The sequence below is a fragment of the Trachypithecus francoisi genome, unplaced genomic scaffold (assembly GCF_009764315.1).
Source record: "Trachypithecus francoisi isolate TF-2019V2 unplaced genomic scaffold, Tfra_2.0 Lachesis_group5, whole genome shotgun sequence".
In the NCBI taxonomy this organism is placed as follows: Eukaryota; Metazoa; Chordata; class Mammalia; order Primates; family Cercopithecidae; genus Trachypithecus; species Trachypithecus francoisi.
Window position 1 is genome coordinate 90,291,785 of NW_022681470.1, and position 244,606 is coordinate 90,536,390.

Below are 244,606 nucleotides of genomic sequence, written 5' to 3' on the forward strand. Positions count from 1 at the left end.
TTTCTGTTCTGTGTGTCCTTGAGGCCCCTTTCATGCTAGAATATTTTTATAGGTGACGGCAGTTGAAGCGTCCCCATTCTAAGCAGGCCCTTTTCAGTAGAGAGGGACAAAGCCACCGTTTTTGCTTTGGCAATTGCTGGTGTGTCAGTGAACACACACACACTCATAACATTTCTTACCACTTCCTTACGCATCACCTCCTGAGTTACTCTCCAAATACCTTCCCCCAAGGACACCCAGAGGGCAGGACTTCCGCTGGCTGCCTTGATTCATCCCGTCCTACAGATTGCTTTGAACACAGAGATGATCAGGATAATGTAACGATTGCACTTTATAAATATATAATTTTATTCATTGTCACCATTTATATGCTGGCCATCCTCAAGCATGTAAGATAGTCTTGTAACTTGTGAATCTTCAGAAATCAGAGAAATTTCTCCTCCTCTTCACTGATGACAGTAGTCAAAAGGGACCCAGCCTAGAATAAGTAAAGGGAAAGGCAGAGCCTGCCAAAGCACGTCGTGACAAGTATGTCATTGTGGACTGACTCTACCCAGCATTTTTCAATGGTTGTAATGCCACACATGGCTTTAAGGAATTAATAGGATTGGAGACAAGCTTTTCTGTCTTCTATACTTATAAGACCAAGAATGACTCAATATAAAAAATGTAACCTTTATCCCATAATTCTCTTTTCTAGCTGTATTATCTGTTACTTTATTAAGTAACATTTAAAGTTATTTTTATTAATTATTTTTACCATTCTCAGGACCATACAAGCCAATTTCTACAAGTCTAGCATTAGGATTGCAGTTTCTTCTTTAATGGTGATTCATCTTTCCCACATACAGCCTGCCCCTTCATTCTCATATTTCCATTTCAGTAAGAGACTGAAAGAGAAGAGAGGCCAATAGGAAGTTACACAGGAAGAAGAATACCAGGAGGGAGTGATGGTACTGAACACAAGGGAGCCATTTGAGGTGGAATCTTTGAAACTCACACATTTTATGCTAATGTGGTAGAGGTTGCTTAGGGAAAGTCTTTAGCATCAATGTAAAAGACAATTTTTAACTCAAAGAATGATCAAAAATTATTTCCCTGATGGTTTCCTAGAGTCAAAACATGCCTTACACATGTTTGATGCTGACTCTGACAGAGGGATCTGTGTCTTCAGTTACCATGTCAGTAGACTAGATAAACAGCTCATGGTAAAAAATAAAAGACAAACAAATAACCTCCCAAACACAACCTTGTAAGAAAGATAGAGTTTTCACGTTAAGGTAAAGTTTTGGACTTGGTCTGAAGTGTCCATAGAAGACATTTAATTAAACATTTTTATTTAGAGATAAAAACAAAAACAACATTGAAAGGCATGGAATTTTAGTGGCATGATGACAATTATAATGACAAAATTATGAAATGTGAAGCAATCACACACTTTCTAGCAGCATGCGAGAGAGACTGATTCATAGACTTTAAATTCATGTATTATTTTTACCTTGTGGTATATTTTTGCACATTATACTCACATCCTTTTCTGGTGTATGTATCTTTACACTGCATTCCTGCACTTTATTTAAAGTGACAGTAATTGTGAATATGACTGAAGTTAAGAGTTGAAATTTTGTCTTATGTTGGGTCCCCAAGAAACAGACTGTTAGATTTGCCTGCAAGAAGTTTGTTAGAGGATGCTCTTGGGAACACCTCTAACAGGAGGAGAGAGGGAAAATGGGTTGGGCAGAGGGAGAAGTTAAATTGTAGTGAGGGCTGCAGCCAATTCCCCTGGGAAACCTAGAACTGGGATGGCCTCTAGTTATGCCTAAGTGAGGCAAGAAGGCTGTGACCTTGAACCTCCTCATAGACCAATCCTTCGCTTCAGGCTTTCTCCACAGAAGGATGCAACCTTGGGGAAGGCAGTTCCCTTCAGCATAGGGCAGTCCTGGAACACAGAGTCAGATGTCAGCTCTAACACTTCTAGCAGCTGGGAGAATAGGCACTTTGGTTGCCGGGTTGAGGGATCTAGATGGTAACAGCCTTCAGTCCAGTTACTGAAAACAAGTAGTTACTGAACTAAAACTAAAAACCAATAGAATGGGCAGGGCAGAGATGAAAGAGCAGTGTTTATGGAAAGCCTAGAAGAATAACTTTGTCATAGGAAACCATGTGTGTATTCTTGTGATCATGTGATTCTGGGAGTCAGGGTACATGTTTTGAGTGGCCATTTTTGTTTTGACTGGTACATAATTTAAAGAACTAAGTAGAGTGATCCCGTGTTTTTTTTTTTTTTTTTTCTTTTGTTTGCTTGTTTTGTTTTGCATTCAGCTATCCTGAGAGTAAAAGAGTGAAACTAGGAAAGAAACTTCTTAGGGAAGAACCAGATAGTGAAACTAAGCAGGGAAGCCTGTAGGTAAGGGGGTTGAACAAACAATCCAACACAGGGGCTTCTTCAAGCAAGTGACATGTTGTGTGTCTACTTTCTGTGCTTCTATTTCCTGATCTACTGTGGTTTTTATCCTTTTGGTTATGGAGTTGAAATTCTTCATTTTGCCACCAGGAGGCAGTGTTTTGTAGTGCTTAGGAGGATGTGCTTTGGTTATGCCAGGTGAAGTTCAAATCTTATTTCTACCATTCACTAATTGTATGACCTTGGTCCATTCACACAACACCACTAAGCCTCTATTTTCTCATCTATAAAATAAGAATAATAACAGTACTCACTGTGCAGGATTGTTTGGAATATTAAATTGAAATAATGCTTGTAAGCACCTAGGTCAGAAGCTCACAGCTGGTCTCTCATGCCAGAAATGGTCTCCCGGGCTACAGACACTTTTTCCATCTCATACAAATGACAGTCCTTAACCAAGTTTTCTTAAGAAACTAGTCAGTGTTTTATTTGAATAAAGGATAAAGGAAGGCAGGAAGATGTAATGGGTTTGGTGATGAACAAAGTTAAAGTGTGAAAATGGAGATACCTGTGAACACAGCTGCTCTTAGTCATTGTTGCAGTCCATTTTGTGTTGCTTATAACAGAATACCTGAAACTGGGTAATTTATAATGAAACGAAATTTTTTTTTTTACAGTTCTGGAGGCTGAGAAGTCCAAGGTTGAGGAGCCCGTCTGGTGAGGGCCTTCTTGCTTGTGGGGACTCTGCAGAGTACCCAGGCAGCAGAGAGCATCACGTGGAGAGGCAGCTTAGTGAGCTAGCTTAGGTCTCTCTTCCTCTTCTTTTAAAGCCACAAGTCCCACTCCCATCATAAGCCATTAGTCCATTAAGCCATTAATCCATTCATGAGAGCAGAGCCCTCATGATCCATCACCTCTTCAAGACCCCACCTCTCAATCTTACCACATCAGGGATTAAATTTCAACATGAGTTTTGAAGGAGACAAATATTTAAATCATATCAGACATCAATACATAGAAAGAAAAAGCTGCAGTTATTTAGATACTGCAGTTTCATTGAAGATGGGGCTTGGTGGAGGAACATCATTTGCCTCCATGGAGGCATATGTTTTGATATTGAATTGGGGAAAACCAGACTGAAGCTGTAAGTCATGCCCTTGACATTATGAAGCAGCAAACATCAGGCCCAGCTGAGTCGTGCAGCTCCTGAATCCTGGCATTCCTTCCTCTCATGGTTCTAAGGCATGTTTTTTATTGAAAAAACATCTTGGCCAGATGTTCAGGAAGATGTAGGATCCAAGTGTCAGAGACACAACTTTTGTGTCTCACATCTCACAGTCACATACCTCAAAGTCATTTTCCAGAGGCACTTCAGTCACCCTCAGACCTCAAGCAGGCCTGATAACATCAAAATTATCCCGTGCCTCATCTGTGCCTCTTCCTCTTTTTCTCTCCACCCAATGTTCCACCTAGAGACCCAACTTATCACCAGTTGCATTAAATCTTTCCGCTATTTTGTAATTTCCCTTCATCTACTTTGTTAAATGAGAAACAGGAAAGAAGTAAGAATAAACTGAACGTTTTTTAATTATGCAAAAAAACGTAGGGATCAAAAGATCACTCTGGCAATGCAGAAATCTACCAAACTCTGCCATTTATCACTATTACATTTAAAAAAATAGACTTGGCCAGGCACGGTGGCTCACGACTGTAATCCCAGCACTTTGGGAGGCCGAGGCAGGTGGATCACTTGAGGTCAGGAGTTCAAGACCAGCCTGGCCAACATGGTGAAACCCATCTCTACTAAAAATACAAAAATTAGCTGGGCATGGTGGTGGGCACCTGTAATCCAAGCTACTTGGGAGGCTGAGGCAGGAGAAGTGCTTAAACCTAGGAGGCGGAATTTGCAGTGAGCCGAGATCGCGCCACTGCATTCCAGCCTGGGTGACAGAGCAAGACTCCATCTCAAAAAAAAAAAAAAAAAAAAACTTTCCAGAATAAAGGAGAAGCCTGGCATTGCTTTTTATAACACACAGATGACATCATAGGTTCTTAAGAATTTATTAATAATTGATTAATATAAATATTGGGCTATAAATACCAGAATCATCCTCCTGATCCCCCCATCCTTGTCTTCAGGTATGCTTCCACAGTTCAGCACAAATACGATTCCTTCCACTGACATTTAAATGTTACCTTAGTCTCAACCATGGTGATCTTTTTTTTTTTTTTTATTACAACCTCACCTGACTGCCATCATCCTTACCATCACCCCTGACTCAGCCCTATCACTAGAATTGTCCATATAAAAGACATTGAGTAGTGTAGGGGTCAAGGAAAAGGGAAGAAGTAGAGACTGTTGGGTTGGGAGCCTAGGTCAGTAGGAGAGTTGTGGTTCCATTAACAGTAAAAGGGAAGTAAGAATGAGAAAGTCTTTAGAGTCCTAAGACAATCAATGATTTAGGATATGTAAAGGTTGAATTTTTCATTATGCATTTAAATAAAAATGTGTAGTACAAAGTTTTAAATGTACACTTGGAGTTTTAAGGTGGTGAGTCTTGGTGATTCGAGTTTGCAATTATTTTATACAGATTCAGTTTCTGCCCACAAGGAGTTTACACTTCACTGAAAAAGGCAGACAAGACATTAGACCTCATAAAACAATATATTGATAGTCATAATAATAATAGAGTTTACTGAGTTCTTTCTATCTTTCAGTTACTTTGCTTAGTGTTTTAAATGTGTAAACTCTTAATTTTCACAACACCTTCTAGGATTAGGGACTGTCAGCCTTCAATAGATTAAGAGACCTGCTCAAGGCCACACAAGTTGGTGGAGCAGGGATTTTAACTTGCATGGGTATGGTGCCCAAGCCTGTGAATTTACTTCTTTCCACTTTTGGTGTGATGGAAAGTCCCGGAGATGATGGAAAAATAAACAACAGGAGCACTTAACTCAGACTTGGGCTTGCAGGATTTGAAAATAGTTTTGGAGAAAGTGAGATATAAAGAAAGACCTGGAGGTGAGTAGGAATTAGCCAGATGGGGGAGGAGGATGAAGTAGAGGGTGAGGTATGTTCAGATTCTCCTGGAGCCTAGTGTATGTGGGCAGAGGGAGGCCAGGAAAGGCCTGGCCCCAGAGCTCTCTGATGAGCTGGCCAAAAGGAAAACAGAGACAGCCTCATGTCACAAACAAAGCATCCATGTTTATGAGGTGGAAAGGGGAGAGACACTGACAATGAGGACAAAGATAAGTGGTTCAGAAGCTGGAAGAGCTTTAGTATCTATTATCTGGCTTTTATTAATATTTTTGCCTCACCCTTGTTGCCTTTTTACCTGCTCCCTGTTTCAGTACATTGAGATCAAATATAAGTAGAGGAAACCAAATTAAACATCATAGAATGATGGGTAAAATCTGGTGGAAGCAAATAATTATCTGTTGGATATTTCCTAGATCTGAAACAGGATTTGCTAGATCTGAGCCCTATCCTTCTTTCCCCTCACACTCCACCGCCAGCTTTATTGAGGTATAATCAACAAATAAAAATTGTATATATTTGTAGTATACAATGTGATGTTTTGATATTTGTGTACATTGTGAAATGATCCTATAATCAAGCTAATAAACATGTCTGCCACCTCACATATTGTGTGTGATTGTGTGTGTGTGTGTGTGTGTGTGTGTGTTAGAACATTTAAGATCTACTCTCTTAGCAATACTCAAGTACAAAGTACATCACTGAGTGTCGTCTTCCTTGAAATACTCTTTGCCTTGCCTTCCAGCACCCCACCAGGTCTGGCTTCTTTTCTCTACTGCTCTGACCTTTCTTTGTAAGTCTTCCTTGTTGACTCTTCCTCTTTAGCCCATTCACTTGCTGTCTGAGCTCTACGTGGCTTGGAGGCCTGTCCCCTTCTCATTCATGGTGGCCTTTCCTGACAGTCTCATCCTGTTCTGCAGTATCGGCTGCTATCTGTATTTGGATGCTGCCCACGTTACTGTCTGGAGTTCTGACCTTTCGTCTAAGCTCCAGGCTCATATATTCAATTAAATATCTCCATTTACATATCTCATGGGCACTTCAAACGCAACACCTCCAGCGCTAAACCCACATTTTCCTCACTTACTTTGACCTGCTCCTCCTTGGGTGCTCCCTGTCTCTGTAATGACACTATCATTCACCTGCTTTCCTGAGCCAGAAATCTGGGAGTAATTCTGGAATCCTTATCTCTCTTGAATGAGTTTTTAGTGGCCATGTGTCATATTTGTGCCTTCCCAGAATCTTTTAAATAATTCACATGTAATAATTCTCATGTCCCCAATGCAGAAGACAGGAGTCAAATTCTCAGTTTTTCTTGCAACCCAGATGGACACAAGTGACCTAGGCTTGTCCTGTCAGATGCTTCCAAGGGAGGCTTGATTTAGAAGTCATCAACATGAGAACCTGGCTCTCTATGGAGTTTCCATCTTGCTGATGCGGCTGGCTTCAGATCCATCTAGGTTTTAGGCAATAGCAGCAATTGCAAAATACATACGGAAGTGGCATTTGTACTGTAGATTGAGCAATTGCAGTGTAGTCAGTTCTTGGCATTATATGTTTAGGGAGCAGAAACAGTGAACTTACTCAGAATAGTTTTGTTGCCTGGTTTGGTGTGTGTGTATGTCGGTGGAGGGAGAAGGTGTGGGAAACACAGTTTTGTTTTTTGTTTTTCTTTTATTCTGTGAGTTTAGTCTTGACTTTGTTCCTTCAGTCCTTCAGACCCTCCAGTGATCTCTGAGGGGTGTGTGTGTGTGTGTGTGTGTGTATTTCAGACAGGGTTTTGCTCTGTCACTTGGGCTGGAGTGCAGTGGTGTGATCACAGCTCACTGCAGCCTCAAACTCCTAGACAATCAAGTGCTCCTCCTGCCTCAGCCTCCCAAGTAATTGGGACTACAGGCATGTGTCACCACGCCTTGCTAATTTTAAAAATTCTTTGGAGAGACAAGGTCGCTGTTTGTTGCTCAGGCTGGCCTTGAACTCCTCGCTTCAAGTGATCCCCCTGCCTTGGCCTCCCAAAGTGCTGGGATTACAGGCATAAGGCACCGTGCCTGGCCTGGGTTTAATATTTTTAATAAAGTTTTTGTCTCCTGAAACTAGCAAAGATAGCTTATGTTGTTTGCAGTAGGAATCTTGAGCAATTCAAGATCGGTGCTTTCTCTCCAATAGAAAGTCTAGCTGTGTTTTGAGCTGTGTGAAAGGAGAAGGGAAGGATGTGGTAAGCGAGAACCAGAAATAAGGGCTTGGAAGAGAGAAGGCCCTGACTCTCCAGAGTTTTTTCATTTGATCACATTATATAGAATATATAAATTATGTACAAATATGCCAAAAGCAGGGCAGAGTGATGGAAAGAGAATTGGAATTTTAGAAAATAATCGGGTTTAAATTCTGACTCTACCACATACTAGCAGGGTACTCTTGAGCAAATGACTTAACTTCTTTAAATTCTGTTCCCTCACTTATGGGTTGCAGTTAATATTTTTACCACATAGAGTGGTAGGGTTACATGAGATAACCTGTGAAAAAGACCTCTCACTTATTGGCTTGCTGGCTGAGTGGTAAAGGTTAGCTCTCTGTGCCAAAGGCAATCAGGGACTCTAGAGAATGCATCAATAATTGGTTATATATAGGTGGTCCATAAGTATTGACTATTCAGTTCCATTGGCCTAGAATTCCACTTTTTGTATTTCCATATGTTAAAACTCTTATTCCTTCTAATAGGAATCATCCAAGTGCTATTATTTTCTTTAATTGGACCTTTCCAAATTCACTTAGCTGGAAGTAATGAATTCTATTTCTGAAATATTATTATATTTTATCATAGATCATATTTGGATTAATGGTATAGAATATAGATCCTTAGGATGGTACAGAATATAGAGCCTTAGAATAGGAAGATAATTTGGTGAGCATTTAGTAGAGCTAAAATTTAGTAGAGCTAAATGGTATAGAATATAGATCCTTAGAATAGGAAGATAATTCAGTGAGCATTTAGTAGAGCTATTTATGTTTTAAATTTATTTTCATTCAATTAATATATTACTACTGATTGAAATTCAACAATATTACAAGGATGGTAATAAACCAGTAGTCCCCTGCCTCATACCTTCCCACTCCTAATTCCCACTCACTCGAGGCAACGTTTTTTAACCTTTCATAATAATATGTTATCTTCCCAGTTTTCAATTTTAGCCACTCCATTATCTATTGATTTGCTGCAATAGAAGATACAAATTTAGTTTTCTTACACCTCTTTTCTTACATTGTTGGAACCCTACATCTTACCAATACATGTGCATTGTCTCTCTTCCCACTTTCCCAATATCGTCATTTCACAATTGTTGATTAAATCACTGTTTGGTGTTTTAAATTACCATAACTCTCTAGATAAAACTAATAGTTAAGCCATGTAGCATGTTTAGATTCCTTCTTTATGCATCTTTATTTTTCTCTGAAGTCAGTGACACATCTTTAATAATTTATTCCATCTTGATGTGCTTATCGCTAATTATTTTAAGAAATCCAAGATAGTAAAATTTCTCTCATAAATAAATTCAGGTAATTTCTCTGCAACCACCCACTACCTGCAACACTTATACATATGTCTCACACACTTTTTCCTTAGGAAATATTCTTTTTTGAGCTTTCTGTCCCCCTGCTTTGAACAAGTTTCAGTCTAGCTCTGTACAAGTCAAAATTCAAGGGCTTCTGGTCACCAATTTCCTGGGGTGACATCATCCTTGTTGACTGAATGTTTGTGTTACCCCCAAAATTCATATGTTAAAATCTTAACCCCTAATGTGATGATATTAGGAGGTGGGGCTTTGGGGAGGTGATTAGATCTTGAGGGTATGGACTTCGTGAATAGGATTAGTGCTCTTATACTACGTGGGATAGTACCCAGGGAGCACTTTCATCTCTTCTGCCGTGTGAGGACACAGCAAAAAGCCGTCATCTTGGTAGGTGTGATGATGCTCACCTGCTGTCCAGGAGTTAGAGCCTAGCTTTGGCAACATGGCAAGACCTTGCCTCTAAAAAAAAGAAAGAGAAAAAGAAAAGAAAAAAAATGACTGCCTGTGAACCAGGAAGAAAGTCTTCATCAGATACTGAATATGCTGGTATGTTGATTTTGGACTTCCCAGCCTCCAGAATTGTGAGAAATAAATGTGTATATAAATTATTGTTTATGAGCCACTTAGTCTATAGTATTTTTGTTATAGAGGCCCAAACAAACTAAGACATGGAGATTCCTGAATAGTTTTGTTCCTTCCTTACATGTACATGTAATTATAATTATCAGCTAGGTGTAGAAGACTAGGCTGAAAATTGTTTTCCTCAAATATTAAAGGAATTGCTCCACTCTCTTCTAGCTTCTAGTGTGGCTGTCAAGAATGCCAATTCTATTCTTATTCCTAATCCTCAGATATGATCTATTATTTCTCAGGAAACTTTTAGAATCTTCTCTCTCCTTGGTGTTTTGTAATTTTAAAAGCATGTTGCTAGAAAAAAAGAAACACCTAAAAATCAATCATCTGAGCTCCCATATTAGGAAACTAGAAAAATAAGAGTAAATTAAATGCAAAGTAAGCATAAGAAAATATAGTTTTAAAAAATTAGATTTGAAATCAATGAAATTGAAAACAAAAATTAAGAGTGGCAGGAGCTGCTCCACTTCCTCCTGTTTTCAGGGAGCTGGAGCTTACTTCTCCAGGGACTTGGCTAGGAAGGGCTCTCTAGCGTCTGGGTCACACTGCAAAGGCTGGAGTATTTTAAGAGTTTACATATCAAGAAGAGTCTGTTACTTTTAAAATTAACTTAATTGTCCTTTTAGACTGTTTATTTTTGGATCAAATCCTATGCCAGGGATTTTAACTGCACTTTGAATGTATTACCAAGGTTATGGTGACCCTTAGATGCTATTTTTGGAAGAAGGAGGAATGGTGACAGTCTGCAAAATCAATACTCAAGAGCCCGAGGAGCCTCTGGATTTTGACTTCTGCAGTACCAATGTTATTAATAAAATTATTCTGCAGTCAGAGGGGCTCTGAAGCATTTCCCAAATTGGATGTGATGACTCAGGTCCTACAGATTATCATGTCTCCTGACAAGCATTATTTCAGGTTATCTACTTTTGGAAATTTAGAAAGTTTGCAACTTTACTTCCAAAGATTTTTATTTGATGCAAGTATTTCATTGTAATCAGACCCAGGTCAACAGATTTGATTTCTTTGCTGATACCCTTTACAAAGGCATTAGTCCTATCTTGCAAGGTGTTTTATTCACACAAATAACAGGATTTCTTTCATTATAGTATGTGATTAGAATGAATAGGGGCAAATATGTTTTGTGGAATATTACTGTTGCCCTGATTAAGAAGTTCCTGAATCTGAGGCTTGAGTATGATGGTTCATTGTGATGTTTATGTGTACATTCATGGTAAGTTGAGTTCTCATTCTGAGTATAAAAATCTTCATAATTTCTTATTGAATTTTCTATAGAGAAGATGCATGGAGAAGATAAAAGCAAGGTCTCTATACCCTAATAGCTATGTATTTTGTGAACAAATGCTTTCATGAAGTCATAGATTATCTGGTATTAGACTGTCCTGTGGCTCTTTTGAACTCATGGGAATCATTGTGAGCCAAGATGAATAAGTTATAGGTTCTATTCTATTTAAGTAGAACATTTCAAGAGTCTAAAGATTTAAAGTTTGTTGTTGAAGACATATCAGAACTGTTCTTTTGTTTATTTACTATTAGAAAATGCAAAGGCATATGGACATTTCTTATTAGTTTAAATGCCAGAGATTAGATATTAAAGCGGTGGTTCTCTAAGTGTTGTGCCAAGACCAACAGCATCAAAATCACCCAGGAACTTGTCAGAAATGCTGGGGGTGAGGCCTAAAATCTGCATTTTCACAAGTTTCCCCCAGGAAATTCTGATGTATGCTAAAGTTTGGAAATCACTGTTGAGATACATTTTTTAAAATTAGCATTTAATTGCCTTGAGGTGTTTGCTTTTACTTGTGATTTCTTTACAAAAGTTCTGAAATTGAGGCATCACTAAACAAGTCTGAACAATTCTTTATATGATGTATTTCTTAAGTATATCTTTTTAAGAAATCTGTGGACAAGATATAAAAGTTTTCAGAGTCATAGGTTTTCTCCTTATTCTTAAAACTGTTCAATGCAGTACTTATTAGATACCTTCCGTTTGCCCATAAACATTTCTTGACCAAATTAATGTGTAAAAAAATCAGTTAGTGGTTTCTTACAAGGCTAAACATACTCTTATTATATCTTATTACACAGTACAGCAATTGCATTCCTTAATATTTACCCAAAGTTGAAAAATTAAGTCCACATAAAAACATGCACGCAGATATTTATAGAAGGTTTATTCATAATTGCAAAAACTTGGAAGCAACTAACATGTTCTTCAGTAGATGAATGGATAAACTGAGATAAATGGAGACAATGGAATATTTTTTAATGCTAAAAAGAAATGAGCCATCAAGCCACGAACACCCATGGAGGAATCTTAAATGCAGATTACTAAGTGAAAGTCTGAAAAGGCTGTATACTGTTGACTTCAACTATACGAAATTCCGGAAACAGCAGTACTATGGAGACAGTAAAAAGATCAGTGGTTGCCAGGATTTATGGGGAGAGATGACTAGACAGAGCACAGAGGATTTTAGGGCAGTGAAACCACCCTGTATGATACTATAATGGTGGATACTCATTATACATGTGTCCAAACCCACAGAATGTACAACACCAAGTGCACCCTAATGTAAACTGTGGAGTCTGGGTGATAATGATGTGTCCATGCAGGATCTACCCTGGTGGCAACGTTGATAATGGGGAGGCTGTGCATGTGTGAGGGAAAGGGGTATATGGAAACCTGTGCCTTCAGCTCAATTTTACTGTGAGCCTAAAACTGATTTAAAAAATAAAGTCTACTAAAAAAAAAAAAAAAAAAAAACTGGAAAAAAATGCGAAATGACAAGTTTTTGTGTGGGTTCTTTCTCATTCATCACATTTGATATTTATTTGATAACTTTCTTTTTTCTCCATTCACTCTTGTTTAAATACTTATTAACTGGTTATTATTCATCCTGGCATGAACCTGTATATCTCTTATCTTTTCTCTCCTGTTTTTCCATTTTATTGTTTTCTAGGTATACTTTTAGAAAGAGCTCTTCAACTTTATCACCCTATTAGCTTTAAAACTTTTCTGCTATCACATTTAGAAAATATATTTATAAAATCTCTCCTGTTAATTTGTTCATTTTTTACAAGTATTAGCACTGTCTTTTTGTTTCATGGATGCAATGTCTTTTCTTATCTCTCTGATAACCATATATATTTCTTCTTCTACCCTCTGCTTTGTCCTTGTTTAAATTCCTTCTTCTGATTTGTTTTCTGTTTTTTTTTTTTTTTTAAGTTGGAGGCTTTTCTGAATGTTATTTATATCTGTTTACTCATATTTAAGAAATAAATGTCCACACATATATACACACAAAACTGACTTGAATTCTTTTTGTGTTGGCCTGGTTTATTTATGAGTTAGTTTAATTATAGGATTAGCACGAAAGGGCCTGAGTCTTCATACTGGAAAAACTCAAGGTGTCAGTAACAGTGGGAGTTTTTCCCCTCTTGGGCCAGTCGCTACAGTGGGATCCTCCAGTCTTCTGCTTATGGCATAAACCTTGCTTTCAGTACTCTAGGAGTCAGTGGGGAAAGGGCTTGGGGATCCCACTTTTCTCTGTGAGACTATTAACAAACCTCCCTTTTCAGCACAGTTGCCTCCTTTCCCTTCTGTGTCTTGTGTCACCCAGTCGGGTATCTCTCTGATCAAATTTCTTGGTAAAACAAAGCTGAAGGATGAGCACTTGTCTATCTGCCCTGGGTGCAGCAGTGTACCTGCTCCTCATTGAGACCACTCCTCAGTTTAATCACTCAACTCACCTTTTACAGAACTTGAAGCCTCAAATCACTATGCCTCTCCGGGGTGTTGCTTGTTGGGTTCTCCCTCAACAGGGAGCTTTCTCTCATTTACTCAGTAGGTTACCAAATTCATACACTTCGTGGCTTTTTAATTCTTACTTATTGTTCTCTTTGGTGTTCTTTCGCCTTGTGTGATCCACTCATTCATGCATTCATTCGTTCAACAAATATTTTCTGAACACTTTCTCTATGCCTAGCACTGTGTCAGGTGAAGTGGATGCCGTGAGCCAGTGGGCAGAAATCTCTTCCCTCATGTGCCTTACATTTTAGGAGCATGAGCCAGAGAATAAACAAACAAATGATATATGCAGTATGTCAGATGGTGGTCAGTAACATGTGTGGGAAAAAATAATGCAGGGAAGAGGTAGAGAACATGCTGGTCAGAGAAGCCCCACAGATAGGGTGCTATTTGAGCTGACAGCTGGCGAAAGTCTAGAAACAAGCCTTGCAGCAGAAAGTGAAGGAGGTCCTGCAGCTCTGGGTGATTACCTGGGCATGGTTAGGTGCTCCTCCTCTGCTCCCATCGCATCTTGAGCATGCTTTAATTATAACACTTATCATTATGTCCTATTGTGATTATTAAATTACATGTCTGTTTCCATGACTTGGCAGAGCCACTGAACATCTGGAACTTTGTCTTATTAACTTTTATATTCTCAGAATCTGAGAATCATATTAGATGTTCAGTGCATAATTGTTAATTCAATGAATAAAAAAGGAAAACCTCAAGTAAATTGCAGACTAGAATCAAGCCCTCAAGCTCTGAGTTTAGGGTTAGGAGCCTGGTTAGGAAGAAAGACTGTATATATGCTTTTGAGGCAAGCAGTCAGTGAGGGAATGAGGCATGATTACTTGCATGTGGCTACAAGCAATAAAAATGGGGTCAAAATGGTTAGCAGAGGGACTGCCCCACTAGTAGACGGAAACTGTTACAACAGGCTGTGGCAACGAAGACAGATTGCAGACTTCCTACTTAGGCACAGATGAGAATGTAACACAGAAGAAACCGGCTGCAACTGGTTAAAGCCAAGATGGTCGAAAACTTGGCTGACTGCCGACCCTTAGCTTCATTGTGCCCTTAATATCATAAAACTTCCATGGGAAAATTCCCACTCCCATCATGCACCTGACGCCATGACAGTTCCGGATTAACCATCTTTAGTCAAGAAAAGGGTGGCACCCCGATTCCGGGAATTGCCCGCCCATTTCCCAGAAAAGCCTTCCTCTTTATTATAGAGTGCTCCATACCTTCATTGTGCTTATTCATGTAGTACATGAACCACATTGCCTGTGACTCAATCTTTGAGTGCCTGCACTCGTCCCTTGAGGGTATCCTTGCTTTTGCTCCACAATAGAATGTCTGTACTTTCACTTTGGTCTCATTTCCAGGTTCTCTTATGCTTTGAAGACAAGAACCTGCACTGGCGTACTGGCAATGCTTGTAGAAACCCTCTGAGATCAGTGTGCTTGTTTATACCAGAAAAAATGTCATCACCAGGCCCCTTAGTCACAAAGCATATCACTAAGTCATCTCCGGTCATTTTTTACAGTTTCCTAGCCACTTTCTGTTTCCGATCAGTGTAACTATGTGGCATGATTCAGATACAAGTTTCTATAGAAATTTTCTTCTGTGACTGCTAGTGAGAACCCAAACCAGCTCAGCCAATGAGAGCTCCAGTTGTCACTCCTACCCACACTGGGCCTGGGGGTGACGGGAAGTGTTTATTAGGGGTACGTGTGAAGCTGTTCAGAAGTGTCAGAGTCTTTGTAGCTTTGAAAGTCATCTAGGTTATTTGGGCATGCTCTCCTGAGCCCTCTGTTAATTAAGCTCTCTGAAGAGAAGGTGGCAGACCCGGTTTGCTGATCGCCCCAGGGATCAGGAGGTAAGCACCATGGAGGAGCTGGGTTAGAGACGAGAGACTGAACCGTTTCTCTGCCGAAAAAGACAACTGAGGAAAGGCCAGCCATGCTATGCACCCCTCTGAGAACTTGAACCTGGGAAAATGGACATGAGCTCTGAAAGGATGGGTTCATTTATCTTTTACTCACTTTAGCCATGTCCTCTGGTGTCTCTGAGCTGGTGTTCCTTAAGCTTCGGATTCCGTTGGGGTTTATCTATCAGCCTATTTGTAAGACTGACTTTTATGCCAATAGCAAATACAAGCATTTTTTAAGTTAACAGATATTATGAAGTAAAATGCAAGTTTTTCATTTATAAGACAACATAACTTCAGAGAAAATGATGAGTCAATCTTATATAAAATGTGATTAAAATGTGATTGTTATTATATAAGAGGGTTATAGGAAGATTAGTTTCTTATAGACAAGTAGGAAAGCAGGAATCATGCCAAGCTGATTGTAGATATTCAGCAAAGGTAGTGTCCTTCCTTGCTTTCATCAGTAGGACGGGGGCATTTGGATGGCTTTATCATTACAAATATTTTTAATGTATTTCTTATTTTGAAAATGGTCCTGATAATAGTTTTAATTTTCACTCATGAACTCTACTTATACAAGTAGAGTTTGTCCAGCCCTTACCAGCATATAAGGAAAAACATTATGAGGCCATTAACAGTGATAGTTTAGAATTTATTAACATTGACTCTCCTGATGGGGGTATTCAAGCTTCCCTAAAATTCACAATCAGTTATTTTCAGCTCATAAACATCTTTTCCTGTTCTTTGGCTTATTTCTTCCACTTTATATGTTGCTGCTCTGGAAGTCATTAATTGCTAGTAATGTCAAACATCTTTTTTATGTTTATTGGATATTTGAGCAAATTGCTCATTCACATCTTTTGCACACTTTTCAAATAGACTGTTTATTGTTTTCTTAGTGATTCATGGTTCTCCATGTATTCCAAAAGCAAAACTTCTATTAGCTATATATATAAATATATATATATATTGCGGGTATCTGCCCAGTTTTTGCCTTGTATATAATCACTTTGTTTAATGTGTGTGTGTGCATGCGTGTGTGTGTTTCCTACAAAGAAATTAAGAATATGCATGCAATCACATTTGACAAAGTTTTTTTTTTTTTTTTTTTTTTCTGGCTTGTCCTTTTTGTGACTTGTTTAAGAAACTTCCTTCTACTTCAATGCATTGAGAAATTCTGTGTTTTATTCAACATCATTACTATTCTGTTTAGATAGTTAATCCAGCCAGATATATATTTGTGTATGATATAAGAGAAAGGCCAAATATATCATTCCCCGAATATTGTCATTTGTCTGAATGCTTTTTATAGTTGTCCATTCTTTCCTTGTGATTTTTAATGCCACTTTGATTATATACCATGCTTTAACTTACATGTGGTCCTGTTTCCACTCTCTATTTATTAGTTCATTTTTCTCTATGCCACTGCCATATCGATTTAATTATTATACATTTGTAGTAAGTATTGATACCTAGTAGTAGGGATACTACATCCTAATAAACAATTCAATGTGTTTTGCAGGTTTTTGTCTTTATTTTTTTCATTTAGGTTTTAAGATCATTCTGATAAGTTCTATGAAAAACCCTTTGAGATTTTGGATGGGAGTTATAGATTAATTTGACAACATTGCTGTCTTCATTTTATCAAATCTTCCCATTTAAAATATCACACATACAACCACTTAAGTAGGTCTTTTAAATCTCCCAATAAAGTTTTATAAGGTTCCCTTTAAAACTCTTAAATATATTGTATTAGATGTTCTTATGTACTTTGTAGTTTTGTTGCTATTGGAAATTACTTTTTTATGTGATTTTTTTTCTCTCTAGCAGTGGTGCTAGAATAAAGGAATGCATTTCTGCATATTAATCTTATCGTTATAAACTTTTGAATTATTATTTATAATGTTTTATGTATTATTTTGGGTACTATACATAAACAACTATATTACTACAATGTGATTTTGGCAACAAGATACAAAAATAGGTTGATGGACAGAATAAAGAATCCAGAAATAGACTCACTCATATTTGGACAACTGATTTTTGCAAAGGTAAAAAAAGTCCTTAAAAAGGATAGTCTTTTTAACATACGGTTCTGGGAAATTTCATATTCATATGAAAAATAAATGGGCCGGGCGCGGTGGCTCAAGCCTGTAATCCCAGCACTTTGGGAGGCCGAGACGGGCGGATCACAAGGTCAGGAGATCGAGACCATCCTGGCGAACACAGTGAAACCCCGTCTCTACTAAAAAATACAAAAAACTAGCCGGGCGAGGTGGTGGGCGCCTGTAGTCCCAGCTACTTGGGAGGCTGAGGCAGGAGAATGGCGTGAACCCGGGAGGCGGAGCTTGCAGTGAGCTGAGATCCGGCCACTGCACTCCAGCCTGGGCGGCAGAGCGAGACTCCGCCTCAAAAAAAAAAAAAAAAAAAAAGAAAAATAAATGAACTTTGAATCATAGCTTATACCATATACAAAATAACTCAAAACAGTACATACACCCAAATAAAATGATTAAACTGTAAATTTTTTAGAGGAAAACATAAAATCTAATCTTGAGATTGGAAAATATTTCTTAAATAAGACACTGAAAGCATGATCCATGAAAGAACAAATTGATTAATTGCACTTCATCAGGTATGTGTATATGCCAAAATTTATCAGATTGTATACTTCCAATGTATGCACTGTGTTGTATGCCAGTTATGCCTCGATAAATCTATTTTAAAAATAAAAGGAAAATGTATCCTGTTTCCTTTTTGTTGTTGTGTTTGTTTGTTTGTTTGTTTTGAGACAAAGTTTTGCTCTTGTCGCCCAGGCTGGAGTGCAATGGCGCAATCTTGGCTCACTGCAACCTCTGCCTCCTGGGTTCAAGTGATTCTCCTGCCTCAGCCTCCTGAGTAGTTGGGATTACAGGCACCCACCACCATGCCCAGCTAATTTTTGTATTTTTAGTAGAGATGGGGTTTTGCCATATTGGCCAGGCTCGTCTCAAACTCCTGACCTCAGGTGATCTGCCTGCTTCAGCCTTCCAAAGTGCTGGGATTACAGGCGTGAGCTACCATGCCCAGCTGATGTATCCTGTTTTCTAAGAAATCCAGAGGGGTTGTATACTTTCTGATGATGTCTCTCCCAGGAATAGGGATCACCTTGCTTAAGAATTTCTTACCTATGTCCCGTTCAAATCTCTTTTACTACTGCAAACATTTTGTTTATTTTTCTTTAAAAATATTAATAGCTCACCTTGCTTTATTTTGAATGTGGAATCACTTTTGGTGTTGTAATCTTACATGTTTTGGATTCCTTATAGGTTGATCCCAAAGTGGTCAGATGGAGAGTAAATACAAGGAGATACTCTTGCTAACGGGCCTGGATAACATCACTGATGAGGAACTCGATAGGTTTAAGTTCTTTCTTTCAGACGAGTTTAATATCGCGACAGGCAAACTACATAGTGCAAACAGAATACAAGTAGCTAACTTGATGATTCAAAATGCTGGTGCAGTGTCTGCAGTGATGAAGACCATTCATATTTTTCAGAAGTTGAATTATATGCTTTTGGCAAAACGTCTTCAGGAAGAGAAGGAGAAAGGTAATGTGGTAGTTCCGCACCTGCCTCGTCCCTTTCTCTGCCAAGCCTGGGCCTTTCCTTTCATGGCATCCCTGGGATATGACCCCCAGTGCACGCTGTTGGAATTTGTTTGCTAACTTAGTTCACCTGTCTCTTTGCCCCCTTTTACTTGTAGGAAGTGTTTGTTACAAATTCCACAAATCCATTCCAGCCTTTGTTTGCATCTCTTGTTCCAGCCTTTAGGGTTACCACTTCCATTTATCATCTTTTCTCCTTGCCCATCTTTGTCTCCCATTCAATTACAGTGAATATGGATGTAGAATTTCAAAGTTAACTTTTCCCAACTCCATTTCCACAGTATGTAATGTTCTCACATTCTACTGAAGCCTTGAAAGTATAAATTATTGCATTGGAAAACTGTAAACCAGGATATTGAGCACCTTTTTTCCTTCACACAGTCTGTTTATCCCTCTCCGTTTCCCAGCTTTCTATCGTCCCAGACTATGCTTCTTTCTTTAGGGGATGATCTCCTCCTCCTTCAGGGATTTTCTCTCCTCTCTATCTCTAGTGACAATATAAATTACCCACAACAAAACGACTTTTTTTACATTATTCAATAAATCACTCGTCATCTCCATCTGAATTATATACATTTAGTTTAAATTCCTGATTTTGTTTACTTAGAACAATTGATAACGTCCTGGCTTTATGTCTGAAGAACAAAAAAGAGCTAACAAAGGAGCATATCACTCCAGGACTGTCCCAAATGAGTCTCCAAATGCAACAGTTTTAGGATTCAAAGTAAAACCGTAACAGCAAAGATTACAACAGCTTTTAATAGCATTTGTGGGTGTACAACACGGGTGACATGGCTTCTCACACATAGTTTATAAGGAGGCTAAATGAAGCCACGTAAGTGATACTATGTACGTCCATAATTCTATACAGTTTCTAAGGCACTGTTAGGTAGTTTCTAAGGCACTAAAGAGAAAGGAGTGGTTGTTTTCCCGGGCTTTGTTAAGTTAGAAGGTGTAGTTCTTTAAGATGGCCCTTAGATGGCAGTAACTACCCATGTTACTTCCATGTAACCAACTGCCCTGTGTTTTTCTTATCTGGGATGAGACAGGAATCTAGGCATATTGGCAAACATAGGCTGAGATATTTAGAAATATCTTTTATTTTGGCAATAAATCAAGAATTAATTCTTCTCTTTGACCAGGATAGCACAAAATTTCCCCTGCTACAATCTTCTCCCCATTTTGCTGTTCTAATGATTCTGGGATTTTGTTATTCTACTTATCTAAAAAAGATCCAGTTTGGCACTAACTTGGAAACTCAGGAGAGATCATCCAGAGGCTGTCCCAAATGAGAGTCTCCAAATGTAACAGTTGTATGATTCAAAGTATGCTTTTGGGCCAGGTGCAGTGGCTCACGCCTTTAATCCCAGCACTTTGGGAGGCCAAGGCAGGTGGATCACTTGAGGTCAAGAGTTCGAGATCCACCTGGTCAACATGGTGAAACTTTGTCTCTACTACAAATACAAAAATTAGCCAGGCATGGTGGCGGGCGTCTGTAATGCCAGCTACTCAGGAGGCTGAGGCACGAGAATCACTTGAACCCGGGAGGCAGAGGTTGCAGTAGGCTGAGATCACGCCTCTGCACTCCTGCCTGGGCAACAACAGTGAGACCCTGTCTCAAACAACAACAACAACAACAACAAAACACAAAGTATGCTTCCTGCACGCTCCACAAGAAGGCAACTGAGTTCCTTCATCGCTCTGAAATTCCATCCGTGGACATACTTACGCCTCTTTTGAATGTAGGAAATTTTTGTGTGTCCATGCTATTTCTATTATTGTAGGAAAAGTTTTTGTTTTATTTTTTTGAACAGTTACTATCATTCTTGGTTAAGTGATCCTTCTCTGTTGCCATTGCATGTCTGCATGTAGAGTGCTATATGCTCTTCTACGCACAACCTCACCCCATGGAAGGTAGAAGATACCTGGAGAATCTTTAATGAAGACAGAGGCAATAATTAGTAGACAGGAGAAGCTTTTGTATGAAGCAAGATGAGAAAATACAAGGAATCATAAGCATAGAAAAAGGAAGCTAAGAGAAAATGTGATCACAGTCTACAGAAGTCCTGCAAGATTAAAATAAAATGCTGAAAATGACGAATGAGATAATCAGTAACAATGTACACCTGATTATTAAGGCAAATGAGAGATTTATAGTGGGCAGACAAGCTTGTCCACAAATATTGGCACCACTGTGTGTGAGATGAAATATGGCTGATGTGATGTGGTAGAATGGTAGGTTGATTCCCTTGGCCTCCTTGATGCTGTTTTCTCGCCGATGCTGTGAACATAGAAGAGAGACTTTATCTGCATACCTTTCTGAAACCAGTTGCATGGAACTAACTTATCATTGGAAGGTTAGTGTAACTTCTTTCTAGAGCAGAGATCCTGCTACAATATCCCTGTCAGATAGTCAAGCACTTTCTGGTCTTTGAAAGGTAATGACAGAGTACCTACTACCTCATGAAACAGTATCATTTCTCTTTTTAGTAAAATCAAAGTGATTGCCTTGCTATTTCAGCCCAGAGTTGTTCAAATTCTATCAGAAATGACATCTAATAATTTCTCAGGCCCTCTTCTGCCTGAGAGTGCCTTAAGTCATCAAACATGACCATCTTGTTACATGGTCTTTTTAAAAATCAGGACTAGGAGTTGGCTTTTCACAATAACATATAACCTGACCATAGACATGGAGGAGCCCAGCCAGAGTATACAACTGCATTTTGTAGGCATTAGTGAGGAGCCAACATGCCACCCATCCATCCATTTCTTCATCCATTCAGTAAATATCTATTGAATTGCTAGTAGGTACAAGGAAAGCTTTTAGGTTCTTATGATAAAACAAGGTGTTAAAAACAAATCCAAATTTTATACAGCTTATACTTTAAAGGGAAAGTAGATATTTTTCTTACCGGCAAATTTATGAGTGTAATTAACTGAGACAAATGCTCTAATGGAAAGGAAGATGATTCTTCAGCAGCATGTGTCAAAGGAGCATTAACATAAGCCAGGAGTTAGAGTTGGTGTTGGTCAAAGTGGGTTCCATAGGGAAGTGACCCTTGCACTAAGCTCTGAAAAATGCATAGGAGTTAAAGGTACCTTCAGTCAGAGGGAACACTGAAAATCCCTGTGACAGCAGGTGTTGACTTGCTTGAGGACTGAAAGAAGGCCAGTATGGCTGGAGTACAGAGAGTCTTCAGAGGGCAGGATGGGGTCCCCTCAATAGAAGGACAAGGCAAGGCTTTGTAGAACATACTTAGAAATCTGTGGCCAGGTGCGGTGGCTCATGCCTGTAATCCCAGCACTTTGGGAGGCTGAGGTAGGCGGATCACGAGGTGAGGAGTTTAAGACCAGTCTGACCAACATGGTGAAATCCCGTCTTTACTAAAAACCTACAAAAATTAGTCAGGCATGGTGGCGTGAGCCTGTAATCCCAGCTACTCAGGAGGCTGAGGCAGAAGAATCACTTGAACCTGGGAGGCAGAAGTTGCAGTGAGCCGAGATTGGGCCACTGCACTCCGGCTTGGGTGACAGAGTGAGACTCCACCTCAAAAAAAAAAAAAAGAAATCAGCCCTTGTTTCATAGCAGCAGTTTATTCATTTTCACTACTACATAAGATTCCATTTCATTGATAATTACATACACATATAAACTCATATACATATACATATATAGAGAGAATTGGTCTATTTTTGATTGTTATTTTAGTCATTTGAGGCCATTGTGAAAAATGCTGCTATGAATATTTATTATAAGCCTTATGTACTTATCTTTGTATGTTTGTATTTGTATGTGTGTTTCTCTTGACTGTACACCTGTGAATGGAATTACTGGATGTTAAAGTAAGTAGATATTGAATTTTAATAAATAATGTCCCAAACCGTTTTCCAAAGTGTTATACCAATTTAAGACTAAGACTTCATAGTTTCTTTTGTTTCTTGTCTTTTTTTTTTTTTTTTTTTTTGAGACAGAGAGGGTCTCACTGTGTCATGGAAGCTGGAGTGCAGTGGTGTGATCACGACTCACTGCAGCTTTGAACTCCTGGGCTTAAATTATCCTCCTGCCTCACCCTCCCAAGTAGCTGAGACTAAAAACATGTGACATTGCACCTGGCTAATTTTGAAAATATTTTTTATAAAGATAGAGTCTCCCTATGTTGACTAAGCTGGTCTCAAACTCCTGGCCTCGGGCGATCCTCCAGCCTTGGCCTCCCAAAGTGCTGGGCTTACAGGTGTCTGTGCCAGGTCCAATTTCTTTCATTTTAAAATAAGATTTTTTTTTTTTTTAGAAAAATTAACTGCTCTTGAAGATACCTTAATATGGTTTTAGTATTTATTTCTGGTGACATATGAAAATGTGCGCTGCTCATATGTTTATATGCTTATTGGCCATGTCTTTCATTTTTTAATCAGTTGATAAGAAATACAAATCGGTAACAAAACCAAAGCCACTAAGTCAAGCTGAAATGAGTCCTGCTGCTTCTGCAGCCATCAGAAATGATGTCACAAAGCAACGTGCTGCACCAAAAGTCTCTCCTCATGTTAAGGTAGGATGAGGAGAGTGGAGTGGTCTTTGTCCTTGTAAGAGCATCACTGTCACTGTCATTTCCCACATTGTTCTCTGTTCTTTATCTCACAGCATGCAAATAAAGGAATTAAGGCCACAGTGTGAAAAACACTCTGAGTCACAAAAACAAGAACTACATCTGATTAATCAGATTAAACACCTGTTGAGCTTCTAATCTCTGTCAGGGCCTGGACACATTAACACTCCGTTATGGTTTGGATTCTATAAGAAGAAAACTTTGAGATAGACAGTTGTTTACAGGAAGTCTATTTTAGAACACTTTCAGAATTAATATCTGTGAGGAAGTGAAAGGAGTAGAAGAGGAAGAATGTCAAGTCCAAAGTAGTTGCAATAGAGGCCTTGGCCTACCCCACTGGGAGCTCAGGAGCTGAGAATGCCTTTCAAGGCTCCCAAGATTTGTGGGGGAGTCTGTGGTTTGCACAGGCCCAGGCTCCGGGTCACATCAGAGATCCAATGCAGAGACTCTTACACTCGACCTGCCATGCCTCTGTTCGTTTTCCCCTGTATTTTCCCTTAGTTCTTGACAGCAAATTGTTTTTTAAAAGTAATGTAACAAAGCCCTTTATACACCTGCATGGACAAGGTGAGGTGGCCCCGTTTAGCTGAGAGTAGTGCCTGGAGAGTCTCATTGATAAGAATGATCACTTTAGTCCTGAGGGAGTGGCAGGCAATATCGGAAAGGCTCAACACAGAATCCACCACACATGCAATTTCATTTCCTATGAAGCAGGTGTTACACCATTTTATAACTGTGTGAGCTCTAGAAACTGATGACACATACTTCATTCTCTTTGTCTAGAGGAGCCATTTCCTCTGGGTTTGGCCCAGAAACTTCTGGATTTTTCAGAAAACAAGGTTCAAGTATAAATGGTGTGATTCCATCACCAGTAATGAAAATATGCATTATTCAGTCTGGAAGACTCAACTAAAGATATATGGACCAAAGAGAAGGACTTCTGTAGTGGAACTCAGTGGAGCTGACCTTTCCCTGCATTGATCCAAATGCAGTCAGTTATACTGCCCATCAGGGCCCCTTACTGGCCCAAGCTCCACTGGCCCAAGCTTCAGGTCACATCGGAGACAGCCTTCAGAGACTCCTACACTTGACTTTTTATGCCTCTGTTTGTTTTTCCCTGTATTTCCATTTGGTTCTAGATGGCAGGTTGCTTTTAAAAAGTAGTATTTTCTCCCAAAAAAAACCAAAAAAGGTATCTTATCTCTGTTAATTCAGAAAAATAAAAAACACACAGAAGCGAATAAAATTACCTATAATTGTATCATCTAGGAAAAAAATATATTGATGTTGGTAAATATCTCTGTATTGTGTTTGTGTGTGTGCTTTAACTACTTATTTAACCAAAAAGAAAGAGATTTTTTATCTGTTTAGGACCTTTCCCTTTATTGAGTCAGTTATAACAGTTTATCATATTATTTCTCTAAAGCATTTTTAATATTTGCATAGTAATCTATTTGTAACTATACCATATTTTGTTTAACCAAATCTATTTTTTAGATATTTAAATTATTTCTTTTTTTATAATTTCAAATAATAAGATGTATTTTTTAAATGTAAACCTTAGTGCATAATTCATTATTTAAGGGTAAATCCATAAATGTAGTATGAATTCTCCTTTTAAATTTCTCCTTTAACTCACTTGTAAGATCTCTGACCTAGGTCTCCCCCTTAACTCACATTAAACATAATCTACATTTTGTTATGTACAACACCTCCCTAGGAATTTGGGGAGCCCTGTGCAGGTCACTGAGCTCCCTCACTTTTATACCAGAGTAAAATGAATGTTTAGGACAGTATTGGATAGAGAAACAAGGATATATTATGCCCGAATGGAATCATAGAAGATGGAATCAGATTTATCAGATTTACCCCGAGGCTTAGCAATATTTCAGAAATCTGATGAAGTCTTTTTATATAGCACATGGCAAAGCAAGGATTTAGTTTCAGGGATCCTACCTCCAAAACATGTTACACCGTCTTATCTGAATACAGGAGTTGAAATCTTCCTTCTGCACTCTCTGTTCCATCTAGATCATTCTAGGCCTCAAGTCTCTTCTTATCCCTTCTGTGTCTCTTCCCTTGATTCCACCTGTCTTCTGTGGCTTCCTGAGGCTTAGCACTGTGGGTGAAGGAAGGTCCTCTCAATAGTACCTTTTTGACTCACAGCTGATATCTTTCTTCTCTTGTCTTCAGCCTGAGCAGGAACAGAGGGTGGCCCAGCAGGAATCTATCAGAGAAGGGTTTCGGAAAGGCTGTTTGCCAGTTATGGTACTGAAAGCAACAAAGCCCTTCACGTTTGAGACCCAAGAAGGCAAGCAAGAGATGTTTCATGCTACAGTGGCTACAGAGAAGGAATTCTTCTTTGTAAAAGTTTTTAATACACTGCTGAAAGATAAATTCATTCCAAAGAGAATGATTATAATATCAAGATATTATCAGCACAGTGGTTTCTTAGAGGTAAATAGCACCTCATGTGTGTTAGATGCTAAATCTGACCAAAAGGTTAATGTCCCGCCAAACATTATCAGAAAAGCTGGTGAAACCCCAAAGATCAACACGCTTCAAACTCAGCCCCTTGGAACAATTGTGAATGGGTTGTTTGTAGTCCAGAAGGTAAGTTTTCATATCTAATTTCATATTGATTAGTAAGAATAACGTATTTTCCATCTGATCTTAAAGAGACTTTAGAAATTGTTTTAATGTCTTTCTATATAGACAAACTAAAAAAATACAAAGTTCTAAAGAACTGCAGAGTTAACGTGCCAAAATTAATACAAAAACTCAAAAATTGTTTTTATTGTCAAAAATGTCACAATCCTGTTTCAACTTATTCTTATCGCAGTAGCCTCTGAAAAAGGAATTAGTTCATTCACATAATTTTTATTTCTGCGTTATTTTTGTACGTTGTCCGTATTATCTTTATTTTAAGTGACTATTGTTGTGAATGCAAAATAAGTGTAGTTGAGTAATCAACCAGATTAATTGACCTGAAAAACCAATATGCAAGGCAGGATTAAAGAACTGTGATTAATGTGATTAAATGAAGAAAACAGAAGAAAGAGTTAGCTTGAGGAGACTTATTTATTTATTTATTTTTAATTAAAAGTAAACTTTAATGTTGAAAATGCAAACTTGGGGAAGACAGAAAAGATCACATACAAGGCTGTCACTTCACACTTGGAAGGTTGCACAGCGCTCCTCACTTCCCAGATGGTGGGGCGGCCGGGCAGAGGCCCTCCTCGCTTCCCAGACGGTGGGGCGGCCGGGCAGAGGCCCTCCTAACTTCCCAGATGGTGGGGTGGCCGGGCAGAGGTGCTCCTTGAGGAGACTTAATAGAAGTGAGAAATAATAAAGTATTATGACTCTAAGCCTCAGGGAACTAGCCTTGTGGAATGACTTTTTCTGGTCTAGGGCAGGACCTGAAGAACCATAGAGAGGGAACCTGCCGCCCCTGCATTCAGAGCCTCAGAACAACCTCTGCTGCCCTGGGTTAGTTTTAGAAGGAATTGATAGGAAGACTCTCCAGTCCTCCTGGAAAACTCAAGTGTAAAATGACCTTGGATAGGAAGGTCATGTTCTTTATCCCAGTTTTCAGCTTTTAATCTGGCCACTAACATATATTGATTTAGTCCATAAAATTAAAGCTAAATACGATCAATCTCCTAAATAACTGACCAACCTCCTGTTTCCTTTTGATCTAGACTTGATTGTGAATTATTTCTTGTCTTTGATTACTTACTAGACTCTCGGCTGGGTCTTGCATCATTACCTCATGTCTCTCCTGGACTTGTTGTTTTAAATAGCTGTCTTCAGGCTGGGCACGGCAGTTCATGCCTGTAATCCTAGCACTTTGGGAGGCCAAGGTGGGTGGATCACTAGAGTTGAAGAGTTCCAGATCATCCTGGCCAACGTGGCAAAACCTGTTTCTAGTAAAAATACAAAAATTAGCCAGGTGTGTTGGTAGGGCCTATAATCCCAGCTACTCTGGAGGCTGAGGCAGGAGAATCGCTTGAACCCAGTGGGGTGGAGGTTGCAGTGAGCCAAGATTGCGCCATTGCACTCCAGCCTGGGTGAAGGAGCAAAACTCTGTTTCAAAAAATAAAAAAATAAAAAAAAATAGCTCTCTTCCAACCTCAGGGTCTTCTTTTTTCCCCTGACTAATCTGGCTACTGGCCCTGGAGAAGCTCCATCCTCTCTATCCAGCAGTTGTTGCTTCTATGAGCCACCCTGGCCTCCTCCTAAAGGAAGGGAGTTTGGGACTGGAAAGATGGGCATAGGAGACAGCATATTCTAAGTAAGACACGTCTGCCTCCTCTGTGTGAACTTGCTAACATCTATTAGATATATACCTGCTAGTTTCAAAGCAGAAACTTTTTCTTCAAGTTGACCCTTGAACAATGTAGGGATTAGGGCTGCTGACCCCGAGCAGTCGAAAATCTGCATATAATTTTTGACTCCCCAAAAACTTAACTACTTAATAGCCTACTCTTGACCAGAAGCCTTACAGACAACATAAACAGTCACTTAACACATTTTTATGTTATACATGTTATATACTATATTCTTAAAAAGTGAGCTGGAGAAAAATGTTATTAAGAAAATTATAAAAAAGAAAATATACTGACTATTCATTAAGTGGAAGTAGATCATCATAAAGTTCTTCATCACTGTCTTCATGTTAAGTAAACTGAGGAGGAAGGAGGAAGAGGAGGGTTGGTCTTGCCGTCTTGGGGTGGCAGAGACAGAGGAAAATTCCCATATAAATGGACCTGCACAGGTAAAATCTGTGTTGTTCAAGAATTAACTGTATTTCTTTTTAGAGCCTTCTTCTGGCATGTCTGATGTGTGACTGATGTGGCATTCCTTAATCAGATTATCAGAGGCTGGGTGTTGATTTTCTTTTACAGGTAACAGAAAAGAAGAAAAATTTATTATTTGACCTAAGTGACAAGACTGGGGAAATGGAAGTATTGGTGGTTAGAAACGAGGACACAATGAAATGTAAGGAAGGAGATAAGGTTCGACTTACATTCTTCACACTGTCAAAAAATGGAGAAAAACTACAGCTGACATCTGGAGTTCATGGCATCATAAAGGTGGGAACTGCATGGAGCAAAGTCAACTCTCCAAGGGGGTGATATTTTTTGCTTTCTGTCAGAAAGCTGGACTGGAGCCATTGAACAGGATATGGAATGGAAGACATTGATATTTAGTACACGTCCATCTCCCAGAACTGAGGAACCTCCCTCTTAGGAAACATGTATTCTAGATACACAGTTAAGAGAACATGGGCTTTTCAAGGCAGAGGCGCATACTGTTATGCACACAGAGCCCAAGAAAGAGCTCCTCAGTAACACTACAAGTCTAAAGCAGAAACCTTGCCCAGAGTTGAAAAAGTCATTCTGAGTAATGTCTTTGAAAGTAGACAGACAATAGATACTTTGAGGACACATTTCCCTAGCCAGTCCCACCACGCCTGTACCTACCATAGTTCAGGGCACTTGAGTCCATGTAAACCCCTACTCTTGACCTTCCATCACACCCTCCTACCCATCTCCTGCCACTACTTGCTGCTCTTCCCCAAGTCTCAGTGTCGGTTGCACTGCCTGCTGTCTCTGTAGGAGTGGAGGCCAAGGCTTGAGAAATATGCATATATGACCTTGCTAAGTTGGAGTGTATTTCTCAGGTCAGATATTCACTTTGGGAGTATGATCCAAGATAGACCAATGAATTAGAAGGGTGGGAACAAAATAATTTTATCAGAAGATGATATACACTTTAGAAGGCCATAGTGACTGCAAACAGAGGAGGAGCCACTCATTGACCGCATCTCAGACTGCATTTTTTTTTTTCTCCATCCAGGTTATTAAGGCCAGTAAAAAAGCATAGAGAAATAAAAAGGACCAATTCAAGCCAACTGGTCTAAGCAGCATTTAATTGAAGAATACGTGATACATCCTCTTCAATCAGATTGTAAGTTACCTGAGAGCAGCAGTTCACAGGCTCCTCTTTCCACCAAATTAGGATAGGATAATTGCTGGATAAACAAATTCAGAATATCAACAGATAATCACAATAAACATCTGTTTCTCATTCATTACAGTCCCACTATCTCATTTAGTTTGTCAATGCCTTGTCTCAAGCAAAAATACTTTATCAATGTATTACATGTTTATACAAATTTAAAAGTAAACTACATGACAACAATTGCACAAAATACAAGAGGGAAGAATTAGGAGTATACTGTTAGAAGATCCTGTACAACATGTGAAGCAGCACAGTATTATTTGAAAGTAGATACTGCATAATTAAAAATGTATATTTTGTCCCATAGGGCAATGATTTAGAAATATTTTAAAAGGTATATAAATAATAAGACAATTTGTGTTATTGGAGAAAGAATAAGCATAAAGCCCAACAGAAAACTAGAGAGCCAAAACTAGGCTTGTAAATTTACAGTCTATTGATTTTCTACAAAAGTACAAACAGTTCAATGGAGAAAAGACTAAAAAAAAGTACAAGAACAATTAGATACCTGTACTTTAAAAAACAAATCTGAGCCATTCCTCACTCTTTATACAAAAATAAAGTCCAAACAGATCATTGGCTTTTCATAAGCATCTAAAACCATAAAACTTCTAGAAGAAAACATGGGAGAAAATCTGTGTGATCTTGGTCTAGGGAAAGATTAAAGATTTTTTAGATATCACACCAGAAGCACAATCTATATAACATAAATGCTTAATAATTTGAACTTCATCAAAATGAAGAACTTCTGTTCTTCAAAAGGTACCATTAAGAGCATTGAAAGGCAAACAGTAGATTGTGGCTTAATATTTGTTTGTCATATAGCTGCTGAAGACCCTGTATCCAGGCCAGGCACAGTGGCTCACGCCTGTAATCCCAGCACTTTGGGAGGCCGAGGTGTGTGGATCACCCGAGGTCAGGAGTTTGAGACCAGCCTGGCCAACATGGTGAAATCCCGTCTCTACTAAAATCCAAAAAAAAAAAAAAAAAAATTGCCAGGCGTGGTGGTGGGCGTCTGTAATCCCAGCTACTTGGGAGGCTGAGGCAGGAGAGTCACTTGAACCCGGGAGGCAGAGGTTGCAGTGAGCTGAGATCACGCCATTGGACTCCAGCCTGGGTGACAGAGTAAGACTCTGTCTCGAGAAAACAAAAGATCCTCTATCCAGAATTTATAAAGAACACTCAAAATTCAATAATTGCAGAACAACCAATTAATTGTTTAAAATGGGCAAAAAGATGATACGTGGGTGTCAAATAAGCACATAAAAATATACTCAACATAATTCATCTTTAAGGAAATGGAAACTAAAACTACAGTGAGATACCATTATACATTTATTAGAACAGCTAAAATTAAAATAGATTACCCATACCAAATGCTGACAAAGATTTGGAAAAACTGAAACTGTCGTGCACTGCTGGTGGAAATGTCAAATGGTATAACCTTTATGCAAAAGAGTTTGTCCATTTTAAAAAACTTAATATGCATCCACAATGCTAAGGTCTGAGGAGGATACAGAACCATTGAAACTCTTATGTATTGCTGGTGGGAATGAAAAGTCTTACAGTCACTTTAGAAAAGAGTTTGGACATTTCTTATAAATTTAAACATACGCTTACCACATGACACAGCGAGCTTGCTCTAAGTTTTTTAATCCACTTGAAATAATTATGTATGTTCACACAAAAACCTACATGTAAATATTCATGAAAGTTTATTTGTAATTATGCAAACATGTAAAAAACTCAATTATCCCTCACCTGAAAATTGAATAAGCAAACTTTTGTAGATCCACATAATTGACTTGTACTCAGCAATAAAAAGGAGTAACTACTGACACACACATCTACATGGATAGATCTTTAAGTGAAAGAAGCCAGACTCAAAAGTCTACATTTTTTATTTCATTTTATGACATTCTGTAAAGGGCAAAAGTATAGTAAAGACTAGATCAGTAGTTTCTAGGAGCTTGGAGTTGAGAGGAAGGCTGGCAACAAAGCAGCAGGAAGGAAATTTTTGTCATAATGAAACTATTCTCTATCTTTTGTGGTAGTTTCATGACTACATGCATTTGTAAAAATTCACAGAAATTTCCATTAATAAGAGTAAGTATGATTGTAGATTATGCCATGATAAACATGGAAAACATGCATCAAGTTGGAAGATAGAATTATGGATGTTTTTGATATTCTGTTGATTTTTTTAATTTCTCTGGAATAAATACCTATTGCTTTTAAAACAAATAAGAAAGATGACACTTTTTAAAGAGACCCACAGAAATCAGGGACTTTAAAACAATGAATATTCCTTATCCGTTAGGTTAATAATGTCCAGGATTTGTGAATGTGATGACGATATGATTAAGGAAAATGTCCTCAGAAGTGTTAATTGAAATATTAGTTTGGCAACATTATTAGTAATTATGTTCATATTATTTGACCCAGTAATTCCACATACAGGTATTTAACCTAAAATGTCGGCTTTAGCGCTATTGCATACCTTAAAACCACTTGGTACAAACTGGTCTGTAAAATGTTTATGAGGACAGATTAGCATCTCTATGAGTTGTTCTGTCCTCTCTGGTCTACACACTACAGATCTAGGGGAAGCTTCAGCTTCTCATCTACTTGATTTGAGTCCCATGGAGAAGCTCTGATATGTGGTAAGGTGGAAAAATATGACACAGCGCGGTCAAGGCATCAGAGGATGAAGCTATTTAAGTGAAAACAAAATTGAAGAGGCAAATTATTTTGGGCAGAGGGTGATGTTTTTCTTAATTCATTTAAACATAAATTGTCCTTAGAAAGTACAGTTCAAAGGGGAATCAGCATGATGTTAAGGAAAGTAAGCAAAGGCCAGGATGTAGTAGCCTGGTGGGATCACAAATCACCATCATCCACATACTCAAGAATAGGCAATTACAGAAAGCTTACATCAAGTGATATGCATATGAAATATTAGACTAGCTGAGAATACAAACATCACCTGTGTATAAAGCAGTTCTTTTCTTAGTGTTCATTAAGTCAAATTTGAATTTAGAGGCAGTTTTAGCAGTCTATGACATCTTAGGATGATGTCTCTTCCTTACTAGCTGAGTGATACTGTGATTTTGACCACTTCACTCAATCTCTCTGAACTTCAGTATTCTCACTGTAGGTGAGAAAGCTGGCTTCTGTAGCATCTGAAGTTTCTTCAGAATATGGTTTCCCAAAATGAGCAAGATCTTAAACACATATACACACACATATACATACACAGATAAATGTATGTGTGTGTGTGTGTGTGTATACATATTAGAATAGCATTGGGCAAAAAAATATAAAAATGACTAATTGGCATCTAAGCCTACTATAATGAAAGACACATAAGCAGAAAGGTAGTGTAAAACAGTACATTTTTATTATTTCACTCTTTGACGCAGACCACAATGGTAAACTTTTTTTTTTTTTTTTGAGACGGAGTCTCGCTCTGCCGCCCAGGCTGGAGTACAGTGGCCGGATCTCAGCTCACTGCAAGCTCCGCCTCCTGGGTTCACGCCATTCTCCTGCCTCAGCCTCCTGACTAGCTGGGACTATAGGCGCCCGCCACCGCGCCCGGCTAACTTTTTGTATTTTTAGTAGAGACGGGGTTTCACTGTGGTCTCGATCTCCTGACCTTGTGATCCGCCCGCCTCGGCCTCCCAAAGTGCTGGGATTACAGGCGTGAGCCACCGCGCCCGGCCCACAATGGTAAACTTTAATGCCTCTTTTCCTTATTGGTCATGGATAGCTTTGGACCTTCACAGTAGAGAGAGAGCCAGATGGGAAGGGGTCCCCAGAGAAACTCCAGCCTGCACACTGGGCGGAGTGTGCAATGGGATGGAGCCACATAAGTGTGCGCCATTTGCAATGGAGAGGAGCCTGGCCCCTCCTCTTCCTGGATGGAACCTGGAATTCAATCTGTGAGGCGGGAGGTGCACTAGCAGGGACTCTGGCTTTGTGGACCATCCCTGTTTCCCTCCTTTCCTTTTCACCCAAAAAACCCTGCCCTCCTCATGCTGCAAGTTATCTGTAAGCCTAATTTTTCATGGCCATGTGATAAGGACCCTGTCTTTAGCTAAACTAAGGAAAAGTCCCACATTTTTGGTGCCCAAAGTGGGGCTTGAGAATTGGTTAGTGAGATGCAGACCAAGGAAACTTTTTCCCTCTCCTTTCTGAGCCTTTCATCCTCAGACTTCTGAGGATAGGGGAAATCATGCCCCCACCCTTGTTGCTTCCAGGGGTCGGAACAGTTGACCTCAGTTTCCATGGCCTTTTACTTCCTTTTTAGTGGCTCCTCACCACCCTCCCCTCCCTGCTGAGGCTGGGACACTGAGCCCAAGGCGCTCCAGGTGGCTGGCTGTGTTTTTGTTTTTTTTGTTGTTGTTGTTGAGACAGAGTCTCGCTCTGTCGCCCAGGCTGGAGTGCAGTGGCCGGATCTCAGCTGACTGCAAGCTCCGCCTCCCGGGTTTATGCCATTCTCCTGCCTCAGCCTCCCATCTGGCTGTGTTTTCTGCCATGGCCCCATGGAGTCTCTCCCTCCCCGGGTCAAGGAGGCCAGCTTCATCTCACACTCCATTTTTTTTTTTTTTTTTTTTGAGACAGAATCTTGCTCTGTCACCTAGGCTGGAGTGCAGTGGCATGATTTCGGCTCACTGCAACCTTCGCCTCCCGGGTTCAAGCAATTCTCCTGCCTTAGCCTCCCAAGTAGCTGGGACTACAGGCATGTGCCACCACACCTGGCTAATTTTTGTATGTTTAGTAGAGATGGAATTTCACCATGTTGGCCAGGCTGGTCTTGAACTTCTGACCTCAAGTGATCTGCCGGCCTTGGCCTCCCAAAATGCTGGGTCTACAGGCATGAGCCACTGTGCCCAGCCTAAGAATGTCACTTTCTAACAGGTCCAAGAACTCCAAGTTTATCTTGGGACCTTAAGAGAAGAGAATCACTCACCTCACAGGCATTTGAGGATACAAACCCATAACTGGGCTTGGCTTTAAAAGGTCTTATCTGAGACTCCTTGTGAAACAGAGTTCCATCAAATCCAATCCAAAAGGCCTATGTAGAAATAATTCTTCTTCTTGCACTTTATGCAAATAATCAGACCAAGTGTAAGACTACTATCTATTTTGCAAACAATTCAGTCCTATCATGATTTATGTTTTTTATTGTTGTTGTTGTTTTGTTTTTGTTTTTGTTTTCCAAAAATGAGAACAGAGAGAGAAAAATTGTGTTTCAAAACTTAACATACATCTGCCATTAAATTCTAAACTCATTAGTTGTTTTTAAGTTTTAACCTACATTTTAGATGAACCTTGCTTGTTCCTGTGAACCAACCAGCAAGCTCCAGCTACAGCTCAGAAAGTACAAAAGGTATGGGTAATGTTAAAATCTCGATCAGCATCCTAGTTCTGAGCAATAATCCTGCAAAATCCTGCCAGGTGATGGGAATAAATAGGATGCCCATCATGTGAAAGTTTCCTTTTTGGGAAAGTAAGATCAAGGGAGCTAACCAAAGCCAAGCACCATGCACCCAAATCCTAGCAAGCATAACTATAGCCACCAGTTATCTAGGTGTGTCACAAGACATCCTTTTCTCTTCCTTGTTGCAGGAGGACTCAATTCCACAATTTCAGTTTAGCATTCAGCTTATGATAAGGAGTCCATGCAACATCCCTCAAGACACATTTTTGTCCCAAACTCAATTCATAAATGAGATCTAGGGAATCAAGGCTATTGACAGCAGGGGAGGTAGGGTGTACATTGGTAGAACAGATAATTCCTATCCCCTAGGCCCCCCTGCTTCATGGGTACAAACCGCTTTACCACCCATGGTGGTGCCTGCCAAGGTTGCTGGGACCTGGGGATGTGAGGATGGAAGAGGGAAAGAGGATGCTCTTCCTTCTCTTCCTCATGTACCCTGGGTATCTGCTAGGAAGAGACAGGAACCAGGGATGCCTGCTCCCCTCTTTCTAGATGAGTAACCATTCATTTTCAGTCTGTACCCCTTTTGAAGCATCCTGAACCTTTAGGACTCCTTTGAAAAAACACCTTTCATTTTTCCTTTCTCCCCCTCAGTTCTCTCTTCACTGATAGGCAATTGTGTCTCCGTACTATGGGACACTCCCGTCAGATGCATCCTCCAAACTGGGAAGAGTTAATTTCCCAAACCTTAAACTGGTCAGCTTAGGATGGAGCTCAGGGGAAGGGAACCCAGAAGCCCAACATGCAGGCTAAAGGGTAAAGTTTTTTTGTTTTTTTTAAATTCTTTTTTAAACAAGTTGGGCTTGTGGCCTCCCTCTCCTTGTGCAAAGTGATAAAAGGCCTCAGGATTTTTGAGCTGTCATTACCCCTCCCCTTGTTTAGATACATGTTTTCTGATAATACAGTTTGTCTCTTCTTCCCAGGCCATCAAACTCCAAACAGTCATGCATCTGGAGAGGCGGACAATGGCCCCTTCTGCTGGGAACCCTTAAATAGGCCTCTAAGGGACTTTGACTGCTGTTTTGCCAAAATAGTGCCCCCTGTCAGCAGGAAGCAGTTGAAATCGGTCTTCATCCTTATCCTTATTCTAATGGCAGTTAGATGCACTTCTTTAGAGGGGGCAATGAGACAGCCAGGTGGGAAGGGGTCCCCAGAGAAACTCCAGCCTGTACACTGAGAGGAGTGTCCACTGGGGTGGAGCCCCATAAGTTTGTGCCATTTGCAGTGGGGAAGAGCCCGGCCCCTCCTCTTCCTGGGTGGAACCTGAAATTCAAACTGCGAGGTGGGAAGCACACCAGCAGGGAGTCTGGCTTTGCAGAGGGACCATTTCCCTCTTTCCTTTTCACCCAATAAACTCTGCCCTCCTCACGCTTCAAATTGTCTGTGAGCCTAACTTTTCATGGCCACATGATAAGGACTCCCATGTTTACTGAACTAAGGAAAAGTCCTGCAACAGTAGACTTCCCCATTCCATCCCTCACAGCTTCCACCACATCCCTACACCCGTCTCCTAACACGCACACACCCCAAACGAGAACAACAGCCTGGGTTCTAAATCAAGCTCTCTAATTTACCATCTAAGGGTTATTAACAAAGTGACTTTGCCTTTCTATTCCGTCTTTGTCACATATTATAGGGTGAGTAAAGAGGAGAAAACAATCAACCTTCTAGAACTAATATGAAGATTACGTGTCACAAAATAATTGCAAAGTACCAGGTACCAAATATATAATCAATAAATTTAGCTAAATTTTAGTTTTAGATACGTACTTTCTGCTATTCTATTCTGTTCTAAATAAAATTAATTATCTTCAGTGTTTGCATAATGCAGCTCTTCCTAGGGTAGCTTTCTAATGGATCAGATCACTATACTGGATTGTGAGAAAAGGAAATATGGTTTGAAAGTGCCTGAAGAGCAGTTGGTGTTTGAGGAAATGCATAAAGCCAGATATTTCACATCAGGCAGGCCCAGATATTCCTCTAACACAGACAAGTGCCTTCATGCACATCAACAGAAGGTACCTTATTTGGCAGAAAATTTATCCAAATATGCCCCCTCCAGGAGACCAATTCTGAAAAGGTATCTACTGCTCTGGGCTAAAACAATAACACAGCGCTTGGCAACTGAACCACAAGCTGGATTTCACCCTACCTACCCCTTCAGCCTGGTTTCTTTCAGCAGAACACAGCCTGTTCATTCTTGACCAGGGCTTTACCCTGTAAAGATCACACCCAAAGTATAAATCCAAATATTGCTTGAGGCCTGTGTGCCCCACCCTGATTTGCAGACCACAAACTATTTGCTTTTAAGCAACTCATGGATGGATTAAAAAGACTGCTGGGGAAGAATTTCCTTTCACGAAAAAGGTAATGTTTATTTTTTTTTTCAAATTATAGAAGTTGAAGATGCAACATATGCCATTTTATAAAAAAAAAAAAACTATAAAGAATTTAAAAAGCACTCCCAATACCCCATTCCATAGGATTAACAACTGGTATATATGACAGTGGTGTGTATATATAGTGTCGTATTTCAACCAGGTATATGTACATTTTTTAGGCACTTAGACCTTATCTCCATAAACATTACCATCAATGACATTCAGATTTTAGAAGAAAAAGTCTGGTGAAGTTTCCATACTTGAATCAGGATTGAATATGTCTTTCTTGTTTTTCCTGGCCTTGATGACCTTGAAGGAGAAAGAGATAAAGACAGACCAGTTGAGATGCTTAAACAGACCAGTTTAAGAAAACTAGACTGCTACTTTTACATGGAGAGTTTAGCAAGTGGGAAAGGAACAAAGCCTTGCACTTTACTGGGTGTAAACTTTCCATCATTGTTTTTGAAGAAGGATACTTGTAATCATAATAAAAAAAATTAGAGAGACTTTCAAAGTTTTCTTAAAGTACAAACAAAACGATTTGCCACTTTGGAAAAATGATGTTCCATAAAGTTCCAACCTTGATGTGACTATGAATTACAGATCTCAACTCCCCGTTATTCCCACATTTCTCTCTTCAGTCACACTGTATCTCCTCCCCATGCACCATATCTCTTCCCCTATTCCCTTCTAAATGATTCTTTTCTCACTGTCATCTGTCTCCTTTAATAAATTCTTGACCTTTGAGTCATGCCTCTCTCTTTAATTGGGACTGTGAAATGAGATATTCACTCCTACTTAGCATGAGTGCAAGTGAAAGAGCAGGAGATGTCAGGGAACAGCAGAAGAGAGAAAGGAGCTGGTGCACCCAGTGACTAGAGTTAAGGGGAAGATTTTCATTGGGCAGAAAGGAAGGAAGAGAGTACAAAAGGTATTCCTGGTGCAATTGCTATCAAAGAAGGTTTGGAATGTTTGACTGATGTTCTCGAAAACTGGAGCAATCTGAGAGCATGTGTGTGCCTGAATATGTCAGCCTTTGTTTTGAACTGTTTGCTTCCAATATTAGCCTTTGTTAGTGTTCCAAGAATCCCACATGTATGTGTGTGTCAGTGTGGCAAAAAGCATGAACTTTGTTATGTAGACCCAACTACCTCTGTCAGATGTAAACCAGTGTATCTATCTCACTAAAGGCAGGTACCTTTGTGATCTGATTTGCTCAGATGCATTCTTGGTAATTTAGGGCTGCTGTGAGCTAAGTTGATGACCCTCTGTGGTAGACAATATTTCTCCCATTTCACAAATGATGAACTTGAGGTTCCTAGTGATAAATCTTTAGTCAACTAGAAAATCACAGAGCCAGCATTTGAAACAAATGTGCCTTAACCAAACCCAAATTCTTATTAAATTATCTCCATGCTGTGGTAAAAGTAACCAATTCTTTCTTATTTAACTTAGGTATCATAGCCTTTGAAAGTCTCTCTAATTTTTTTTATTATGATTACAAGTATCCTTCTTCAAAAACAATGATGGAAAGTTTACACCCAGTAAAGTGCAAGGCTTTGTTCCTTTCCCACTTGCTAAACTCTCCATGTAAAAGTAGCAGTCTAGTTTTCTTAAAGTACAAACAAAACGATTTGCCACTTTGGAAAAATGATGTTCCCATAAAGTTCCAACCTTGATGTGACTATGAATTACAGATCTCAACTCCCCGTTATTCCCACTTTTTGGTGCCAATTCAAAGCAGGTGAGTTTCAGTTTATCTCCTTCCTCACAGTTGATTGTGGTCAGTCGTCCATGCACCACCACTTCCATCTTCCCTGTATTATCTTGTATTTCATAATAAGTGAATTCACCCCTTACATTTTTCTGCAAAAGAAAATTGACACTTATCTTCTGAAACTGGATCAATAATTTTCCAATCTATGAGAAATACATGGTGTTTCTGGAAACTTTGGTCTTTGATAGAGTAAATAGAGCTGGAGGTCCTGAATGACAGGTACCAAATAGCTTCAGACACTTGGTCTGTGAATCCTGTCTTTCCAATCCTCTCTTGAGCCTCTTTTGTTGAACTTATTTATCTGCTGGAGTTTTTCTAGGAAAAAAATTGATTACTAATTTTTCCTCTTTCCACATCAGCATAGCTGGGATTTTTTAAGGAGCCTGGATACAGAAAAATCTGATTACTTTGGTAGATATCTTTCACACCTGCCCAAGAGCAGATAATAGAGGCTCTTCATGGCTCTGTACAAGTTTGAGAAAGAATGTTGCGAGTTCTCATTAAGTAGACTGTTATTTCAATATGTAACTCCTTCTTTCTTCTCCAGATAGTCACTCTTTGCCAATCTGCCCAGATCTCAAATCTAGATCATCCATCTAGTCACATTGTTCTGGTTTGTAGCTCATTACTTCATTCATTAATTCTACAACCACATACATATGTACAGTCATTTAAACAGAGTGTACAGAAAACAGCACAATTAAAAGTAAGCCACCCTAGAAGACATATATAATGGAGTACGAAACAGTACTTCAAACAAGAAGTTAAATCCGCTAAGCGTAATATTTACATGATGTGTTGAAACCGAAAGGCACACTGTAAGCCTAAGAATTCACCAAGTTTTTTTTTGGCATTTTATTGCTCCTATTTATAAATTGAACAGTTAAGCTATGTGACTTTTCTAGTCTTTTTGCTTTCGTATTTTTCTTATTATTTAATGCTGAAGTCAGTTGGTCAACAATCTCCTGATGAATTAATGAATGAGAAGAGGCAAGAACACTTTAAAGTCCAAATGATCAGAATTTTAGGTAACTGTTAGACATAGCTGCATTCTAAAGCAGAACAGTCTATTTGATTTCTTACTCTGATTGTCACAATCAGGATTCAGGCTTGGGAGAGCAACTCTTTTGTTCACAATTAAATTAAGTTGTCATTGATGCAGATGGAGCAGAACTCAAAGAAACAAAATTCTAAGGATATGTGTGTTGATATAAACTGCACTGCCCTGGACAAGGGTGGCTGTGAATAGATCATCACAGCTAATAAAATGCCAAGTTCCCTAGTGACTGTCTTTCATTTTTTTTTTTTTTTTTTCTGAGACAGTATCTTGCTCTGTCACCCAGGTTGGAGTGCAGTGGCATGATCTTGGCTCACTGCAAGCTTTGCATCCCGGGTTCATGCCATTCTCCTGCCTCAGCCTCCCGGGTAGCTGGGACTATAGGCGTCTACCACCACGCCCGGCTAATTTTTTGTATTTTTAGCAGAGATGAGGTTTCACCTTGTTAGCCAGGATAGTCTTGATCTCCTGACCTCGTGATCCGCCCACCTCGGCCTCCCAAAGTGCTGGGATTACAGGCATGAGCCACCATGCCCGGCCTAGTGCTGTCTTTCTAAATAACTTGCATGGTGACACCTTAAGAAGAGGAATGTTGAGATATAACATACCCCATATCCTGAAATGAACTCTATTCAGTTATCTCTAGTGCTGGGAGAGGGGTGAAGGGGTTGATTTCCTGTGTTGAGTAAGTTGACCAAACTCCAGTTGACAAGACTTTAAAAATTTGGGGTTGCAAGAGAAACTTTATAAAATAATGGTGTGGGCTTACCTTATGTACCGCAAACACCCCATTCACAAAACTTCCTTTAGTTTGTGAGCGAAGATAATTGATTTTAGGAGTTATGTTGACACTTCTAATCAATCCTTGTGGGATCTCCATTTTTCGGTCGGCAGTCACATCAACCACAACTGTTAAAGGATATACCTCCAGGAACCCACTGCGGCAAACATAATTTGAGATAGCAATGATCTTCTTTGGGGTGAACTTCTCCTTTAGATCAATATTAAAAACCTTCACTCGGAAGACTTCATTCTCATTTGCCACAGTGGCATGAAACATTTTCTTCTGCTCTGTGGGCTCATATACAAATGATTCTGTTGCATTCAGCACCATCACTTCTTTGAGGTCACTCCGGACACCCTCTTCTATGGAAACTTCTTTGGGGTCAATCTTCAGTCTTGGTTTCAACTTAGAATGTAGAGACCAAAACACAGGCACAATTAAAACAGGAAATACAGGGTCACTCTCTAGTGAGAGTCATCCCAGTCTCAGTGTTGGTCATCAAGTATCACCTTAACTGGGTGAAGTAGGGAAAACTAGACAGAGATCACTGAGATAGTATAATTTAGGTAACGGAAGAAATGAAAAAGATTTAAGGAGTGATTTTATCATCATCATTGTTTTATGAGAGTGGAAGGAAGAATATTTCTTTTTTGATGAGAATTAACCCATAAAGAAAAGGCATATCCCCTATCAAGAGGTATGGGGAAGCAGAGGGTAAAGGCAAAGCTGCCATGAAGTGACTCCCAAAAGAGATGAGATTTTAAAAGAATCTCAATTTTACTCCTTTCTACCCATTGAGCCTCAATGATGTTTTTGCAACACAGTGCTGCTTCATTGGAAAGGGCTTTGTGATTTGGGTCTTTAAAATGCCCCTATCTACTAGAATGAGTTCCAACTGAAATCTCATGAAATCTAAGGTTTGTGATTGAGACTATTCCTTACTCTGACTGCTATTAATAGTGATTTTTTTCTCTGTTTATTTTATTTGGTCGCTGTCATATTAGGCAGGAGGGGACTTTTCTTTAACCTCCTGTCTCCACAGTGGCCTGCACTATTTCTGAGTTGTAGAAGAGGACTTTGAATTGGAGGGTAGGCTGCTGATCTGGAAGATGAAGTATGGAGGCAAGAAGGGATCAAGGGAGTCTTAGAGACCAGAACATGGAGGCAGGATGGCTGCCTCCACAGACCAGCAATGTGACCTGACCTGGAAGATTATATCGGCCACCTGTGAGTGATGGCTTTAACTCTCTGATGGATTTAACTCTAATGAACTCATCAATGTGGCAAATTTTCCATAGCATTAGGAAACCCATTCCCAATGAAGTTAATTAGTATCAAATCACCTCACAATAGCCATGACATCAGTACCCTGACACAAGGTGCACAGGACGTAAGGAAATAATTATAAAGCTACTATGAGGGCAATGAAAGATCTGAGAGGCATGAGATCTTATACTGTTCGTTGTAAATACACAGAATACTGGAAACAATATAAAGCCAAATAATGTAGGATCATTTTATAATGTATGGAATAACTGCAATTTTTCTGGTGCAATAAAATAATTTAAATGTATATTGTATGACTGAATGGCAGTTCAAGATATATTAATTAAAAAATGGGTTATGGAAAAATATATGAGTGTGATTTACTCTGACCGAAAATAAGACTCTTTGTATATACATAATGAAAGGTATAAAATCAGAAAGACCATGTGCTGAAATGTGGCATTAGATAGAGATTTCTGATAGTTAAAAGTTAATTATTTTTGCTTATGTATCTTTTTTCCTAAATTTTTAAAGATATTGTTTGAGTTATAATAAATGAAAGGGAAAAAATCAGTGATAGTGTTATGGTTGGCTCTGTTTCTTCCCACCTTATTCTACCTTAAGGTATGATTTTCATGGTGTATTGAGGGAAAAACAGAAATGTAAGCCAAAAGAAAAATAAAATTAAACAAACATCTAATTATACCTGCTATGGAATAGAGATGATGATAATAGAATTTTAATTTTGGATAGGACCTCAAAATACACACTTGATAAATAAATGACTGACTTGGTTAAATAAAGCATTGTATGTAGTAGGGGATTGGTGAGAAGTGCTTTCAAGTTTGTGTTAATCCTTGTCATTATATTGTAGCAAGGGGAACATATTGGGAAGAGGGAACTCGTACCGTGGTTAAGAAACTGCTGCTTGGTGTTGATGGAGGCATCTGAGGAGTGTGGGGATGGCTCTCAGCTGTGCCAATGCTGGTCATGAATGGTCCTGGAAAATGACTCTTTTCCTTCAGTATCTGCATCCTCATGAGGTCATTCATTTTGGTGATTGTGTCTTCACTTTTCTAAAGGAAAATAGATGTTTGTTCTTTTTTTCTAATTAATGTTTTTCAAGATCAAATGAAACACATCTTTTTCTTTTTTCTTTTTTAAATAGGATGTTCACTTTGCCAGTTTCTCTTTTTTTTACCTGAGTTCGAGGAGGAGGAGTAATAGCACATATTCAGACTCTTCTATCACTCAGCCTTCTCTCATCCCAATCAGGATTAAAAACTTAGATAACTGAAATTGCATTGTTTGGGGATGGAATACTCAGTCTTCACGTCCTGTAAAACTGGACTAAGTTATTTGGTCAGGTACAACTCTTAGGGCTATTTTGGGGGCAGCATGACTTACAATAAAGTTGGCTACATTTATGGACATTTATTAACTAGGCCTTTCTCATCAATTAGATACACAAACCAGTCTCTCTCAAATGCTCTTCAGCATACAAGAAAACCAGATCTCCATCTTTAGGGAGCTCTGATCATAGCCATAACAGGAAGATTCTCTGAAATTCGTAATTCCTCAGGCAAGGTTCTATGATCTCTACAGTGTGGGTCAGGCAATCAGAATCTTTCAGGGTTTTTAGCTGCATTCAGAACAATTTAATATTCCACCTAAAGCATTCCCATTAGCTACATTTTTATACATTTTTCAAATAAGATTGGGGAATATCTCTAAAATCACATACTTTGACTACCTTTAATTAAACTAATGGAAGTCCAAAAAATATTCATCCTATTTGGCCAATTTGGCACTTTTTTAAAGCAGTTTTGCCATTCAGTAACCTAATTTTTTAAGTGGCAATTGTTGATAGAGAGGTACACAAAAGAACTGCTTGTAGTGAGCTCACATGGAGAACAGCTTCTTGATTAGAACAGTCTCTGACCACCACTGAGCACCTGGACTATGGAAATAAACCCCAAACAAAACACTGTATATTCAAAATTGATTAAAAATAAATTGCAGACATTTTAACATTTGCACACCTACCGTGGATTCAATCTATGCTCATTAAATGTTCACATTTTAAATGTTAACATTTTAAGTTCAATAAGGCTGCATTTGAATCCTGACTAATACTATCTGTATGACCCTGAGGAAGATTTCTTTGCACCTCAGTTTTCTCACATGTGACATGGGACTAGCCATAGCATTTGTGTATGATGTTATAAACAATAAATTAGGTAAAGTGTACAAAGAATGGGCTTTAGAGTCCAGAGCTCAGTAAATGCTCAATAAATACATCTTTGTTGCTATTATTTTTCCACCATCTATTAGGGGTTTGCATGTTTGCTCTGATGAGCAGATATTTCATGTTTTATGATGCCCTTGTTGATGGAAACCTTGTATGGAGGTAATATAGGAAGCATAATATGAGAGAAGCCCCTCCATTCAGATTTGCCATGTGTAGCAATGTAATTTTATTGACAAGATTGTCTTGAGATATTATCTTTTAAAAATAAATGAAATCTTAAAACTGTCATCATGATAGCCCAGCTTGGATGATGAAATTATAATCTTTGTTTGAATAATATTTTAAAAGTGCAAGCATTTGTTTTCCCTCAGAGTAAATCCTCCTCCACCCTACCCTGTTCGTGAATTATGCTCTTCTGTGCTGTTCACTTCAGGATACCTAACAGCATAAATCAAAGGTAATAATCTATTTCTGACTTTGAATTAAAAAGTCAAAAGAAACTGTATTATAGAAAAACTACTTGGGAGAAGCTGTGATGTATAAGAGCAAGGATTTCCGGGTTACATAGTGAATCACAGACTGACTGGTCAGACACCATTTTTGCAGGCCTCCTGTGAAGATGGCTGGATCCCAGAGAAGAAATGACTACACGGTGTTTAGGTGGATGAGTCTGCCTTGGATCCTGTGCTTTCAGAGCAGCAGAATGATTCCTATGCAAGTAGAAATGATTGTGCTGCATATTTAGGCAGGCAAGGTCTTAGAAAGTTCCAAGCCAGTATGCATGGACAGAGTAGTTGTCTTATGATGTCCATGTATGTCATTGCAGTAACAGAGAGACAGTGGGCCTGAGGTTTTCATGACTACACACGGGCTCTACCTGTGGCCTTGATGGCAAGTCCCAAGATGGCAACAGTCACAAGCAGCTAGCTCTGCCCACAAAGAACCAGGAAAGACTACATAAGGGGAAATATGAATTCTTGAAATTAATAACTAAAAAAAAACTATATAAAAATTGAGAAAACCTGCATGGAGAAAGCCTGTCCTCAACTGATGTGTGTGGAGTGGTGCTGAGGTCTGCAACCTGGGCCAGGGGCAGCTTGGGGCTTGGGCGAGAAACGACATTGGAGAATAGTAATGTAAATCTTAGAATTTCCTATCTCTCAAGTTGCTGTGGGTCAGTGTTTCCTGCCCATTCCTTCCCTGCCCATTCGCCTTGGGTATAGGCCACATAGCGCTGGATTATAGGTAATACAGGGGGTGATAATCAGGACAGAACAAAAGACAAGCTGGGATAAGAGTTGATACACACAAGTGTAAACTCCCTCTCCCACCCGTGTTGTCTTCCCCTAGGAAAGGCTACCTATAACCTACTTTTATTGCTGAGTAGGGAAGGAAGTCATAGGTTTATTATAGCTATGATAAATGCTATAAAGAAATAGAAAGGTACGTATGAAGGCAAACAGTGAGAAAATAAGATCTATTCTGGGAGGAAGGTATTAGTGAGAACTTACTCAAGGAATAGATTAGACTGGTACCTTGTGGTTGAAGATATTTGGGGAGAGAACTGAGATGGGAAAATCTGACATCAAAGGAAGTATCAAAACCCCTGCTGTGGTTAAAAGCATGGATACTGAAACTAAACTCTGATATATGGTAAGACAGCAAAGAGAAAGGATTGAAAAGAAACTGGAATGTAGAGGAGGAACACATTGGTATAGTAATACTGGGGGAATTATTACTCAGAAAAAATAGCAATTATTCTTATTCATATTTCAAACCATTTTGTGTTGTTTATTTTAAGGGAGACATGGCAGAAGATATCAAATATAAAAAGTTATGCTTCTAGTTTCTAATCAAAACCAGGAATAATCTGTATCACGCACAAAATTTGTGAGAGAACCTATTATCAGTAAGTATAAAGATTTCCTGCAGAGCTACTGGATCATGTAGCAAGTGGTCAGACAGGTTTCGCCTCCTGTGGGGCTGGCTGGACACCAGAGGAAAATGGCTGTACTGGAGGTAGAAGACATATGATCCTGGCTGAGATTCCTAAGCTAAGGGAGGTTTAGGTGCAGCAGAATAACTCCTATGGCTACAGGAATGGACACATTGTTTATTTTAGAAGGGTTGGACCTAAGAAAACATCACATGTCCCTTTTAAGCCAGTAAGTATGAGAAATCAGAATTTTCCAGGGATATTCACTTATGTCTTTGAAGTAGAAGACAAAAAAAAAAAAAAATGGATTTGAACTATTAACAAGTAGGTATGGGCTCCATATATGATTTCTTCAAAATCTACCTTTTTATAGGCTCTTCCCTCTGCTAATATCTCTGTATACTATACTGACATTTAGTTTCCTCAGCCCATATTTCAGCACGCACAGGACCAGGATTATGGTCTTCAGTCTGAAATGGTCAAGACTCAGATGACTGAAGTTTCTTTCACTGGTCTTAGATTCTTGGATCTATCTGTGTTGTATGCTGATGTGAGACCGCTTAGTTAGCACACCTCTTAGTGTCATTTTTCGGTAGATAATCCTCCCTGGTGATGAGGGGAGCATGAATCAGAGGAAGATCAGCCAAAATGAGGAGTACTTATAGGTAAACCTGTCTCATCAAATGAGTACACATGCAGGTAGCCGCTATCTGCTCTTCAGGCTCTAATACACCAACCTCTCCACCATTTTGTTCAGCAAAGTGATCTTTGGCTGCAAGGATTCTCTCGAAGCTACAGTTCCAGAGGCAGGATTATGTTGCCCTTGCTGTCTACATGAGGCAAACTGAAATCGTCAAGATTCTCAGTCGAAATCAGAGGGGTTCCAGGTTCCATCTGGAGAATTCCCAGTAGCTGGCTTCTTATACTTTGTTCAAGTGAGGTCAGAGTGTTGCAAAATCATATACTTTGACTACCATTAATTATAATAGTGAAAACCCATCTCTTTTCTTTTCTTTTCTTTTTTTTTTTTTTTGAGACGGAGTCTTGCTCTGTCGCCCAGGCTGGAGTGCAGTGGCCGGATCTCAGCTCACTGCAAGCTGCGCCTCCCGGGTTCACGCTATTCTCCTGCCTCAGCCTCCGGAGTAGCTGGTACTACAGGCGCCCGCCACCTCGCCCGGCTAGTTTTTTTGTATTTTTTAGTAGAGACGGGGTTTCACCGTGTTAGCCAGGATGGTCTCGATCTCCTGACCTCGTGATCCGCCTGTCTCGGCCTCCCAAAGTGCTGGGATTATAGGTTTGAGCCACCGCGCCCGGCGTGAAAACCCATTTCTAACCATTTACATGTGATGTCCATTTGTCATTGTTTTTCTCACTTCTGGCTTTCACTAATATAATTCTATTGCACCATTTGCTGAAAAAGTGGTAGGTGAGAGGGCTGCAGGAGTCTGCTGCAGTGCTGTGGCTCTCTGATGGGAACAGCCTCTAACCGCTCTCGTGCATCTCCTCCATCACTGAAAGACTGCAGAGTTCAGGCTATTAAACAAACCCAAACCTGACACGTCTATTCTGAAATGTTAGTGTACACATACATATAAATATACTAGAGACAATTTTAAATCTCTCTCACACTGGAAGAAACATTATTCCAAAACTATGAATGCTAGTGTTCTCATATATGAATTGAGACTAACAATATCATATTTATGGTGTTGTAATGAAGAATAAGTTATGTAATATACATAACTAATAAGTTTAGAGCCTAGACCCTAGTAAATGCCCAATAAGCAAAAATATAATTATTGTCATTGTTAATAATGGCCTGTGCAGTATTTGAATTTCTGCCTGATGCACACATTTTCCATGCTTTATGTTGACTCTGTTGATGGATATCCCAGATCAAGGTAAGATGAAAATCATTTTATTAAAAATGTTTCTCTATTTAAGTATGCCACATGTAGTAATGGAATCTTATTGAAAGGAGTATATTTCTAAATTTAGAACATAAAATTTTTTGTTCAGCGTTTAAAACTACGTACTTGGTAGCATGAGTAGCTATGAAAACACTCAAACAATTTAAGAAAGAAAAGATTACCAACATGCTTCTCTCTGAACGCATCCTCCACCAGCTTTAGCTCCCAGAGGTAAGGACAGTCTTGAATCATGATGAAAAGCTCTAAAAATAGCTTTTACCACACAAGGCATTTATTCTCAAGCAATATGATATTTAGTTTTATTAGTTTCAGAGTTTACAAAAATGTTATTATACTATTTAAAATTTACTGTGACTTGCTTTTTCCAATTATTATATGCCTCATATGCATCTGTGATGCATGCATCTGCAGCTTGTTTAATTTCAATTCAACATCATGTTCCCTAATTTACCCATTCTCTTGACGTAGGTTATGGGTTCTCCCAAGATTTTTCCAGTTCACGTGATGCTGCTGTGACTATCTGTATACGTTTTATTCATTCATATGATTTGCAGCATTGGCAAGTATGCATGTTTTCAGGTTTAAGATAGCACCAAATTGGTTTTCAAAATGCTTGTACTAATTTGCACCTCTTCAGCAATGGTTTCCATTGCATCATACAATGCAAATATGCCTTTGAGGAGGCACAAATGATAATAGTAAGCTAGAGATTTGGCTAAGAAATGGCTGGATGGGGTTTACATAATTCTCTGTGAAGTCTGAGGATGGCTCACTCCTGGAGGTTTCCTGAAGCCAGAAGTTTGCAGATGCAGTCTCAAGTCTTGAGAAGACTTTATTCTATTGAAGTCATCAATTGGGGTGATTCTGGCCTCCATGTTCTCAGGAAAAGATTGAGTTTTTTCTGTCTTGTGGTTTTCAGAATGAGATAGAACCCGGCCAGGCACAGTGGCTCACGCCTGTAATCCCAACACTTTGGGAGGCCGAGGCGGGAGGATCGCCTGAGGTGAGGAGTTCAAGGCTAGCCTGGCCAACATGGTGAAACCCCGCCTCTACTAAAAACACAATAATTAGCCAGGCATGGTGGTGCACACCTGTAGTCCCAGCTACTTGGGAGGCTGAGGCAGGAGAATCACCTGAACCCGGGAGGCACAGTTTGCAGTGAGCCGAGATTATGCCGCTGCACTCCATCCTGGGTGATAGTGAGACTCTACCTCAAACAAACAAACAAAAACCTAATATATCCACGTCTACATCTGTATATGTTTGGTTTTCTTATTTTTCCTTTTATTCTGTTCTCACTGTCATCTGTCTGGTATTTTCTATGGAAGAAGAGTGTAAATTTAGATATCCTAACTCCTTCAACTGTACACTCACAAACCAGTATTATAGCCTTCATCCTGTTGGTTGAAATTTTATTGGTGTGTGATTGGGTCCTGGCTCTATTTCTGCTGAAAACCTATCTAGGCCAACTTGGTTAAGCCCGTCCATTGAGGTTATTTTTGCTAAATAACCCTCCCAGTTTATAAGGGCAGCAAATTTCAGAACAACATTAACCAAAGTGATAGAAGCTATTCTCATCAAGCAAATACACAAATTGACTTCTGTAATTTGCACTTCAGGTTCCAGGAAACTCATGTGTTGGTTATTTGGGCACACTGATCCTCCCTTTGCTTTCCCTGAAAGCACAGTTCCAGGGGTGGGATTCTGTTGGTCCTGTGGTGTGCATCAGATATTCAGAATCCTTCAGGATTCCCGACAGTAATCAGGATAATTCCGGATTCCACTAGGGCATTCCCAGCACCTGTCTTTTTACATCTTCTTAAAGTAAGGATAGAGGGTGTCGGGAAAATCATGTGTGACTTCCTCTAATGTCACTAATGAAAGACTTTTAAGAACATTTAAGCTGCATGCAGTGGCTTACGCATGTAACCCCAGCAACTCAGGAGGCTGAGGCAGGAGGATCACTTGAGGCCAAGAGGTGAAGATCAGCCTGGGCAATATAGTGAGGCCTCATCTCTACAAAACATTTTTAAAAGTTAGCCAGGCCTGGTAGCATGCACCTTTAGCCCCAGCTACTTGAGAGGCTGAGGCAGGAGGATCCCTTGAGCCCAGGTGTTTGAGGTTGCAGTGAGCTTTGATTGAGTCACTGCACTCCAGCCTAGGCAACAGAGTGAGAACCATCTCCAATATATAGAGACTCATCTATAAAATATATTTCTCTGGTCCTTAAATAGATTGAAAAAGGGGCTATAAAACCTGCTTGTTGATTACAGCTTTGGACACCCAACCCTATAGGCCCCTTATGCACCTTATTCTGGCTTATAGCATTTGGATTATGAAAACAAATGCAAAATTCAGCACTACATATATGAATGTTTGTGGATATATGACTGAAATTTTAATATATACGGTCCCATACTGGAAGAAATATATTTGCATAATTACCAAAGTTTTTTAGTTGACTAAAGCTGGATATGAATCCTTACTCTAACACTGTTTTTATTAGCCTGAATGGTATTTTTAAACTCTAGATATCTCATGATTCTCATATGTGAAATGAGATAAAAATTGTATCTTTATGGAGATACAGTGACGAATATATGACATAATTTTGTAACGAACAGAGACCAGCATCCAATAAACGCTCAATAAGCAGAAAAAGATTTTCATTGTTATTTTATGTTCTGTACAGGTTTTTTCTTAATGTCTGACCTATTTAAAGATATTTAATGCTTTATGTTGACCCAGTTACAGGGAGCTCCTGATTGAGGAGGTATAGGAGGATTACCAAAAAAGCCTCTTTATTCTCTTGTCCTATGTGGCAGCTTAATATCATTGATAAAACTGTCTTGAGTAATTTTCTTTTCAAAATAAATTGAAACAAATATTCTCATTATTTCAGCAGAATTTGCATGCCTAAAATCATAGATTTGCTTGAGTAATATTTTAATATAGTAGCTGATTGTTTGTCTCATAGTAATTAATCCCTGCTACCATACCCGATCATGATTCAGGCCATTATGTGATCTATGCTTCAGAGGAGTCATGACTAAAGGTTATGCTTCTGTCTTCTTCAGGTTTTGAATCCAAAAGCACAATGAACCCATATCATACACAAAATCTTTGGGAGAAACCATGATGAGTAAGGACAATGCTTTCCTGCTCAGCTGGTCAATCTTAGAGTGAGTGGTGAGACAACCTGTGGGCTGGTCACCAAAGCAGAAGTAATGCATTGTGTAATTAAGCATCGGTGGCCATGGAGACATGTGCCTCTTTCTAGAATCCCTGTCCTAGGGTCTTTAGGCACAGCATAATGATTCCTATGGCTGCAGAAATTGCTATATCACATGTTTAGGCAATTGGGAACTTTGAAACTGTCACTAACTTTCTTTCAAGTCATTATGCATCAGAAACTGACTGTCTTGAGGTGTCCAATTTTGTCCTTAAAATAGCAGAGAAGATCAGAGCGGATAATGACTTTACTAGGCACAGCCTCTATCTATCCACCTGAAGCAAGATGGCAAACAGGCATGATAGGTAGCACTATACGACATATAAATTTTGGAATTTACCAGTCAGGACAATAACAACAACAAAACAACATAAAAAATTGAGAACTCTGTACATGGGAGACCTGTCTTCAACTGGTACACAGGGACGAGTGATTAGAAAACAGTGTGGTCACAGTGCAAGTGGCACCTAGATGAGACACTAGCTTGGAAAATTGTCATCTAATTTTTCTTTTGACTTCCACTGAAGATACAGCATCTGATTATTGGGTGTAGATGAACACAGGGGCCTTAACACGGCAATGTAAAACACAGGATGATACAGAGACTTACAGCATGTAATTTTTCCTTAGGAGCCTTGCAGAAACTAGATTATGAAAACAAATCCAAACAAAAACAATGTCTAATTTTAAATATATGAAAATATGTGAGACAGTTCAACATCTATATTCTGACTTTGGAAGCAATATGTGATCATTAAATGCTGAAACTTCAGAGTTCATTAAGGCTGGATTTGAATCTTGTCTCTAACACTAAAAATCATTATTATCTTGAGTAAAGTTTTGACCTCTAAGATCCTTGGTGTTAAGAAATGTGAAATGTGACTAACAATAACATCATCTAGGTGATGTAAGGAAGAATGGATAAGAAAAAGTACATAAAGTGCACATAATTTACATTTAGCACACTCACTGCCTGTGAACTTTGGGGAATATTTTAAAACTCTATCTTGGTTGTCTCTTAAGTAAAATGAGGGCTGAGAATAGCATCAATCATGACTGTTATGAGGAAAGAATGTAATAATATACATAAAGAACACAGGTTTTAAAACCAGCACCTAGTAAGTGCTTAAAAAGTAGAAATACGCTTTCTGTTACTGTTACTACACTGTCTCTTCAGGGATTTGTATGTGTGCTCTGATTAACTGCTGTCTCATATTCTGTTTACCTTGTTGACAGAAACCTTAGATCGAATTGGTATGGGAAGCTTTTTATTAAAGGAATTTCTCTATTCATTTCTGCCACTTATTGGCAAGAACACCTTGGAGTATTATCTTCTCAGATTCATTTCAGTTAAACAGTCCCATAACAAGAGTAGAATTAGATGAGAAAAATATAATCTTTGGTTGAATAATATTTTAAATCACTACGTAATTTTTTTCTCAGAGTAATTATCTCCCCTCCCATCCCTGCTCCTGATTCATGTCAATTTGTGTTTCCTGCTTTAGGTGTACAGAACAGAAAAAAATCAATGATAAGAATAGGCTGCTAGTTTTAAATCTCAATGAATATAGAACATATACCATAGAGAAAATCTGAGGAAACCCGATGATCAGTGGAACAAGACTATGCTCATCTGAGGAGTCACCAAGAAAGTAGTTAGACAGACACTGTATTTACAGGCGATAGCTGGACACCCAAGAATAAATGGCTGCCATGAAGGCATACGATCCTCCTGGGATTCCTGTGCTCCAGGGAAGTTCACATACAGCACAATCATTTGTACAGCTGTAGCAAGGATTGTGATTCATATTTTAGCAGGTGGGACTTAGAAATTCTCACATAATCCTTTCAAAGAAATATGAGTGATAAAAGCATAGTTGTTTGGAGATGCCACTTAAGTCATTGAAAAGGCACAAATAAAATGGATCTTAGGTTGCAATGACTGAGCAAGGGCTCTTTCCATAGCCACCTGTGCCCAGATGGCAAAAAGGTGTAGGTTCTGTTCTTCAAACAACACCTGCATAAACTATGGAGGGAAATACAGCTTTTTGAAGCTAACTAAAAATTACAACAATGAAAACAAACAAACAAACAAAAATCAAAATAGAGAATCCTTAAATATAGGAAGCTTCTCTTCCAAGACGTGTACATGGTGGCTGCAAGTATCTGCCACTGGGTCAGAATGCAGCTTTGGGCTTGGGTGAGAAACAACTGTAAAAAATAATGATTTAATTCCTTTTGCTTTCCCTCCAAGTTTCCTGCCCCTTCACCACAGGTACAGGCTTCTGAACCCTCAGTGCAGGTGACTACAAGGGTCATATCACTGCTGAGCAAAAGGTAATCTGGAATAAGAATTGATGTACATAGCATGAACTGACTTTTTCCCCTCTTGTCTTGTATTCCTCTGGGGTAGATGCTACCTACCATCTGAGCTTATGGCATAGAAAAGGAGAAAATCACTCCCACATTCCAGTTGTTTAAATGCTATTAAGAAAAGTAAAGGGAGCTAGGAAAGCTCATAAATGGAGAACCAGAGAGAACCAACAATGGGAGGATCTCATCTAATCTGAAATGTGGGTGCCAGTGAGGACTTGCTCTAGGAAGGGATTTAGGCTGGGGTCTGTGGAGAGCTGAGTTAGAGAAGAGACTGGAGAAAGTGATCCCAGCAAAAGAACCAATCTATGTGCAAAGCTTCTGATTTGGAAAAGACCATGGATAGTTTAAAATAAAACCTGGAATGTGGTCATGAACGAAGTGAAAGGATGAAAGGTAACTGGAATAAAGATAATGAACATATTATTGTATTCATCTTCCTCCATCTGGCTACTTTCCCACAATCTCTCTCCAAACCTAGATCAACAAAAGACAGTAATCCTCTTGAGTCAGGAAGCACTTCATGAACGCATACCTTGTAAACATCAAAAGACACAGAGACTAGTAGGGTCTCAATGAACATACTTAATTAATAGTGAGAAATTTAATCACATAAATTTTATTTGATAAAATTACTCTTTCTCTATGTTGCTTTAGATGTTTTGATCATCACTTTGCTAGAAACATTCTTTAAAATTCACAATTGCAGATGCAGAATTCTGCTATTTTGTAGTCTGCATCAGCCAGCTAGAATCCTTCAGAGTTCTCAAATGTATTTAGAAATATACAAGAACTTACCCTAGCATTACCAAGTAAGTGATTTTTTAAAAATACTCTTTACCAAGGGCAAGGAAGTATAACTTCCTTTATTTTCACTATTTTTAAATCTTTTTAAAAATTTATTAATACTAGTTTAATTTCCATAGTTCTATCACTTCTGTCATTCAGTTATGTAATATAGAAAATGCACTCTGTTAGAAAGGTGAATGAAAGGATTCTACTTCTGGAGAGTGGTTTACTTATTAGAACACACTCTGATCACCATGGTCACCACATTTGTTATCAAAAGGTTTGCAAAGTGTGTGCTATGCAACCATTATGCAACCAGTAAATAAATTACTGATATGGGATATATAAATTCCTCATCTAAAGCCACATATAATCATTAATTTTTCAAGTTTTGGGTTTAAATAAGACTGGATATGAATAATGACTCTTAACTTTCTTTGAAAGCTTGAGGAAGATTTTTAACCTTTGTGTACCTCCATTTTCTTCTCTGTGAATTGGGGCAGAATTAGCCTCCTCCTAATGGTTATGAAGAGAGAATGAGATAATGTACATCAGGAACAACACATGAGAACCAACATCTAGTTAAGTGCTCAAAAAGTAGAAATAGAATTATTGTCATTGTTACTCTATGTTCTAGGCTGAATTTGTAGGTTTTCTCTGGTCCACAGATATAACCTGAGCTATGGTGACTCTGTTAAGGAAAATCTCAGATCAAGAAGTATGGAGAACACATTATGAAGTAAGTCTCTGTTCACGTCTATGAAATTAGTAATTTAATCTCATTGACAGGAGACCCAGTGAAAGCAAAGAATGGGAGGACTCATCAGTTCCAGTTTCTTGTATCAGTGAGAACTTGCCAGAGGAAAAAATTTAAGTTGGCACATAAAATTTGAGGAGATTCCCACCAGTGATGATATAGGAGAAATAGATACCCATCAAGAAAATAGCATGTGTCAAAATACGTAATGGGGGTAGGAACTTGGAACTATGAAAGTAAAATCAGAAATATTACTAATAAGCAAAGAGGAAATGGGTAAAAGGAACTGGAATGTAGGATCTGAACACACTCTTGTCTTCATCTCTGTTTGCCTGGCCATTCTCTCTTACCCTCTCTACAACGGGAGCAATATAAGAATAATCCTCTTAAAGTTAGAAATCATTATATAAATGAATGCCTTTTAGATAGTAAAGATTATGATGTGGTGCTATCTCACTGTACGAATTCAACAAATGATTGAGTGGCATAATTTCATACCAAGATTGCAGACAGAGATTACAGCAGTAGCTCTTCCAACAGTCTAATGATCCCTGTAAATTATGATAGGGAGAAATGAGGTATGGGACTCAGGAAATTGTACCTTGATGAAGAAACTGCTGGATGGAGGTGTTGGTGGCATCTGAGGAGTCTGAAGATGGCTCTCAGGGAAGGTTTTGCTGGCCTCTGAAGGATTTGGAACCTGACTTTGCTCCTGGGGTAGCTTCATGCTCTTGGGGTCATTGTTTCTTGGGTTTGTTTTTTTCTTTACCTGAAAGTATTCATTTTCTGTTTAATGGTTTTCAATATTAGAGGAAGCACAACATCTTTTCATTTGTGAGAATACCATCCTTTATTAGATTCTAATAGGTCACATTAATTCCAAACATGGTCTCTCTCTAATGTATCCCTCCAGACAATTGTCAGAATTTTTTTTTTTTCTGAAATGTGAAATGATCAAGCATTCTTCTTCCTAAAATCTTTCAATATTTACTTACTGATAATATTGGAGTAAGTAAATTTACTTTGGAGTAAATTTACATTGGAGACTCCATTTCTGTCTTTATGACAAAAGCCAGCTTGTTGGAGGGCTGCTTTTTACCTGTCTTGCATCATTTTCCTATATCTTTCTACATATACCAATGTTATACAGAACTCACTATGCTGTTTCACACTTTAACATTTGCATGTGATATCTTCTCTCCCTAGAAATCTTTCCAATGCTCGTCTTTATCTTGCTACAAGCAATAGGACCTATTGCATGTTGATTTCCCATAACGTACAAGGCAATGGAATAAGAAATGTATATCCATTATCTCATTTAATTTTTAAACCAATCTTATGAGAAATATTTAAGTTATTTTCCCAATATCAGGAAGCTAATGTGCCAGATGTGGACCAAGTCTATCCTACTCCAAAGCCCTTGCTTTGGACCACTGCATTATATTGGTTCCCCACCCTCCTAATTTCTTCAAATATTTTATTGTTTACCATGAGTTTTATATCCTTTTGAAGCCTATTAGGAACATCATTCTCTTAATATATCTTAATAGGTTTTTCTATTTAAATGTGAAGATATTAAAAATGGCATCTTTGAAGGAAATGGATTGCTGCTGTAGGCTCCAGGAGACGGCCAAAAAACTATGAGTGCCCAAAGTGTGAAAGTGTGAAAGGGGATCATCCACCCCTGAACATACATCCTCAGTGGGGAACCTGAAGGTCTAGATCATGAGAGAAGGATCTGACCTTACCTGGAGCTGAGGTGAATTTAGAGAGCTGAGCAAAATTCAGAGGTACAGAAAGTAGCAGGAAGAGCCCTGTGGGCTCCCTCAGTCCCCAGGGAAGTCATTTCTGACTTTGTCTCACAAAGGTCCTTCAGGAGGGCTGCCAGTGGAATTGGGGAAAGACCACAGGGAGAAGAAAACTTCCAGCTGAAGTTTCGATGGAACACAGTTTCCTGGACAGAACCCAGGGGAGGGAGTGAACTGGGAGTGCAGACACCAGCACAGAAGCCACAGCAGGCAGGGAGGCTTGAAAGCTCCCTGTGTTGGTTGTCCTCTAGCCAGAAGGTGGAGCTTTTCAGAGAGTATCACCTGCAATAATACAAGGAGGATATAAGCTTGCCCTAGGGTCACTTGGATAAGATTTGAGTTTCTTAGGTGGTGGGTGGGGCCACAGAGCTCCCAACAGATTATGTCCTTTGTCTTCTGGTTACCAGGGCAGGTAGAAAGCCCTGCTTGCTTTCTCGGCTGGGAGGCTGGTAGCAGATTCTCAGCTCTGCTCACCTGCTCTCTGGAAATAAATTCAGTGCTGTTGGTGGGGGCATGGTAGGAGTGAGATCAGCCTTTCAGGCTGTGTGGGAACTGGATGAGGCCTGTAACTGCCAGCTTTCCAGCACTTGCATGGCAACCTGCACGACACAGCAGAGGCAGCCATAATCCCCTTGGGAACATAAATCCATTGGCCTGAGAATCACACCCCATCCCCTACAGCAGGCACAGCTATCCCTGTCCAAGGGGAATGTGAACCTGCCCCCACCTGATGGTCTTTCTCTACCTGCCCTGGTAGCCAGAAGACAAAGGACAGAATCTCTTGGGAGCTCTGATGCCCCACCCACCACCTGAGAAACCCAAATCTTATCCAAGTGACCCTAAGGCAAGCTTGTATCCTCCCTATACTATTGCAGCTGATGCTCTCTTAACGGCTCCACTCCTGGCTGGAGGACAACCAACACAAAACTATCCCAATAAACAAAATTAAAGCCAAGGACCCTCACAGAGTCCACTTCACTGCCTTGCCACCTCCACTGGAGCAGGTACTGATATCCATGGCTGAGAGACCTGAAGATGAACCACATCACAGGACTCTTTGCAGACACTACCCAGTACCAGCCTGGAGCCTGGAGCACAGTAGATCTGCTGGGTGGCTAGATCCAGAAGAGAAATAGCAATCACTGTAGTTCAGCTCTCAGGAAGCCCCATCCTTTGGGGAAGGGGGGAGAGCACCACATCAAGGGAGCACCCTGTGGGACAAAAAAAAATCCTAATAGCAGCCCTTGAGTCCCAGATGTTTCCTCTGACATAGTATACCCAAATGAGAAGGAAGCAGAAAAACAATTCTGGTAATATGACAAAACAAGGTTCTTTAGCACCCCCAAAAGATTATACTAGTTTACCAGCAATGGATCCAACCCAAGAAGAAATCTCTGAATTGTCAGAAAAGAATTCAGAAGGTTGATTATTAAACTACCCAAGCAGGCACCAGAGAAAGGTGTACCAACTTAAATAAATTTAAAAAAAAGTTACAGGCAATGGAGGGGAAAATCTCCAAACAAATAGATAGCATAAAAAAAAAAAAAAAAATCACAGCTTCTACAAATGAAGAACCCACTTGGAGAAATCCAAAAGACACTGAAAAGTCTTAGCAATATAATCAAACTAGTAGAATAAAGAACTTCAGAGTTTGAAGACAAGGTTTGTGAATTAACCTAATCTGACAAAGATGAAGAAAAATGAATTAAAAATGAACAAAGCTGCTGGACACAATGGCTCCCGCCTCCAATCCCAGCACTATGGGAGACTGAGGCAAGTGGATCACCTGAGGTCAGGAGTTCGAGACCAGCCTGGCCAATGTAGTGAAACCCCATCTCTACTAAAAATACAAAAAATTAACTGGGCGTGGTGGCAGGCACCTGTAATCCCAGCTACTACGGAGGCTGAGGCAGGAGAATTGCTTGAACCTGGGAGGTGGAGGTTGCAGTGATTCGAGATCACCCCATTGCACTCCAGCCTGAGCAACAAGAGTGAAAGTCTGTCTCAAAAAAAAAAAAAAAAACACACACACACATACAAAATACGAAAAAGCCTCCAAGAAGTTTGAGATTCTGTTAAACAACCAAACCTAAGAATAACTGGTATTCCCGAGGAAGAAGAGAAATCTAAAAGTTTGAAAAACATATTTGAGGGATTAATTGAGGAAAACTTCCCTGACTTTCCTGGAGATCTAGACATCCAAATACAAGAAGCTCAAAGAACACCCAAGGAATACATTGCAAAAAGATCATCACCTAGGCACATAATCACCAGGCATTCTAAAGTCAAGATGACGAAAAGAATCTTAAGAGCTGTGAAGCAAAGTATCAGGTAATTTATAAAGGAACCTATCAGATTAAAAGCAGATTTCTTAACAGAAACCCTACAAACTAGAAAGGTTTGGAGTACTATCTTTAGCCTTCTTAAACAAAACAATTATCAGCCAAGAATGTGTATCTAGTGAAACTAAGCTTCATAAATGAAGGAAAGATCAAGTCTTTTTCAGACAAACAAATGCTGAATTAGCCACTACCAAGACAGCACTACAAGAACTGCTGAAAAGAGCTCTAAATCTTGAAATGAATACTCAAAATACACCAAAATAGAACATAAAACATCTAAAGCACAAATGTTGTAGGACTTATAAACCAACCACACACTACTAAAAAAGTAAGATATTCAGGCAAAAAATGGCATGATGAATAGAATAGTACCTCACATCTCAATACTAACACTGAATGTAAATGGTCAAAATGCTCCACTTAAAATGTACAGAATGGCAAAATGAGTAAGAATTCACCAACTAAGTATCTACTGTCTTCAAGAGACTCACCTAACACATAAGGCCTCACATAAACATAAGATAAAGGGGTAGGAAAAGATACTCTATGCAAAAGGACACCAAAAGGGAGCAGGAGTAGCTATTCTTACATCAGACAAAACACACTTTAAAGCAATAGCAGTTAAGAAAGACAAAGAGGGACATTATATAATGCTAAAAGAACTAGTCCCACAGGAAAATATCACAATCCTGACACTGGAGCTCCCAAATTTATAAAACAATTACTACTAAACCTAAGAAATAAGATGGATGGCAACACAATAATACTGGTTGACTTCAATACTCCACTGAAAGTACTAGACAGGTCATCAAGACAGAAAGTCAACAAACAAAAATTTTTGGACTTAAACTATACCCTACAACAAATGGATTTAACAGATATTTACAGAACATTCTACCCAACAACTGCAGAATATACATTCTTTTCATCAGCACATGGAATATTCTCCAAGATAGGCCATATAATAGGCCACAAAACAAGTCTCAAAAATTAAAAAAAAAATTGAAATTATATCAAGTACTCTCTCAGACTACAGTGGAATAAAATTGGAACTCAACTCTAAAAGGAACCTTAAAACCATGCAAATACATGGAAATCAAATAACCTGCTCCCGTATGATCATTGAGTCAATAATGAATCAAAAGGAAAATTAAAAAATTCTTTGAAATGAACAATAATAGAGACACAACCTATTAAACCGCTGAGATACAACAAAGGTGATGCTAAGAAGAAAGTTCATAGCATTAAATGCCTACATCAAAAACCCTGAAAGAGTACAAATAGATAATCTAGAGTCACACCTCAAGGAACCAGAGAAACAAGAACAAACCAAACCAGAATGCAGCAGAAAAAAAGAAATAACAAAGATCAAAGCAGAACTAAATGAAATTGTGACAGATAAACAAAGAACAACACAAAAGATAAATGAAACATAAAGCTGGTTCTTTGAAAAAGTAAATAAAATTGATAGGCCGTTAGTGAAATTAACCAAGAGAAGAAGAGTGAAGATCAAAATAAGTTCAATTAAAAACAAAATGAGAAATATTACAACTGATATCACACAAATACAAAAGATCATTCAAGGGTACTATGAATATCCTTATGTGCATTAAGTAGAAAACCTAGAGGAGATGGATAAATTCCTGAAAATATACAACCCTCCTAGGTTAAACCAGGAAGATATAGAAACTCTGAATGAAGCAATAATAAGCAGTGAGATTGAAATGGTAATAAAAAATAATTTCCAATAAAGAAAAGCCCAGGACCAGATGGATTCACAGCTAAATTCTATTGGACATTCAAAGAAGAATTGGTACCAATCCTATTGACATTATTTCACAAGATAGAGAAAGAGAGAATCCTCCCTAAACCATTCTATGAAGCCAGTATCACCCTAATACCAAAACCAGGAAAGGACATAATGACAACAACAAAAAAACTACATACCAATATCCTTGATGAACATAGATGCAAAAATCTTTAACAAAATACTAGCTAACAGAATCCAACAGCATGTCAAGATAATCCACCATGATCGAGTCAGTTTCATACCAGGGACGCAGGGATGGTTTAACACACACAAGTGAATAAATGTGATACACCACACAAATAGAATTAAAAACAAAAATCACCTGATCATCTAAGTAGACACACACAAAAAAAGCATTTGACAAAATCCAGCATCACTTTATGATTAAAACCCTCAGCAATATTGGCATAGAAGTGATACACCTTAAGGTAATAAAAGCCATCTATGACAAACCCACAGCCAACATTATACTGAACAGGGAAAAATGAAAGCATTCCCCATAAGCACTGGAACAAGACAAGGATGACTACTCTCACCACTTCTATTCAACATAGTACTGGAAGTCCTATCCAGAGCATCAGACAAAAGAAACAAATAAAGGAAATCCAAATCAGTACAGAGGAAGTCAAACTGTCAGTTTGCTGATGATATGATTATATACCTGGGAAACCCTAAAGACTCATTCAAAAAACTCCTAGAACTGGTAAACGAATTCAGCAAAGTTTCAAGCAAAGTTTCAGGATACAAAATTAAAGTATGAAAATCAGTAGCTCTGCTATACACCACCAGCAACCGAGCTAAGAATGAAATCAAGAACTCAACCACTTTCACAATAGCTGCAAATAATAAAATAAAATAAAATAACAAAACACTTAGGAATATACCTAACCAAGGAAGTGAAAGACCTCTCAAGGAAAACTGCAAACACTGCTGAAAGAAATCATAGACAACACAGACAAATGGAAACACATCCTATGCTCAGGGATGGGTAGAATCAATATTGTGAAAATGACCATACTGGCCGGGCACAGTGGCTCATGCCTATAATTCCAGCACTTTGGGAGACTGAGCCAGGCAGATCACCTGAGGTCAGGAGTTTGAGACCAGCCTGGCCAACATGGTGAAACCCCGTCTCTACTAAAGATACAAAAATTAGCTGGGCGTGGTGGCAAGTGCCTGTAATCCCAGCTACTCAAGAGGCTGAGGCAGGAGAATCACCTGAACCCAGGAGATGGAGGTTGCAGTGAGCTGAGATCGCGCCATTGCACTCCAGCCTGGGGGACAAGAGCGAGACTTTGTCAAAAACAAAACAAAACAAAACAAAACAACAAAACAAAAGAAGAAAACAGGATACATTTTCCTGTTGTTTTTAAAATGGATTTATTGAGGCATAACTGGCATACAACACAGTGCATACATTGGAAGTATAAAATCTGATAAATTTTGGCATATACATACACCTGATGAAGTGCAATCTACAAATACAATGCAATTCCCATCCAAATACCACCATCATTCTTCACAGAACTAGAAAAAAAAATCCTGAAATTCACATGGAACCAAAAAACAGCCCACATAGCCAAAGCAAAACTAAGGAAAAAGAACAAAAGGAAGAAATCAGGAAAAATCCTATTATCTGACTTCAAACTATACTATAAGGCCATAGTCACCAAAACAGCATGGTTCTGGGTATAAAAATAGGCATATAGACCAATGGAACAGAATAGAGAACCCAGAAATAAACTCAAATATTTATAGCCAACAGATCTTTGACAAAGCAAACAAAAACATAAAGTGGGGAAAGGACATCCTATTCAACAAATGGTGCTGGGATAATTGGCAAGCTACAGGTAGAAGAATGAAACTGGATGCTCATCTCTCACCTTATACAAAAATCAACTCAAGATGGATCAAGAACTTAAATCTAAGACCAGAAACCATAAAGATTCTAGAAGAAAACTTCGGAAAAACCCTTCTAGACATTGGCTTAGGCAAAGACTTCACGACTAAGAACCCAAAAGCAAATGCAACAAAAACAAAGATGAATAGATGGGACTTAATTCAGCTAAAAAGCTTCTACACAGCAAGAGAAACAATCAGTAAACAGACAACCCACAGAATGGGAGAAAATATTCACAAACTATGCATCTGACAAAGGATTAGTATCCAGAATCTATGAGGAATTCAAACAAATCAGTAAGAAAAAAACAAATATAAAAAATTAAAATGAGTCTATCAAAGTTTTACTTTATAGTCAGACATTAAAATTGAATAAATGATGTCTACAAGATATTATTAAAATTAAATTTAACATTAATAGCACATTACTATAAAGGTAAAATTTAGCTTATTTAGTATAAAAGTACACAAAAAATAGTCAAATATAAAATGGTGTTTATTTTTTTTAAGTCCCAAGGATGGCCGGGTAAATCACAGTACCCCTCATCCCCAAGGCCATAGCACGCAGGGGTGGTAAAGGCCACAAGAAGGCCAAGACCTCAAGATGGGGCAGGGCCACAGCAACCTTTGGGCGGCCCTGAGCAAGAATGGAGTGGAAGGCGTCACCATGGGGCTTCAAGCCCCGGGATATGCAACAAAAATTATATACCTATTTTCCACTTTCCTTTCCCTCAGAACTAAAAGTCTTTTAGCACAGGTACCACCCCTAGAATTTCCAGTACACCAGCACCAGCCTGAAAACCATGTTCTTATTAAAAGATTAAAAAAAAAAAAAAAAAAATCTCGAGCCAGCCTGGGAAGGACCCTATCTTATGTTGTTAACCACTGAGACTGCCATCTGCACAGCTGAGGAAGAATGGACCCATCATACTCGAGTCAAGAAAACAGCTTCTTCGTTAGAATTATGGTTTACCGTACTAAGATTAAGCCCTACTAAGTTAAAGTTAAAGAAAGTTTCATTTAAATGTATCTTTTATATTGTTTTTTCTTTTTAAAATTTGTTGTTAGCTCCTTTGTTATAAATGTAACTAAGTCTAACTCACCTTAGACCATTGCCTTTAATGCTTGTTTTGTCATACTTTGTAGAATAAAAAAGATTAATGACAGCTAGCCTTTTCACACAAATATTTATGTCCCGGTCCTCTAATTGACAGTTACCCATAGCACTCAACGTTGTGATCACCTGCAGCCAAGACACCGATTTTCTGCTCCTACAGCTTGGCAACCTTGTAATAAATGGGACTACATCCTTTAAACTACTCAAGAGCAAAGTTATACTTCCACAAAAAAGGTTTGTGCAGATCTAAAACCCTTCATCTACTTCACTAAAAGGGCTACCCCTTCTAACTGGCAGCCTTATCAATGTAACCCTGTCCTTCTCTTTATCACCACCTCCACCTTAACTAACTCTAGACCTGCCGTTAGTCGCTTCTATGGTACGGGGATTAACATAAATGAAAAAGACCCCCTAGGTATTTCTTAAATACGCGTTATTCCCCCATCTTCCCCTTCTTTGGTAGGCTCTGTTCTAGATCCCACAACGGTTGCTCCTATATCTAATAATAAAACTAGGGTGTCTATTGTAAAAATAAGAGATCTAAGACAGACTTTAGTCATCAAGACAATATATCAAGATGCAAATGCCTGGCTGGAATGAATTAAATATTCTGTTTGCACTTTAAACAAAAATGATTATTATGCCTGTATGCATAGAAGGCCAGAGGTTCAGATTATCCCCTTTCTACTCAGATGGTCTCCTCATCGATCAGAAATGGACTGTATGGTGGCTGTCTTGCAAAATCCCATGGCTTAGGATAATCCATCATGCCGAGCTCTCTATCTGCTATTTCCTGAAATTCAACACCCTGGGGGTCCGTCCCCGAGGGCAATCTGGCTTCCACCTCTGAATGCCAGGTTTATTAGTTGCCTCTCATGGCAAGAAGAAAATTTGGTGTTCCTTAGAAGCATAAAATGATGCAAGGAGCTCAAGCCTTTCCAAGAGCTTGTCCATCAGTCCACACTTAGCCATCCCCAAGCAAATGTGTGGTGGTACTGTAGAGGACCTTTACTAGACACTCTGCCAAATAATTGGAGCAGTACTTATGCTCTAATCAATTGGCTATCCCCTTCACCCTGGTATTTCACCAATCTAAAATAAAAAAAGTAAAAACAAGACACAGCAGGCCAAAGGAAACTCCTCATGAGTCCTTCAATCCTTAGGTTTACATAATACTATTAAGGTCCTATGAGAAGTGCCAAGTAAGTGTAAAGCACAAAATCAAATAGCTGCAGAATTTAAATCCACGTTGTTCTGGTAAGTAACTATAAATTTTTTTAAAAAGTAGACTAAATAAACTATATCTATTACGATCAGCAACAATTCATAAATTACACTGAGGACGCCATCAAAGAGAAAGCTAAGCAATTAGGACCTACCAGCCAGATGGCCCAGAAAAATAAAATAGCTTTAAATATAATATTAGCAAAATAAGAAGATGTTTGGGTCATAATTAAAACTCAGTGTTGGCCGGGCGCGGTGGCTCAAGCCTGTAATCCCAGCACTTTGGGAGGCCGAGACGGGCGGATCACGAGGTCAGGAGATCGAGACCATCCTGGCTAACACGGTGAAACCCCGTCTCTACTAAAATATACAAAAAATTAGCCGGGCGAGATGGCGGGCGCCTGTAGTCCCAGCTACTCGGGAGGCTGAGGCGAGAGAATGGCGTAAACCCGGGAGGCGGAGCTTGCAGTGAGCTGAGATCCGGCCACTGCACTCCAGCCTGGGCGACAGAGCGAGACTCCGTCTCAAAAAAAAAAAAAAACTCAGTGTTATACCTTTGTTCCTAAAAATACTGCCCCGATAAAACTATAACAAAAGTGTTACAAGGATTAACAGCCCTATCCGATAAACTTGCCAACAATTCTAAAATAAATAACCCTTTTTCTAAAATAATAAAACATTGGTTCAGTGGATAAAAAAATTTTTAACTTCAATTCTCACCTTGTTCGCTCTTGTTATTGGTGTACTTATTCTTGTAGGCTGTTATATTATTCCCTGCCTTCGAAATTTTACACAAAAACTTATCTCTGCTACTCTTACAGAGGTAGCTCCTAACTGTCCTCCACCCTCTTCTGAAAAATGACTTCTCTTAAAAGGACAAACAAAACAATTAAGTCAAAACATATTAAACAAGTTTAAAGAAGAATTATGAAATAAGAAGAGGGGAAATTGGCCGGGCGCGGTGGCTCAAGCCTGTAATCCCAGCACTTTGGGAGGCCGAGACGGGCGGATCACGAGGTCAGGAGATCGAGACATCCTGGCTAACACGGTGAAACCCCGTCTCTACTAAAAATACAAAAAAAAACTAGCCGGGCGAGTGGCGGGCGCCTGTAGTCCCAGCTACTCGGGAGGCTGAGGCAGGAGAATGGCGTAAACCCGGGAGCAGAGCTTGCAGTGAGCTGAGATCTGGCCACTGCACTCCAGTCCGGGCGACAGAGCGAGACTCCGCCTCAAAAAAAAAAAAAAAAAAAAAAAAAAGAAGAGGGGAAATTATAAAAAGTAGAGGTTCCTCCTCAAAAATTTTCCTCCCCATCTAATTAGAAATAAATAGTAACTTCTCTTAAAGGCAAAATGTATTCAAAGACCTGTACTAACATTCTTAAATATCTGCTAGCTGTAATAAAAAATCAATGTACTTTATGTTCTTAGCTCTCACAATTTAGCCTAAATATTTGACCTAACATGCTTATACAGATCCAAACAAGCATTAGGTCATAGCCTGTTCCTCTTCCTTATTTAAAGGCTTTTTTACCTTTCTCAACATTCCACAAGTTACTGCCACCTTCCTTTGTTCTCCTCTGCCTTTGCCTCTTTTAAAAAGTTCTAAGTTGCTAGCCAGTTGGGACAAATACAGAATGTGAGGTCCCGTCTCAGCCAATGGAAACTGAACGCAGCAGTAGGGTGGATGCATCAGGTTATAAATGACCTTGTCTCCTTTGTTTGGTATACTCTTTTGGCAAAACTGCTGGCTAGTGTACCCTTTCTACAAAAACTATAAAAATGGCCTTGCTGAAAAAACTAAATTTATATTCAAATACTATTTCTTTATGGCACCAGGGAACAAGCATTTCAAATACAAACAATCCCATCAAACAGTGGGCTAAGGATGTGAATAGACAGTTCTCAAAAGAATATATGTAAATAGCCAACAAGATAAGGAAAAACGCTCAACATCACTAATGATCAGGGAAATGCAAATCAAAATCACAAAATGATGCCACATTACTCCTGCAAAGAATGGCCATAATCAAAAAAATTTTTAAATAGACGCTGGCATGGATGAGGTGAAAAGGGAACACTTCTACACTGCTGGTGGGAATGTAAACTAGTAGAACCACTGTAGTAAACAGTGTAGAGATTCCTTAAAGAACTGAAAAGCTGGCCGGGCGCGATGGCTCAAGCCTGTAATCCCAGCACTTTGGGAGGCCGAGACGGGCGGATCACGAGGTCAGGAGATCAGGACCATCCTGGCTAACACGGTGAAAACCCCCGTCTCTACTAAAAAATTCAAAAACCTAGCCGGGCGAGGTGGCGGGCGCCTGTAGTCCCAGCTACTCGGGAGGCTGAGGCAGGAGAATGGCGTAAACCCGGGAGGCGGAGCTTGCAGTGAGCTGAGATGGCGCCACTGCACTCCAGCCTGGGCGACAGAGCGATACTCCATCTCAAGAAAAAAAAAAAAAAAAAACCAACTGAAAAGCAGATCTACCATTTGATCCAACAATCCCACTACTGGGTATCTACCGGAGGAAAAGAAGTCATTATACAAAAAAAAGATCATTGCACATGCATGTTTACAGCAGCACAATTCACAATTGCAAAAATATGGAACCAGCCCAAATGCCCATCAGTAAACAAATGGATAAAGAAATGGGGTATGTATACACCAGGGAATACTATTACTCATCCACAAAAAGGAACAAACTAATGGCATTCACAGCAACCTGGATGGAATTGGAGACCATTATTCTAAGTGAAGTAAGTCAGGAATGGAAAACCACACATTGTATGTTCTCACTTATAAGTGGGAGGTAAGCTACGAGAACACAAAGGCATAAGAATGATACAGTGGATTTTGGGGACTCAAGGGAAAGAGTGGGAGGGGGTGAGGGATAAAATACTACACATTGCGTACAGCGTACACTGCTTGGACGAGGTGCATCAAAATGTCACAAATCACCACTAAAGAACTTATTCCTATAACGAAGCACCACCTGTTTCTCAAAAACCTACTGAAATAAATAATTAAAAACATTCAAAATGGCAACAGTGTAAAATCATGTACTGTAAGGAAACTTAACAGGTAAATATTTGAATTCAAATTAACAAATTAGAGAGCCTCCTTTGTATACAACTTTGTCAGTGGGACATAATTTTGATCCCTGCAAATAATTTTAATTTTCAAACTAGGTATTTTTATGGATCACTAAATACACACATATGTGTATTTTAATGTTACAAACTAGAAAGTATCACACACACACACACATACACACACACGACGTTTTCGAATTCACAAATGGAGAACATGTAATTTTAAATCCCAACCCTACAATCACTTAAAAGTTTATATAAAATTCAGAGTTTAATTTCTTCAATAAAGTTCAGCTTTTCTTTCTTTTTAAAATTGTATCCTTCCTATCATATCATTCCATCCAGAAAAAAAATAATTAAAAAAAGTAAATGTGAGTATAAGGAGAACGTCTGTTTTCTCATGCCTCCTGCTGAACTCTATAAAAAAATCTACAAATTTGTTTTTACCAAAACTTAAAGCAAATCATTTCCACTTTGGAAAACTAATATTTGCCTATTTAATTCTTACCTGGATAAAACTATGCATTTCTGAAATCAGTTTTGACATCTGGTTCTTTTTTCTAAGTCGAAAGCAGTAAAGTTGGAGCTTATCTCCTTCTTCACAGGGGATATTGTGACATTGTCCTGTCCCCACTACATCCATTTTTCCTCTGTCATCCTGAACTTCATAGATTGTGGTCTTCTGATGTACTGTTTTCTGTAACAGAAAATTAATATTCTGTTCCTGAGAATGTAATTAATAACAACCACATATGGGCTAAAGTCCCTTGTAAGAGAGTTAAACAAGATGCAGGAGAGCAACTCCTAGTACAGATATGCATATATCTTAGGCCAGATCTTTGCAGAGAGCCCTCCCTCAATATCCTTTTTGTGTAAGTCTTTCCTATCTGAGGTATTTCTATGAGAGTTCTAGCACAATGAGTTTTCTTCCAAATTTCTACTGCTTTCACCTCCAGGGAGGCTATGCTTCCCATAGCACCTTGATACCGAGGAAGCTGAAATCTCTGATAGCCTTTTTAGGTCTCTGGCCCTATGCAAAAAGAATGGATATCTGCTACAACTGTTTATTCAGTGAATGATGAGGAATCTGTAAGAAAAAGCAAGCTTTTAGTAACTCTCTAATTACTTTTTCTACCTTCTGCGTTTACTGAGTCTCTTTCAATATTTGTACCCCCTCCTGAAACCAAGTCCTTGAGCTCAAACATTCCAGCTTTTTGCTATTACTCATCATTCTAGAATTGGGTTTATAAGAATCATCTTTTTAAGAGTGTGTACATAGGCCGGGCGCAGTGGCTCATGCCTGTAATCCCAGCACTTTGGGAGGCCAAGGCAGGCAGATCACAGGGTCAGGAGACCGAGACCATCCTGGCTAACATGGTGAAACCTCATCTCTACTAAAAATACAAAAAATTAGCCAGGCGTAGTGGCACACATCTATAGTCCCAGCTACTCGGGAGGCTGAGGCAGGAGAATCGCTTGAATCCAGGAGGCGAAGGTGGCAGTGAGCCGAGATCGCGCCACTGCACTACAACCTGGGCTACAGACAGACTCTGTCTCAAAAAACAAACAAACAAAAAGAATGTGTACAGAAAGTAATGCAGGTTAAATGGCTTGTTCTAGGAAACAAATATAATGGATAGTGAATATTGATCAGATAAGAAATTGCTTGAATCAATAGCAGAGGATAGATGCTTTTTTGGGGGGTTGAATGTCTCATGCTAACTAGTTTCATGAATTTGGACTGGAACATTTCAGGAAAAGCACTCTGTGCTCTATTTTTTTGGTTACTTATATATAAATGACAAATTTAGATTACCTGATTTTCCAAGTATCATCCAAATTCGTATTTCCCAATTGTTCCATTTCTTTATGATGAATTAGTTTCATTTGGTCAGAACATTGTCCTACCTACTTTCTGCATTTGTTTTCCAGTCATGAATTTTCCAGTCAATTTATTTCTTATTCTGACTGTCACAACCAGAACTCAAGCCTCAGAGGACAATACTTCATTCAAAATAAAAACAATGTGATTTTTATGACAGTAGAGATAACAACCAAAGGGATAAACTTAGTATTACATGTGTATGGATGTAGACCTCACACTGTCCTTGATCACTTAGCATAGATAACAACAACTGATAAAGTCTTAAGGTTTCTCAGTGAACATTACGGTAAAGACTAAAGTTTAGTGTTCTGGGATGGAGAACTTGGGAAAGAAACATTAACAGGTCCCCTAATCCCAGTCTTATCTTCAGAGAAGGCTTTATCCACCTGCCATTAGTCTTCAGAGTCCTGGATTCTAATATCCAGTTTATAGGCAAAGCTTCATCTCACACATCAAGGCTTTTAATTTCAGATGTTGGTGGAAAAATGAAACAAAAAAATTTTGAGGACTTACCTTATGTAGCATAAATATCCCATATACAATATTTCCTGAAGCTTGTTTGTGAAGAATATCAGTCTTCAGAGTTTCCTTTGCTCTGTTGATGATTTTATTTGGAACCTCAAACATTTGGTTAGGACCAGCTTCAGATACAGAAGATTCTTCGTTGACCTCTAGGAGACTATCATATTCCAAATAATCTGATATGACGATGATTTTCTTTCCATTGAATTTCTCCTTCAAGTTGGTGTTTAAAACCTTCACATGGAAGAACTGTGTCGGTGTAGCCACTGTAGCATGAAACATTATTTTTTTCTCCATTTCTGGGGTCTCGTATTCAAATGGCTTCGTTGTACTCAGTACCTTCACTATCATTGGGCCCTTTTGGAGAATATTTCTTCTGGGAGTTACCGGACATTTGGCCACTGTTTTCGGGTTCTGTGTATGATAGCACAGGAGAACAAAGAAAAATGTCTAATTGAGAAATACAGAACTGCTATTCAGTGAACTCAGTATAACATAGGGCCCCAAAACTGGCACGGATGTTTAGAGCTGGAGTCAGGATAGACAGGGATTGCTAGCCAGGGCAGAAGATACCTTAAACTGGTATAATAGCAAAAGGAAGTAATAGAGGAGACCATATAGTGAAAAGACGACCTTTCTCTAAACAGAATCATCCTTAAGAAATAAAGCATAAGAGCAACATAAGACCGGTGGATACTGAAAGCCAGTGTCATGACGTAACTTAAAATAAATTTTAGGGCCAGGCACGGTGGCTCACACCTATAATCCCAGCACTTTGGAAGGCCGAGGCGGGTGGATCACCTGAGTTCAGGAGTTCGAGACCAGCCTGGCCAAAATGGTGAAACCCTGGCTCTACTAAAAGTACAAAAATTAGCCAGGTGTGGTGGCAGGCGCTTGTAATCCCAGCAAAGCGGGAGGTGGAGGCTGCGGTGATCCGAGATCATGCCACAGCACTTCAGCCTGGGTGACAGAGCGAGACTCTGTCTCAACAACAACAACAACAGTAAACAGATAAATAATAAATTTTAGAATGAAATAATTTCTTATACTATTTCTATTACCAGCTTAAAGTGCCAGAGCCTAAAAATAGACAAAGTTAAATGACACTTAAAATGAAAAATGGTGCCCACTACAAACTACAGACATGAAGAGTGTTCAGTTATCACCAGTGTAGACAGGGCAATTTTAAGAGCACATCTCGTAGTGTTTCTACCCAAGATTCAGTTAGCTTACAATGGGTGAGAACACATGTGCGATAAACCCCTCGGAATGCCATCCTCTCAGTAGGCTCAGACTGGAGACACTCTGCAGAGTGTCATTCCCACTACCGTAGCCTTTCTCAGTGTCAGGGCTCTAGCAGGTAGCATGCTCACAGAAACCTGGGGCTCAGAGTGGGTTTTCTTTAACGTATTTTCTCTTTAACATCTCAGTCTCCTTGAATTGCAATAGAACACTTTTAATGCAGGAGGGTTGTTTAATCTATAAGAAAAAGTGCTGAAGGTATGGATAACCTCATTCACAAACTAGCAGGTGCTGGAGAGGTCTGACATGGAATACAGTAGACAGCGAGCCCACAGCTGACAGTTCTGTACTCCACAGCTCTCTCTCCCTTCCCCAAACAACACAGAACAGAAAACTTCCTGCAGTCACAGATAATGTCAAGTTCATCAAGTATCCTTGTGGAAGCAAAAGATCAAAATGTAGTGATTTCTCAATACGTACATTTGATTAACTAGCAAATTATCAATGCAATTTTTAAGTAACAGATGAAATCAGTCCTTTACTTTGGGTTGAAAAAAACAAAGCAAAACGGGACCAGGAAGAGTGTACCTCAGCTGAGGAAGTGTTGGGTGGAGCTGATGATGAGGTCTTGGGAGGTGGGGAACAGCCCACGGCTGCGGACAAGCCGGCTCCTGAAGGACAGGAAGGCTGAGTCTGCTTCTCGGACATCTTACTCCCTTTCGTTCCAGCCTTTTCTTTGGTTGTTTTTTTTCTTTTCTGCAAGTGGTTTGATTTTTCTGTTATTCGTTTTCAGTGCCAATTGAAGTAGAGCACATTTTCGTTATTGGATAGTGGTTTCATTATTCCTAAGAAGGTGTTTCTTAGAAACTTGAGAGCTTGCTGCCCATCTCTGGTCAGTTGTAAGAGGTGGGCATAGATGGTTTCATTAAATGAAGAAAGAGGAGAATGTTATACACATTATTTCTCTAATTATTTCTGTTATGGGATGTGCTGACTTGGGATTAGAAAAACTAGGTTTTTATACACATGGACGAAGTATTTACTTACCTGACTGTCACGTTGACACTCCACTCTACGAGAACGAAGGTATCACATTTGTGTTATATATATTTACATTATATTTATTCATGTGTTTGGCTCATTGCTTTGATCATCAAAAGGATGTTAAGTTATCATACAATTTGGTAAATCTGAAACTTGATGGGAAGCATGGAAGAAATAACTGCCTGCTGGAGAAGTTGAGTGGAAGAGCCGTAGCAGAGCTTCCTCTGTGGGACTGGAAGCCTGCCCCTCTCCCTGAAGCTTACCTGAGCTCCAGGAGTTGCCTCTACTCCTTCAGTGTTGACAGTGCCACTTGTGGAGGGTGCAGGTGAAGCAGGATCGACTTCCTTCTTCCTCTTTCTTGATGGGGCTAGTTGTTTTGCTGGAATAGATTCAATTTTATTCACAACCAATGCAGAAAAAAAGAAGACATATAAACGATCTCCGACAGCTGAAGCAGTTTCTATACAATTTGCTCTCAGTTCCTGCTTGAGGGTTCAGCTGTGCTTCAGTCTACCTCTACTGCATTAGCCCAGCCTGGCCTCAAGGAGGCCAGCAGTCACAAGATAGGCACAGGCACTGACTCATGCTCCTCAGCACTTCCCTCACTCCTCCTCTGTGCACTGAGCACATGCTTCCTGTTCTCTGAACTCCATGTGCTTCAGTCAACCCTTTCACAGTGTAGTTCTCCTATCATTTCTTTTTAAAAACAAATGTTTTCATGACACAGACTGATAGGTCACATTCCCCAGGTAAGCTATTTAAATTATAGAAACCAGTCAAAGGTTTCCATGATGTAGGATATACTGATTTTGAACTTAGACTTTTTTAAATCCATTTTTTTTTAACTTGATATAACAAGAGGGGAGATCACACTTCTGAGAGGCAGGCTCACATTTAAGTACTGCATTTTTTTAAATTATAAAGGGTTAAATTGTCTCAATGGAACAGATACATTAATTGACTAAATGTACATATTTTGAATTTAAACAACAATTTTTATGATTTTATTATTATATGAGCTTTCTAATGTACTAGAAGTCTCAGTCCCCCTTCAACTCCCTCTCACTTTTGTTCTTTCACTGATCCCAAATAGACACGCTGAAATCCATCAATCCACAACAGTAATGGAATGCCCTAAGTTGTCAACTTGTTGGCCTCTGAAGTACCCACATTGTCTCAGCAGTTGAGTCACAAATTGGGGAAAACACATCTCAAGTATGGCCGAGGTGGGGGTCTAATCAAGGTTGGGGAGGGCTTGGGGGTGGTTGCAGGGAATGGGTGTTCCCTCTTCCCAATTACCTTTTAACTTTTCTTTTCTAAGAGTTTCAGCCAGGTCTTCAAGTGTTGGTATATCTTTGAAAATTTGTATTAGTTTGCCCAAACCAGCATCACCTCGGAACTTTTCTTCCATCAAGTCGGCAATCTGAATTTTGTCATACTCTTCTCTCATTTTTACATTAAGTTTTAAATCATTGCTCAGTAAAGACTTAACCATTCTAAAATGATAATCATTGATGACCTCTAATCCTTTCAGTAGAACAATATTCTTGTATTTTTTTTCCATCTTTACAGATATAAGTGAGCCTACAAGAGAAAATGGTATACAGTGTTACACGTGTATAAGACAATTTAAAAGATGATGTATGCCTATGTGAGTCAGTGGCCCATATGAAAGAGTTGTTCATGAATATGTGTGATAAAGAGGGACTTAATGACCAAATGTGTTACTGTAGAAATTGAGTGGAGAACTGCTGTGTTAGGAATGTCTAAGAAATTCTTCCCTTTGAATGAGAATAGTTGAGTTGGGTCCAGTTGTTAGAGGGAGGTCTGAGAACAAGCAATTGTCTCAGTGTTTAGTGTGTGAGCTCTGCAGTGTCAAAGCCCTTGGTTCCTCTTCTTATCCTTTACTAGGGCTGGAGCCTATTCCCCAGATCCCACCTGTTGTTTCTTAAATCTTCCCACACCCAGTATGACTGGAGTGGCCTAGGTGTAAATGGGCTGCAGCCTCCCACCTTATATGAATAACCTTCTGCCACAGCGCTACAGTTTCATGCTGGGGCACCGACACTATTCTCCTTGACTCTTCCCTAGTTGGCTATCATTAGCATCCTCCCTTCTTTGGTGCTAGACCATGGCTTCTGTTCTCCGTACCCATAAAACCATCACTTTGCTGAAAATCTGCATGCTTTCTAGTGCAGCATCACAGTATTTATTCACTGAAATTATTTTATTGGTTATTTTATTTTTCTTATTTCAGACTTGATTTGTCTAATTATTTCTTTTTGCACAACCAGTTTTCTCTCGATAAGCCACATTTATATTCCACTGAAATCCTTCAATATTTCTCCTTTTTCTTTCCAAAAATTCCTTGCTTCCTATACTGTCTCAAAAAGTGCTGAATAAGCTGCATCTTTTTTGCTCCTAGTACTTTTGTATTCCTTGTATCTATGCTTCACAAAGGTGCTGGATGCCTTGCGTCTTCATGTCTCATGACTTTTCTAGTTCCTTCTTATTGCCTGGAAAGCCATTCCCACATTTCTTTCTTTGACTACTTCCCATACAACTTTAAGACTCAACTGAGGCTTTGTCTCCTGGTAGATTTTTCAGAGTCCCCTTACGGACAGAGTGTCACTCCTCTTGACCTCTCAACACCTGTACACTTCCATGATGACAGTGCAAGATATGGATTCCAAAAATTTTTAATTAATGAATTTTTTAAAGTTTGGGAATGATGTCTTTGTGTATCTTTTGTATAACCAAGATATTTAAATTTCAGGGGCTATTAATTGGGCCAGGCGCGGTGGCTCACACCTGTAATCCCAGTATGCTGGAAGGCCGAGGCGGTCGGATTACGAGGTCCAGAGATCAAGAGCATCCTGGCTAACATCGTGAGACCTCATTTCCACCGAAAATACAAAAAATTAGCCAGGCGTGGTGGCACACGCCTGCAGTCCCAGCTACTCAGGAGGCTGAGGCAGGAGAATCGCTTGAACCCAAGAGATGGAGGTTGCAGTGAGCGGAGATTGTACCACTGCACTCCAGCCTGGGTGACAGAGTGAGATTCTATAAAAAAAAAAATTGCTCCATTCTTATGAGAACAGGAGGATCCTTGGATTGAAAAGGTCCAGAGAATGAAGGTAAAATCTATACAAAAACACATTATAGTCAAACTGAAGAATATAATAAACAAAACTACTCTGTAAGCCTTCAGATGAGGCATAGATCACCTACAAAGATTCAAGAATCAAATTGAAAGTGAATCGCTACATCAAAACTGTCCGAAGCAGGACAATGGAATCGTTTTTATATAATACTGGTCCAAAGTTCCGTATCAATTGCAAAACCAAAAAAAATTTTTCAGTGGAAAGTTTTGACTTATTTTGTGAGTGTGCTAGAAACAATAAGTTCCTCTTCAAACTTTCCTGTTCTTTCTTGTTCTGTAAACAACCCTTCCCTCCTTTGCCGCACCCCAGACATGCCTTCCCACCTAATTGTTAAGGGACAGTCTCTTCCTTCCTGCCTAATTAGCCCTGTACAATTTAAAGCAGTAGCCAATCTGTTCAGCTTAGACCGTGTGTTGTGACTGACCCAGGCAGCATCCTTCTGTAGAAGCAAATACGCTTTGCTGAGAAATTTCCTGTTTAAGTGCTGGTTTTTCTTTGTGGCACCGAGCACTTGTTTCTAAACAAGTGTGACAGCACGATTTATTTGCAAAATAAAACCAGATTTGGGATGACAGTAGGCTATGTATAATCTTTATTTCACTTAATGTGAACGTTCACATGTTTTGTTTTGCAATATTAGTGTTTTTGATTTTGGAGTAATTATTTATATCCCAGTGGAGTTTCCAGTAAGACAGTATCTAGAATATATACACTAAATAGCCTTTCTGAAGCCTCCAGATTCTTAATTTCAAAATGTATCTAGCTCCACTGCACAGAAGAGGTGCTTTCATCTTGTCTTAAGGGAAAATAGAATTTTACATTTAGAGTTTTAATTTAGGCACAATGATATTTAAATAGAAGAGTCTCAAAAATTATTTTGTGATACTCAGGGCCGCAGTCTTTTTGCAAGACAAAGACTCATGCCACAAGAAAACATCTACTGAAAATAATATTTAATAAGAAAACAATGAATAGGCCGGGCGCGGTGGCTCAAGCCTGTAATCCCAGCACTTTGGGAGGCCGAGACGGGCGGATCACGAGGTCAGGAGATCGAGACCATCCTGGCTAACACGGTGAAACCCCGTCTCTACTAAAAAAATACAAAAAATTAGCCAGGCGAGATGGCGGGCGCCTGTAGTCCCAGCTACTCGGGAGGCTGAGGCGAGAGAATGGCGTAAACCCGGGAGGCGGAGCTTGCAGTGAGCTGAGATCCGGCCACTGCACTCCAGCCTGGGCGACAGAGCGAGACTCCGTCTCAAAAAAAAAAAAAAGAAGAAAAAAAAAGAAAACAATGAATAAAATTAAAAATGCTGCCAGCCAAAAGATAAAAAGAGTGAAAAATAAACTTTTTTAGGTGCTCCTAATGCCTTAAAAAGAAAGCCCTGATCAAAGAGAAGAGAAACAGAAATACAACGGCATGGTAAAGGGAGGGAAGAAAAAGAACATGATAATACACTAAAGCAATTGTCTTAGATAGTGAGATGATATAAATTTGTCATAAATTGAAGAAAAGATAGCAGATTGTTAATTACCAGCATATACCTAAAAGGTCTGACCTGTTAATTGACAACTTTCATCAAATTTGATTTAAGAAATCTACATACATGTTCTTAACAAGAAGTGAAAAAAACTGTTAAAAATTATCTTGCAAAGAATAACTAAAGAAAGCCAGTTTATCTATGTTTGTGTAACTTTAAATATACCTTAAGCCCAAAAGTAACTTCAGATACCACATAATGATAAAAGGTTCAATGCCTGGGAAATTATAACAGTTTTAGTTATGAATTTATCTGATTTATCTAATGATATTATTTATTATTTTATAGTGCTTCGTGGTACTATAATTAGTATATATTTCTCTTCGTATACACACATGCACAGACATCACTACACCCACATATGTTTATATGTATGTACCTGTTTGTATACATGATTATATATACATATATTTGTGTGTGAATGTATATTATATGTACACATATATATGTGATTGTGAGAGCACTACAAGGAAAAAAAACAGTTTTTTTTTTGAGACAGAGTCTTGCTCACTCGCCCAGGCTGGAGTGTGGTGGCACAATCTCGGCTCACTGCAACCTCTGCCTCCCGGTTCAAACGATTCTACTGCCTCAGTCACCTGAGTAGCTGGGATTACAGGCATGCACGACCATACCCCGCTAATTTTTGTACTTTTAATACAGGTGGGGTTTCGCCAGGCTGACCAGGCTGGTCTGGAACCTCTGACACCTCAAGTGATCAGCTCACCTTGGTCTCCCAAAGTACTGGGATTACAGGCGTGAACCTCTGTGCCTGGCCGAAAAAGCAAACTTTATAATAGGAGATTTCAGTTTATGTTTCAATTACTAAACGAACAAGGTAAAAAAATCTGTAATGATATAATAAATTTGAACAACGCAATTAATAAACTTAACATTTATCTAATAAAATTCTGAAATCAACATTTAAAAATCTCACATTCCATTTAAGCACACATGAAATATTGTACCAGGTTATAGAAAACACCTTTTAAAAATTTGAAAAGTAAGCAATAGTAACCTTTTCCTAATTGACTTCCCCTCCACTCCCCTATACCCTGCCACAAGGAAAAAAAAATCATTAACTTTCAGGAGGGCAGAGAGTAATTCCAAAATGACTGAAATTCTGCCCCTAGCTCCCTCTGTAAATGGAGCTAAAGTAAAAGATCAACATATTTATGAAAATATTAAGACACCATGTACCATGAATAACTGTGTTTGTGAAACTTAAAAAAATTTTCTACTCTATGTGTACATTTGTTCTCATGTTTTGTAAAATTGAGATGATGTCATATAATACACCTCTATGTTCAGATGTGTTTTTTACTTAATATTCTTTCATGATACTTTTTTCACATCACTATCTTGAGAACCCACCACAGCTACCAAGTTTCCAATGCTTCTTCCAGCCAAAATAACCAAAGCCCTCTTCTAAGTACCAACTTACGCTAATACACACTCAGAGAATTAGTTTTAAAATCTGCAGTGGTCAAAATGCATTTTCTCTTGTTCAGTCCTCAGTTGTGGCGGAACAAAAGAATCCTGTTATCTTCCTAAGTAAATGAAGGATTCATATCAAGCAACTCGGCAACTTTTCTGAATACCCAGCCCTACTCCCATCAGCCCATGACCCTGAATAACGAACACTGATTGTCCCCTTGTGATTTTGGGGACTTCAAGGAAGGAACAAGATCACATTTACAAAATCAGCAACAGTACTCACCTCACTGGAAATTTTTTCAACACTAGTCCAGATCCTGAGATCTTCAGCAATGCAGAAAACAATGCTTATTTTGTGCGAGGGGGGAGATAAATCAGTAAAGTTCCCAGAAACGGAACCGCAGGATGTTGTAATCTTCAGAAACGCCAAGAAAATGAAGTATGTGCAAAGATAACAAGGAAAAAAGGCCTTGATTGAGTCAGTTAGCTGACTAGTGCTGGCTTGCTCCTATTCTGCTATTGCCCCAGAGAGAGTGGAATAGGAGCAATGTGGAGACTCCTCCCACCAGTGTTTTTAGCTTTCGTTTCTGTTAGTCAGAGAAAATGAACAGTTTCCTGCTGGCAAGGGCTAGAGGGTGTGGTGAGGGGAAGTGGGGGTTGAGAAATTACTTTAATGGGTACAGTGAACATTTTTCAGGTGATGTGTACACTAAAATCTCTGACTTCCCCAATATGCCATATGTCCATGTAAGGAAATTACACTTGTACCTCATAAATGTATATAAATACAAATAAATAAGTTTTTTTTCCACAAAATTAAATAGCTAAAAGGAATTCCAACATTAGAACTTCCTTACCCAGCAGACTTACATGTAGGTCATTAGAGACCTATAGTCCCTTAAATGATGCTCAAATATAAGAGAAGGAAGGTGGCTTCTTCTCCCTCCTTTCCTGTGCACAGAGTGGCAGTAGCAGGAGGAGATCTTGGTAGGAGCATCTATTGCTACCAATACTTTACTGCATCTTCTGGATGGGGAAACATCTGCTATGAAATCGCTATTTGTTTAAATACTACCTGAATTATTCATCCAATTTTTAATAACTGACAAACCTGGGGATTTCCAGATCAGAAAGTCATTAAGAATATGTAAACCCTTCCTCAAATTTATATGAAGGAGTTTAACACTAGCTGTCCTCTTGACTATGACTAGGTTACTTTACTTCAATGATTAGATTCATGATTGGTCATGTTTTCTGCATTATTCATGGATAAACACAAGTGGATAGTGGGCTCACAATATGACAGCATCGAAGCCTTGAAAATCCCGGAAAATGCACTGAACTTCTGGCAGCATGAGGAGCCTGTTTAATCCTTTGCTCAGCAGTGCATTTTTCTCTGTTAAGGACAATGGATGCCCTTTAGAGTGCTATAACCCCAGGATGTTAACTAAATGGCGTCAACTAGCAGATGATGTGGTGTTAACCCAGCAGCAGATCTGCAAGCAGGATGTGGTCATGAGTGGAAAAGGGGCCCCATTGACAGTTAATATGTACTATTCAAGGCCAGCTACAGAGCAAAAGAAAGCTGATTGTTTTAATCCAAACTAGGGCCATGAAGTGGATAGCTGAATTCTGGATTTGAAACCACATGAATAACTTTATCAAAGAAGAAATAAGTCAAGAAAAAGCAAAGAGGATCTGGAATGACAGCCATAAACACCTCTGGGTGTTCATGGTGATCTTTTACTGGCTTTAGGTTGCTCTTTATGTGGATACACTGAGTTGGCCTTAAGGCAGTAGGTAGAGAAGGATATTAGGGCGGTCATTGGGAACCTCAATCCAGAGGTCAAAGGGTAGAGGACCCTTGGAAGTTATGAGCATTCAAAACATTTTCTGCCTTTTACTTATAATCATTTTATATGCAGTAATGTCCTCAATTGGGACTCCAGCATACAACACACAAATTGCTGTCACCAATAAGGGCAATTCAGGACAATGCTTCATAATTCATATGGCAAAGATGAAATTTTCATAGATGAAGACAGAGATGCTTAAAAATGTGCATTTTCCCCTACTCTGTGGCAGTGGCCAACAATGGTAATTTGTGCTATCATACAGAAAAATCATTAGTAAAATATACAAAAATTTCTGATAAAGCGAAAAATATACAAAAATTTCTGATAAAGTGAAAATGTGTGAATATATATGTATAAATTATGTAGCTACATTATTAAAGTGACTAAATTTATATTAATCAGGCATTATTTTGAATAAAATCTCTCAATTGTGTACCTATTTTTTAACAATTGAGGGTTCAATTTCCCTCTTTATGACAAAAAGCAGCTTACTATTTTACCTTTCTGGCCTCATTTTCCATACTGTTCCACATATACCAAAGTTTTAGTTGTGCAGAAACATTTATGTCACTTCACACTTTGGAGTATTTGTAGGTGACATTTCTCCTGTCAGTATTGCAAATGTCTTTACCTTGCTAAGAACAATAAGACCTATTGCATATTGTTTTTTCATGATGCAATAGACTGTGGTACATGCATTGTTCACTTGTTTTTCAAATCAACCCTATGCAGCAAAGTTTCCCCTTTTTAGAGAAGACTACTATCTTAGTTGACTTGGGTCTTCTGGATTCTGAGGGTTCCAAGATCAAGGATGGCCAATTTGGTTTCTGGTATGAGCCCGCTTCCTGGCTCGCAGATGGCCATATTTATGCGGGATCCTCACTTTGTGGTGAGAGAGAGAGCACCCTCTGATGCTTCTTCTTATAAGGGTACTAATCACATTATGAGGACCCTACCCTCATAAACTACCCCCCAAAGGCCTTGCTTTCAAATATCATCACATTGGGAGGTTATGGCTTCATCATAGAATTTGGGTAACGTCATCCAGTGTGTAGCAATAATTGAAGCTATTTTCCAAAAACTAAGCGACTAGTGTCGGAGCCAGATTCAAACCAGATCCATCTTATTCCAAAGCCCATGCACTTGACCACTAAGCAAAATTTCTTCCTTGATTTACTAATTTCTACACACATTTTATTCTTTAGCAAGACACCCATATCCTTTTAAGCTTATGTGAATGTCATTTTCTTCATTATCTCTTTACAGATTCTTCACTTAACAATATTAGCACAAGGGCATTGTTTGGGTTCTCATGCTTCCTGCTGGGGCTGGACACTTGCGGTTAAAACACAGGAATCTGATTTTCCCAAAGCCTAAACTCAATTATTTTCTTTTTTTGGAATACTAGCATTTGTCTCTCCAACTCTTACATGAATGAAACCATGAATTCAGATATTGGCTTTGATGTTTTGTCCATTGATTCTCAGTTGAAATTAGAAGTCAAAGTTTATCTCTTTCATCATACTTGGTTTTGTGCTGTTTCCTTTTCCCCACTACATCCATTTTTTTTTTCTGTATTATCTTGTATGTCCCAGATTGTGTTCTACTTAATATATGTATTTTGTGATTAAAATTAAAGTATATTATTATATGATAGGGCTAAAGGCCAATTCAATTCTATAGACAAACTGAGATAAGTGTTAGCAATGCAAAACAATACAGAATTATGGACATACAAGATGGGAGAAGTTTATGGTGCAAATACCTATCGCCTTGGTTCTTTTTTCTTTTTCTTTTTTTTTGGTACTTGCACCAAGGGTGAATGTAGTTAAATAGTTAGGTGGCTGTTGGGAAAATGCCCTGCTGGACTAAGAACCACCCTATATAAGCACAAAGCAAGCTCAGACCAAAGAAGAGGCAGACCACTCCACGCTGGTTGGTAGTCAAAGATCTAGTCAGGAGAAACTTACATAGGAGGCAGTCTTAAGTGGGAGTAAGAGAAGGCAGATCTCCTCCTCTGCAATGCACGTATGAGTAGTCTTTCATACAATGAGAAAAAAAGAGGAAGGAAAAGCCAGTAGGGGGCTGAGGGGTGGGGATAGCTATATTGATAGTGCCTTAAGCCATCTGGTTGCTCTCTTAATCTATTTACTTCCTGCTTAAAAGGATTGTTTGAGTTTCCTTCAATCTGTTCCACATTGCTAAGGAGGGGGAGGATGTTCCTGGAAGCAGCAGTTATCTTGGCGCCAGTATGCATTTTCCAGTGGGACTGCAGCCTCCTATAACTCAATTTGAGGTCAGTTCCCAGAACGCATTTTCACAACAATGCCATTCCTTCCTCTCCGATCTGAATGCTTCTCTCAGCCAATCCTTACTTGAAATTTTGTAGTTTCTGTATTGCAGTTTTGTATTTTACTTTTCCTGTTGCCCAAAACTAATGCCATAAACTCCAGACAACTCTGTTGGCTGAAAGGGCTTCTGTAGTTCTAGGGTCAACCTCTTTACTTTGGAATGGAATAAAAAAGAGACTCAGTGTTGAGGTGGGAGAGGAGAGTGAATACATATGAAAACCTTGGGAGTGATGTGAACCAGTCATGATATACTGTACACAGCCAGAGTTGGCATCAGTCATCTCATGTGTATTGCATGTCACATGGAGAAAATATGAATGAAAAGTTTCTGCCTCATGAAAACTGTTCTCTGACCCTCTCTGTAATGGACACGCATACTTTCCCACTGTCTTAGTCTGTATAGTGCTGCTGTAATGGAATACTATAGACTGGGCAATTTATACAGAACAGAAATGTATTTCTCACAGTTCTGGAGGTAGAAGTCCAAGTTCAAGGCACCAGGAACTGGTGAGGCCCTTCTTGCTGTGTCCTCAAGTGACAAATGGGGTGAATTCACCCCCACAAGCCCCTGTTAAGAGTAGCATTAGGCCGGGCGCGGTGGCTCAAGCCTGTAATCCCAGCACTTTGGGAGGCCGAGACGGGCGGATCACGAGGTCAGGAGATCGAGACCATCCTGGCTAACACGGTGAAACCCCGTCTCTACTAAAAAAATATATACAAAAAATTAGCCGGGCGAGATGGCGGGCGCCTGTAGTCCCAGCTACTCGGGAGGCTGAGGCGAGAGAATGGCGTAAACCCGGGAGGCGGAGCTTGCAGTGAGCTGAGATCCGGCCACTGCACTCCAGACTGGGCGACAGAGCGAGACTCCGTCTCAAAAAAAAAAAAAAAAAAAAAAAAAGAGTAGCATTAATCCGTTTATGTGAGTGAAACTCTCATGATCTAAATACCTCCCATTTGGCCCCATCTCCCAACACTGTTGCATTGGGTACTAAGTTTCAACACTATTTTTGAAGGGAGTAAAAACATTGATAGTTTCTACTTCTCTGGCTTTATCTCTGCTATCTTCATTCTTTATTTGCTTATTTTATCTCAAACTATTCTCCAGAAAGCATTGTTTGAGGATCTTTACTAGATTGATAATTTCTTTGCTCTGATTCATGTCAGGACTTCACTTTTGGCTGTCAAAATTTCCCTTGATATAATTTATCGCTAAAATTGAAGATGAGATTCTCTACTGTTGTCAGTAATGAACTCCTAAACATCTGGTTTTGGGAATTTTTTTTTTTTTCTTTTGAGATGGAGTCTTGCTCTGTTGCCCAGGCTGGAGTGCAATGGCACGATCTTGACTTACTGCAAACTCTGCCTCCCGGGTGCAAGTGATTCTCCTGTTTCAGCCTCCTAAGTAGCCAGAATTACAGGCACGCACCACCAAGCCTGGCTAATTTTTGTATTTTCAGTAGAGACAAGGTTTCACCATGTTGGCCAGGCTGATCTCAAACTCCTGACATCAAGTAATCCACCCACCTTGGCCTCCCAAAGTGCTGGGATTAGAGGCATGAGCCACGGCACCCTGCTGGTTTTGGGAATTCTTACCCCAAATTACTAAAATCTATAATTTACTCAGATTTGCTTAGCAATAAGGGCAAAATTAATTGAAATTTTGATTTCTTAACTTTTTTTTTTCTTTTGGAGATAAAGTCATGCCATGTTGCCCAGGCTGATCTCAAACTCCTGAGCTCAAACAATCTACGTACCTCAGCCTCCCAAAGTGCTGGGATTACAGGCGTGAGCCACCACATCCATCCTTAATATTTTTGCTCAAATTTGGGTGTTAATATATTAAGAAGAGAGAAATAAAATTTACAAGTAATGGAGAAGCGGTGTTTGAATTTTATTTCCTTTCATGTTTTAGATTAAGGATTGACAATCTTTGGTTGAAGGAAAGAAACCTGTTCACACAAATAAGTGTTTCTATATGTTTGAATGTTTAAGGTATCAAGTCATGAGTGTCAGAAATGCAAAATAATACAGTATTGGCCAGGTGCAGTAGCTCATGCCCGTAATCCCAGTACTTTGGGAGGCCGAGGCGGGCCTATCACAAGGTCAGGAGATTGAGACCATCCTGGCTAATATGGTAAAACCCCGTCTCTACTAAAAATACAAAAAATTAGCTGGGAGTGGCAGGCACCTGTAGTACCTGCTACTCGGGAGGCTGAAGCACAAGAACGGTGTGAACCAGGGAGGCAGAGCTTGCAGTGAGCCGAGCTCGTGCCACTGTACTCCAGCCTGGGTGACAGAGTGAGACTACGTCTCAAAAATAAAAATAATAATACAGAATTATGGACATACAAGATGGGAGAAGTTAATGGTGCAAATACCTATCGCCTTGGTCTTTTTGTTCCCTAACTCAGTAACAGGTGGCTAACTGCTCCTTAGGCTGATAGAGCCAAAACGTGATTCCAGCCTAAGAATCACAAAAGAGCAAAACAGAGAAGGGAACAGAGATCAAGCTCCTTTAGAAATTTGGAATATGGCAAGTTATTTCTTCTTAGCTTTATGGCAGTGATTTAAGTATTATGTGATTTTGTAATTGCAGAATATTATGACATAGCCAGAATAAAAGTACAGTTATTGTCTAAATAGGTATTGGATTCACCAGTTAAATTGCCGTGAAAAAAATAACTAATAGCAGAAACATTAAAATAAACCAGGCATTTTTCTATCAGCTTAGTCTGAAAGTTCACACAAATTCAATTTCTTGAAGTTTCCTTGTAATTCACCATGTTTTACTTCCCTCTTAGAATCTAATTTGCACAGTAGAACCATAGGAAGTTGGATTACTCCCACCAGAGATGGAAGTTTCTAAATTTTCCACGTTTATTATATATATGTTATATATTTGGCATAATGCCTTGGATTTTTAAAAGCCTTCTTAACCTTGCTCTCTTTTGAAATTATTCTACAAGTAGATAGATGTGGTTTGTGTTTGGACGAACGGAGGCAAGATGGTGCACTTCTGGGTTCTTCATCACCAACTTTTCCCGCGCGCGTGAAAATGCAGCCAGCGCCCAGGGAAGGTGCAGACCAACCAGGCGTGTGCCAGGTGACGTCAATCCGAAGAGACCAAGATTTACCTGGTCGCACCTGTGGAATGCCCCCGACATGCCCGTGCCCCGCCTATTGCCCTCCCACTCCTAGAAAAGCTGCTCCCGGCCAGTGTGCCACGCGGACTTCCCAGCCCCACTCCTGTCGGGATGTCGGGACTGTATCAGGAACCCCGCCCGAGAGCCCCACCGGGGGACTCTGTCAGCTTTCTTTGCCGGAGGCCGACAGACCTCTCCCTACCCACCTACTTCCCTGAAGCTAGGTGACCAAAATAAATTTGCAGTTTTGCTCCTACCCTTTCCTGCTCTCTGGTTCTTTGCTGCCCTCTCTGGTGGTCTTTAGAAAAAAACAAATCAGTTGGTGCCGAAGACCCGGGAGGAGACCCCTCCTCAGGCCTCTAAGGGTTGAGGAACTTCCTCCTGCTCCCATGCCGCAGATGGACCAGGACCTGAGACCCGCTTCCTTCACTCTCACGGCCTCTCTGGGGTAAGTGCCCTTGTCTTCTCTTTACCTCCCTCAGCCAAAAATCCTGCGCAGGTCTGAGGCCCACTTTTGAGCCACCAAGTGGCTCGGGAGCCCCATTCAGGACGGAGACGTCCGCCTGAAGGTAATCTCCACCTTGGCTCCAAGAGCCTCCAGTCTGTCTCTGGTGGTTCCAAAGGACGCTTTGAAGCCAGGCAGAGATCCACTTCCATTTCCATTGTGTCCATTGTGTAAGTAAAGAGGAAACAAATGGGAAACCCCCCAGTCCAAATTTCCAAAGAGCACCCCCTTAGGGTGCCTCCTAGCCAATTTAAAAACCTTACAGGTCGAACAAGACCTTAGGAGGAAGCGGTTAATTTTCCTTCCCACTGTGGCGTGATTGACCTCAGCAATTTCTGCCAGTGGCTAGGCAAGTGGTCTGAAATTAATTACATACAAGGCTTTTGGGCCTTATGCTCTCGTCCCGACCTGCCCTATACTCCTCCTTCTCTCCCCGCTCTCTCCAACCCCTCCCTTCCTGCCCAGACTCCTCCTCCTTGCTCCTCATCGACTGGCAGCCCACTCGCACCCGTGTCCCCTTCCACGTCCTCAGCCGGCCACCTAGGGTCCCCTATCTCTGCCCACACCCACTCTAAGTACCCTGCTGATGCCCCCATTTCTGCCCCACACCCTCCTACAGTGTTAGCACCTTTGCGAGAGGTGGCTGGGGCGGAGGGGGTAGTCAGAGTACATGTCCCTTTTTCATTGGCCGATCTTTCCAAAATTGAGAAGCGTTTAGGTGATTTCTCAGCTAATCCTACCATATACATAAAGGAATTTAGATACCTTTGTCAGGCCTATGACTTAACTTGGCATGACCTCCAGGTTATCCTAACCTCTACCCTAAACTGACTGAGGTTCTAACCCAGTATACCCGGTTAGATCCGGCCTCCCCCACAGGGGCCACCATTTTGGTGTCTTATTTCATTTCTCAATCAGCTCTTAATATTCGTAAAAAAACTTAAAAAGGTAGAGGATGGTCCTCAGACACCAATACAAGACCTAGTTAAATTAGCCTTTAAGGTCTATAACTCCAGAGAGGAGACGGCAGGCTCGCCTCAAACAGAAGTTACAGCTCCTAGTAGCAGCTTTACAGCCCAGTCGTAACCCCAGGCCAGAGAACACACACCCCGCAGACTCCAAGGGTACAAAAGGAGCCTGCTATAAGTGCGGCAAGGCAGGACACTATGCCAACAGGTGTCCGCAAGGTCCCCGAGCCCGAACGCAGCCTTGCTATAAGTGCAAGGCGTCAGGACATTGGGCCAGTGAATGTCCTAACTCTCGTCCACCAGCAACCCCCTGCCCTGCTTGCCAGCAGGGAGGACACTGGAAGTCTGATTGCCCCACCCTGAGAACAGGTGCTGCGTCTCCACGTGACCCCCTTTCCCAGGATCCTGGGAGCTCCTTCCAGCTCCTACATCTGGATGACGACAACTGAAGGTGCTGAGACTCAGGGACCCCCATCACCCTCGCCGAGCCGTGGGTAACTCTCCTGGTAGCGGGTAAGACAATTAATTTTTTAATCGACAGCAAGGCTACCTATTCTGTTTTGCCGTCATTCTCTGGACCTAGCCTTCCATCCAATATCTCTGTAGTAGGAGTAAGCGGAAAGCCATCCACTCCACAAAAAACTCCATTCCTTAATTGCTGCCTGGCCAATAACTACTTTGCGCACTCGTTCCTCATTCCCAGCTAAAAAGGGCCCCTACTGAAAGCAATCAGTGGAAATCAGTTTGGCTTTCCCCCACTTGCCTCAAACTTACTAAATTTTCTTAACTATGTCATACTCCCCAACCTTGCCAGGACCATCCTTCTGGGTTTTGCCCATATTCCAACAAATGCTTCCATTCCTCATTCCTGTACTAATACTGTGCCTTATTTTATTCTTCATCCGTATGTCCAAATACCAACCATAGGCCCTGACCTTAACAACGCCCCTTAACAGCAGGAAGTAGCCAGACAGACCACGGCGCTCCTTATCACTATTATCAATAAAAGGTTGGACTGTTTGGATGAACGGAGGCAAGATGGTGCACTTCCGGGTTCTTCATTACCAACTTTTCCCGCGCGCGTGAAAATGCAGCCAGCGCCCAGGGAAGGTGCAGACCAACCGGGCATGTGCCAGGTGACATCAATCCGAAGAGACCAAGATTTACCTGGTCGCACCTGCGGAACGCCCCCGACACGCCCGTGCCCCACCTATTGCCCTCCCACTCCTAGAAAAGCCGTTCCTGGCCAGTGCCTCATGCGGACTTCCCAGCCCCACTCCTGTCGGGATGTCGGGACTGTATCAGGAACCCTGCCCGAGAGCCCCACCGGGGGACTCTGTCGGCCTTCTTTGCCGGAGGCCGACAGACCCTACCCACCTTCTTCCCCTGAAGCTAGGTGACCAAAAATAAATTTGCAGTTTTGCTCCTACCCTTGCCTACCCGCTGGTTCTTTTGTGCCCTGCTCTGTTGGTCTTAGAAAAACAAATCAGTTTGATTATAATTCTGCTTTTTATCTATGCTATTTCTGGCTTGAACATCCCTCTTCAAGAATGTGCAGTGAGGACACTTGCTGTATGCATTCTCAGGCAACTCTGGCTCTTGAGTAATCAAGCCATATGGATGAATGGAGCCTGGAAATTAGAGATTCCCAGGGCTGAAGTCTTAGATGGGATGCCTAGAGAGTTGATTCAACATATGTTATTTAACAAATGTTTATTGAGAACCTACTATGTGCAAGATACTACTCTAGGTGGTAGGAGTACAGCAATAAACAGCACACAAATCCTTGACCACAAGGTACTTCTATTTCAGCAGGCTGGCTATTAAACAATAAACAAATAGCAATAGCATTTATACTATAATGTCATATATAATACAATGCTTATATATTACAAGCAGATAAGTACTATGAAGAAATATAAAATGTATGAGGTAATAGACAGTAATGGTATCATGTTCTATTGTGCAGCATGTGTTCATTGAAGGTTGAGCTTAGAAAAAAACAATTAAGCAGAAATCTGAACAGAGTGAAGGAGCAAGCTGTGCCAATATTCTAGGTGAAAAGAAATAAATGATTTGACAAAGAAAAGAATTGCTAATGCTTCAATTATAAGACTACTATATATCTGAGGGTTGGTGTTTTGGAAGCAAATAACACTAGTTTTATTTTTCTTTCCTTTTTAAATTTTTATTTATTTATTTATTTATTTATTTATTATTTATTATACTTTAAGTTCTAGGGTACATGTGCATAACGTTTATATCATGTATAACTCCCCAATGCAATCCCTCCCTCCTCCCCCCTCCCCCTGATAGGCCCCAGTGTGTGATGTTCCCCTTCCCGAGTCCAAGTGATCTCATTGTTCAGTTCCACCTATGAGTGAGAACATGCGGTGTTTGGTTTTCTCTTCTTGTGATAGTTTGCTAAGAATGATGGTTTCCAGCTGCATCCATGTCCCTACAAAGGACGCAAACTCATCCTTTTTGATGGCTGCATAGTATTCCATGGTGTATATGTGCCACATTTTCTTAATCCAGTCTGTCACAGATGGACATTTGGGTTGATTCCAAGTCTTTGCTATTGTGAATAGTGCCGCAATAAACATACGTGTGCATGTGTCTTTGTAGTAGAGTAATTTATAATCCTTTGGGTATATACCCAGTAGTGGGATGGCTGGGTCATATGGTACATCTAGTTCTAGATCCTTGAGGAATCGCCATACTGATTTCCATAATGGTTGAACTAGTTTACAATCCCACCAACAGTGTAAAAGTGTTCCTATTTCTCCACATCCTCTCCAACACCTGTTGTTTCCTGACTTCTTAATGATTGCCATTCTAACTGGTGTGAGATGGTATCTCATTGTGGTTTTGATTTGCATTTCTCTGATGGCGAGTGATGATGAGCATTTTTTCATGTGTCTATTGGCGGTATGGATGTCTTCTTTTGAGAAATGTCTGTTCATATCCTTTCCCCACTTTTTGATGGGGTTGTTTGTTTTTTTCTTGTATATTTGTTTGAGTTCTTTGTAGATTCTGGATATTAGCCCTTTGTCAGATGAGTAGGTTGCAAAAATTTTCTCCCATTCTGTAGGTTGCCTGTTCACTCTGATGGTAGTTTCTTTAGCTGTGCAAAAGCTCTTTAGTTTAATGAGATCCCATTTGTCAATTTTGGCTTTTGCTGCCGTTGCTTTTGGTGTTTTAGACATGAAGTCCTTGCCCATGCCTATGTCCTGAATGGTACTACCTAGATTTTCTTCTAGGGTTTTTATGGTATTAGGTCTAATGATAGGGAATCATTCCATATTCTCTGTATGATAAGCAGGAAGTTGGCATAAGAAAAAGCAGAGCTCTTGGATTCAGAAGACTTGAATTCAGTAATTTGTACTGTCTTTTACTAGCTGTTTGGTTTCAGGTAACTCATGCCACCTAATTTAAAATGTAGTAATTGGGAGACTATAATAAATGCTAACTGTCTTGTATCAGGCATACCATGCTGTGTATTTACAACCCAGAGATAGGAATTATCATCCCCATCCAGAGATAATTAGATGTTCCCTCAAGGTTTTCTTTTCCTTGTGTCTTCCAGACTCTGTGTGAAAGCACTTTGTACACAGTAAGGTGCTATCCAGTGTCAGCTATTATGCATGGTACAGGGCCATGCTTCTCAACTACAGTGTGTATACCCCTGGGTCATGAAGTCACCAAATCAATTGTCTGCATTTTCTTTGGGTATACATTTTACGCTATAGCAAATACTTTAAAATGTGTTTTAAGTAAACAGATATTGTGGAATAAAATGTAAATTTTATATTTATGTGATAAAAGCTGTCTCAATTTTCTTATATATAAATTGTTATTGATATGTGAATGTTAGCACATAATAGGATTATAGGAAGGTTGCATTCTTATAGATAAGTAGGAAACATGCTGAGTTGACTGTGTTTAGCATATAATAGATGCTCAGGAAATGCAAATTTCCTTCTTTTCTTTCACTGGTAAGACTGGGACGTTCAGGTGGTTTAATCATTTTAAGTATTTGAAATGTGTTCCTTATTTTGAAAATGTTCCTTATAATACTTTTAGTTTTCACTTATACATTCTACATGTATAAGTGGAGTTTCTCTAGTTATCACCTGCCTATAGGAAAAAATAATAAGTTCATATTAAAAGTAATAACTCAGAATTTATTAACATTGTCTATCAATGGGAGCCTCCCCTAAAAGTCACAGTTGGTTATCTTCAGTTCATAAACATCCTTTCTTGTTCTTGGCTGAAGTCCTCTACCACATAGGTTGCTACTTTTAAAGTAAAATTACTAAATACTGGGAATTTTGAGCACCTATTCGTATGTGTGTTGGGCATTTGAGTAATGTGGTTATTCATATCTATTGTCCATTTTCACATGTGCTGTACAAATAAGACAATGTGTACTTCTATATGCAATCTGAATTATATACATTGCCTATGTTTTCTTTCAGGATTTGGAAGTATTTGTTATGTTTATTTTTTCTTTTTTATAAAGAAATTTAGAGTTTACATGCAGTCAAATTTAATAAACTTTTCCTTCCTGACTTGTACCTTTTGTGCTTAAGGCACCATCCCTTACCTCAACATAGTGAGATTATCCTGTTTTCTTCTAATGGGTTACTAGTCACATTAGGTCTTCAATGTGCTGCACACTTTAAATAACCAGATCTATGTGACTCGGAGGAAAACTGACTCATCAACCAGGGGATGGCACTGAGCCATTGATGAGGGATCCACCCCCATGAGCCAAGCACTTCCCGTCAAGCCCCACCTCCTACACTGGGAATCACATTTCAGCATGAGATTTGGAGAAAATAAATATCCAAACCATATAAATATGACTCCAAAAACATGATCCATGAAAGAAGAAATTGAAAAATTGAGCTTTATCTACTGTATACATGTCAAAAAATTTAAATTGTACCCCTGAAATATATGCATTGTGTTGTATGTCAGTTACACCTGAATAACTCTGTTTTAAAAATATCGGGAAAATGGATCCCATTTTCTAAGAATCCCGGAGGTGTTTTGGACCCTCTGAAGATGTCTTTCCCAGGAAGAAGGACTAACTTGCTTAAAAAGATCTTTCTTATATTTCACCAAAATCTCTTTTAGTATACTGTAAACATCTTATTTTCCCTTTAAAAAATAGTAACAGCTCACATTGCTTTATTTTGAACGTTGAATCACTTTTGGTGGTATAATCTTACATAGTTTGGATTCCTTATAAGCTGATCCTAAAGTCATGAGATGGAGAGTAAATATTAAGGAGACACTCTTGCTAACCCGCCTGGATAACATCACTGATGAGGAACTGGATAGCTGTAAGTTCTTTCTTCCAGATGAGTTTAATATTGCCACAGGCAAACTACACACTGGAAACAGAGCACGAGTAGCCAACTTGATGATTTAAAATGCTGGCCTGGTGTCTGCAGTGAGGAAGACCGTATTTTTCAGAAGTTGAATTATATGCTTGTGGCAAAATGTCTTCGGGAAGAGAAGGAAACGGGTATATGTGGGAGTCCCACATCTCAGTTAAGACTTGGCCTTTCCTTTCATGGCATTTCTGGGAATTATTGATGAGGGAAACGGGATGGCACTAAGATATTCATGAGGGATCCACCCCGTTATCCAAACACCTCCCATCAGGCCCCACCTCCAACACTAGGGATTGCATTTCAGCATGAAAGTCCCCCAGGGAACGCTGCTAGAATTTGTTTGCTAACTTAGTACACTAGCCTTGTTCGTTACCCTCTTTTACGGAAAAATCACTCCTAGGAAGTGTTTGTTACAAATTCCACAAATCCAACCCAGCCTTTGTTTGCATCTCTTGTTCCAGCCCTTAGGGCTGCCACTTCCATTAGTCATCTTTTCTCTTCTCCAGTTCAGTTGCAGCAAACATGAACTTGGAATTTCAATCTCAACTTCTCAAAACCTCCTTTACACGGTTTACCAAAGATTTGAAGAGAAAGGAAAGAAATCATAGCACTGGAAAAAAATAAACTGGGATACTAGGTCATTTTGTTCTCCCATACAGCCTGCCCATTCTTCTCCCTGTCCCCTGCCTGCTGTGGTCCCAGACCATCCTTTCTTCTTCAAGGGAGTCTTGTATTCGTACATCCGCTCTTTCAAGTTCAAATATTATTTATCCTTCTATTTCCTTCCACTAATGACAACATAAGCTACCCGCACACAAAACCTGTTTTTATATCATTGGACAAATCATTGAATGTCTCCATCTTATCTGCATTTTGCTTACATTTCTGGTTTTTTTCTCTATGTGCAATTAATATATCCTTTATTTATGTCTGTATGATTAAAATTGACCAACAAAGGAGCATCTCACACAAGGATCCCCCAAAATGAGAGCCTCCAAATGTAACAATTTAGAGATTTTTAAGTTCAACTCTAACAGCAAAGCCTATGACATCTTTTGCTGTGTGTGTGTGTGTGTGTGTGTGTGTGTGTGTTTGTGTGGGAGCCCGTGCGCGCGAGCACGCAGGCACGCAACATGGATAACATGGTTTCTACGTTCACGTGATTTCTATGAAGGCGAGATGAGACCGTGTAAGTGATGATATAAGCCATAGTTCTATACAGATATAAACTGTTAGGCAATATTTAAGGCGCTTTAGTGAAAGGGCTGGTTGTCTTATGCATTATATTTTCCTAGTTTATTCAGTCAGAAAGTGTAGTGCTTAGGTATTGCCAGAAGGTGGCAGTAACTTCACATAATGTGCGGAAGCAACTACCCGACCTGCAGAAATCAATTAAGTTCCTTTACAGCTCTAAATTTCTATTTTAGATCACTCCTAGGCCTACTTTGAAAATAGCAAATATATTTATTTGTGCCCCATGCTACCCTTAACTATCCCTGGAGGAAACCAGATTTTTGTTGTATTTTCTGTAGGTTTCAACTTTCATTCCTTGTTGAAAGTTCTTTCTGCATAACCATTGCTATGCCTGCACATGGAGCACTGTATAGTATTCTACCCACGACCTCACCTCATGCAAGATAGAGGAGATCTGGAGAAATCTTTAGTGAAGAAAATTAATAATTATTTTATGGGAAAGGTCAGTAGATGGAGAGACAGATGACAAAATATGAGCACATTTAAGCCTGGAAAAAGGAAGCTGAGCTAGCTTATGATCAAATTCTATAAAAGTGTTGTAAGATTAACATAGAAAGTTGAAAATGATAAATGAAATAATAAGTGAGACATCTGCACATGATTATCAATGAAAAAGAGATTTACAGTGGGCAGACATACTCGTCCACAAATACTGCATCTGTGCCACTGTGTGTGAGATGAAATATGGCTGATGTGACGTGGTAGAACGATAGGTTGATTCTCTTGGCCTCCCTTGACTCTGTTTTTTCTCCTGTACTCTCAACACAGAAGGGAGATTTTATCTTCATACCTCTCTGAAACCAGTTTCATGGAACTAAATTACCTTTGAAAGTTAGTTTTACTAATTCTTAGTAGACATTCCTCTACACTATCCCTGACAGAGTCTATGACTTTCTATTGCTTGAAATGTCGTGATATATTGTTAGATATATAGTTTACAAATATTTTATCCCCTTCTGTAAGCTGTCCCTTCATTCTGTTGATTGTATCCTTTACTGTGCAGAAGTTTTTGAGTTTGATGTAATCTAATTTCTCCATTTGTGCTTTTGCTACCTGTGCTTTTGAGGTCTTATTCAAACAATTCTTCAAACAATTCTTATACCAATGTCTGGAGACATTTTCTCTATGTTTTCTTCTGGTAGTTTCATAGTTCTGGATCTTATCTTTAAGTCTTTAATTCATTCTGAGTGACTTTCACATGTTGTGAGAGTTGAGTCTAATTTTATTCTTCTTCATGTGATTATTCAAAACATGTAAGGAATTCAAAGAACTCAATACTCGATATAAAATAAACAAAAACAAAATAAAATAACTTGATTACAAAGTAGACAAAAGCCTAAATAGACATTTATCAAATGAAGCCATACAAATGGTTACCAGGTATATGAAAAATGCTCCACATCACCAAACATTGGGTAATGCAAAGTAAAGCCATAATGAGATTTCACCCTCTCCCAGTTTGAACAGCTGTTATCAAAAAGACAAGCGATAACAAATGTCAGCAAGGATATGGAGAAAAGGGAGCTCCTTACACTGTTGGTGAGAATGTAAAGAGCCATTATGGGAAACAATATGGAAGCACCTCAAAAAATGAAAAAGAGAAATACCATATGATGTAGCAGTCCCGCCACTGGGTTTATAGTAAGTAGACATGAAATCAGTATGTTGGAGAGCTCTCTATACTCTCATATTTATTGCAGCACCATTCACAGTTATGAATGGCACTATTCACAATTCACATTGATTCATGTGGATTCAGTCTAAGTGTCCACTAGTGGATCAGTGGATAAAGAATATTTGGAGGCACACACTGACAGACATACAGATGCACTTAAATTTATACGAAAAATCACTGGACCTCGTTGCTAACTTCCATTACGGCAGAATGCAGAACAAACCATGGGATTCTTTCATTGCCAAGTTCATGTGACCCTTTCCATATGGTCAACACCAGACCAGAAATTTAATCAGTTCCAGCCCAAGTGTCATCACCCAAATGTGAGAAGGCTGCCCACTACTCAAAGGTTTTCAATTAAGATAGGTACTCTTTCCTGGAACATGTGACATGAGTATAGACAATTGTGTTTCAGTTTGGGAAGATAAAACTTTTTTGGATAGAGGAAGAAAGCCCGGGTCTGTGCTCTCAGGGTAGTCTGTGGATATTGAAAGTGTGGTTTGGGTAAGACGGTACTTGGCAGAAAGGACATCCAGGCAGAATCAGTGCACATTCAGTGCAAAAGGTTTTAGTCGCCAAATGGCCCTTTGTGAGGAAGGCTAGGCACACTGCTTTCAGCAGCTCTGGCCAGTTCTAGCTGAATCTACAGAACCTGACAGGGCAGGATTGATGAATCCCTAAATTAGAAACACCTGGGTGTCAGGTAAGTGAAGACTGCTTCACACATACAAAAAGTATGGAGAAAGACGTGTGGCCTATCAACCAAAAGTAAAATCCTAAGCCCCTCACTGACTGAACAGACCCCTTCTTGGCCAAGGGGACCCAAGGAAAATATGAAAACTGAGTTCCTGGCCATGCTGGGTGGGAGGTCAGACACATCTCATTATACCCTGCCTCCATTTTATGGTTTAGACACAACAACTGATCAGCATTGTTAAAACAGAGATCATGAAACTGACAGAACACACTCCTCATGGTGAAAAAATACTAAATGATACACAGGACCTAGGGCCATGCCAGGCAAGGATTAATTCATGAACTCCAACACTTAAAGAATAAACAATGTTCTAGTACTTCCAGTACAGGCCAGAGGAATTAGGCAAGAGAAAAAACAATACAGGGCAAGAGTAAGTCAAACTATCTTTTTTTTGCAGATAACATGAATATCTAAAAAATCATAGTCTCAACCCCAAAGCTCTATCAGCTGATAAACAACTTCAGCAAAGTTTTAATATACAAAATCAATGTACAAAAATAAGTAGTATTCCTATACACCAACAACTGCCAACCAGAGCACCAAAACACGAATGCAATCCCATTCACAACTGCCACTAAAAGAGTAAAACACCCAGGAATACAGCTAACCAGGAAGGTGAAAGATTTCTACAATGAAGGTTATAAAACACTTCTCAAAGAAATCTGAGATGACACAAACAAATCAAAAAACATTTCACGCTCATGGATAAAAATAATTAATTTCATTAAAATGGCCATACTGCTCAAAGTAACGTACAGATTTAATGCTATTCCTATCAAATTACCAATGACATTCTTCACAGAACTAGAAAAATCTACTCTAAAATTAATACAGAATCAAAAAAGAGCCCGAGTAGCCAAGGCATTCTTAAGCAAAAGGAATAAAGCTGGAGGCATCATGTTACCTGACTTCAAACCATACTACAGGGCTACAGTAACCAAAGCAGCATGGCATTGGTACAAAAACAGATACACAGATCAATGGAACAGAATAGAGAACTCAGAAATAAGGCCGTACACCTACAACCATCTGATCTTTGGCAAAGCTGACAGAAGCAAGCAATGGGGAAAGGACTCCCTATTAATAAATGGTGCTGGGAGAACTGGCTATCCATATGCAGAAGATTGAAACTAGACCTCTTCCTTACACCATATACAAAAATCAACTCAAGCTGTATTAAAGACTTCAACGTAAAAATCCAAAACTATAAAAATCCTGGAAGACAACTTAGGCAATACCATCCTGGACATAGGAATGGTCAAAGATTTCATAACAAAGATGCCAAAAGCCATCATAACAAAAGCAAAAATTGAAAAATGGAATCTAAATAAATGTAAGAACTTCTGTACAGCAAAAGAAACTATAAACAGAGTAAACAGAAAATATATAGAATAAAAGAAAATTTTGCAAACTATGCATCTGACAAATGTCTAATATCTAGCATCTCTAAGGAATTTAAACAAATTTACAAGAAAAAAACAAACAACCTTGTTGAAAAGCAGGCAAAAATATGAACAGATGTTTTTCAAAGAAGACATATGTGTGGCCAAAAAGCACATGAATAAAAGCTCAATAGGACTGATCATGAGAAAAATGCAAATCAAAACCACAATGAGATATGTCTCACAACAGTCAGAATGGCTATTATTTTGTTTTTAATTTTTTTTTTTTGAGACAGAGTCTCACTGTGTCACCCAGGGTGGAATGCAGTGACACAATCTCAGCTCACTGCAACCTCTGCCTCCCAAGTTCAAGCAATTCTCCTGCCTCAGCCTCCCTAGTAGCTGGGATTACAGGTGCCCACCACTGCGTCCGGCTACTTTTTATATTTTTAGTAGGGACAGGTCTTTGTCCTGTTGGCCAGGCTGGTCTTGAACTCCTGACCTCAGGTGATCTACCCACCTTGGCCCCCCAAAGTGCTGGGATTACAGATGTGAGCCACTGCCCCTAGCCAGAATGGCTATTATTAAAAAGTCAAAAAATAGCATGCTGGCAAGGTTGTAGAACAAAAGGAATGCTTATACACTGTTGGTGGGGTATAAATTAGTTGAGCCATTGTGGAAAGAGGTGTGGTGATTTCTCAAAGAGCCAAAAACAGAACTACTATTCAACCCAGCAATCTCACTACTGGGTACATACATGAAGGAAGATAAATCATTCTACCATAAAGACGCACACATGTGAATGTTCATTGCTGCACTATTCAAAATGGCAAAGACATGGAATCAACCTAAATGCCCATCAATGGTAGACTGGATAAAGAAAATGTGGTACATATACATCATGGAATACTATACAGCCATAAAAAGGAATAAGATTATGTCTTTTGTGGGAACATAAATGCAGCTGGAGGCCATTATCCTTAGCAAACTAACATAGTAACAGAAAACCAAATACCACATGTTCTCACTTATAAGCAGGATCTAAAAGATGAGAACTTAAGGACATAAAGAAGGGAACAACATACACTGGGGTTTACCTGAGGGTAGGGAGTTGGAGGAGGGAGAGGATTAGAAAAAAATAACCATTGGGTACTAGGGTACCCAATTTTGTCTGTTGTACAGACAAAATAATCTGTACAACAAAACCCCTGTGACATGAGTTTAACTATTTAACAAACCTGCACATGTACCCCTGAACCTAAAATAAAAGTTTAAAAAGGATAAACTATGGTCTGTGACAAAGTTATTTTTTTTAAATCTCTAGCAACTAGACAAGCATTGACCTTAAAATAAGCAATATTAAAACTATTAAAACTCATCCATCTCACAGGTGCTGATTAACTGAGCCCCTCTTCCATCAGCCATAGCTACAGCTTTGATGGGACAAAAGACTGATTTCAATATTGTTATCCTGATAAGAAGACGACCAAACATGGACTGGCTTGCCAGTTTGCAGAGACTGTGCACTTGTGTACCTTTGTGTCCTGAAAAGATCTTTGATGTATATGTTCTAATTGTAATACATTTCAATGTTAACTCTACACCACAAAGTGAACATGGGTCATATGCTACATGCATGTTTGTTCAATATGCATGTGCATGTGTCAAGACCATTGATTAGTTCATTCTCACACTGCTAAAAGCATATGCAAGACTGGATAATTTATAAAGGAAACAGATTTAATTGACTCACAGTTCAGCATGGCTGGGAGGCCTCAGGAAAATGACTATCATAGCAGAAAGCACCTCTTCACAGGGCAGCAGGAGAGAAAATGAGTGCCAAGCACAGGGGGAAGCCCCTTATGGAGCCATCAGATCTTGTAAGAAGTCGCTCACTGTCACAAGAACAGCATGGGGGAAACTGTCCCCATGATTCAATTACTTCCCACTGGGTCCCTTCCATGACACATGGCAATGATTACAATTCAAGGTGAAATTTGGGTGGGGACACAGAGCCGAACCTTATCAGTTAGCCCATGGCTCCTCCCAAATCTCATGTCCTCACATTTCAAGACAATCATGCCCTTCCAACAGTCCCCCAAAGTCTTATTCCAGCATTAACACAAAAGTCCAAGTCCAAAGTCTCATATGATACAATACAAGTCCCTTCTGCTTATGAGTCTGTATAATCCAAAGCAAGTTAGTTACTTCCTATATGCAATGGGGGTACAGACGTTGGGTAAATACACCCCTTAGGAATGGGACAAATTGGCCAAAACAAAGGGTCTACAGGCCCCATGCAAGGCCAAAATCCAATAGGGCAGTCATTAAACCTTAAAGTTCCAAAATGAGTGATCTCCTTTGACTCCATGTGTCACATCCAGGTCATGCTGCTACAAGAGGTGGGTTCCCATTGGTTTTACCCCTGTGACTTTTTTACCCCCTTCTGGCTGCTTTCACAGCTGGCATTGAGAGCCTGTGGCTTTTCCAGGTGCATGGTGCAAGCTGTTGGTGGATCTATCATTCTGGGGTCTGCAGGACAGTGACGCTCTTCTCACAGTTCCACTAGGCAGTTCTCCAGTGGGGACTCTGTGTGGGGTATCCAACCCCACATTTCCCTTCCATACTGCCCTAGCACAGGTTCTCCATGAGGGCTCTGCCTCTGTAACACACTTCTTCCTGGACATCCAGGCTTTTCCCTACTTCCTCTGAAATCTAGGCAGAGGTTCCCAAATCTCAATTTTTGACTGCTGTGCACCTGCAGGCCCAACATCACATGGAAGCTGCCAAGGCTTGGGGCTTGCACACTCTGAAGCAACAGCCTGAGTTCTAAACTGGTCACTTTTAGCCATGGGTGGAGTTCCTGGGACACAGGGCACTAAGTCCCTAGGCCGCACAGAGCAGGACACCCCTGGACCCAGCCCAGGAAACCATTTTGCCCTCCTAGACCTCCAGGCCTGTGATGGGAGGGTTTGCCTTTATGGTCTCCGATATGCCCTGGAGATATTTTCCCCATTGTATTGGTGATTAGCATTTGACTCCTCCTTACTTACACAAAGTTCTGCTGCATGCTTTAATTTCTTTCCAGAAAATGGGTTTTTCTTTTCTATTGCATCACCAGGCTGCCTATTTTTCAAACTTTTATGCTCTGCTTCCTCTTGAATGCTTTGCTGCTTAGAAATTTCTTCCACCAGATACCCTAAATCATCTCTCTGAAGTTCAAAGTTCCACAGATCTCTAAGACAGGGACAAAATGCTGCCAGTGCTTTTGCATAGCAAGAGTGACCTTTACTCCAGTTCCCAAAAAGTTCCTCATCTCCATCTGAGACCACCAGCCTGGACTTCATTGTCTGTATCACTATCAGCATTTTGGTCAAAACCATTCAACAAGTCCAGGAAGTTCCAAACTTTCCCACATCTTTCTACCTATGAGCCTTCCAAATCTCTAGGAAGTTCCAAACTTTCCCACATTTTTCTATCTTCTTCTGAGCCCTCCAAACTTTTCCAACCTCTGCCTGTTACCTATTTCCAAAGTTGCTTCCACATTTTCAGTTATTTTTACAGCAGCACTCCACTCTTTCCCAGTACCAACTTGTATTAGTTCTTTGTCACACTGTTAATAAAGACATACCTGAGACTGGGCAATTTATGAAGGAAAGAGGTTTAATTTACTCACAGTTTAGCATGGTTTGGAAGGCCTTGGGAAACTTACAATCTTTGTGGAAGGCACTTCTTCACAGGGCGGCAGGAGAGAGAATGAGTGCTGAGCAAAGGGGGAAGCCCCTTATAAAATCATCAGATCTCATGAGAAATCAGTCAGTATAACAAGAACAGCATGCGGGAAACGGTCCCCATGATTCAGTTACCCTCCCACTCGGTCCCTTCCATGGCACATAGCAATTATTACAATTCAAGGTGAGATTTGGGTGGGGACACAGAGCCAAACCTTATCACTTAGCCCAGAGTTCCTCCCAAATCTCATGTCCTCACAGTTCAAGACACAGTAATGCCTTTCCAACAGTCCCCCAAAGTCTTAACTCATTCAATCATTAATACAAAAGTCTAAGTCTAAAGTCTCATCTGAGACAAGGCTAGTCCCTTCCACCTATAAGCCTATGAAATCCAAAGCAAGTTAGTTACTTCCTAGATATAATGGGGTTACAAGCATTGGGTAAATACATTTGTTCCAAATAGGAGATATTGACTAAAACAAAAGCACTGCAGACCCTACGCAAGTCCAAAATCCAATAGGGCAGTCGTTAAACCTTAAAGTTCCAAAATGTTATACTCCATGTCTCACATCCAGGTCATGCTAATGCAAGAGATGGGCTCCCACAGTTTTGGGCAACCACCTTCATGAATATTTATTGCTCTTTCTGTAACCTGTTGAATATGTATGTTTAGTCAATCTAGTCATCATAAAGTTCTTACCCCACCCCTCCTGCTTTGAAGTACCTGTCTCTGGCCTTGGTCAGAGACAAATTGTGTATATGTGTGTGCGTGTGTGTTTCAAGTGAACAAACTTGACATACACTACTGAGCTCTAAAGTGAAAGGCCAGTAGAGAAAACCAGGTCAGAGGTCATTTGCTTTACTCAACTAGCACAGGTGGATGGAATATGCCTACTGCCCTAATGGAGTGAGGCAGGTCTACACATGTGCAGACTGATAAAGGAAACAGAGAACAGAGCCCTGAGGTGCTGGTGTGGGCATCACATTTGCAGCACTGCTAGCTTTTTGGTCAGCCTTTGCATTTAAAGACAAAGCTGATAAATGTACGACTATGTAATAGACTTGTGTTTGTGTTTGTTATCCTGTTGTTTTTTTGTTTGTTTGTTTCATTTTTGAGACAGTGTCTCACTCTTGTTGCCCAGGCTGGAGTGCAATGGCACCATCTTGGCTCACCGCAACCTCTGCCTTCCGGATGCAGGCGATTTTCCCTCTTCAGCCTCCTGTGTAGGTGGGCTAATAGGCATCTGCCCCATGCCCAGTCAATTTTTGTATTTTTAGTAGAGATGGGGGTTTCACCATGTTGGCCAGGCTGGTCTTGAACTCCTGGCCTCAAGTGATCCACCCACCTTGGCCTCCCAAAGTGCTAAGATTATAGGCATGAGCCACCGTATGTGGCCAAAGATTTCTTTTCTTTTCCTTTTCTTTTTTTTTTTTTTGAGACAGAGTCTCACTCTGTCACCCAAGCTGGAGTGCAGTGGCACCATCTCAGCTTACTGCAACCTCTGCTGTTATTCATAAAAACTCAGACAGGTGGGGACCACATAAGACTTGAACACAAGACCACATGATCCCCAATGATCTTACTTGCTTTCATGGGCTTTTGACGCACCCATTTGCCCGTAAACATCCAGGCAACTCTCTCTGCCCTCTCCTGGGGAAGGAAGATGATATCTCCCAAATGCCAAAAAAAAAAACCATCCCCAAGCCCCCCCAAAAAAGAAAGAAAATGTATATATACAAAATATAATACTTTTAATCATAAAAAGGAAGGAAATTCTTTCATTTGTGATGACATGGATGAACCTGAAGGAAATTTTGTTAAGTGAAATAAGCCAGGCACAGAAAGAAAAATATCACATGATTTCATTGTATTAGTTTGTTCTCACACTGCTCTGAAGAACTTCTCAAGACTAGGTAGTGTATATGAAAAAGACATAAAGAAAAGAGGTTTATTTGACTCACAGTTCCACATGGCTGGGAGGCTTCAGGAAACCTATAATCATGGCAGAAGGGGAAGCAGTCACATCTTACATGACAGCAGGCGAGAGAGTGTATGAAGGAGGAATTGTCAAACACTTATAAAACCATCAGATGTTGTGAGAACTCAGTCATTATCATGAAAACAGCAAGGGAGAAACTTCCCCCATGGTCCAATCACCTCCCACCAAGTCCCTCCCATGACACTTGGGGATTACAGGGATTGCAATTTGAAATGAGATTTGGGTGGGGACACAGAGCCAAACCATATCACTTATTCATATGTAGAATCTCAAAAAGTTGATCTCATAGTGGTAGAGAGTAGAGTGGTGGTAACCAGAGGCTACAGTGGTTGTAGGGGAGGGAGAAATGGGAAAATGTTGGTCAAAAGATATATAATTATAGTGAGATAGGAGGAATAAATATCAAGAAATCTATTTCATGGCAAGGTGAGTATAACTAAAGATGAAATATTGTATTACTGAAAAATATAAGGAGAGTGGATGTTATGTCTTCTCATGACAAAAATGATAGCTGTGAGGTAATGTGTTTGTTAAGCAGTGAGATTTAACCACCTCACAATGTATATATACTTCAAAACATCATATTGTACCCAATAAAAACATATAATGTTATCTGTCAACTGAGAAAATTAAAAAAAAAAAAAAAAAAAGAAATAGTAGACTATGACGACCTCCCAAAAAGAAAGGTCACAACAGAGAATTCTCTATGTTATAATACACCCATTCTACCTCTAGACAGTCATATTAAATTAATCGAATAACAAAATCATTCTTCTTTCTGTTAAATGCAAGGTGATCACCTTGTTTCTTCAGCCTGCTCTGAAGAAGCAGTTTCTGATAGAACTGCTGATGTTCTATCAGAAACCATATCTAACAATTTCTCTTATCCTCTTCTGTCACAGAGTGCCTTAAAAAATTAAATTTGGCCATCTTGATACATGGTCATGTTCAAATCATGAGTGGAAGTTGACTATTCATGATGAAATGGAACTTGGCCATAGAGCCTAGGGACTTAAGCCAAATTTTACAGCTATGTTAAAGAAGCAATGATGAGAAGCCAGCATGCCATTCACTCATTCACCCATTTATCCATTTATCCATTCTATTATGTTTTTAATAGCTACCAGAGACTCTTTAAGGTTCTGTAGATAAAAGAAGAAATTAAAAACAAATCCAAGTTTTACGGAATTATACTTGAACTTGGAAGGCAGTTATTTTTCTTAGCAGGAAATTAATAAATGCAATAAACTGGGATAAATGTTCTGATGAAAAGGAAGATGGTCCTTTAAGAATGTATTAGTTTTAAAGGGTTGTTGTAACAAAGTATCTTTGATTGGGTGCCTTAAGCAACAGAAATTTATTATTTCTTGTCTCTGGAGGAATTAAGCCGAGATCAAGAGGTCAGTAGGTTTGATTTCTTCTGAGAAAGCAACTGCTTCATGTATCTCCCCTAGCTTTTGGTGGTTTGCCAGAAATCTTTGGTGTTCTTTGGCTTATGAATGCATTATTCTTATCTCTACTTTCATCATTTCATGATGTTCCACCTGTAATTTTAAAAAAAATTCCCTTTTTAAAAAATAAAGACACTAGCGTTTATTGAATTAGACAATAATTAGCCTAATGCCCTCAGCTTACTTTATTGTGTCAGTAATGAGCCTATTTCTAAATAAAGTCACATTTTTAGATATGAGAAGTGAGGAATTGAGCACACAAACTTTGGGGGGATACAGTTCAACCAGTAGAATTCCACTCTTGACCTTCACTAATTCATATCCTGATGAAATGCAAAATAGAGTCACCTCACTCCAATATCCCCCAATATCTTAACTCATTCATTAAAATTAACTAAGTCCAAAATCTCAACTAAATATCAAAATAAATATGGGTGAGACTCAAGATATGATTAATTCCATGGCAAAAGTCCTCTCCATCTGTGAACCTGAAAACCTAGAAAATATGTTATCTTTTTAAAAATACTATGATCTGACAGGCATAGCATAGACATTTCCATTTTAAAAGGGAAGAACCAGACAGAAGAAAAGGGATACAGGTCTCAAACAAGTCCAAAAACCAATGGAGAAAATTACATGAGAGTTTAAGGCTCTTTGGATCGATGTTTAGCATACTTTGGTACAAGCTGACAGCATGTCAGCTGAGATGGTTGATGGTGTCCACGTGTTATAGACCTGATCTCTTTAGCAAGTGGCAAAAATCCAGACACCCAAGGGGGGTGTCTCTTGGTATTCTCTTCAGAGTCTCTCTCTCTGCAATGTGACTAGAATAAGGATTATTCAAATGCTTGTATTCAAATTCTCATTTATTTTTCTCAAAAATGTTTCTCTTCAGTTTATCTCTCTCCTCATTTAATTTTAAACAGTAAGAAGAAATTAGGGCATTCCTTCAACATTGCACTTAGAGGTCTCCTCAGCTAAATATCCGAGTTCATTACTCAACAGAACACAATACAGCCAAGAGAGCCAAGTCCCTTCTCACTATATAATGAAGATTGCCTTTCTTCCCATATACCTCATCTCCACCTGAGACCTAATCAGAACCATCTTTAACATTTACATTTCTAGCAATATTCTGTTGATGACACGTTTATTCTAAAAGATCATAGAGGCTTTCTCTTCGACTGTCTTATTTTTCTTTCTAAGTCCATACCAGAATCTCCTTTAATGTCCCTATTTACCAATAATCTCTTCAAGGCAACCTACACTTTTTATACTACACCTCATTTATATTATACCTCATTCTTCCAGTTTAAACCCATTATATTATATACCTCATTCTTCCAGCTGATACCAATTTTCCAGTTCCAAAGCCATCTCCACATTTTTAGGTATTTGTTACAATGTACCCCATGTCACTTTTCCAAACTATTCCTTTTCTAGGGCCTCTAAAAGGAAAGACCACAAACTAGGTGGCCTAAACAACAGAAATTTATGGTTTCACAGTTCTGGAGGCTGTAAGTCCAAGATCAAGAGTCAGCAGATTTGAGCATCAGCAGATTTGATTCCTTCTGATGGCTGTGAAAGAATCGGTCCTGTGCCTACTCAGTAGGTTCTAGTGGTTTGATGAAAATCTTCAGTGTTCTTTGGCTTATCAATGCATAACCTTAATACCTGTTCTTATGTTCACATGGTGTTCTCCATAGCATGTCCTTCTCTGTGTTCAAATTTTCCCTTTTTATAAGGCATAGTCATATGAAATGGAGGCCCAATGTAAAGACTTCATCTTAATTTGCTCATTTGCCAGGAAGACACTATTTAAAAATTAACGGGTATTGCAGCTTTCTCTCTAATAAGAAAAGACTAGTCATTTTCAACAAATTATACTGGGACAATGAGATAGTCATATACAAATAATAAACTGGATTCATTATTTCATATCATATGAAAAAATTATTTCAAAATGGATCAAAACTCTTAAATTTAAGAACTGCGGCACGGCACGGCAGCTCACGCCTGTAATCCCAGCACTTTGGGAGGCTGAGGGTGGATCATGAAGTCAAGGGATCGAGACCATCGTGCTAAAACCATGAAACCCTGTCTCTACTCAAAATACAAAAAAATTAGCCGGGCGTGTAGTCCCAGCTACTCAGGAGGCTGAGGCAGGAGAATGGCATGAACCCGGGAGGCAGAGCTTGCAGTGAGCCGAGATCGCACCACTGCACTCCAGCCTGGGCGACAGTGAGACTCCGTCTCTCAAAAAAAAAAAAAAAAAAAAAAAAAGAACTGCAATTGTATACATCTTAGAATAATACATAGGTGTCAATCCACATGACCTTGGATTTGGCAATAGATTCTAAGATATGATACCAAATGCACAAGCAAACAATATATAAATTGGACTTTATTAAAATTAAAAACTTTTATGTATTAAATAACATTATCAAGAATATGAGAAGACAACCAGTAGAATAAAAGTAAATATTTGCAAATCATATATTCCATAAGGGACTTATATCTAGAATATATAAAGAAGTATACAACTTAATAATAAAGACAACCTAATTAAAAAATAGGCAGACTCTGAATAGAAATTTATCCAAGGAATATATACAAACAACCAATAAGTATTTTTGCAAATGCTTGACATTAGTCATCGGGGAAATGCAAATCACTTTATACCTATTAGGTTGGGTATACCCACTAGGCTGACTAGAATAAAAAATTATGTAATAACAAGTGTTGATGAGGATGTGGAGAAATTAGGACTTTTCTACACCGCTTATGGGAATGTAAATTGTTGTAGCCACTTTGGAAGACTGTCTGACAATGTCCCATCACTTCACATCTGTTAGGATGTCTTTTATCAACAAACAAACAAAAAAGATAACAGGTGTTATCTTTTTGAGGATGTTGAGAAATTGTAACCCTTATATGCTATTTGTGAGAATGCACAATGGTATAATCAGTAAAAAAAAATTATTAAGATTTCTTAAAAAATTAAAAATGTGGGAAAGTGTTCAGTGGAACAGTTGTAGAGTAGCCCACTCTCATCATGGACTTCCAGAATCCTAGCTGTAGGAGATCCTGTAACTCCCACAGACATCTGAGCTGGCTAGGAGAAATGCCAGGAGAGTTGGCAGAGACAGAACTCCAGATTGCACAGACAGAGGGTTTGGCACAGGATTGGCTGCAGTGGAGCATGGACATGGATGCCCATCCTTTAAGGCTCGCCATACTCCTCTAGGTGGCTTTAGCCTTTGTTGACTGCAGGGGCTGGATGGAAATGAGCTATCTGCTCAAAGGGTGGGGCCAGCTTGATCAGAGTGCCCCCATCTGCTGGCCTCTCTCAGAGTTTCTGCCTGGCTGCACCCACTTGAAGCATGGCCTTGGCTGCACTGACCCACAATTGCTGTGCCACCAAAGCATTTTTGCCAGCATGTCCCCAAATAGATAGTTTTGCCAGTGGACTGAGAACACCTTAGCCCCTTCAGTGCAGCAGGTCCTTTACCTCAAGTGGCCAGGAAAAAAAGGTGTTGGCCTAGTTTCAGATCCCTAGGGGTAGAGCACGCAGCCTAACAGTGCTGAGCTGATCCTTGGCCCCATGAAATTATCCAGAAACCAAAGCCTATCAACTAAACCCAACTTATAACACAGTTATAGCACAGTTATAGCACAGTTAAACACTCAAGGGCATCAAAGAATATAAAATAAAAGAGCCCCATCCAAAGGACAGCAACTGCAAAGACTATCAAAATACTAGCCCACACAGATGGGAAAGAACCAGCGCAAGAACTCTGACACTGTAGAAACCAGTGTCTTACCTCCAAACTACCATGCTAGCTACCCAGCAATGTCTAGATGGCAATGAAGATCATTGAAATACAGGAGAAAGCTGAAACCCAATCAAAGGAATCTAATAAACCCAATAAAATAATACAAAAACTTAAAGATAAAATAGCCATTTTAAGAAAGAACCAAACTAATCTATTAGAGTTAGAAACTCACTATAAAAATTTCATAATATAATTGGAAGTACTAACAGCAGAAATGGAGGATCAGAGCTTGAAGATCAGTTCTCCAAATCAACTCAGTCAGATAAAAATAAAGGATAAAAATAATAAAAGTCAGATAAAAATAATAAAAAATGAATGAAACTTCAAGAAATATGAGTTTATGTAAAGAGACCAAACCTACAACTGATTACAGAAGGAGAGGGAGAGAGACCAAGGAACTTGGAGAACATATTTGAAGATATTGTCCCTGAAAATTTACCCAACCTTACTAGAGAGGTTGAATGCAAATTCAGGAAATTCAGAGTACCCCAGCAAGATATTACACAAGATGACAGTCCCTAAGACACATAGTTATCCAATTCTCCAAGATCAAGTCAAATAAAAAATATGAAAGACAGCAAGAAAGAAGAGGCAAATCATGTACAAAGGGAACTCTCATCACACTAACAGTGGAAATTTCATCAGAAACTTTGCAAGCCTGAAGAGATTAAAGGCCTACATTCAGCATTCTTAAACAAAAGAAATTCATGATTTCATTTCCAGCCAAACTTAGCTTTATAAGTGAAACATAATTCTTTTCAGACAAACAAATACTAAGAGAATTTGTTGTCATTAGACCTGCCCTATAAGAGGTCCTTCAGGGAGTGCTGAACATGGAAACAAAAGGCTGTTACCTGCCACAAAAAAGAAAAAAAACACTTAAGTAAATATTCCACTGACACAATATGCAACTATACAATCAAGTCTACATAACAACCAGCTAATAACACTATGACAGGATCAAATCCTTACATATCAATATTAACCTTGAACATAAGCAGGCTAACCACTCCACTTAAAAGGCACAGAATGGTAAGTTGGATAAAGAAGCAAGATTCAATTACATGCCGTCTTCAAGAGACCCATCTTTCATGTAAAGACACAGACTTAAATGAATGGAGGAATATCTATAAAGCAAACGGAAAACAAACAAAAAAGAGCAGGGGTTGCTCCTTCATTTTGGGAAAAAAGAAACAGACTTTAAACCAAAAGCTATCAAAGAGGATGAAGAAGGGCATTACATAATGATAAAAGCTTCAATTCTACAAGAAGACTTAACTATCCTAAAGATGTGTACATTCAGCACGGGCACAACCAGATTCATAAAACAAGTTCTTAGAGACCTATGAAGAGACTTAGCTAATCTTACAATAATAGTAGGAGAATACAACTCCCTACTGACAGTGTTAGATAAATCATTGAGGCAGAAAACTAACAAAGATATTCAGGAACAAAATTTCACACTTGACCAAATTGACCTAACAGACATATAAGGAATATTCCAGTCAACAACAACAGAATATACACTCTTCTCATCTGCACATGGCACATACTCTGTGCTGCATACATTTTTGGCCACATGCTTGGCCATAAAGCAGTGCTCAAGAAATTCAAAAAACAGAAATTATATCAACCACACTCTCAGATCACAGTGCAACAAAAACAGAAACCAATACCAAGAAGATCTCTGAAAACCATACAAGTATTTGGAAATTAAACAACTTACTCCTGAATGACTTTTGGGTAAGAAATAAAATTAGTGCAGAAATCAAGAAATTCTTTGAAACTATTGAAAACAAAAATAAAACATATCAGAATTTCTGGGACACAGCTAAAGCAGTGTTAAGAGAAAAGTTTATAGCACTAAAGGCCTACATCAAAAAGTCAGAAATGTCTTAAATTTATACCTAACATCACATTTATAGGAACTAGAAAAAACAAAAGGAAACCAACTCCAAAACTAGCAGAAGAAAAATAATAATCAAAATCTAAATTGAACTGAATAAAATTGAGATGTGAAAATTCACAAAAAATAATCAAGAAAACCAAAATTGGTTTTTTGAAAGAATAAGCTATATAGACCACTAGCCAGATTAATACACAGTAAAACAAGAGAAGATCCAAATAAACACAATTAGAAATGACAAAGGGGACATTACCATGGAACCCTCAGAAATACAAAAAACTCTCAGAAACCATTATGAACATTCCTATGCTGAAAAACCAGAAAATCTAGAAGAAATAGATAAATTCCTGAAAACGTACAACTTGCCAAGATTGAACCAGGAAGACACTGACTACCTAAACAGATCAATAACAAGTTCTGAAATTGAATCTATAGTAAAATACCTACCAACCAACAAAAGCCATGGGTCAGGCAGATTCACATCTGAATTATACCTAATAGATAAGGAAGAACTGATACCAATCCTACCAAAATTATTCCAATATATTGAGGAGGGGAGAGTCTGCCCTAAATCATTCTATGAGGTCAGTATTATTCTGATACCAAAACCTGACAGAAACAGAAAGGAAAAAAAAAAAAAAAAAACAAACTTCAAGACAATATGCCTGATAAATATTGATGCAAAATACCTCAAAAAAAAAAAAAAAAAATTCTAGCAAACTAAATCCAGCAGCACAGCAAAAGCTAAGCCACCACGATCAAGTAAGCTTTATTCCTGGGATGCAAAGTTGGTTCAACATACGCAAACCAGTAAATGTGATTTATGACATAAAAAAAAAAAACCAAAAATCCATGTGATTATCTAAATAGGTGCAGAAAAGATTTCAATAAATTCAACATTCTTTCATGTTAAAAACTGTCAACAAACTAGGTATCAAAGGAACATATCTCAAAATAATAAGCGACATCTATGACAAAGCCACAGCCAACATCATGTCACAAACAGGCAAAAGCTGAAATCATACCTCTTGAGAACCAGAACAAGACAAAGTTGCCCACTCTCACTACTCCTGGTTCAACATAGCATTGGAAGTTCTAGCCAGAGCAGTCAGGCAAGAGAAAAAAAAATAAAAGACATCCAAATAGAAAGGGAGGATGTCAAACTACCTCCTTTTGCAGATAATATGATTCTATACCTAGAAAACCCCATAGCCTTTGCCCCAAATTTCCCAGAAATTATAAACAACTTCAGCAAAGTTTCAGGATACAATATCAATGTACCAAAATTAGTAGCATTTCTATACAACTAATAATACCTAAGTTGAGAGCCAAACCAAGAACATAATTCCTTTCACAATAGCCACACAAAGAATAAAACACCTAGGAATACGGCTAACCTGGGAGGTAAAAGATCTCTACAACAAGAGTTACAAAATGCTACTAAAAGAAATCAGAGATGATACAAACAAATGGAAAGACATTCCATTCTCATGGATATTGTTCCATTCTAATCCATATTATTAAATTGACTATATTCTCCAGAGCAATTTATAGATTCAATGATATTCTGATCAAACTACCAATGTCATTTTTCACAGAATTAGAAAAACTATTCTAAACTTTATATGGAACCCAAAAAAGATTCCAAATGACCAAAATAATACTATGCAGAAACAACAAAGCTGGAGGCATCACACTATCCAAATTCAAACTATACTACAAAGTTACAGTCACCAAAGTAGCACGGTGCTAGAACAAAACAGATACATAGACCAATGGAACAGATTAGAGAACCCAGAAATAAACCTGCACACCTACAACCATTGGATCTTCAACGAAGTTGATAATAACAAGTAATGGAAACAGGACTTCCTATTCAACAAATAGTGTCAGGATAACTGGCTAGTTATATACAGAAAATTAAAACTAGAATCCTTCCTTTCACCATATAAAAAATTTACTTAATATAAAGTTAAAAATACTTATATATGTAAAACCTACAACTATAAATGCCCTAGAAGAAACCTAGGAAACACTATTCTGGACATTGGTGTTGGCAAAGACTTCATGACAAAGACTCCAAAAGCAAATGTAATAACAAAAACAAAAAATTGACAAGTGAGATCTAATTAAAGATCTTCTGTACAGCAAATTAGACTATCAACAGAATGAAAAGAGCCTACAGAATGGGAGAAAGTATTTGCAAACTATGATTCTGAGAAAGGTATAATATCTAGACTCCATAAGGAACTTAAACAAATCAACAAGCAGAAACCACACAACTTCATTAAAAATGGTCAAAAGCCATTAATAGATCTTTCTCAAAAGAAGATCCATGCAACTAACAAGCATGTGAAAAATGCTCAATATCACTAATCAATAGAGAAATGCAAATCAAAACCACAGGGAGATACCAACTCATGCCAGTCAGAATAGCTGTTATTAAAAAATCAAAAAATAACTGATGCTGGTGAGGTTGTAGAGAAAAGGGAACATTTATACGTTGCTGGTGGAAATGCCAATTATATGCTATCTTTTTTTATATGGTGAAAGGAAGGGGTCCAGATTTAATTTTCTGCATACAGCTAGCCAGTGATCCTGATGCTATTTGCTGAATACTTCAGCCACTGTTGAAAGCAGTTTGGAGATTTCTCAAATAACTTAAAACAGAACTAATATTTGACCCAGCAATCCCATTACTGGTATATACCTAAAGGAATATAAATTGTTCTACTAAAAGATACATGCATGTATATGGTTTTTTGTTTGTTTGTTTTTTTGGTTTAGAGTCTCGCTCTTGTCCCACCGGCTGGAGTGTGATGGCGCGATCTTGGCTCACTGCAACCTCCGCCTCCTGGGTTCAAGTGATTCTCCTGCCCCAGCCTCCCAAGTAGCTGGGACTACAGGTGCCTGCCACCACAAAAGGCTAAGGTTTTGTGTTTTTAGTAGAGACGGGGTTTCACCATGTTGGCCAGGCTGGTCTCGAACTCCTGACCTCAGATGATCCACTCGCATCAGCCTCCCAAAGTGCATGTGTATGCTTATTGCACTTTTCATAATAGTAATGACATGGAATCAAACTAGATGGCCATTAACAGTGGTTTAGATAAATAAAAAGTGGTACATATACAACATGGTGCACTACAGAGCCATAAAAAAAAAAAAAAAAAAAAAAAAAAAATTCATGTCCTTTGCAGTAACCTAGATGCAGCTGCAAGGCACTATCTGAAGCAAAATAATACAGGAACAGAAAACCAAATACCACTTGTTCTCACTAACAAGTAGGAGCTAAACACTGAGTACGCAAGGACACAAAAGAAGCACAATATACCCTGGTGGTTTACTTAAAGGTGGAGGATGAGAGGAGGGTGAAGACTGAAAAACTACCTATCAGGTACTGTGCTCACTACCTGGGTGACAAAATCATTTGTATGCCAATCCCAGCCGACATGCAATTTATTGATGTAACAAACCTGCACGTGTAGCCCCTGAATCTAAAATAAAAGTTGGAAGAAAAAATATGAATACCATATGACCCAAAGATTTCCTCTTCTTGGTATTTATGCAAAATAATTAAAATAGGAAGTTGAAGAGATATTACCAGTGCTCCCATGTATATCACAGTATTATTCAAAATAGACAAGCTGTGAAAACTACCTAAATGTCCCAGTTTTGAATGAATAGATAAGAAAATGTGGTATAAGGTATACAGATAAGCAATGTTATTCTTTCTTAAAGAAGGAAATTCTGCAATAGTTACAGCATGAATGAAACTTGAGGGCATTATGCTAAGTGTAATAAGCTAGTCATAAGAGAATAAATACTGCATGAGTCCACTTATGTAGAGTATCTATAATAGCCAAACTTATAGGAGCAGAAAATAAAATAGTGGTTGGCTGGGGCTGGAGGAAGGGGGAAATGGAAGCTGCTATTCGATGGGCATACAATTTCAGATATGCCAGATGAATAACCTCTGCAGATCTGCTGCACAACACTGTGCTTGTAGTTCCTAATCCTGTATTGTAAACTTGAAATTTGTTAAGTGGTTGTTCTCATGTGTTCTTATCATAATAAAATTCTAATACATACCTCACTATGTGGTTTTAGAGAAATAATATTGCCGACAGAGTTGGGTTTGCCTCTTCCAATCACAATCATTTGCTAAAACACTAGAGATCCTCTCAGAGCTATTTCTCTGCCTCTTGCAGAGAACCACTTGGTACAAACCGATCTCTAAAATGTCTATGAGGGTAGATTAGATCTCTGTGAGCTGTTCTGTCCTTCTCTTTGGTTCACACATTTCAAAGTTAGGGGAAGCCCCAGATTCTCACTTACTTGTGGTCCCAAGTAGGAGCTCTGATGTGTGGTAAGATATAAAAATATAAGAGAGAGTGGGGTCAAGGCATTAGAGGTTGAAGTTGGTTAAATTAAAACACAGTGAACAGGCTAATTCTTTTGGGTGGAAGATAATTCCTTTCTTATCTCATTTACAGACATGACTGTCCTTAGAAGTTACAATTTCAGGGAGAAATCAGCAAACACATTACACAAAGCACCTAAATGACTCATTCTCTAACTCTTAATTACCATCATCTACATACTCAAGAGTGGTCAATTATACCTAGTTTACATAAAGTAATATGAATATTATGTATTTGAGTAGCTCAGAATACCAATATCATTTGTATATAAAGCAGTTATTTGTTCAGTGTCCATAAGTCAAATTTGAATTTGGAGGATGTTTTAGCAGTTTGTGACATCTTCTCAAGATGAAATCTGTTTCCTAACTAGCTGAATGATGTGCTTTTGATTACTTCACTCAATCTCTGAATTTCAGTTTTTTCACTGCACATGAGGAAACAATTCAGTGGCTTCAAAATATCCTTCAAAATTTGATTTTCCCAAATGAATCAAATTATTTCATACACCCCCCCCCACACACATATGAATATTAGCAATGATATTTGGCAACAAAGAATGTCTAAAAGAACTTATTCATGGTATCTGAATCTATCATACCTTCTTACCTTTATGTCTCATAAAAGACATAATCAGAAAGGTGCAGGGCAAGAGAAAAAAAAAAAAAAAACTATATCTATTCCTTGGATTGTTGTCCCAAACCATAAAGGCAGAACTTTAATGTCTCTTTTCCTTAGATTAACTGGGCATATATAGCTTCAGATCACCACAGTTCTCTGATGAGTACAAAAGATTATGATTTTGCAATTATCTACTTTTTCATAATTATAAGGGTGAGATGAGGCTCTTTTCAGCTTTCTCCATCTTAGGTGGAATCCGTCTTATTCATTGTTTAATTTGCATCTTATCCCTGTTCTCCTAACATTAGCACACCTAATCCAAGCCAGAACAACAGGCCTGGATGTTAAATCAGGACTATATAAGACCATCTAAGTGTCACTTGGAAAGTAAATTTGCTTTCTGTGCCCTTTTTTCTTTACGTATGGAGAGTAAAAAGGAGAAAACTGTCAACTGTCTAGAGCTACTGTGATGATTAAGTGACACAAAATAATTGTAGCAGGTACCAAATATATGATCTATAAATACATTGTAATTTTAGATACCGACTTTCTGCCATTCTACTCTAAAATAAATTAATTATTCTTCAGTTTGCCTGAGTTAACTGTCTGCCTGGGGCAACTTTCTGATGGATTCATACAATGGAATGTGAGAAGAGGAAATATGGCTGGAGAGCTCCTGAGGAGCTGTTGGTGCTGAAGGAAATGTACAGAACCAGGTAATTTACATCAAACAGGGCCAGGATTTCCTTTAACATAGGCAAGTGCCTTCATGCACATCACCAGAAGGTGCCTGGTTTGGCAAGCAAATTACCCAATTATTCCCCCTCCAGGAGTCCAATTCTGAAAAGATATCTCTAGTTTTGGCTAGAGCAACTCCTTCCCAGGACACAGTGCTTGCAACAGAATCATAGGCTGGATTTCACCCTTACCTGCCCGCTTGGTCTGGTTTCTTTGGGCAGGGCACAGTCAGTTCAGTCTTGACCAGGGCCTATTCCTTAAAGATTCCATCCAAACTATAAATCTGTGTGCCCCACCCTGACTTGCAGGCCACAGTTTATTTGCTTTTAAATAACTCACAGACAGATTAAAGAACTCCTATGGAAGCATTCTTTTAGAAAGAAAAAAGTTTATTTTTTTTTCAAATTATGAAAACTCTGAATGCAAAATATGATATGAAGAAAATGCATAAAAGTAAAACTAATGAAATAAAATGCACCCTTAATACTCCATTTCCTAGAATTAATAGCTGGTGTGTGTGTGTGTGTATGTGTGTGTGTGTATATATATATATATGTATATATTGTATTTCAACCAGATGTATATATACATATATTATTTTCTGTGCTTCGATCTTGTCTTCATAAACATCATTACCAGTGGCATCAGGTTTTTAGGTGGAGGACTTCAGGCAAAATTTCCACACTGGAATAAAGATTGAATGATATTTGTTTGATATCCTTGTCCTTGGTGACCTTGAAGCATAAAGAGACAAAAATAAACCAGTTGAGATGCAGGTGGTCATATATTTATTTCTTCAATCACACTGCCTCTCCTCCCTGTGAGCCACATCTCTTCTTCTATTTCCATCTGAAGGACTCTTTTCTCATTCTCATCTATCTCCTTTAATGAATTCCTGTCCTTGGAGTCACATCTTCCCCCTCTGTTGGGGCCATGAAATGCAATATTCACTCCTACCCAGCATAAGCCCAAGTGAAAGGGCAAGAGATGTCAGGGAACAACGGGATAGAGAAAGAGCTGGTGTGTCCAATGACAAGGGCTAAAGGAAAACTTCTCATTGGGCAGAAAGGTAGGAGGAGCATACAAAATGTATCCCTGGTGCAACTGCTGTCAAGGAAGGCTTGGGACTTTTGACAAATGGCCCTGAGAACTGGAACAATCAGAAAGCATTTGCGTTTTTGTGTGTCTGAATGTGTTAGCCTTTATTCTGATCTTTTTGCATTCCAATATTAACCTTTATTCTTTCCAGGAATCCCACATGATTATATGTGATAAACAGCATAAACTTTGTCATGTAGATCCAACCATCTCCATCTACACAGAGATGTTTCTCACTAAAGACAGCTAGCTTTGTGTTCTGATTTGCTTAGGGACATCCTTGGTAATTTAGGACTGTTATGAGCTATGTTGACCACCCTCAAATTTAACTCCCTCTTCTGTTCATTGTGTACCACAAAGAATTAAATGAGTTAATACATGAAACAATTGGATTATAAAGGATTAATGAAGATAATTATTGAAAAACCCTTAGAATAGTCTGAGTCATTCGGCATACTCAGTAAATGAGAGGCATCATTATTTCTATTCTATTAGGCACTTTCAGTCACATCCACTGTTGTAACAACTATGTCTATACTGACATAATTCATAAAAGGCCCAGCCAAAATTATCCAAGTTCAAGCTCTATATACCAGATGGATAATTTTTAGATGTCCTGTGGGAATCTCCAACTTAACTTGTCTAGAGCAGAACACATTTTTCCCTGGAACATGGGCTTCCTACTGTGCTCATAGAGGTGTATTGAAGAATAAATGCAATCATATACATAAAAACGTAACTTTCACTTCCAGCTTTACCCAGTAGATGCCCAGTTAGAAAAATCTTATTTTCATTGCTATTTCAAAAACTATGCAAAGTTTGTGTGTCAGACTGATCCACAAATGAATTATGACTTATGTTGACCCTCTTGTGGAAACCCCAGATAAAGTTGTAGTGATTCGGGATAAAACTAATAGCGTCTTTTTTTCCCATATAGTAATTCTGAGCCAGTAATATCTCCATTTGTTTTCCTAACCATTTTGGGTTCTTTGATTTAGGAGACTCATGACAAAAGATGAAAAATAAGAATGGTCTGCTTTGGACTTTAAATCCAAAAGCATAGAAAAATTTATACAAATGAATCATTAATAATTAATTAATAATGCAAACAATCACTTTGGGGTGACTTATGATATATAAAAGCAAGGACTTCTTTCAGAACTAGTGAAACACAGAGGAAGTAATCAGATGTATTTTCCAGGCCTCCTGTGGAAGTGCTAGATAGTAAAGAAGAAATGGCTAGATGAGTGGTTAGGTGTAGGAGACATAGGACCCTAGCTGGGATTCCTGGGCTAAGGGAGGTTTAGATGCAGTCAAATAAATCTAATGGCTATAGAAACAGACCATAATGCATATTTAAAATGGTAGAACGTAGGCAAACTTTGCGTGGTCCCTTCAAAGCCAAAATGTAGGAGAAATAAGTTCTTTTCCAGAATGTAGTCCTGGGATGTCCAAATATGTCTATGAAGTAACAGAAAAGTGGGTCTGAGCTGGTAAGGACTACATAGGAGTTCCATCCATAGTCACCTAAGCGAAGATGGCTAAAGAGGACATGCTAGCTTTGATTCACAAATAAATTATGTATAATTTATTGAGGAAAATATGATTCTTGGGCTTATCAAAAACAACAAAAACATAAACAAAAAACTACCACAAATTGAGAACCCCTGTATATAGGTTATCTGTCTTCAACTAGTCTGTATGGTGACATGTCTTCAACTAAAAGAGTGGTGACATGATTCTCCTCTTGCCTTTCTCTTTCATCACCTTCCATCTCACTGTAGATCACAGTCTTCCGTTCCCTAGGTGGAGGTGACTCCACTGGTCCTATCATGGCCAAAAGCAGCCTGGGATTTCATTGGAACACTGAGATATAAATTCATTAGTTCACCTTTGTCTGATGCTCTCCTGGACAAGAAATCTACAAGCTGTACTTATTATCAAGTATGGTTGAAGAACACTCTATTATTAGAATTTTAATAAATGCTCTAAATAAAATAAAGAGAAATATTCAGGACACCTTGGCATGATGTGTTCTATGGCAGGAGGAGGGTATCAGTGCAGTGTTTTTCTGAGGAATGGGGATTTTGGCCCATAAATATATTGGGGCTAATGAAGAGATGAGAGTAAGGGATTCTAAACAAAGGAAGCAGCATATGTCAAGACACTAGCTATGTAAAGAAATAGGGATTTTGAATATCAATCCTAAGTTATGGTCATTAGTCATAGTGGAAAATTGTGAAAGGAAACTGGAATGGAAGGTACGAACATACTGTTGTATTCATTTCTCCTTGTCTGGGTACCTCCCCACATACTATATTTGCACCAGTGAAAAACAGTAATCTTCTTGAAGACAGAAATGATTTCATGAATGCATGTTTTGTGAGTATTGGAAGACTTAGAAAACAGTGGCATGTCCAATTATATATTGATAAATGAATGAGAAATGTAGTAAAATAATGAAATAATATATAGTCAGAGTTTAAATGAGAATCCCTCTGAGGACTCTGATTACCCCTACAATTATATTTTAGAGGTACAGGAATGGAAATAGAAAGGTGGTACCTTATTTAAGGAACTGCTGGATGGCGATTGGTGAAAGTATCAGAAGAAACAGGAGGGGCCACAGTTGGTGAGATGATTCTAAAGTTTGCAGGCAGTGACTGTGCTCCTGGGCGGGCTTCATCCTTCTGGAGTCATATATTTGGGTACTTTAGTCTTTCACTTTATGACAGAAAGAACTGTTTTTTCTGCTTAATAGTTTCCTATATAAGTTGGATGTAATACGTGTGTTTGTGTGTCTGTGTGTGTCTGTTAAAATCCCTTTTTATAGAATCTTCTCTCCGCTAATCTCTCTGGATGCTGGCATACATTTAGTTTTAACCCACATTTCAGCATACACAGAAACTAGCATTATAGTACAAGAGAAAATGTATCTGAGCTGGCAATGATTAGGCATGGGGTCTATTTGAGGCCACTTCTGCCAAGATGACAAAAACACACTGCCTGCTTACTGATCCACCAGATAAAATCTGTAGACACTCTTCAGGAAAATATGAACTTTGGGTAACAATAACAAAATAATAAAGAAAAATCCAATCACATATAGCAAACTCCTGTAAAGAATAGGTCTGTCTTCAACTCATAGGTGTGGGGGAGTCATTGAGGCTGTAGGCTGTATCAGTGTGGATCTTGGGGCCTGGGTGAAAAACTAAATGAGAGAATAATGACTTAATACTCCCCTTTTCTTTCTGTAAGTTGACTTCTTGTTCACTGCTGATAGAGGGTGCTGTGGCACAGAGGCAGGTGATTACACAGTCCAACTTACTGATAAATAAAATGTAGTGTGGAATAGGATTTGATACACACAGACATAAACTCATTCATGGACCCTTGTTTTTACTTACCTGAGCAGGTAGTATATGTAATCTCAATTACTTACAGGGTTGAAAATATACTATAATTACTGTGGTGACAAGTATTATAAAGGAAATAAATGGACATGTGAAGGACACAAAGAGATGATCTGTCTTATTTTTGGATGGGGTTATCAGGAGGTCTTGCTTGAGGACAGTTTTAGGCTGGCCCAGAAATATATAAGGGCCAGGGAAGGAATAGGAGAAAAAGATTCCAGACAAAGGGAGTACCATATATGAAACAACGCATACAGGAAAGAGTAAGAATGTTGAAAATAAACTGTGAGTTATGATTCTGAAGCAAAGGGGAAAGCTGTGAATGAACAATAAAATGTAAGAGAGGAACACACTCTTGTATTTCTTCATCTTTGTATACTCTCCTCCACTCTTTCTCTATATCTGGACCATAAATCACAATAATGTCTTTAGGTCAGGAATGATTTTATTAATGTATCCCTTGTAAATCATAAAAATCTGAGAATCTAGTAGCATCTATGATTACATACTTAATAGATGAATGAGAAATACAGTAAAATAAAAAACTATATTTAATCAGATATTGATTGAAAAGCTCTATCAAGATACTGATTATCCCTTTAATTATAAAAAAGGGAGGCACAAAGAATGGCAACAAGAAGCTGGCACTTTGGTTAAAGAACTACCAGGTGGGGTTGGTGACATTTTCTGCGACATCTGAGGATGGTTCAGAGTTGGAGGTTCTCTGACTCCTGAAGCTTACCTATGCAGACTATCCACTTTTGAGAGGATACTAACTCATTGGAGTCATATGTTCGGGTGACTCTGGCATCTGTGTTCTGAGGAAAAGATTGACTTTTCTGATTAATGGTTTCACTATGAGATGAAGCCTGATTATATATCTGCCTCTATATCTATATCTATCTATATCATCTATATCTATATCATCATCTGTTTTACTTTTTTAAATTTATTTTTTCTTTTCTTCTTTTTACATTGTCATCCCTCTTGTATTTTCTCTGGAAAACAGCATAACTTTAGATATCCTAACCTCTTCACCTGCACATTCACAAATGGCATTCATCCTTCATTTTATTGACTGAAATTCTATAGGTGTGTGATTGGGCCTTGGCTCTGTTTCTGGTGAAAACTCGTCTAGGCTAACTTGGTCAAGCACCTCTGCTGGAGTTATTTTTGTTAAATAACCTTCTAGGTTATAAGGGTAGAAGTTTCAGAACAATGTTAGCCAAATGGATGGAAGCCATTTTCATCAAGCAAATACACAAAGGATTCCTGTAATTTGCACTTCAGGACCCAGAAAACTCAGCGTCGGTTGTTTGGGCATACTGATCTTCATTTTGCTATCAGCACTCTCTGAAAGCACAGTTCCAGTCAGGGTTTTGGTTATCCAGTGATGTGCATCAGGTATCCAGAATCCTTCAGGATTCCCAACAGTAATCAGAACCATTCCAGATTTCACTAGGGCATTCCCAGTATCTGTCTTTTTTTATACCTTGTTAATGTAAGGATAGTGGGTGTCCGGAAAATCATGTGACTCTCTCTAATGTCACTAAGGGAAGCACTTAAGTACATTCTACTTCCAATATCAAATCGTTCTCATTTATTTCTACTTGTAGATTTCCATAGCATTTTTCTTTTGTCCTTAAGGAGATGGAAGAAAAGTGCTGAAAGATCTGTTTGCTTATGATGGTTTCCTAGTGAGGACAACAAACCCTAGTCATCTTGTGTACCTCATCCTGTTTTAGAAGCTTCAAGAGTCTGGATTATAAAACCAAATGTAAAATTCAACACTATTTGAAATGCTTACTGATACATTACAGATATTTTAATATTTACTCTTGCACTGGAAGAAACATACTCCCTAAACTACAAAAACTTTTTAGTTGACTAAGTTGAATATGAATCTTGCATCTAACACTAATTATCTTTATTAACTTCAGAGAGATTTCTAACTGCTTTGAACCTCATGATTCTCATATGTGAAATGGGATATATGTTGCATCTTCATGGATATACAATAAAGAATATATGCTATAAATTTTGTAATAAACATAGCTTTACTTTAGAATCCAATAAATGCTCAATAAGAAGAAATATCATTATTATTTTCATTGTTATAGTATATGCAGGGTTTGTGTGTTTGCTCTATTCACAGATATTTTATGCTTTATGTTGACCCAGCTGTAGAAAATCTCACTGAGGAGGTATGGGAAGAATATTAAATAAGCTAGTCTCTATTCCCTTCTACCAAAGTTAGTAGTCTAATCTCATTGATAAAAGTGGATTGAACAAGTATCTCTTCAAAATAAGTCAAAACTGATAAGATCAAATATTACAGTTATCTTAGTGGAAAGGCCAAGAAGTGATATTGGACATAGAGGCGGTGTGATAATAGACATTGGAGACTCAGAAAAATGGAAGTGTGAGAGTAGGGTGAGGGATGAGAGATTATCTAATGGTTACAACATACACTATCCAGGTGATGGATACACTAAAAGTCCCAACTTCATCACTGTGCTAGTTAGTCATATAACACAGCTGCACTTGTACCCCCTAAATCATTAAAAATTAAATATACGTAATAAAATATAAATAAAAACATTTTCATTACAGTAGCAGAATTTGGATGCCTAAGATCTTAGCTTTGGTTGGATATTAATTTAAATAGTTGCTGATTATTTTCCTCATAGTAATTTCTCCCTACTACCATCCCTGATCATGACTCATGCCATTCTGCGATCTGTGCTTTAGATGAGTCATGACAGATGGTCATGCTTCTGTCTTCTTCGGAGTTTAGATCCCAAAGCATAATGAACCTATATCATACACAAAATGAATAAAATGGCAAGTCTTTCCTGCTCAGCTGGTGAATCATAGATTGAATGGTGAGACAACCTTTGAATGGGTCACCAAAGCAGAAAAGGTCCATGGTGCATTTAGGTGTAGGTGGCCATGGAGATACGTGCCTCTTTCTAAAATTATTGTATCTAAGGGATTTTATGTATAGCAGAATAATTCCTGTGAATGTAGAAATGGCTGTATTATGTATTTAGACAAGATACAGCCAACAGACACATGAAACAATGCTCATCATCACTCGCCATCAGAGAAATGCAAATCAAAACCACAATGAGATACCATCTCACACCAGTTAGAATGGCAATCATTAAGAAGTTAGGAAACAACAGGTGTTGGAGAGGATGTGGAGAAATAGGAACACTTTTACACTGTTGGTGGGATTGTAAACTAGTTCAACCATTATGGAAAACAGTATGGCGTTTCCTCAAGGATCTAGAACTAGATGTACCATATGACCCAGCCATCCCACTACTGGGTATATACCCAAAGGATTATAAATTATTCTACTACAAAGACACATGCACACGTATGTTTATTGCGGCACTATTCACAATAGCAAAGCCTTGGAATCAACCCAATGTCCATCAGTGACAGACTGGATTAAGAAAATGTGGCACATATACACCATGGAATACTATGCAGCCATCAAAAAGGATGAGTTTGCGTCCTTTGTAGGGACATGGATGCAGCTGGAAACCATCATTCTTAGCAAACTATCACAAGAAGAGAAAACCAAACACCGCATGTTCTCACTCATAGGTGGGAACTGAACAATGAGATCACTTGGACTCGGGAAGGGGAACATCACACACTGGGGCCTATCATGGGGAGGGGGGAGGAGGGAGGAATTGCACTGGGGAGTTATACATGATATAAATGATGAATTGATGGGTGCTGACGAGTTGATGGGTGCAGCACACCAACATGGCATAAGTATACATATGTAACAAACCTGCACGTTATGCACATGTACCCTAGAACTTAAAGTATAATAAATAAAAAAATTAAAAAAATTAAAAAAATAAAAAAAGAAAGAAACTGTCATTCCATTATGTCTAAGCCATTATGCATCCGAAAATGGATTGTCTTTAAAAGTTGTAGCAGAGAATAAATGGATCAGAGCTGATAATGACTAGGAATGGGATTCATCTAACCACCTGAAGTAAGATGGCAAAGAGGCTAGATTGATATCACCATCCACAAATAGTAATTTTAGAAAGTGTACAGAGAAATATGAATTATTGGAACAGACCAGTCAATAAGAACAAAAGCAGCAACAAAACAAAATGAAAAAATGAGAACTCTTTACATAGGAGTCCTGTCTTCAACTGGTACGCATGTATTAGGGATGCAGAAAGAAGGTTGGTCCGAGTGCCGTTTGGTAATGGGTAATATACTAGATTGGAGGATAGTGACTCAGTTTTCCTTTTACCTTAGCTTCAAGTTGCCTGCCCATTCACTGAAGATATAGGCATCTGATCCATAGGCCTTAACATGGCAGTGAAAGACAAAGAATGAGATAGTGAGTCACAGTTACCTAATTTCTTAAGAGAAGCCTTGCAGAACCTGAATTATGGAAACAAACTCAAGCCATAACAGTGTCTAACTTTAAATATATAGAAAAATATTTCAGAAATTTTGACATCTACATTCTGACTCTGGAAGCAATATATGACCATGAAATACTTAAGTTTTAGAGTTCATTAAGCCTGGATTTGAATATTGACTGTAAGGTTCAGAGGTATATGTGCAGGATTGTTATATAGGTAAACTGCATGTCACAGGGGTTTGGTGGACAGATTATTTCGTCACCCAGGTATTAAGCCTGATACCCACTAAGACTTGTTTCTTAATCCTCTCCCTCTTCCCATCGTCTTTCAAGTAGGCCCCAGTGTCTGTTGTTCTCCTCTTTGGGTCCATGTGTTCTCATTGTTTAGCTCTGTTTATAAGTAACAACATGTGGCATTGGATTTTCTATTCTTGAATTAAGTTGCTTAGGATAATGGCATCCAGCTCCATTCATGTTGGTGCAAAGGACATGATCTGTTTGTTTTTTGTAACTGTGTAGTATTCCATGGTGTACATGTGCCACACTTTCTTTATCCAGTCTAACGTCGGTGGACATTTAGGGTGATTTCATGTCTTTGCTATTGTGAATAGTGGTGCGATGAACGTATGCATGCATGTGTCTTTGTGGTAGAATAATTTATATTTCTTTGGGCATATGCCCAGTACTAGAATTGCTGGGTCAAATGGGAGTTCCGTTTTAAGTTCTTTGAGGAAATGTCACACTGCTTTCCACAATGGCTGAACTAATTAACACTCCCACTGGTAGTATATAAGTGTTCCCTTTTCTGTGCAAGCTCACCAGCATCTGTTATTTTTTGACTTTTCGATAACAGTCACTGTGGTGTGAGATGTTATCTCATTGTGGTTTTGATTTGCATTTCTCTAATAATTAGTGACGTTGAGTATTTTTTCATATGTTTGTTGGCCATGTGTATGTTTTCTATTGAGAAATGTTTGTTCACGTCCTTTACCCACTTTTTAATGGGGTGGCTCATTTTTTTTCTTGTAAATTGGTTTACATTCCTTATAGGTTCCGGATAACAGATCTTTGTTGGGTGCAGAGTTTGCAATTTTTTTTTTCTCATTCTGTAGATTGTTTGATTACTTTGTTGGTAGTTTCTTTTGCTGTGCAGAAGCTCATTAGTTTAATGAAGTCCTATTTGTCATTTTTTCCTGTATGTTTTAATTGTTTATGGTGTCTTCAAAATGAAGTCTTTGCCAGGTCCTGTATCAAGAATGGTATTTTCTAGGTCATCTTCCAGGGATTTTATAGTTTTAGGTTTTACACTGAAGTCTTCAATTCATCTTGAGTTGACTTTTCTATATGGTGTAAGGAAGGGGTCTAGTTTTAATCTTCTGCATATGGCTAGCCACTTATCCCAGCACCATTTATTAAAAAAGGAGTCCTTACCCCATTGCTTGTTATTGTCAGCTTTGTCAAAGATCCAGTGATTGTAGGTGGGTGGCCTTATTTCTGAGCTCTCTATTCTGTTCCATTGGTCTATGTGTCTGTTTTTGTACCAGTACTATGCTGTTTTGGTTACTGTAACCTTGTAGTATAGTTTGAAGTTGGGTAAAGTGATACCTCCAGCATTGTTCTTTTTGCTTAGGAATGCTTTGACTATTCAAGTTCATTTTTGGTTTTATATAAATTTTAAAATAGTGTTCTCTAATTCTGTGAAGAATGTCATTGTTGGGTTGATAGGAATAGCATTGAATCTGTACATTGCTTTGGGAAATATGGCCATTTTTAATAATATTGATCTTTCCTATCCACGAGCATGGAACTTTTTCTATTTGTTTGTGTTCCCTCATTTCTTTGAGCAGTGTTTTGTAATTCTTATTGTAGATAGGAATTATCTACAATAACTACCTCCTTGGTTAGCCTCTCTGTGATTGCCTAACCTCTCCAAGCTTCAGTTTCCTCATCTAAAAAATGAAATGATTGCCTCATTATTTTGATTTGAAGATTATGAGAAAAATGGATCCAAAGTGATGTACACAGTGCCTATCACATAAGAGACAATATACAAAACATACTACATTCTAAGAAAACCCTCTCATCCCACAAATAGTCTGCTCTAGAAAAAAACATTGTATGGTGATTTCCAACCTTGATGAATACAAGAAATATTTTTGTCAATTTCTGTGGCAATTGTGAATGGAACTGCATTCCTGTTTTGACTCTCAGCTTGGATGTTGTTGGTTTATAGGAATGTGTACTGATTTTTGTATATTGATTTTGTATCCTGAAACTTTGCTGTAGCTGTTTATGAGATCAAAGAGCTTTTCTGTAGAGACTATGGGTTTTTCTAAGTATAGGATTTTGTCATCTGCAAAAAGTGATATTTTGACTTTCTCTTTTCCTACTTGGATGCCTTTTATTTCTTTATCTTGCCTCATTCCTCTGGCCTGGATTTCTAGTACTCTGTTGAATAGTAATGGTGAGAGAGGCCATCCTTTTCTTGTTCCAGTTTTCAAGGGGAGTGCTTCTAGCTTTTGTCCATAAAGTATGATGTTGGCTGTGGGTTTACTGGAGATGGTTCTTATTATTTTGAAGTGTGTTTATTCAATGTCTAGAGTATTTAGGGTTTTTAACAGGAAGGGATGTTGCATTTTATTGGAAGCTGTTTCTGCATCAATTGAGGTGATTATGTAGCATTTGATTTTAGTTCTGTTTATGTGATGAATCACATTTATTGCTTTGTGTATGTAATCTTGTATTCCAGAGATAAAGCCTACTTGATTGTGTGGATTAGTTTTTTGATGTACTGCTGGATTTTGTTTACTTTTATTTTGTTGAGGATTTTTGCGTCTGTGTTCATCAAGAATAACCACCTGAAGTTTTCTTTTTTTGTTGTGTCTCTGCCTTTTGGTATCAGGATGATGCCAGCCTCATAGAATGAATTGGAGAGGAGTCCCTTCTCGCCAAATTTTGGAATAGTTTCAGTAGGAATGGTACCAACTCTTCTTTATGCGTCTGATAGCATTTGGCTGTGAATCCATCTGGTCATGGGCTACTTTTAGTTGGTAGACTTTTCCTTACTGATTAAATTTCAGAACTTGTTATTGGTCTATTCAGATACTCAATTTCCTCCTGGGTTAATCTTCAGAGGTTATATGTTTCTAGGAATTTATCCACTTCTTCTAGGTTTTATAGCTTGTGTGCATAGAGGTGATTATAGTAGTCTCTGAAGGATTGTTGTATTTCTGTGGGGTCAGTGGTAATTTCCCTTTGTCATTTCTAATTGTGTTTATTTAGATCTTGTCTCTATTTTTAGTCTATCTAGCAATCTAACTTATTAATTTTTTCAATAGATGAACTCCTGGCTTTGTTGATCTTTTGTAAGTTTTTTTTTACACCTCAATTTCTTTCAGTTTAGCTCTGATATTGGTTATTTCTTGTGTCCTGCTAACTTGCGAATTGATTGTTCTTGTTTTTCTAGTTCTAGTTGTGATGTCAGGTTGTTAATGTGAGATCTTTTAAATTTTTTGATGTGAGCGCTTAGTGCTACAAACCTCTCTCTTAAGACTGACTTAGCAATGTCCCAGAGATTCTGATGCATTTTATCTTTGTTCTCATTAGTTTCAAAGAGTTTCTTTATTTCTGCCTTCATTATTCACCCAAAAGTCATTCAGGAGAAGGTTGTTTAATTTTCATGCAATTGTATGGTTGGAGCCATTTTCTTACTATAGATTTATACTTTTATTGTACTATGTTCTGAGAAGGTGGCTAGTATGATTCTGTTTTCTTGAATTTGCTGAGGATTGTTTTATGTCTGATTGTGTGGTCAATTTTAGAGTGTGTGCTATGTGGCAATAAGAAGAATGTGTGTTCCGTTGTTTTAGGTGGAGAGTTCTGTAAATGTCCATTAGGTCCATTTGGTCAAGTATTGAGTGCAGGTCCTGAATATCTTTGCTATTTCTTTTGCCTCAGTGATCAATCTAACACTGCCAGTGTGGTGTTGAAGTCTCCCACTATTATTGTATGTGAATCTAAGTCTCTTTGTGGGTCTCTGAGAACTTGTTTTATGAGTGTAGGTGCTCCTGTGTTGTGTGTGTATATATTCAAGATATTTAGGTCTTCTTGTTAAATCAAAGCCTTTACCATTATGAAATGCCCTTCTTTGTCTTTTTAACTCTTTGTTGGTTTAAAGTCTGTTTTGTCTGAAATTAGGATGGCACCCTCTGTTTTTTGTTTCTGCTTTCTGTTTGTTTGGTAGATTTTTCTTTGTCTCTTTATTTTGAGCTAATGGGTGTCATTGTATGTGAGATAGGGCTCTTGAAGACCGTATATCATTGGGTCTTGCTTCTTTATCCAGCTTGCCACTCTGTGCCTTTTAAGTGGAGTGTGTAGTCTGTTTACATTAAAGGTTAATATTGACATCTGCAGATTTGATACTGTCATTGTGTTGTTAGCTGATTATTATGCAGACTTGTTTGTGTGGTTGCTTTACTATTCTGTGTACTTAATTGTGTCTGGTAATGTTCTTTCCTTTCCATAATTAGTGCTCTTTTCAGTATCTCTTATAAGGCAGGTCTGGTGGTAACAAATTCCCTCAGCATTTGTTTGTCTAAAAGGGACCTCATTTCTTTTTTCATTTATGAAGCTTTGTTTGGTTGTATATGAAATTCTTGATTGAAATTTTTTTTTAAAGAATGCTGAATATAGGCCCCAAGCTCTTCTGGCTTCTCAGGCTCCTGTTGAAAGTTTTGCTGTTAGCCTGATAGGGTTCCTTTTGTAGATGACCTGCCCTTTCTTTCTAGCTATCTTTAACATTTTAAAATTCATTTCAACCTTGGAGAAGCTTATGATTATGTGTCTTGGGGATGGTCTTTTTGTGTAGTATCTCACAGGAGTTCTCTATGTACCCTGAATTTGAAAGTTTGCCTCTCTAACAAGGTTGGGGAAGTTTTCATGGATGATATCCTGAAATGTGTTTTAAAGGTGTTTGCTTTCTCCTTGTCTCTTTCAGGGACACCAATGAGTTCTAGACTTTGTCTCTTCACATAATCCCATATTTCTCAGTGTTTTTTTTTCATTCTTTTTAGTTCCTTTTTTCTTTATTTTATTTCTGATTGAGTTATTTCAGAAAGCCAGTCTTTGAACTCTGAGGTTTTTTCCTCAGATTATTTCATTCTGCTGTTAATACATGCAATTGCATTATGAAATTCTTGTAGTGTATTTTTCAGCTTTATCAGATCAATTTAGTTCTTTTTTTGATGGCCATTTTTTTCTATCAGCTCCTGTATCATTTTATTGAAACTCTTAGATTTCTTGGGCTGAGTTTTAACTTTCTCTTGAATGTCAATTATCTTAATTCCTACCCATATTCTGAATTCTATTTCTGTCATTTCAGCCATTTTAGCCTGGCTAAGAACCCTTGCTGGGGAACTAGTGCAATCATTTGGAGGAAACAAGACACTCTGGCTTTCTGAATTGCCAGAGTTCTTGCACTGTTTCGTTTTTGAGTAGTTAGAAACCTTCTTTCCTGGATGTTTTTAGAGAGCTGAGGCTTTGTGCAGGATTTTAATTTCTAGCTAAATTCTTGTCCATGGTTACACAGCGGTCTATATTAGCAAAATGTTTTTGGCGTTGAAGTTTTGGGCTGTGATCCAGTAGGTGGCGTTTAAGTGTACCGGTCAGTAGGTAGACTCTTGCTCTGCCATATGCAAGGCATGCTCCCCTCTCAGTACTCTGAAAGTGTGGGTTCCTTTCCCACTTGAGTACTGGCTGCAGATCTTGGTTTGGCACACTGCAGCTCTGGGGTGAGCTCAGACTTTATGTTCCCTCCCCAGCTTGGAGGCTGCAGCAGAAGAAACCTTAGCAATGGTATGGCAGAGGGCCTTTCACTTGCCTTTTGGTGGTTACCCCAGGGAAACGAGGAGCTGCTATCAGCCAGTGCAACTGGCCTAAGATGGGGCAGCTGTGCTGGGGGTCCAAGCCAGAGGGTCCTTGTTTGGTGAAGAGCAGGGCTACGGGTGGATCACAAGAGAGATAGACTGAGTTCTTCTCCTAAGGGCAACTGCAGCTCCTCCTCAGTCTGAAGGCTGCAGGGCAGTACCACTGCAGCAGCAGTGGCAGAGGGGCTTTTGGTTGCCTCTGGGAGCTGCACCTCAGAGAAATGCAGAGCCACTGCTACAGGGAATGTTCAGCGAGGAAATGGGCAGTTACATTGCTAGCCACAACTAGGGGCTCAGCTCATTGAAGAGTGGGGCACTGAGGATTCATAGGGAGAAGAGACTGTGCCTCACTGCCTGTATGGTGACTGTGGTATGCTAGAAGCACAGGTGAAACTCTCGGGGTCTTTGTTTCTTCCTTGGACTAAGGGGATCAGGGCAGAACCACTGCTTTGGCCATTGCAGTGGGGCTGTCAGTTGCCTCTGGGACCCCCCAGGGAAACACAGAGTCACTAGCAGACATTATGCTTAGCCATGGGTGGGGCAGCTGTTCTGCAGTTCAAAGCCAGGAGCCCTGTCTGGTGAAGATTGGGGCTGGGAGCTCATAGGGAAGAGAGACTGGACTCCTCTCCAGTACTCGCTGTTGTGTGCTGGAGGTGCCAGCGTAGTGACCAGATCCTTTGTTTCTTTCATGGCCCAAGCACAGTTAGGGCAGTGCCACTGCAGCTGCAATGGTGGAGGAGTTGTGGGTCGTCTCTGAGATTTTCTCCTGAGACAAATGCAAAGCTGCTTTCCACTGAAGTGTTCAGGAGTGGGCAGGGTAGTTGTGTTCGAGCCCTAGGCCTGAAGGCCCCACCCAGTGAGGAGAAATGTGAACAGGGACCCATGTTTACAACACTCCAACCACTTCTCCGTGGGGTGGCTCCAGTGTGCTGGGGATCCACCCATCACCAATCACTGCCCTTCCTTCAGAACCTGAAGGCAATTGGTGTGAGGGCTGCAAGACAGGAAAAATGTCAGCCTAACTTTCCCGCTAGGAGTTCCATCCCAGGGAATTATAGAGATGCTATAGTCACCATAGCCCAGGCAGAGAGTAGCTGGAGTCTGAAGTCAGGAGGTCCTGCCCAGTGAGGAGAACTGGCATCCAGAATCCACGTATAAAACAGTCTGGCCACTTTTTCATGAGGCATCTGTGCTGTGCTGGGGATCTGGCCAGTCCCTAATCACCACACACTCTCCAGGGCCTGAAGGCAGCCATGACAATGGCTGTGAAACAGCAAAAGTGGTGGGCTGCCTCTCCCTCTGGGAGCTCCATGCCAAAGAAGTGCAGATCTGCTACCAGCCCAGGAGCCCAGGCAGGGGGGTGCCTGGAGTACTAGGCTAGTGGGCTTTATCCTGTGAGGTGCAGTGGAGGCAAGACTTGCAGTCCAGTGTTGCTTAGCCCCCTGGAATTGGCTCCTTTCCTGAAGGCCTGTGGCGCAGCCTGACCTCCCCTATTGCCAGAGCTGCAGCCGCTAATTCCAGGATACTTGGATCCAAGGCTCCAAGGGTTCTGTGTATGCCTGAGTGGCGGCTCTGCCCAGGCTCCACTTAGCTCCCCCCTCAGTCTGAAGGCTCCAGTGGGGTGGTCTCATAGGAATATCTCCTGAGCCCAGGGTGGCAGAGGTATGGGTCCACAGAGACTCTCACTCACTCACCATCTCTCTGCAGTCGAGAAGCCTCCTCTGGCTTCATGCCATTCCCAGGTGAGCAATTGTCTTGTCTTACTCTTCTCTGTTCTCCATGGGTAAAGCTATTTTCTTGGTGGTTCTCAATGGTCCACCTGGATGTTCCAGTTGAAGATCTAGCATTTACTTGCTACTTTCTTCTCTCTACAAGAGTGGTGCACACTAGCTGTTTCTAGTTAGTCATCTTGGCCCTCAAAAGCAGTATCTTAAATGATTTAACCTCTCATTTCCTCAGTATTTAGAAATATGAAATGTGACTAATAATGACATCATAAAGGTAGTGTAACGAAGAACAAATAAGAAAAGATACATAAAGTACATATAATTTACATTTAGCACACTCACTATCTTTGTAAACTTGGGGAATATTTTTAAATCCTGTGTATTTCAGTTTTCTCTCATGTATAAGGCTAAGAGTAGCATTCTCATGACTGTGTTATGAAAAAGGGATGTGATAATATACATATACATATAGAATGCAGGTTTTAAAACCAGTACCCTGTAAATACTCAGAAAGTAGAATATCATTTATGTTTGGTATTATACTCATTCTGCAGGGATTTGGATGTCTACTCTGATCACTTGTGTCTTGTACTCCCTGTTTACCTTTCTCATGGAAACCCTAGATCCAACTGGTATAGAAAGTATTTTATTAAAGAAACTTCTTTATTCATTTCTACCACTTATTGACAAAAACATCTTGAGTTATTATCTTCTCCAAAATAGCCAAATCAAACAGTCCATCACAATGGTGGAATTTGGATGAGAACATATATACTCTGGTTGACTAGTATTTTAAATTATTAAAAAAATGTTCTCAGAGTAATGCTTTTCTTTACCATCCTGGTCCTGATTCATGTCAATTTGTGTTTTTGGCTTTAGGTTAACATAACATAAGAAATTAACGATAAGAATAGGCTGCTTCTTGTTTTAAATCCCAATCCATATACAACCTATATCAGACAAAATCTTCTGGCAAACCCATGATGAGTGGAACGAGCCTTTCCTGCTCACCTAGTGGGTAATAAGTAAGTAGTTGGATACTCTTTTTTTACAGGTGGTAGTTGGACACCCAAGAATAAATGGCTGCATGATGTGTTTAGGTATTTGAGGCCATAAAGGCATAATATTCTCCCGGGATTCCTGTGCTCTAGAGATGTTCATGTACAACAGAATAATCTGTACAGCTTTAGCAAGGTTTGTGATTAAGATTTTGGCAGGTAAGATTTAGAAATTCCTGCATAATCCCATTCAATCAATGTAAGTGAGAAAGGCATTGTTGTCTGGAGATGTTCATTTAAGTGGACATTGAAGTGGCCAAGAGAATATGGATCTGAGGTTGCAATGATTGAGCAAGGGCTCCATTCATAGCCACTTGTGCCAAGTTGGCAAAAAGACACAGGCTACTAGCTCAAATAATACTTGAATAAACTACTGAGGCAATATAGTGAGTTAAACTAAGAACTACAATGATAACAACAAAAACAAAACAGAGAGCTTGTAGATAGGAAGCCTGTCTTCCAGAGTGTATACAAGGTGGTGGAGGTATCTGTTGCTGGGTCAGAATGCAGCTTAGGGCTGGGGTGAGAAACGATTGTAAAACTAGTGATTTAATTATTTTGCTTTTCCTCCAAGTTTCCTGCCCTTTCACCATAAATACAGGTTTCTGAACCCCGAGTGCAGGTAACTACCCCATCATGTCAGAGGAAAAGGTAATCTGGAATAAGAATTGATGCACATAGTATGAACTGACCTTTTCCCTCTTATATTTTGTTCCTCTGGGGTAAACTCTAGCTACCATCTGAGCTTATGGTATAGAAAGGGGGAAAATCACTCCTTCACTCTAGTTGTTCTAAGGCTATCATGAAAAGTAAAGGGAGCTAGGAAAGCTCATAAATGAAGCACACGAGAGAACCAACAATGGGAGGACCTCATCTAATCTGAAATGTGGGTATCTGTGTGAGTTCAGTCAGGCTGGCGGGAAACATTTTAAGATGAAGTTATAGGACATAGACACAAATCTTCTTGGAAGGCTGGAAGGTTTTGTAAAAGTCACAAGATAGGGTTATGGCTGAAAGCAGCCTAATTCTTACCTTGAGTAAATAGCTTAAAGTGGGTACAAAGGAAGGTAGAGTAGTTTATCTAAATAGCTTGTTTACTCATGTGGTCTTAAGGTCAACTTCTGATCAACTGCGGGTGCATAATCACTCTCTACTGGGGCGGGGGTCCGGCAACAAAATTACCCACAGGTTTGCTGACTCAAAAGCCTTTGTCAATTAAATCTGTGCTAAATAAATGCCCACAGGGCCAGCTAGTCGAGGCTGCAGCTGCTACTCTTTACAGCACCTTCCTTGGTATCTGTGAGGGGCCTGGATCCTTAGCTGAGGTGACAGGCAGAATATCTGTCTCAGTGTACATTATTCATCTGTCGTTGGGTCAGGGTCTGCAGGATGGACCCCTGCAGCTGGTACCCCCTGTGAGGAACACTGCAAAGGCAGTGCAACGGACCTCCCAAAAACGAAGGTGAAAAAGAACTACACGGTCAGTGAGTCAGTAAGTCATTAGTGTCCACTTGGGATTTCCAAGGTCAGCGCGGGTGGGCATTGTTCAGGCTAGCTTTCATCATGGGACAACAGTTATCAGCTCAACAGAAACAGTATATAAAAGTATTGAAACAGCTGCTTAAGGCTAGCGGAGCCTCAGTTTCACAGGCTCAATTAAGGGACTTAATGTAAATGGTTGTAACCCATAATCAATGGTTTTTAAAAGAAGGCAGGCTAGATGTAGAGCTCTGGGAGTAAGTAGGGAGAAATCCTAAACAACATTATGCACAAGGGCAATGGGTCCCAGTAACAGCCCTAACGCTATGGGCTTTAGTTAGAGCGGCTCTGGTTAGTTACAACCAGAAGAGCCTAAAAAGCGGAAGGAGGAGGAACCATAACCTGCCTTACCACTTCCTCTTCCCTCAGCCCCAGTATCATCAGGCCAAAATAACAAACGGGAACGGAGGTTTCGCCTGAGCTCCCCTCCTCCAATAGATGGGAAAAAAGGCGGGATATGCTCCAGGTGTGGAACCCTGGCTTAAGCAAGCGGCATTAAAAGGGAGCCCTTCGCCTGCAGAGTAATGCAAGATCAACAAGGCAATCATAAACCCATTTCTTTTAACGCTTATAAAAAGATTTTAAAAAGCATTAGAGGCCAAAGTTGTGCCGCCAAGCAAGCAGTAGGTAGAAAGAACGGTTCGGCAGTGGGGAAGCTCACAAATCCGGAGCCAGTGAATGCTCCCAGGAACTCAGCCTGGGCAGCTGCGGCTACAGGAAGCCAGGCCCTGCAGCAGGTAGCCTGCTGGGGAGGGGCAGGTGGCACATATGGAAAGGTCCACCCAGCAGGCAGCAGCCGCCCTGCAGCAGCGGGAGGGAGCGGCACAGAAAACAGAAAAGAAAAGCCACACAGGCAACAGCGGCGCCTAGGCAAGCGCAAGGCAGCCACCACCTTGGGGCCCGCATGCCTAGCTCTCCAGCTCCGCAGGCAGACCACGGCAAAATTTCATGTGCTCCTTGTATACAAGCGACATCCCAGATTATAATTCTATGCTAAGATTTAAGTAAAATTTAAAAATTAAAAAAACCTCTTTCTAATAATGGCCACTGTTATCTCTCTCTTACCCCTAACATGACTTTCTCCAAATCCAATTTAAGTAAAACAGTAACCTCTAAAGGGAGAGAAATTACAAAAGGCCCACGAGTTAATTAAGGAGCAATTAAAAGCAAACTGCTCCCCAGTAGAAAGAAAAATTTCCCGATTGCAAAGTTATTCATTTTATGGATGATATTCTACTAATAGCCCTTGGGATTCACCCATTTTTCGTCATTCCCCAAAAGTCTAGTAAATGTTTTACCTACAAAAGTAGTTCACTCCCCCATACCTAGTGCTTTAATACTGTTTACTGATGGTTTGCATAAACGTGGAAAAGCGCCAGTCTGGTGGAGACCACATAATTCAATCACTCAATCTCGGTTTACTAGCACTCAGAGAGCTGAGACTGGGGCTCTGATATTGGCCTTGGAAACTTTTTCCACTCAGCCCGTCAATATAGTTAGCGATTCTGCTTACTCTATTTATTGCAGAACCTTCAGACAGCCCTAATTAAGTCCACTCTGGAGCCCGCCCTATGTCCTTTTTTTCTCTGACTTCAGCAATTGCTAGATCAACGTACACATCCTATTTTTGTTACATACATTCGAGCCCACAACTCACTGCCTAGCCCATTGGCTTATGGCCATGATCAAGCAGACCTTGAGGTTATGACATCACTGCTTGACCAAGCCACCCAATCGCATCAGTTTTTCCACCAAAATTGGAGAAACTTATCTAAGCAATTTCAATTTACCCAGAGACTGGCTAAACAAATTATCCTACAATTCCCAGATTGCCAGCTCATAGGCACATCCCCTCCTTCAACAGGTGTTAACCCTAGAGGACTAGAACCTAATCAGTTATGGCAAACAGACATTACACATATCCCTGAATTTGGAAAACTAAAATATGTACATGTATCTGTTGATACTAACACTCATCTAATTAATGCACATGTTCTTCCTGGAAAATCCACTGGATATGTCATTAACTTTTGCATTTATGGGACGGCCCACAAAAATTAAAACTGATAATGGTCCAGCTTATGCCAGCTCACAATTTCAACAATTTTGTCACACGTAGACTATCTAACATTCCACAGGCATCCCATATAACCCCCAAGGACAAACCACAGTAGAACATGCCGACTCCACACTTAAAAATATATTCAAGAAACAAAAAAGGGGGAGTATGGGTAAATACCTTGCCACACTATCGGCACAAGCTGTAGAAAAGCACTTTGCTAAAACCTCTCTAGTCATAAAACCTTTAGTTTTATGGAAAGATGTGAACAGTAATGTATAGTGTGGTCCAAGTGAATTATTAACATGGGGAAGAGGGTATGCTTATGTCCACACGCCCTCAGGTCCTCCTCGGATTCCAACATGACACATCAAACCATACCATGCCGTGGCTAGGACCCAACCTGGTACCAGAAATGAAGGAACTAACCCTACAGGACCCGCAGCCCTGGATGATGTGGCTTCCTCAGACAACACAAGCCCCAGGCGTTACCTGAGGGATGCTGAAGAGGACAACTCAGGAGGCTGAACGAATCCTGCTCCAGACACAGACACCATTCACTCCAGATAATTTGCTTCTTGCTATGCTTTCTGTTGTACATTGCAGCTCACATAGGGTATGGTTCCTTTTTTATGCTGTCACTTTGTCTGCAACCTGTACCTGCTAAACTCTACTGGGCTCATATCTTAGATCTACCTTTCTTTTGCCCTGTCACCTGGGCAGACACTCCCTTCCCAGCCTTTAATAATGTGATTGCTTGGCTAGGAGGGTTAGATTTACACCCAGTGGGGTCTCTCAAAAATGGCATACATTGGACTAAGGTGCCAGATAACACTACATATCACTCCACTATCCTTCCACTGTGTGTAAGTTATAAAGGTTCTAACCCTTAATGTGTACCTGCCCAAACCCAATTGTGGCTACATCATGGCAAAAGAAATGCCTTAGCAGTCTTAGCTGCAGGTAGCCTCAAATTGGGTAATGCAATTAATGCCGCTTTCCCAAACATTCCTTCCTGTGCTAAAGAGCAAAGCTGGGAAAGTAATGAATTCCACTTTAGCTGGGAGGTCTGTCATGGGGAACAAACCCATAGCCTCCAACTAGGCTATTACAACATCTTAGACTGGAGCCCACACAGCTATTTGCAGGGCAGTCTTACTGATGTCCTCATCCATCATGGCATCAATCACCATTTTGTAACCTCATCCCGTTCCCCTAGGATTTGAGCTGATGGGAAGATGGGTTATCCCAGACCCCAAATAAAGTCCTTGCCAACCCATGACACTTTATGGTACCTGGGACATCTTAGCACCTCCTTTGACACCTGGCATGGGACATATCATAATTCCCAGTAACAATTATACTATAGCCTTCACTCATAATCACACTGATCAGTGCCTAATTTGCACTCCCCATCCATATGTTTTCCTTATGGGAACTGATAATTTCCATTATACCCCAAAACTCCGCATTTGTGATCTGGGTGCAGGGACGGCTTGGTTTGCCTCATGTATCACTAATTACAATATATCTAATTTAAATATTGCTGGTGTTCGGATATTAAGGAGACAATCTGAGGCATTCCTACCAATTTGACACGCGATTGGCAAGATTCTTCTGTCCTTGCCACCTAAGAATGTCCCCTGTCCCAGGTCAGACTCAAAAGATTCATAGGCTACTCGGGAGGCTGAGGCAGGAGAATGGCGTAAACCCAGGAGGCAGAGCTTGCAGTGAGCTGAGATCCGGCCACTGCACTGGGCGACAGAGCCAGACTCCATCTCAAAAAAAAAAAAAAAAAAAAAAAAAGATTCATAGGCACACTTATAGCCTTTATGGTCTCAGCCATAGTCATCCTGGCAACCGCTACTGTGGCTGTTGTATCTATTACTGAATCAGTACAAACAGCTGCTTTTGTAGATAATATGGCCAGAAATGTGTCTAATAAACTTCTCTTACAGCAAGGTATAGATCAAAAGATTCTTGCACTACTGCGAGCCCTCAAGGCTGCCTTAGAATATGTGGGGGAGCAACAAGATGTACTGGCATTCCGACAGCAATGAAACTGCCACTGGGGGCATAAACATATCTGTATCATTTCTCTACCATGGAGTCAATCAATACATGGTTGGGATGAGGTGAAACAACACCTCTGGGAAACCTTTCATGACAATTTAACAGCAGACATAAAGCAACTTAAAACTAAAATTTTAGAATCCTTTCACACTATAGATCTACACACCCAACAAACGGCCATATGGAAGGGTGTGCAAGAGCATCTCTCCTGGTTAGAGCCCTGCTCCTGGGGGTCACTCTGACTGGAAAAGAATGCTGCTAATTATACTCATGGTTGTCTTATGTTATTTGCTAATTCTAGGATGCAAAGCCAGAATAAGAGCAATGACCACCCTGCCCAACAGACTTGTTGCTGCACATATCTGTATGCTTCAGTCCAGAGAACCTGATGCAGAAAACAGAAAAGGGGGGCATGTGGTAGTTCAGTCAGGCTGGCAGAAAAATTTTAAGATGAAGTTATAGGACATAGACACAAATCTTCTTGGAAGGCTGGAAGGTTTTGTAAAAGTCTCAAGATAGGGCTATGGCTGAAAGCAGTCTAATTCTTACCTTGAGTAAATAGCTTAAAGTGGTTTCAAAGGAAGGTAGTTTATCTAAATAGCTTGTTTACTCATGTGATCTTAAGACCAACCTTTGATCAATCGTGGGTGCATAATTGCTTTCTACTTGGGGGTGGGCGATCAGACTAATTACCTACAGGTGTATTGACTCAAAGCCTTTGTCAATTAAATCTGTGCTAAATAAATGCCTGCAGAGTGGAGGCTGTGGCTGCTACTCTTTACAGCACCTTCCTTGGTGTCTGTGATGGGCATGGACCCTTAGCCGAACTGACAGGCAGAATATCTGTGTCAGTGTATATTATTCATCTGTTGTTGGGTCAAGGTCTGTGGGACAAACCCCCACAGGTACCAGTGAGGACTTGTCCTAGGAAGGGATTTAAGCTGGCACCTGTGGAGAGGTGGGTTAGAGAAGAGACTAGAGAAAATGATCCCAGCAAAGGAAGCAATCTATGTCAAAGCTTCTGATTTGGAAAAGACCATGGATAGTTTAAAATAAAACCTGAGGTGTGGTCATAAACAAAGTGAAAGAATGAAAGGTAACTGGAATATAGATAATGAACACATTCTTGTTATTCATCTTCCTTTATCTGGCTACATCCCCACAATCTCTCCTTACACCTGGACCAACAAAAGACAGTAATTCTCTTGAGTCAGGAATGATTTCATGAACATGTATTTTGTAAACACCAAAAGACAAAATCTAATAGGGTCTCAAAGAATATACTTCACTAATAATGATAAATTTTATTAAAGAGATTGTATTCAGTCTGGATCAATGAGTGCCTGTCCTGATCCAGTCACCCTAGTAATTATGATGTTGTGAAGCACAGGAATGGGAAATGCAAGATAGTATTTTGTGTAAGAAACTGCATTATGTGGTTTTTGGGAATAACTGAGAAACCTGATGCTGGAACCCATATGGAAATGAGTTCTTCACTGCAGTTCAATGCAGACTCTGCTCTGGGGCTGAATTAGGAGATTGAGGTCAGGAGTTTGAGTGGTTGTGTCCTTAGTTGTTGGGAGGAAAATAGATTTTTTTTTCTGGTTAATAATTTTCAATATGAGCCACAACATGGTAAATATTTTATCCGTTTTAACAGGACTCTCTCTTTGTGAATGTTCTCTGAAATATCTGTATAAGTGTAATTTCCCTAAATCTCCTCTTCTGCATATACAGAAACCAGAATTACAAATTTAGCTCTGAAAATGTCCGATGGGTGTTTATTAACTAAATCTTCCTAGTCAAGGAAATACACAAATGGGCACCTGTTGTCTGTTCTTTAGATTGTAGGAAATCCAGCTCTATGTTTCTATCTATCATCTATCTAATCACTGTGCTAGAAGGATTCTTTCAAATCCACAATTCCAGATGCAGAATTCTGCTGTTTTGTAGTCTGCATCAGTTAACCAGAATCCTCAGGGCTGTCAATCATATTTAGAAATACTTAACAATCTACTTGAGCATTTGAAGTAATTTTTTAAACATTTTTTTCCAGAAGCAAGGACATAGGTCTCCTCAATCATATAATTTTCTCTATTTTCACTGATTTTTACCATTCATTAATAATACATTAATTTCCATTGTTCTACCACTTCTAGAATTCAGTTATCTACTATATAAAAAGCACTCTGTTATAGAGAAGAATGAGACGACTCTAATTCTGGAGAGTGGCTTCTGTATGACTTTGTTCATTCTGGGTACCTTATTTTTGAGAAGCCCTGCAGAGCCCGGGCTATGCAAACAAACTCATTACATGACACTGTCAATTCTGAAATTTTTAAAATAAGTTGCTGACATTAGTATATCTCAATTTTAAAGCCACATATAATCATAAATTGCTCAAGTTTTACATTTCAGTAGGTCTGGATATGAATCCTGACTCTAACACTCTCTTTGAGAACTTGAAGATTTTTTTTATGTCTGCATATGTCTATTTTCTTCTATGTGCATTGGGACAGAAAGTAGCATCCTCTTGATGGTTATGAAGAAGGAATGAGATAATGTACATCAGGAACAACATTTAAGACCCAACACCTAATTAAGTGCTCAAATCATAGAAATATAATTATTGTCACCGTTGTTACATGTTCTATGCTGGAACTTGTAGTTTTTTTCTGTTCTACAAATATATCATGTGCTACACTGACCCTATTAAGGGAAACCCCAGATCAAGAAGTATGGAAAACGTCTTATATAGTAAGCCTCTCTCTTCACTTCTGTGAAATTAGTAATTTACTCTCATTGACAGGAGGCCCTGTAAAAGTAAAGGGTAGGAGGACTCATCAGTTCTGCTATCTTGTATCACTGAGGACTTGCCAGAGGAAAATATTTAAGCTGGCATCTGAAATTTAAGGAAATTCTTGCCAGTGATGAGATGGGAGAAATGGATTCCCAACGATGAAATAGCATGTTTCCAAATATATACTTGGAATATTTATTTCAACTTGGAATGCTGAAAATAAAGTCAGAAATAGTACCAATAAGCAAAGGGGAAAGTTGTGAAAGAAATTGGAATGTGGGTCATAACGCACTCTTTGTCTTCATCTCTGTTTGTCTGGCCATTACCCCTCCCCCTCTCAATAGGTGGAGCAACACAAGATATTAGCCCTCTTGAGGTCAGCAATCATTGCACAAATATATTTTAGATAGCAAAGACTGTGATGTGGTAGTATCTCACTGTATGCATTCAGTAAACACATGGGTGATTTGATTTTATCAAGAGATTGTGGAAGAGAAACTCTTTTAACAGTCTAATGATCCCTGTAATTTATGTTTGGGAGATATGAGGCATGGGACCCAGGAAATTGTATCTTGGTGAAGGAACTGCTGGATGGGGTTGTTGGTGGCATCTGAGGAGTCTTGGGATGGCTTTCAGGTAGGGTTGTGCCAGCCTCTGAAGGTTTTGGATGCTGACTCCGTTCCTGGGGTAGTGCCATGCCCCTGGAGTCATGGCTTCTCTGGCTTGTATTTCTGTGTATCTGAAAGTATTCATTTTTTTTGTTTAATGTTTTTTAATATTAGGGAAAGCACAACATCTTTAAATATGTGAGACTATCATCCTTTATTAAATTCTAATAGATGTCATTACCTTTAAAAATTGCCTCTATATAATGTATTCTTCCAGGCAACTGCCAATATATTTTTTTGCTAAAATGTAAAATTATCTAACATTCTTAGTAAAATAACATCTTTATTTACTTATTTTTTAAAAATGAACTCCATTTTTGTCTTTATGGCATAAGACAGATGAGAAAAGGACTACTTGTTACCTGTCTTGCATGAGTTTTTCTTACCTTTCCACATATGCCAAAGTTGTACAGAACTCACTATGCTGTTTCTCACTTTTAATATTTGTATGCAACATTTTATCTGCCTGAAGTCTTTCCAATGTCTGTCTTTACCTTGTTAAGAGCAGTAGTATCTAGTGCATACTGGTTTGTCATAATGTACAGGGAAGGCAATGGAATACAAAATGTATATCCATGATCTCATTTGATTTTCAAGCCAGTCTTACGAGGAACATGTAAGCTATTTCTCTAATATCATGCACCTAAATGAGCAAAATATATACCAAGCCTATCTTACTGCAAAAAACTTGGTTTTGATAACTAACTTCAATTAGGCCTGTGCCCTCTGAATTTCTTCAAATATTTTGGTAGTTAGCACAAGTTTCATGTCTTTTTGAAGAAGATAATTAATGTCATTCTCTTAATATATTTTACTAATTTTCTCTAAGTGTAAGTGCAAGGGCATCATTTGGTTTCTCATGAGCTTGCAGAATTTTAAGTGTAAAACAACAGAAGTATGGTTTCCTAAAACTTAAAGCAAATGATTTTCATCTTTGGAAAACTAATATTTGTTTATTTCTCACCTGGATGAAACTATGCATTTCTGACATCAGTTTTGACTTATTTTCCCTCTTTCGCAGTCGAAAGCAGAAGAGTTGAAGCTTATCTCCTTTTTCACAGGGGATATTGTGGCATTCTCCTTTTCCTACTACAGTCATACTTCCTGTTTTATCCTGAATTTCATAGATTGTTGTCTTCCTATTTACAATTTTCTGCAACAAAAAATTAATATCATGTTTGTGAGAACATAGTAACTACTGTACATAAGGGAAAGTCTCTTGTGACAGATTAAAAACAAGATGCAAGACAACAACTCCTAGTACTGTATCAACATACAATACATATGCCTTAGTCTAGATCATCTCACAGAGCTCTCCCTCAATATCCTTTTTAAGTCCTTAACGTTCTAAGTATTTCTGTTACAGTTCTAGAGCAATGAGTTGTCTTCCCAATTTCAACTTCTTTCACCTCCAAGACAGCTATGCTTCCCAAAGCACCTTGATACAAAGGAACCTGAAGTCCTTGGTAGGCTTATTTGGCCTCTGCCCCTATGCAAAAAGAATGGGCATCTGTTACAACTAATTATTTGCTATGTTATGAGGAATCTGTAATAAAAAACAAGCTTTTAGTAACTATCTAATTACTTTTTTGACTTTCTCCATTTACTAAATCTCTTTCAACATCTCCCATCCTGAAATCAGGTCCTTAAGTTCAAACATTCCAATTTCTTACTCATCGAGGCTATTACTCATTGTTCTGGATGTGTATTTCTAAGGATAATTTCTTTAAGAGTGTGTACAGAAAGCAATGCTGCTAAAATAAGAGGTCATTCTAGAAAATAAATATAACAGATTGAGGGCTGTTGATCATCTAAGAAATTACTGGAATCAATAGCCAGGTATAGACGGTTTTCTGAGTTGGAATGTCTCATGCTAACTGGTTTCATAAATTTTGACAGTAACATATCAGAAAAATTATTCTGCTCTTTTTTTGTGACATATCTAATATACGAGTACAGATTACTTGACTTTCCAAGTATCATCCAAATTTATGTTTCTCAGTTGTTCAATACTTTTTGATGAATAGGCTTCATTTGGTCAGAACATTGTCCTACCTGTTTTCTGCAGTTGATTTCCAGGTATAATCAGTCAATTCATTTCTTGCCCTGATTGTCAAAACTGGAACTCAATCCTCAAAGGACAATACTTTATTCAAAATGAAAATAATGTGATTTTTGCTACAATTGAGATTATAATCAAAGAAATAAGTTTAGTATTATGTTTGTATGGATCTAGATCCCTCACTGTCCTTGATCATTATGACTCATAATAGGTAGTCACAGCTGATGAAGTCTCAAGGTTTCTCAGTGAATGTTTTACTAAAGAACTTCAGGGTGATATTTTAGAAAGAAAAACATGGGAATGAGAACATTAATAGTTCCCTAATCCTGGTCTTAACCTTGAAGAAGACTTTACTTACTTGTCAGTAGTTTTGAGAGAGTCCTGAGTTCTAATGTTAAGTAAATATGCAAACTTCCATTTAGCACATCAGGGGTTTTAACTTCACGTGTTATTGTAGAAAATGCAACAAAACAGCTTTGATGCCTTACCGTATGTAGCATATATAATCCATATACAATATATCCTGAAGTTTGTTTGTGAAGAATATTGATCTTCGGAGTTTTCTTTGCTCTTATGATGATGTCCTTTGGAACCTCAAACATTTGGTCAGGACCAGCTTCAGATACAGAAGAGGCTTCATTCACCTCTAGGAGACTATTATGTTTAGAATAATTTGATATAATGATGATTCTCTTTTTAATGAATTTCCCCTTCAAGTTGATGTTTAAAACCTTCACATGAAAGAACTGTGTCTGCGTAGCCACTGTAGCATGAAACATTCTTCTTTGCTCATTTTCTGAGAATTCATATTTAAATATCTTTGTTGCACTTAGTACCATCACGATCATTGGGTCTTTTGGGAAAATATTTTTACTGGGAGTTGCCTGACGGTTGGCCAATGGTTTTAGGCTCTGTGCATGATAAAAAGGGAATACAAAAAAGAAATTTTTGAGTGAGGAATACAGAATTGCTCTTCAATGACCTCAAGTCACAACATTGGGCCCCAAAACGGTTATAGATGTGTAGAGCTAGGGCCAGGATATAGGGAAGGAGAGGATATCCTGAAGTAGTCTCATAGCCAGATGCAGTAATATAGGAGACCACATGGTAAAGGAAGACTCTTCTCTAAACAGAATAATCCTTAAAATGTAAGATATAATAGCAACATAAGACAAGTGGATGCTGAGCTGATTATCATGAAGTAACTTAAAATGAATTTAGGATAAAATAATGAATTGTAGTTTTACTCTTACCAGCTTAAAATGCCAGAGCATAAAAATAGACAAAATACAATTGAATAGCACTGAAATGGTAAAGGGTATCTATCACAAACCACATACATCAATAGTGTTTAGTTATTACCAATGTAGACAGGGCAATTTTTAGCATACAACTGATACTTTTCCTGCCTAAGATAAATACTGTTAAAGCAGGTGAGAATACCTGTGGGCTAAACCCCTCAGAATGCCCTCATCTCAGTAGGTTCAGGCTACAGACACTCTACAGAGTGTCATTTCCACCATTGCAGCCTTTCTCAATGTCAGGGCTCTAGGAGGTAGCATGCTGGCAGAAAACCAAGGATCAGAGTGGATTGTCTTTAATATCCTTTCTCTATAACATCCAGGTTTCCTTAAATTGCAGCAGAACACATTAATGAAGGAAAAGTTGTTCAATTTCAAGAAAAAGCACTGGAGGAATAGGTAGACCTCATTCACAAACCAGCAGCTCCTGAGTGGTCTGATCTGGAATACCATATACAGTGATCATCTGTGAGTGATTGGACTTTATTTGATCTGACTTTTCATCCATGCGACCCATTCAGCCTAACACAGAAAAGTCCTTTCCCAGTGCAAGTTAATCAGTAACCATAGACTCATCCATGAGAACATTAATAGTAACCAATATACAACCTCACAAGGAGCCACATGAATACAACACCTGCATGAAGGGGATCATAATAACTGCTCAGAGAGACATAATAGGACATTATATTATATTACGGTATTTTCAGAAAAAATATGTGTATACATAGGAGTAAATATGAGAGGGTATACGGAGAAATGTGGCAAATTATGGATGCCGGAATTTCTTTTTTTTTTTTTTTTTTTTTTTTGAGACGGAGTCTTGCTCTTTCGCCCGGCTGGAGTGCAGTGGCCGGATCTCAGCTCACTGCAAGCTCCGCCTCCCGGGTTTTACGCCATTCTCCTGCCTCAGCCTCCGGAGTAGCTGGGACTACAGGCGCCCGCCACCTCGCCCGGCTAGTTTTTTGTATTTTTAGTAGAGACGGGGTTTCACCGTGTTAGCCAGGATGGTCTCGATCTCCTGACCTCGTGATCCGCCCGTCTCGGCCTCCCAAAGTGCTGGGATTACAGGCTTGAGCCACCGCGCCCGGCCTGATGCTGGAATTTCATGTAAATTTAATTAAGTTTGATCCAGTTTGTCTGCATTCATTCCTTTTTTTTTTTTGAAATAGTCTTATATTAATACAAAATCTAATGTAAGAAAAAAAGGGAATAGAGCATGTTCCAATTAAGTTTGGTGTTGTGGTTTCATCTCTTGTTGCCTATCATAGTTGATCTCCTCTATTGTGTATCAGAAATACAGAACATTCTTTCTTATAATAAAGCTCATTAGAGTTTCAATTAGTTTTTAGACTATTGCTGATACATGCATACAGTAAGGCTGACCTGTCCAAATTTGAGACGAGTACAACATTATAAGGATTATCAGAATCATGCAATTATTAATTGTAGTTTACTTTCTTTCATTTGTAAGTCCTGGTGTATCATCTTCTGTCTGCCTACATTTTTCCAAACTCCTGAGCTCTCTTCCCTATTCCATCACTTCTCTTTGTTTTTACAACTTTTGGCCTCACAATAGGTATCTTTGACTGAGTCAGATGACCTTTATTTGTCATTTGCTTAGCTGCAGTGGTTCATATCTTAGAATATGTTTTTTTTTTTTTTTTTTTTTTTTACTTTTTTATTTTGAGACGGAGTCTCACTCTGTCGCCCAGGCTGGAGTGCAGTGGTGCGATCTCTGCTCACTGCAACCTCCACCTCCCTGGTTCAAGCAATTCCCAGGCCTCAGCCTCTCAAGTAGTTGGGATTACAGGCACGTGCCACCGCACCCAGCTAATTTTTTTCTATTTTTAGTAGAGATGGTGTTTCACCATGTTGGCCAGACTGGTCTCGCACTCCTGACCTCAGGCAATCCACCTGCTTCGGCCTCCCAATGTCCTGGGAATACAGGTGTGAGCCACTAGTTTTTCATTTTTTCATTGAGTAAAGGTATTTATTGGAAGTTTCCCATGAGGCAGACACTGAAGTAGGCCCTGGTTTACGATGGTCCACAGAATTACAAACTAACCCTAATCTTGGAACTACGTTGAGTAGGTGGGAAAGATAAACACTTCTTAACTTGAGTTGTCATAAACAGTAGAATAGAAAGAAATTCCTAGGAAACAGAACATCATGAAGATTTAACCTAAGTTACAGGAGTCTAAGTGAGTATTCCCTGAGGATAAGATCTCAGTATTGGGATCCAGAGGGTGGATAAGGTTGGCAGTAAGAGTTTTAAGGGGAAAGAAATATGGTGTGCGAAAATCCTAAAGGAAAAAGGAGCATGGTGTACGTCAAAGAAACTTGAACAAATTAGTGAGCAAAGGGAAGGGGTGTGAAACAGATGGGGGCAGTAGACAGTGAGTCCATTGCTGAAAGTTCCAGATTCCACAGCTCTCTCTCTCTTCTCCAGACAACACAGGACAGAAAACTTTCTGCAGTCAGAGATAATATCAAGTTCATCAAGTATCCCTTTGGAAGCAAAATATTAAAATGCAGTGAATTCTCAATCTATACATTTGATTTACTGGCTGATTATTGATGTCATTTTTCAGTAGAGGATGAAATCAGATTCCTACATTTTGGGTTGAAGAAAATGAATCAGAAGGGGACCAGGAAGAGTGTACCTCAGTTGAGGAAGTGTTGGGTGGAGCTGATGATGAGGTCTGGGGAGGTGGGGAACAGCCCATGGCTGTGGACATGCTGGCTTCTGCAGAGCAGGAAGGCTGAGTCTGCTCTTTGGACATCTTACTCCTTTTGGTTCCAGTCTCTTCTTTAGATGGTTTTCTTCTTTTCTACAAGTAGTTTATTTTTCTTGTTAATTATTTTCAGTGTCAAATGAAGCAGAACACATTTTCATTACAAGGCAGGATGTTTATTATATATAAATTATTTTTCTTGGAAACTTAAGTGGGGGCTGTACATCCTCAGGCCAATTGAAAGAACAGGGCATAGATGGTTTCATTTTAAAAAGGGGAGCGGAGAAAGTAACACACATCACTCCTTAATTATTTGTATTTTGGGATATGCTGATTTGCAGTTAAAAAACTAGGCTTTTGTAAACACAGGAAACATTTTTTTATCTGACTCTCAAGTTAAATCCTTCTCTATTGGGGATGAAAATATACTTATTTTATACATATTTACATTATGTTTACTAAAGCATTTAACTTGTTGCCTCACAGAAAGAAGATGATCAGTTATTATGTAATTTGATAAATCTGAAACTTGATGGGAATCATAGGAAGAAATAACTGTCTGCTGGAGAGATTGAGTGGAAGAGCCATAGCAGAGCTTCCACTGTGAGACTTGAAGCCTGCTCTTCTTCCTGAAGCTTACCTGAAGTCCAAGAGTCTCCTCTGCTCCTTTAGCTGTGAGTGTGTTGCTTGTGGTGGATGCAGGTGTAGCAGGATCCACGCCTTTCTGTTTCCTCGTTTTAGATGGGGTTGTTCCTTTGACTGGAATGGATTCCATTTTATTCACAACTAATGCAGAGAAAAGGAAGATGTATAAACCCAGAGCAGATGATCGGGGACAGCTGAAGCAGTTTCAATACTATTTGCTCTTAGTGCCTGCTTGAGAGTTCAGGTGTGTTTTAGTCTGCCTCTGTTGCATTAGCCTAGTCTGGCTTCCAGGAGGCCAGCAGGAGAAACAAAGGCACAAACACTGACTCATACTCTTCAGTGCTTTCATCACTCCTCCTCTGTGCAGTGAGGACATCCTTCCTGTCCTCTGAACTCCATGTGCCTCAGTCAAACCCGTTCCCAATCCTATTCTTCTATCATTTCCTTTTAAAATGTAAGGTTCTCATGATGCTGACTGCTTAGTCATATTCTCCAGATAATCTATTCAAATTACAGAAACCAGTGAAAGGAGATGTTATATAGGTTTGTGAGGTGAGATATTGTGACTTTTGACTTTTTTATTTTTTATTTTTATTTTTTGAGATGGAGTCTCACTCTGTCACCCAGGCTGGAGTGCAGTGGCGCGATCTCGGCTCACTGCAAGCTCCGCCTCACAGGTTGACCTCGTTCTCCTGCCTCAGCCTCCCGAGTAGCTGGGACTACAGGCGCCCGCCACCTCGCCTGGCTAATATTTTTTGTATTTTTTAGTAGAGACGGGGTTTCACTGTGTTAGCCGGGATGGTCTCAATCTCCTGACCTCGTGATCCGACTGCCTTGGCTTCCCAAAGTGCTGGGGCTACAGGCATGAGCTACCACGCCCGGCCGACTTTGTTTTAATTATTTTAACTCAATGATATGACAAAAGGGGAGGTCTTCATACTACCAGGAGCAATGCTTACATTTAAATACTATGTTATCTTTTGTATTATAAAGAATGATGATGTGTTGAATATTCTCAATAGAATGGACACATTAATTGGCTAAATGTACATATCTCAAATATAAACAACAATTTTTTATAATTTTATTTTGTCATTATGTAGTCTTTCAAATGTACTAGAAGTCTCAGTCTGTCTTCAACTCCCTCTCCTTTTTGTTCTTTTACTGCACCTCAACTCCAATATATGTCAATCTACATTAGTAATGGAATGCCATAAGTTGTCAACTTGTTGGCATCTGAAGTACCAACAATGTCATGGCCAGTGAGTCACAAATTGGGAAAAGGATGTATCAGCTATGACCAAGGTGGCATCTAATCAAGGTTGGGAAGGGTGGGGATGGTTGCAGCAGATGGGTGTTCCCTCTTCCCAATTACCTTTTAACTTTTCTCTTTTAAGAGTTTCAGCAAGGTCTCCCAGTGTTGGTATTTCTTTGAAGAATTCTATTAGTTTGCCCAAACCAGCATCACCTGGGAACTTTTCTTCCATCAAGTCAGCAATCTGAATTTTGTCATACTCTTCTTTCATTTTTGGATTAAGTTTTAAATCGTTGCTCAGTAAGGATTTAACAATTCTAAAATGATAATCATTGATGACCTCCAATCCTTTTAGTAGAACAATTTTCTTGTAGTTATTTGCCATCTCTAAAGATATAAGTGAGCCTACAAGAGAAAAATGGTAGACAGTGTTACACACGTATACAGACAATTTAAAAGAAGATGTATGCCTCTGTGAATGAGTGGCCAGTAAGAAAGAGTTGTTCATGCATATGTGTGATAAAGAAGGACTTAATGACCAAATGTGTTACTGTAGAAATTGAGTGAAGAACTGTTTCTTTAGGAATGTCCAAGTAATTCTTCCCATTGAATGAGGATAGTTGAATTGGGTCCAGGTGTTAGAAGGACGTCTGTGAACAAGCAATTGTCTCAGTGTTTAGAGTATGGGCTGTGCAGTGTCAAAGTCCTTGGTTCCTCTTCCCATCCTTTATTGGGGCTGGGGCCTATCCCCCAAAACCTGTCTGTTGTTTCTTAAATCTTCCCACACCCACCACTATGACTGGAGTGGCCTAGGTGTAAACAGGCTTCAGCCTCCCACCTTATATGAATAACTTTCTGCCACAGCACTACAGTTTCATGCTGGGGCACCGACCCTATTCTCCTTAACTCTTCTCTTGTCAGCTATCATTAGTATCCTCTTCCTTGGTGTTGGACCCTGCTGTATTTGTCCTCTGTGCCCATAAAACTATCACTTTCCTGGACATCTACATTTTCTCTATTGCAGAACACAGGATTTATTGGCTGGAATATTTCAATAGTTGCTTGATTTTTCTTTTAGGCTCGATTTGTCTAATTCATTTTCATTTAACAGATCCACATTTGTCTCTATAAAACACATTTTTATCCCACTGAAATGTTTCAATATTTGCTCATTTTCTTTTCAATACATTCCTTGCTTCTTGTATTGGTTTCAGAAAACTTTGAATAATCTGCATTTTTTTTTTTTTTTTAAACCTCTGGCACTTGTGTGTTCCTCATATCTTACGATTCAGAAGTATAAAACATTTTCATGCTTCATGACTTTGCTAATTCTCTTCTCATTACCTGGAAAGCCACATTCCTGTCTCTAACTACCTCTCCTACAACCTTTAAGACTCAACTGAGAGTTTGTCTTCTAGAAATTTTCAGAGTCCCCTTAAGGACACAGTATTATTCCTCTGGACCTCTTTAGTGCCAGTGCACTTTAGCACATGATGACACACAAAGCATGCTATGGATTCCTATTTCCTTTTTAAATTATCACAGCACTTTGCGAGGCCGAGGGAGGCAGTTCACCTGAGGTCAAGAGTTCAAGACCAGCCTGTCCATCATGGTGAATCCCTGTATCTACTAAAAGTACAAAAGTTAGCCAGGCATGGTGGTGGGTGCCTGTAATCCAAGCCACTTGGGAGGCTGAGGCAACAGAATCACCTGAACCCGGGAGGTGGAGTCTGCAGTGAGCAGAGATCACGCCACTGCACTCCAGCCTGAGTGACAAAAGCAAAACTCCGTCTCAATAAAAACAAATACCAAAACAAATATTTTAATTATAGAAAGCATGTATTTGTGTACCTCTTATGTAATTAAGATATTTAAATTCCTTGGGCTGTTAATTGCTTTCTTCTTGAGAGAACATGAGTGTCCTCAGATTGAAAGCATAGAATGAAGGAAAAAATCTATACAAAGACAAATAGTCAAACTGAAGCATATAAAAAACAAATAAATACTCCATACGCCTCTGAGAATGAAGACTAGATCACCTGCAAAGATCCAAAAATTAGATTGAAACTGATTCTCAACAACAAATCTACTGGAAACAGGAGAATGGAATCATTTTTATATAATTCTGGTCCAAAATCCCATATAAATTGCTAAACAAAAAGTTTAGAAATGGGAAGTTTTGATTTGTTTTGTGAGTGTGACAATACAATTAACTTGCACAATGAAACCGGATGTGAGATTACAGGAGGCTATGTATGATTTTTATTTATTCCACTTAAACACAGATATTCATATATTTTGATGCTGAAATATTAGTGCTTTTGTTTTTGCAGTAATGACACTGATAACATTGGGGTTTCTAGAAAAATGTGCATTAAGTAATCTTTTAAACCTCCAAGTTCTGATTTTCAAAACATATTGAGCCTCCCAGGCACAAAAGAAATGCTCTCATCTTGTCTTGAAGGGAAAAATAATTTTTAAAACTAGAATTTCAATCTAAACAAAATGATATTTAAACAAAAGATCCTCAAAAACTATTCTCTGAACCTCAAGGCCTTACTAGTTTTTCCAGACAAAGATGCACACAGAAACATTTTTGGAAGTACTTTTCAATAGAAAATTTAAAAAATAATTTTAAAAAGCTGCAGGCCAAAACACAAGTAAGAATGAAAAACGAACTTGATTATGCATGCCTATGTCTTAAAAAGAAAGCACTGATCAAAGAAAAGAGAAACAGAAAGTATACCAACATGGTGGAGGGAGGGAAGAAAAAGAATGTGACAGTTTACTAATGTAATTGTCTTAGAGGGTGAGATGGAAATGTAAGTTTAAAAAAAAGACAAGTAGGAGAATATAGAAGAGTTATAAATTGAAGTGAAGATAGCAGAAACAGGCCAAAATATGTTAATTATTAGCCTATACATAAAGAGCTTAACTAATTAAATGACAACTTTTATCAAATTTGATTTAAAATATCTATATGTATGTTGTCAGTGAAAGATCACAGAAAAGTGAAAAAGAAATTTAAATTATCATGCGAGGAGAAACTAGAAGAAAGCCAGCTTATCTATGTTAGAATCATTTTTAAAAAGATCTTACGACAAAGAGTATTATCAGATACCACATGGTAAAAGGGTGAATTCCTGTGAAGATACAATAATTTAAATTATAGATTTATCTAATAATAATAAATTTATATTATTTTTCATTATTGTATAGTCTTTCATGATAATATATGGTTATATAATATATTTATCTTCATATACACACATATGTACACACACTGCCACAAATATATATATTTATATGTGTATGTTTATGTTTAGAAACATGTATGCATGATCACATACCACACATAATATACACTATATGTATGCATATGAGCATATCTATATATTATATATATGAATTTGAGAGAAGTACAGGAAAATACCGTCTTATAATAGGAGTTTTTATATCTTCCAATATTAAATGAACAAAGTAAAAAAATAGCATTTTTACACATTTGAGCAACATGATTGATAGCAGTATTTATCTAACATATATAAATTCTGAAATCAACATTTAAAATCTCATATTCTAGTCAAGTACACTGAAATATTGCACCAGGCTATACAGAAAGACTTCTAAAAATTCTAAACTTTGCAATATAAATCTATTTGAAATTGACTTCCCTGCCTCTCTCCTATAGATTGCCACTAGAAAAATAAAAAATCATTAACTTTCAGGAGGGCAGGAAGTAATCTTAAAATGACTGAAAAACTGCCTTTTACACCTGGTGTAGAATGATGCTTATGTAAAAGTTAAACATACTTTTGAAAACATTGACACAAATTATTTGAATAATTGTGTTTGCAAAATGGATAAATTTTCTACTGTGTTTTCATTTGTAGAATAATATTACTTACAAAACGTTCTCACATACGTTTGTGTGTGAGAACATGTTTTGTAAAATTGAGATAATACCATAAAACACAGCTCTACATCTAGATGTCTTTTTGCTTAATATTATTTCCTGATACTTTGTGCACAACATTATCTTGTCTTATTTTGTCTTCTACTTTCATTTTAGGTTCAGGGAGTACATGTGCAGGCTTGTTAAATGAGTAAACTGTGTGTCGCTGAGGCTTGTTGTACAATGATCCCTCACGAAGGTAGTGAGCACAGTACCGGATAAATAGCCTTCTAACACACATACTGCTCCCACCTTTCCCTCTCAAGTAGTCCCTAGTGTCTAATGTTCCCATTTTGTGTCCATATGGATTCAATGTTTAGCTTCCACTCATAAGTGAGAACATGCAGTATTTGGTATTTCTGTGTTAGTTCACTTAAGATATTGTTCTCCAGCTATATCCATGTTGTGCATATACAGCATGGAATACTATGCAACCGTAAAAAAGAATGAAATCATTATCTTGTCTTTTGCCTAGACCCCTGTGGCCACCAAGCTTTCTAACCTCAGAGAATACATACTCAGAGAATTTGTTTTAAAATCTGCAGTGGTCAAAATGCATATTCCTTCATTCGTGCCCCAGTTGTAGAATAAAGGATATCTACTATCTCTGAAGTAAGTAAAGAATTGGAAGTAGTAACTGCAGTTTTCACTTTTCTGAATATAGTTGATACCAGCTCTACTCCCTTCACCCCACTGCTCTGAAGAACCAATATTAATTTTTCCCTTGTGATTTTCTAGATTTCAAGGAAACATCTACATCTTTTCTATACTCACAGTATAGAAAAAATACCCACAGTACCCACCTTACTGGGAATTTCTTCAACAGTAGTTTAGATCTTGAGATCTTCAGAAACGTAGGAAATGAGGATTGTTTTGAGTAGGGAAATCAATCAGTAAAGCTCTGAGAAACTGAAATACAGGATGTTATAATCTCCTGAAATGCTAAGAAAATGAAGTATTTTCAAAGACAGTAAGGGAAAATGGCCGTCCTTAGAGTCACTTCACTTGACTAGTACTGACTTCCTCATACGCTGCTTTGCCCTAGGGAGAGAGGAGTTGTGAAACAATGTGCAGACTCCTCCCACCTCCCACCAGTGTTTTTCGCTTTCCATCCTGTTAGAGAAAATGAACAGTTTCTTTCCTGCAGGTATCTTATCAAAGTAAAATTTATATCAAAGTTATATTTAAATTTTTTTTTTTTCTTACAAATGTTGATATCTGAATGGAGTTCCAACCTTAGAACTTTCTTAGCCAGCAGATTTACATGTGGGTCATTAGGGACCTCTATTCTGATGAATGATTTTCAAATATAAGAGGAAGCAAGGTGGCTTCTTCTCCCTCCTTTCCTGTGCACAGAGTGGCAGTGGCAGGAGGAGATCTTGGTAGGAGCATCTCTTGCTACCAGTACTTTACTGCATCTCCTGCATGGGAGAATGTCTGCTATGAAATGGCAATTGGTTTAAATACTACCTGAAGCATTCACCCAGTTATTAATAGTTGATAAACCTAGGGCTTTCCATATCAGAAAGTTATTACAAATATATAAATCCTTTCTCAAATATATATGAAGGAGTTTAACACTAGCTGTCCTCTTGACTGTGACTAGGTTACTTAACCTCAATGATTAGATTCACGACTACTCACATTTTCTTCATTATTCATGGAAAAACACAAGTGGATAGTGGGCTCGCAACATGACAGCATCGAAGCCTTGAAAATCCTGGAAAATGCACTGAACTTCGGTAGGGTGAGAGTCCTGTTAAATCATTTTCTCAGCAGTATTTTTTCTGTTAAGGGCAGTGGATGTCCTTCAGAGTACTGTAGCCCCAAGATGTCAAATAAATGACACCAACTGGCAGATGATGTTGTGTTAACCCAGCAGCAGATCTGCAAGCAGGATGTGGCTGTGAGTGGAAAGTGGGGCCCCAAATATAGCTGTAGGGGAGAAAACATATATATTTTTAAAATTTCCCTTTTTAGGTTCTTAGCTGACACTCTCCTGAAAACGCCAAATTAACGAGAAAAACAAGCAGTTTATTAATGTGTGCTCTACCTATCACAAGGGATAGGCCTCAGTTCAAAAGTATTTCTCTCTCCAGGCTGTGGCTTAGAAACCTTGTTTAAATAGTGTTTCAATAAAGAGCCACAAATCCTATACAGTGAAAAGCAAAGGAGAAAGCAGTACCAGTCATTTAAAAGGTGGGAAAATGTGGGATGTTCCCAGATTCCTCAGGTTTCTGGTGGTGCCTTCTCTGGGCTGAAAAGCAAGTGCTTTCTCCAGTAAATAAGGATTTATGTCCTACTATCAGGCAAATAGTGCCTGAGGCAGCATATTCCCCTGCATTTTCTGTGTGTTTAACTTAACAGTCCTAAGTATTTTGAGAAGTATTTTTGGTTTCCTTCACAAATAATACAAATGATCTGAGGCCATCTTGGAGCAGAAAAAAGCTGATCATCTTAGTATAATCTGGGGTCACGGAGAGGATAGTTGAAGTCTGGATTTGGAAACATATGATAACTTTATCAAAGCAAAAGTAAGTTAAGAAAAAGCAAGGAGGATCTGGAAGGGTGGCCATAAAAATACCTTTGAGTGTTCATGGTTTTATAGGTTTACATGCTGTTAATGTGGAGACACTGAGTTGGTCTTAAGATAATAGGTAGAGAGGGATATTAGGAAGGTCAGGTTACCCCAATTCAAAGGTCAGAGAGTAGAGGAAACTTGGTGTAAATTATCTTGTTTCAGGACATTTTTCTCTCCCCTTTTTGGTAATAATTTCATGCAGAGTAATGCCTTTGGTTAGGACTCCGGCATACAACACACAAATTACTGTCACCAATGAAGACAATTCAGAACATTGCTCCATAATCCATACTGTGCAGATAAAATTGTAATAGATGAAGCAAAGAAATGCTTTAAAAATGTGCATTTGTACTGATTCTGAAGCAGTGGGCAATAATTTGCAATTTGTGCCATCACACAGAAAGCTCACTAATAGAACATACAAGAGATCCTGATAAGGGGGAAAAAGTCTGGATGAAACTTCATGACTTTATCATCTGAAGTACTAATTCCCATGCTCATTCAAAGTCCTCAGGAAAAGTTCCCACCAGATTAATATTCTAACCAAGATGTTAGTAAATTACTGCCTGTAGGACAATACTAACACACCATCCACTTTTGTAAGTAAAATTTTATTGAAACACAGCTTTGATTATTCACTTATGCATTGTCAATGTCTACTTCATGGTGCAATGAAGAGTTGACTAGCAACAGAGTACATCTGGCTGCAGAGTGTAAAGATTTTGCTGCATGGCTTATTACAGAAAATGTTTGTCAGTCTGTACCCAGTCATCAGTCTAGGAGACAGCAGAAAGCCTCTAAAGAGAAAAGCAAAAGTAAGTAGAAGAGCAATGTTAAATCAAGGTTAGCCTAAAGCTGGCTTCTTACATATTCTAAGTTCGGCCTAAAGGTTTCTCATGGCCTAAATGGAAGTGTAAACAGACTGTAGTATACTCTTGGGTCAATCACCAAGTTTTGGCCAATCAAATGTGGGTCACTTGTTCAAACCACATTCAAATAAGGCAAACTCTGAGCTATAAGCAATCCAGCTCTCTATCTCATGTCCATTTTCTGTATCTCACTTTTCTTTTTCTCTTCATAAATCTTTCACTATGTGGCTGTGCTGGAGTCTCTGAGCCTACTCTGGCTTGGGAGGCTGCCCGAATAACAAATCGTTCGTTGCTCAATTAAACTCTTTTGAATTTAATTCAGCTGAAGCTTTTCTCTTAACAGCAATCACACCAACAAACCACATTTGGGACTTTTAAAGTCCATTGTAAACCCAAGGATAAAGGCTTGTGATAATTTTTGTGATCTCAGAGAGGAAAATGGAAATGCAGAGTGTTGAAGCCTTTCTCTATCCCTAAGAGTCAGAACAAAACCCATTTGTATGGGAGCCTCCGTTAGCAAGATTGCTTTATGCATTCATGACCATTGGGCCACCTGAATCAGACAAAATTTACTTTTGTCTCTCAAGTAAATAGTTTTCTGTTTCTCAAGGAAGAGGGAAGGGTGATTGAGTTTTAAATGTTGAACCAATCTTACATCCCTCAGATAAAACACTTTTAATGATGTATTATAATTTATCATATTGATAAGGATATTGGTAAGTATAATTTTTCAATATTTCAAAAGTGTTTCTACATTTATTTTCATGTGAGAATTGGCTTTTGTTTTAGTTTCTGTGTAATACCTTTAATTTGGGTGTGACAGCAAACTGGCATTTCTAAAACATATTGTATAGACATGGTAAACTTTTATCCTCAAATGTCTGATAGAATTCATAAAGTATCTATTCCCAAAACTTTCAGTACGGAAAGATTTTTGTTATAACTTCTCTTTCTCTAATAGATATAAAAATATTTAGTTGTTTTATTTCCTTACAAGACAGTTTTAGTAAGTTGTGTTTCATGGGAATTTTTTCTGTAACAAATTTGTGTTTTACAGGAATTATGCAAGTAAGTAAACAAACTTATTTGCATAATATTGTTCATAATATTATTTTATTACCATTTTAATATCTGCAGTGTTATCCCTTTACCTTCCTGATACTGGTCATTTATATTATCCTCCTCTATTTTTTTTTATTATTCCTGGTAGACTGACTCTCTGAGGAGGATATTCAGGGAAGTTCAAAGTCAAGAGGAGTGACAAAAAGGACAGTAAAGGATTCTGAAGCGTTTGGCACCTACATCTAGGACAAAAGGTAAATAACGTTTTAACACCTAGCCAGACTAACAAAAAATCTCATACTAAAGGTCTATTACCTGATCATATATATCTTCCTTCTGACAACAACAACAACAACAGAAAGAAAAAGCAAGGTATGCTAAAGACAAGGAAAAACAGAGTCTGAAGAGTCAAAAGAAGCATTAGAAGCAGACTCAGATATGACTGTGATGTGGAAATTTGCTGACAGGGAATCTAAAGTTACTGTGATTAATGTGTTAACAGCTTTGATGGAAAAAGTAGACTGCATGCAATAACAGATGGGTAAGATAAGCAGAGAGAAGAAAACACTAAGAGACAAATCAAACAAAAATGTATGAAGTGAAACAATCGTAATAGAAATAGAAAATAATCAATAGGCCAGACACAATCTAGAAAAGAATATTACCTTGAAGATAGATCAATAGAAATTTCCCAAACTAAATGCAAAGGAAAAAAGTATTAAGCCCTCCAGCCCTCAGAATATCTAATAACTGTGGTGGGATTTCTTAAGATGTAGCATATACATAATTGAAAAGCCAGAAGGAAAGAAAGAAGGAAGCATAAAAAGTACTGAACTGGTCTCTTTGTCTGGTGTGACACCTGAGGTTCTTGGTCTCATGGCCACAGAGATCAAGGATGCAGACACACACAAAGGGTGAGGTTTAGAGCTGAATTTTAATAGGCAAAAGAAAGAGAATAGCTCTCTGCTACAGAGAAGCATCCTGGAAAAATGGGTTGCTGATCTGCTGTGAAATGCAGAGATTTTTATAGATGAGATGGGGAGATGGTGTCTGATCTACATAGGTTGTGTAAAATTGGTTAGGACCAGCTGTGCCATCTGCATAGGGCCCGAATCTCTGGCTGCCCTTACCCCAGTCTTTTATTATGCAGGCGGATAGCTACTCCATGTTGCTTATTTCTTTCTTACCGTACACATGCTAACAAAAAAGGGAAGGTGGAGCCCCGTGGTGAATATGCCTCGCACCAGGTCGCCCTTTCTATTGGCGCTGCTAGCATCCCCCTGTGGAAGCTCCTAGCTTCCTTCTCTATGTTTGCAGTTCGATCTTTCAGGCTGCTCTTTATTAGAAAATAAGTGATTTTTGGGCTGCTTTTTGTTAGAAGGGAAATTCTGCTGAGGACTCTTTTGCCCTCACTATCTGCCTAAGATAATTTATTTCTATCTCCTGTATCAGTATTTGGAGAAATAATTGCCAAGAAATATTTAAAACTAACCAGAGCCAAAACCTCAGATGCCGGAAGGTCAGGTATTATCCACTGCGATAAATACTGAAAAACAACTCATATCTGGGCATTTTATATTCCAACTGCAGAAAAGTCAAAGAAAAATCTTGATCAAAGTCAGAGGAAAGTAAAATATTGTATTATATATAGCGAAGCAATTCCAAGAATCACTGTGGAGTTTTTTGTCAGGAACATTGGAGGCAACAAGAGAAAGAAGAATATAAAATGAAATGCTTAAATGTATTGAAAGAAAGAACATGGCAATCTAGAATTCTATATCTGGCAAAATTATTGTTCAAAAGTGAAGGAGATCAGATCTACATGAAGAGAAGAAGACCATCAGAGAAGGCATAAATGCAAGTCAATTGAATTTTGAAAATTTTGATTCTTAATCTATTTAAAGGATAACTTTCTTTAAAGTAATAATGTATTCAGTCATTATAGTATATAAATACAAGAAATGAGCCAGGGAAAAAATGGAGGAATAGGGGATTTTCTGTTATATGGTATCTGTTGTATACATAAAGCAATACAGTAATATTTAAAGATAGATTTAGGTTAGTTAAGGCTATATTTTTGAAACTCCAAGCCAAACAATAAAAAAATTTTTTAAAAGTATAATTCATATGTTAAGAGAAGAAAAGAAAAAAATTATTGCTCAATTAAAACCAAAAAAAGCAGAAAAAGAGGGGCAAAGAAACAAAGAACAAATGCAACAAATAGAATGCAGTCGCAAAACTGTAGATATTAATCTAACTATAACAACTACAGAAGAGCTCTGATTTGTAGTAATTGCCAATTCCTGTGGTATAAATATCACCTCCTCTGCTGCCTTTATAATGCAAAATACTTGACAACCAGCAGAAAAATTCCTCAATATTTAATAATCTGTTTTTTCTACTTTAGGAGGCTGAGGTGGGTGGATCACGAGGTCAGGAGTTCAACATCAGCCTGGCCAACATGGTGAAACCCCGTCTCCACTAAAAATACAAAAATTAGCTGGGTGTGGTAGTGGGTGCCTATAGTCCCAGCTACTCAGGAGGCTGAGGCAGGAGAATCTCTTGTACCTGGGAGGTGGAGTTTGCAGTGAGTCAAGATTGCACCACTGCATTGCAGCCTGGGTGACAGAGCAAGACTCCATCTCAAAATAATAATAATCATAATAATCATCGTCATCATCATCATCATCTGTTTTTTCTGATTTCTAGCTGAGGAATGAGTATGCTGCCTTCAATTCATCCTCTCACTGCATAAAATCTCCCAATTATGTACTTATTTTTTCACAATGAAACTTCCATTCCTCCCTTTATGAAAAAAGCTAGCTTACTATTTTACCATTCTGACCTCATTTTCCATACACTTATGCACATACCAAAGTTTCAGTTGTGTGGAACTGTTTGAGTTATTTCACACTTTTGAGTATTTTGAGAAGTGTGAAAAGTGACTTCACGCTTTTGAGAGACAGAGAGAGATCTGATGCCTTTTCTTTAAAGGAGACCAATCACATCATGAAGACCTTGACATCCTAAATACTCAATAGTGTGAAATAGTTCTCAACACTATTGATACTATTGATATTCAATAGTATCAATATTTTAAGTGTCTTTGCTAAGAACAATGATTCCTACTGCATATTGATTTCTCATGATGCACTAGACTGTAAAATATAATGTATATGCTTTATGTCACTAGATTTTCAAATCAACCCTATGAGGCAGAGTTTCCCCATTTTAGAGAAGACTATTGCCTTAGATGACTTGAGTCTCAGGATACTATAACAAAATGACATAGACTGGGTGGCTTAAATGACAGGCATTTCCCCCAGTTCTGGAGGCTGGGGTTCCAAGATCAAGGTGCTAGCCAACTTAGTTTCTGGTGTGGGCCCTCTTTCTGGCTTGTAGATAGCCATATTCATACTGGGTCATTACCTGGTGGGGGTTGAGAGAGAGAGAGTGTGTGTGTGAGAGAGAGCGAGATCTGATGCCTTTCTTTAAAGGGAGTCAATCACATCATGAAGACCCTGATGTCATAAACGAATTACCTCCCAAAGGCCTCATATTTTCAAATATCACACTGAGGGTTAGGGCTTCATCATATGAATTTGGGTGACAGAATTCAGTCTGTAGCAACCATTTAAGCTATTTTCCTAAATTATGTGACTAGTTAGGGTTGGAGCCAGATTTAAACCAGGTCTATCTTATCCAAAGCTTTGCCACTTACAATATTAGCTCAGGGGCATTGATTGATTTCTCATGCTTCCTGCTTGGACTGAAAAAATTGTGTTAAAACACAGGAAACTGATTTTCTGAAAGCTTAAACTAAATTATTTTATCCTTTGAATAGCTAATACTTGTCTATCTGACTTCCATCTGAATGAAACTGTGAAAATCAGATATCAGCTTTGATCTTGTTTCATTGAACTGTTGAAACTAGGAGTTGAAGCTTATCTCCCTCCTCAATCTTGTTATTATGCTTTATTTTCCCCATTTTATCAATTTTTCCATGTTATTCTGTATTCCATAGAGTGTGTTCTACTTAATGCATAGACGTTGCAATTTATGTATGTAACAGGTTTTAAAGAGAGTTGAATTCTGTACACAAGTTGGAATAATGGAGGTAGGATACTTGCACACTGAGTGCATACAGTTAACTAGCAAGGTGACTGTTGGGAAAACTCCTTGCTGGACCAATATCTACCCTTCATAAGAACAGGGCAAGCTCAGACCAACGAAAGCAGACCACCCCAAATTAGTAGGTAGTCAAAGATTTATTCAGGGGATACATGTGAGGCCATCTTGGGTAATAGCAAGAAGAGGAAGATCTCTGCCTTCACAATACATGCATGACTGGTCTTTTAAGCCGTAAGAAGAAAAGGGAATGGGAAAAGAGGGGAAAAACAGTCACTGATGGCCTATTAAGCCATCTGGTTGCACTCTTTAGTCTATTTACTTCCTGCGCAAAGGTATCATTTGGATTCTCTGCAGTCTGTTCCACATTCCTAGGGGAGGGTGGGTGTTCTGGGAAGCAGCAGTTATCCTGGCATCAGTAAGCTTTCTCCAGTTGGATTAGACATTTCTACCATTCACTTTGCAGTCACCTACTCAGAACACATTTTCACAGCTGTGGCATTCCTTCCTCTCCAACTCAAATGCTTCTCAGACCTAGTTCTTCTCTGCAATTTTGTAGTCTATATTGTGGTTTTGCCTGCTTTTCCTTTTGCCCTAAACAAATACCATAAACTGCAGAAAATTCTGTTGGCAGAAAGGGCTTCTGTAGTTCTAGGGTTGATCTCTCTACTTTGGAAAGTAGTGGAATAAAGGAGAGATTTAGTGTTGGGGCCAGAGAGGAGAGTGAATTTATATGGAAACTTCAGAGATGATGTGGACAAGTTCTAATATACTGTACATAGCCAGAACTGGCACTATTCATCTCATGTTCATTGCGTAGTACATGGAGAGTATATGAGAGAATGACATTTCTGGTTCATGAAAACCATTGTTCTCTGACGCTTTCTGCAATGAACAAGGCATATTTTCCCACTGTCTTATTCTGCTTAGTGCTGCTGTAGTGGAATACCATAGACTGGGTAATTATACAATGCAGATATTTGTTTCTCATAATTCTTAAGATTGGAAGTCCAAGGTCAAGGTATCAGTATCTGATGAGGTTTTCTTGCTGTGTCCTCACATGATAGGAGAGCCAAAAAAAACTAATTCACCCCCACAAGCTCTTTTTATATTGGTATTAATATGTTTATAAGAGCAGAGCCCTCATCATTTAAACACTTCCCATTAGGCCTCACCTGCCAACACTCTTGCTTTGTGTGCTAAGTTTAAGCATTGGTTTTAAAGGGGACAAAAGAATTTAAACCATAGCACCATACTCTGTGCCTTTAATTTCTGTTATCTCCATCCTCTATTTGCTCAATTTATCTTTAATTGACCATACTCTAGGAAGCATTCATTGAAGAATCTTATTAGTTAATAATTTATTTTCTCATCTTTACTTTTGTACTTCCACTTTTGGCTCTCAGGATTTTCCCTGATATTATTTATCCCCTAAATTGGAAATGAGATTCTCTACTGTTGTCAATAGTTAACTCCTCACCCCATACATATAGTTTTGGGAATTCTTGCCTCAAGTTACTAATATCTATCTATTATTTACTTAGATTTGTTCAGCAGCAAGAGCAAATTTCATCGGAACTGAGATTTATTAATAGCTTTTGCTTGATTTTGGGTGTTAACATGTGAAGAAGAGAAAAATAATGTATGAGTGATGGGTAAGTGGTATAAGGATTTTATTGCATATTAAGTTTTGGATTTAGTGCTTGAGAATATTTGGTACAAGGAAAAAGACTCCTGTGTGCCCAGTTAATGTTCCTGTATTCTTCAGTGTTTGCTATATCAGCTTAAGAGTGTCAGAAAGGAAAATAAACAATAAATCATGAAAATACAAGATGGCAGAAAATTAGTGGTGCAAATGCCTACTTTTTTGGTCTTTCCATTTTACTTAGCCAGTGCCAGGTGGCTGCTGATAGAGCCAAAATGTGACTGAGTCATCTCACTTAGGGATTCTAGTCTAGTGATCACCAAGTAGTAAAGCAGAGAAGGGATTACTTAGAAAGTGGAGCTTGAGCTCCTCCAGGAGTTTTGAATATGGCAAGTTATTTCTTTTTGGCTTTATGACAGTAATTTAAATGTTTATGACTTTGTAATTGCAGAATATTATGACAAAGTGTATTAGTCTGTTCTCATGCTGCTTTGAAGAAATACTTGAGACTGGATATAAAGGAAAGATTTAATTGGCTCACAGTTCTGCAGGGCTAGGGAGGCCTCAGAAAACTTACAATCATGGCAGAAGGGGAAGCAAATATGTTCTTTTGCACATGGTAGTAGGAGAGAGAAATGAGAGCTGAGGGAGGAAGGAAGACTTTTATAAAACTATCAGATCTTGTGAGAACTCAGTCACTATCATGAGAATAGAATGGGGCAAACTGCACCAATGATTCAATTACATCCCACTGGATCCCTCCTATGACACATGGAAATTATGGTTACTACAATCCAAGATGAGATTTGGGTGGGGACACAGCCAAACCATCTCCTTCTGCCCTGGCCCTTCCTAAATCTCATGTCCTTACATTTCAAAACACAATCATGCCCTCCCAACAGTTGCCCAAAGTCTTAACTTACTCCAGCACTAAGTCAAAAGTCCAAGTCCAAAGACTCATCTGAGACAAAGCAAGTCCCTTTCACCTATGAGTAAACTCAAAATCAATTTAGTTACTTTTTTTTTTTTTTTTTTGAGATGGAGTCTTGCTCTGTTGCCCAGGCTGGAGTGCAGTGGTGCTATCTCGGCTCACTGCAAGCTCTGCCTCCTGGATTCACGCCATTCTCCTGCCTCAGCCTCCTGAGTAGCTGGAACTATAGGCACCCACCACCACGCCTGGCTAATTTTTTGTATTTTTAGTAGAGACGGGTTTCACCATGTTAGCCAGGATAGTCTTGATCTCCTGACCTCGTGATCTGCCTGCCTCGGCCTCCCAAAGTGCTGGGATTACAGGCATAATTTAGTTACTTTCTAGATACAATGTGGATACAGGTATTGGGTAAATACCCCATTCCAAATGGGAAAAACTGGCCAAAACAAAGGGGCTACAGGCCCCATGCAAGTCCAAAATCTAATAGGTCAGTCATCAAACCTTAAAGTTCCAAAATGATCTCCTTTGACTACATGTCTCACATTCAGGTCATGCAGATGCAAGAAGTGGGCTCCCAATGGCTTTGAGCAGCTCTGCTCCTGTGGCTTTGAAGGGTACAGCCCCAATCCCGGCTGTTTTAATGGGCTGGCACTGAGTGTGTCTTTTCCAAGTCCACAATGCAAGCTGTCAGTGGATCTACCATTCCAGGGTCTGGAGAACAGTAGCCCTCTTTTCACAGCTCCACTAGTCAGTACCTCAGTGGGGACCACGTGTGGGTGCTCTGACCTCACATTTCCCTTCTGCACTGTCCTGGCAGAGGTTCTTCATGAGGGCTCTGCCCCTGCAGCAGACTTTTGCCTGGATATTCAGGCCTTGCCATACATCCTCTGAAATCTAGGCAGAAGTTCCCAAACCTCAATTATTGACTTCTGTGCACCCAGACGCCCAACACCATGTGGAAGCTGCCAAGGCTTGGGGCTTACCCCTTCTGAAGCAATGGTCTGAGCTGCACATTGGCCCCTTTCAGCCATGGCTAGAGCTGAAGCAGCTGGGATGCAGGGCACCATGTCCCAAGGCTGCATAGAGCAGTGGGACATGGGAGCCCAGGAAACCATTTTTCACTACTAGACTTCTGGGCCTGTGATGGGATGGGCTTCCATGAAGTCCTCTGACAGGCGCTGGAGACACTTTTCCCATTGTCTTGGTAATTAACATTTGGCTCCTTGTTAATTATGCAAATTTTTGCAGCAGGCTTGAATTTCTTCCTAGAAAATGGGTTTTTCTTTTGTATTGTATTGTCAGGCTGCAGATTTTTTTAAACTTGCTTTCTCTTGAACACTTTGCTGCTTAGAAATTTCTTCCACCAGATTCCCTAAATCATCTCTCTCCATTTCAAACCTCCACAGATCTCTAGGGCAGAGGCCAAATGCCACCAGTCTGTTGGTAAAGAATAGCAAGAATTACCTTTATTCCAGTTCCCAAAATATTCCTCATCTCCATCTGATACCACCTCAGCCTGGACTTTATTGTTTATATCAGCAGTTTGGTCAAAGACGTTCAACAAGTCTCTAGGAATTTCCAAACTTTCCCACATTTTGCACTTCTGAGCCCTCCAAACTGTTCCAACGTCTGCCTGTTACCCAGTTCCAAAGTTGCTTCCACATTTTCAGATATCCTTATAGAAGCACCCCACTCTCTGCTGTACAAATGTACTGTATTAGTTCATTTTCATGCTGCTATAAGGACATACCCAAGACTGGGTAATTTATAAAGGAGAGAGGTTTAATTGACTCATAGTTCCACAGGGCTGGGAAAGCCTCAGGCAACTTACAGTCATGGTGGAAAGGGAAGCAAACACATCCTTCTTCACATGGCAGCTGGAGAGAGAAATGAGAGTGGATGAAAAGGGAAGCCCCTTATGAAACAATCAGATCTCATGAGAACTTACTATCACAAGAATGGTGTGGGGCAACAGCTCTTATGATTCAATTACCTCCTATCCTGTCCGTCCCGTGACATGTGGGGACTATGGGAACTACAATTCAAGATGAGATTTAGATGAGGACACAGTCAAATCATATCACATATACCGAATAAAAATATACTCACAGACTAAATAAATATCAGATTCACCAGTTAAATTATGATGAAAAAATAACTGATAGTAGAACCTTTAAAACAAACCACATGCTTTTCTATCAGCTTAGTCTGAAAATTCAAACAAACTCAATTACTTTGAGTTTCCCTGCAGTACACCATGTTTTACTTCCTTCTTAGAATCTAGAGTAGCTTGCACAGTAGAACCATAGGAAGTTGGATTACTCCTTCTGGAGACAGAAGTTTCTAAGCTTCCTGCCTTGATTCTGTGTAGTGCTATATATTTGGCATAATATCTTAGATTTTGAAAAGCCTTCTCAACCTTTCCCTTTTTGAAATTATTCCAGAAGTAGATGTGGTTTGATTTCAGTGGTTTGTTCTGTTTTTCATCGATGCTATTTCTGGCTTGGAAATCCCTCTTGGAGAAGGTACAACGAAGACACTTGTATATCCATGTTCAACTAACTCTTGTCGTAGATTATTAACGTGAAATGTATCAATAAAGGCTAGTAAGTGGAGATTCTCAGGGTTGAATTCTTAGGCAGGCATGTCTAGACAGTTGATTTAACATGAATTTCTTTTTAAAAGGTTTATATAATACCTACAGTATGTGCAATACTATTCTAAGTGGCAGGAGTACAGAAATGAATAGCAAAGTCCTTGCCCACAAACTGTTCTATTTCAGCGGGCTGTCAATTAAAACAGAAATGAATGGCAATAGCATATATACCATCATGTCAAGTAGAAAACTGCTATGAAGACACGCAAGTCATGTAGGTAATAGAGAGTTATGGTGTCATGTGCCATTTTGCAGCTTTTGTTCACTGAAGGTCGAGCTTAGGAGGCGTCAATTAAGCGGAAATCTAAACAAAGTGAGGGATCAAGCTGTGCAGATATTCTAGCTGAAGAGAGATAAATGACTTAGGAAAATAAAATAATTGCTAATACTTCAATTATAATAGGATTTGATGTTTGGGTTGGTGCCTTTCAAATCACAGCCAATAACACCAACCTTGTTTTTCTTTATTGCTTTTTCTAAAATAAAAAAACAATATACCATTGCACTCTGTATTATAAGAAGGCAGTTGGCAAAAGAAAGAACAGAACACCTGCATTCAGAAAACTTGAGTTCAGTCCTTTTACTAGGTGTGTGGCCTCAGGTAAGTCATTTACCTAATTTAAAATGTGATCATTGGAAGATTACAATAAATAGCAAGTATAGTGTATCAGGCATTCCATGCTGAGTACTTAAAGTAATTATCATCTCATTCCAGAGATAAGTAGGTGTCTCTGAATGTTTTCTTTTTTCTTTTCATTTTTGAGACTCCATGTGAAAGCATTTTGTAAACAGTAAGATACTATTTAGTAGTTAGCTATTATGCATGGTACAATAACACACTTCTCAAACTACAGGGTGTGCACTCCTGAGGTCATGAAGCCACCAAATACATTTGCATGAATTTTCTTTGTGTATAAATTTTACCCTATAGCAAATACTATAAGACTTTTTTAAGTAATAAGATATTAGGGACTGAAATACAAATATTACATTTATATAATTAAAGCAAAACATCAAGGAAATAGCTGAGTATTAATTTTGTCATATAAAATGTGTTTTAATATATAAACGTAAGTGGATAATAGGGTTGAAGGAAGATTACATTTTTATAGACAAAATGTTCCTGATAATTGTTTAAATTTTTACTTGTAAATGCTACATGTATAAGTAGCATTTCTCTAGCACCTACCTATAAAAATGGCATGGCCATATTAATGGTAATAATTCAGATTTTATTAATGTTGACTCTATGAATGAGGGTATTCAAGCTCCTGTAAAAGTCGCAATAAATTATTTTTAGCTCATAAACACCTATCTTGTTCTTGGCTTATATCTTGTACCATATAGGTTGGTGCTCTGGAAGTCATTAATTGCTGGTAATGTTGAGCATCTGATCATGTGTATTTGACATTTGAATAAAGTGATTATTCATATCTTTTGCCCATTTTGCAAATGGGCTGTTCAAATAAAATACTATGTAGTCATCCCTATATTGTGAATACATACCCTGTGTTAGTTGTATGCATTACAGACATTTTCTTACAGTGTTTGCTCTGTATTTTCACTGTGTTTACTTTGCCTTTTTTTAAAATAAGAAATTTAGAATTTGAATGCAGCCAAATTTAATCAATTTTTTCTTCCTGGCTTTTAAACTAATCTCATGAGGAATATTTAAGCTATTTCTCCCATCTCATGTAACTAATGAGCCACAGGTGGAGGAAGTCTATCTTACTTCAAAGACCTTGCTTTTGAGCACGACGTTAAATTAGTTTCCTGCCCTCTTAATTTCCTCAAATATTTTATTAGTTAGTACAAGTTTTATATCTTTCAGAAACCGATAATCAATGTCATTCTACTAATATATTTTAATAAGTTTCTCTGTTTAAATGTGAGTACAAGGGCATCATTTGGTTTCTTATGACTTCTGCTGTAATCTAAATATAAAACAACAAAAATCTCGTTTTCCTAAAGCTTAAAGCAAATCAGTTTCCTCTTTGTAAAGAGGCCATGAAAAGCAATGAAAGGCAACGTATCAGCTTAAGGAGATTTTGGGCTGAGATGATGGGGTTTTCTAAATATACAATCATGTCATCTGCAAACAGGGACAATTTGACTTCTTCTTTTCCTAACTGGATACCCTTGATTTCTTTCTCTTGCCTGATTGCCCTAGCCAGAACTTCCAACACTATGTTGAATAGGAGTGGTGAGAGAGGGCATCCCTGTTTTGTGCCAGTTTTCAAAGGGAATTTTTCCAGTTTTTGCCCATTCAGGATGATATTAGCTGTGGGGTTGTCATAAATAGCTCTTATTATTTTGAGGTACATTCCATCAATACCGAATTTATTGAGCGTTTTTAGCATGAAGGGCTGTTGAATTTTGTCAAAAGCCTTTTCTGCATCTATTGAGATAATCATGTGGTTCTTGTATTTGGTTTTGTTTACATGCTGGATTACGTTTATTGATTTGCGAATGTTGAACCAGCCTTGCATCCCAGGGATGAAGCCCACTTGATCATGGTGGATAAGCTTTTTGATGTGCTGCTGAATCCGGTTTGCCAGTATTTTATTGAGGATTTTTGCATCGATGTTCATCAGGGATATTGGTCTAAAATTCTCTTTTTTTGTTGTGTCTCTGCCAGGCTTTGGTATCAGGATGATGTTGGCCTCATAAAATGAGTTAGGGAGGATTCCCTCTTTTTCTATTGATTGGAATAGTTTCCGAAGGAATGGTACCAGCTCCTCCTTGTACCTCTGGTAGAATTCAGCTGTGAATCCATCTGGTCCTGGACTTTTTTTGGTGGGTAGGCTATTAATTGTTGCCTCAATTTCAGAGCCCGCTATTGGTCTATTCAGGGATTCAACTTCTTCCTGGTTTAGTCTTGGGAGAGTGTAAGTGTCCAGGAAATTATCCATTTCTTCTAGATTTTCTAGTTGATTTGCGTAGAGGCATTTATAGTATTCTCTGATGGTTGGTTGTATTTCTGTGGGGTCAGTGGTGATATCCCCTTTATCATTTTTTATTGCGTCTATTTGATTCCTCTCTCTTTTCTTCTTTATTAGTCTTGCTAGCGGTCTGTCAATTTTGTTGATCTTTTCAAAAAACCAACTCCTGGATTCATTGATTTTTTGGAGCATTTTTTGTGTCTCTATCTCCTTCAGTTCTGCTCTGATCTTAGTTATTTCTTGCCTTCTGCTAGCTTTTGAATGTGTTTGCTCTTGCCTCTCTAGTTCTTTTAATTGTGATGTTAGAGTGTCCATTTTAGATCTTTCCAGCTTTCTCTTGTGGGCATTTAGTGCTATAAATTTCCCTCTACACACTGCTTTAAATGTGTCCCAGAGATTCTGGTATGTTGTATCTTTGTTCTCATTGATTTCAAAGAACATCTTTATTTCTGCTTTCATTTCATTATGTACCCAGTAGTCATTCAGCAAAGTCTCAGGATACAAAATTAATGTGCAAAAATCACAAGCATTCTTATACACCAGTAACAGACAAGCAGAGAGCCAAATCAGGAATGAACTTCCATTCACAATTGCTTCAAAGAGAATAAAATACCTAGGAATCCAGCTTACAAGGGATGTAAAGGACCTCTTCAAGGAGAACTACAAACCACTGCTCAGTGAAATCAAAGAGGACACAAACAAATGGAAGAACATACCATGCTCATGGATAGGAAGAATCAATATCGTGAAAATGGCCATACTGCCCAAGGTTATTTATAGATTCAATGCCATCCCCATCAAGCTACCAATGACTTTCTTCACAGAATTGGAAAAAACTGCTTTAAAGTTCATATGGAACAAAAAAGAGCCCGCATTGCCAAGACAATCCTAAGTCAAAAGGACAAAGCTGGAGGCGTCATGCTACCTGACTTCAAACTATACTACAAGGCTACAGTAACCAAAACAGCATGGTACTGATACCACAACAGAGATATAGACCAATGGAACAGAACAGAGTCCTCAGAAATAATACCACACATCTACAGCCATCTGATCTTTGACAAACCTGAGAGAAACAAGAAATGGGGAAAGGATTCCCTATTTAATAAATGGTGCTGGGAAAATTGACTAGCCAGAAGTAGAAAGCTGAAACTGGATCCTTTCCTTACCCCTTATATGAAGATTAATTCAAGATGGATTAGAGACTTAAATGTTAGACCTAATACCATAAAAACCCTAGAAGAAAATCTAGGTAGTACCATTCAGGACATAGGCATGGGCAAGGACTTCATGTCTAAAACACCAAAAGCAACGGCAGCAAAAGCCAAAATCGACAAATGGGATCTAATTAAACTCAAGAGCTTCTGCACAGCAAAAGAAACTACCATCAGAGTGAACAGGCAACCTACAGAATGGGAGAAAATTTTTGCAACCTACTCATCTGACAAAGGGCTAATATTCAGAATCTACAAAGAACTCAAACAAATATACAAGAAAAAAACAAACAACCCCATCAAAAAGTGGGCAAAGGATATGAACAGACATTTCTCAAAAGAAGACATTCATACAGCCAACAGACACATGAAAAAATGCTCATCATCACTGGCCATCAGAGAAATGCAAATCAAAACCACAATGAGATACCATCTCACACCAGTTAGAATGGCAATCATTAAGAAGTCAGGAACAACAGGTGTTGGAGAGGATGTGGAGAAATAGGAACACTTTTACACTGTTGGTGGGATTGTAAACTAGTTCAACCATTATGGAAAACAGTATGGCAATTCCTCAAGGATCTAGAACTAGATGTACCATATGACCCAGCCATCCCACTACTGGGTATATACCCAAAGGATTATAAATTATTCTACTACAAAGACACATGCACACGTATGTTTATTGCGGCACTATTCACAATAGCAAAGCCTTGGAATCAACCCAAATGTCCATCTGTGACAGACTGGATTAAGAAAATGTGGCACATATACACCATGGAATACTATGCAGCCATCAAAAAGGATGAGTTTGCGTCCTTTGTAGGGACATGGATGCAGCTGGAAACCATCATTCTTAGCAAACTATCACAAGAAGAGTAAACCAAACACCGCATGTTCTCACTCATAGGTGGGAACTGAACAATGAGATCACTTGGACTGGGGAAGGGGAACATCACACACTGGGGCCTATCATGGGGAGGGGGGAGGAGGGAGGGATTGCATTGGGGAGTTATACATTATATAAATAATGACTTGATGGGTGCTGACGAGTTGATGGGTGCAGCACACCAACATGGCATAAGTATACATATGTAACAAACCTGCACGTTATGCACATGTACCCTAGAACTTAAAGTATAATAAAAAATATTAAAAAAAAAAGAAAGGCAACGTAAACACAGTGAAAATACACAATAAACATTGTAAGAAAATGTCTGTAATGCATATAACTAATACAAGGTATGTATTCACAATATAGGGATAACCACATCTTACCTACTTGGATAAACTATGCATTTAAAAAGTCAGTTTTTTCCTCTAGTTCTTTTTTTTTTTCAGTCGAAGGAAGGAGGGTTGAAATTTATCTCCTTTCTTGCAGGGAATATTGTGACATTTTCCTTTCCGTAGGATATTGTTATTTCCTATATCCTGAATTTTATAGATAGAATTATCATTTAATGAAAACTAAATATTCAGGTCCTGATAACATAGTAACTACCGTACATATGAGAAAATGACTGTGACAGATTAAAACAAGATGTAGCCAGGCATGATGGCACGTGACTCTACTCTCAGCAGTGGGGTGGGAAAATCCTTTGAGCCCAGGAATTTCTGGGCTCTGCAGTGCAGTATGGTGATGCCTGTGGATAGCCACTGCACTCTAGCCAGCAAACTTAGTGAGACTTCCTCTCTAAAACGAGCAAATGAACAAGCTGCAAGATAGCAACTCCTAGTACTGTACAGATATACATATACCTTAGGCTAGACCTTCTCAGAGAGCCCTCCCTCACTATCCCTTTTGCCAGCAATGCAGTATTTCCTAATGTCAGGGCTCTAGGAGGTAGCATGTTGACAGAAAACCAAGGATCAGAGTGGATTATCTTTAAAATCCTTTCTCGGTAACATCTAGGTCTCTGTGAACTGCAGCATTATACATTAATGAAGGGAAGGTTGTTTATAAGAAAAAGTGCTGGAGGTATGTGTTTGCCTCACCCACAAACTGGCAGCTCCTGGAGTGGTCTGACCTTGGATACTATACACAGTGATCACCTGGAGTTGATTGGACTTAGCTGGATCTGACTTCTCATCTATGTGACCCATTCAGCCTAACACCTTTCCCAATGCAAGTTAATCAGTAACAGTAGATTCATCCATGAGAGTATTAATAGTAACAGGGATATTCAGCCTCACAAGCAACCAAAAGATGAATACAGAAAATAAAAGAAATTATGCAACTATTCACAGATATATAATAGGACAATATATTGTTTAATATCATTTTCAGAAAAAAAGTATATATTTACCTAAAAATAAATCTGAGGGGGCATAATATGGATGCTGGAGTTTCAGATAATTTAAATTTAATTATTTAATTACTTTCAGTTTGATTGATTGGTTCTTTGCATTTCCTACTCTTTCTGAAAGAGTTATGCATTAAGACAAAATGTGACATAAGAAAAAGAGGAACACAGCATGTTTAAATTGTGGCTCGTGTTGTGCTTTCATCGCTTGTGGCCTGTTAGTCTATCCCCTTTCTTTACCTATCAAATAAATATAGAACACTTATTTTTGGAATAAAGTTCATTGGAATTTCAATTAGTTGTTAGTCCCAGATGCATACATACATTAGAGTTGATCTCATAATAGGTATCAACTTCTTGCCTGTGTCAGATGATATTCATTTGTCCTTTCCTTAGTTGGACTGAGTCGTAACTTAGGACTTAGTTTTCATTTTTTAAAAATTGAGTAAGTATATTTATCGGGAACTTGCTATGAGGCAGACACTGAAATAGCCTCTAGTATACAGTGGTCCGCAGACTGAGAAAGTAGACCTAACACTGGAACTCAGAGTAAGGAGGGAAATAAAATATATGTTAACTTCAATTGTCATAAATAGTAGAAAAGAAAGAAGTTCCTCACAAAGAGAGCACTATGAAGATTTCACCTAGACTACAGAGGTCTAAGTGACGATTTCCTGAGTACGATATGTCAATATTGGTATCCAGAGAGTGGATACGGTTGGCAAAGTAAGAGTTTCAAGGTGAAAGAAATATGGTGTGGAAAAATCCTGAAGAAGAAAGGAGCATGCTGTGTGTCAAAGAAACTTGAACAGATTAGTGAGCAAAGAAAAGAGGTGTTAAAGAGATTGGAGGAGTAGACAGTGAGCCCACAGCTATATTCACCTATAGTATTCTGCACTCTATACCTCTCTCCCTTACCTGGAACTACACAGAACAGAAGGCTTCCTGCAGTCAGAGATTATGTTAAGTTCATCAAGTGTTCCTGGGGAAGCCAAAGATTAAAATGTAGTGAATTCTCAATATATGCTTTTGATTAAGTAGTTAATTATTAGTGTTGTTTTTTAAAATTGATAGATAAAATTGTGTATACTTCTTCTGTACAGTATGATGTTTTGAAGCATGTATATATTGTGAAATGTTCTAATCTACCTAATTAACAAATGAATTATATCACATAGGTATAGTTTTGGGGATGGGAACACTTAAGACCCATTATTTCTGTATTTATTGGGCTATAATATATCATCATATAGCATAGTCAATATGCTATACAATAGAGGTCTTGCACTTATTCCTTCTACTGAACTGTAATTGTATATCCTGTTCCCTTCCCACCTCCCTCCTAGGCACCCTATCATCTAGTAACCACCATTTTACTCTTGACTTCTATAAGATCAATTTTTTTAATTTTAATTTTTATTATTATTATACTTTAAGTTCTAGGGTACATGTGCATAACATGCAGGTTTGTTACATATGTATACTTGTGCGATGTTGGTGTGCTGCACCCATCAACTGGTCATTTTTATCAGGTGTAACTCCCAATGCAATCCCTCCCTCCTCCCCCCTCCCCATGATAGGCCCTGGTGTGTGATGTTCCCCTTTCCGAGTCCAAGTGATCTCATTGCTCAGTTCACATCTATGAGTGAGAACATGCAGTGTTTGGTTTTCTGTTCTTGCGATAGTTTGCTGAGAATGATGGTTTCCAGCTGCATCCATGTCCCTACAAAAGACACAAACTCATCCTTTTTTATGGCTGCATAGTATTCCATGGTGTATATGTGCCACATTTTCTTAATCCAGTCTGTCACAGATGGACATTTGGGTTGATTCCAAGTCTTTGCTATTGTGAATAGTGCTGCAATAAACATACATGTGCATGTGTCTTTATAGCAGCATGATTTATAATCCTTTGGGTATATACCCAGTAATGGGATGGCTGGGTCATATGAGACTTCTAGTTCTAGATCCTTGAGGAATTGCCATACTGATTTCCATAATAGTTGAAGTAGTTTACAATCCCACCAACAGTGTAAAAGTGTTCCTATTTCTCCACATCCTCTCCAACACCTGTTGTTTCCTGATTTTTTAATGATTGCCATTCTAACTGGTGTGAGATGGTATCTCATTGTGGTTTTGATTTGCATTTCTCTGATGGCCAGTGATGATGAGCATTTTTTCATGTGTCTGTTGGCTGTATGAATGTCTTCTTTTGAGAAATGTCTGTTCATATCCTTTGCCCACTTTTTGATGGGGTTGTTTGTTTTTTTCTTGTAAATTTGTTTGAGTTCTTTGTAGGTTCTGGATATTAGCCCTTTGTCAGATGAGTAGATTGCAAAAATTTTCTCCCATTCTGTAGGTTGCCTGTTCACTCTGATGGTAGTTTCTTTTGCTGTGCAGAAGCTCTTGAGTTTAATTAGATCCCATTTGTCAATTGTGGCTTTTGTTGCCGCTGCTTTTGGTGTTTTAGACATGAAGTCCTTGCCCATGTCTATGTCCTGAATGGTATTCCCTAGGTTTTCTTCTAGGGTTTTTATGGTATTAGGTCTAACATTTAAGTCTCTAATCCATCTTGAATTAATTTGCATATAAGGAGTAAGGAAAGGATCCAGTTTCAGCTTTCTACTTCTGGCTAGTCAATTTTCCCAGCACCATTTATTAAATAGGGAATCCTTTCCCCATTTCTTGTTTTTCTCAGGTTTGTCAAAGATCAGATGGCTGTAGATGTGTGGTATTATTTCTGAGGACTCTGTTCTGTTCCTGGGTCTATATCTCTGTTTTGGTACCAGTACCATGCTGTTTTGGTTACTGTAGCCTTGTAGTATAGTTTGAAGTCAGGTAGCGTGATGCTTCCAGCTTTGTTCTTTTGACTTAGGATTGTCTTGGCAATGCAGGCTCTTTTTTGGTTCCATATGAACTTTAAAGCAGTTTTTTCCAATTCTGTGAAGAAACTCATTGGTAGCTTGATGGGGATGGCATTGAATCTATAAATAACCTTGGGCAGTATGGCCATTTTCACGATATTGATTCTTCCTATCCATGAGCATGGTATGTTCTTCCATTTGTTTGTGTCCTCTTTGATTTCACTGAGCAGTGGTTTGTAGTTCTCCTTGAAGAGGTCCTTTACATCCCTTGTAAGTTGGATTCCTAGGTATTTTATTCTCTTTGAAGCAATTGTGAATGGAAGTTCATTCATGATTTCGCTCTCTGTTTGTCTGTTACTGGTGTATAAGAATGCTTGTGATTTTTGCACATTAATTTTGTATCCTGAGACTTTGCTGAAGTTGCTTATCAGCTTAAGGAGATTTTGGGCTGAGACAATGGGGTTTTCTAAATATACAATCATGTCATCTGCAAACAGGGACAATTTGACTTCTTTTCCTAACTGAATACCCTTGATTTCTTTCTCTTGCCTGATTGCCCTAGCCAGAACTTCCAACACTATGTTGAATAGGAGTGGTGAGAGAGGGCATCCCTGTCTTGTGCCAGTTTTCAAAGGGAATTTTTCCAGTTTTTGCCCATTCAGTATGATATTGGGTGTGGGTTTGTCATAAATAGTTCTTATTATTTTGAGATATGTTCCATCAATACCGAATGTATTGAGCCTTTCTAGCATGAAGGGCTGTTGAATTTTGTCAAAGGCCTTTTCTGCATCTATTGAGATAATCATGTGGTTCTTGTCTTTGGTTCTGTTTATATGCTGGATTACGTTTATTGATTTGCATATGTTAAACCAGCCTTGCACCCTAGGGATAAAGCCCACTTTATCATGGTGGATAAGCTTTTTGATGTGCTGCTGGATCCGGTTTGCCAGCATTTTATTGAGGATTTTTGCATCGATGTTGATCAGGGATATTGGTCTAAAATTCTCTTTTTTTGTTGTGTCTCTGCCAGGCTTTCATATCAGGATGATGTTAGCCTCATAAAATGAGTTAGGGAGGATTCCCTCTTTTTGTATTGATTGGAATAGTTTCAGAAGGAATGGTACCAGCTCCTCCTTGTACCTCTGGTAGAAATCAGCTGTGAATCCATCTGGTCCTGGACTTTTTTTGGCTATTAATTATTGCCTCAATTTCCGAGCCTGCTATTGGTCTATTCAGGGATTCAGCTTCTTCCTGGTTTAGTCTTGGAAGAGTGTAAGTGTCCAGGAAAATATCCATTTCTTCTAGATTTTCTAGTTGATTTGCATAGAGGTGTTTATAGTATTCTCTGATGGTAGTTTGTATTCCTGTGGGGTCGGTGGTGATATCCCCTTTATCATTTTTTATTGCATCTATTTGATTCTTCTTTCTTTTCTTCTTTATTAGTCTTGCTAGCGGTCTATCAATTTTGTTGGTCTTTTCAAAAAACCAACTCCTGGATTCATTGATTTTTTGGAGGGCTCTGATCTTAGTTATTTCTTGCCTTCTGCTAGCTTTTGAATGTGTTTGCTGTTGCTTCTCTAGTTCTTTTGATTGTGATGTTAGGGTGTCAATTTTAGATCTTTCCAGCTTTCTCTTGTGGGCATTTAGTGCTATAAATTTCCCTCTACTCACTGCTTTCAATGTGTACCATAGATTCTGGTATGTTGTATCTTTGTTCTCATTGGTTTCAAAGAACATCTTTATTTCTGCCTTAATTTCGTTATGTACCCAGTAGTCATTCAGGAGCAGGTTATTCAGTTTCCATGTAGTTGAGCAGTTTTGATTGAGTTTCTTAGTCCTGAGTTCTAGTTTGATTGCACTGTGGTCTGAGAGACAGTTTGTTGTAATTTCTGTTCTTGTACATTTGCTGAGGAGTGCTTTACTTCCAATTATGTGCAAACACAATTTTGGAATAAGTGTGATGTGGTGCTGAGAAGAATGTATATTCTGTTGTTTTGGGGTGGAGAGTTCTGTAGATGTCTATTAGGTCTGCTTGCTGCAGAGATGAGTTCAATTCCTGGATATCCTTGTCAACTTTCTGTCTCATTGATCTGTCTAATGTTGACAGTGGGGTGTTGAGGTCTCCCATTATTATTGTATGGGAGTCTAAGTCTCTTTGTAAATCTCTAAGGACTTGCTTTATGAATCTGGGTGCTCCTGTATTGGGTGCATATATATTTAGAATATTTAGCTCTTCCTGATGAATTGATCCCTTTACCATTATGTAATGTCCTTCTTTGTCTCTTTTGATCTTTGATGGTTTAAAGCCTGTTTTATCAGAGACTAGGATTGCAACCCCTGCTTTTTTTTGTTCTCCATTTGCTTGGTAGATCTTCCTCCATCCCTTTATTTTGATCCTATATATGTCTCTGCATGTGAAATGGGTCTCCTGAATACAGCAAACTGATGGGTCCTGACTCTTTATCCAGTTTGCCAGTTTGTGTCTTTTAATTGGACCATTTAGTCCATTTACATTTAAGGTTAATATTGTTATGTGTGAACTTGATCCTGTCATTATGATATTAACTGTTTATTTTGCTCGTTAGTTGATGCAGTTTCTTCCTAGCCTCGATGATCTTTACATTTTGGCATGGTTTTGCAATGGCTGGTACCGATTGTTCCTTTCCATGTTTAGTGCTTCCTTCAGGGTCGCTTGTAATGCAGGCCTGGTGGTGACAAAATCTCTAAGCATTTGCTTATCTGTAAAGGATTTTATTTCTCCTTCACTTATGAAACTTAGTTTGGCTGGATATGAAATCCCGGGTTTAAAATTCTTTTCTTTAAGAATGTTGAATATTGGCCCCCACTCTCTTCTGGCTTGTAGAGTTTCTGCCGAGAGATCTGCTGTTAGTCTGATCGGCTTCCCTTTGTGTGTAACCCGACCTTTCTCTCTGGCTACCCCTAAGATTTTTTCCTTCATTTCAACTTTGGTGAATCTGTCAATTATGTGTCTTGGAGTTGCTCTTCTTGATGAGTATCTTTGTGGCATTCTCTGTATTTCCTGAATTTGAAAGTTGGCCTGCCCTACTAGGTTGGGGAGATTCTCCTGGATGATATCCTGAAGCGTGTTTTGCAGCTTGGTTCCATTTTCCCCCTCATTTTCAGACACTCCAATCAGATGTAGATTTGGTCTTTTTACATAGTCCCATACTTCTTGCAGGCTTTGTTCATTTCTTTTTCTTCTTTTTTCTTTAGATTTCTCTTCTCGCTTCATTTCGTTCATTTGATCCTCAATTGCTGCTACTCTTTCTTCCAGTTGATCGAGTCGGTTACTGAAGCTTGTGCATTTGTCACATATTTCTCGTGTCATGGTTTTCATCTCTGTCAGTTCGTTTATGGCCTTCTCTGCATTAATTATTATAGTTATCAATTCTTCCACTCTTTTTTCAAGATTTTTAGTTTCTTCACATTGGGTACGTAATTTCTCCTTTAGCTCTGAGAAGTTTGATGGACTGAAGCCTTCTTCTCTCATCTCATCAAAGTCATTCTCCGTCCAGCTTTGATTCGTTGTTGGCGATGAGCTGCGTTCCTTTGCAGGGGGAGATGCACTCTTATTTTTTGAATTTCCAGCTTTTCTGCCCTGCTTTTTTCCCCATCTTTGTGGTTTTATCTGCCTCTAGTCTTTGATGATGGTGACGTACTGATGGGGTTTTGGTGTGGGTGTCCTTCCTGTTTGTTAGTTTTCCTTCTAACAGTCAGGACCCTCAGCTGTAGGTCTGTTGGAGATTGCTTGAGGTCCACTCCAGACCCTGTCTGCCTGGGTATCAGCAGCAGAGGCTGCAGAAGATAGAATATTGCTGAACAGCGAGTGTACCTGTCTGATTCTTGTTTTGGAAGCTTCCTCTCAGGGGTGTACTCCACCGTGTGAGGTGTGGGGTGTCAGTCTGCCCCTAGTGAGGGATGTCTCCCAGTTAGGCTACTCAGGGGTCCAGGGACCCACTTGAGCAGGCGGTCTGTCTGTTCTCAGATCTCAACCTCTGTGTTGGGAGATCCACTGCTCTCTTCAAAGCTGTCAGACAGAGTTGTTTGCGTCTGCAGAGGTTCCTGCTGCTTTGTTGTTGTTGTTGTTGTTGTTGATTAGCTGTGCCCTGTCCCCAGAGGTGGAGTCTATAGAGACAGGCAGGGCTCCTTGAGCTGCTGTGAGCTCCACCCAGTTCGATCTTCCCAGTGGCTTTGTTTACCTACTTAAGCCTCAGCAATAGCTGGTATTCCTCCCCTAGCCTAGCTGCTGCCTTGCCGTTAGATGGCAGACTGCTGTGCTAGCAATGAGGGAGGCTCCATGGGCAGGCGTGGGACCCTCCTGGCCAGGTGTGGGATATAATCTCCTCGTGTGCCCGTTTGCTAAGACCCTTGGTACAGCGCAGTATTGGGGTGGGAGTTACCCAATTTTCCAGGTGTTGTGTGTTTCAGTTCCCCTGGGTAGGAAAAGGGATTCCCTTCCCCCTTGCACTTCCCAGGTGAGGCGATGCCTCACCCTGCTTCAGCTCTCGCTGGTTGGGCTGCAGCAGCTGACCAGTACTGATTGTCTGGCACTCCCTAGTGAGATTAACCCAGTACCTCAGTTGAAAATGCAGAAATCACCTGTCTTCTGTGTTGCTCACGCTGGGAGCTAGAGACAGGAGCTGTTCCTATTTGGCCATCTAAGATCTTTTTTTTATATTCTACATATTAGTATAATCATGAGACATTCATCTTGGAGGACTTAACATCAATTTCTCCAAGTTCAGCCATGTTGTTACAAATCAAAAGATTTCCCTCTTTTTTGAGGCTAAATTGAATTTAATTGCATATATATATATACACACACACACAATTGTAATGTGTATATATACACACAAATGTAATATATATATATAACATTTTCTTTATCCATTCATCTGTTGATAAACACATTGATTCCATAGCTTGGCTATAGTGAATAGTCTGCAATAAACATGGAAGTGAAGATATTTCTTTGACATATAGATTTTATTTCCCTTGGATATACATATCTAGTAGTGGGATTCCTTGATCACATGGTAGTTCTATTTTTCATTTTCTGAGGAACCTCTAGAGACTTTATATTATGACTTTGATCTCATTACTTGTTATTTTTCCATTCAGGTTTTGAATTTCTTTATGATTCAATCATGGTGTTTGTATGGATCCAGGAATTTATCCATTTCTTCTATGTTTTCCAATTTGTTGGCATATAGTTGTTCATAGTTGTCTCTAATGATCCTTTGAATTTCTACAATATCAGTTGTAATGTCCCCTTTTTCATCTCTGATTTTATTTATTTGAGTTTTCTCTCTTTATTCTTAGTCTGGCTAAAGGTTTGTTGATTTTGCTTAACTTTCCAAAAACACAACTTTTTGTTTTGTTGATCTTTTCAATTTTTTTATTTCAATTTCATTTATTTCTGCTCTGATCTTTATTTTCTTTGCTAATTTTGGGTTTAGTTTTCTCTTGTTTTTCTAGGTTTTAAAATGCATAGCTATGTTGTTTATTTGAAGATTTTCTACTTTTTTGGAGTAGGTGCTTATTGCTATAAACTTTCGACTTAGTGTTGTTTTTACTATGTCACATAGTTTTGTTATGTTTTGTTTCCTTCCGTTTTCATTTACTTCAAGAAAATTTTAAATTTTCTTCTTAATTTCTTCATTGACCCACCGGTCATTCAGGAACATATTGTTTAATTTCCGTATGTTTGTATAGTTGTCAAAGTTCCTTTTGTTATTGATTTCTAGTTTTATTCCATTATGGTCAAAAAATAATTGATATGATTTCAACTTTTTTGAAATTTTTAAGACTTGTTTTGTGGCCTGATGTATGATCTATTCATGAGGATAATACATCTGAGGAGAAGGATATATATTCTGCAACAGTTGGATGAAATATTCTGTCAGTATCTATTAGGTCCATTCTGTCTACAATGCAGATTAAGTCCAATGTTTCTTTGTTAATTTTCTGTCTGGATGATCTGTCCAATGCTGAAGGTAGGGTGTTGAGGTCTTCAGCTGTTATTGCATTGAGGTCTATCTCTCTCTTTACCTCTAATAAAGTTTGCTTTATATACTTGGGTGCTCCAAAGTTGGAAACCTATACATTTACAATTTTTATAACCTCTTGCTGAATTGACCCCTTTATCATTATATGACCTTATATAAGGTCTATATTATAAATATAACTTCTTTGTCTCTTTTTATGTTTTTTTAATTGAAATCTGTTTTTTTCTCTGATAGGAGTATAGTGACTTCTGCTCTTGTTTTTGTTTCCATTGTAATGGAATATCTTTTTCCATCTCTTTATTTTCAATTTGCATCTTTAGAGTTGAAGTATGTTTCTTGTTAGCAACAGATCATTGGGTCTTGTTTTGTTATCCATTCAGCCACTCTATGTCTTTTGATTGGATAATTTAGTTCATTTACATGCAATGTTATTATTGATAATAAGGACTTACTCCTGCCATTGTGTTATTTGTTTATTGGTTGTTCAGTGGTCTTCTCTTCCTTCTTCCTTTCCTTCCTATCTTCCTTTAGTGAAGGTGATTTTCTCTGGTATTATAATTTAGTTTCTTGCTTTTTATTTTTGCATATCTGTTGTATGTTTCCTGGTTCGAGGTTACCATAACCCATTATTTTAAGCTGATAACAGCCTAACACTGTTTGCATAAACAAACAAGCAAACTAATAAAAACTCTACACTTTAACTTCATCCCCTCTGAGTTTTTACTGTTTTGTGTGTTTCTATTTATATCTCATTATGCTATGTCTTGAAAAGTTATTGTAGTTATTATTTTTGACAAGTTTGTCTTTTAGTCTTTCTACTTAAGATATGGGTAGTTTACACACCATAATTACAGTGTAAATTACAATATTCTGTGTTTGCCTGTGTACTTGGCATTACCAGTGAATTTTGTACATTCAGATGATATTTTGTTGCTTGTTAACATCACTTTTTCTCAGACCAAAGAATTCCCGGTAGCATTTCTTATAGGACAGGTCTGGTTTTCATGAAATCCCTCAGCTTTTAATTATCTGGGAAGCTATTTCTCCTTCATGTTTGAATGGTATTTTCACGGACATATTATTCCAGAATAAAAAATTTGGATGTTTGTCCTTCAGTACTTTAAATATGTCATACCATTCTGTCCTGGTGTGTAAGGTTTCCACTGAGAAATGTGCTGCCAGACATATTGGAGCTCCATTATATATTATTTTTTTAAATTTAACTTTTATTTTAATTTCAGGGGTACACGGGCAGTTTTGTTATGTAGATAAACTTGTGCCCATTGGGGTTTGTTGTACAGATATTGTCAACCATGTACCTTCTGGTTATTTTTTCTGATCCTCGCCCTCCTTCTACTCTCCACTTTCCACCCTCTGATAGCCAGCAATGTGCATATCCGCTCTATGTGTCCATGTGTTCTCATCATTTAGCTCTCACTTATAAATGAAAATATGCAGCATTTGGTTTTCTGTTCCTGCATTAGTTTGTGAAGGGTAATAGCCTCCAGCTCCATCCATGTTCCTGCAAGGGACATGATCTCATTCCTTTTTAAGGCTGCATAGTATTCTATAGTGTATATGTACCATATTTTCTTTATCCAGCATATCTTTGACTGGCATTTAGGTTGATTCCAATCTTTGAAATTGTGGATAGTGTTGCAATGAACATACATGTGCATGTGTCTTTATACTAGGACAATTTATATTTCTTAGGGTATACACTCAGTAGTGGAATTTCTAGTTTTTTATCACTTTCTACCCTGATGTCTCTCTCTATCTTCTCTTCAATGTCAGTAACTCTTAGATTTTCCATTTTTGGCTATTTCCTGTATCTTGTAGGTATACTTCCTTCTTTTTCTTTTTCTTTTTTCTTTTTTCTTTTGTCTCCTCTGACTGTGCTTTTTCTAGTAGCTTATCTTCCAGCTCACTAACTCTTTCTTCTGCTTGATTAATTCTGCTGTTGAGAGTCTCCGATGTATTTTTTAGTATGTTAACTGAATTTTTCAGCTCCAGAATTTCCTCTTGGTTCTTTTTAATTGTTTCAATTTCTTTGTTAAATTTATTTGATAGGATTTTGAATTCCTTCTCTGTGTTATCTTGAATTTTATTGAGCTTCTTTAAGACAGCTACTTTAAATTCTCTGTCTGAAAGGTTACATATCTCTGTCACTCCAAGATTGGTCCTTGGTGACTTATTTAGTTTGTTTCATAAGATCATGTTTTCCTGGATGGTCTTTATGCTTATGAATGTTTGTTGATGTCTGGACATTGAAAAGTGAAATATTTATTGTGATGTTTGCAGTCTGGGGTTGTTTATACCCATTCTTCTTGGGAAGGTTTTCCAAGTATTCAAAGGAAATTGAATGTTGTGCTCTAAGTCACTGCAGCCATATTAGCATTAGGGGGTACCCCAAGCCCAGTATACTGTAAATCTTGCAAACCCGTAGAAGTGCCACCTTGGTGGTCTTGGGTAATATCAAAGAGAATTCCCTGGATTTCCAGGAAGAGGCTCTTTTCCTCTTCCTTTACTTTTTCTCCAAACAGAGTCTCTCTCTCCATGCTGAGCTACCTGGAGATGTGAGAGATGTGGCACAAGCACCCCTGTGACTATAACCACTGGAACAGCCCTGGGTCAGACCAAAAGCCAGCACAGCACTGGTTCTCACTCAAGGGTCATGGTAACCCCTACATTGCTATTGCCAGTGTTCACTCAAGGCCCAAGTGCTCTTCATTTAGAGGGTACCAAATCCAGCCAGACTTGTGTCCTACCCTTCAGCATGGTTCACTCTCCCTCTTCCCAGGACAGGTCCCAAAATGCCTGGATCCAGGCCTGGATCCAGGAGCCAGGGCCTGGAGTCTGGAACCTTAGAAATTTATCTGGGGCTTTATTCTACTGCAGCTCAATTGACAACCAAGTCATAAGACATAGTCTTTCCCACTCTTCCCTCCTCTTTCCACAAGCAGGGCTATTTCTTTGGCCAGCACTGCCCCAGGTCTACAGGAATTACTGCCTGGCTACTGCTGATGTTCACTCAAGGACTAAGGGCTCTTCAGTCAACGTGTAGTGAATGCTTCCAGGCCTGGGTCTCTCCCTTCATAGCAGTGGGCTCCCCTCTGGCCCAGGGCAGGTTAAGAAATGCCATCCAGGAGCCAAGGCATGGAATCAGGGATCCTAGGAGCCTGCTTGGTGCTCTGTTCCACTGTGGCCAAGCTGGTGTCCACACTGAGTTTTATATATTTTTTTGAAGTTACTTTCTTATGTAGATAGTTATTCAATTTGGTGTTCCTGTAAGGAAGGCGATCACTTGAGGATGCTATTCAGTCATCTTAGTCAGACTTCTTTGACTTTTTTTTAATGTGGCAAGAGATAAATGTCTAATTTCATTCTTCTGTATGTAGATATCCACTTTTCCAAAAGTCATTTATTGAAGAGACCATTTTCCTCCCATCATATGTTGTTGGCATCTTTTTCAAAAACCAGTTGGCTGTGAATGTGTGAATTCATTCGTGAGCTTTTTATTCTGTTCCATTGGTCTATGTGTTTTCTTTTATGCTTGTACCATTCTGTTTTGGCTTCTATAGGTTTATGGTATATTTTGAAGTCAGATAGTGTGATGCCTCCTGCCATATTCATTTTGTTCAAAGTTGCTTTAGCAGTTTTCCTGCCTCAACTTCCCGAGTAGCTGGGATTGCAGGCACCTGCCACCACACCTGCCTAACTTTTTTTAGTTCATTGCCTTGCAGAAAGAAGATGATCAATTATTAGGCAATTTTGTCAATCTGAAACATGATGGAAACTAATGAAGAAATAGCTGCCTGATGGAGAGATTGAATGGATGAGCCATAGCAATTTCTTCTGTGGAACTTGAAGTCTGCTCCTCCTCTTCAACTTTACCTGAGATTTAGGAGTCTCCTCTGCTCTTTCAAATGTGAGAGTGTTGCTTGTGATGGGTGCATACTTGGCACTGCACCATATTATTTGTGTCCTAAATGTCCATATTCCTGTCCTCTTGCTGGACTTCTACCTGCTCCCTAGTACAGAATTACAGTCTTTAATGACTGAGATTATTTTAACACTTGCTTAGCTTTTCTCCTTCCAGGCTTAATTACTCTAATCAGTTCTTTAAACCAATTATCTTTCTATAAAGCCATGATTCTACCATGCTTGATAATCTTCAATAATTCCTCATTTTCTTTAGGAAAAATTGCTTGCTCTGTAGTCTGGTATGGAAGGCTCACTTCTTCCTGCTTGATCTTTCTTTGTAAGTCTTTATTATTATTGCTTTTATTGCACAACATTCCCCTTTAATAGCCAGGTAGGACTATTAAAGTTGTGCAGTGTGGCAGTGCAGTTGTGGGCTGCTCAGTATGAGGGGCTGAACAGCACCCAATGGGGGATGGAGGTGAGGTAATGGTAGGGCTAGACATGCCAATTTATTTCCCATGGCTTAGAAGGTTGGGAGAGTCAGGCCAACCTTCATCAGTGGTGGTTAAATAACTAGTGGCAATGGGCAGGGGGCAGAGGCAAGACCAATGCAAGGGATTCCACCATTGTGTCCCACACTACCCACTCATTGCTCCCAACAAATATTTGTAGGGGATGCTGGGGCTGGTGGCCGTGGTTGGGATGGGTATGTGGCAACACTATTTCAGTTAGGCTCAAAATAGGTAGAGCCAATGTGGTCACCCTGAATGGAACCCTATGTGTTCTCCTGGAATAGCTGCCAATTGTTCTGCAGGATCTCAGTGCCTACTTTTTGTTACTCCAGCCCATCAAAATTTTAATCCTTTCTTAAGTATAAAGAAAAAGAAAGTATTTTCTTTTTCAGATGGTCAGAGATATTTAACTGAGTTGTTAGACTATCTCTGATATCTGGGGGACATAATAAGAGACTAGAAAATTCATATTTCAGAGCAGAAAAATTCAATAAAAACTAATAAAAATCATTCAATTATAAAATGCAACTCATTTTATATTATCTCTAGATGTTAATATGTTCTTTTCCTTCTTCCAGGATTTTCCCAAACCTTTCAACTCCCTTCCCTTTTCTTCCACTTCTATGTTTGTGGTCGGACATTCTTTTGACCTCAATTTATACATTATTTCCTTTCCTGAATGAGATGACCTTCACATATGCCTCAACAGACCCTGCAGGTTCTTATTTTGGTACTTGGTATTCATTGCTTTAATGGGTCATTGTGTTTATTTAGAGTATAATATGATGCAGATATTGTCCTAGTCACTTGGATGAAGTGGGTTTTTAAAAGGCTGACAGTGTATTCCTACTCTTGAAACTTATAGTGACAGTGAAATGACATGAATTCACTAATTACAGTTGTCATAAGTATTATAGTAGAAAAAATCCCAAGGTCTTACACATATGAACATCAGGAAGACTTCTCCTAGTCTGAGGAAGAAGTGATTTGACCAATTTAGGAGATTTCCAAGTAGAGAAACGTGGTTTATAAAAATCCTAAGTAGAAGAAGAATGTTGAAGAAACTTTAATGGATAAGTGAAGGGAAAAGTGTGCAAGAAACTCCAGTAGTAGACAATGAACCCACCACTGTACACACATGTGTTACTAAGGATGCTACATATCTTTGATTTTCCCCATGAAAAGTGAGAGAGAACTTCTTGAGGTCCAAAATACATCAATTCGCTATGTATCTCATGTAGAAACTGAATATTAAAATATAGTTAATTATCAATATATGCATTTGAGTAAATAATCATCAGAATTATTTTTGGTAGAAGATGAAATGAGTTGCTATTTTGAAGTTTAAGTCATAATATGGGTTATAGAAAATACAGCAACAGAGGAACAAGAGAAAAGTGTGTTAGTTAAAACAAAATGCTTCTGTGATTTTGTGATTATTAAATAGGTACCCAGATCTTTCTCTACAGAAATCCCCACTGCTTTTAGCTCATTAGAACTTCTTCCATAATAGTCTATATCTTGATATTTTCTTCAGAAGTGCAGGAATCACTCACTATTTGTCTTATAAGAATAGATAAATAAATTGATAAAACTCTCCAGAGACTAAACTGCAGGATTATATAAACTTGTGAAAGGCTAAGAAAATAAAATATATTGAAAGATAAAAAGAAAAACAACAACAACACTAGTTTGGGTCACTTAAGTTGGTTAGTGCCAACTATTTCATGCTGTGCTATGAAATAACTCTCAAACCCATTTGCTGTCTCCTCCCAGGGAAGAGAAACAATTTTGAGACTCCTTCCATAAATGTTTATAGTTTTCTACTTTGTTAGGTAGGGAAACTGCAGTTTTCCTTGTGTAAATATCTTATTGAAAATGAAGAATGAATGTGTATGTTCATTGCAGCATTATTCACAATACCAAAGATATGGAATCATGTTAAATGCCCATCAGTGATAGAATGGATAAAGAAAATGTGGTACATATTCACCTTGAAATACTATGCAGTCATGAAAATGAATGGGATCATGTTCTTTGCAGGGACATGGATGGAGCTGGAGGTCATTATCCTTAGCAAACTAATGCAGGAACAGAAAACCAGATACCACATGTTCTCTTATAAGTGGGAGCTAAATGAGAACACATGGGCACATCAAACTTTTATAAGTTTGATTATAAATTATCTTGGTGTCATCTTGATTGAAATTAATTTAATTGGAGTCTTTGACCTTCTACTTGGGTTTTTACAACTTTCTCCAGATTTAGAAAGTTTTCTGCTATTATTTTAAAAAATAACCTTTCCATTTTTTTCTCACTGTTCTTCTTATATTATCATTTAGATATTTGCTCTATAGATGCTGTTCCATGAATCCTTTAAGCATTCTTTATTCCTTTGAATCCATTTTTTCTTTTAGTTCTTTTAAATATTTTCAAATAACTTGTGCTCAATTTCACACTTTCTTCCTCCTCCTTCATCAGTACTGCCATTGATATTCTCTACTACATTTTCTTCAATTCATTCATTATATTTCTCAGCTCCAGAGATTGTGTATCTGTGCTATATTACTTCTTTTGGTCTTGGTAGTTTATTGTTTTTCTTATTTCATTCAATTGTTTCTCTGTATTCCTGCAAATATGCTGTGTGTCTTTAAACAATTATTTGGAAATTTTTGTCAGGCAGCTTATGAATCTGTCTCTCTCTCTCTCTCTCTCTTTTTTTTGATGGAATTTTTGCTCTTGTTGCCTAGGCTGCACTGCAATGATGTGATCTCGGCTCACCGCAACCTCCATTTCCCAGGTTCAAGCAATTATCCTGACTCAGCCTCCCGAGTTGCTGGGATTACAGGCATATGCCATTACGCCCAGCTAATTTTGTATTTTTAGTAGAGACAAGGTTTCTCCATGTTGGTTAGACTGGTCTCGAACTCTCGACCTCAGGTGATCCACCCACCTTGGCCTCCAAAGTGCTGGGATTACAGGTGTTATCCACTGTGCCTGGCCTCTTTTTCATTGAAACAATTACTAGTACTTGATTTTGTTCCTTGTTATTCATTATGCCATGGTGTAATTGCACTTACTCAGAGGCTACCCTGAAGCAAGTACTGAAATAGCCACTGTGATAAAGTGGTTTAAAAGGCAGTCAGGGAACTCTTACTATTGAGACTTGTTGTCTCGAAAAGACAGATATCCTTAACTACAGTGATAAGTAGCAGAAAAAAATATAAGATCATACACATGTAAACACTAGGTAATATTTTTTTCCTAGCCTGGGAGGAGATCTAAGGAAGTATTTCTGAAGGAAGAGACATTAATACTGGCATTCAAGGATAGTTTTAACTAATAGGAAGTTAGCAGGTGGAAGAATCATGAAATAAATCTTTAAGAAAGGAGCATGACATGTGGAAGAAATGTTAATATTTTAGTGAACTAGGGTAAAAAAATACAAAGGAGTCTTGATCAGCAAACAATGAACCCAATCACTTGTTGTTACGTCCAGTACCTTCTTTCTCTCTTCCACAGAACAACACGAGGAAAACTTTTAGTGGTCAATGACAATGTTACACTGATAAAGTATCCCTTGTGGAACCAAAAGCTTAATTTTTGTGAATTCTCAATATATTCATTTGATTAAGTAATTAGTGGAGTTACTTTTAGGTATAACAGATAAAGTGTTTTGTTTGGGTTTAAGCACGACAAGCTATATTAAAGAAAAAAGGAAGAAAAAGAAAGTACCCGGCCAGACGCGGTGGCTCATGCCTGTAATCCCAGCACTTGGGGAGGCCGAGGTGGGTGGATCACAAGGTCAGGAGATCAAGACCATCCTGGCTAACACAGTGAAACCCCATCTCTACTTAAAAAAAGAAAAACAAAACATTAGCTGGGCATTGTGGTGGGTGCCTATAGTCCCAGCTACTTGGGAGGCTGAGGCAGGAGAATGGTATGAACCCAGGAGGTGGAGTCCTGGGCAACAGAGTGAAGGCTCTGTCTCAAAAAAAAAAAAAAAATTCCTCTGTAATCTTGTGGTTAACAAAGGAGTTCCCAAATTTTTATTCAAATCTCCACAGGTGTCACCTCTCTGGAACTTCTTTTGCAGTATTCTAGACTTTGATTATTTTTTTCCCCCAGAAATGTAGAAATAACTGTTTTGTACTAATAGAATAAGAAATCATTGAAACTATCCACAGAATCAAACTGAAGGATGTTATAATCTTGTGAAAGGCTAAGAAAGTGAAATTTGAAAGGTAACAATAAAAAATGGCATTGGTTTGAGTCACTTAAAACTTTACTAGTGTTGGCTTCATCATACTGTGCCCCAGGAAGCCAGCAAAGTTATGGAACAATTGTGTAACTCCTCCCTTCAATGTTCTTAGATTTTTATACCCTTAGCAAGATATACTAAACTATTTCTTTCCTGTAAATAATTTATCAAAATGAAATAAAAATGACTGCAGATTTTTTTTTTTAAATTCTCTGGTAATGCATTCATGCCTGAAATAAATTCTGATATTAGAAGGTTATTCTCCAGGGGACTTAAATTTTGATATTAAAACTTTATTATCTAGGAGATGTAAATGTCCCTTGAATAAAGCCAAAATATCAAAGGAGAAAGATGTGACATGCCTAGCCATTTGTCCATCATCTACTATTCACAGAGTGGCAGTGGCAGAAGTGTCTATCACTGCCAGTATTTGACTGCATCTCCTGGATGAGGGAGGGTCTGCTATGAAATCAATTTTGGTTTACATACTATATGAATCATTCATCCAATTATTAAGAGTTGATAAACCCGTAGCTTATCAGAGATAGAACATCATTACAAATATGGAGATCCTTCTCAAATATGGAGAAAGGAATTTGTCATCAACTGCCCTCTTAACTATGACTAAGCTGTGTTATCTTGATGACTGAAGTCATGATTGCGTAAGCATTTTCGCATTGCTCATAGATTAAATGTAAGTGGTTTCTGGTTTCGTATCATGAGAGTGTTGAATGAAGGCTTGCAATATTTGGAAGAGCACTGAACTTCTGGTGGGGAAGAAGTTGTGAATAATTCTTTTTTTTCTTGTTTTTTGTTTTGTTTTGTTTTTGTTAAGGATTGTGGATATACTTCAGAGTATTGTAAATCCTGTGATATTAAATAAATTGAACCAATCAGCAGATATTATTGTGGCAATTCAATATTGTGATAACATTATTGTGGTAACTAAGTGATCTGCAAATAGGATGAGGTTATGACTGAAAAACGGGTGCTTCAAAATAGCCAATTTTGCTGGATGATCAAAGGCTGTTTAAAGGAAAGAATGCTAATAGTTTTAATTCAGACTTGGGCAATAGAGAAGATAGTGGAAGTCTGGGTTTGCAAGCTCTCTGAGTGGTTTCACCAAAGCAGAAGTAAGTTGGGGAAAAGCAAGGATGATATGGGTGTCCATGGATTGCTTATATGCTTTAGGTTGCTGCTTATGTGAACTCATGGAGCTGGTCTTTAGGTGAAGGGTAGAGAGCAACATAAGGAAAGTTCATAAAGGGCCACAGTCTAGAGATTGGAGGTAGAGGATACACAGCAGGAATAAACATGATTCAGGAAGTTGTCCTGTCTCTTTTTCCTGTAATCAGTTCATAAGGAAGGATGTATTCTCTTGATACTCTGAGAGATAACACACAAATTACCATCCTAAACAGCAATTCAGAACAATGCTCAATAATCCAAACTACTCAGATGGATATTTAGTAAATGAACCAAATAAAGGCCAAAAACAAAACAAAAACAAAACATTACACAGAAAGCTGATGGGAAATGAAAGAATTCCTCGTGGAGAAAAGGTATCTTCATAACCTACATGAATTCCTATCATCCCAAGTATTAATGTAAAGAGTCATTTAACTTCCCATGAGAAGTGTCCTCACCAGGTTGATAACCTAACAAAATCAGTCTGGAAAGTGACAGAGTCTCTTTCAGAGAAGAATGTGAGCAAGTAATAGAGAAATTTCTCCAAGAAACAGCATTTAGGACCTTTCATGTCTCTATTAGGCCCCAAAATTTAAAAATAAAAATATGTGAGTAAGGCCTGTATTCTTTGAGAGGGAAATGGAAGTAGTGTCTTAGGCATAGTAAAATTAAAAACTTTTCTACACATCCTATGCCTAAGTGCTAGAATAGAATCCTTCATTGTGGGATACTAAGTTGGCAAAATTAATTTCATGCCAACTTAACTGAGTCATATATATATATATATATAGTCACCACTTAACTGAGCAATATGCCTCCTCAGTTAGACTTCTTGGATGAATGGAATTCATTAGCCAGTATAAAGTCTAAATAACAGTATTGCTATAAAGACTCTTTAGGAAATGTAAGAATAATATTATACATTTGTAATATATCCCTACCTACTTAAGTACTCTGACAAAATGATAGGAATAGCAACAACTCAATAACCCTAAATTTTCTGTGTGGCATGTTTAAGCAGTCAGGGCCTTAGAAAGTGTCCCATAGTATACTATCAAGACAGCATGTATTGGAAAAGTAGAGCTGTCTTGAGATGTTCACATACATCATTGAGGTGGCAAAGAAATAATGGGCTTAAAGCGGCAATGATGAAAAAGGGCTCCATCTGTGACCATCTAAGCCTACATGGCTAACAGGCACAGGCTGCTGGCTCTGTTCCCCAAGTTTTTAAATAAAATTTGGAGAAACTACAGAGTAAGAAGATATTTTTAGATTTAACAAACAAGTAAAATTCTTTGAGAGACTCCCTAACTATAGCAAAGTCTTTGTCTTAGTGTCTTCTGTGTGTGTGTGGCTGGAGGCTGCAGCCTCGGGCAGAGAACATCCGGGGACTTCATTTAGAACATTTTTTAACAGTAAAGTCTTGTTTATTCCTCATGTTGCTGTGCAGCAGTCTTTGCTTGTCAGTTCCCCACAGAGGCCCTGATGCTGGTGTCTACAAGGATGAAATTAGGACAGAGCAAAAGATAGGTCAGCATAAGCAGCAGATAGAAAAGTGTAAATTATTCTTCCACCCTTATCCTTCATAGCCCTGGTGCTGGTGCATTATCACACAGAGAAGGTGACTTTTCCTAAAGATAATCTTTTTAAAGATTTAAAATTTAAACTATAATTAATACTTTGTCTGGGATGGTGAGATTAACTGTGGTTTTGCAGTATCTGAACTTGTTGCTTCTGAAATCATCTTCCTAATGTCTGACTGTCCCAAATTCAAAGTTTGATTTGGGTTGTTAGACTTTACCAAGCAAAAGACTTTACCAAGCAATGTAGTACATTCTTTTGTGGGACTATGAGGTCACAGGGAATGCTATGTATATATCTGAAGAGCAAATTTATCTAACAACAACAACAACAAACCTTAATAATGACATTGAAAGTAAAACTGCAAACCCAACAACATGTACCTATTGAATTCAAATATGATAATAGAGGAAGCATGATTTTAAAATCAGTAAGCCAAATATACCTAATTAGCAGCTAAAATAAGAAAAAGAAATAATGAAATAGCCAAGTGGAAATATTCACTAATAAAATATGGTAGTCAAAATAAAGAATACAAGACATTGGTTAAATTATGGAATGGAAAAAAATTTTATATTTCTTAATGAGAGGCTCATATTGAGTAACTCCCACAGAAGGAAGCAGCAAAACAGAAAAAATTGAAATAATAAAAGAAAACATAAAAGACAAAAAGTATGGAGTTGTCAACATCCCAATAGCAGTAATTTTAGGAGAAAAGGAACATGTAGAAGGGATTAGGGGAGGTGTATTTGAGTAAAATACATCAGTAAATGCCAAGAATTAAAGAGAGATAAATGTTCTCAATAAAAAACACAATGTCCCAAACTGGGTAGAAGGAAAAAAAAAAAAAAAACAAAAAAACCACTTACACACATAATGTAATTAAAAGGACACCAGCAAGAAGAAGTATCTAGAGATAAAGAACACATCATACACAACGGAATAAAACTCAGACTGACAGCAGAAATCGGGAGATTGGAGTGATATTTTAAGGCACATCTAGGCAAATCATTACTCATAATTACAAAATTCTTAAAGCTCAAAAAATTTATTACTTAAAAATTATTTTCAATCAATACTTATTTGGAAGCAAAGTCAGAATTGAACTAATGTCAGGCTATTTATACCCACTATTTATACCACTCAATACAATATTACTTGATGCAGAATTTTTTAAAAATAGACTTTATTGTGTATATTTGAGGTTTACAATATGAAGTGTGGGTATAATATAGACAGTAAAATGATTACTAGAGTGAACCAGATGAATATATTAATAATCTCAAACAGCTACTTTTTTGTGACAAGAAAAGCTAAAATCTACTTATTTAACAAAAATTCCTGGTTCTATTTTATTAACTTAGTCCTTATTTGGTACATAGATCTCTAATCTTGTTCATTCTACCTATCTGCTACTTTGTATCTTTGACCTACAAATGCCTACATTAAAAAAAAGTAAGATCTCAAATTAATAGTCTGACATTGTGCCTCAAGGACCTAGAAAAAGAAGAACCACCTAAACCCAAAGTTAGCAAAAGAAAGAAAATAATAAAGATCGGAGAAAAATAAACCAAACAGAGAACAGAAAAAAAAAATTGTTGAGAAATTTTGAGTTTAAATAGCCACGTACTGATTTTAATATTGCTGAGTATTTTACACATATGTCATATGCATATCTTACCTTTCCAAAATCTAAATAATTCTGAATTCTGTAATCTATTTTGTCCCAAATGTTTCAGTTAAGGTATTGTGTTTTGAAGCATAATAATTTTAAACCTAAAACATTGTATAAAGCTAAGCTGTCATTCATATTCAGAGAATGATGCATCTATTCTCAAGCAGGCAAGGCTTCTGAAAATTTACAATATGGAGACCCATGTCTAGAACCCAAATAAGAAGAAAAACAAATCCAGGCAATGTTGCAAGTGTGTCGGGCCTAAGTATGGTCAAATAATTTAGTAAAATTAGAGATAGCAAATAAAATTAGGGCCAAAGAAAAAGCAAGCGGAGGGAAAATCACAATAGCACACAAGAAAAATTCTAGGTAATATCAACATGACTGGGGAGGGACAGAGTTAAGGGAAAAAGAACCAGCTAAAGCTCCAGGTGTGTTAGAGAAAAACTACAGAAATACATGTTTAAGAAGCAAAAAAGGAGCTAAATGAAAATGCAGAAAATTTGCTCAATTGAAATAAAAAATAAACTGTTATAACATGTTTAGACTTTTAAATAATCACATTATATGTAAGTGAACTAAACTCAACAGAGAGAGATTGAGAAAATTTCTTTAAAAAATCAGCTCTATGTTCTTACAAGTCTATTCATAAGAGGTTCACTTGAAGCATAAGGAAATGAAAATAAAAAATAGGAAAAGATGATAACCAAATATATTGAACAAAATGGACTTTTAAGACATAGATAATTATTACAGTGTTGCTACTTAATAAAAGTTTCTATTCACCAACGAAATAGATTAATTACAAATATCCATGTATCTGATAAAATATCTTCAGAATATAGAAAATATAACTTTATAGAGCTGTGATAAAAATTTTAGTTTTAAAATCTCTATGTACTTATTTCTGCTCTGATCATTATAATTTCTTTCCTTCTACTAGTCTTGGGTTTATTTTCTTTCATTTTTCTCTTATTTCTTGAGGTGGAGACTTAGGTTTTTTTTTTTTTTTTTTTTTCCTACTTTTCTGATGGAGGCATTTATTGCTACACACTTCTCTCTCAGAACTACTTTTACTGTATCCCATAAGTTTTGGTATGCTGTGTCTACATTTTTATTTGTCTCAATAAATTTTTGCATTTTTTCTTAACCCATTAGTTATTCAGGAGCATGTTGTTTAATTTCCACGTATTTGTACATTTACCATGTTCCTCTTGTTAATTGCTAGTTTTCTTCCCTTGTAGTTAGGAAAGATACTTGATATTATTCATTTTTTTAAAAGATTTGTGCCTGTAATGCCAGCACCTTGGGTGACTGAGGAGGGAGGATAGCTTGAGCTCAGAAGTTCAAGATCAGCCTGGGCCACATAGTGAAACCTCAACTCTGTAAAAAATACACACAAAAAATCAGCTGGATGCGGTGCACCTGTAGACCTAGCTATTCAGGAGGCAGACTGAGGTGAGAGGATTTCTTGAGCCTGGAATGTGGATGTTGCAGTGAGCTGAGATCACACCACTGCACTCCACACTCCAGCCTGGGTAACAGAGTGAGTGCCCATCTCAAATAAATACACAGAAAAATAAGACGTGTTTGGTGTTTGGTTGCTTAGAATGTGTGTAGTCTAGAAATAATACTTTAGGTGCTTTTGAAAAGAATGTGCACCTGCAGCTACTGGGAGAAATGTTTTGATGTTTTGTAAATGTCTGTTAGGTCTGTTTAGTCTAGAATGCCATTTAATGCTGAAGTTTTTTTTTGTTCATTTTCTGTCTAAATGATCTGTCCATTGCTGAAAGTGGAGTTTTGAGTTTCTCTACTATTATTATATTGCAGTCTTTTTCCTTAAGTCTCTTAAGATTTACTTTCTATATGTAGGTGGTGTTCTTATATTAGGTGTATATTTATTTACAATTGTTACATCCTCTTACTGTAGTGATCTCTTTGTCATTACATAATGGACTCTTCTGTCTGTTTTTTTTTTTTTTTTTTAACAGTTTTTGACTTTAAGTGTATTTTATATATTCACTTAATATAAGTATACCTCGCTTTTTTGTTTTCAATTTGTGTGGAATATCTTCTTTCATTCTCTTTCAGCCTATTTATATCATTACAGGTAAAGTGAGTCTCTTGTAGACACCATAGAGTTGAGTCTTATTTTTTATTTTTCTCTAGTAGTATATTTTGATTTATTGCTTTTAACTTTTATTGTATCTATTGTAAGTTTTTGCTTTGTGGTTACCATGAAGCTAATAAAAACATATTTTCATTATAACAAGTTATTTTAAGCTTAAAACCATTTAACTTCAATTACAAAAGAAACACACACACACACAAAACCTGTATACTTGACCTCAATTCTTATCCTATGCATTGAATTTTTGGTGTCATAATTTACATCTGATATTGCCTATGTCTTAACAAATTAGTGTAGTTACTATTATTTTTAATAGTTTTATATTTTAGTTTTTAAGGTGATGAGTGGTTTACACACCATAACTACAGTATAAGAGTATTCTAAATTTTTCTGTTTACTTACATTTACTAGTGATTTTTATACTTCACACGTTTTGTTGTTTCACATGGACAAGTTTTTTCTTTCAGTTTGAATAACCCTGTCATTTCTTTTAGGCAGGCATAGTGGTGATACATTCCCACAGCCTTGGTTAGTCTGGAAAAGTCCTTATCTCACATTTCTTTCGGAAGGATAGCTTTGCTGGTTACAATATTTTAGGTTAGCCCTTTTTCCCTTCAGCACTCTGAATATATCATTCCACTCACTCCTGGCCTGCAAGACTTCTGTGGAGAAATCTGCTGCTAGGCCTATTGAAATTCGTGAATATGTTTTTTATTACAAATATTTGAAATTTTCAGTTCAAGAATATTAACTTGGTACTCTACTGAGTCTCCTTATCTATTCACTTATTTAGGTCATATTTGCTTTTAATTATTTGAGAATATTTTATCTCAGATTATCGCACATATTTTTGACAACTGCCCTAACAGCTTTGGAAAATAAAATACTGTGCCATTCCATCATCAGTTTCTACTGGATGTTCCCCCTAATTTCTCTCTTGAATATGGATCACATTTTTTTCTCTCACTGCAGGTTTGTAACTTTGAACTGGATCCTGCATTATATAAATAATATCTTGTACAGATTTTTGATTATTGGACAATCTTTGAAGACGTTGTAGTTGTTGCTGCTGCTATTCTCATGACGTTTCAATTATTGTCTGATCATTCATACTTGTAGGCTTGGTTTTACGGGTTGCTATGATATGTTTATGCAAATCCTAACAAGTTTTCTGTGTTCCTTTATTTTGAAAAAACTCACATTCTGTCTTTTCTCAGAATCATGATGAGGCTTGGTTTCAGGTTTTGCTAGGATGGGTCTAGAGTAGCCCTTAGTCTACCACACAATCTTTACTCCTCAGGTGCAACCTTCCTGTTTTGTGAGATAGATGCACATGATACAAAAGATTATCTCCATTCTAGCAACCTACAATATCCCCCAACACTGTTCACTTTCTTGTATTTCTGTTCTGTCATCAGCCCCATAACAGCTACTCTCTGGTGAGCTTCACACTGTCTCACCTCCTACATATGCAGCTCAGGACTCAGCTAATGAATGCTACTGTCTCTCTATAGGTCCCTTTCTTCTAGATCTCTGCTATTCAGGTACCATAAAAATTGGTCATCACTCCTCATCCCTGTGTGACAGCTGCACTTGCCTTTGACAAGTGCTCACTGGCTTGTAGTCAGGAAGGCCTCCCAGGCCAGACAACTTGGGAAACTGTGGCGCTTACCATGTGAATTTGCCTCCTATCAGGGATCTTATCTTTGTGCTGTCTATGGTTCAAAGCCTAAAAACTGTCACCTCATATTATTCTGAGTTATGTTATTGCTTGTGAAGGATATGCTGCTTTGCAGTTATTAGAAACAGAAGGCAATAGTTACTTTTGAAATATTGATTTTAGATATTACATTTATTTAGATAACATTTACTGTCATTTAGAGTAAATTTCATTTGCTTTTTACTGCCTTTCACTCTATGTGTATACCTACCTAAGTAACTTTTGTCTGGAACCCATGCATTTAAAATGTGAGAATATGAAAATATACTTGTAGTACTAATAATGAGATGTATCTACACATGAAATAAATGGGATATGATAATCCAAACCAACTAGGAAGGGGTAAAGTTCCCTCACACACTGGTACCTTTGCGCAAATCACCAGTGTTGTCCCTTCAGAGGAACCAATTACCCAAATGTGGGGGATATAATTGCATAAAGGAATCCTTGCCTCTGGACCTACTGAACGCTTCCTGAGGGCACAGTGTTTCTTCATGTAAGCACTGGCTGCATAAATATACACATGACTCTCACTGGGGGCCTCATCCTGTGGAAATCACAATGTGGACCCCAACACCAATGAGGCCCTGTGTGTCTCTCTCTACCCCTGCTAGCATGTCCCTCACAGTAAACAAAGCGCTCAGGCTCAAGCAGCTAACTAACGAACTGAAGAGAACATACCCAACACGTAGGGGGAACAATGTTCTTTAAAAATGAAAATTTATTTTTTACATTATGAGTGTTATAGATGAAAATTTTAGTATTCTTAAAAAAAACAGAACTTAGGCAAAGAAATTAGAAAGGAAAGCAACCTAATCTGCAACTCAGATATAAAAACTCTTCATATGCTAGGATATATCTTCTGAATCTATTCTTTAAATAAGCATCTCAACTTTTACAACATCGGTGCTAATGCCACCTAATTGATTTGAAGAAGGATTCTTTATTTCCACTTGCAGATTTCAATTATAATGTTTTTGTCTTTTATTGTTCTTCTTGGTCTTCCCAACCCTGAAGGAAAAATAAGAAGGACAATGAAATCTCCTACCAGTTGAGATGAAGCTCTGTTTATAATTCCCCTCATTATGCACAATGCCTGTTTTTCCCATTGGCCGCATTATTCTTTTACTCCAGTCTCAACGGTCATTGTTTCTCTCTCAACAATCTCCTTTAAGGTATTGCCATCTTTTGAGTCTGCTTGCTCCCAGCCATGGTCTGGAGCCTGAACAGAGATATGCTCTCATGCCCATTATGGGTACATTTAAACAGAGCAGGAGTTCCACAAAGGCAGTGAGGCAGAACCACAGGTGACAGGGAATAGCTTATTTACTCACTGCAAAACATTCAGGGAAGATTTTAATTAGGCAGGATGTTGGCAGGAGGATATCAGGTAAGGTTTTTCACAGTACAGTTACTGTTGTTTCAACTGAAATGCAAGGATTGTTGAATTAGGGAATCTGAGATGTGGAACGGTTTACGTGCATATATATGTCTGTGTGCCTAATTATGTCACTATTTCCATTTTAATCATTTGTACTTAAATTTAAGCTTGGTTAGTGTTATCAAGGCTCCTATTGTGAACCTCTGTGCTTGTTGTTAGTGCGCCTTTGGAGAATGAGATATTTAGTATGATGTTATGGAGAGCCAGTCATGCTTTTCTTCTGTGAGTTAGCAATTGCACTTCACTTAAGTATAGCAATTTTTGATATAAGATGAAATTATTCCAATACTTCCTTGTTTATTTGAGTCTGACATGAGATCTGTTGACCATCTTCCTTGTTAAACTTATTTTCGATGCATATTATATGTATTTCCACTTTACCTTTGACCTCTCTGTGTACGTAATTTCATTCTCATTTGTAGTATCCTTTACTTGTAGTCACTGCCAAATATATGTCCATCTTTTCTATGGCTCCATCTATGGCAGGCTTATCTTCTCATTCACCTTGCTTAAGAATCTGCATTCTAAATCTACACAGCCTGGGCTGCAATGTCAGTTCCACCACTAATTGGTTGTTTCAATTGGTGTGTATTGTTTACAGTTTCTGAGCATCAGTATCTTTATCTATGATTTGGGAATAATTATTATAGCTTCATTATTATCTCACTTCCCCAAACATAGTGAGTGCTCAATTTTCTATTAGTATAAGCATAGAATTATATAATGATTTTAGATAATATCATCGAAACCCATAATTTTAACATGTATCTCTAAATGTACAAATGCATACCTCCCAAGTACAAAATTACTTTTTTTTGTTCCAGATCTGTTTATACAGATCTATACATCTTCAGATTGATAGAGAAATATTTCTTAGATATCCAACAGGTAGCTCAAATTCAACTTGTCCAAACAACATGTTTTCACTTCCTAGACTGTGCTCTTCTCTGCTCTCTTGATGTTAGTGAACAGTAGCACCATTTATACAGATGCCTGGATAATATTCTTGAATCATCTTTGAATGCTCCTTAAATCTTTTCTCTTTCTCAACATCATCACTTAATTAGTCACACAGTCATGAGGATATAGCTTCAAAAAATATTTTACTCCATTCATCAAAGCCCTGTTTGTCTTTCTCCTTCTTAAATAGAAATCTGAAGCAACCTTCCTTGGTGTCCTGGTAAACTAGCTGCCCAATTTTAGAAAATATCTATTTGAAGCATTTGCATATTTTGCTGGCATAAATATTTCCACTATGGCTAATTTCAAACTTCCAAAAATGTAACAAACAGCTCATAAAATCCCCAAATATTTAGCAATAAGTTTTCTGGTGAGAGCTGACTTGGGCACATCATCGCTTCTAATTGATATCTCTGTCTCTAATCTAATGTCTCTCTAATACATACTTCTAGAACAGTTACCATAATACCTTTGTTTTTTTTGGTTTTTTTTTTGCTAAAATGTCAATGTGATCACACATTCTTCTGCATAAAATTTTTAGGTTTTATCTGTTTTTCATGATGAATTTTCTATTTCTTTATTTCTGACAAACAGCTATACTCTACCACCTGCCCCAACTCTCAATTTTTATTCTATGCCGCATCTTTCCATAGTTTCTCCATAGAAACTCCTTATAGAATTTTAGTTGTACAGAACTCACAGTGCAGTTTCACACTTTAGAGCATTTGCATATATCATTTTCATTAGATCCCTTTCCAATATCTTCGCCTTGATAAGAAAAATAATGCTTACCATAGATTAATTTCTCATGATGTACTAGGCAGTGAGATATGTTATGTAAGTTTTATATATATGTAAACTTATATGCATAAATATTCATTGTCTCATTTAATATTTAAACCATCCTGATAAAGTGGAGACTTCCATTATTTTAGAGGATCAATGAAACTATTTCCCCAATATCAATCAACTAGTGACTGTCGAATTCAGGATTCAAACCAGATTTGTCTTATTCAAAACCCTTTCTCTTGAGCACTATATGAAATTATTTCCCTGTCACCCTAATTTCTTTAAATACTTTATTACTTAGCACAGGTATTATAATCCTTTTGAATGTTCCTTTGAAGCTTATAAGAATACTATTTCCTTAATATCATTAAAAAATCTTCTGCTTAGAAATGAGTGCAAGGACATTGTTTGGATTTTCTTCCCACCAGCTGGACTATCTGAATAACAGGTAAGGAATCTAGCGCTCCTGAAGCCTAAACAAAATCATTTACTTCTTTGGCAAATTAATGTTCCTCTATCCAGTTCCCACCTTGATTAAAAATGTGAATTCTACATATCAATTTTAGCTTGTAGTCAATTGTTCTTAGATGAAAGCAGAGTAATCAAAACGTATCTCCTTCCTCCCACTTGATATTGTGCCATTTTTCATTCCTGACTACATCCATGGTTCCCGTATTGTAGTATCTCACACACTGAAGCTATTATCCATCAATTCTATAATTGCATTTATATGCAAGGTCTCTTACAGAGTGTGTAAGAAAATCTGGAGGTAAATTTAAGGGGCTAACTTAGAAGATATGTATGTAGGGTTATAAAGCAGTCAATCACATGAAATGTTAGTTGAATTCATAGCAGTTTGTAATTTTTTTGAGGGGCATGAGAGAGGAATTGAATGTGTCATTCTAACTGTCACCTTGAATTTGGACATGGACATATCAGAAAACTCTGTGCCTTTTAATTATTATTTTTATTATTTTATAAATGAGAGGATTCGATTATCTTATCTTCTAAGTATCATGGAATTCAATATTTTTATTCAATACTATCTTCATAAATAAATAAATAAGTAAATAAAATAGAAGGGAGACAGCACAAATGTTTAGATCATATGCATTAACTGCTGAAAGTATTTGCATTTAGGAGAAAACTAGCCAATCCACTTAATATTCTTGCTACATGTCACAACCAGAATTCAATCTTGGTAGTACAATTCATTATTCAAAATAAATATATCAAAATCCAAAGTAACATTATGAGCTCCAGTTGGGATAGAGCGCAAAGAGATGAAACTATCAGCACCAAATTACTTAGACCCTTTATTGTATAGAAATATGCTAGTTGTCTTTGTGCACCAAAAGTGAGGCAAATTTGATCTGTCCTGTCACACTAAACACAATGAACATCTGTGGATCTTTGGACTTTACTAGGATGTAACTTTAATTGATTACATTAATATTGCCAATTAACATAACACAAGGAACACTTTTCTAAAACAGTAGTAACAACAAAATTCAAGTTGACAAGAAAGTTACAGTACACATATGAAATAAATTATACAATTACTCTGAAGGACATAATAGGAGCCTCAAAGGACACAGGAGCATGAATGTTCCTAGGACAGGTATTGAGGTTGGGATATTGGAAGTAAATAGAGAATTAAAAAAAAAAATAAATTCTGTAATATTTATACAGTTCAACATTACATTACCACTAAATAATAATTTGTATTTTAATTCCTGGACTTGAAAAGATAGATCTAATAGTTAAATGAATAAAACAAGTACTAAAATAGTAATCATTGTATTATTATATTGCATGTATATATTATATTGCAAAAAACATAAAGAGTATATCTAAAATACAGAGAAAAAATTGTTAATATCTGCTTGGGAAGGTTTCAATTAATAAAAAATTAATTATTTTTTGTTTGACTTGTGGGTTGTAAGCATTTCCTCAAGTTCTAGAGTAATCATGTTTTACCTGAGTAGAAAAAATGAGAGAGAGAGAATGTAGATGGTATTGTGATTTTTCCCACTATGATCCATAATCTATTCTTTAGTGTTTATTCATGAATAATAATTACTCTCCTTTCTGGAATAAGAAACATATTGGAGTTTTCATATATTATCAGAAGAACAATGATGTGAGATATAATAAAATATGGGAAGTCCACTTTAAAACTAGTACAACCTAATAAGAATGAACATGTAATTATAAATTGCAAATCACTTCTTTATTTTCCAAAACATGGTGTATAGTCTTCCTTCTGCCTGGATTTCCACAATTTCAACTCTCCATCCTATTCCACCACTTTGTTTGTTTGTTTTTGTACTCTTTAGGCCTCACAAAAATATAACCTTCATGGTTTCCATGGCTGGATTAGATAACCCTCATTTGTCCTTCATTAGCTGTGCAGATTCACATTTCAGTACTTTCTGTCACTCATAGAAATCTCTGGGTTACAAGGATTCACCAGATCAACAAGCAGGTTGTAATCTTACAACACAGAATAAATTGAATAAACAAACATGTATCAGTCATAGTTAACATAATTGGTAGGAAAAAAATGAGACTCTACTAAAGTGAATACCATAAATATTTTACCTAGTCTGAATGTGGTTTGAGGGATGATTCTCTGAGGAATATCAATATTGGGATCCACAGAGTACATCTATTTAGTCATTTCAGAGTTTTACAGGGAGAGGGACTATGGTGTGTGAAAACGCTTAGGAAGAAAAGAACATGGTGTAGGTCAAAGAAACTATAACAGGTTATTGAGCAGAGGGAAGAGGCATAAAAGAGACTGAAGCAGTAAACAGTGAACTCACTGCTGTATCTACCTGTGCTATTCTGAGCTCCATACCTCTCTATCTTTCTCCCAAACAACACAGGACAGAAACCTCCTGATGTCAGAGATAATATCAAATTTATCAAGCATCCTATGGAAGCAAAAGATTAAACTCTAGTTAAATTCTCAGTATATACATTCAATTATTTAATGAATTATCCATGTTATTTTTAAGTAGGAGATAAAATTTTTTATATCTGGGGTTGAAGAACAAAGCAAAAGGGAACCAGGGAGAGTGTACCTCAGTTGAGGAAGTGTTGGGTGGAGCTGATGATGAGGTCTTGGGAGTTGGGGAATGGCCCATGGCTGTGGACATGCCAGCTCCTGCAGGACAGGGAGGCTGAGTCTGCTCCTCGGACATCTTACTCCTTTTGGTTCCAGTCTTTTCTTTGGTTGGATTTTTTCTTTTCTGAAAGTGGTTTGATTTTCCTGTTATTTGTTTTCAGCATCAATTGAAGTAGAGCACATTTTCATTACTGGGTAGTAGGTTTGTTACATGTCAGTTGTCTTTCTTGGAAACATAAAGGATTGGGACACGTTTCCTGGCCTATAGTAAGACCAGGGCATAGATGGCTTCATGGAAAAAAAAAAAAAAAAAAAGAGAGAGAGACACTAGAAAGTTATACACATCATTCCTCTAAGTACTAGTGTTTGGGAATGTACTGACTTGCAATTAAAAAACTAGGTTTTTATAAATACGGACAAAGCATTTTCCCATCTGAATCTCAAGTTAACACTCTTCTCTACTGGGGGTTGAAGATACTGTATTTATGTGATATATATTTAGTACAGGGTTTAGCTCATTGCCTTTTACAAACAAGAGTAATTATTATGTAATTTGGTAAATCAAAAGCTTGATGGAAAACTAATGAAGAAATAACTGCCTACTGGAGAGACAGAGTAGAAGAGCCATGGCAGTTTCTTCTGTGGGAACTGAAGCCTGCTCCTTTTCCTCAAGCTTACCTGAGCTATAGGAGTCTCCTCTGCTCCTTCAGCTGTGAAATTCTTGTCTGTGCTTGCTAAAGGTGTATGTCGTTGGACCTACTTTTCTCTGCTTCCTCTTCTTTGATGGGGTTTTTCCTTTTGCTGGAATGGATTTAATTTTATTCAAAACCAATAAAGAAAAAAGGAGGACATCTAAACCCAGAGCAGATGATCTAGGGGAGGTGAAACAATCTCTACATTATTTTGTCTCAGCTCCTGCTTAAGCATTCAGGTGTGCTTTAGTGTACTCAACTGTATTAACCCAGCCTGGCCTCAGCGAGGTCAATGGTCATAACACAGGCACAGGCACAGGCAATGTCTCATGCTCCTCAGTGCTTTCATTACTCCTCCCCTGTTCACAGAGCACATCCTTCCTGTCCTGCAAACTCCAGGTGCCTCAGTCAGATGTTTCCCAATCCCGTTCTCCTATTATTTACTTGTAAAACTGTCTTGTTTTCACAAGTCTAACTTCTTCAACATACTCCAGAGATAATCTACTCAAATTACAGAAACCAATGAAAGGAAATATGATATAGGTTTATGAGGTAACTATATGGTGATTCTGAACTTTGCCTTTTGAAAAAAAATTAAATCTGTGTTTTTTTAAAAAGGTAGTTTATCTCTCTGACAGGTAGGCTTTCATTGAAGTATTGTTTCCTCTTTGTTACTAGAGAGGATAATGATGATAGTGTAAATAGTCTAAATAGAGCAAATGAAACAATAGGTTAATTGATATATTTAACATATAAAGCATAATTTTTAAATTTTGATTCACCACTTTCTCAAACTCCTGACTGTTTGGACGAACGGAGGTAAGATGGCGCACTTCTGGGTTCTTCATCACCAACTTTTCCCGCGCGAAAATGCAGCCGGCGCCCGGGAAGGTGCAGACCAACCGGGCATGTGCCAGGTGACGTCAATCTGAAGAGACCAAGATTTACCTGGTCGCACCTACGGAACGCCCCCGACACACCCGTGTCCCGCCTATTGCCCTCCCACTCCTAGAAAAGCCGCTCCCCACCGACGCCAGGCGCGGACTTCCCAGCCCCCCACTCCTGTTGGGACTGCAGGAACTCCCTCGGAGAGCTCACCGGGGGACTCTCTTGGCCTCCTTTGCCGGAGGACGACAGACCTCTCCCTAACCACCTCCTTCTCTGAAACTAGGTGACCAAAAATAAATTTGCAGTTTTGCTCCTACCCTTGCCTGCTGGCTGTTTCTTTTGTGCCTGCTCTGGTGGTCTTTAGAAAAAAACAAATCACTGATCTCAAGTGATCTGCCTGCCTCAGCCTCCCAAAGTGCTGTAATCCACTGCACCTGGCTTGATTCACCACTTTCTAACCTTTTTATCATACCAGGCTTCAGTCTTTCATCGGCAACTTTTATCCATTGCTTTTACTCCATACCCCGGATATACCCTTCAAAATATATGAATCTGCTGGAATGGGAATGCTCTATGCTGTCAACTTGTTGACATCTAAAGTACCAACAGTGTCATGACCACTGAGGCATAAATTGGGAAACGGATATATCAACTGTAGCAGAGACGGGGTTCTATTCAAGGTTGGGAAGGGTTTAGGGACAGTGACAAGGAGGGGAGAACTCCCTTTTCCCAATTACCTTTTGACTTTTCTAAGAGCTTCAGCAAGGTCGCCTCTCCCAGTGTTGGTATTCTTTGAAGAGTTCTTAGTTTGCCCAAACCAGCATCACCTGGGAACTTTTCTTCCATCAAGTCAGCAGTCTGAATTTTGTCATACCCATCTTTCATTGTTAAGTTTTAAATCATTAATCAGTAAGGACTTAATTATGCTGAAGTGATAGTCATTGATGGCCTCTAATTCTTTCAGCAGAACAATGTTCTTGTACTTACTCACCATTATCTGTAGGTTATGGGTAGAACCTATGAGAAAAAAGTGGTGTACAGTGTCACACATTTATACAACAATTGGAAAGACTGGATATGCCTGTGTGAGCGAGTGGCCCATGTCGAAGTGTTGCTCTTGGGTGTGTGTGATAAAGATGGACTATAATCACCAGTTACATGATTTAGAATATTGATTATAAATTGTTGCATCAAGACAATCTAAAAATTTTTTTCCCTATGTTATAATAGTTGAATTAGGTTAGGGTGGGTGTGGTGGAAGTGTGTCTGGAAATAGGTAACTGTTCCAGTGTTTAGAGTATGTGCTGTGTTACTCTTGTCATCTTTTAGGAGGCTGGAACCTTTTTCTGGATATCTGCATATTGATACCTGACTCTTCCTCCACCTACTATGATTTATGTGGCCTATGTACAAAATGGGCTGTAGCTTCTTACTTTTTATAAGAAACTTTCTGCCATAGCATAAGAAAGTCTTGTTGAGGTACTGACTTGTTCGTTTGGCTTTTCCCTAATCAGCTCTCATTAAGATGCTCTCTCAATTATTGTTGGACCATATTCTCTGTGTCCTTTGTGGCCATGTCATTGTCCCTTTGCTAGAAATCAACTTCCTCCTAAATGTAGAATCACAACATTTAGTGACTGGGATATTTTCAAAAATTTCTTGATCTTCCCCTTTCCAGGTTAATTTCTCTAATCAATTGTTTTCATTGAGCCAGCTCTCTTTATAGTTCGTGTTTCTACCTTACTTGAAATCATTGAATACTTCTCCATTTTCTTTGGGAAAAATGCATAGCTCTTCACTCCGGCATGCAAAGCCCTCAATAATTTCTCTGTTTTACCTCTTTTTTTTTTTTAATTTTGCATATTTAAGGCCCAGAATTATATAGCATATCTTGCCTTTTAAAGCTCTCTCCATCAAATATTCTTCTGCCTTTCTTCTTGAAAGGTAGATATAAAGAATATATGAACTTCATAAAATTAATCAAGTTTAAATTAAGATTATACAAAATTATACAATTATGTTGATATTCTCAATTTGAAACCAACCATATGGAATCCCTTACACTAGATATATTTATATATAATGTCCAAAACTCTGAATATAATATAGCATATGAGAAATGCTATTTGTGAAAAATGACACTACTTTTTCTCTCCAATATTTTCCTTTAACATATTGATACAAGAAACAGAGCATGAGTGTTAAGAGCTTAAGTTATGGAGTTCAGAAGGCCTGGCTCCACACATAATAGTTTACTATAGAGTTAAACGGATGAAACTGCATAAATTATTCTAGTTATAGAATGAGATAGGATCTGATAGAAAACTTTCTCATAAGGAGTTAGGGTGTAACTAAAAAATTGGAAATATAGGAGGATGGAGTCAAGATGCAGTGAGTGTGTACTGCTCTCATGGAGAGGAAACAAAGTGGTGAGTAAACTGACTGTATAGGCAGATTATCTAAGAAACCAGGTTAAGATCCATCAAGGGAGTAAAGGGACATGGAGAACAGAGGGGAGTGAAACCGGGCAATGGCCCACCGAGGCCTGGCCTGGAGCCAGCAGAAGCTCTCTAACAAGGAGAAAGGGTGAGTGAGAACCCCCCAGAGGACACACAGTTCCTAAAGGGACCTTTGCAATCCTGGGGAGAGGAGAATTCCCTTAGCCCTCCCAGGCAGCTAGATGAATTCAGAGAGCTCCCAGAAGTTTTGATGGAGGCAACACTTTACTCCACAGGGACCCCTACAGGTCTTGAACCCCAGGGCAGCCCAGCACCAGCTGCTATAGTCCCAATATAGCATGCAGTCATGGTGCTGGGGAGAAGTCAAATTGCTACACTTCTCCCTACCAGACAAGGTCAGTATCAGCTTCCAGCTCTACCCCTACCTGACCTCTGCTAGGGTATACATCTCCATGTTCCCTTTAAAAGCACCTGGATGGCAGATTGGGCAACTCAACCCGCCCCTGCTGCCCCTAACCTCGCAGATTTGCCAGCTTGGAAAGCACCCAAGCAGTGGGGGGAGCCCACACTCTTTAAACATCCACACTGAATCGGGCGTGGTGGCTCACGCTGGTAATCCCAGCACTTTGGGAGGCTGAGGTGGGCAGATCGCCTGAGGTCAGGAGTTCAAGACTAGCCTGACCAACATGGAGAAACCCCATTTCAACTAAAAATAGAAAATTAGCCCGGCATGGTGGCACATGCATGTAATCAGTTACTCAGGAGGATGAGGCAGGAGAATTGCTTGAATCCAGGAGGCAGAGGTTGTGCTGAGCCGCAGTCACACCATTGGATTCCAGTCTGGGCAATAAAAGCGAAAACTCCATCTAAAAAAAAAAAAAAAATCCGCATTCTCAGAACACTGACAAGGATGAGACATGTGGGCTGGTGAAGGGGCAGAGTGTAGCTCCTTCTGCAGGGCTAGTCTGGAAAGAGTACAGCTTATCAGCCATGTCTGCTGCCTGAGGGAGTCCTGTGGCCCAGAACACCCAACTAAGGAAATGAGAGCATGGTGCCAGTGACTGGAGGGGGATCCTCCAAGATTCAGGAGTGGATCTGGTGAGGGGGTTAGTTCTCTTCCCCTCCGCCCCAACAGAGCACTACTGTGAACATGCCAAAATGTGAGAGCTGTGCAGCTGAGTAAGTCTGCTGACCACTACTCTTACTGTAGTGTACCCAAATTACAACACCAAAAATATTTTGCCGGTATACAGTGCCTGTGAAACCTAAGGCAAAAATTTCAGGCACAAATAAAGATACTGTGCGGTTAAAGCAAACTAAGCATGGCCTGAGAAGACTGCCATACTCCATATTTCTATATTTGAGTCCTTGTGGATGAACTGTAACCTTGTCAGGCAAAATTGAAAACCTAACTTAATAGTAAGCCCCTGTAAAAATGGCTGAGTGTTGGCCAGTCCCAGCAGCCATACTTCAACTACTCGTAGACTGCTGAACTTTCAAACTGTGTTAAAATAAGGCAAATGCCGAGCTGTAACCAATCTCACTCTTTCTGTACCTCACTTCCGATTCTTGTATTTCACTTTACCTTTTTTGTCTATAAATTCGTTCTGACCACGAGGCACCCCTGGAGTAACTCTGAAACTGCTGTGATTTTGAGGGCTCCCCAATTTACGAATCGAAACTCCTTTAAATTTAATTTGGCTGAAGTTTTTCTTTATCAGTGCAGAGTGTTGGCCCTCAAAAAGCATCTAGAAATGAAGCCAACTGTCTATACTAAACTTACATTACAGTTAAAGGAACACGAGCCCTTACACATGAGAAAGAATCAGCATAAGAACTCTGGCAACTCAGAAAGCCAGAATGTCACCTTATCTCCAAACAAATACACTAGCCCCCAGTAATGATTATTAAGCAGACTGAAATGACTGACATAGAATTCAGACTCTGGAGGTAAGGAAGCTCATCAAGTTGTAGGAGAAACTCAAAACCCAATACAATGAATTCAATAAAATAATCCAGGAACTGAAAGATAAAATAGCCATTTTAAGAAAGAAAAAACTGAACTTCTAGAAGTGAAAAATTCACTTTAAGAATTTCATCATACACTCAGAAGCATTAACAACAGAATAGACCAAACTGAGGAAAGACTCAGAGCTTGAAGATTAGTTCTTCCAATTTACTCAGTCAGACAAAAGTAAAGAGAAGAGAATTTTAAAAATGAATAAAACTTCTGAGAAATATGGGATTATTCAGAGATCAAATCTATGACTCATTGGCATACCTGAGAAAGGAGAAAAATTAAGCCCATTTAGAAAATATAGTTGAGGACATAGAAGCTTTTCTGTAAGTTTAAAATTCGTTAACATAAACAGTTAAAGAAGGAGGGATCAAAACCAAATAAAAATACCTGAAGTAATTTTATACTGTTCATGCTAAATCTCATATATGTACTTTTGAAACACCTTCCAAATTGAAATAAAAGCTTGTGCATTTGTGAAAATTTGGTAACAGAATTTGTTAGAAAAATATCTAATGTGAGGTGAAAAAAGTCTATAATCTTTTAAAAGATTTTAGCATGAATGTTTATATGTCTTGCTGCAGATATATTGGTGTATTTGATTTGAGAATCATAACCTAGACCTAATTGGGCTAGTTATGTAACACTCTACATTTGGTGTGTGTATTAAGGAGCCTTTCTTAAGTCATTCAAATTCTGAAACTTTGTGTGACTCCAAGGGTTTCAGAGAGGTGCTGCCAATCTAACTTGAAGAAAAGATGATTTTGAAATGAAATTTTTTATCTAGTCAAACTGGCATTTAAATGTGATGGCCTATAGACAATTCCTTGATATTGACTCAGGCAATTAACAATCAGAATATTTGCAACACAAAGACACCTACCAGCCCTCTTTTGGAAAAAGAGTGTTCCCAAATCAAATAAACACGTGAGATTTTTTTTTTAAAAAGTACAGTCTAAAAAGTAAGAGTAAAGAAGTAATTTGATTAAGTCTTTCAACTTATAAAAATGCATAAAGCCCTGTTAGAAATGAAATAGGAATTAGATAAACACAGTAGGCTGAAAGTAGTCAGAAAGAAGATAAGTGTTCACTAAGTTACTTATCCTTAAAGAGAACATACAGATATACATTTTAAAACACTAAGTAGAAGGAAAAAGGCATAGAGTAAGTGCTACAATTGAAATAAAGTTACTAGTGTAACCAGAGCCTTTTTAGTGTCCAACTCACCATTGTTACCAAGGAATGGTGCTGTGTTACAAGAAGTGACAAAGACATGAAGTAATACTCCCAGGACCCAAATTTCTTAATGCAAATGGTCTCATGAATTTCTAGGTAGACTCTTGGACTTGAAATTAATATACAGCATTTCTTTTTTTATTTATTTTTTATTTTGTATTGTTTTATTTTTTATTATACTTTAAGTTCTAGGGTACATGTGCACAACGTGCAGGTTTGTTACATATATATATATATGTGCCATGTTGGTGTGCTGCACCCATCAACTCATCATTTACATAGGTGTATCTCCTAATGCTATCCCTCTTCCCTCCCCGCTCCCCACAATAGGACCTGGTGTGTGATATTCCCCTTCCTGTGTCCAAGTGATCTCAATGTTCAATTCCCACCTATGAGTGAGAACATACGGTATTTGGTTTTCTGTTCTTGTGATAGTTTGCTGAGAATGATGGTTTCCAGCTGCATCCATGTCCCTACAAAGGACACGAACTCATCCTTTTTTATGGCTGCATAGTAGTATTCCATGGTGTATATGTGCCACATTTTCTTGATCCAGTCTGTCAATATACAGCATTTCAAAATATCAGGGCTCTGGCTGCCAATATGCTAAGCTGGGAAGTGTGACAGGCAAGGATGGACCATGAGCTTCATAGAAACAAGTACATTGACCCATGCTAGTTGCCTCCTCAAACCAGAAGAGATTAGACTTGTCTGACTTGGGACACAAAACACATACAGAGGGATTGCTTGTGGATAATTGGACTTACCTATGTGTGTGTGACTGTGCGTGTGTGTGTGTGGTGTTTCTAGGCATTCTTTCAGGAACAATTTGCATGCCATTTTCATACCTGACTTAGACGACCTTCATTTATGCTTCACTGTACACTGCCATTTTTATCTTAGTACTTGGTGTTCATGGACATTTAATCAATGTAGCCAATTTATCATAGCACAGGTGTTATCTTTAATTTTAGGTGTCAACTTGATTGAATTAAGGAATGCCTAAGAAAACTGATAAAGCATTATTTATGGGTGTGTCTATGAGGGTGTGTCTAGAGGAGATTGGCATGTGAGTTGGTGGAATGAGTTATGAAGATCTGTTCTCAACTTTGGTGGGCACCAGCCAAATAGCTATGAGTGTGTGTGTGGCAGGGGCTAGATTGAATGAAAAAGGCAGAGGAAAGGTGATTTCTCTCTCTCTGCTGGAGCTGGAACATTCTTCTCCTGCCCTTGGACATCAGAACTCCAGGCTCTATGGCCTTTGGACTCCAGGACTTAACATCAATGGCCCCCAGGTTCCTAGGCTTTTGGCCTCTAACTGAGAATTTCACCATCAGCTTCCCAGATTCTGAAGTGTTCAGATTTGGGCTGAGCAGCATCAATGGCATCCCAGGGTCTCCAGCTTACAGTTGCCCTGTCCTGGGCCTTCTCAGTTTCCATAACCCAGTGAGACAATTCCTCTAACAAATTCCCTCTGAACTGTCTGTCTGTATGCCTGTTCATTTGTCCATCCATCCATCCATCCATCCTATTGGTTCTATCTCTCTGGAGAATCTTGACTAATACAACAAGTAAACACTTTCACCAAAACAAGTTAATCAGCAATAGAGTTATACATTAGAGTAACAATAGTAACAGTGGAATGTAGACTGAAGAAAGATAGTGGACTCATATGAAAGAAATTATAAAACTACTTGGAGGAACATAATAGGACAGTGAGGGTCTCTTCATTGTGGAGACCATTGTAATAGGGGACGTAATAAATTCATAATGCATGAAACTTTAAAACAAACAAGTACATTCATAAATTTGAGTATCTTATACATATTAAATAATATCTATATATTTTAAATTTAGCAATATATTTATATTTATTATATTTATATTGATATTTATTTATTATAATTTAACAAAATCTAAGGTATAATTTAACAATTCCCAGTTTTTGAAGGTTATACTCTTTATATTTCTATAAGAAATTAATGTAATGTAATCTCTGACACAGTAGGAATCCTTCAGTATGATGACTGTATCAGTCATCTTCATTGTTGGTTGGGAAGGGAAGGATTATTTCGCAGTATCCTCAACCTAACAGATAGTTGAGAGAAGTTTTGGAAATTTCTATTCTCTTCTCACCTCTATTCTTGTGATGTGAAATTAATCTCAACCATTTTGTCTTATTTCAATTTCCACCTTTTAAAACCAAGTCACACATCTTCAGGTTCCTCTTGTAGTTCTTCTCCTATTTCCAACACAAAGGCTATTACTTCCTCCACTGAAGTCTTGAGCCCCTTGAAGTTATCCATGAGGGTTGGAAGCAACTTCTTCCAACTCTTGTTAATATTTCTATTTTGATCTCCTCCTATAAATCGCAAATGTTCTTAATGGCATCTAAAACAATGAATCCTTTCCAGCAGGTTTTCAATTTAATTTGGCCAGATCCATCAGAGGAATCACTACTTATGGCAGCTCTAGCCCCACACAATATATTTCTTAAATATTAAGACTTGAAAAGTTGAAATCAATTCTTTTATCCAGGGGCTGGAGAACAAATGCTGGGTTAGAAGGCATTATTCTCCTTGTACATGTCAATGTGCATTAATATTTTTAAAGAAGTCTTTTCTTCTGAGTAGTATGCCTCAACAGTGGGCTTTAAATATTCTGTAAACCATGCTATAAACAGATGTGTTGTCATCCAGGCTTTGTTGTTCCATTTATAGAGGACAGCAAAGTTGGTTTAGCATAATTCTCAAGGACCCTAGGATTTTCAGAGTGGGAAATGAGCACTGGCTTCAAACTTAAAGTCACCAGCTGCATTAGCCCATGACAAGAGTCAGCCTGTTCTTTGAAGCTTTGACATCAGACACTGACTTCACCTCTCTACCTATGACAATCTTAGATGGCATTTTCTTCCTATAGAAGACTGTTTCCTCTGCATTGAAAATCTGTTGTTTAGCATTGCTGCCTTCATCAGTGATCTTAGCTAGATCTTTTACATAACTTGCTGCTTCCTCTTGCACTTTTATGTTATGAAGACTGCTTCTTTCCTTAGACCTCACAAACCAAGCTCTGCCCGCTTCAAATATTTCTTCAGCAGTTTCCTGACCTCTTTCAGCTTCATAGACATGAAGGGAGTTAGGATGTTGCTCTGGATTTGGCTTTGACTTAAGGGAATGTTGTAGCTGATTTGATCTTCTATCCAGACCTCTCCAACTTTCTCCCTGTCAGCAATAAGGCTGTTTTGTTTTCTTATCATTCATATGTTCACTGGAGTAGCCCTTTAATTTAAATCAAGAACTTTTCCTTTGCATTCACAACTTGTCTAATTGTTTGGCACAAGATGCCTAGCTTTCATCCTCTCTGGGCTTTTGACATGCCTTCCTCACTAAGCTTAATCATTTCTGGCTTTTGATGTAAGTGAGGGGCATGTGGACTCTTCCTTTCACTTGAACACTTAGAGGTCATTGTAACACTTACTGGCCTAATTTCAACATTGTGTCTCAGAGAATAGGGAGCCTCCAGGTGAGGGAGAGAGAGGAATAGCCAGTCAATGGAGCAGTCAGAACACACACAACATTTATCTATTAAGTTCGTTGTCTTACATGGTTGCAGTTCATTGTGCCCCAAGTCAACTACTATAGTAACATCCAAGACCACTGATCAGTCATCAGAATGACAGATACAATGAGCATGTTTAAAATATTGTGAGAATTACCAAAATGTGATGAAGAGATATGAAATGAGCATATACTTTTGGGGAAAATGACACCAAGAGACTTGCTCGATGCAGGGTTGCCACAAACCTTCAATCTGTAAAAAAAAACAGTTACCTTCCAAGTGCAATAAAACAAGGTATGTCTGTATATATTAAAAAAAAAAAAAAACGTGACAGACTTACTTCTTTTCCACTAGAAACTTTGGAAAATATGTTTTGACTTTCAGGAAGCATTTGAATATGTAAGTGTAAGGTCAGCAATTTTGACAGGTGGCAGCCAGATACAGGACAGATCTGTTTAGCATTTGACTCGGCCAGTCTTTTTAAGATCAATTTCATGGAGGGATTTTTGAAGAGAATATTTCTCCTACACAACAAGGCTCTTATTAATTTGAAGACAGTGTTCTAGTTTTACCAAAAATAAATTCTTAAAATCCTACTTTGTATGACATACAATGAAAAAGTAAAATAAATTTGCCTGCAGAAACATAATGGCCCTTAGCGGTGGTTCTCAAACTTTGGGGACCCCCCTAGTCCCCCAGAGGATTATGCTAAATAAAATGCAGCTTTCCAAGGCTCACTCCAGACTTACTGAATCAGAATCTGGAGGGTAGGATCAGAAAACCACATTTCTAACAAGCAGTTCAGGCCATTCTGATGCAAGAGACCCCTGAACAACACTCCAAAGAAAACATGGTGCTGTAAATTACAATGAAACTCTGAACAAGTGCACCGTGCTGGACATTAGATACAATGGAAGAACCTCTGGGGTTCTGAAATCATGTCCACACAACTTGATCCATAAATTTAAAACATACTTTTGAAAACATACTTTTGTGGCCTTTGAGAGGTAATACACTGACAAAAATGCCTCCACTTCCTTACTTACAAAACCTAATAGCAATTTTAAAGAAAAAGTGTAGTGACGGACCAGATTTAATCACTTGAACTTGCTATTTAATCACTGCTGCCGAATAGTGGCATTAAAAAATCCAGTAAGAAAATTTCCTCATGCTAGGGAATCTAATTCTTTGAGTTTTATTTATTATTATTATTATTATTATTATTTATACTTTAAGTTCCAGGGTACATATGTACAACATGCAGGTTTGTTACATAAGTATACATGTACCATGTTGGTTTGCTGCACCCATCAACTCATAATTTACATTAGGTGTTTCTCCTAATGCTATCCCTCCCCCAGCTCCCCACCCCCAGACAGGCCACAATATATGATGCCGCCCTGTGTCCATGTGTTCTTGTTGTTCAACTCCCACCTGTGAGTGAGAACATGCAGTGTCTGGTTTTCTGTCCTTGTGATAGTTTGCTTAGAAAGATGGTTTTCCAGCTTCATTCATGTCCCTGCAAAGTACAAGAACTCATCCTGTTTTTATGGCTGCATAGTATTCCATGGTGTATATGTGCCACATTTTCTTAATCCAGTCTATCGTTGACAGACATTTGGGTTGGTTCCAAGTCTTTGCTATTGTGAATAGTGCCACAATAAACATACATGTGCATGTGTCTTTATAGTAGCATGATTTATAATCCTTTGGATATATACCCAGTAATGGGATCGCTGGGTCAAATGGTATTTCTAGTTCTAGATCCTTGAGAAAATGCCACACTGTCTTCCACAATGGTTGAACTAATTTACACTCCCACCAACAGTGTAAAAGCATTCCTGTTTCTCCACATCCTCTCCAGCATCTGTTGTTTCCTGACCTTTTAATGATTGCCATTCTTACTGACGTGAGATGGTATCTCATTGTGGTTTTGATTTGCATTTTTCTGATGACCAGTGATGATGAGCATTTTTTCATATGTCTGTTGGTTGCATAAATGTCTTCTTTTGAAAAGTGTCTGTTCATATCCTTTGCCCACTTTCTGATGGAGTTGTTTTTTTCTTGTAAATTTGTTTAAGGTCTTTGTAGATTCTGGATATTAGACCTTTGTGTGATGGGTAGATTGCAAAGATTTTCTCCTATTCTGTAGGTTGCCTGTTCACTCTGATGATAGTTTCTTTTGTTGTGCAGAAGCTCTTTAACTTAATTAGATCCCATTTGTCTATTTCAGCTTTTGTTGCCATTGCTTTTGGTGTTTTAGTCATGAAGTCTTTGTCCATGGCTATGTCCAGAATGGTATTGCCTAGGTTTTCTTTTAGGGTTTTTATGGTTTTAGGTCTTACATTTAAGTCTTCAATCCATATTGAGTTAATTTTTGTATATGGTGTAAGGAAGGGATCCAGTTTCAGCTTTCTACATATGGCTAGCCAGTTTTCCCAGCACCATTTATTAAGTGGGAAATCCTTTCCCCATTCCTTGCTTTTTTCAGGTTTGTCAAAGACCAAATGGTTGTATATGTGTGGTGCTATTCCTAAGGCCTCTGTTTTGTTCCAGTGGTCTATATATCTGTTTTGGTACCAGTGCCATGCTGTTTTGGTTACTGTAACCAAAATAGCATTTGGTTCATTGAAGTCAGATAGCATGATGCCTCCAGCTTTGTTCTTTTGGCTTAGGATTGTCTTGGCAATGTGGGCTCTTTTATGGTTCTATATGAACTTTAAAGTAGTTTTTTAAAAAAAATTCTGTGAAGAAAGTCAATGGTAGCTTGATGGGGATAGCACTGAATCTATAAATTAACCTGGGCAGTATGGTCATTTTCACGATATTGATTCTTCCTATCCATGAGCATGGAATGTTTTTCCATTTGTTTGTGTCCTCTTTTATTTCATTGAGCAGTGGTTTGTAGTTCTCCTTGAAGAGGTTCTTCACATCCCTTGTAAGTTGGATTCCTAGGTATTTTATTCTCTTTGTATTAACTGTGAAAGAGAGTTGACTCGAGGGGGCGGAGCAAGATGGCCGAATAGGAACAGCTCCAGTCTCCAACTCCCAGCGCGAGCGACACAGAAGACCGGTGATTTCTGCATTTTCAACTGAGGTACTGGGGTCATCTCTCTAGGGAGTGCCGGACAATCGGTGCTGGTCAGCTGCTGCAGCCTGACCAGCGTGAGCTGAAGCAGGGCGAGGCATCGCCTCACCTGGAAGCGCAAGGGGGAAGGAAATCCCTTTTCCTAGCCAGGGGAACTGAGACACACAACACCTGGAAAATCGGGTACTCCCACCCCAATACTGCGCTTTAAGGAAACAGGCACACCAGGAGAATATATCCCACACCTGGCCGGGAGGTCCCACGCCCACGGAGCCTCCCTCACTGCTAACACAGCCGTCTGCCGCGATCTATCCGCAAGGCAGCAGCGAGGCTGGGGGGGGGCGCCCGCCATTGCTGAGGCTTAAGTAGGTAAACAAAGCCGCTGGGAAGCTCGAACTGGGTGGAGCTCACAGCAGCTCAAGGAAGCCTGCCTGTCTCTGTAGACTCTACCTCTGCGGACAGCGAACAGCTGCAGTCCATTAGGGGAAGAGCGGGGCCGCTGCAGACGTGAACGACTCTGTCTGACAGCTTTGGGGAGAGCCGTGGATCTCCTAATGCGGAGGTTGAGATCTGAGAACGGACAGACTGCCTGCTCAGGTGGGTCCCTGACCCCTGAGTAGCCTAGCTGGGAGACATCCCCCACTAGGGGCAGTCTGATACCCCACACCTCAAAGGGTGGTGTCACCCCTGAGAGGAAACTTCCAAAGAAAGAATCAGACAGGTACACTCGCTGTTCAGCAATATTCTATCTTCGGCAACCTCTGCTGCTGATACCCAGGCAAACAGGGTCTGGAGTGGACCTCAAGCAATCTCTAACAGACCAACAGACAGTCCTTCTGACTGTCAGACGGAAAACTATCAAACAGGAAGGACACCTATACCAAAACCCCATCAGTACGTCACCATCATCAAAGACCAGAGACAGATAAAACCACAAAGATGGGGAAGAAGCAGGGCAGAAAAGCTGGAAATTCAAAAAATAAGAGCGCATCTCCCCCTGCAAAGGAGCGCAGCCCATCGCCAGCAATGGATCAAAGCTGGTCAGAGAATGACTTTGACGAGATGAGAGAAGAAGGCTTCAGTCCATCAAACCTCTCAGAGCTAAAGGAGGAATTACGTACCCAGCGCAAAGAAACTAAAAATCTTGAAAAAAAAGTGGAAGAATTGACAGCTAGACTAATTAATGCAGAGAAGATCATAAACGAAATGACAGAGATGAAAACCATGACACGAGAAATACATGACAAATGCACAAGCTTCGGTAACCGACTCGATCACTGGAAGAAAGAGTATCAGCGATTGAGGATCAAATGAATGAAATGAAGCGAGAAGAGAAACCAAAAGAAAAAAGAAGAAAAAGAAATGAACAAAGCCTGCAAGAAGTATGGGATTATGTAAAAAGACCAAATCTACGTCTGATTGGGGTGCCTGAAAGTGAGGGGGAAAATGGAACCAAGTTGGAAAACACTCTTCAGGATATCATCCAGGAGAACTTCCCCAACCTAGTAGGGCAGGCCAACATTCAAATTCAGGAAATACAGAGAACGCCACAAAGATACTCCTCCAGAAGAGCAACTCCAGACACATAATTGCCAGATTCACCAAAGTGAAATGAAGGAAAAAATCTTAAGGGCAGCCAGAGAGAAAGGTCGGGTTACCCACAAAGGAAGCCCATCAGAATAACAGCAGACCTCTCGGCAGAAACTCTACAAGCCAGAAGAGAGTGGGGGCCAATATTCAACGTTCTTAAAGAAAAGAATTTTCAACCGAGAATTTCATATCCAGCCAAACTAAGCTTCATCAGTGAAGGAGAAATAAAATCCTTTACAGATAAGCAAATGCTTAGAGATTTTGTCACCACCAGGCCTGCCTTACAAGAGACCCTGAAGGAAGCCCTAAATATGGAAAGGAACAACCGGTACCAGCCATTGCAAAAACATGCCAAAATGTAAAGACCATCGAGGCTAGGAAGAAACTGCATCAACTAACGAGCAAAATAACCAGTTAATATCATAATGACAGGATCAAGTTCACACATAACAATATTAACCTTAAATGTAAATGGACTAAATGCTCCAATTAAAAGACACAGACTGGCAAACTGGATAAAGAATCAAGACCCATCAGTCTGCTGTATTCAGGAGACCCATCTCACATGCAGAGACATACATAGGCTCAAAATAAAGGGATGGAGGAAGATCTACCAAGCAAATGGAGAACAAAAAAAAGCAGGGGTTGCAATCCTAGTCTCTGATAAAACAGACTTTAAACCATCAAGATCAAAAGAGACAAAGAAGGCCATTACATAATGGTAAAGGGATCAATTCAACAGGAAGCTAACTCTCCTAAATATATATGCACCCAATACAGGAGCACCCAGATTCATAAAGCAAGTCCTTAGAGACCTACAAAGAGACTTAGACTCCCATACAATAATAATGGAGACTTCAACACTCCACTGTCAACATTAGACAGATCAATGAGACAGAAAGTTAAAAGGATATCCAGGAATTGAACTCATCTCTGCACCAAGCGGACCTAATAGACATCTATAGAACTCTCCACCCCAAATCAACAGAATATACATTCTTCTCAGCACCACATCGCACTTATTCCAAATTGACCACATAATTGGAAGTAAAGCACTCCTCAGCAAATGTACAAGAACAGAAATTATAACAAACTGTCTCTCAGACCACAGTGCAATCAAACTAGAACTCAGGACTAAGAAACTCAATCAAAACTGCTCAACTACATGGAAACTGAACAACCTGCTCCTGAATGACTACTGGGTACATAACGAAATGAAAGCAGAAATAAAGAGTTTCTTTGAAACCAACGAGAACAAAGATACACATACCAGAATCTCTGGGACACATTTAAGCAGTGTGTAGAGGGAAATTTATAGCACTAAATGCCCACAAGAGAAAGCAGGAGAGATCTAAAATTGACACTCTAACATCACAATTAAAAGAACTAGAGAGGCAAGAGCAAACACATTCAAAAGCTAGCAGAAGGCAAGAAATAACTAAGATCAGAGCAGAACTGAAGGAGATAGAGACACAAAAACCCTCCAAAAAATCAATGAATCCAGGAGTTGGTTTTTTGAAAAGATCAACAAAATTGACAGACCGCTAGCTAGACTAATAAAGAAGAAAAGAGAGAGGAATCAAATAGACGCAATAAAAAATGATAAAGGAGATATCACCACTGACCCCACAGAAATACAAACAACCATCAGAGAATACTACAAATGCCTCTACGCAAATCAACTAGAAAATCTAGAAGAAATGGATAATTTCCTGGACACTTACACTCTCCCAAGACTAAACCAGGAGAAGTTGAATCCCTGAATAGACCAATAGCAGGCTCTGAAATTGAGGCAACAATTAATAGCCTACCCCAAAAAAAGTCCAGGACCAGATGGATTCACAGTCGAATTCTACCAGAGGTACAAGGAGGAGCTGGTACCATTCCTTCTGAAACTATTTCAATCAATAGAAAAAGAGGGAATCCTCCCTAACTCTTTTTATGAGGCCAACATCATCCTGATACCAAAGCCTGGCAGAGACACAACAAAAAAAGAGAATTTTAGACCAATATCCCTGATGAACATCGATGCAAACATCCTCAATAAAATACTGGCAAACTGGATTCAGCAGCACATCAAAAAGCTTATCCACCATGATCAAGTGGGCTTCATCCCTGGGATGCAAGGCTGGTTCAACATTCGCAAATCAATAAACATAATCCAGCATATAAACAGAACCAAAGACAAGAACCACATATTATCTCAATAGATGCAGAAAAGGCTTTTGACAAAATTCAACAGCCCTTTATGCTAAAAACGCTCAATAATTTGGTATTGATGGAACGTCCCTCAAAATAATAAGAGCTATTTATGACAAACCCACAGCTAATATCATACTGAATGGGCAAAAACTGGAAAAATTCCCTTTGAAAACTGGCACAAGACAGGGATGCCCTCTCTCACCACTCCTATTCAACATAGTGTTGGAAGTTCTGGCTAGGGCAATCAGGCAAGAGAAAGAAATCAAGGGTATCCAGTTAGGAAAAGAAGAAGTCAAATTGTCCCTGTTTGCAGATGACATGATTGTATATTTAGAAAACCCCATCGTCTCAGCCCAAAATCTCCGTAAGCTGATAAGCAACTTCAGCAAAGTCTCAGGATACAAAATTAATGTGCAAAAATCCCAAGTATTCTTATACACCAGTAACAGACAAGCAGAGAGCCAAATCAGGAATGAACTTCCATTCACAATTGCTTCAAAGAGAATAAAATACCTAGGAATCCAGCTTACAGGGATGTAAAGGACCTCTTCAAGGAGAACTACAAACCACTGCTCAGTGAAATCAAAGAGGACACAAACAAATGGAAGAACATACCATGCTCATGGATAGGAAGAATCAATATCGTGAAAATGGCCATACTGCCCAAGGTGATTTATAGATTCAATGCCATCCCCATCAAGCTACCAATGACTTTCTTCACAGAATTGGAAAAAACGGCTTTAAAGTTCATATGGAACCAAAAAAGAGCCCGCATTGCCAAGACAATCCTAAGTCAAAAGGACAAAGCTGGAGGCGTCACGCTACCTGACTTCAAACTATACTACAAGGCTACAGTAACCAAAACAGCATGGTACTGGTACCACAACAGAGATATAGACCAATGGAACAGAACAGAGTCCTCAGAATAATACCACACATCTACAGCCATCTGATCTTTGACAAACCTGAGAGAAACAAGAAATGGGGAAAGGATTCCCTATTTAATAAATGGTGCTGGGAAAATTGGCTAGCCATAAGTAGAAAGCTGAAACTGGATCCTTTCCTTACCCCTTATACGAAAATTAATTCAAGATGGATTAGAGACTTAAATGTTAGGCCTAATACCATAAAAACCCTAGAAGAAAATCTAGGTAGTACCATTCAGGACATAGGCATGGGCAAGGACTTCATGTCTAAAACACCAAAAGCAACGGCAGCAAAAGCAAAAATTGACACATGGGATCTAATTAAACTAAAGAGCTTTTGCACAGCTAAAGAAACTACCATCAGAGTGAACAGGCAACCTACAGAATGGGAGAAAATTTTTGCAACCTACTCATCTGACAAAGGGCTAATATCCAGAATCTACAAAGAACTCAAACAAATATACAAGAAAAAAACAAACATCCCATCAAAAAGTGGGGAAAGGATATGAACAGACATTTCTCAAAAGAAGACATCCATACAGCCAACAGACACATGAAAAAATGCTCGTCATCACTGGCCATCAGAGAAATGCAAATCAAAACCACAATGAGATACCATCTCACACCAGTTAGAATGGCAATCATTAAGAAGTCAGGAAACAACAGGTGCTGGAGAGGATGTGGAGAAATAGGAACACTTTTACACTGTTGGTGGGATTGTAAACTAGTTCAACCGTTATGGAAAACAGTATGGCGATTCCTCAAGGATCTAGAACTAAATATACCATATGACCCAGCCATCCCACTACTGGGTATATACCCAAAGGATTATAAATTACTCTACTACAAAGACACATGCACACGTATATTTATTGCGGCACTATTCACAGTAGCAAAGACTTGGAATCAACCCAAATGTCCATCAGTGACAGACTGGATTAAGAAAATGTGGCACATATACACCATGGAATACTATGCAGCCATCAAAAAGGATGAGTTTGCGTCCTTTGTAGGGACATGGATGCAGCTGGAAACCATCATTCTTAGCAAACTATCACAAGAAGAGAAAACCAAACACCGCATGTTCTCACTCATAGGTGGAAACTGAACAATGAGATCACTTGGACTCGAGAAGGGGAACATCACACACTGGGGCCTATCATGGGGAGGGGGGAGGAGGGAGGGATTGCTTTGGGGAGTTATACATGATATAAACGTCATGCACATGTACCCTAGAACTTAAAGTATAATAAAAAAAAAAAAAAAAGAAAGAGAGTTGACTCATGATTTGGCTGTCTGTTTGTCTGTTATTAGTGTATAAGAATGCTTGTAATTTTTGCACATTGATTTTGTATCCTGACACTGCTGAAATTGCTTATCAGCTTAAGGAGATTTTGGGCTGAGACAATGGGGTTTTCTAAATATGCAATTATTTCATCTGCAAACAGAGGCGATTTGACTTCCTGTTATCCTAATTGAATATCCTTTATTTCTTTCTCTTGCCTGATTACCCTAGCCAGAACTTCCAATACTATGTTTACTAGGAGTGGTGAGAGAGGGCATCCTTGTCTTGTGCCAGTTTTCAAAGGGAATGCTTCCACTTTTTGCCCATTCAGTATGATATTGACTTGGTTTGTCATAAATAGCCCTTATTATTTTGAGATACATTCCATCAATACCTAGTTTATTGAGAGTTTTTAGCATGAAGTGCTGTTGAATTTTGTCAAAGGTCTTTTCTGCATCTATTGAGATAATCATGTGGTTTTTGTTGTTGGTTCTGTTTATGTGATGGATTACATTTCTTGATTTGTGTATGTTGAACCAACTTTGCATCCCAGAGATGAAGCCGACTTGATTGTGGTGGATAAATTTTTTGATGTGCTGCTAGATTAGGTTTACCAGTATTTTATTGAGGATTTTCACATAAATGTTCATCAGGGATATTGGCCTAAAATTCTGTCTTTTTGTTGTTGTTGTTGTTGTTGTTGTTGTTGTTGTGTCTCTATCAGGCTTTGGTATCAGGATGATGCTAGCCTTACAAAATGAGTTAGGGAGGATTCCCTCTTTTTCTATTGACTGAAATAGTTTCAGAAGGAATGGTACCAGCTCCTCTTCATACCTCTGGTAGAATTCGACTGTGAATCCATCTGGTCCTGGACTTTTTTTGGTTGGTAGACTATTAATTATTGCCTCAATTTCAGAACCTGTTATTGGTCTATTCAGAGATTCAACTTCTTCCTGGTTTAGTCTTGGGAGGGTGTGTGTGTCCAGGAATTTATCCATTTCTTCTAGATTTTCTAGTTTATTTATGTAGTGGTGTTTATAGTATTCTCTGATGGTAGTTTGTATTTCTGTGTGATCAGTGGTCATATCCCCTTTATCATTTTTTATTGCATCTAACTGATTCTTCTCTCTTTTCTTCTTTATCAGTCTTGCTAGTGGTCTATTTTGCTGACCTTTTCAGAAAAGCAACTCCTAGATTCATTTATTTTTTTTGAAGGTTTTTTGTGTCTCCATCTCCTTCAGTTCTGCTCTGATCTTAGTTATTTCTTGTCTTCTGCTAGCTTTTACATTTGTTTGCTCTTGTTTCTTTAATTCTTTTAATTGTGATGTTATGGTGCCGATTTTAGATCTTTCCTGCTTTTTCCTGTAGGCATTTAGTGCTATTTCCCTCTACACACTGCTTTAAATGTGTCCCAGAGATTATGGTACATTGCATATTTGTTCTCATTGGTTTCAAAGGACATCTTTATTTCTGCCTTCATTTCGTTATTTACCCAGTAGTCATTCAGGAGCAGGTTGTTCAGTTTCCATGTAGTTGTGTGGCTTTGAGTGAGTTTATTAATCTTGAGTTCTAATTTGAACTCACTGTGGCCTGAGAGACAGTTTGTTGTGATTTCTGTTCTTCTACATTTGCTGAGGAGTGTTTTACTACCAACTATGCGGTCAATTTTAGAATAAGTGCAATGTGGTGCTGGGAAGAATGTATATTCTGCTGATTTGGGGTGTAGAGTTCTGTAGATGTCTATTAGTTCCACTTGGTGCAGAGTTGAGTTCAAGCCCTGTATATTGTTGTTAAACTTGTGTCTCGTTGATCTGTCTAATATTGGTAGTGAGGAGTTAAAGTCTCCCACTATCATTATGTGGGAGTGTAAGTCTCTTTGTAGATCTCTAAGGACTTGTTTTATGAACATGTGTGCTCCTGTATTGGGTGCATATATCTTTAAGATAGTTAGCTCTTCTTGTTATTGATCCTGTTACCATTACACAGTGGCCTTCTTTGTCTCTTTTGATCTTTGTTGGTTTAAAGTCTGTTTTATCAGAGACTAGGGTTGCAATCCTTGCTCTTTTTTTTGTTTTTGTTTTCCATTTGCTTAGTTGATTCTTCCTCCATCCCTTTATTTTGAGTCTATGTGCATCTTTGCACACGAGATGGGTCTCCTGAATACAGCATACTGATGGCTCTTGACTCTATCCAATTTGCCAATCTGTGTCTTTTAGTTGGGGCATATAGCCCATTTACATTTAAGGTTAATATTGTTATGTTTGAGTTTGATCCTGTCATTATGATGTCAGCTGGTTATTTTGCCCACTAATTGATGCAGTTTCTTCATAGCACTGATTGTCTTTACCATGTGGCATGTTTTTGCAGTGGCTGGTACTGGTTGGTCCTTTCCACGTCTAGTGCTTCCTTCAGGTGCTCTTGTAAGGCAGGCCTGGTGGTGACAAAATCTCTCAGCATTTGCTTGTCCGTAAATAATTTTATTTCTCCTTCACTTAGGAAGTTTAGTTTGGCTGGATATGAGATTCTGGTTTGAAGATTCTTTTCGTTAAGAATTTTGAATATTGGCCCCCACTCTCTTCTGGATTGTAGGGTTTCTGCTGAGATATCCGCCGTTAGTCTGATGGGCTTCCATTTGTGGGTAACCTGTCCTTTCTCTCTGGCTGCCCTTAACACTTTTTCCTTCATTTCAACCTTGGTGAATCTGACACTTATGTGTCTTGGGGCTGTTCTTCTCGAGAAGTACCTTTGTGGTGTTCTCTGGATTTCCTGAATTTGAATGTTGGCCTGCCTAGGTTAGGGAAGTTCTTCTGGGTAATATCCTGAAGAGTGTTTTCGAACTTGTTTCCATTCTCCCCATCACTTTCTGGTACACCAATTCAACGTAGATTTGGCCTTTTCACATAATCCCATATTTCCTGGAGGCTTTGTTCGTTTCCTGTTACTCTTTTTTCTCTAATCTTGTCTTCTTGCTTTATTTCATTAATTTGATTTTTAATCACTGATATCCTTTCTTGGTTGAATTGGCTTGATGGATTTGGCTACTGAAGCTTGTGCATACGTCACGAAGTTCTCATGCTGTGGTTTTCAGCTCCATCAGGTCATTTAAGGTCTTCGCTACACTGTTTATTCTAGTTAGCCATTTGTCTTTTTTCAAGGTTTTTAGCTTCCTTGCAATGGGTTAGAACATGCTCCTTTAGCTTGGTGAAGTTTGTTATTACTGACCTTCTGAAGCCTTCTTCTGTCAACTTGCCAAAGTCATTCTCTATCCAGTTTTGTTCCCTTGCTGGCAAGGAGCTGCCATCCTTTGGAAGAGAAGAGGTGCTCTGTTTTTTGGAATTTTCAGCTTTTCTGCTCTTGTTTCTCCTAAACTTTGTGGTTTTATCTACCTTTGGTCTTTGACGTTGGTGACCTACAGATGGAATTTTAGTGTGAATGTCTTTTTTGTTGATGTTGATGCTATTCCTTTCTGTTTGTTAGTTTTCCTTCTTACAGTCAGACCCCTCAGCTGCAGGTCTGTTGGAGTTTGCTGGAGGTCCATCCACTCTAGACCCTGTTTGCCTGGGTATCACCAGCGGATGCTGCAGAACTGCAAATATTGCTGCCTGATTCTACCTCTGGAAGCTTCGTCCCAGAGGGGCACCTGCCTGTTTGAGGTGTCTGTTAGCCACTACTTGGAGATGTTTCCCAGTCAGGCTACATGGGGCTCAGTAACCCACTTGAGGAGGTACTCTGTCCATTCTCGGAGCTTGAATGCTGTGCTGATAGAACCACTGCTCTCTTCAGAGCTGTCAGACAGGGGTGTTTAAGCCTGCAGAAGCTGTCTGCTGACTTTTGTTCTCCTATGCCTTGGCACCAGAGGTGGAATCTATAGAGGAAGTAGGCCTTGCTGAGCTGCAGTGGGCTCCACCCAGTTTGTGCTTCCTGACCTCTTTGTTTACACTGTGAGCTACTCAGGCCTCAACAATGACAGATGCCCCTCCCCCATCAAGCTGCAGCATCACAGGTCCATCTCTGACTGCTGCGCTAGCAGTGAGCAAGGCTCTGTGTGCATGGGACCTGCTGAGCCAGGCATGGGAGGGTATTTCCTGGTCTGTCGATTGCTAAGACTGTGGGTAAAAAAGCACAGTATTTGGTCAGGAGTCTACTGTTTCTCCAGGTACAGTCTGTCACGGCTTTCTTGGCTAGAAAAGGGAAATTCTCCAACCCCTTGTGCTTCCCGGGCAAGACAACACCCTGCCCTGCTTCAGCTCGCCCTCCATGGGCTCTACCCACTGTCCAATCTGTCCCAGTGAGATGAACTGGGTACCTCAGTTGGAAATGCAGAAACCACCCATCTTCTGCATTGATCTCTAGATAATATAAGATCTTTATCTCTAGATGATAATATCTAATACAATATAAATGCTATGTAAATAGTTGTTCTACATGAGAGTAACAATAGTAACAGTGGAATGCAGACTGAACACGAAAAAGTGACAAGAAAAAATATTCTATACATGTTCAGTTCAAAGGAAATCCTTTTTCTTTTACAAATATTTTCAGTGTGTAGTTGGGTGAATCTATAGATATGGAGGGCATACTGCACTCAGGTATTTATTATGTCATTTGGTAAGTGTATTTATTCACCATCTACTATGAGGCAGACGATGAGCTAGCAACTGGGATAAAGTGGTTTAAAAGGCAGCCAGCGTACCCCTACTCCTGAAACTTACAGACTGGCTGAAAAGACAAATATCCATTAACTACTGTGTCTTAAGTGATGGAAAAGAAACAAAACAAAACAAAAGCTTCTACAAAAGTAAACACCAACAAGGTTTCTACTAACCTGAGAAAGGATCAAAGGCAGGATTTCCTAAGAAGGAGACATTAACGCTGAGACCCAGAGAATGGATGGATTTGACCAAAGTAGGAGGTTTTCAGGTAGAAGAAGCAAGATGAAAACCTTTCAGAAGACAAGAGAATGATGTGTTGAAGAAATTTTAGTAGATTAGTGAGTAAGGGCAAGAAATATAAAAGAGGCTTTAGCAGCAAACAATGAACACAACTGCTTCTTTTTATGGACACTACTCTCTCTGCTTCCCACAGAACGACACTAGAGAGATTTTACATTAATGAAGTATCTCTTGTGGAAGCAAAAGATTAATTGTTGTGAATTCTCAATATATTAATTTGAATAAGTAATTAGTAGTGTTATTTTTAGATAGAACAGATAAAATGCTCTTTTGAGGTTTGAGCCCTATAGGATGCATTAAAGGGCCGGGCGTGGTGGCTCACACCTGTAATCCCAGCATTCTGGGAGGCCGAGGTGGGTGGAACAACTTGAGGTTGGGAGTTTGAGACCAGACTGACCAATGTAGTGAAACCTCATCTTCAATAAAAATACAAAAATTAGCTGGGTGTGGTGGTGCACACCTGTAATCCCAGCTACTCAGGAGGCTGGCGCATGAGAATCACTTGAGCCTAGAGGCAGCCGAGTTTGTGCCACTGCACTCCAGCTTGGGCAACAGAGCAAGACTCTGTCTCAAAAAAAAAACGCATTAAAGAAAAATGGAGGAAAGAAAACACCCAAGTTAGGAGAAAATTCCTCTGTAATTTTGTGGTTAACAAAGGAGTTCCCAAATCTTTCTCTACAAATCCCCACAGGTGTCACATCACTAGAATTTCTTCCACAGTAATCTAGACCTTATATTTTTTTCAAGAAATGTAGGAATAGCTGTTTGTTTTGTGCAAATGGAATGGTAAATCATTATAACCATCCAAAGACTGAACTGAAGGATGTTATAATCTTGTGAAAGGCTAAGAAAGTGGAACTATTTTGAAAGATAACAATAAAAAATTATTTTAAAAGATAACAATAAAGAAAGGCATTGGCTTGGCTTACTTAAAAACTTGGCTAGTACTCATACTGTACTATGCTGCAGGGAGACTGAAATTATGGACCAATTCTGAGACTTCTCTCATCAATGTTCTTAGATTTTAATACTTTTAGTTAGAGAAACTGAACTATTTATTTTATGTAGATAATTTATTACAAAGAAAAAATGATAGCATAATTTTTATCTTGTTCTTTTCTAACTACATTTGCACAACAGATAACATAAGGCTGGGATACATGAAAGAAGGAAAACAATTGAAATGAGACTTATTATGGTCTCAGCTTTTTGCAGTTGATTTTAAGAGTTTGGTGAATGGAGTGAGAATCCAGGCAGAACTTGGTAGTCTTGCTGCAGAGCATCAAGAGACCAAAGTTGAGGCAGAATTTACAGAGCAGAGCACTACAGAAAAATAAGCTAGGCAGAAAAAAAAAATAAGCAAACAAACAAGAGCAACAACAACAGTAAAACAAACAGAAATCTCTTGTTGCTCTTCAGTCTTTGACTTAGTAACACTCTGTATTCCTAGTAGAAACCCCTCAAGATGGTCAAAGAAAAACGTCCGGAGAAAGTACCGTTATTAGGGAGTTGTTAGTTGAAAAATTCCCAGAGCTCATATAGAGCCAAGATTGTTTGATTTCTCTCTAGCCAAACTGGATAGGCTTTACTGAATACAGAGCATGTGGCAGAGAGCTCAGTCACTCAATTGGTTAAGACTTCAACACGAGGATATATTAGCTCTAGAATGAAGGCTAATTTTTACCTACCCTAAAATGAGCCTGAAAATGAGATTCAAAAGGATCAAACTAATTGACAAGAGCAGTTTTAGGTTTATAGAAAAATTAGAAGAAAGAACAGAGAGTTCCCATTAACCTATTACCTTCAATATTTCCTGTTACTATTTTGCGTTAGTGTGGTACACTTATTATAATTGAGCCAGGGAATGGAATCTCACTGTCACTCAGGCTGGGGTGCCATGAAGCAATCACAACTCACTGTAGCCTCAAACTCCTGGCCTCAAGTGATCCTCCTGCCTTAGCCTCCCAAGTATCTAGGACTACAGGAGTACACCACCACACTTGGCAAATTTTTAAAATTTTTGTGGAGAAGGGGTATTGCTATGTTGCCCAGGCTGGTCTCAAATTCCTGGACTCAAGTAATTCCTCCCCTGTGGCCTCGCAAAGTGTTGGAATTATAGGCATGAGACACCACACCTGGCTAGTTATAGTTTTACTCACTAAAGAGCATAGTTTACATTAGAATTTGCTCCTGATGTTTGCACTCTATGGCTTTTGAAAACTGCATAAGGACATGTATCCACCATTACAGTATCAATTAGAATAATTTTATCCTAAAATCCTTTTGCCACCGCTTTTTCATTCCTCTTTACTCTTCCTGAACTCCTGGCAACCACTGGTCTTTTTACTGTCTTCTGAGCTTTGCCTTTTCCAAAATAACATATAGTAATTGGAATCAAACAGTATGCAGCCTTTTTATATTATTTTCTTTCACTTATCAATATACATTTAAGATTCTTTCATGTCTCTTCATGGTTTGATAGCTCATTACTTTTTATTATTAAATAATATTCCATTGTATGGATGTACCAGATTTGTTTATTCATTTATCTATTACAGGACATTTTGGTGCTTCCAAGCTTTGACAACAAGAAACTTGTATACAAATTTTTGTGTAGACATAAGTTTTAAACTCTGGGTTAATATCAAAGAACATGATTGCTGGATTGTGTGGTAAGAATTTGTTTAGTTTTGTAAGAAACTACCAAAATGTCTTTTGAAGTGGCTGTCTCAAATTTCATTATCAGTAATGACTGAGGTTTCCTATTGCTCCAAAGCTATACCAGCATTTGATATTGTCAGCATTTTGAATGATAACCATTCTAATAGGTGTGGTGGGATCATTTTGTTTTCATTTGTAATTATCTAATGACATATGATGTTGAAGAGCTTTTCATGTGCTTGTTTTACATCTGTATCTCTTACTTGAGGAATTGTCTGTTCAAATCTTTTATGATTTGAACTGTTTTCTGGTTGCTGAATTGTCACAATCTTGCATGGTTTCTGAAATGCAGTCTGATATTATTATTATCCTTGCTCTTCTATAATGAGAGTATTTTATTCTTCTGACTTCTTCCAAGACTCTCTCTTTGTCTTTGATTTTCTCCAGTCTAAATATGTGTGGGTGTCATTTTTTCTTTTTATTCTGCTTGGTTCTCTGAGATTCCTGGGTGTGTGGTTGGGTGTCTATCATTAATTTGAGGAAAAACTTCAGTCAATATTACTTCAAATATTTATTATTTTTCTTTCTCATTTTTTGTTCTTCTTGTATGCCCATTATACATACATTATGTCTTTAAATATTCTACAGTTCAGGATATTTCCTTCTTAATTCTTTTTCTCTTTCTATTTCAATTTTGGAAGCGTCTACTGACAGTTCACTCATTCTTTTCTCAGCCATGCCTAACTGTTGATGGGTCCAACAGATCAATTCTTCATTTCTTCTATAGCATTTTTTATTTCCAGCCTTTCTTCTTGATTTTATCTTAAAGTTTTCATTTCTATTCATACATTACACAGCTCTTCTTGCATGTTGTGCACTTTCAAGATTAAATTCCCTAGCATATTAATCAGTGTGATTTTCAATCCCTAGATGGATAATTTCAACATCATTGCCATTTCTGAGTCTGGTTTGGATGCTTGCCCTCTCTATCACTTTGGACTGTGTCTTTTGTATTTTTGTATGCCTTACGATTTTTGGAAAGCAGGACAGCAAGTACTGGTTAAAAATAACTGAGGTTTCATGTTTTTCTGGCTAGGTGTTAGGCTTTGTTTACTCTTTGTTGGAGCTGTAGGTGTTGACACAGGATTTTTCTCAGTTACTTTGTAAGATGGGGACCTCTGGCTAGTGATGTCTCCCTGCCTGGACCTTGCTTGACCATGCTACCTGCTACAGGAGACAGCCTGCACACTTGACCTGCCTGGGCTGCACCTGGGTTGTGCACTGGCTCAGGTGGCTGGGCCAGGTGTACCCCCCAGCCCACCTGAGTAATAGCTTGTACTCATGTTCAGTAGTTTCCAAGTTCTTGTCTCATATCCAAAAAGAATGAAGATACATTAACAATTGAAGGGTGAGGAGGGCAGATAATAATTTTATTGAGCAACAGATCAACTCTCAGTGGAGAAGGGATTTGGGAATAGTCAACTGTCCAGAATTGAGTGGTTTCTCCCACAGGGTGGCTGAGTCTGGGACTTTTATGGGTTCAGAGTAGGTGAGTGTGTGCTAATTGGTTTGTGAGTAGGCAAAAAAGGCTAAAACAAAGACACCAGTTAATAGTGAACACAACAGTGTACAAAGCAATTAGGGAAGGGTAAGTATATCTAACATAGGTGACCAGTGAGGATCAATCAGAGGAACGTGTGCCAAATGGGAAGAGGGGTTCTTAATCTGGTTCATGGATTTACCTGGGACTTGTAGATTGGCTTTCAACTATCTTCAGCTTGAAGGTGGGGTTTCACCAAGGACCCACCTCTATCTGCTTAGGCATTTGTCTGACTCCTGCTGCTATCAGTGTTAGAGGTTAAAAATTCTTCTGGAACCCTTATGTTTATTTCCCCAGCTATCTGTGGGGTTGTACAGGGTTGTACAAAGACTGCTTAAATAATTTCTGATATATGTATATCTTTCATTTGTATTGTCCTGTTATTATATAGGAACCCTACTGATGTGGCGTAAGGGGTGGGAGGAGGAGAAGTGCTCTATAGATGTATGATTAAGTTTCAGTCTTCTGGGGAGCTTGTGTCCCTAGGCTCTGATCTTCACAAGTGCTTCTCAGTTCCCTTTCCCCCAAACTTAGGTGTAACAGGACAGCTAGAGAGGGTAGGAGTTAGGTATTTCCCTTCCCCCACATCAGGCTCTGGCAAAATCTCAGTTGGTTAGGGGGCTGGAGAAATAGTCTTTTGAGGACAGGTCTTGTTGCAGAGAACAGAGTGCTCTGAAAATATTTCAAACTGGCTACTTTTCCCCTCTCCCTGACAGAATCACTCAAGGACTTTGTTTCTGGTTATCATTGTGAGAACCTTTTAGGCTCTTCAAGGTAAAACTCACAGAAGTGTGGGGTTTTCCTAAGAAGGGCACTGTTGTGATGCAAATCCTCAAAATTCTCCACATTGAACATCCAGCAATCAATCAATTACAATTAAGGTTTTCTTATCCTGATACTGGTTGCCATTGAGATTTCTTCATGTAGGTTTGTGCTCTCATAGTTCTGATTCTCCATATCTGCTAGCATGTGACTCAGAATTTTTGGGGCAGTGTATTTTTCCTGTGATCTCAATTCTTTCATGAATCTAAAAATAATTGTGAATTTTTCAATTTTTAAAGCTATTTTCTGTAGATGATAATTTCTAAGTTCCTTCTGTGTTAGGCTAGAAACCAGACCTGAAATACAATTTTAATAAAAAGTATAAATCCAGAGCTCATACAAGGAATCCAAAAAACCACAAATAGTTTAGACACAAAAAAAACCACATTGAGGCAGATTATTACTAAATTGCTGAAATAGTGTTAAGTAGAAAGTCTTAAAAGAACTAGAAGAAAAGAGGCAGTCTGTGCAGGGGAACAAAAATAAGAATGAACACACACATTTCTTATCAGAAACTCATCCTGGAAAGGGGTTCAGATCGAGACCCGAAGAGAAGGTTCCTGGAACTCATAAAATAATTCAGGGCAAGGCCATACAGTCAAGTGAAAGCAAGTTTATTAAGAAAGTAAAGGAATAAAGAATGGGTACTCTATAGGTAGAGCAGCCCTGAGGGCTTCTGGGTGCCCATTTTTCTGGTTATTTCTGATTATATGCTAAACAAGTGGTGGATTCTTCATGCCTCCTCTTTTTAGACCATATAGAGTAACCTCCTGATGTTGCCATGTCATTTGTAAACTGTCATGGTGCAGGTGGCAGTGTAACAGTGAGGATGACCAGAGGTTGCTCTCATCACCATCTTGATTTTGGTGGGTTTTAGCTGGCTTCTTTACTGCAACCTGCTTTATCAGCAAGGACTTCAAGACCCGTATCTTGTGCCAACCTCCTATCTCATCCTGTGACTAAGAATGCTTTAACCTCCTAGAAATGCTGTCCAGTAGGTCTCAGCCTTGTTTTACCCAGCCCCATCCAAGATGGAGTTGCTCTTGTTCAAATGCCTCTGACAAAACTACACAAAACCATAAGATAAGGAAATAAAATACTTAAAGTACTGAAAGAAAAGTACGTAATTAGATTTCTATATACTTAAAAAATGTGTTTCAAAAATGCAAGTAAAATAAAGACATTTTTAGACCAACAAGATTCAAGAATATTTTTCACTTGTAAATAGATACATTAAAATGTTAATGGAAGGTCTCTAGGCAGAAAGAACATGATACCAGATAGAAATTTGAATATACACAAAGTAATAAAAAATTATAGAAATAATTAATATATGAATACATAGGGAAGACATGTTCTCTATTTATATATGTGTGTGTATATATATTATATATATATACTCTAAGAGTAATAAAATGTTTAAAGCACATAACTCTGTATTATTACGTTTATAAAATAAGCTGAAGTAAAATACATTACAAAAAGAACACTAACAACACAAGTAAGGAAATAGAAGAACAACGTTATAAACTTCATACATTTTATGTGTAGTGGTAACATTTGAAAATATATTGAAATAAGTTAAAGATTATAGATCCTAGAGCAAAGGATTAAAAATATAACTCGTATAGCTATTAAGCCAATAGCTTAGATAAAATGGAATACAGATGTTCCTCAGCTTGCAATGGGGTTACATCTTGATAAACCCACGGGGAGTTGAAACTATCATAAATCAAAATTTTACTTAGTACACTATATAGTATCAGTTGTGTACTTTTGTGATCTTATGGCTGACTGGGAACTGTGCTTTGAGTCACTTCCCAGCATCGTGAGATAGTATCGTAGTATATATCACTAGTCCAAAAAAATATTAAGTTTCATAATTCAGCTTCTACTGAATGCATATCCCTTTTGCACCAATGTACAGTTGAAAAATCATAAGTAAAATAACATAATTTGGGGATCATCTGTACTAAAAGATAATAGTAGTAGGAAAAAGTACAGGACAGATAAATAGGAAATAAATAGTAGTAAGATGGTAGCATTAAACCCAAACACATTAATAATTTTATTAAATATAAATAGCTTAAGCATTCCAATTAACATGCAAATGCTTTCAGAACAGATAAAACAGCAAGACCCACGTACTTGCAGTTTATTGGGTACCCAAATAAAATGTAAAGACACAGGTTAAAAATAAGAAGATGTAAAATATTTATCACACCAGTTCAAATAATGATAAAGCTGAAATGATTGGATGAATATCAGAAAAAGTAGACTTCCAAGAAAGGACTATATTATTAAGAATTTATAGTGTACAATTTATAATTACAAAGGTTGAAGTCATCAAAGAGTTATAACAAATGAGTTTAAAACACAAGCTTAAAACACAAGAAGGAAAACATGCAGAAATTTAAAAAATACATAAAACTACAATTATAGTTAGAAATTTCAGTAAATTTATCAGTAATTGATAAAACGAGTAGATAAATATACAATCATAATAGAATTAAATAATGATATCAGCCAACTTCACCTAATTGGTGTTTAATACCACTTCAACCAACTACTACAGAAATATACTTTTCAATTGCACACAAATCATTCACCAAGATAGATGATATTCTGGTTAATAAAAAAAGCAATAAATTCAGAAACAAAAAAGTTATACAAAATATATTCTCTGATCAGTATAAAATCAAATTAAACAACAATAACAAAAATATATCTAAGATATCTATAAATATTTGGAAATTAAAACACTTCTAAATACTTCATAAAAATAAACCATGACGGGGAAATTAGGAAATATTTTTACTAAATAATAATAAAAACAATCTATTTCAAACATTGTGAGATTAGCTAATTCAATGTTCAGAGAGAATTATAGCTTCAAATACTTCTATTAAAATATGAGATTTAAAATAAATAATTTAAGATTCTTCCTTGGAACTCTAAAAAACAAAACAAAAAACAGATAAATAAAAAGAACTCTAGGAAACTGAACTCATAGTAAATGAAAAGCTGGAGATAATGAAGAGCACAAAAATTTGGGAAAAGCCAAAAGAAGAGAAATCAATGAAACAAGAAACTCTTTTTATTTTGTTTTAAAAATTAACACGTTGTTTCATGTTCCTGGCCTTTTCTCTCAACAAAATCTGAGATTTATCTGTGTCATAATACATATGACAGATGTATTCTTATATTGTTGAGTAGCATTCCATAGTATGAATATACTACAGTTTATTCCCTTTGGTTTTACTTTTTCACTTTTGGCTATTGTGAATAAAGTTGCTATGAACGTTCCTGTTGAAGATCATGGTAAATGGGTGTGTTTTTTTTAAATCCAAATTTTAATTTTATTTTTAAGAGACAAAGTGTGGCTGTGTTGCCCAGGCTGGATTCCAACTACTGGGCTCAAGTTCTCCCACCTGATTTCCAAGGAGCTGGGATTAGAGACACATACCACCACACCAAACTGATTAGTGTGTACTTCTTTTTCCCCTCTCTGGGTTATCTAAGAGTGGAATGCTTGATGACATTATGAGTGTTTGTTTAAAATTTTAAGAAAACTATTTTATAAAGTAGTTGTAGTATTTGACAATTACCCAGAGAAAAATATGAGCATTTCCATTGCTCCATGTTTTTGCTAACATGTGTTGTAGTCACTATACCTTTATAATTTCAGCCATTCTTGTAAGAAGTTGTATCTCGTTATGATTTTCATCTGTATTTCCCTGATAACTAAAGATTCTAAACAATTTTCATGTGCTTATTTATAATCCGCGCATCTTCTGTAGAATGTTCATATATTGTGTCACTTTACATTGAGTTGTTTGCCGCCTTTTCATTAAAGCATTGATAGAATTGAAGAATTCTAAGAATCGTTTGCATATGCTAGATACAAATTTTTTGTCAAATACGTGTTGAGAATAGTTTTTTTCTAGTTTGGAGTTTTGTCCGGAGCCATGAGGCCCGGAATTAGCCGACCTCTGTTGCTTGATCTCCGCAAAGCGGAGACAGGACGGCACATTCCCGGGTTCTTTATTTACAAACCCTTCCCGCGCGCGCCTAAGTTTTTCCCGCGCGCGCCAAAACTGTTGCCGCGCGCACCCAAAGCTTTTCCCGCGCGCGCCTAAGTTTTTCCCGGGCGCGCCTAAACTGTTCCCGCGCGCGCCAACCTTTCCCGCGCGCGCGCAAACATTTTCCCGCCCAGGAAGATATGCAGCCTAGGGCGCAGGCGCGATCCCGCGCCCGGGAACAGTACAAACCCACGGCGCATGCGCGATTGTAATTTGAGAAGACCGGCCACCGTCACCGCCCTGGCCCAACCTCTTCCCCTGCCAGCCTATATAAGGCATGACCCTGCATTCAATAAACGAGACTTGATCAGGCTACTTGTCTTGTCTCCATTTCTTGTGTTTTCTTGTCTCCTCCATTCCCACTCCCCCTTCCAGGGCCCGTTCGACTGTCCTGCAGGTCGGGACAGAGTTTGTTGTTTTCTTAAATATATCTTTTGAAGAGGTGACATTTTAAATTTTGATGACATCCAGATGGTTAACTTTTCTTTTCCATTTACTGTTATTTACGTGCTAAAAACGTGTAGTCTATCCCAGGTTCATGTAGCTTTTCTCCTCTGTGTTAATACTGAACTATTGTTCTGGGTTTTATGTTTAGTCTACGATCTCACTTCAATTAGTATTTTTCTGTGTGGTTTGAAGTTCAAGTCAATGCTCATTATGTTTTCAGCACCATTTTTTGAAAATACTATCTTACTGCTATTAAATTCCAACGGCTATTTCATAAAACATGAATTGATCATTTACGAATCATCCATTTCTGGACTCTCTGCTCTATTTTAATGACCAATATGTTTTTATTTATGCTAATATGTTAATATTTATGCTAATATCATAAATTTAATTTATGCTAATAAGATAATGCCTTTATCTTTATAGCTTTATCATAAGTCATGAAATAAGTGAATACAAATTCTCCAGTTTTGTGTCTATGTTTTGAAATTGCTTGGGCTATTCTAGATCCCTTGCATTTTCATATACATTCATGTTCAGCCTGTCAAGTTATACCAAAAAGTCCTTTGTGATGTTGACTGGATTTCCTTGAATTTATAGATCAATTTGAGGAAAATGCACATCTAAAACCTTTTGGATCTTTTAGCCCACAAACATTATCTACTTATTTATATTTTTAATGTCAGTAATATTTTGTTGTTTTCAATGTAAAGGACTTACATATCTCTTATTATATTTATTTCTAAATATTTTGATTTATTAGTTTCAGTTGCATATTCTATTTTTTTAAAGTTCATTTCTGGCTGTTGCAAATGCATGTAAGTTGGATTTATATATTGACCTCACATTCTATCTTGATTAATTTTATTTACTCAAGTAGTTTTCTTATTTTATTTGTTATAATTTTTATGCAGATAATTATCATATATGAATAGAGTTTATAGACAAATAATTCTTTTCTAATCTTTATTTATTTTATTTATTGTTATACTAAAGAACCTCAGATACATGGTAGA

General features: G+C 38.5%; 4 protein-coding genes, 2 long non-coding RNA genes and 1 pseudogene across 8 annotated transcripts; 3 read left to right on the plus strand and 4 right to left on the minus strand.

Annotated features, from left to right (window-relative positions):
* Positions 1-10,199: 10,199 nt before the first annotated feature.
* LOC117076022 lies at positions 10,200-10,835 on the plus strand (annotated as a pseudogene).
* Positions 10,836-15,069: 4,234 nt separating this feature from the next.
* AIM2 (absent in melanoma 2) lies at positions 15,070-29,734 on the plus strand. 2 transcript variants are annotated; one of them, XM_033198973.1, is made up of 6 exons: positions 15,070-15,333; positions 18,696-18,977; positions 23,447-23,580; positions 25,831-26,250; positions 28,545-28,733; positions 29,500-29,734. In XM_033198973.1, the coding sequence occupies exons 2-6, from the start codon at positions 18,716-18,718 to the stop codon at positions 29,524-29,526; spliced, it is 1,032 nt and encodes a 343-aa protein (XP_033054864.1). In that variant the 5' UTR covers positions 15,070-15,333; positions 18,696-18,715; the 3' UTR covers positions 29,527-29,734. The 2 variants fall into 2 exon arrangements, with proteins under 2 accessions (XP_033054864.1, XP_033054865.1); XM_033198974.1 differs by lacking the exons at positions 15,070-15,333; positions 18,696-18,977 and adding an exon at positions 20,581-21,390.
* Positions 23,307-28,545, minus strand: LOC117076024. 2 transcript variants are annotated; one of them, XR_004434206.1, is made up of 2 exons: positions 28,263-28,545; positions 23,307-27,557 (listed from the first exon to the last, which is right to left on the minus strand). It is a non-coding gene; the product is annotated as an uncharacterized LOC117076024 (long non-coding RNA). The 2 variants fall into 2 exon arrangements; XR_004434205.1 differs by having other exon boundaries at positions 23,307-27,563.
* Positions 29,735-37,516: 7,782 nt separating the features above from the next.
* IFI16 (interferon gamma inducible protein 16) lies at positions 37,517-80,413 on the minus strand. The gene is made up of 11 exons (XM_033196878.1): positions 80,104-80,413; positions 74,984-75,268; positions 73,948-74,063; positions 73,229-73,396; positions 71,390-71,812; positions 69,500-69,688; positions 56,303-56,470; positions 43,341-43,508; positions 41,152-41,571; positions 39,223-39,414; positions 37,517-37,857 (listed from the first exon to the last, which is right to left on the minus strand). Exons 2-11 carry the CDS (start codon positions 75,246-75,248, stop codon positions 37,777-37,779), a joined length of 2,190 nt encoding a protein of 729 aa, XP_033052769.1. The 5' UTR covers positions 75,249-75,268; positions 80,104-80,413; the 3' UTR covers positions 37,517-37,776.
* Positions 57,446-58,531, minus strand: LOC117074923. Its single transcript, XR_004433764.1, has 2 exons — positions 58,469-58,531; positions 57,446-57,655 (listed from the first exon to the last, which is right to left on the minus strand). It is a non-coding gene; the product is annotated as an uncharacterized LOC117074923 (long non-coding RNA).
* Positions 80,414-93,859: 13,446 nt separating the features above from the next.
* PYDC5 (pyrin domain containing 5) lies at positions 93,860-94,253 on the plus strand. Its single transcript, XM_033195328.1, is given in 2 exon segments — positions 93,860-94,056; positions 94,059-94,253. Coding segments are annotated over 2 exon segments (333 nt in total). The 5' UTR covers positions 93,860-93,918.
* A 24,003-nt stretch (positions 94,254-118,256) lies between these two features.
* On the minus strand, positions 118,257-158,433 carry PYHIN1 (pyrin and HIN domain family member 1). The gene is made up of 10 exons (XM_033196879.1): positions 158,188-158,433; positions 157,347-157,584; positions 152,709-152,993; positions 151,329-151,474; positions 150,617-150,784; positions 147,138-147,560; positions 145,552-145,740; positions 144,491-144,658; positions 121,484-121,608; positions 118,257-118,554 (listed from the first exon to the last, which is right to left on the minus strand). The coding sequence occupies exons 3-9, from the start codon at positions 152,971-152,973 to the stop codon at positions 121,489-121,491; spliced, it is 1,479 nt and encodes a 492-aa protein (XP_033052770.1). The 5' UTR covers positions 152,974-152,993; positions 157,347-157,584; positions 158,188-158,433; the 3' UTR covers positions 118,257-118,554; positions 121,484-121,488.
* Positions 158,434-244,606: the final 86,173 nt, after the last annotated feature.

Excerpts from the sequence above, each read along its gene's own strand:
- PYHIN1 (XM_033196879.1), bottom strand. The coding sequence starts at position 152,973 with ATGGCAAATAACTACAAGAAAATTGTTCTACTAAAAGGATTGGAGGTC. Across the intron at positions 151,475-152,708 it reads TAAAAGAGAAAAGTTAAAAG|TTGTGAATAAAATGGAATCC; the intron begins GTAATTGGGAAG and ends TCTCTGCATTAG. Across the intron at positions 147,561-150,616 it reads CCAACACTTCCTCAACTGAG|AGCCTAAAACCATTGGCCAA; the intron begins GTACACTCTTCC and ends TATCATGCACAG.
- IFI16 (XM_033196878.1), bottom strand. The coding sequence starts at position 75,248 with ATGGAAAAAAAATACAAGAATATTGTTCTACTGAAAGGATTAGAGGTC. Across the intron at positions 69,689-71,389 it reads GGATATTTATGCTACATAAG|AAAACAGTACATCAGAAGAC; the intron begins GTAAGTCCTCAA and ends TTTCTGTTACAG. Across the intron at positions 37,858-39,222 it reads TAATTCATAGTCACATCAAG|GTCATCAAGGCCAGGAAAAA; the intron begins GTTGGAACTTTA and ends TTCTCCTTCAAG.
- AIM2 (XM_033198973.1), top strand. The coding sequence starts at position 18,716 with ATGGAGAGTAAATACAAGGAGATACTCTTGCTAACGGGCCTGGATAAC. Across the intron at positions 23,581-25,830 it reads AAGTCTCTCCTCATGTTAAG|CCTGAGCAGGAACAGAGGGT; the intron begins GTAGGATGAGGA and ends TCTTGTCTTCAG. Across the intron at positions 26,251-28,544 it reads GGTTGTTTGTAGTCCAGAAG|GTAACAGAAAAGAAGAAAAA; the intron begins GTAAGTTTTCAT and ends TTTCTTTTACAG.